Source organism: Rhinopithecus roxellana, chromosome 4 (assembly GCF_007565055.1).
Source record: "Rhinopithecus roxellana isolate Shanxi Qingling chromosome 4, ASM756505v1, whole genome shotgun sequence".
NCBI classification, from domain to species: Eukaryota; Metazoa; Chordata; class Mammalia; order Primates; family Cercopithecidae; genus Rhinopithecus; species Rhinopithecus roxellana.
In genome coordinates this window covers 89,800,901-90,089,258 of record NC_044552.1, presented here as the reverse complement: position 1 = coordinate 90,089,258, position 288,358 = coordinate 89,800,901, and the positions used below count along the sequence as shown (strand labels likewise).

General features: G+C 37.0%; 1 protein-coding gene across 1 annotated transcript; it reads right to left on the bottom strand.

Moving 5' to 3' along the window:
• Positions 1-50,240: 50,240 nt before the first annotated feature.
• MEI4 (meiotic double-stranded break formation protein 4) lies at positions 50,241-287,824 on the bottom strand. Its single transcript, XM_030929606.1, has 4 exons — positions 287,593-287,824; positions 242,915-243,450; positions 163,229-163,360; positions 50,241-50,510 (listed from the first exon to the last, which is right to left on the bottom strand). Exons 1-4 carry the CDS (start codon positions 287,822-287,824, stop codon positions 50,241-50,243), a joined length of 1,170 nt encoding a protein of 389 aa, XP_030785466.1.
• Between the last annotated feature and the right edge of the window lie 534 nt (positions 287,825-288,358).

Below are 288,358 nucleotides of genomic sequence, written 5' to 3'. Positions count from 1 at the left end.
TGCACAATTATGTCAGGTGTCATTCACAGGGACTACTATAAGATTGGGATACCTTGGAGTTTTGGCAACTTGAGGCACATGTGACTCCTTTTTCCCAGAAACAGGACTTAGAGAGGAAAGAAAGTAGAAAGATCATGAATCTCAGACTAGTTTTCATATCTGCACATCCCTAGTAGAGTTGTTTTACCTCCCTGAGCTGTGGTCTCATCATTTGGAATATAATACTCAAAAGTTATGGTGGTTGTGAATATCAGTATACATAGACATGCTTTATATAAAGCACATAGCATTAATAAAAATTATTTTTTAAGTATAAAGTATTCTTTATTTTTTAATGTAAAGTTTTATACTACATATAAAACACACAGTATTAATTTAAAAAATCAGATTTCCTTCTCCCTCTCCTATTATTTCTTTTTCTATTAACTAAAGGGCAGAATCTTCTTATCTAAAATTTACCCAGAGAGATATAAAGCAGAATAGGAAAAAAATACCTGTGTGGCAAAACAATGCAGTTGTCACATGGGGATGGATCGAGTGAAAACAAATGAAAAAAACTAGCCATGTGCTTGTAGCTTGTTCCTGCACTGGAGGGCTAAAATATAGATGTCTCAAGGCAGTGGGTGAATTGGAAAAGGTCTCACAAATAAGGTGACTAAGACATAAATAGAACTTTGAATTTTATCAACATGTATGAGCTTATGTTCCTTTAACTATCTCTTACTATCCTGTCTTACTTTTGAGAGTTTCAGTTCACTTCCAAAGAGAAAGGGCACAGATTTGAGTAAAAGTGCTGGAGGTGGGGTCAAGGCACTGTCCTCTGGTCCCAGCCAGAGGACCAATGAAATGACTTGAAGGAACAGGGTAATGGCAAAGTCAGAGCCACTTAGAAACCTAAAGATTTTTATTTTTCTATTAATTTTAGGAGGCTAGGTTTGATTTTACAATTAAGAACCCATTACAGGAAGCAGGAAACACAACCTCAACTCCATGTCTACATTCTTGACACAAATAGCACTTTTATTCTTCTAAAATCACAAATATATATATAAAAAAAAAATGTGAGGGCTTCCCAAAGGGATAAGGGCTTGGAAAGAAGTATCTTTCAAGAAAGGTAGGCATGTTTTCTACGTTCATAACTTTTTTACTCAAGCCTTAATATGCTCCAATGAAGTATAGGTCATAGAATCTTCTTGCTTCACACCAGTGATTTTTCAGGCTTGGCTTGATACTAGCAGCACCATAAGAACATTTAAAATACAACAATCCTCAAGCTGCTTTAATTGTTCTGGGAATTGGTAATTTTTAAAGTTCCCAGGTGAATCAATATAAACTTAGGTCTCTGAACTACTGCTTTATGCCCTTAGACCTGTCTTCTCAGGTTTTAATTGGAAATTTAGCCCATTGTCTCTAGTTTTGCCCTTTGTAACAATGAATGAAAGAATGCCCTGGGTATTCTAGAACAGTTCTTTAAAAGTTTGAAAATAAATCAACCCTTCAGTCTCTTTTCTCAGATGACTCAAACTAGTGCCTCACACTTTGCCTCTTAGAAACCTTTCCATTCTTATCATTATTTTTGTAATTCTCAGGAGGAATTCTTATAATGTTAAATCTATTGAAAGGTGAAAGGCAGAAGGTTAAATAAAAAGCTTTACATTAATTATAATGGCAACATTTATCAACCATTACCTATCATTCCTTTGTAAACACATTCTTACAATGTATTAGCATTTCACTATTCTTTGAAGCAGTGATTGCCTATTGGTCTTGTTTACATTCTGTTATAACTCCACATCTCCCCAAAACTTATTCTGGAGATTTTCTTAGTTTTTTGAAGTCTTTTCTTGAGAAGAGCCTACTTAAACTTTTTATTAAACTTATTGTGATAAGAGAGGGCACCATTGAGGTATAAGTTCCAAGGAAAGATTTTGTGGAGAACTCATATAGATCTTATTACTGTAACATTTAGGTATATTGGATTCCTAGTTTAAATTCTGCCTGAAGCTTGTCAAGTGGAAGTAAAGCAAGGGAAGAAAAGTATCTTAAATTTAAACCATCAGGCGAAGAGTAAAATTTTTCTCAAAAGCAATGAACCATTTAATTTCCACCAATGTTATCTGGGAAAAAATATCCTGTACTACCAATCAAAGAAACTTAGAAATGAGAATAAGCACTTAGTCTTTAGAGACTCCAAAAATTTTAGTTCAGGGAAATCAGAGTCAAAACATTCCTCTCAAAATAGCCTTACATAATATTTTTGTTTTAACAAATTAAATTTAATTTGGCAGAAGATTGGAAAGAATGCTCTTTGGGAATTTAAGATTTGCTCCAAAGTCAACAAGGAACTATGTAAGCTGGGCAAGCTCAGTATTATGAAGGAGTAAAGAAGCTGATCGTAAAATAAAGAGTAGATAACATTTTAAGATGTCAAATAAATGACATTTGCAACTTACTACATTTGCAATTACAACCTACTTACACTTAGAGTTGCAACCTAGTACACTTACGCTAAGTTTTAGGTAAGAAGGCATATAAGCATTCATACATGTAAGCATGCATATATACACACTTAGAAATAAATTTTAATGATTTTTTAAGCTAGCCCTACAATTAAACTTTTAGAATGATGAGGCAAAGGGGACTGAAGAATCACAATATTGTTCTCACAATTAATCTTAAGATAACTAGTCACAAAGAAATATTTTCACATAATAAGTAAAAACACTAAATTAAGTAAAAATCTATTTGTTATGTCTAGAAATTTTTATCTTGGTTGGTTCACAAGAAATTGATAAATGAAGAGGATTTTATTTAATGTGGGGTCTGGCTTGTATGTGGGAATACAGAAAGCATATAAACTTATTTTTATGATTTATAAAATTGGGTTGTAAAAGTCATTGTGATCATTATTGACTAAACAGGTAGTATTTTAAAGTTTATCTACAGTAATTATCATGTCAGTAGCAAATCTACTGCTTGAATTCAAGTAAAAATTATTGATCTCAATATTGATGGTTTAAAAGTTAGAAATGTATCATCTGACTAGAATGATCTCCATTGTAAAATATCAGAATTTGTCCTAAGGTAAAAATCCTGCTGTTTTAGACATAGTAGGATTTAGAATTTTCACAGTCCCTTTAGAAAAGTCTTCCTTGGTCCCTTTCTCTGAAAATAGTCAGTCCATCTCTAATGGTGGGTCCCAAAGAACCACAATTCTACCACATTACCCTGGTTCTCTAGCAAGATTGGAAGACTATGGTAAGCAGTTGACTTATATTTGGTCTAATATATTTTCCTTCAAGAATGTGAACTGAGGGATGTAGAGGATGGGACTTGTGTGCTGAATCATTTTAATGGTGGACTCTAATGAAAGATCCACAAACTGTTGATGCTAAGATCCTTACTCCCCATTGCATCCTTTCTCAAGAGTTGTAGTTTTCTTTTAAATGTTATAAAATATAAATTTATAAATTTTATAAATTTACTGTGGTAAATTTTATTTTAATGTTGAAACTTCCTTATGTTGATTCTATTATTGTACACCAAAGACTTTACTAAAAGGATTCATGACAGTAGAACTTAGAGAAATATTTTAAGGAGACAACCTAGTTCAACTCCTTTACTTCAAATGAAGAAATTGACACTCATAGAGCTTGAGTCATTGTTTAATATCTAGAAGAACTAAAGATGTGGTGTGGACATTAGTTCTTATTTTTGCTGAGTGTGCCATTCACATTCCTGACTTTCACATTCACCTGACTTTTACCTCAAGAGCTTACGAAGACAGGCTTCTTGGTTTAGTAATCTGTGTAGATGTTGTTTTTTCTTCCCAGTGCTAAATTTTTCACCTTTCATATTCTGATTGTCTAACTACTTTCACTTTATAACTAAAGCAAAAGGGCCATAGATTTTTACAAATACTCTATCTGGCCAAAGTCCCAAATTAAACTCTTCAGATTACTACAAAGAAGAACTGACACCAATCCTACTGAAACTGTTCCAAGAAATCAAGGAGGAGGAGTTTCTTCCTAACTCATTCTACAAAGCCAGCATCATTGTAATATGAAAATCATGCAGAGATATAATGAAAAAAGGAAAACTTCATGCCAATATCCCTCATGAAGATTGATGCAAAAGTCCTCAACAAAATACCAGAAAAATTAGCCCAGCAGCTCCTCAAAAAGCCAGTCTATCCCAATAAAGTAGGTTTTATTTCTAGGATGCAAGACTGGTTCAACATACACAAATCAAAAAATATGATTCACCACATAAAAAGAAAGAATCAAAAACAAAAAACATATGATCATCTTAATAGATGCAGAAAAAAAGTCTTCAATAGACCAGGCATTGAGGGAATATACCTCAGAATAATAAAAGCCATCTACGCTAAACCCATATTCAACATCATACTGAATGGGCAAAAGATGAAAGCATTTTCCCTTGAGAAGCTAAACAAGACACTCTCACCAATTTTATTCAACATAGCACTGGAAGTCCTAGCAAGAGCAATCAGGCAAGAGAAAGAAATAAAAGGCAAATAGAAAAAGAAGAAGTTAACCATCTATCTTTGCTGACAATATAATTCTTCTATACAAAGAAAACCCCAAAGACTCTATGAAAATGTTCCTGGAATTGATAAACACATTTTGTAAAGTTTCAGGATACAAAATCAATGGAAAAAATCATGAGTATTTCTATATACCAAGAATGGTCTAGTTATAAACTAAATCAAGAAAACAATCCCACTTATATTAGCCATGAAGAAAATAAAATACCTAGTGTATTAGTCCGTTTTCATGCTGCTGATAAAGACAAACCTGAGACTGGGGAACAAAAGAGGTTTAATTGGATTTACAGTTTCGCATGGCTGAGGAGGCCTCAGAATCATGGTGGTGACAAGAGACAATGAGGATGATTCAGAAGCAGAATCCTCTGATAAAACCTCAGATCTTGTGAGATGTATTCACTACCACAAGAAAATTAAGGGGGAAACCAATCCCATGATTCAAATTATCTCCCACTGTGTCCCTCTGAAAACATGTGGGAAATATGGGAGTAAAATTCAAGATAAGGTTTGGGTGAGGACACAGCCAAACCATATCATTCCACCCCTGGCCCCGCCAAATCTCATGTCCTCAATTTTCAAAACCAATTATGCCTTCCCAACAGTCCCTCAAACTCTTAACTCATTTAAGCATTAACCCAAAAGTCTACAATCCAAAGTCTTATCTGAGACAAGGCAAGTCCCTTCCACCTATGATCCTGTAAAATCAAAAGCAAGCTTGTTACATCCTAGATACAATGGGGGTATAGGTATTGGGTAAATACAGCCATTCCAAGTGGGAGAAATTGGCCAAGACAAAGGGGTTACAGGGCCTATGCAGTCCCAAATCCTGTGGGGCAGTCAAATTTTAAAGCTCCAAAATGATCTCCATTGACTCCAGATCAGGTCTCACATCCTGGTCATGTGGATGCAAGAGGTGGGTTCCCATGGTCTTGGGCAGCTCCACTCCTGTGGGTTTTCCAGGGTACAGTTTCCCTCCCAATGGCTTTAATGGTCTGGCATTGAGTGTCTGTGGCTTTTCCAGGTGAATGGTGCAAGCTGTCGATGGATCTACTACTCTGGAGTCTGGAGGATGGTGGTCCTCTTCTCACAGCTCCATTAGGCAGTGTCCCACTGGGGACTCTGTGTGGAGGTCTGACCCCACATTTCCCTTCCACACTGCCCTAGCAGAGGCCCTCCAGGAGCACCCCACCCCTGCAGCAAACTTCTATCTGGACAGCCAGGCATTTCCATACATCTTCTGAAACCTAAGCGGAGGTTCCCAAACCCCAGTTCTTGACTTCTGTGCACTCAGAGGCTCAACACCACATGGAATTTGCCAACGCTTGGGGCTTGCAGCCTCTGAAACCATGGCCCTAGCTCTACACTGGCCCCTTTCAGCCACAGCTGAAGCAGTTGGGATGCAGGGCACCAAGTCCTAGGCTGCACATAGCACAAGGACCCTGGGATCAACCCACGAAACCATATTCTCCTAGGCCTCCAGGCCTGTGATGGGAGGGGCTGCCATGAAGATCTCTGACATGCCCTGGAGAAATTTTCCTCATTGCCTCGGGGATTAACATTCCGCTCCTCATCACTTATGCAAATTTCTGCAGTCGGATTGAATTTCTCCTCAGAAAATGGGTTTTTCTTTTCTATCACATTGTCAGGCTACAAATTTTATGAACTTTTATATTCTGTTTCCTTTATAAAACTGAATGCTTTTAACAGCACCCAAGTCACCTCTTGAATGTTTTGCTACTTAGAAATTTCTTTTGCCAGACACCCTAAATCATCTCTCTCAAGTTCAAATTTCCAAAAACTTGTAGGCCAGGGGCAAAATGCCACCAGTCTCTTTGCTAAAACCTAACAGGAGTCACTTTCATTCCAGTTCCCAACAAGTTCCTTATCTCCATCTGAAACCAACTTAGCCTGGACCTTATTGTCCATATTGCTATCAGGCTTTTGGTCGAAGCTATTCAAAAATCTCCAGGAAGTTCCCAACTTTCCCACATTTTTCAGTCTTTTTCTCAGCCCTCCAAACTGTTCCAACTTCTGCCTGTTACCTAGTTCCATAGTCGCTTCCACATTTTGGGGTATGTTTTCAGCAATACCCCACTACTGGTACCAGTTTACTGTATTAATCTGTTTGCACACTGCTGGTAAAGACAAACCCAAGACGGAAGAAAAAGAGGTTTAATTGGAGTTATAGTTCTGCATGGCTGGGGAGGTCTCAGAATCATGGCGGGAGGCAAAAGGCACTTCTTAAATGGAGGCAGCAAGAGAAAATGATGAAGATGCAAGAGCAGAAACCCTGATAAAATCATCAGATCTCGTGAGACTTATTCACTGTCATGGGAACAGTACAGGGGAAACTGCCCCCATGATTCAAATTATCTGCCACTGGGTACCTCCCACAACACATGGATATAATGGGAATAAAATTCAAGATGAGATTTGGGTGGGGACACAGCCAAACTATATCACCTAGCAATTCATCTAAGCAAAAAAGAGAAAGATCTAGACAAGGAAAACTATAAAATACTGCTGAAATATATCAGAGATAACACAAATAAACAAAAAAAAAAATTCATAGTCATGAATTGGAAGAATCAATAGTGTTAAAAGGGCCATACTGCCAAAAGCAATGTACAGATTCAGTGCTGTTTTAATCAAAACACCAACATCATTTTTCACAAACTCAGAAAAATCTATTCTAAAATTCATATGGAATCAAAGGAGAGCCTGAATAACCAAAGTAATTTTAAGCAAAAAGAACAAAAATGGAAGCATCACATTGCCCAACTTTAAACTATACTACAAGGCCACAGTAACAAAAACAGCATGATACTGGTAGAAAAATAGGCAAATCAACCAGTGGAACAGAATAGAGAACCCACACACCTACAACCATCTGATCTTCGATAAAATTGACAAAAATAAGCAATAAGGAAAGGACTACCTATTCAACAAATGGTGCTGGGAAAACGGGTTAGTCTTTGCAGGAGAAGAAAACTAGACCCCTGCCTTTCACCATATACAATAATTATCTCAAGTTGAATTAAAGACTTAGATGTAAGACCTCAAGCTATAAAAACCCTAGAAGAAAACCTAGGAAATACTCTTCTCCACATCAGCCTTGGCAAATTTATGACTAAGAAACCAAAGCAATTCAAGATAAATGAAAATTGAGAAACAGGACCTAATTAAGCTAAAGAGCTTCTGCACAGCAAAAGAAATTACCAATAGAATAAACAGCCTAAAGAATGGGAGGAGATATTTGCAAAGTATACATCTAACCAGTGTCTAATACCTAAAATATGCAAGGAAACTAAACAAATCAACAAACAAAAGACAAAACATTTAATTTAAAAAACTGGGTGAATGACATGAACAGACACTTCTCAAAAGAGAGCATACAAGTGTCAACAAACATATGAAAATACACAACATCTCTAATTATCAGAGAAATGCAAATGGAAACCATAATGAGATTACCATCTCAAAAAGATCTGAATGGAGATTGTTAAAAAGTCCAAAATTAACAGATGTTGGTAAAGCTGTGGGGAGAAAGGAACACTTATACTCTGTTGGTAGAAATGTAACTAGTTCAAACACTGTGGACAGAAGTTTGGAGATTTCTCAAAGATCTTCAGATGGAATTACCATTCAACCCAACAATCCCACTACCATATATACCCAAAAGAAAATAATTCATTATATCAAAAAGACACATGCACTCGTATGCTCATTGCTGCACTACTCACATTACAAAGATGTGGAATCAACCTAGGTGCCAATCAACAGTGTATAGGTTAAAGAAAATGTGGTACATATATACCATGGAACACTATGCATTCATTAAAAATAATATAATCATGTCATTTGCAGCAACATGGATGGAGCTGGAGGCTATAACCTTAAGTGAACTAATGAAAGAACAGATAACCAAATACCGCATGTTCTCATTTATAAGTGGGAACCTTAGTTACACATGATTGTAAATATGGTAACAATAGATGCTATGGAAACTAGATGGGGGAGGAATGAAAGGGGACATGGGCTGCAGAAACACTTATTAGGTACTATGCTTACTGCCTGGGTGAAGGGATCATTGGGAGCTCAAGCCTCAGTGTCATCCAATATACCCATGTAACAAAACTGCATGTCTTTAATCCATAAAATTTTAAATCATAAAATAAAATGTATGGAGGTAGGGAAAATGTAGAATGATAAATAGATTAACAAATATTTATTAGAATCTTATTGATTCTTTGGTGTGTGCCAGAGACTGCTCTAGATGTGGGGGGACATAGCAGTGAACATAGACAAAATCATTAGGGGAAAAGACAATAAAGATATGTATGTAAAATATACCGTCTATTTTGTTGGAGTAAGTTTTAGGAAGAAAAATAGAGGGAAAGGAAATAGATTTGTGTGGTATGGTATTGTAATTTTAGAGATGGTGGCTTCACTAAGAAGAGGGTTGCATTGCAATAAAATCCTGAAATAAATAATGAAGTGAGCTGTGTAAATGCCTGGAGACAAGCACTCCAAAAAGAATAAATAGCAAGTGCAAAGGCCCTGAGACAAGAGTATATCTGTGCTAGAGACAGCAAAAAGGCCAGTATGCCTGGTTCAGATTGAATAAAAGGGAAAATCACAGGAGATGAAGTCAGAAAGATAATTGGAGAGAGAGGACATAGATTACATGAGGCTTATATTCTGTTGACTTTGTCTTTATTTTCATGAAAAAACATTGCGGGAATTTGAGAAGAGAAGAAGAATAGTTTGGACTTATGTTTAAATGTAAGATATCCCTGTGGCTGTGGAGGGGGCTCTAGGGAAGAAGAAGGAAGACAGGAATTATTTGCAGTAATTCAGGAGGAAGATAATGAAGGCAATAGTGGGTAAGAAGCAGGAAGACTTTGGATATATCTTTTCAAATGGAACTGACAGGATGTATTGATAACTTGGATATGCAGTATGTGAAATAAATAGAAATCAAGGAGCTGCCCATTTTTTTTTTATCTGAACACCTTGAAAATGAAATTGTCACTTGTCAATGAATATCCTAAGATTAAGACAGATGCCACAGGCTCTGTAAAAATCAAATTGATATGGGATGACAGGAGGTAAGGATAGTCTAAGCAGAAGTTTCCCTAATGTCCATCACACATTTAGACAACTCTGAGTGTTCACTGTAAGCCCGGCCCCCAATTGGATATTTTTAACCCCAACTTCTGAAAGACATTGCAGCCATCTGGAATTGCTCATTAGCAATTCTTATCAGAACATCTTTACTATCTTTATAGGCAAGGTGCATGGTTCAACTGTTCTGTAATTTTACAGTATAGTCAAATGAATGACATATTGACATGAACATTTTTCCTTATTTTCCTACCAAAAGCATTGATTTGTGAATGAAACTCATCATTTAAACGTTAAATTTCTTGTGTTAGGGCCTGAATTGGGGTTAACTGAAGTTCCAAATACAATCTTGTTGCAAATGTTTCTTATATAATTAATAATTGTATTTAGGATTAAACTTTATTATTTATCGTTATTTTGTCAATGACAGCAGAAGAGCATTAGATTATCACTTAACAGAAAACATAAGGAATCAGAGCAACTGATTCAAATTCAAAATGTTCTCATTTTTGTGGCAACTTTAAGTACATCTGTTAAAGTGAAAATTTTATTTCCAAATAAAACTGATTTTAGATGAAAGATTTATTTTGTTTTATTCCACCCCAATAATAAACCATCTGCTCCATGACCTTGAGTTTCTGTAAGCCCAAGAGAACACAGTGCTACCCACTAAGAAAGAAGGAAGAGAGAGAGAATGTAGGAATAATTACTTCTATCCTCTTTAAAGACATTGCTTACTTCTCATAAATATGAGCCACTCTTCCTTTCCCGTTTCCTATAAACCTTAAAAACAATTGGTCACTTTTTGCAGGAGCCTCCTCCATAGTTGCACATTCATTTAGTGCTGGTACATGAGTAGATTCCAACATTTTCAGTTTTTAAATAGAAAAACACATGTGTGCCTTCACCAGAAAAAATAATGAAGTCTTCTTTTTTAAAAATTTTAAAAAATTACATTGTTGTTTGGGAAGAGATATGCTTTCCCATGTGAATTTCTTTTAATTAGATTCAAGAATATTAAAACTCATTATCCATTTATTCCTCCCTTCCCTCTATACGTGTTTATCGAACAGACATTTGTTTATTGTGCAAGGCATTTCCTGCATACTGATAATAAGAGTCAATAAATCAAGGTCTGCCTTTAAACAATGTACAGCAAAAAACACAAATGACTATATAGAAAAGTAAATGCCCCCACTATTGTTCAATAGGACTAATATAATACCCCTCTAACTCGCCTTCCTGCTTCTGCTCTGGACCCCTACAGTCTATTTTCCACAGAGCAGCCAAATTAATTGTGAATGTAGATTAGCTCACATCATTCTTCCCTCCAAAACTCTCAAATGGCTTCTAATCCCCCTTGAAATAAATTTCAAGGTCCTTACCATAGAAAGGTCACAATCTACAAGTTCCTACATATTTTTCTTTTTTCTTTTTTTTTTGGAGACTGAGTCTTGTTCTCTTGCCCAGGCTGGAGTGCAGTGGCTTAGTCTTGGCTCACTGCAGCCTCCATCTCCCAGGCTCAAGTGATTCTCATGTCTCAGCCTCCCAAGGAGTTTTGATTACAGGAATTTGCCACAAAATCCAGCTGATATTTGTATTTTTAATAGACAGAGTCTCACCATATAGGCCAGGCCAGTCTTGAACTCCTGGCCTCAAGTGATCCACCTGCCTCAGCCTCTTAAAGTGCTGGGATTGAGCCATGGTGCCCTGCCAAATCCTACATGATTTGACTCAACTGTGTCTCTAACTGCTTTCCCCATCATCACTGTGTTCGTGACACATTGACCTTCTTGCTCTTCTTACAGTTCCCAAATATGTTCTTGCTTCAAGAACTATGCAACTGCTTTCATTCTGCCTGAAATGATTTTCCACCATATTTTCTTACGATCCACTCCCTTCAAGACTCTTCTCAAATGTCATCACCTCAAAGTCCTTCCCTGACTGCCCCATTCCTTTCTAAAGCAATGAGGAATCAGTGAAAGATTCTATTACATTGCATTGCTTTACTTGTTATACTATTTTGCACTAATTGACAACATATTTGTTTATTTATTACACACAAACACTCCTCAGGTTGTAAATTTCATGAAACAAGAAATTTTTTAGTTTTGTTTTGTTTGCTTTTTTAGAGTGGTAACAAAGTGTTTTAATATATACTTTAATTTTTATGGGCACTTAGTGGGTGTATATATTTATGGGGTACATGAGACGTTTTGATACAGGCATGCAATGTGTAATAATCACATCATGTAAAATGAAGTATGCATCCCCTCAAGTATGTAACCTTCATGTTAAAAACAATCCAATTATATAATTTTAATTATTTTTAAATGTACAATTAAATTATTATTGACAATGGTCACCCTGTTGTGCTATTAAACACTAGGTCTTACTTATTCTTTCTTACTATTTTTTTTGTACCCATTAACTATCCCCACCCCATACTAACTATCCCACTACCCTCCCTAGCCTCTGATAAGCATCCTTCTGCTCTCTATGTCCATGAGTTTAACTGTTTTGATTTTTAGATCCCACAAATAAGTGAGAACATGTGATGTTTGTCTTTCTGTGCCTGGCTTATTTCTGTTAACATAATGACCTCCAGTTTCATTCATGTTGTTGCAGATGACAGAATCTCATTATTTTCTTATGGCTGAATTGTACTGTATTATGTATAAGTATCACATTTCCATTCATCTGTTTTATGAACATTTAGGTTGCTTCCAAATTTTGGCTATTGTGAACAGTGCTGCAACAGATATAGAAGTGCAGATATGTCTTTGATATACTGATTTCCTTTCTTTTGGGTATATACCCAGGGCTGGAATTGCTGAATCATATGCCAGCCCTATTTCTAGTTTTGTGAGGAACCTCCAAACTGTTCTCCGTAGTGGTTGTACTAATTTACATTCCCATCAAAAGTGGACGAGGGTTCCCTTTTCTCTATGTCCTTGCTAGAATTTGGTATTGCCTGTCTTTTGGATATGTCATTTTAAGTGGGGTGAGATGATATCTAATTGTAGTATTGATCTGCATTTCTCTAATGATCAATGACGTTGAGCACCTTTTAATATTCATGTTTGCCATTTGCATGTCTTCTTTCAAAAAATGTCTATTCATATTTTTTGTCCATTTTTAATTGAATTATTAGATTTTTTCTTAAAGAATTATTTGAGCTACTTATATATTCTGGCTAATAATCTCTGGTCAAATGGGTCATTTGCAGATATATTCTACCATTCTGTAGATTGTTTCTTCACTTTGTTGATTATTTCCCTTGCTGTGCAGAAGCTTTTTAACTTGATGGGATCCCATTTGTCCATGTTTGTTTTGGTTGCCTGTGCTTGTGGGATATTACTCAAGAAACCTTTGCTGAAATCAATGTCCTGGAGAGTTTTCCGGATATTTTATCATAGTAGTTTTATAGTTTGAAGGCTTAGATTTAAGTCTTTAATCTATTTGATTTGATCTTTGTTTATGGTAAGAGACAAGGGTCTAGTTTAATTCTTATGCATATAGATATCCATTTTTCCAGCAATATTTATTGAACTGACTGTCTTTTCCACAATATACGTTCCTGGCAAAATGAGTTCACTGTAGGTGTATGGATTTGTTTCTGGGTTCTCCATTCTGTTCCACTGGTCTATGTGTCTCTTTTTACGCCAGTACCATGCTGTTTTGGTTACTATAGCTCTGTAGGATACTTTGAAGTCAGGTAATGTCATTCTTCTTGTTTTGTTCTTTTTGCTTAGGATAGTTGTGGCTTTTGGGGCTCTTTCTTAGTTCCTTATGCATTTTGGATTTTTTTTTTCTATTTGTGAAGAAAGTCATTGGTATTTTAATAGGAATTGCATTAAATTGGTAGATTGCTTTGGGTAGTAAGAACATTTTAACAATATTGTTTCTTCTAATCCATGAACATGGAGTGTATTTCCATATTTTGGTGTACTCTTCAATTTCTTTCATCAGTGTTTTATCATTTTTATTGTAGTGTTCTTTAACTTATTTATTTAATTCCTAGGTATTCAATTTTATTCATGGCAATTAAAAATGGGAATGCTTTTTAAATTTATTTTTCAGATTGTTCACTATTAGCATATAGAACCGCTGCTAATTTTTGTATGTGATTTGGTACCCTGCAACTGTCCTGAATCTATTTATCAGTTCTAAAAATTATTTTTGTGGAGTCTTTAGGGTTTTCCAAATATAAGATCATGTCATCTGCAAACAAGGTGTATTAGTCTATTCTCACATGGCTATCAAGAACCACCTGAGACTCGGTAATTTACAAATAAAGACGTTTAATTCACTCACAGTTCCAAATGCTGTCCAGGAAGCATGGCTAGGAGGCCTCAGGAAACTTACAATCATGGTGGAAGGTGAAGGGGAAGTAAGCACATTTTATCATGGCAGAGCAGGAGAGAGAGTGAAAGGGGAAGTGCTAACAGTTTTAAACAACCAGATCTCTTGAGAATTCACTCCCCACAAAGAGAAGAGCAAGGCGGAAATCTGTCCCTATGATTCAATCACTTCTCAGCAGGTCCCTCCCCCAGCATTGGAAATTACAGTTTAACATGAGATTGAAAGGGTGACACAGAGCCAAACCATATCATTCTGCCCCTGCACTCTCCCAAATGTCATGTCCTTCTCGCATTTCAAAATACAGTCATGCCTTCCCAACAGTCCCTCAATATCTTAACTCATTCCAACATTTACTGAAAAGTCTAAACCCAAAATCTTATCTGAAACAAAGCAAGTCCCTTGTACCTGTGAGCCAGTAAAATAAAAAATAAGTTAGTTACTTCCAAGATACAATTGGTAAATAGACACATCCCAAGAGGCAGAAATTTGTTAAAACAAAGGGGCTATAGGCCCCATGTAAGTCTGAAACCCAGGAGGGAAGTCATTAAATCTTAATATTCTCAAATAGTCTTCTTTGGCTTCATGTCTCACATCCAGGCCATGCTTATGCAAGGAGTGGGCCCCCAAGGCCTTGGGCAGCTCCAACTCTGTGTGTCAGCAGGGTATAGACCCTGTGGCTGCTTTCATGGGCTGGCATTGAGGCTTGTGGATTTTCCAGGTGCATGGTGCAAGCATAATAGATCTATTATTCTGTGGTCTGGAGGTCAGTGGCCCTCTTCTCACAGCTCCATTAGGCTGTGCCCCACTGGGGACTCTGGGGGGAGGGGGCTCCAAACACACATTTCTTGTCTGCTCTGCCCAAGCAGAGGTTCTCTGTGAGGACTCTACCCCATGCAGCAGGCTTGTTCCTGTACATCCAGGCATTTTCATACATTGTATGAAATCTAGGCAGAAGCTACCAAACCTCATCTCTTGCCTTCTTTGCACCCATAGACCCAACACCTCATGTAAGCCACCAAGGGTTGGGGCTTGCACCCTCTGAAACAAGAGCCTGAACTATACCCTGGCCCCTTATAGCCATGGCTAGAGCTGGAATGGCTGGGAAACAGGGAACCATGTCCCAAGGCTGCAGAGGGCAATGGGGCCCTGGGCCTGACTCACAAAACCATTTTTCCCTCCTGGACCTCCAGGCCTGTGATGGGAGGGGCTGCTGTGAAGGCCTCTGAAATGCTCTGGAGGCATTTTCCCCATTGAATTGGCTATTAACATTTGGATGCTTTTTACTTGTGCAAATTTCTGCAGCCCTGAATTCCTCCCCAGAAAAATCCTCCCTCCTCATGGTCAAGCTACAATTATTTTTAACTTTTATGTGCTGATTCTCTTTTAAATATGCGTTCTAGTTTCAGGGAATTTCTTTCTTTATGCAAATGATTACAGGCACTTATAAACAGCCAGCCCACATCTTGAACAAGGCTGCTTAGATGTTTCTTCTGCCAGACACCCTAAATCATCTCTCTCAAGTTCAAAATTTCACAGGTTTCTAGAGCAGGGCCACAATGCCACCAGCCTCTTTGCTAAAAAATAGCAAGAGTGACCTTTACTCCAGTTGTGAATAAGTTCCTTATCTCCATTTGAGACCACCTCAGCTTGGACTTCATTGTCCACATCACTATCAGCATTTTAATCACAACAATTTAACAAGTTCCTAGGAAGTTAAAAACTTTCCCTCATCTTGCTATCTTTTTCTTAGCCCTCCCCAACTGTTCCAACATCTGCCCATTACCCAGTTCCAATGTCAATTCCACATTTTAGGTATCTTTATAGCAATGCCCCACTTCTCAGGTACCAATTTTCTGTATTAGTCCATTCTCTTACTACTCTGATGAACTACCTGAGACTAGGTAATTTATAAAGAAAAGAGGTTAAACTGAATCACAGTTCCACAGGCTGTACAGGAATCATGGCTGGGAGGCCTCAGGAAACTTACAGTCATGGAGGGAGGTGAAAGGGAAGCAAGCATGTCTTACCATGGTGGAGCAGGAAAGAGAAAGAAGCGGGAAGGCTACACACTTTTAAACAATAAGATCTCATGAGAACTCCCTCACTATCATGAAACAGCAATGGAAAAATCTGCCCCCCATAATCCAGTCACCTCCCACCAAGTTCCTGCCCCAACATGAAAATTACAATTCAGCATGCTGTCTGGGTGGGGACACAGAGCCAAAACATATCGTAAGGATAATCCGACATATTTCTTTTCAATTTGGATACCCTTTATTTCTTTCATCTGATTGCTCTTACTGGGATTTCCAGTACTATGGAAAATGCTTTTTCAACATCAATTGAAACAAAATACTAGCAAATAGAATTCAACAATACCTAAAAAGGTCATTTATCATGACCAAGTGATATTTATCCCAGGGATGCAGGCACGGTTCAACATATGCAAATCAATAGTGTGATACATGTTTTGTTTAGATTTGCATTTCCAGTCTCTAGAAGTGGGCCTGACACAGAGAATGTATTAGTCTGTTCCCACACTGATACAAGAGGTGGGATACCATGGCCTTGAGCAGCTGCATCCCTGTGGCTTTGCAGGGTGTATCCCCCTGTCATGGCTGCCTCCACAGTTGGCGTTGAGTATCTGTGGCTTTTCCAGGCACACGGGGCAAACTGTCAGAGGATCTGCTACTCTGAGGTCTACAGCATGGTAGCCCTCTTCTCACAGCTCCACGAGTGGGGGCAGTGCCCTAGTGGGGACTCTTTGTGGTGGTTCCAACCCCACATTTCACTGCTGCACAGCTCTAGCAGAGGTTCTCCATGAGGGCTCTGCCCCTGAAGCAAAGTTCTGTCTGGGCATCCAGGAGTTTCCATACATCCTCTGAAATCTAGGTGGAGTTTCCCAAACCTCAATTCTTGACTTCTGTGCACCTGCAAGCCCAATACCATGTGTAAGCCACCAAGGCTTGGGGCTTGAACCCTCTGTACAGTTATGGGACTTGGTGCCCTGCATGACAGCTGTGGCTCAAAGGGGCCTGAGTTGTACACTGGCCCCTTTTAGCCACAGCTATCATGCAGGGCACCAACTCCCATGACTGTACAGAGCAGGGGGCACTGGGCCCAGTCCATGAAGCCATTTTTCCCTTCTAGTCCTCCAGGGTGCCAAGAAAGTCTCTGACATGCCCTGGAGACATTTTCCCCATTGTCTTAGTGATTAACATTCAGATTCTGGTTACTTATGCAAATTTCTGCAGCCTGCAGCTTGAATTTCCCCCAAAGAAATGGGTTTTTAGTTTCTGTCCCATCATCAGACAGCAAATTTTTTAAACGTTTTTTCTCTGCTTGCTCTTGAACGCTTTGCCACTTAGAAATTTCTTCCCCCAGATACCCTCAATCATCTCTCTCAAATTCAAAGTTCCATAGATCTGTAGGGCAGTGGCAAAATGCCACCAGTCTCTTTGTTAAAGCACAGGAAGATCACCTTTGCTCCAGTTCCCAAAAAGTTCCTCATGTTCATCTGAGACCACCTCAGTCTGAACTTCATTGTCCCTATCACTATCAGCATTTTGGTCAAAGCCATTCAACAAGTCTCCAGGAAGTTCCAAACTTTCCCACATCTTCCTGTCTTCTGAACCTTCCAGTTTCTGGGAAGTTCCACACTTTCTCACATCTTCCTGTCTTCTTTTAAGCCCTCTAAGCTGTTCTAATCTCTGCCTGTTACCCAGTTCCAAACTTGCTTCCATATTTTCAGTATCCTTATAGCAGCACTGCACCTCAGTACCAATTTACTGTATTAGTCTGTTCTCATGCTGCTATAATGAAATATCTGAGAATGTGTAATTTACAAAGAAAAGAGACTTAATTGACTCACAGTTCTACATGGCTAGAGAGGCCTCAGGAAACTTATAATTATGGTGGAAGGCACCTCTTCACAGGGCAGCAGCAGAGAGAATGAGTGTCAAGCAAGGGGGGAAACGTTTCTTATAAAACCATCAGATCATGTGAGAACTCACTCACTATCATGAGAATAGCATTGGAGTAACTGTCCCCATGATGTAATTACCTCCCACTGGGTCCCTCCCACAACATGTGCGGATTAGGGGAACTACAATTCAAGATGAGATCTGAGTGGGGACACAGCCAAACCATATCAGAGGGTGTACTCAACAAATACTAAATGATTTTACAAAGTGGGAAAGCACAATTAGGCAAGCCTATTTAAATTTAAAATCCAAATATTTTAAATGAATAGGGAGTGGTATTTAGAGAATCTCCTCAGAATGTTCATAAAATTAACCCTTTTAAATTTATTCATCTGAATTTTTAATGGCTGTATTTAAAATGGCATGATAACTAACTGGTGAGAACACCCATTTTCCATGTTGGTAATGCCTACACTTCTTTGCCATCCCTTCAGTGATGAGGAAAGAACTGTGCACACAGTTCTGGAAAATAGGAAATTCAAGATCAAGATGCCAATGGATTTGGTGTCTGGTGAGAGTCATTTCTCATACATGGTGCCTTCTATACATCTTCACATGGCTGAAGGAATGAACAAGATCCCATGGGCCTCTTTTATACGGGCATTAATTGCATTCATGAGAAACGAGTCCTCATGACCTCATCATCTCTGAAAGGGCCCATCTCTTAATACTATCATATTGGATATTGTTTCAACATATGAATTTGGAGGGTCACATACATTCAGAGCATGGCAGTGGGTTAGGTAGGACACAGAATATGACATGCTCAAGGAAAACTGATCAAGCCAGGATATTTTCGACAAAGATTAAAAAAAGGAGTACACATTAGAGTAGTATTTGGTATTGGCTCCTGACTTCCAGAGCTCTCGAGTTTAGTTTTCTAGACACTATGTTTTCTACTTCTTTCAAATCACCAGAGTGCTCAACCTATCTTGGGAACGTAATTCTGGCAAGTTTTACCTCATATGGTTAACACATTTTGACTTTACCATTTTTTTTCCTTTAAATGGTGGCAAAGCACATTAGATTAGAAAACCAAAATGTAATAATTGTAAAATATTTCTTCTAATAAAAATAGATGGTTATGCTACTAAAAAGAACAATTTTAGAAAAATATCAAATTATGAATTAAGACATTCCTTATTCTTATGTGAATTAAGAAATTCTTCACTCTTACACAAGATTTCATGTTATGACCCATTTTTCTCTACATCTTGCATTCAGCTAGGTATTTAAGAGTTTAGATGATTTTCTTATGAGATGTGGCTAAAGGGAAGATCACTATATTACTGATATCAAATAATGTCATTCCTTAATCTAGTGAAAATGTCTTGTATAAATTTGAGGGGGTAGGGCACAGGTATTTTTTATTTTTACAACCTGTTGATCTGTGAAGAGAGATAGTTTGACTTCCTCTTTCTATTTATATACCTTTTATTTCTTTCTCTTGCCTGATTGCTCTGGCTAGAACTTCTAGTACTATGATGAATAGGAGTGGTGAGAGAGGATATCCTTGTCTTGTTCTGGTCCTCAAGATAAATAAATTCAAGCTTTTTCCCATTCAGTATGATGTTGGCTCTGGGCTTCTCATAGATGGCTATTATTTTGAGGTATACTCCTTCAAATCTATGTTACCTAGTCTGTTGAGAGTGTTTAACAAAAAACAATGTTATATTTTATCAAAATCCTTTTATGCATCTATTGAGATGACCATATGGTTTTTGTTTTTATTATATCTATGTGATGAATCACATTTATTGATTTGCATCTGTTGAGCAAACCTTGCATCCCAGAAATAAAGCCTACTTCATCATGGTGGTTTAGCTTTTTGATGTGCTGCTTGATTTGGTTTGCTAGTATTTTGTTGAAGATTTTTGTATCATGTTCATCAGGAGTATTGGTCTATTGGTCTGAAGTTTTCTTTTTCATTGTGTCTTTGCCAAGTTTAGGTACCAGAATGATGCTGGCTTCATAGAGTGAATTAGGGAAGAGTCCCCTCTTCCTAGATTTTTTGGCATTATTTCTTTGGGAATGGTACCAGCTCTTCTTTGTATGTCTGGTGTAATTGGGCCATGAATTCATCTGGTACAGGGCTTTTTTTCTGATTGATATTGGTAGGCTTTTTGTTGCTGATTCAATTTTGAAATTAATTATTGGTCTATTAAGTATTTTAATTTCTTCCTGGTTCACTCTTGGGAGGTTGGATGTTTCCAGAAATTTATCCAATTCTTCTAGGTTTTTAGTTTGTGTGTCTACAGGTGTTCATAGTAGTCTCAGAGTTTTTTTGTATTTCTGTGAAGGCAGTGGTAATGTCCCTTTTGTCATTTCTGATTGTGTTTATTTGGATTTTCTGTTTTGATTTTATACCTAGTAAACCCCATACTTTCTGCTCAGGGAGTGCTAGAACTGATCAACAACTTCAGTAAAGCTTCAGGATACAAAATCAATGTAAAACAATTAGTAGCATTTCTATAAACAAATGGTATCCAAGACTGCAATCCCATTCACAATAGCCATAAAAGTAATAAAATACATAAAAATTAAGCTAACCAGAGAGGTAAAAGATCTCTACAATGAGAATTACAAAACACTGCTGAAAGAAATCAGAGATTACAGACACAAATAGAAAAAGCACGTCATGCTCATGGATAGGAGAAATCAATATTGTTAAAATGGATATACCACTCAAAGCAATTCATAGATTTAACACAATTCCTATCAAATTACCAATACCGTCTTTCACAGAATTAGGAAAATATATTCTAAAATTCACAAAGAATCAAATGAGAGCCCCCCCAAACCAAAGAAATCCTAAGCTAAAAGAACAAAGCTGGAGGTATCACCCTATCTGACTTCAAACTGTACTTCAAGGCAACAGTAACCAAAACAGCATGGTACTGGTACAAAAACAGACACATAGATCAATGGAAAAGGTTAGAGAACCCAAAACTAAAGCCACACACCTACAATCATTTGATCTTCAACAAAGTTGGCAATAATATATCATGGGAAAAGGACTCCCTATTCAATAAATGATGTGTGGATAACTGGCTAGCAACATGCAAAAGATTGAAGCTGAATCTTTTTATTATATACAAAAATTAAAATAGACAAAGACTTAAATGTAAAACCTAAAACTATAAATCTCTATAAGAAAACCTAGGGAATACCTTTCTCGACATATGCTTTGGCAAATATTTCATGATCAAGTCTCCAAATGCAATTGAAACAAACACAAAAATAGATAAATGGGACCTAATTAAGCTAAAGAATCTATCTACAGAGTAAAGAGATAATGTACAGAATGGGAAAAATATTCATAAACTATGCATCCAATGATAGACTACTATCTAGAATCTATAAGGAAGTTAAATCAACATGTGAAAACAAACAATCCAATAAAAAAATGGGCAAAAGACATGAACAGACACTTCTTAAGAGAAGATATATCCCTGGCACTTCCACCAAAAACAAAACGAAACAACAACTAAAAAAGCAACAGCAAGAAAGAAGACATATACATGGCCAACAAGAAAATGAAAAAATGCTCAATGTCACTAATAATTACAGAAAAGGAAATAAAAGTCACAATGAGATACCATCTCATACCACTCAGAAAGGCTATTATTAAAAAGTCAAAAAATAACAGATGTTGGTGAGGTTGAAGAGAAAAAGAAACACTTATACACTCCTAGCAGAAATGTAACTTAGTTCAGCCACTGTGGAAAGGAGTTTGGAGGTTTCTTAAAGAACTTAAAACAAAACTACCATTAGAATGAGCGATCCCGTTATTGGGTATATACCCAAAGGAAATATATCATTATATACATTCATTATATAAAAAACACACATGCACTCATATGTTAATCACAGCACTATTCACAACAGCAAAGACATGGAGTCAACCTAGATGCCCATCAGTGGTAAACTGGATAAAGAACATGTGGCATGTATACACCATGGAATACTACACAGGCATAAAAAATAAAATCATGTCATTTGCAGCAACACGAAAGGAGCTGGAGGCCATTATCCTAAGGAAATTAATGCAGGAACAGAAAACTTAATACTACATGTTCTCATTTATAAGTAGAAGCTCAATTTTGAGTTCCCATGGATGCAAAGATGATAACAACAGACATTGGGACCTATTTGAAGAATAAGGCTAGGAGTAGGGTGAATTTTGAAAAAGTACCTATTGGGTACTAAGTTCACTACCTGGTTAGAAAATCATTTGTATATCAAACCTCAGCAACACACAATTTATCCATGTAACAAAGATACATATGTATCCCCCATACCTAAAATAAAAGTTGGAAAACACAAAACAAAATAAAACTTGTTGGCATCTTTTAAATCACCTAGAAAAGAAATGACTACTCTGACCAAAAGAATAACCCAGAGTATTCCTGGAATATCATCTAACTTTGGATATTGTTTTAAAAAGTAGGTATTAATGTTATTAAGGTATGGTGAGGCCAATAGTTCAGGAGACAATTGCCAATCAAAAGGTAACTTATTTAAGCTCACAGACCCCCCCCAGAAATGAGAGGGCATGACACACCATGAGGAGGAGAGTGGCACATATGGAAACACCAGGATCAGTGAGGAGGCAAAGGCAGCAGGGGAAAACATGGGAAATAGCCTTTATTGTAGTTTCTCCCAGAAGAAATGGGCAAGGCAGGGTAATCAATATAATGATTGGCTGGTTTGAGTAATTTCAGGGGTCTCTGAGATATAGGATCTGTCTCTAGTTATCTGGTATCTGGTCAGTGTAGGTAGATAATGGTCCATAATGTAAGCCCTGCGAAAGCTCTAGAAAGGAGATGTTTGCGGTATGGCCTCTGGATTGATTGGTTTGCATGTGAAAGTGGTGCTTGCATCCCAGTCACTTAATACCTCTAGGAATTGGCAGGCTCTAGAAGGAGCAGTCTCTTCAGAGTCAACAAGGCCCCAGATGTCAAAACATCAGAGACAAATGGTTAATACAGATATTGAAGCTTATATCCATGTCTAGAGGAGCTTGTGTCTCCTTGAACATAGTAACATATACCTAATAACTCCCAAAAGAAACATAAAATGGATTTTCCTTGTGTATGAACTACAATACGCAAAGCAGATGTATGAGGAGATTTTACATTTCTTTCACTAGAAGAGAGAATTTAAAAGAGCTTTCAGATTATAGTTAGAATACCCTGGAGCCTACCAGATTGCAAATCTCTCTACTTGGAGAAAATTGTTAAAAGGATCTTTAACCTAGGCATGATAGTAAACATATTGTGATGTCCTCAATAAAGATCCAAGTAATTTCTGACTTATATATTTGCCCCTAAAAGTTATATCTTTTCTCTTCATGTAGAAAAAAAAATGTTCATTGCAGATCTTATTTTATTATACCAAAGTTGCTTTTTAAAATATACCATAACATCACACTGCAACTGCTTTTGTTATCTTTCTTGCTGTTTACCAAATATGGCTTTTTTTTCCTCTGAATGATATGCAGGCAGCTGCAAGGGAAAATCTGTTAATGTCCCCAAATTTTCATTTTTTTTTTTTACCAGTTTCCCAATTCTTCAACATGGTATGGGAAAATATATTATGACAGCTCCCATGCACCCTTCAGAGAAACACCGTGATGAAGTTAGGAGAGATCTATGAAGAATGTGGATTTACTCTTAAGAATTACCTGTGGGACCTGCCAAGTTGCTGCTACCTATCCCACACATGGTGCTCATTAAAAAACCCCTCAGTGCATGATTTATTGATTAGAGACCAAATATCCTGGAAAAGTCAAAAATTACTCCTTGGATGGGATTTTAAATATCCTCTCTCATATCCCACCAATGTATTATGCTTTAGATACATTTGAACCAAAAAAAAAAAAATGAAAAAATTCTCTTCTACTTTCTAGTTCATTACTAGGGTTGTTTTATTACAAGATTACATAGCTGGAAAAGACTTAAACAACAGAATTTTTGTTAACCGTATATTATCAGTCACATTAAACACTAAAAACAATTTTCAAAGATGTTATTTAAAATCTAGTTTTAAACACTCAAGTATTAAAATGTACTGAAATACCTTCTAGATGTAAGAGTTAGAATGAATCAAGCCATATTTTTATTCCAAAACAGAATTTCTTTCAATTTAGAGGAAAAATATCAAAATGTCAAATTTTTTATTTTCTTCTCCACCTTCTCAGATTATGGAGGATATTTCCTGAAAATACTTTAATCCCCCCCCCCCCAAATGTGTCATTATTCTGTGCCAGTATGGGGTATAAGATATAAACTATTGTTTTCCAAACAGTTAAGAAGATAGACACTAAAATAATTTCACGCAAACAGTAGGCATATATAAGTAGAACAAATGAAACAAAATGTAGAATAGATGGGCATAACATGGTGTATGCAGTGAACAGGATACTTTTAAAATCTACCCTGCTGAAAGAAAAAAGTCTGAACAAGGACTTAAGTTGACAGAGCAAAAAACTAGAAGTAAGGTAAGTATGTGAAAGTATCTTTAGGAGCCATTTTAGTCTTTAATTCATTTTCTTTTTTTTTTCTCTCTTTCTTTTCTTTTTTCTTTTTTCTTTTTTTTTTTTTTTTTTTTTTTTTTGAGATGAAATCTTGCTCTGTTGCCAGGCTGGAATACAGTGGTGCAATCTCAGCTCACTGCAACCTCCACCTCCCGAGTGATTCTCCTGCCTCAGCCTCCCAAGTAGCTGGGATTACAGGCGTGCACCACCACAGCCAGCTAATTTTTGTATTTTTAGTAGAGACGGGGTTTCACTGTGTTGGATAGGATGGTCTTAGTCTCTTGACCATGTGATCTGCCCAACTCGGACTCCCAAATTGCTGGAATTACAGGCGTGAGCCACTGCGTTCGGCCCATTTATTTTCTTTTTTTTTTTTTTTTTTTTTATTATACTTTAAGTTCTAGGGTACATGTGCATAACGTGCAGGTTTGTTACATATGTATACTTATGCCATGTTGGTGTGCTGCACCCATCAAATCGTCAGCACCCATCAATTCAACATTTATATCATGTATAACTCCCCAATGCAATCCCTCCCTCCTCCCCCCTCCCCCCTCCCCATGATAGGCCCCAGTGCGTGATGTTCCCCTTCCCGAGTCCAAGTGATCTCATTGTTCAGTTCCCACCTATGAGTGAGAACATGCGGTGTTTGGTTTTCTGTTCTTGTGATAGTTTGCTAAGAATGATGGTTTCCAGCTGCATCCATGTCCCTACAAAGGACGCAAACTCATCCTTTTTTATGGCTGCATAGTATTCCATGGTGTATATGTGCCACATTTTCTTAATCCAGTCTGTCACAGATGGACATTTGGGTTGATTCCAAGTCTTTGCTATTGTGAATAGTGCCGCAATAAACATACGTGTACATGTGTCTTTGTAGTAGAATAATTTATAATCCTTTGGGTATATACCCAGTAGTGGGATGGCTGGGTCATATGGTACATCTAGTTCTAGATCCTTGAGGAATTGCCATACTGTTTTCCATAATGGTTGAACTAGTTTACAATCCCACCAACAGTGTAAAAGTGTTCCTATTTCTCCACATCCTCTCCAACACCTGTTGTTTCCTGACTTCTTAATGATTGCCATTCTAACTGGTGTGAGATGGTATCTCATTGTGGTTTTGATTTGCATTTCTCTGATGGCGAGTGACGATGAGCATTTTTTCATGTGTCTGTTGGCTGTATGAATGTCTTCTTTTGAGAAATGTCTGTTCATATCCTTTCCCCACTTTTTGATGGGGTTGTTTGTTTTTTTCTCGTATATTTGTTTGAGTTCTTTGTAGATTCTGGATATTAGCCCTTTGTCAGATGAGTAGGTTGCAAAAATTTTCTCCCATTCTGTAGGTTGCCTGTTCACTCTGATGGTAGTTTCTTTTGCTGTGCAAAAGCTCTTTAGTTTAATTAGATCCCATTTGTCAATTTTTGCTTTTGCTGCCGTTGCTTTTGGTGTTTTAGACATGAAGTCCTTGCCCATGCCTATGTCCTGAATGGTACTACCTAGATTTTCTTCTAGGGTTTTTATGGTATTAGGTCTAACATTTAAGTCTCTAATCCATCTTGAATTAATCTTCGTATAAGGGGTAAGGAAAGGATCCAGTTTCAGCTTTCTACTTATGGCTAGCCAATTTTCCCAGCACCATTTATTAAATAGGGAATCCTTTCCCCATTTCTTGTTTCTCTCAGGTTTGTCAAAGATCAGATGGCTGTAGATGTGCGGTATTATTTCTGAGGACTCTGTTCTGTTCCATTGGTCTATATCTCTGTTTTGGTACCAGTACCATGCTGTTTTGGTTACTGTAGCCTTGTAGTATAGTTTGAAGTCAGGTAGCGTGACGCCTCCAGCTTTGTCCTTTTGACTTAGGATTGTCTTGGCAATGCGGGCTCTTTTTTGGTTCCATATGAACTTTAAAGCAGTTTTTTCCAATTCTGTGAAGAAACTCATTGGTAGCTTGATGGGGATGGCATTGAATCTATAAATAACCTTGGGGAGTATGGCCATTTTCACGATATTGATTCTTCCTATCCATGAGCATGGTATGTTCTTCCATTTGTTTGTGTCCTCTTTGATTTCACTGAGCAGTGGTTTGTAGTTCTCCTTGAAGAGGTCCTTGACATCCCTTGTAAGCTGGATTCCTAGGTATTTTATTCTCTTTGAAGCAATTGTGAATGGAAGTTCATTCCTGATTTGGCTCTCTGCTTGTCTGTTACTGGTGTATAAGAATGCTTGTGATTTTTGCACATTAATTTTGTATCCTGAGACTTTGCTGAAGTTGCTTATCAGCTTAAGGAGATTTTGGGCTGAGACGATGGGGTTTTCTAAATATACAATCATGTCATCTGCAAACAGGGACAATTTGACTTCTTCTTTTCCTAACTGGATACCCTTGATTTCTTTCTCTTGCCTGATTGCCCTAGCCAGAACTTCCAACACTATGTTGAATAGGAGTGGTGAGAGAGGGCATCCCTGTCTTGTGCCAGTTTTCAAAGGGAATTTTTCCAGTTTTTGCCCATTCAGTATGATATTAGCTGTGGGTTTGTCATAAATAGCTCTTATTATTTTGAGGTACGTTCCATCAATACCGAATTTATTGAGCGTTTTTAGCATGAAGGGCTGTTGAATTTTGTCAAAAGCCTTTTCTGCATCTATTGAGACAATCATGTGGTTCTTGTCTTTGGTTCTGTTTATATGCTGGATTACGTTTATTGATTTGCGAATGTTGAACCAGCCTTGCATCCCAGGGATGAAGCCCACTTGATCATGGTGGATAAGCTTTTGGATGTGCTGCTGAATCCGGTTTGCCAGTATTTTATTGAGAATTTTTGCATCAATGTTCATCAGGGATATTGGTCTAAAATTCTCTTTTTTTGTTGTGTCTCTGCCAGGCTTTGGTATCAGGATGATGTTGGCCTCATAAAATGAGTTAGGGAGGATTCCCTCTTTTTCATTGATTGGAATAGTTTCAGAAGGAATGGTACCAGCTCCTCCTTGTGCCTCTGGTAGAATTCAGCTGTGAATCCATCTGGTCCTGGACTTTTTGGTGGGTAGGCTATTAATTGTTGCCTCAATTTCAGAGCCTGCTATTGGTCTATTCAGGGATTCAACTTCTTCCTGGTTTAGTCTTGGGAGAGTGTAAGTGTCCAGGAAATTATCCATTTCTTCTAGATTTTCTAGTTGATTTGCGTAGAGGCGTTTATAGTATTCTCTGATGGTAGTTTGTATTTCTGTGGGGTCAGTGGTGATATCCCCTTTATCATTTTTTATTGCATCTATTTGATTCCTCCCTCTTTTCTTCTTTATTAGTCTTGCTAGCGGTCTGTCAATTTTGTTGATCTTTTCAAAAAACCAACTCCTGGATTCATTGATTTTTTGGAGGGTTTTTTGTGTCTCTATCTCCTTCAGTTCGGCTCTGATCTTAGTTATTTCTTGCCTTCTGCTAGCTTTTGAATGTGTTTGCTCTTGCCTCTCTAGTTCTTTTAATTGTGATGTTAGAGTGTCAATTTTAGATCTTTCCTGCTTTCTCTTGTGGGCATTTAGTGCTATAAATTTCCCTCTACACACTGCTTTAAATGTGTCCCAGAGATTCTGGTATGTTGTATCTTTGTTCTCATTGGTTTCAAAGAACATATTTATTTCCGCTTTCATTTCGTTATGTACCCAGTAGTCATTCAGGAGCAGGTTGTTCAGTTTCCATGTAGTTGAGCGGTTTTGATTGAGTTTCTTAGTCCTGAGTTCTAGTTTGATTGCACTGTGGTCTGAGAGACAGTTTGTTATAATTTCTGTTCTTTTACATTTGCTGAGGAGTGCTTTACTTCCAATCATGTGGTCACTTTTGGAATAAGTGCAATGTGGTGCTGAGAAGAATGTATATTCTGTTGATTTGGGGTGGAGAGTTCTATAGATGTCTATTAGGTCTGCTTGGTGCAGAGATGAGTTCAATTCCTGGATATCCTTGTTAACTTTCTGTCTCGTTGATCTGTCTAATGTTGACAGCGGAGTGTTGAAGTCTCCCATTATTATTGTATGGGAGTCTAAGTCTCTTTGTAAGTCTCTAAGGACTTGCTTTATGAATCTGGGTGCTCCTGTATTGGGTGCATATATATTTAGGAGAGTTAGCTCTTCCTGTTGAATTGATCCCTTTACCATTATGTAATGGCCTTCTTTGTCTCTTTTGATCTTGGATGGTTTAAAGTCCGTTTTATCAGAGACAAGGATTGCAACCCCTGCTTTTTTTTGTTCTCCATTTGCTTGTTAGATCTTCCTCCATCCCTTTATTTTGAGCCTATGTATGTCTCTGCATGTGAGATGGGTCTCCTGAATACAGCAGACTGATGGGTCTTGACTCTTTATCCAGTTTGCCAGTCTGTGTCTTTTAATTGGAGCATTTAGTCCATTTACATTTAAGGTTAATATTGTTATGTGTGAACTTGATCCTGCCATTATGATATTAACTGGTTATTTTGCTCGTTAGTTGATGCGGTTTCTTCCTAGCCTCGATGGTCTTTACATTTTGGCATGTTTTTGCGATGGCTGGTACCGGTTGTTCCTTTTCATGTTTAGGGCTTCCTTCAGGGTCTCTTGTAAGGCAGGCCTGGTGGTGACAAAATCTCTAAGCATTTGCTTATCTGTAAAGGATTTTATTTCTCCTTCACTTATGAAACTTAGTTTGGCTGGATATGAAATTCTGGGTTTAAAATTCTTTTCTTTAAGAACGTTGAATATTGGCCCCCACTCTCTTCTGGCTTGTAGAGTTTCTGCCGAGAGATCTGCTGTTAGTCTGATGGGCTTCCCTTTGTGGGTAACCCGACCTTTCTCTCTGGCTGCCCTTAAGATTTTTTCCTTCATTTCAACTTTGGTGAATCTGGCAATTACGTGTCTTGGAGTTGCTCTTCTGGAGGAGTATCTTTGTGGCGTTCTCTGTATTTCCTGAATTTGAATGTTGGCCTGCCCTACTAGGTTGGGGAAGTTCTCCTGGATGATTTCCTGAAGAGTGTTTTCCAACTTGGTTCCATTTTCCCCCTCACTTTCAGGCACCCCAATCAGACGTAGATTTGGTCTTTTTACGTAATCCCATACTTCTTGCAGGCTTTGCTCATTTCTTTTTCTTCTTTTTTCTTTTGGTTTCTCTTCTCACTTCATTTCATTCATTTGATCTTCAATCGCTGATACTCTTTCTTCCAGTTGATCGAGTCGGTTACTGAAGCTTATGCATTTGTCACGTATTTCTCGTGTCATAGTTTTCATCTCTGTCATTTCGTTTATGATCTTCTCTGCATTAATTAGTCTAGCTGTCAATTCTTCCACTCTTTTTTCAAGATTTTTAGTTTCTTTGCACTGGGTACGTAATTCCTCCTTTAGCTCTGATAAGTTTGATGGACTGAAGCCTTCTTCTCTCCTCTCGTCCAAGTCATTCTCTGACCAGCTTTGATCCGTTGCTGGCGATGGGCTGCGCTCCTTTGCAGGGGGAGATGCGCTCTTATTTTTTGAATTTCCAGCTTTTCTGCCCTGCTTCTTCCCCATCTTTGTGGTTGTATCTGTCTCTGGTCTTTGATGGTGGTGACATACTGATGGGGTTTTGGTATAGGTGTCCTTCCTGTTTGATAGTTTTCCTTCTGACAGTCAGAAGGACTGTCTGATGGTCTGTTGGAGATTGCTTGAGGTCCACTCCAGACCCTGTTTGCCTGGGTATCAGCAGCAGAGTTTGCCGAAGATAGAATATTGCTGAACAGCGAGTGTACCTGTCTGATTCTTCCTTTGGAAGTTTCCTCTCAGGGGTGTACTCCACCTTGTGAGGTGTGGGGTGTCAGACTGCCCCTAGTGGGGGATGTCTCCCAGCTAGGCTACTCAGGGGTCAGGGACACACCTGAGCAGGCAGTCTGTCCGTTCTCAGATCTTAACCTCCATGTTGGGAGATCCACGGCTCTCCCCAAAGCTGTCAGACAGAGTCGTTCGCGTCTGCACCGGCTCCCGCTACTTCCCCTGTTGGTCTTCAGCTGTGCGCTGTCCCCAGAGGTGGAGACTACAGAGACAGGCAGGCTTCCTTGAGCTGCTGTGAGCTCCACCCAGTTTGAGCTTCCCAGCGGCTTTGTTTACCTACTTAAGCCTCAGCAATGGCGGGCGCCCCTCCCCCAGCCTTGCTGCTGCCTTGCGGATAGATTGCGGCAGACTGCTGTGTTAGCAGTGAGGGAGGCTTCGTGGGCGTGGGACCCTCCCGGCCAGGTGTGGGATATATTCTCCTGGTGTGCCTGTATGCTTACAGCGCAGTATTGGGGTGGGAGTTACCCGATTTTCCAGGTGTTGTGTGTCTCAGTTCACCTGGCTAGGAAAACGGATCCCCTTCCCCCTTGCGCTTCCAGGTGAGGCGATGCCTCGCCCTGCTTCAGCTCTCGCTGGTCAGGCTGCAGCAGCTGACCAGCACCGATTGTCCGGCACTCCCTAGTGAGATGACCCCAGTACCTCAGTTGAAAATGCAGAAATCACCGGTCTTCTGTGTCGCTCGCGCTGGGAGTTGGAGACTGGAGCTGTTCCTATTCGGCCATCTTGCTCCGCCCCTCTCAGCCCATTTATTTTCTTAATTTCAAACCTTCATTAAAAAAAATTACTGATGACCTATTGTGTGCTGGAATTGAAGAAACTACGGTAAAGAGGTCACTGTTTTTTCATCATAGAATTTAAAGATTGTCCTGGGACAATGGACCCCATACAAGTTATAACAAGAAGAGGGCAAGAGTGACCGTTAAGTATGAACTTCTTTAGGAGAATATAACAGGTCTGGAAGATCAAGGAATGAAGGTATGTTTCCTGAGGCAATAATATTAAGCAGAGATGTAAACAAACATGCCTGAGCAGTAGAAAGGAGAGATGGTGGAAACTGGAAGAGAATCAGGAAAGATACTTAAGTTTTTAGATTAAATAGACACATGGCTGTTGGCTAATGCACTGAAGCAGAAAAAACTGCAGGAAGAATAGGAAAAGTTCATGAGTTCATTTTTGGACATGTTGAGTTTGGAGTGCTTGTGTGACAGCCTAGCATCCTGCCTTGCAAACTATTAGGTATATACAGTATAAAATGTATAGTGAGAAGACAGCTCTAGGTTCTGTCAGTCAGCATGAGCTAGATATTTCACAAAAACATTTCAATGAGTTAGAACAACAAGGTTTCTGTCTTGCTTTCGCTGTATGTCCATTGCAGGTCAGGAAGGGAGCTTTTCACTCAGGTTGTTATTCAGGCACCTGCACTGAATGACGCCTTCCCATGTTGTGATGCTTTCATCTATTTGAGCCTTCAGTGTTCACCACAGCAGGCCAAGAGAATGTGTGCAAAGGCTTATAAGCTCAAAAATGTTTCTGTCCTGAAGTGAAATTTGTCACTTCCATTTACATTCCATCAGCCAAGGTAAATTATATGAACTCTACCGATATCTACAGGGAGTTAGTAGTTTCTCATTATTATTTAAGTAGAAGAAAAGATGTAGAAATTTTGGTGAGTGCTAGTAATATCTATCACAGGATTGATAGTATTAATTTAGGTGTCTTTAAGATGTGTCCTATGCGGTGGACACTCATCATTTAGTCAGTCTTCCCAAGGCAAAGGCCAGGATAGTTATATGCCAGACTCCCTTAACATTTTAGGAGAAGGCATGTGACTTACATTTCTATAGTCAGTTGAATCCACTTGAAATTTGCATTAAAAAGTTAGCGCTACAAAGAGGTGACCACTTAAAGGCGAATACACGTCTGATACATGTAATGACAGAGGTATTTTTTTTTCTGTGTAGGTGTGTGGGTGGGGGAGGTAGGGAGCAGAAGATCAGGCATCTAATCCTAAGGGCAATCTGTTCCAAGTGGCAAGGTCATGATATCTTCTCCAGAGCAGCCCATGTGGTGTATTGTATTGTCATTGATTTTGGGAGGGCAGCTTCAAAATCTTGCCCTCTAGTTCTTCCTTAGATGTGTAAGATTTATATAATATCACTTTAAAATTCCATTTTCTTCTTAAATAAGCCAGAATGTTTTCTCATGTTTGCAACTAAGAACCCTGACCAATATAATGTTTGGCCTCATGAGAGGCAATAGGCTGTCAAATACATAGAATTCACTGAATAGTTTATTTAAGCAGGTTGTGATGGAAGGCATTGAAGATCTAGTTAGTACAGAACTAGGAACTCTGGTGGTTAATGACGTTGCGTGTTAAACAGTTACTTAAATTATCCTGTCAAATAGAATGGCCATTGAAGTCAAGACTTAAAAAAAAATAAATAAATAAAAACCTTGTAGCTCTTGATACAGAATGAGAGGAAGTACTAAGGATTACAAAGAGGAGGAAGGCTGGCTGTTTCCAGCTGCACTGGAGAGCTTAATGACAAAAAATGGTAAGGTTAAAATGTAAAGTCTTGCCTCAAGGTGTAGTAAGAGAATTGGGATCTTAGTATGTCTGTGCCAAAAGTATATTTTGTTGCAACAATGGTATTAACATAACCAAGCATCCTATCTGATGCTCTGGGTTGCTGAATTTCAACTTAAGTTGAATTCATATCTTTGTCAGATTTTTAAATAACAGCATGTTGAATGAAAAAGAATGAGATACCAGAATCAAAAGGGGGAAATTTGACAGAACCCCAAACACTCATGGAGTGTCTTTCCAGCAAAACAGCACCCATTTTCCAGTCCATTTAGGCTAGTAATGCCTTGCCTCAGTATCCCTAAGATAAGTACTTGGCAAGGAAAGCAAATTTCTTGTATGTCCCTTCCTGTTACCTCTTATTGCCTATAATTTAATAGCCAGAATCAGTCAGATATTTTAATTGGTTGCTCAGTTGACTGAAACTCATGCACAAAGGTGACCTATGCTGAATGAATGAAAGATGCCATAAAATTCTTTGAATTAAAGAAGATAAATCTAATGAATTATTGCAAAGTTGGAGTGATTCTATTCCCTAATTGGTTCCCTGAAAAGATCCAGTAGATTAGAATGTAGATGTTAATAGATTTAGCTGTATTCAAGTGCAGTCAAGACTCCATCTACCCTGGGCAGCTTTCGGAGACTTGGGGATTGGCTCTCAATGAATCCTAGGCTTCTGTTGTCTCTTTCTGCCTATTTGTAAGTAATAAATCCACTTCAGGTAACTTGTGTTGTTGAGTATGAATATGTTCTGTTTCACCAGACTCAGACACGTTGGTGACCAGAAAATAATGAAATTGCTTCACACAGGACCCTGCCATTTTGAAGTTTCAGAATATCCTGTAATATAGAACAACATAGAATATACTATTGAAAGTGTAAGGCAAGTTGCTGTTCTTTGCTCCATAAGTCACAAAGAAAGAGGTACAGTGGATTTCTTTGGATACTGGAGAAAATTATCACTACATTTCAGTTGGCTACTCCAATTGATTCGGCTAGTGATGCAAAAGCATGACTTTTTTTTTTTTTTTTTTTTTTTAATGGAGTCTCACTCTGTCACCTAGGCTGGAGTGCAGTGGCAAAATCTCAGCTCACTGCAACATCTGTCTCCTGGGTTCAAGCGATTCTCCTGCCTCAGCCTCCCAAGTAGCTAAGACTATAGGCGCATGCCACCATGCCTGACTAATTTTTCATATTTTTAGTAGAGATGGGGTTTCACTATGTTAGCCAGGCTTATCTCGATCTCCTGACTTCGTGATCCACCCGCCTCGGCCTCCCAAAGTGCTGGGATTACAGGCGTGTGCCACCGCGCCCAGCCAAAAGCATGACATTGTTAAATGGAGCCTTAGTAAGAGAAAATCTTTAGGCTGGACAACACTCCATGAACGCAACTTTGCAATGAGCTTTTTAATAGTAAATCCAATTATTTCCAAAGTATCTGTTGCAGAAGACGATACTGTATAAAGTCCGTGTCAAACCTTAATAGGAGAGTCATCCTGTAGGTACCTAATGTTTTAAGGCAAAGTTTGTGGCAAGTAACTATTGTTTTGATTAAAAGTTTCTGGGTTTTGTTTTGTTTTTGTTTGTTTTTGCCAGAAACGATGTCCCGGGAGTCACTAAACAACGTGATGATAGAGCACCAAATGACCTGAGCTTATGCTCACGGACTTGGTGTTACCTAATACTCCAAGCTATACAATTGGTTGGGTCCAGAAATGATCCATCAATTAGAAATGTTATAAATACAGGTTCGACCTCAAGCAGGTCCTGAAGTACAAGTAAGTTGCATGAGCAGATATTTCTGTCAAGGATAACAAAACTAGACACTAGTTAAAGTGCTAAGGACAAATTTTAATTAGTGATAAATTATTGCAATGGGGAAGAGGGTTCACTATGAACAGACTTCAATTTCAACTGTCAAGAAATTCACTGGTCCTACCATAGATATTGCAATTGATAAAACTCCTCCTTTTTGAGAACATGATAGATATACTTGTTTATGGATAGTCACATTAGGATAGGTGTGAGCATTTTGCTATTTGGAGGATTAAATTTAGCAGAAGAATATACACTAATGTCAGGAAGCTAACATTAGCTGTAGAGGTGGACTGTAGTGGACATGTGCCATTTCTTGTCATCTAATATTTTGGAAAATTCTATTTTCTGTAATCTCTCAAACTATGAGTCTTATTTTTCCTGACTAGAATTCAGAAAACTCACATTTGTAGGTTGCTTGTAGCTTTGATAAGGACATATGACCTAAGTTCCAACAATCAGGATATGACTTTAAGAGACATGAGTGCATAAACAAGACAAGGAAGAAACCTGTTCTATATGGGGGGAAGAATAGTGGTAGAAGCCTCCCGTTCTTCAGAGGTGGCAGTAATATTGTCACTAGCACATTTTCCCAGTGTAGGCACTGTTTCTATAATTAGCCTTTAGCTTGGCTCTGAGTCTCCTTCAGATTTTGTAAGCTTTCTAATAGTCCAAATAAATTCATTTTCTGTGTAAGTTGGTCTGTATACAGTTGTTTGCACCTGGGTACTGTGACCCATACAGTAAAATTATGGACACTGAAACCATAAGAATAAATCAATTCACATTTGAATAGAGCATGTAAAGCTAAAGAAGGTCTGAGAACACACTCCTGAGAAACTTTACACTGAATCATGTGAAGTAGGTGAAGTTAACAAGAGATAAGGATAAAGAGATGTCAGAGAGGTAGGGAAACAATACAGGGTGCATAGATCATGGTATCCAAACTTGAGAGTGTTTCAAGAGGAGAGTGATCAATCTGTTGAATGCTCCCAAATGAGCAATAAGTGAGTAATAATAATCTTTGTGATATTTACCTGATTATCTAATTTCATCATCACAGGAACCCTTTCAGAGAGCTAATAATTGTTGTCATGAATTAAGAAGAACTGAGATGGCAGGGAAATAATAGTAGACATTGTAGATAACTAATTGTGATGAGAAAAAGAACGTTAGCTGGAGAAAGACAGGGGGTTCAGGAAGGTTTGTTTGTGGTATGGAAAGTTAGGGAAATTTAAAGATAAAGAACAGAGGCATATGAGCCTGTTTCTTGTGAACATAGAGAATACATGATCCAAAACACAGATATTTCAACGAGTCTTTTTTTATTATAAACTTGGTAAAGAAGAGAAAATGATGGCAGATGGTGGGAAGGTTTATGTTTGCTAGCAGGAAGTTAAGAGAATTCCTGTTTGTCCTAATTTCTATGTAAAGTACAGGACAAGGTTGTCTGCTAAGAGAGGAAATGAGAGATTATAGGTCGAGGAAATAAATGGTTTGAGAGAGATCTTATAGAAATGAGAGTACAGTAATTAGAAGAACAGAAGAGGTTCAGTGTTATGGCTAAATTAGGTCTTCCTATGTGATTTTCTCAAGGAAAGCTCATCAAATATGTTTAGGCTACACATGACCAATGACTGCAATCACTACACTTATCCTGAGTAAGGGAACTGGAAACACAAGATAAAAATACTTGCCATTGTCTTTGTCAGTGGAATGTAGACATACAGACACTGTGATAAAAACCAGAGAGAATAATGTGGTCAAGGAGAAGGGGGTGACTGACCTTAATGTGGGACTGTTTCATACAGATGGTGCCCCTTAATTGAGTAAATGGAAGACTTGGGGACTGGGTGTATGGGAGGTGGAGAAGTACTCAGAACAAAAGCAATGCCCTCTGAAAATGTGTTGGTTTTGATAATCTACTCTCTATGCATTCTAAAGAATGTAGGAAAACAGCTCATACATGTTTCTCATGAAATGTTAAACTTAGGTTGTATACTCAATTCAATTCATTTAGGTATCTTGCATTACCATCTTGTCAGTAATATCTGGATCACCTGGAGAGTCTAGGCAGAATTACTCAAGACACTGCAGATACATTCAGGTATCTAGTAATATCAAGCAATAACTAGCACCTTGATATAATTAACAATAACATTTTACTGTGCTGGTAGGGCCTTAGGCAGATATAGCCATCAATTGAATAGAAAAAATCAATAAACCAGCATTTACATTTAGATGGTTGAAAACAAAACAAGACAAAATAAAAACAAACAAACAAACAAAAAAAACAAAGACATTTCTCAGAACATTCTGGGATTTTACTTTCCAATGCTTGGTTAGTGCTGAGCTTATCAGTTACTTTCATATGATGTTTCTTACGATCTAAAAACAGTATGACAAGGGGTATCAGTTATGGTGTCTGGAAAGTAGTCTCTAAGGTGACTGAGGTAACACAGGAAAAGTAAAATAATCTTCTATAGATAGCAAGTTAAATTTGCTAAACTAGAGGCTGAGAATTTAAGTTTGAGTATTTCTATCTATCTTGTTTCTTATATATACTATATTTTCCCACTTTTTTGAACAGCAAGAATAGATCACTTTCATTGTTACTGTTTAGGGAATACTTATGAGTGTTTTATCAGACAGTTAATACACTTTAAATGTAAAATGTTAGACGATTTGTAGGCTTTCCAAATATCTGATTGCATGTTGGTTAATATTTCTTCCCAAGGAGAAAGCAATACCTAATTTAAAATAGAAGTTATAATAGAATTAGTGTTTGCTTTATAAACCTGCTTCAAAGCTATTCTGTATTAACTGAAGGATATATTTATTTATCCCCGATTAGCTCCCACATGAGGTTCTGATGGAAGGTAGTTTTACCTATGTATGCTTAAACAAATTATTTGCTCACTTATTTCAGATTACATAGGGTAATAATGGTCATGACCACTTCAGAGGTCAGCTAGTGGCCCTGAACTGTGGCCAAAGTATCTGAGTTGCCCATTTCTTAATATAAACTATTGAATAAGACAACTATATTTAATGCAAATCAGGCTTAGCCTAATGCACAATTGCAAATGATAAAGAATTGAGTCCAGTATTTTTTCACAAAAAATAGCTTCTGTATGTTGCTTTTTATGTTTTGTTTTTGTTCTGCAGATGCAGAATTGGATTAATCATGATTCTTGGGTCATGATACACTTTCATTGTTGGTCCATTCATAGTATTCTCTCCTCCCTGTCTTCCCTTCTTTCTCTCCTTCCTTCCATTCTTTATTATGTGTATTAGTTTTCTTTTTATAGTGAAACAATCATTAACAAATCCAAAACAAAACTTAGGAAATCTTAGAAAATAACTTACACCTAATATACAGTTGATCTTGGCTAATCTGTTCCCCTGCCTTCTGCTAACTTGTTAACATTATCCTGAAATGTCTCATGGCTTTGTACAAGTCTCTTTTATAAAGCTTATCACATGTATATCCATCCACAGACATATATTTTCATGTTTATTATTTTTAATTCTATAAAATAGGTTGCATGTTGTATGTAATCTTTTTTTTCACTTTTGAACCATATTGCTATGTGTCTCTGTAATTTAACTACTGGATAGTATTTCATCTGATAAAGATAATACAGTTTACTCATCCCTCTAATTCACGAGCATTAAAGATTTTGCTATTACAGTGATAGAATATTCTTTAATTAATAAATGTCCCCTCTTGTACTTATGGAAGAGATTCTTCTGGGTATATACTTAGGAAGGCAATTACTATACTATAGGATACATTTATATTTGCTATGGATATTAATCCAGCTCTAGTAGTCATTATTTAAAACTAAATTAAGAAAGGAAAACAAATAGGAAGTCTTTTTTCTTCAATGACATTTCAAAAGTAACATGATCTATTTTTGACTTGAAAGAGTTCAACAGTAAATAATGTAGAAAAATTACTTATAAATGGGTGTGCTTGTATCTTCAGAAGCTCATTTTGTCATAATGTCTTTCATTTCCTTATACTCATTGAGATTAATTGTAAATAAAATGTCATACTGACCCCAGTTATAACCCAATATTTGGCAGGTATATGATGCCACAAGGAGATGAATAAAGTCAATTTTATACGGAAATATTGAAAATGTTTTCTCCATTATAAAGAACAACTTTCAGGGAAGATGACCTCTATATTCATAAATCTATCACTTCTTGCCTTATTAACTTTTATTAAATTGTTAGATTTCCAATATTTCCTACAATGTGACATACTGCTTTTGTATTATCTCTACCCACTTTAACACATTCACAATTACTACAATGCCAGTAATTTTATTTCCAAAACTGAAATTGGTGAAAGGCAAATCATGCTGCATCCCCTGGCCAGCAGGGATCATGTCTAACTCTTTATTATGTTATTGTCTGTTCAGTGCATTCTGCTTGTCAACATTGCTTCTACAATATATGTTTTGTGACTTTCTAATGAATTTTGTGTATTTCCTCTGAATAGCAGGTTGACATAATGATAGTGCTCAGACTATTAATAAATTCTGCCACCATTCTGCCATAATTGATCCCATTTACTGCTATGTTTCCTTTGCCCCATTTTGAGGAGAAAATACAGATAAATTTGCATCTAATCCCTTTGAATACTCAAAATTTGCTATGAATTACTCTCTGCATTGTTCAGCAAAAGTATCCATGAGCAGATAAAGGCTCATCTGTTTTTTGAGTAATTAAAGGTTTGAAGCAGACACAGTAAACAGTAACTGTTGAAAATGAAACAAAAGTAAACTAAGCTCTCATTTCTTATCCTTATGTTCACATGCTGATGTTCTTCTCCATTTTTGTAACTTCCCTTTCTCTTGAGTTGGAAAAAAAGATGGGGACCTAACAGCATTCCAAATTTGTAGAAAAATGAAGCAATCAGTAGTGGACTGAATCAGCTGCCTGGTCCTTCTTTCTTACTACTAAACGCATCTCATAGAAAATGATAATTGAAAGCACAGCATCATTCATTCATTCATTTATCCAATAGTCAATCAAAACTACACATAAATATAAAATATCCTAAATCCTTCTTTCCATTGTGTCTGAGCAATACAAATAACCTCAAGACATTCTTTTCTCTAAGCATTGTTTTATTTTAGATACTAAAGGAAAAGACACACATGACAACTTTGTCACTGACAGGTTGCACAACACTTGATGCGGTTCTTCATTAACCTAGTTCAAAACTATAACAATCGATGGGTGTCAAGGGTGGAAAAGGTTTGAAATGTCTGTTATCAGTCTACATGTTACAAATGAGTTGAGACACCCAAGTTCATCTGTAAGGAGGATAACTAAAAATTGAATATTTTTTTTCCACAAAAATAACTTTATACATAGTGATGAGGTTTTTCATCAGGACATAAAGTTAGCTTACTTCATGATGAACTTAATGTACCTTGTAGTGTTATTTGATTTATAACTACCCACAATTGGCAACGTTTTTTTCCTAAAGAAAAAATATTTTCTAAATTTCAATTCATTCTTCACCTAGGCAACAGCATCTAGAAACAAGATAACTACATGAGAGAATACATCTGCCTATATGTCTAAATTTGCAGATTTATATTCAGTTATGGACCTGTGAAGGAAAGGAAAGGAGAGTCACCTGGACTGGAAGTCGTCAAGGGTGCTTCAAACCTATTATTCACTCACCTACTTGGGTGTAGCAAATCATTCACAATTTGGAAAATTGTTCCCTATTTCAGAATATGCTTCAATTTTTCTAACTCCCATGTGTGACAGAGAATAAGGAAACTCATAGTAAGTTTAGAAATTAATATAGTAATGCAGTCAGCAACTATTGATCATTTACTCTGTTCCAGAAACATAGCACAAACCTATGCTAAACATCAAGATTTATGTTTAGAAATACTCTTCCAGTGGCCCAGTGTGGTGGCTCATGCCTGTAATCCCAGCACTTTGGGAGGCTGAGGTGTGCAGATCACAAGGTCAGGAGATAGATAGCATCCTGGCTAACAAGGTGAAACCCTGTCTCTATTTGTAAAAATACAAAAAAATTATCCATGCATGTTGGCAAGCACATGTAATCCCGGCTACCCTGAAGGTTGACAGGAGAATTGCTTGAACCTGGGAGACGGAGGTTGCAGTGAGCCTACGTTGCGCCTCTGCACTCCAGCCTGGGCAACAGAGCGAAACTCTGTCTCAAAAAAGAAAGAAAGAAAGAAAGAAATACTCTTCCAAAATGTTCAAAGTTTAGTGGCCAATATCAAGTTTACACACATTAATTTTATTTAAAAAGTAGTTGTAGTTCAGCCAATCAACTGTGTGAGTCAAGCTTACTGTTTGATCTTTCCAACATTGTTTTATCTATAAAATGAGGATAAATGAACTTGAAGGTGCCAAGTGTTTTTCAGTTGAAAAATTGAGTGGACTGCCAATGAAATTATCAATAAATGAAATCACATGGTCCAAGGGGTGTGCAGAATTCAAATTCAGTTCAGGCAGTTCAGATTGGGAGATGGTGGATTTATGGTAGCTTATGCTTCAAAGAAAAGTAACTAAAAAGTGCAAAGTAACTAAAAAGTTGTAGTTCACATGAGGCCTATATTGACTGAAGCAGTATTAGCTAGTGGCTGGAGTATCATTGGATGCTGAGAGAACTGAAGAATACAATACTGCAAGTATGTTCTAGCTATGTTATGGAAGGCACTCATAGGAAAAAAGAAGGGTAATAGGACAGTAGTTCTATAGGTATATTTGTTAGGGATCAGTGGTTCTAAGCTACAGAAACTGTCTTTGTTTAAAGTAAGCAGACTAGTAATAGCTTTGCTTAAAGAACGTCTGTGGTAGCTCATAGATTCAACTGGAAAGTTGGAAGATCATATTTGGAAAAAGACAAGAAGTAGGTAGCTCTGAGGGCCTAGCAGCAAGAACTATTCAACAATTTCATCAGTCTGTTGCCATCATAAAGGATGACCTACAACTGATTTCAGTGATTCTGCACAGGATTGATATTCCAGAAAAGGAGTTTCCAAATGGCCTAGCAAATACGTGAACACTTCTCAACTAGAAAAAAACAGCATCTTGATTTTTCAGCCTTAAAGAAGCCTGAGCATAATGGGCAAGAAAATTCACAAAAGGAAATTAGGATGTTATTTCCAAATCCACTATCCTTAGCCAGAGCAAGGGCCAGGATCCATATTCATGGAGAATTAGAATGGTAACAAGGAGCCAGGGCAGGAAGCCTGGCATATGAACCTTGCACAAAGAATTCTCACCTAGTGTGTAGGTACCTGAAATCTATTCCACAGCTCCCTCACTGGTAGGAAAGAGGTCTCCTAAATATATCACCGGTTCCAGATCTTGCTAACTGAAAACCTCTGAAGGACTGATTCATCTCTGGCATACTAGCAAGTTAAGTGTATAATTAAGCACTTTCCACAGTTTCAAGCACACAGAAATTATGGGTAACAATTATTAATGTGAATGTTGATATAACATTAGTATAACATAATCATCGTAGTTGCCATTAAACATAGGTTGAATGAGAAGAGATTCAGGCAGAGAAACTATTTCAGTATAGTTTGGCTATAAGTTCACTTAGAATTCAGGCAGAATACTTGGAATAGAAGAAGATATGAATAAATAAAATTTAATACTGTCTCTGACACTATCTCTGTGATTCTGGACAAGTCACTGAACCTCTCTGCACCTGCTTCTTCCTATGTAAAATGGAATTAACAGGAATAGTAATACTACCTATTGCATAGGGTCATTATGAGCAATGAATGAGGTAACACATGAAAAGTGCTTGGGACAGTGCCAGATACATAATAAACATTATATAACTGTTATCTCCTTTTGTTAGTATCATTATTATTACTTTAGAGTTCACAAAGCGCTTTTCACAATATTGATTTCATTCATGCTAACAATTTTATGGTCAAAGTATTCTTCTTTAAAATTTTAACAATAAAAAATAGATATTTTACTTTTATGATGTGGATAGTGATACTCTCATCTTTTAACTATGAGTCTATTCTACCAGACTTTATAGATGTATACAAAATTATATCACTGAAGGACCTCCATGAAGACAGAAAAAAGACAAAACTCCCCAATGCTGGGTAATAACATTTAATAATAATTAGTAGTTACATTTAACATTTAATAATAATTGGTAGTTATATGTCACAATTTCAGTGATATATACATAAATGATGTATACAGATATGTATACAGAAATGATTCTAGCAGAAATACAGATAGTCTTTGTTCTTTAACTTTATGAAAAAAAAAAAAAAAAAACAAATGGTCTCTTTTATAATGAGAAAATAAGAATATTAAATGACTTGTCCTAAGTCACAGGATTACTTGGCCAATGATGGTCCTCTACCCTCTTTCCTTCCATCTCCACCCACAACCCCACACTTCCCCATTTCTACTTGTATCTTCTGCAAAATGGTCTCTCTGGCTTCATTGCTGTTTTAATATGGTAAAAAACAGAAAGGCCCATTTTCAAATGAAACTTTAATATAGGGCTGATTGACAAGGCACAGAGCAAGTAAAAGTCCTTACATCTTTTCCCCAAACCTAAGAAAATAACTAATAAACAATAACTGTCTAAATAAAGTTTTTTTGGGGGGGAAATATCAGCAATGTTTTTAATTATTTAAATTTTATGTATTTTCTCCTGCAATGTCAAAAGTTACAAAGACATTTTCTTTCTAACTTCATAAGATGGTTCAGAAATGTCAAACATTGTCAACAGGATCATACTGATTAATGCTTATCCTGAAATAGAAATTTTTTTCTTCTCCTTTACAACAAAAAGTACAATTTTGAAGCTAGTGTAAACTATGCTTCAAATGTATTATTTATTTCCACTTCTAAGTCTTAGGAATTAACTCTAATCCATGTATGGATGTCTGATCTTGATCCTTGTGTTTTGAAAAATTTAACTCACTTTATCCTCAGAAAGTGTTACTCAGACTGACTTACAAAGCAATCAGATAGCAAAGTAGAATTTACATTTATTTCTTTTAAACAAATGCCACCAATTTGGCCATCTCTAGCATCTTACTGCACTTCTTTTATTCTTCCAAATATAAAGGAATATTTCAATTATCAAATTTTACTTAATATAATGTAAATTTCCCACCACTATAATTATCATAAGCACATGCTGCATATGTCTAAAAAGAACACTTTAAGAAGTGTGCAAACTGGAGTTCTGTTGTCAGGATAACTTTATGCTCTACACTCAGTTTCTACTTCTGCTGTTAGGAACATGACAGCTGTTTGTATTTGAGAGCCAAGAATGTGGAGTACATGTTGACTCAGTTGCTTGCTGCCTATCTAAATCTTGGCTTTGATTTCTTTTTCTAGCTGTCACCTTGGGCAAATTACTTAAATGCCCTGTGCTTGCTTTTCACCTAATTGGAGATAATCAGTATACTTACCTTATAGGGTGGTTAGAAGGATTAAACAAAATAATAAAGAACAAGTATGGAGTGCCTAGCACATATCAAAGGCTGAATAAATGCTGGGTACTATCTGCCTTACTAAAGTGATGGTGAAAAGCCATATGGATTATGGTATGTGATTTTCTTTTAAATAGAATCGCTGGAATAGAATTCTATTTAAAAGGGATTCACCACATGAGCCACGATTATACAAGCCTTAGAAATTATTTTTTGAAGTCTTCACTTGGGAATAGTATCAGCATATTAATTTGGAGTTGGAGGCATCTTCACATTTCTATAACGTTTCTTCTTTTTTTTTTTTTTCATTTTACACTTGGAATGGCTGTATTCTCTTCGCCCAGTCTCTTATGTTCTCTTCTATTAATAGATTTTATCAAGTTGCAAGATAAAATGCCTAGTCAGCTATGACAAACTCCACTTCTTAGTCCTGGGCCATGGTGGAAGGGGACATGCTACTATTTTTGCTTTTCTTTTTCTTTTTCTTCTTCTTCTTCTTCTTTTTTTAACAGACAAGGATTTTCTCTGTCACCTAGGCTTATCTCAAACTCCTGGCCTCAAGCGAGCATCCTGCCTCAGCTTCCCAAAGTGCTAGGATTAGAGGTGTCAGCTACCATGCCTGGCTACCCTCCTCATTTTAAAGGTTCATGTCACTCCTTGCAATGAACTGGCTCTGAAACTACTCTCAAGAGACATGTCATGCCAGGGAGATCCCAGGGTGTGTTCCATGCCCTCAATGCAAGATAAAACAAAAAGGCACCAACAGTCCTGCTACTGCTTGTGGTGGCTCCCCTTAAAAACCCAAGGTAAAATATAGGACTTTCTTTTTCAAACTTCAGAATTCATTTCAAGAGGTTTGGATCTCTTTTTAGAAAATGTGGAATTTGAGTGTGTGTGTGAGAGAGAAATAAGAACAAATGCTGGTTGAAGTGTCTGGCATTTCCAGTGTTCCTGAAATGATTACTTATTCATGAAAATGTCTTCTCAGTTAAGTCATTAAAGCTAACAGCAGAGATTGTTCTCTTCCCTCCTCATGTGTCAGGGGTGCTGTCCTTAGGCAACTCTGGAGCTCACAGTAACATAGTAAAGACCCAAAGTGGCAGAATCAAATTATGCAGCAAAATTGAACCAAATTAAGCACTGTTTATTAATTAGTTATTTATAGCTCACCATATTCTAGAATGATTTATGGCAGCTAGAATTTCATCTCTAGGGTTGAGAAATCGAATAATATGTTTATAATTCAGTTACATTTACTATATTTATTAAACAGATCTCCTGGAATAAAAGGAATATTCTGATATTACTTGGGGCAGTTAATAAGAGGAAAGTAACACCATGTGTGCATCTCTCTGCCCATTCATCACTCTATCCCAGGACAAATGAAAAAAGCTATAGTTAATTTGATCTCCTAAACTCAGACTACAATAATTTTTTAAAGTACTATCATGGGGAATAAAGATATGTTTTAGTTAGAGAGCTAAAAGCTAAATATTAAAATGCTATTTTTAAGTGCTATTAAGGTTGATCTGTTTATAAATATGCTACTTCAGTGAACCTGGAATCATTTGGTTTCCAAAAAATCCTCCTTTGGAATTTTAAGGCACATATAAGGAAACTTAAAAAAAAAAATCAATACTATGGGATGACTAAATTTCTACTTTCTGAATGATTTTATAAGTATTAAACCTTCCTGATCAGTAAAAACAATATCAGTGGTTCTCAAACATCAGTGGACATCAGAATCACCTGGAAGACTTGATAAAACACAGATTACTGAACCACAACCCCAGTGTTTCTGATCCTGTAGTAGGTCTGGGGTGAAGGCTTAGAATTTTTATTTCTTACAAGTTTCCAAGTGATGCTAATATGGCTGGGTTGGGGACCACATTTGAGGACCACAGCTTTGTATATGGTCAGAGACAACTAAGGTTAATTAACGTTATCACCTGGAAATCTTGCTGCTCTAGTGGACTGACTAAACACTTACATAAACACAACTGACAGAAATACAACAAAAGTTCACCAACCATTTAAGTAGCTAGAGCAAAATTTAGATTAAAATGTCAAAAGAAAATACTACAAATACAGAGTATATGTCTATGAAATATATAATTGAATTATTTAAATGTCTTAAATGTTAGAACATTATTTCATTTTCAGAAGTTTTGCTTCCTATTAGGAACAGATCCTTAAAATTCCTTTTATATTAAATAAAAACACAGGACTTTCATATTAAGTAAAAAACAAAAAAAGAGGCTGTTTATTTCTTCTGTGTTTATAATACTCTGTAATATTTAGAAAGTTCTTACAAGCCAGTATATTTATTAACCAGATAACTTTTGTATTGTGCAATTCTATAAATAATTTGGGAAGAATAAATTAACCTTTAACAATAATAAAATCCTGTATCTTTTTTTCAATAATAGATAAACATTAATAAGTTAATTATCTCCTTCAGCAAACATTGATGTAGTTGGGTCGTTATGTTGACTGCTAAGAGAAATCTTGGTTTTATAAATCTGACAAAAGTTAAAGCTTAGTATGTTTTATTTTTGCAAATAATTGGTTTGTAGACAATTGGTGCTTCATATTTGATGAATAAAGGAAATTAGGTTATAATAAAGCAGAGCTGTCAATATTTTCCCCACAATATGGCCTTCAGAAAATCTGTAAATGTATAAACAAATTTGGAAATGCAAATGACTTGTTTCCCTGCCTCTCTTGAAATATACTGACCTTGGCTAAAAGATAACAAATACCATTAAAAAGTAAAAACCCTGTGAGATAACTGTATATATTTTTCCAAGAACAAACCAATCAGATTTGTTTTCTCTCCCCATTTTGCTACACTACAGCCTCACAGTCTACCTAAACATCTCTGGAGGGAGCTTTGTTCCTTTTAGGACATTATTGTTTGAAGACAATCTGTAACTTGGCTACAGTCTTGAGTAGCAAGATGCTACACCCCTGAAGAGGTCAAAGATGCTGTTCCTCTGGTTTGCTTGTAGATAGGACAACTTGTTCACAGCAGTTAAAAAAATCCAAAATAAGCTAATCATAAGCTAGTAATTTCCACTGTTGTGCCTTAAGGTTCATAGTTAAGCATGTATAAAGCTTTGATGACAATTGCAAAGAAGTTGTGTTTGTAAAAGTTTCCTGAAGTGCCAGGAAAGCTGCACGTAACAGGCAGTGCAGTAAAGTAGGAGTGTGAAATTGGAAGACAGACTTCCTCAGGATGAAACCTAACTGCCACTACCTGGTGTTGTGAACTTGGGCAAACTGTTTAATATTTCTTTGTCTGAGTTCTTCATCTCTAAAACACAGATTCAGGAAATAATCGTACCTTTCTCATACAGTTGCTGGGAGAATCAAAAATGTTAATATATGTAAAATGCTTAGGTAAATCCCTGACTATTTGGTATTATACATATCGTACATATATATGTATAATATTACTTATTTATATATTTTATTATATAAACAAAATATATTTACTCATAAAATATATCATATATATTTATTATAATTTATAATAAATAGTATATGAGTTTCAGCAAGTATCATCACTTTTTATTTCCTTCATTTTTATGATCATTCTATGGTTCTCTTTATTTTCTATCCTATCTTATATCCAGTTTCAATGCTGCCCAATTTCTACTGACTCTAATACTCTTTATCCCTAAAACCTTAATTCTAAAGTTAGACATTACCTAAATATAAACTGTTATAATATTCTTAAACATTGTAATACTAGTTTAAATCATTCATTAATTCACTGCTTTACTGAAACACAGATACAAATGTCTCATTTTTATCATTTTATCTTCTTTTTGATGAGTAGATTTGGACCTTAATACTAATTTACTACACCATTCACTCTGATATAGACTGAAACACAGGATAATGAAAGTTTAAGTATCATATACTTGGTGGAAGTTAAATGTTTATATAAAATGGATACCAAATGGAAATAAAATGTTTCTCCATTTTGTGCATTCACAATGATCCCAACATCTTGCATCTTCTTTTATAATAAATACATTTCCTAGGCTAATTTTCAGACCTTGAAGCCTTGGAGACCACTGAAATTAATAAATTTGTTGTAGCTCCAAAAGTTTCTTAGCTGATCATTACATTGCCTGGCTGCAATGGGGAAAGGGCCATTGCTGATACTTGTGTATTTACCAATCTTATTTAATCATAATGAAAGAAGAGGAAAGTGTCATGGAAAGTGGCTTTTGTGTAATGCCATCAACTGAAATGATTGATTTCCATTAGCCTTCACAGGAGTTCACAGGAATCAGACATTAGAAAAATCCCTCCTAATTCAAGATTTGGAATATCCTTCTTGTACTCAACTGGTACTTGTGGCAAAGTAAATTATTGGCCCTAATTACCTACCTACATCGATGCTCACTGCCATATAACTGCAAGTTCTCCCACTCAAGGTGAAGTCTACTCCCCTGTCACTTTTCTTTGGGCTTGACCATTTGATGTACTTTGACCAACACATGCGGATGAAAAGTACTAATGTGACATTTCTCAGCCTAGCCTTTTGTCTTGCTCGACTGCCACTGCCATGAGAGGAGCTTCCATTGAGAAGCTATTTCCCCCTCAGTCTGGTTCTCAGAATATGCACATGTGGAAGAGAAGAAAGCCTGACTTTTAGCAAGAAGCCAAATCCTGTGGTATGTGCAACCTGAGCAGAGTTTTTCATTAAAGTCCAGTCCAAATCAGCTGATCCTTGCATGACCTGCATATATCTGAGAAATATTATTGTTGTATGCCACTGATATTTTATGATTATCTGTTACATAACAAAAGCTAACTGACATACATTTAGTTTCAGGATTATCAAAAAGGCATTAGCTTTTCAAAAATGCTAGAAATAATTCCAAAGATAATTGTGCCAGATGACATACTTGTATATACATTGTGGATGGAATTAGCAAGATTATTTTTAATGCCAATGACATTTATGAATGCTAATTATGAAACACCATCACATATAATTAATAAAGGAAATTTATATTTTGTGTTCCCTAAGTGGCACTATAGGAAAATACGTAACATGTGCTCATTAAGTTTGTGGTTATGATTTTAATCACTGAAATGATGTCAATGAAATGATGTCAATGAAATTGTCTAACTGAAAAATTCAACCAACCAAATAACTATAAATTGCATTTTTTGATTGATGGATATTAGAATTTATAAGGTATCTCTAGTGACTTAATTATATACTATTTGACAATAGTATTATAACTATTACATATTATATATATTATATATATTAAATATTATAACATATTTAATCAACAGAATTGAAACAAGTATTTGTTGAAAACCAAAGAAGATTTTAAACAACTAATAGTATTTTCAAAAGAGCTCAACAAATGTATTGGCCTACTGAAATTGAAATAAAAAACAATTAAATTTCCAAATGTTAAAAAAATACTACTTCTATATGATTCTCATCTAAGATGAAAGCAATGATGTAAGTTCAACTATGTAAGAAAAAGTTTTTAAAATTGCATTTATGACCACTTATATTCCAACACTTTGTGTTGATAATGCAACTAAACTTTAAAAATCTCTTTGATTACCATTTAGCATCAATTGCATGGAAATCTTTCACAACTTCAATATCTTTTAAGAGATACACAATTAATGGTCCATTTTACAGAATAATAGAGCTAAACTATACTGAGTGAAATAAGATATAGTTACATGGGAATAACGATGGCATTGCCAACTGAAACTGGCTGATGTTAGTATAGAAATATGATTCATAAAATTTCATACAATTTAACCATTAAGTTGAATTGATAATTATGTTTAGAGATCAATTCTAAAATCCTAATTAAAATACTATTGAAAATATTTTCAGTATGAGATTTTCATATATTCCACTTTATTATGCTTCAAACGTAGTAAATTGCTAAGGAATGGAGTTATTTTTAAGAGATTCTATCTGTGCTGAGTTCAAAAGAATGCCCACTCTCCATAAATAAATAGTAAACAAAGGAAATGCATCAGAAAGTTGGAAAATAGTTTCATCATGCTTCTGAAGAAATTTCTTGATTTCTTGATCATCATGACCTATACTTGAAATGTTGCCTTCTTTGGTTTCCTTTTGAAGAAGCTGCTCCAGAACCCAGAACAGGTAGAAAATGTTTTCATAGCGTGACACATCATAACTCGCTTGCTCCTACAAATAAACAACAAACTCCTTTAAAAAATTGGCTATAAATTACCTAAGAAAAATGTCATATGAAGATACCAGATTTTCAGGCAAAATAAAAATATTTGATATATTTAAAACCTTCTGTCATCCTGTCACTGGTGAACAATGGGAAAATTTAAAACATTTCCTTTTTTCAAAGACTTTACAACCATGGTGAATGACTTTTCTTTCTTGCTACTTCATGAAGTTCCAAATCCCTTCCCTGCATTCTTGCAGAGAATACTCAAATGAATCTGAGAATACTTGGCAAGGAGTCTTACCAATGACTTGGCAAGGAATCATACCAGTGTTAAATTCAGTGTTTTGCCAAAACTTTTTAATTCATGGGACTTATTTTGATTGATATAAAACAATCCTAGAGTCGGTAGAGTCATAGTCTGTAGGTGACCAGATGTGATATCATATTGAATCTTCCTGATACAACTCAGGAAGGAATAGCATTGAATCATATACACAGTCATGAGAAGAAATGTAGATGCATCTTGCAGAACTTTTAATTTGGCCTAGATGGTTGAATGTGAGATACATAAGTCACAGAAAGGCCTAAAAACTAGATAATAGCAAGCATAAGATGCGAGAATGGCAGAATCAGTATAAAAATGAAAACTGGCTTTATCACTAGCTAATTAATTATGAAATGTGTCAGAAGCCCGATGAAGTGAGCAGATTGCTTATCACTATTCTACAGTCAAGGAAATGGATCCTCTGAAAAGTAGACTAATTAGAACTCAAATCTGCAGATGCTAACCAGGGACTTTTTTTATTTTCCTGATACATTTTGTTCAAGTTCATTAAGAAAGTATTAACAGTGGGAAAAAAAGAAAACTCTTTTAGAACCATTTAAGAAATACATTCACTGTATTAATACAAAAATGAAAGAACATTGTTTCAGAGTTGAGACAAATATATTCTTCAACAAGGTGACCCAATAAGCAGAGTAAGATATATACAGGCATACCTCATTTTAGTGTACTTTACATTATTGCACCTCCCAGATACTGCAAATTTTCAAATTGAATGTTTGAGGCAACCCTGCATCAAACTAGTCTATCAGAGTCATTTTTCCAACATGTGCTCACTTTGTGCCACATATTGGTAATTATCACAATATTTCAATTTTTTCATTGTTACTTTATCTGTTACAGTGATCTGCGATCAGTCATCTTTGATGTTACCACTTTGTTTTGAGATACCACAAACCATGCCCATATCAGATGGTGAACTTAACTGATAAGTGTGTGTGTTCTGACTGCTTCACCAATTGGCCATTATCCAACTCCCTTACGCTCCTTAGGCCTCCTTATTATCTGATACAAAACAATATTGAAATCAGGCCAATTAATAACCCTACAAATGGTCTCAAAGTGTTCAAGTGAAAGCTTGCCTATGTTTCATTTTAAATCAAAAACTAGAAATCATTAAGCTTAGTGAAGAAGGCATGTCAAAAGTTGAAACAGGCCAAAAGCTAGGACTTGTGCCAAAGTTAACCAGGTTGTAAATTCAAAGAAAGAGTTCTTGAAGGAAATTAAAAGTAAAGTGCTATTTCACTGAACACACAAAAAATAAGAAGGGGAAACAGTCCGATTGGTAACATGGAAAAAAATTTAGTGGTCTGAATACAAGATCAAACCAATCACAACATTCACTTAAGCCAACACCTGAACCAGAGAAAAGGCCTAACTCTTCAATTTTATGAAGGCTGAGTAAGGTGAGGAAGCTACAGAAGAAAACTCTGAAGATAGCAAAGGCTGATTCATGAGGCTTAGGGAAGAAGCCACTTTAATAACATAAAATTACAAGGTGAAGCAACAAATGCTGATACAGAAGCTGCAGAAAGTTATCAAGAAGTTATAGGTAAGATAATAAAAGAAGGTGGCTACACTAAACAACAGTTGTTCAGTGCAGATGAAACAGCCTTCTGTTGAAAGAAGATGACATCTAGGAATTTTGTAGCCACAGGGGATAAATAAATGTGTGTCTCTGCATGTGAGATGGGTCTCTTGAATACAGCAAACTGATGGGTCTTGACTTTTTATCCAATTTGCCAGTCTGTTTCTTTTAATTGGACCATTTAGTCCATTTACATTTAAGGTTAATATTGTTATGTGGGAACTTGATCCTGTCATTATGATATTAGCTGGTTATCTTGCTCGAGAGTTGATGCAGTTTCTTCCTAGCATTGATGGACTTTACATTTTGACATGTTTTTGCAATGGCTGGTACCAGCTGTTCCTTTCCATGTTTAGTGCTTCCTTCAGGATCTCTTGTAGGGCAGGCCTGGTGGTGACAAAATCTCTAAGCGTTGCTTATCTGTAAAGGATTTTATTTCTCCTTCACTTATGGAAATTAGTTTGGCTGGATATGAAATTCTGGGTTGAAATTTTTTTAAGAATGTTGAATATTGGCCCCCACTCTCTTCTGGCTTGGAGAATTTCTGCCGAGAGATCTGCTGTTAGTCTGATAGGCTTCCCTTTGTGGGTAACCCGACCTTTCCTTCTGGCTGCCCTTAACATTTTTTCCTTCATTTCAACTTTGGTGAATCTGACAATTATGTGTCTTGGAGTTGCTCTTCTCGAGGAATATCTTTGTGGTGTTCTCTGTATTTCCTGAATTTGAATGTTGGCCTGCCTTACTCAGTTGGGGAAGTTCTACTGGATGATATCCTGCAGAGTGTTTTCCAACTTGGTTCTATTTTCCCCATCACTTTCAGGCACACCAATCAGATGTAGATTTGGTCTTTTCACATAATCCCATATTTCTTGGAGGCTTTGTTCATTTCTTTTTAGTCTTTTTTCTCTAGACTTCTCTTCTCACTTCATTTCATTCATTTGATCTTCAATCGCTGATACTCTTTCTTCCAGTTGATGGAGTCGGTTACTGAAGCTTGTGCATTTGTCACATAGTTCTCGTGTTATGGTTTTCATCTCTATCAGTTCTTTTAAGGTCTTCTCTGCATTGATTATTCTACTTATCCATTCATCCATTCTTTTTTCAAGGTTTTTAGTTTCTTTACACTGGTTATGTAGATCCTCTTTTAGCTCTGAGAAGTTTGATTGACTGACGCTTTCTTCTCTCAACTCATCAAAGTCATTCTCCGTGCAGCTTTGTTCCATTGCTGGTGATGAGCTGCGTTCCTTTGGCGGGGGAGAAGCGCTTTGAGTTTTTGAATTTCCAGCTTTTCTGCGCTGCTTTTTCCCCATCTTTGTGGTTTTATCTGCCTTTGGTCTTTGATGATGGTGACATACTGATGGGGTTTTGGTGTGGGTGTCCTTTCTGTTTGTTAGTTTTCCTTCTAACAGTCAGGACTCAGCTGTATGTCTGTTGGAGTTTACTTGAGGTCCACTCCAGACCCTGTTTGCCTGGGTATCAGCAGCAGAAGCTGCAGAAAATAGAATATTGCTGAACAGCGAGTATTGCTGTCTGATTCTTACCCTGGAAGTTTCATCTCAGTGGTGTATCCCGCCATGTGAGGTGGGAGGTGTCGGTCTGCACCTAGTGGGGAATGTCTCCCAGTTAGGCTACTCAGGGGTCAGGGACCCACTTGAGCAGGCAGTGTGTCTGTTCTCAGATCTCAACCTCTGTGCCAGGAGATCCACTGCTCTCTTCAAAGCTGTCAGACAGGGGCATTTACCTCTGCTGAGGTTTCTGCTGCTTTTTGTTTAGCTATGCCCTGTCCCCAGAGGAGGAGTCTACAGAGGCAGGCCAGCCTCCTTGAGCTGTGGTGGGCTCAACTCAATTCAAGCTTCCTGGCAGCTTTGTTTACCTACTTAAGCTTCAGCAATGGTGGGCGCCCCTCCCCCAGCCTTGCTGCCCCCTTGCAGTTAGATCTCAGACTGCTGTGATAGTAAGGAGGGAGGCTCCATGGGCGTGGGACCCTCTGGGCCAGGTGTGGGATATAATCTCCTGGTGTGCTGTTTGCTAAGACCCTTAGTAAAGCGCAGTATTAGGGTAGGAGTTACCCAATTTTCCAGGTGTTGTGTGTCTCAATTTCCTTTGGCTAGGAAAAGGAATTCCCTTCCCCCTTGCACTTCCCAGGTGAGGCGATGCCTCGCTCTGCTTCAGCTCTCGCTGGTTACGCTGCACCCGCGGACCAGTGCCAACTGTCTGACATGCCCCAGTGAGATGAACCCGGTACCTCGGTTGAAAATGCAGAAATCATCCATCTTCTGTGTCACTCACGCTGGGAGCTGGAGGCTGGAGCTGTTCCTATTCGGTTATCTTGGGTGCGCCCCTGTGCCACATTTTCTTAATCCAGTCTGTCAATGATGGACATTTGTTTTGGTTCCAAGTCTTTGCTATTGTGAATAGTGTCGCGATAAACATACATGTGCGTGTATTTTTATAGCAGCATGATTTATAATCCTTTGGGTATATACCTAATAATGTGATAGCTGGGTCAAGTGGTACTTCTAGTTCTAAATCCTTGAGGAATCACCACACTGTCTTTCACAATGGTTGAACTAGTTTACAGTCCCACCAACAAAAAAAGTGTTCCTATTTCTCCACATCCTCTCCAACACCTGTTGCTTCCTGACTTTTTTTTTTTTTTTTTTTTGAGGCGGAGTCTCGCTCTGTCGCCCAGGCTGGAGTGCAGTGGCCGGATCTTAGCTCACTGCAAGCTCCACCTCCCGGGTTTACGCCATTCTCCTGCCTCAGCCTCCCGAGTAGCTGAGACTACAGGCGCCCGCCACCTCGCCCGGCTAGTTTTTTGTATTTTTTAGTAGAGACGGGGTTTCACCGTGTTAGCCAGGATGGTCTCGATCTCCTGACCTCGTGATCCGCCCATCTCGGCCTCCCAAAGTGCTGGGATTACAGGCTTGAGCCACCACGCCCGGCCGTTTCCTGACTTTTTAATGATCACCATTCTAACTGGTGTCAGATGGTATCTCATTTTGGTTTTGATTTACATTTCCCTGATGGCTAGTAATGATGAGCATTTTTTCATGTGTCTGTTGACTGCATAAATGCCTTCTTTTGAGAAGTGTCTGTTCAAATCCTTTGCCCATTTTTTGATGGGATTGATTTTTTTCTTGTAAATTTGTTTGAGTTCTTTGTAGGTTCTGGATATTAGCCCTTTGTCAGATGAGTAGATTACAAAAATTTTCTCCCATTCTGTAGGTTGCCTGTTCACTCTGATGGTAGTTTCTTTTGCTGTGCAGAAGCTCTTTAGTTTAATTAGATCCCATTTGTCAATTTTGGCTTTTGTTGTCATTGCTTTTGGTGTTTTAAACATGAAGTCCTTGCCCATACCTATGTCCTGAATGGCATTACGTAGGCTTTCTTCTAGGGTTAATTTTTGTATAAGGTGTAAGGAAGGGATCTAGTTTCAGCTTTCTACTTATGGCTAGCCAATTTTCCCAGCACCATTTATTAAATAGGGAATCCTTTCCCCATTTCTTGTTTTTGTCAGGTTTTTCAAAGATTAGATGGTTGCAGATGTGTAGCATTATTTCTGAGGGCTCTGTTCTGTTCTATTGGTCTATACCTCTGTTTCAGTACCAGGATCATGCTGTTTTGGTTACTGTAGCCTTGTAGTATAGTTTGAAGTCAGGTAGTGTGATGCCTCCAGCTTTGTTCTTTTGGCTTAGGATTGTCTTGGCAATGCGGGCTCTTTTTGGTTCCATATGAACTTTAAAGTAGTTTTTTTCCAATTCTGTGAAGAAAGTCATTAGTAGCTTGATGGGGATGGCATTGTATCTATAAATTACCTTGGGCACTATGGCCATTTTCACGATATTGATTCATCCTATCCATGAGCATGGAATGTTCTTCCTTTTGTTTGTGTCCTCTTTTACTTCATTGAGCAGTGCTTTGTCGTTCTCCTTGAAGAGGTCCTTCACATCCCTTGTAAGTTGGATTCCTAGGTATTTTATTCTCTTTGAAGCAATTGTGAATGGGAGTTCACTCATGATTTGGCTCTCTGTTTGTCTGTTATTGGTGTATAAGAATGCTAGTGACTTTTGTACATTGATTTTGTATCGTGAGACTGCTGAAGTTGCTCATCAGCTTGAGATTTTGGGCTGAGACAATGGGGTTTTCTAAATATACAATCATGTCATCTGCAAACATGAACTCTTGTTGTAAGGAGATTAAGAATTTATATCAATGTGGTATCTATTTTATCACCATATCCACCAGTCTGCTCAATCCAGTGACCAAGGAAGTGATAAATGTGAGTCAAATCACAGGATGTTTCACCAAAGAAATGTGTGAAGATAAATTTTTAAGGCACTTGGGATTTAATCTATGATGATATTGGGCTAGACACTAAAAGAGCACATTACTTAGGGATCAGAAAATCACATCAACTTTCCTCTAGAATAGACTTGAACAAGTTTATCCATCTGACATTATTCAGATAACCAGAGAATATGTTTAAATAATGAAATCAAGCTAGTTTTGTAAATATTGTGTTACATTAGGGTGTTGGAGATAGGGAATTGGTTCACTGGACCTTTTTTCAGTTGTTCACATCTCATAAGAGTCTTTTCAACACACACACCCTGAAGAAGGCCCTTTAGGGCCTTGTGATATTAGAAAAGCTTTAAAATAATCAATTCATATTTAGATTCCTTAGTACCATCCTTCTATGCAAAAAGGAATTATCTTCTAGATTACTACTGTCTATGAAGGATTTTATTGATGAGGAAATATAGATAATGATGCATTCTCAGGTTCTTTACACATCTCTAGATGTGCAATTCACAATGAGCTTGAAATGGCTTCAATAATTCACCACAGTGTAGTACTTCAATAATACTAGTAAATAATATTAGTAATTTTTCTCTAGATACAAAGTAGCTTAAGAGTTGAGACTGTATTTTTTCACTTTGGGTAAAAATATGACAGTAATAATAATGATAACAGATAGTAGATAACACTTATTTGAAAATGTATACTCCTATGCTATGGTTTAAATATATAATCTTATTCTCCCAGCAACCCGATAGAGGAGTTATTGTTACTATTTCCAAGTTTTAGATGAGGAAAATGAAGTTTACAAAAGTTAAATAACTTTCCCAGATCATATAGCTAGCAAATGACTGAAATGGGATTTAATAAAGCAATTAATATATGTTAATTTGATATTATTCCTTTACAAAGAAGGAATTCCCCACAAAGGATGTTACTTACAAAGTAATATTCTAGTTTCTCAAAGATCTCAACCAACAAGGGCCTCTGCCACATATGTCCTTATTGGGAGTCTCAGTAGATGTTTGTGTCAGACAAATACAAATCATCATTTTCTTTTTGTGATTCTTGTACAAACTCCTCTTTGTAGACCTTTTTTCAGTTTACTCATTTTTCTATTACCTTGTTATAAAAATTCAGCTTCAAGAAACAGATTTGTGAAAAGTAAAATAGATTAATGAGAAAATCATTATTTTTAAATAAGTCATACAATGACAAATAGATTTTTTAAAATTTTATGTTATATATATATATATATATATATTTCTTTCACGTATACTTATGTATACAACTTGCATACTTGTTGAACTGTTTCCGATAGGAAAAAAGGGTAAAATGTCAAGATCTAAAATACTAACAGTTTCAGAACTTTTCATCAAAGTTACCACACATATTAAACATAAACCCTTTAGAACTAGTCTCCTGGATTCAACATTTTAGGCAGATAATGCTATTATCTGTATAAAGCAAAATGGATTAATACTTATTGAGTCTTTTCCATCCTTCTTTTCTGAGTACTTGGATCAAAAGATGATTCACCAATCTATACACCTCACTCCCTTTGTGCCCTGCCTCACAATTCTGCTCTAGGAAATTTCTCCTAATTAACTATACTCTGCTCTAACCAGAGCTTTACACTCCCTCAGTATAGGCCCAACACCGAGGTTATGGGGAGAGAGAAAGAATATAACACAACCTTTGGAAGAAACATACTTTTAAACCATATGTGCTTCTGTTGTAATCATGAGCTCATTGATTTTATATATGGAAGTATGTTATTAACCTGCATGTGATTTTTCGACTCTGTTCTTGAGCACTGGAGCATTGTTGCAAGCATGGTCAGATGCTCTACTGCACTGGGCCCCTAGCTAAGCCCCTGCTTATTTGTTAGCTGCTTTGTTGCTTTCTCCTATGCTTCAGAAGTTTCAAGCCAGTTAGTAAATGACTTACAGAGAGTTAACTTCATCCCCCTAGAATTCAGGACTAAAATTGACTGCTTTCTTTACTTTCTACTAAATAACAAAGGATAATTTATTAAAAGTAAGGGTAAGTTTCCTACTGAATTATCATGGTGACAACTGACCTTTTCCTTTAAAGTACCATGTTGAATGTATTCTTTTAGAGACAACTCATTTTAGTTGTTATTACTTCTGTCCTATAAAATCTGGCACAAAGGATACCGACCCAGTGGTATAGTATATTCAGTGAACGTTTAGTTTAACATTTATATTATGTGGCTATACTCCTTGACTTAATTTTGTGCTCTGTAATATTCTAAATATTTTCTTTCACTTATTGCCTGTGTAGTAGTGAGAAAAATGTCGTGTTTTGCTTTTACCCCTTCCAGTGGAGCATGTTTTTTTCTGAACATGTCAGACTACAGCTCTTCATGTCCTCGGCTAGTGCTCATTATCAAATTGATTTAATGAACCGTTGCATTTTTATATTTTACAGCATTAAATATAAAATTCCAAACTACAAGTCGAAACTCAAATGTACAGTCCCCTTTGTTACATTTTTTTTTTCATCCAAGGAATGTGACTTTCCTTTTGTCCCTTTAGATCTCTCTGTCTTTTCTGTATCAGAGATAGCAGAATGAAACACCTTTTAAAGAGTAAGGGACCTGAAGATTTCCTTCCCTGCCTAGATGAAGTCTCAAGGTTTCAATTTTAAAGGACAGAAATGGAAGAAGGGAACCCTGGCATAGTGCAAGAAAGGAACAATCATCCTGTGTGAGTATACTGGGCTGCACATTGCCATCAGGAATCCGATCCTTTCTATTGATCCATGGGTGACTCTCATTCTCAAGTTTACAAGAAGCTATTCTACTTCCAAGCACTGCATCTATATTTTCAAGCAGGAACGTTGATAAAGGGCAATGTGAAATGTGCATTTGATCCTATTTTGCCACTCATTAATGAGCTCTCCCAAACGCCTAACTCAGTTACTTATACTTACATCTCTTTAACCAACATTAGATAAAAAGACACTCAGTAATGTAAATATTTAACTGATCCATTGTCACCTGGAACAAAACTGGAGTTTGTTGATGAGGAAGAAAAAGAAATGGATATGGCTTACTATCTGGTGATTTTTTTTTTTTTTTTTTTTTTTTACCAGAAAATTATCTCATTTTCTGAAAGCTCTCCATTATATAAAATGTGATTAGATGATGGTAAGTAATCACGGGATTGTAGAATTTTCCTGTCCAGCTCTTTTCCAACTAAAAGACCTAGATGGAAAGATAAACTATTAGCATTGTATCAGATATACACAGCCATCCTGCTCCATCCTGCTATTAAGGCTCATTCAGCTGCCTGGAGAATGTTCAGGCAAAACACCTTAATGCTTTCTAGATGGGCATGTTCCACCTACATTGGATGCTTTCCAGTGCTCGTGTGGATAAGTCCAGCTTGACTATTAGTATATAAAAATTACTCTAAAACTAGTGGAAGAGTATCAGCCATCACTTCATCCATGTTGCCACAAATGTTGTTGCAAATGACAGTATTTTATTCTGTTTTATGACTGAATAGTATTCCACACACAGACACACATCTTTATTCATTCATTCTTAGATATGCATTTAAATTGATTCCGTATCTTGGCTATTTGTGAATACCGTCATAGTAAACATGCATGTGTAGATAGATGTTTCTTTGACTTAAACGTTAAACCTGAAATTATGAAACTGCCAGGAAAAAAAAAAAAAAACAGGAAATGCTTCATGAAATTGGGCTGATCAAGAATTTTTAAATAAGACCTCAAAATACAGGCAATGAAAACCAAAATAGACACATGGAATCATGTCAAATGGAAAATCTTCTGAACAGCAAAGGAAAAAAAAATGAAGAAACCCACAATGAGATATCACTGCATCTCAGATAGAATGGCTATTATCAAAAAGCCAAAAACAAACAAAAAAATTGTTGGCAAGGATGCAGAGTAAAGGGAATCTCTTATACACTGTTTGTAGAAGTGAAATTAGTACATCCAAATTCATATATCCAAATTTCAAATTAGTACATTATGGAAAACAGTAGGGAGATTCCTCAAAATATTAAAATATTTCTACCATATGTTCCAACAATCTCATTACTGGGTATATATAGAAAGGAAATAGAGTTGTAACTTTTTAAAGTACTTCAATTCCTCTTCAATTCGAAACAGTGAATGTGTATTAAGGATCTATTATGGGAAAGAAAGACACAGCTCTCAATATGTTTAGAGTCTAAACAGGCAATAAAACAAATATATAACTAACCAGAATATAAGGCAGAATATTTAAAAATCTATAAAATTGTAGGGATCAAGAAGGTTCAATGAATACATGGCATCTATGATAGGTACTGAAGACTGATCAGGATGCTGGTAATTGGAGACTAATGATAAAAGTCATTTCAAATCAAAGGAATATATGTTTTATATATATATATATACTTATATTTTTGTGATAAGAACACTTAGAATATACTTCTTAAAACAATTTTTAGGTATATACTTATTTTTATTAACTTTACCATGATGCACAATAAGTATCTTGAACTTATTCCTTGTATCTAACAAATTTTGCGTCCGCTGACATCTACCCAGTACCCTTATTCCTCGGTCTTTGGAAATATTTTAGTCTCTGTTTCTGAGTTCACCTTTTTTAGTATCTATATATAAGTGAGGTCATGTGGTATTTGTCTTTTTGTGCCTGGATAATTTAACTTAATGTCCTCCGGGTTCTTCCATGTTATCCCAAATGACAGGATTTTCTTTCCTTTTTAAGGCTGAATAAGAGTTCATTGTGTATATATAGTACATTTTCTTCACCTGTTCATCTGTTGATGGACACATAAGTTGATTCTCTATGTTGGTTATTGTGAATAATGCTGCAATGAATGTGGTAGTACAGATATTTCTTTGACATAATGATTTTTATTTTCTTTAGATATATACTCAGTAGTAGAATTACTGGATCATAGGCTAGTAACATTTTTTGTTACTAGAGGCATCTCTGCACAGTTTTCTGTAATGACTCACCAATCTACATTCCAATCAACAGTTTACAAGGGTTCCCTTTCTCCATACCCTCACCAACAATTATCTCTTATCTTCTTGATGATAGTCATCCTAACAAGTATGAGGTGATACCTCATTGTGGTTTTAATTTACATTTCCCTGATTATTGGTAATGTTAATGCATTGTTTGATATACCTATTGGCTATTTGTATGTCTTCTTTTGAGAAATGTCTCTTCAGGTCCTTTGCCCATTTTTAATCAGGCTGTTTATTTTTTTTTATCTACTGAATTGTTTGACTTTCTTATATATTTTTAATATTAGCCTTTTATCAGGTATATGATTTGAGGGGGGGAGGGGGGTGGAGGGAGGGATTGCATTGGGGAGTTATACATGATATAAATGATGAATTGATGGGTGCTGACGAGTTGATGGGTGCAGCACACCAACATGGCATAAGTATACATATGTAACAAACCTGCACGTTATGCACATGTACCCTAGAACTTAAAGTATAATAAAAAAAAAAAAAAGAAAATTATTTAAAAAAAAAAAAAAAAAAAAGAAAATATATTCTCCCATTCTGCAAGTTATTTCTTCATTCTCTTTATCATTTCCTTGGCTGTGCAGAAGTTTTTTAGGTTAGTATAATTCCATTTGACTAGCTTTTCTTTTCTGGCCTGTACTTTGGGATCATATCCAAAAAATAATTGTCGAGACCAATGTCATAGAGCTTTCTCCTTTTTTATGTAGCAGTTTTACAGTTTCAGATCTTAAATTTAAATGTTTCATCTATTTTGAGTTGATTTTTGTATGTGGTGTGAAATGAGTGTCTAATTTCATTCTACGTGTGAATATTCAGTTTTCCCAGCACCATTCATTGAAGAGATTGTCCTTTTTCTATTGTATATTTGTGTTTTTTTGGGAAACCAATGGACCATAAATGTGTGGATTTACTTCTGGGTTCACTATTCTGATCGACTGGACTATGTCTGTTGTTAGTTCAATACCATACTGTTTTGATTATTATAGCCTTGTAGCAGATTGTGAAATCATGTAGTATGATGCATTGAGCTTTTCCCTATGTGTTTAAGATTGCTTTGGCTATTTGAGGTATTTTATAGCTCTTTAAAATTATTAAAATTTTTTATCTTTTTCTGTGATGAAATTCATTGGAATTTTGATAGAAATTGTATTGAATCTATATATTATTTGGGGATACTATAGGCATTTTAACAATTTAATTCTTCCAGTCCACGAACCACGAGCATCTTTCTGTTTAGTTGTGTATTATTCAATATCGTTAATCAGAATTTTATAGTTTTTAATAAATAGTTTTTTCACCTCCTTGGTTAAATGTATTCTTAAGTATTTTGGATTTTGTATCTATTGTGAATGGAATTATTCTCTTGATTGTGTGGCTAGTTCATTGTTAGTGTATAGAAGCACTACTGGTTTCTGTATATTGATTTTGTATCCTTTGTGAAAGGAAAATAAATCTTGGGCCTCCATATCACTAAGCTATAGAGAAAAGTCAAGCTGGGAACTGATTAGGGCCAACCTGTCTCCCATTTTATCCAAAGTCACCCCTCTGCTCACTGAGATAAATGGATATCTGACTGCCTCCTTTGGAGAGGCTAATCAGAAACTCAGGAGAATGCAACCATTTGTCTGTCATCTATCTGTGACCTGGAAAGCCCCCTCCTGGCTTCAAGTCTCACCTTTGCTTCAAGTTTTCCCACCTCTCCAAACTGAATCAGTGTTCATCTTGCATATGTTGATTGATGTCTCATGTCTCCCTAGAATGTATAAAACCGAACCGTATTCTGACCACCTTGGGCACATGTCATCAGGTCCTGAGGCTGTGTCACGGATGTATGTGCTCAACTTTGGCAAATAAATGTTCTAAATTTTCTAAATTAACTGAGACCTGTCTCAGATTTTGGGGGCTCACACCTTCCACTTTACTTATTTATTCTGACATTTTTTTTGATGGAGTCTTCAGGGTTTTGTATATATAAGATTATGTTGTCTACAAACGGAGATAGTTTAACTTCTTTCTTTCTAATTTAAATGCCTTTTATTTCTTTTATTGCTTTTTTTTTTTTTTTTTTTGACCAACTGCTCTGGCAAGGGCTTTCAGTACAGAAAGTCCCTGACTTGTGATGCTTAACTTACAAAATTTCAATTTAAAGTCATGTCAAAGCAATGCACAATCAGCACAAACCACACTTCAAGTACTTATACAACCATTCTATTTTTCATTTTGAGGACTATTCAGTTATTTACGTGTGATAGTCAACACTTTATTATAAAATAGGCTTTATTTTAGATGTTTTCTTTCCAAATGTAGTGTAATCTAATGTATGTAAGTGTTCTGAGAATATTTAAGGTAAACTAGGCTAAACTACGATATTTGAGAGTTTAGATCTATTAAACACATTTTGAACATACGATATTTTCAACTTACAATGATGTAATCCCATTGCAAGTTGAGGAACATCTGTGCTATGTTGAATGCAATTGGAAAGAGTGGGTATCCTTGTCTTGTACTTGGTCTTACAGGAAAGACTTTCAACTTTTTACCATTGATTAAGATGTTAACAATGGACTTGTCATATATAGCCTTTCTTGTGTGGCGGTACATCAGCTGTATATCTAATTCATTGAAAGTTTTTAGCATGACATGATGCTGAATTTTGTCAAATGCCTTTTCTGTATCTATTCAGATTATCATATGGCTTTTATTCTTCATTATGATAATGTGGTGCGTTACATTTATAGGCACATTCATGTTATATATAGTATAGCTACCCTTTCTATATTTGGTTTTCATTTGCTTGGAATATCTATTTCTATCCCTCCACTTTAAGTGTATTTGTATACTTAAAGGTGAAGTCAGTGTCTTATAGGCAGCATTTAATTGAGTAATATATTTTTTATCCATTCAGCCACTCAAGGTTTTTGGATTGGAGAACTTAATCCACTTACTTTCAAGTAATTGTAGAAAAGTAAGAACTTAGTATTGTGATTTTGTTGTTTTCTGGTTGTTTTGTACATGTTTTTCCTTCTTCTCTTACATTCTTTGCAATTACATATTTTTCTCTAGTGTTAGGCTTTGAATTTTCTCTTTTTATATTTTATGTATCTACAAAGCTTTTTGCTTTGTGGTTACCATAAGACTCATGTAAAGCATCTTATAACAGTATGTTTTAAGCTGAAAACAATGTAGCTTTAATTTTCTTTCCAACTTTTTTAAATTTTAGGTTCAGGGAGTACATGTGTAGGTTTGTTACATGGGTAAATTGCATGTCACAGGGGTTTGGTGTACAGAATATTTTTTCACATAGGTAATAAGCATAGTACTCAATAGGTAGTTTTGCATTCTTCACTCTCCTCCCACACTCCCTACTCTCAAGTAGGCCCAGTATCTATTGCTCTTCTCTTTTTGTCCATGTGTACTCAATACTCCATCTGTGTTGCTGCAAAGGACATGAACTCATTCATTTTTATGACTGCATAATATTCCATGATGTATATGCACCACATTTTATTTATCCAGTCCATAGCTGATGGGCAGTTAGGTTGATTCCATGTCATTGCTATTGTAAATCCAATTTAACTTTCATTGCATAAAGAAATCTGCACTTTCACTCTCTCCCTACATTTTATGCTTTCAGCATCACAATTTGCATATTTTTGTATTTTGTCTCCTTTAACATATTATTTTAGCTACTATTATTTTTAGTATTTTTTTCTTTTAAGCTTCATACTAAGATTTAAGTAATTTACATGCCACATTTATAGTGTTAGAATATTCTGAATTTTACTTTGTACTTCCTTTTTACCAGTGAGTTTTATACTTTTGTGTTTTAGGTTACTAATAGCATCATTTTCTTACCTTAAATAATTCATTTTCACAATTTTTAAGACAGTTCTGGGGGCGATAAACTCTCTCACTTTTTCTTTGGGAAAGTCTTTATCTCTTATTCATTTCTGAAAGACAGCTTTGCCAGATAAATTATTCTTGATTGGCAGTTGATTGTTGTTGTTGCTGTTTTGGGGGGGGTTGCTTTTTCTGGGCATTTTGTATACATCTCTCTCTCTTTTGACCTCTAAAAATTCCGTTCATAGCGTTCTGAAAACTCCTTATATGTGATATGCTTCATTTTCTTGCTACTCTTATGATCCTCTTTTTGACTTTGATTTTTGAATCTGTGACTCTAATATGTCTTTGTACAGTTTTCTTTGGATTGAATGTAATTAGAGACCTTTGCCCTTTATCAGAAAATTTATATCTTCCTATAGATTGTAGAAATTTTCAGGGTTTTTTTTTTCTTTCTTTTTTTTTTTTTTTTTTTTTTTTTGAGGTGGAGTCCCAATCTGTCTCCCAGGCTGGAGTGCAGTGGCACGAACTCGGCTCACTGCAACCTCCACCTCCCAGGTTCAAGGGAATCTCCTGCCTCAGCCTCCCAAGGAGTAGCTGGGAATACAGATGTATGCCACCATGCCTGGCTAATTTATGTTTAGTAGAGATTGGGTTTCACTGTGTTAGCCAGGATGGTCTCGATCTCCAGACCTCATGATCTGCCTACCTCGGCCTCTCAGAGTGCTGGGATTACAGGCATGAGCCACTGAGCCTCGCCAGCTTTCATTAAAAACAAACAAACAAACAAAATATATATATATTTCTATTCCATATATATATATATACACAATTTCTATTCCTTTATATTTCTTTCCCTTCTTTAACTCATAATTTACAATAATTGATCTTTTGACTCTGTTCCATATATTCAGTTTTCTTCTTTTCTCTGTGTATTTTCTCTTTTTTTTGTTTTTTTTCTTGGTTTTACTTTTTTTTTTTTTTATTACACTTTAAGTTCCAGGGTACAGGTGCATAACGTGCAGGTTTGTTACATATGTATACTTGTGCCACGTTGGTGTGCTGCACTCATCAACTCGTCAGCACCCATCAATTCGTCATTTATATCAGGTATAACTCCCCAATGCAATCCCTCCCCCTTCCCCTTCCTCATGATAGGCCCCAGTGTGTGATGTTCCCCTTCCCGAGTCCAAGTGATCTCATTGTTCAGTTCCCACCTATGAGAACATGCGGTGTTTGGTTTTCTGTTCTTGTGATAGTTTGCTAAGAATGATGGTTTCCAGCTGCATCCATGTCCCTACAAAGGACGCAAGCTCATCCTTTTTTATGGCTGCATAGTACTCCATGGTGTATATGTGCCACATTTTCTTAATCCAGTCTGTCACAGATGGACATTTGGGTTGATTCCAAGTCTTTGCTATTGTGAATAGTGCCGCAATAAACATACGTGTGCATGTGTCTTTATAGCAGCATGATTTATAATCCTTTGGGTATATACCCAGTAGTGGGATGGCTGGGTCATATGGTACATCTAGTTCTAGATCCTTGAGGAATTGCCATACTGTTTTCCATAATGGTTGAACTAGTTTACAATCCCACCAACACTGTAAAAGTGTTCCTATTTCTCCATATCCTCTCCAACACCTGTTGTTTCCTGACTTTTTAATGATTGCCATTCTAACTGGTGTGAGATGATATCTCATTGTGGTTTTGATTTGCATTTCTCTGATGGCGAGTGCTGATGAGCATTTTTTCATGTGTCTGTTGGCTGTATGAATGTCTTCTTTTGAGAAATGTCTGTTCCTATCCTTTGCCCACTTTTTGATGGGGTTGTTTGTTTTTTTCTTGTATATTTGTTTGAATTCTTTGTAGATTTTGGATATTAGCTCTTTGTCAGATGAGTAGATTGCAAAAACTTTCTCCCATTCTGTAGGCTGCCTGTTCACTCTGACGGTAGTTTCTTTTGCTGTGCAGAAGCTCTTTAGTTTAATTAGATCCCATTTGTCAATTTTGGCTTTTGCTGCCATTGCTTTAGGTGTTTTAGACATGAAGTTCTTGCCCATGCCTATGTCCTGAATGGTATTACCTAGGTTTTCTTCTAGGGTTTTTATGGTATTAGGTCTAACATTTAAGTCTCTAATCCATCTTGAATTAATTTTCATATAAGGAGTAAGGAAAGGATCCAGTTTCAGCTTTCTACTTATGGCTAGCCAATTTTCTCAGCACCATTTATTAAATAGGGAATCCTTTCCCCATTTCTTGTTTCTCTCAGGTTTGTCAAAGATCAGATGGCTGTAGATGTGTGGTATTATTTCTGAGGACTCTGTTCTGTTCCATTGGTCTATATCTCTGTTTTGGTACCAGTACCATGCTGTTTTGGTTACTGTTGCCTTGTAGTATAGTTTGAAGTCAGGTAGCGTGATGCCTCCAGCTTTGTTCTTTTGACTTAGGATTGTCTTGGCAATGCGGGCTCTTTTTTGGTTCCATATGAACTTTAAAGCAGTTTTTTCCAATTTTGTGAAGAAACTCATTGGTAGCTTGATGGGGATGGCATTGAATCTATAAATAACCTTGGGGAGTATGGCCATTTTCATGATATTGATTCTTCCTATCCATGAGCATGGTATGTTCTTCCATTTGTTTGTGTCCTCTTTGATTTCACTGAGCAGTGGTTTGTAGTTCTCCTTGAAGAGGTCCTTTACATCCCTTGTAAGTTGGATTCCTAGGTATTTTATTCTCTTTGAAGCAATTGTGAATGGAAGTTCATTCATGATTTGGCTCTCTGTTTGTCTGTTACTGGTGTATAAGAATGCTTGTGATTTTTGCACATCAATTTTGTATCCTGAGACTTTGCTGAAGTTGTTTATCAGCTTAAGGAGATTTTGGGCTGAGACAATGGGGTTTTCTAAATATACAATCATGTCATCTGCAAACAGGGACAATTTGACTTCTTCTTTTCCTAACTGACTACCCTTGATTTCTTTCTCTTGCCTGATTGCCCTGGGCAGAACTTCCAACACTATGTTGAATAGGAGTGGTGAGAGAGGGCATCCCTGTCTTGCGCCAGTTTTCAAAGGGAATTTTTCCAGTTTTTGCCCATTCAGTATGATATTAGCTGTGGGTTTGTCATAAATAGCTATTATTTTGAGGTACGTTCCGTCAATACCGAATTTATTAAGCGTTTGCAGCACGAAGGGCTGTTGAATTTTGTCAAAAGCCTTTTCTGCATCTATTGAGATAATCATGTGGTTCTTGTCTTTGGTTCTGTTTATATACTGGATTATGTTTATTGATTTGCGAATGTTGAACCAGCCTTGCATCCCAGGGATGAAGCCCACTTGATCATGGTGGATAAGCTTTTGGATGTGCTGCTGAATCCGGTTTGCCAGTATTTTATTGAGGATTTTTGCATCGATGTTCATCAGGGATATTGGTCTAAAATTCTCTTTTTTTGTTGTGTCTCTGCCAGGCTTTGGTATCAGGATGATGTTGGCCTCATAAAATGAGTTAGGGAGGATTCCCTCTTTTTCTATTGATTGGAATAGTTTCAGAAGGAATGGTACCAGCTCCTCCTTGTACCTCTGGTAGAATTCAGCTGTGAATCCATCTGGTCCTGGACTTTTTTTGGTGGGTAGGCTATTAATTGTTGCCTCAATTTCAGAGCCTGCTATTGGTCTATTCAGGGATTCAACTTCTTCCTGGTTTAGTCTTGGGAGAGTGTAAGTGTCCAGGAAATTATCCATTTCTTCTAGATTTTCTAGTTGATTTGTGTAGAGGTGTTTATAGTATTCTCTGATGGTAGTTTGTATTTCTGTGGGGTCGGTGGTGATATCCCCTTTATCATTCTTTATTGCATGTATTTGATTCCTCTCTCTTTTCTTCTTTATTAGTCTTGCTAGCGGTCTGTCAATTTTGTTGATCTTTTCAAAAAACCAACTCCTGGATTCACTGATTTTTTGGAGGGTTTTTTGTGTCTCTATCTCCTTCAGTTCTGCTCTGATCTTAGTTATTTCTTGCCTTCTGCTAGCTTTTGAATGTGTTTGCTCTTGCTTCTCTAGTGCTTTTAATTGTGATGTTAGAGTGTCAATTTTAGATCTTTCCTGCTTTCTCTTGTAGGCATTTAGTGTATAAATTTCCCTCTACACACTGCTTTAAATGTGTCCCAGAGATTCTGGTATGTTGTGTCTTTGTTCTCATTGGTTTCAAAGAACATCTTTATTTCTGTCTTCATTTCGTTATGTACCCAGTAGTCATTCAGGAGCAGGTTGTTCAGTTTCCATGTAGTTGAGTGGTTTTGATTGAGTTTCTTAGTCCTGAGTTCTAGTTTGATTGCACTGTGGTCTGAGAGACAGTTTGTTACAATTTCTGTTCTTTTCCATTTGCTGAGGAGTGCTTTACCTCCAATTATGTGGTCAATATTGGAATAAATGCCATGTGGTGCTGAGAAGAATGTATATTCTGTTGATTTGGGGTGGAGAGTTCTATAGATGTCTATTAGGTCCGCTTGGTGCAGAGATGAGTTCAATTCCTGGATATCCTTGTTAACTTTCTGTCTCGTTGATCTGTCTAATGTTGACAGTGGAGTGTTGAAGTCTCCCATTATTATTGTCTGGGAGTCTAAATCTCTTTGTAAGTCTCTAAGGACTGGCTTTATGAATCTGGGTGCTCCTGTATTGGGTGCATACATATTTAGGATAGTTAGCTCTTCCTGTTGAATTGATCCCTTTACCATTATGTAATGGCCTTCTTTGTCTCTTTTGATCTTTGATGGTTTAAAGTCTGTTTTATCAGAGACTAGGATTGCAACCCCTGCTTTTTTTTGTTCTCCATTTGCTTGTTAGATCTTCCTCCATCCCTTTATTTTGAGCCTATGTATGTCTCTGCATGTGAGATGGGTCTCCTGAATACAGCAGACTGATGGGTCTTGACTCTTTATCCAGTTTGCCAGTCTGTGTCTTTTAATTGGAGCATTTAGTCCATTTACATTTAAGGTTAATATTGTTATGTGTGAAATTGATCCAGCCATTATGATATTAACTGGTTATTTTGCTCGTTAGTTGATGCAGTTTCTTCCTAGCCTCGATGGTCTTTACATTTTTGCATGTTTTTGCAATGGCTGGTACCGGTTGTTCCTTTCCATGTTCAGGGCTTCCTTCAGGGTCTCTTGTAAGGCAGGCCTGGTGGTGACAAAATCTCTAAGCATTTGCTTATCTGTAAAGGATTTTATTTCTCCTTTACTTATGAAACTTAGTTTGGCTGGATATGAAATTCTGGGTTGAAAATTCTTCTCTTTAAGAACGTTGAATATTGGCCCCCAGTCTCTTCTGGCTTGGAGAGTTTCTGCCGAGAGATCTGCTGTTAGTCTGATGGGCTTCCCTTTGTGGGTAACCCGACCTTTCTCTCTGGCTGCCCTTAAGATTCTTTCCTTCATTTCAACTTTGGTGAATCTGGCAATCATGTGTCTTGGAGTTGCTCTTCTCGAGGAGTATCTTTGTGGCGTTCTCTGTATTTCCTGAACTTTAATGTTGGCCTGCCCTACAATGTTGAGTAAGTTCTCCTGGATGATATCCTGAAGAGTGTTTTCCAACTTGGTTCCATTTTCCCCCTCACTTTCATGCACCCCAATCAGAAGCAGATTTGGTCTTTTTACATAATCCCATACTTCTTTCAGGCTTTGTTCATTTCTTTTTCTTCTTTTTTCTTTTGGTTTCTCTTCTCGCTTCATTTCATTCATTTGATCCTCAATCGCTGATACTCTTTCTTCCAGTTGATCAAGTCGGTTACTGAAGCTTGTGCATTTGTTATGTATTTCTCATGTCATGGTTTTCATCTCTGTCATTTCGTTTATGACCTTCTCTGCATTAATTAGTATAGCTGTCAATTCTTCCACTCTTTTTTCAAGATTTTTAGTTTCTTTGCACTGGGTACGTAATTCCTCCTTTAGCTCTGAGAAGTTTGCTGGACTGAAGCCTTCTTCTCTCACCTCGTCAAAGTCATTCTCTGACCAGCTTTGATCTGTTGCTGACGATGGGCTGCACTCCTTTGCAGGGGGAGATGCGCTCTTATTTTTTGAATTTCCAGCTTTTCTGCCCTGCTTTTTCCCCATCTTTGTGGTTTTATCTGCCTCTGGTCTTTGATGATGGTGACGTACTGATGGGGTTTTGGTATAGGTGTCCTTCCTGTTTGATAGTTTTCCTTCTAACAGTCAGGACCCTCAGCTGTAGGTCTGTTGGAGATTGCTTGAGGTTCACTCCAGACCCTGTTTGCCTGGGTATTAGCAGCAGAGGTTGCAGAAGATAGAATATTGCTGAACAGCGAGTGTACCTGTCTGATTCTTACTTTGGAAGCTTCCTCTCAGGGGTGTACTCCACCCTGTGAGGTGTGGGGTGTTAGACTGCCCCTAGTGGGGGATGTCTCCCAGTTAGGCTACTCAGGGGTCAGGGACCCACTTGAGCAGGCAGTCTTTCCCTCCTCAGATCTCAGCCTCCGTGTTGGGAGATCCACTGCTCTCTCCAAAGCTGTCAGACAGAGTCGTTTGCGTCTGCAAAGGTTTCTGCTGCTTTTGTCATTGTTGTTGTTAGCTGTGCCCTGTCCCCAGAGGTGGAGTCTACAGAGACAGGCAGGTTTCCTTGAGCTGCTGTGAGCTCCACCCAGTTTGAGCTTCCCAGCGGCTTTGTTTACCTACTTAAGCCTCAGCAATGGCGGGCGCCCCTCCAGCAGCCTCACTGCTGCCTTGCGGTTAGATCACAGACTGCTGTGTTAGCAATGAGGGAGGCTCCATGGGCGTGGGACCCTCCCGGCCAGGTGTGGGATATATTCTCCTGGTGTGCCCGTTTGCTTAAAGCGCAGTATTGGGGTGGGAGTTACCCGATTTTCCAGGTGTTGTGTGTCTCAGTTCCCCTGGCTAGGAAAAGGGATTCCCTTCCCCCTTGCGCTTCCCAGGTGAGGCGATGCCTCTCCCTGCTTGAGCTCTCGCTGGTCGGGCTGCAGCAACTGACCAGCACCGATTGTCCGGCACTCCCTAGTGAGATGACCCCAGTACCTCAGTTGAAAATGCAGAAATCACCGGTCTTCTGTGTCGCTCGCGCTGGGAGTTGGAGACTGGAGCTGTTCCTATTCGGCCATCTTGCTCCGCCCCCTGTGTATTTTCAAATAACTTGTCTCTAAATCTTTTTTCTACTTGATGCATTCTGCTATTGAAAATATTAATTTTTTATTTATTATATTTTCAGGCCCAGAATTTTTCTTTTTAAATACATTTTTAATACATCTGTAAAATTTATCATTTTTTATTGTTTTCCTGATTTCAATAAGCTAATTCTGTGTATTTTCTTAAACTCTGCTGAGCTTCCTTAAAATAATTATTTTGAATTATTTCTTAGAAAGTTTGCACATCTCCATTTCTTTGGGATAACTACTAAAAGATTGTGGTCTTTGTGGTGATATGCCTCTTTGGTTTTTAAGGTTTCTTGTTGCTTTATTCTGATGTCTGCACATTTGGTGGAGAAGTCACTTATTCAGACTCTGCATACTATTTTTGGTGTTGAAAGATCATGCCTTATGGGGTGGGTGTGTACAGCAGTGCTTGCTGGTTGGAGTTCAGAGGTTCCAGCACCAAGGGTGAAGTTGCATAGTCTCTGTATAGTTGTCAGCTGATGTCAGGGTTGATGAAGATTGCAGGCATCCTTAGCAGCAAACACTGTGGATATCTGCAGTTGTGATGAGAATTGCTGGGACCCTTAATAACAATCACTACTAGGGTCCTTTCAGTCTTTTATTTTCCTGCTGGAGAAGTCATAATTGAATAAATCCATTTTGTCATTGGGTTAAGTTTGCTATCCCTTTTATATCCGTGGTGGCACTGGAGTCTGATGAGTTGGTCAAGAACAGGGCTGAGGCCTAAAGTACAGGCCTGCAGGGAGGGAATACTGACTCTGGAGTGTGGGGCAGTAATGGCACTGGGCTCAGAGCACAAGTGCATCCATTGCCACACTGGTAACTGTATGCAAGGTATGGGTGATTATGAAACACCTGGGAAGCCAAGAAAGACAGGCAGGTTTCAGATTTCACTGTGGACGTAGTTCTCCATGGCTGCTATGTTTACACCCAGAGCATGGGCATGCTCAAGAGACCATGGCTTCAAAGAGAAACATCTGAACTAGCTCTGTATGACTGTGCACTACAGCATCTGAGACGTTTATACATTCTTTTGTTGATAAATGCTTAGATAGATTCTAGATCTTGGCTACTGTGAATAGGGTTCCACTAAACATGGCGATGCAGGTATCCTTCTGATATACTGATTTATTTTCCTTTGGACAAATACTCAGTAGTGGGATTGCCGAATTGTATTGTATTTCTATTTTTTGTTTTTGTTTTTTTTTTTGAGAAATCACCATACTGCTTTCCATGTCTACACTAATTTGCATTCCTACTAACAGCACATAAACATTCCATGTTATCCACATTCTCACCAGCTTCTGGTTTTTTTTTTGTCTTCTTAATAATAGCCATTCTAACTGGAATGAGATGGATCACATTGTAGTTTTTATTTGGATTTCCCTGATGATTATGTTGAGCATTTTTTTTTTTTTTGGTATAACTGTTACCCATCTGTATGTCTCCTCCTAAGGCATGTTGGGGCTCATGTCCTTTGCCCACTTATTACTTGGATTATTTATTTTTTATCGTTGCATTGCTTGAGTTTCTTTCATACTATAGATATTAGTCCCTTTTTTAAGAAAAATAGTTTGCAAATACATTCTCTCATTCTGTAAGTTACCTCTGCCCTCTTGCTCATTTCCTTTGCTACACAGAAGCTTCTTAGTTCAATACAGTTCAATTCAACTATTTTTTTTTCTAACTTTTACTTTAGTTTCATGGGGTACATGTGCAAGTTTATTACGTGGATAATTTCTGTGTCACTGCAGTTTGGTATACAAATGATCTTTTCACTGAGGTAGTGAGCATAGTACCCAATAGGTAGTTGTTCAGTTATTACCCTCTCCCTCTGACCCTACTTCCTATAGTAGTCCCTAGTGTCTATTGTTCCCATCTTGAGTTCATGTGTACTCAATGTTTAGCTTTCACTTATATGTGAAAATGTGTGGTATTTGATTTCCTGTTCCTGCATTAATTAATCTGCTTAGGTAATGGCCTCTAGCTGCATTTTCACTGCTGCAGAAGACATGATTTTGTTCTTTTTATAGCTACAATAGTATTCCATGATATATATATAATGCATATATTATGTATGTATGTATATATAAAATATCTCTTTATCTAGTCCACTGTTGATGGGCATCCAGGTTGATTCCATGAATTTGCTATTGTGAATAGTGCTGTGATGAACACACAAGTGCATTTATCTTTTTGGTGTTTTTGCCTGTGTTTTTGAGGTCTTTGCCTTAAAATCGTTGCCTAGACAAATATCCTGAAGTGTTTTCTCTGCTTCTAGTTGTTTCATAGTTTCATGGCTTATATTTGTCTTTAATTGATCTTGAGTTGAGTTTTGTATATGGAGAGGTAGTGGAGTCCATTTTCATTCTTCCACATATGGATATAAAACATACTTAACATCATTTACTAATGAGGGTGTCCTTTTCCCAACGGATGTTCTTGATATCATTGTTGAACATCACTTGGCTGTAAATATATGGAATTATTTCTGCATTTGTTATTCTGTTAAATTAGTCTATATTTTCTTTTATACCAATACTATGTTGTTTTGGTTACTTAATCATTGTAATATATTTTCAAGTCAGGTAGTGTGGTCCCTCTAGGTTTGCTCTTTTTCCTCAGGATTGCTTTGGATATTTGGACTCCTTTTCGTTTCCATGTGAATTTTAGGATTGTTTCTATTTATATGAAAAATGATATTGGTATTTTGAAAAGGATTGTATTGAATCTGTAGAATATTTTGAGTAGTATGATCATTTCAGTGTTAGTTATTCCTATCCATGAGTATGGGATGCTTGTCCATTTATCTGTGTTCTCTTCCATTTTTGTCATCAGTAGTTTGTATGTGTCCTTGTAAAGGTTGTTAATCACTATGGTTACATGTATTTCTGTGTAATTTTTGTAGTATTTTAAATGGGATTACCATCTTGATAACTTTCTCAATAAGTTGGTTATTAGTGTCTAGAAATTCTACAGGGATTTGTATATTTTAGTTTTCTCCAACTTTTCTGAGTTTATTAGATCTAAGAGTTTTTGGTGGGCATTAGATTTTTCTAGATAAAAGATATCATTTGCCTAAATGAACAGTTTGACTTCCTCTTTTCCAATTTGGATGTATTTTATTTATTTCTCTTGCCTAACTGCTCTGGTTAGGACTTCTAGTACTATGTGGAATAAAAGTATTAGAGTTAAACTAAGCATCTTTGTCTTGTTCCAGTACCAAGAGGAAGAGCTTTCAGAATTTCTCCCATCTGATGTTAGCAGCTGTGGCAGAATCATATATGGCCTTTATTGTGTTGAAGTATGTTCCTTCTATGACTAGTTTATTGACCTTTCCCATTATGAAAAGAAGTTGAATGTAATCAAATGTTTTATATGCATCTATTGAGATGATCAGATGGGTTTTATCCTTTATTCCATTGGTGTAATGTATTATATTTATTGATTTACATATATTGAACCATCCTTTCATTTCTGGGATGAATTCCACTTGATCATGATGTATTTTCCTTTTAATGTGCTGTGTATTTGATTTTCTAGTATATTGTTGATTATTTTTGCAACTCTGTTCATTAGATATATTGACCTGTAGTTTTATTTATTTTTTACTTCTTTGCTGAATTTGGCAGTAGGGTAATACTGAACTCTTAGAACAAGTTAGGGAGAATTCACTCTTCTTCAGTTATTTGGAATAGTTTGAGGATAATTTGTGTTATTCTTTCTAAGTTTGGTGGAGTTCAACAGTGAAGCCACCCAGTTCTGAACTTTTTTTTGTTTGATAGAAGATGTTTTTATTACCGAGAAAATTTCATTACTTGTGATTGATTTGTTAAAAGTTTTCTATTTCTTCCTGAATCATTTTTGGCAGGTTGTTTGTGTACAGGAATTTATCTTCTCGAGATTATCAATTTTGTTAATGTATAGTTGTTCATCATAGTCTGTGATGATCTTTTGTATTTCTATGGTATCTGTTGCAGTGTCTCCCTTTTCATTTCTGATTGTATTTTTTTGGATATTCTCCTTTTTTTCCCTTGGTTAATCTAGATAACAGATTACCGATTTTGTTTAGTTTTTGTTTTTTTTGGAAAAACTTTTGTTGAGGCTGGGCACAGTGGCTCATGCCTGCAAGCCCAGTACTTTGGGAGGCGAGGTGGACGGATCATGAGGTCAGGAGATCGAGACCATCCTGACTAACACGGTGAAACCCCATCTCTGTAATGTAAAAATACAAAAAATTAGCTGGACGTGGTAGCGGGCACCTTTGTCCCAGGTACTCCAGAGGCTGAGGCAGGAGAATGGCATGAATCCAGGAGGTGGAGCTTGCAGTGAGCTGAGATCACGCCACTGCCCTCCAGTCTGGGTGACAGAGCGAGACTCTGTCTCAAGAAAAATAAATAAATAAAAAATAAAAACAAATAAAAAATAAAACTTGTTGATCTTTTGTGTTGTTTGTATGAGTTTCTATTTCATCAGTTCCGCTTGATCTTTATTAGTTTCTTTTTTTTTTTTTTTACTATTAAGGGTGGATTTGGTTTGTTCCTGTTTTCCTTGTTTCTTGTTTTGAAAGTTTCAAACAATCTAATATCATTAGATTGTTTGAAATCTTTCTTTTTATGTAGACTTTTATTACTACAAACTTTCCTTTCAGAACTGCTTTTGTTGTATCTCATATGTTTTGATATGTTGCATATTGATTTTTATTTGTTTCAAGACATTTTAAAATTTTCTCCTTAGTATTTTCTTGGCCTAATGCTCATTTAGGCACATATTACTTCATTTGAATGTATTTGAACAGTTTCTAAAGTTCCTGTTTTTACTGATTCTGTATTTTATTTCACTGTGGTCAGAGACGATACTTAAGACTATTTAATTTTTCTTTCGATTTTTAAGACTTTTGTGTTCTAACACGGTCAGTCCTGGGGAATATTTCATGTGCTGATAAGAAGAACTTATATTCATGGAAGAAATGTTCTGTTAAGTGTCTGTTAGGTCCATTTGGTCTGATGTTCAGTTTAAATCCAATGTTTCTTTATTGATTTTCTGTTTAGATGATCTGTGTAATGCTTAGAGTGGGTTGCTGAAGTTCCCAACTATTAGAGTATTGCAACCTACCTCTCCCCTTAGATCTGGTAATATTTGCTTTGTATATCTGTAGACAATGGTGTTGAGTACATATATGCTTAAAATTGTCCTATTCTCTTGGTGTATTGTACTTTTATCATCATAGATTGACTTCTTTATTTTCAGTTTTTTTAACTTGAAGTCTATTTTATCTAACTATCACTTCTCCTGCTGCTTTTGACTTCCATTTGCATGGAATATTTTTTCCAAACCTTTATTTTCAGTCTATATGTATCTTTACAGGTGAGATGAGTTTCTTGTAAGCAGCATATAGATGAGTTATATTTTTAAATCCATTCAGCCAATCTATATCTTTTACGTGGAAAGTTTAATCTGTTTATATTCAAGGTTATTAATATGTGATGGTTTATTCCTGCCATTTTATTAATTGGTTTCTGGCTGTTTTATGCATCTTTTGTTCCTTTCATCTATTTGCTTTTTATTGTGATTTGGCAGTTTCTATATTGGTAACATTTAAGTCCTCTGTCTTCCTTATTTGTTTGCTCTACTAGTTCATAATAAACTTTTGTGTATTTTTGTAATGGTAGATATCATCATTTCACTTCTGGTTGTAGGACTCCTTTCAGCATTTCTTGTAGGGCCAGTCTAATGGTGATGAGTTTCATCAGATTTTGCTTGTCAGGGAAATACTTAATTTTTCTTTGTGAAGAATTCCTTTATTGGGTATATTATTCCTGATTGGCAGATTTTTTTTCTTTTTTTAGACTTTGAATAAATCATCCTCTTCTCTCCTGTCCTGTAAGGTTTCTGCTAAGAAATCCACTGTTCATATGATGAGTTTTCATCATATGATGACTTTTGACAGTTTTATCAGATATAAGTATTACTACATATATCTGGGTGATATAGTGTTGGGTGCATATGTGTTTAGAATTGTTACATCTTCTTTCTAATTGGTCCCTTTATCATTATATAATGACCTTTTTTGTTTATTTTTACTGCAATGTAATGTACAGTAAGGAAGATCTTTTTGAATTTTGTCTCTTTGGGGATCTCTGAGCTTCCTGTGTTTGGCTGTCTAAATCTCTTTTTAGACTTGAGAAGTTTTCAGCTATTATTTTGTTAAATTGCTTACCTCTTCCTTTTGTTCTCTCTTTGCATTTGGGGGTCACAGGAAATTCAAATATTTGTTTCCCTTATCATGTGCCATATGTCACCTATTCTTTATTCATTCTTTTTCCCTCTGTCATCTTTATTTTTATCTGACTGGGTTGTTTCAAAAAATCTGTTTTCAAGTTCTGGATTTTTTAATTCTGCTTGATCTAGTTGATTGAAGCTTTCAAATATATTTTGTATTTTATTCAATGAATTATTCAGTTCTAAAATTTCTCTTAAGTTCTTTTTAATGATACCTATTTCAGTGATACATTTCTCATTCATATCATTAATTACTTTTTCTGATTTCTTTGTATTATTTGTGTTCTATCTCACTGAGCTTTTTTAAAATTGATATTTTGAATTCTTCTTCCAGGATTTCATAAATTTATTTTCCATAATAATTTGATGCTGGAGAATTACTGTGTTTATTTGGAGGCACAATCTTTCCTTTTATCATGTTTCTTGTGTCCTTACTTTGATATATGAACATCTGGTATATGAGTTGCTTTTCCCATTTTTGAAATTTGTTTTTTAGATGACTTTTTCCTAAAGATAAATCCATTATTTTGGTTATATTAGGAACATGGTGTTGCTTAGTTTGGATGATGTTGATCAGATTCTAGGTGCATGCATTGTGTGGTCTTCATATGATTTCTTCAGTTCTAAACAGTATTAGTATTGTTTCTTATTTCTCAATAGCTTTACCAACTAATTTTACATAGTATTCTAAATCTTTGTTGTCAACAATGTTTATAGCATCTTAACCAAAAGAAGATTCCATATCAAGAACCCACTTTCTTTGTTTATCCATTAGAAACCAGTATGTATACATTCAAGTTTTATTATGAGATTGCAGCAATTCAATCACATTTTCAGGCTCCATGTCTAATTCTATTACACTTGCTATTTTCACCACATCTGCAGTGACTTCCTCCATTGAAGTCCTGAAGCCATCAAAGTCATTCAATAAGGGTTAGGGTCGAATTCTTCCAAACTCCTGTTAATATTGATATTTTGTATTTCTATCATGAATAACACATTTTCTTAATGACATCTAGAATGGTGAATCCCTTCCAGAAGGTTTCCAATTTACTTTGCTCATATTCATCGAGGAATCAATATCTATGTTAGCGATGGCCTTATAAAATAAGTTTCTTATAAAAGACTTATAAATAAAAATTATTTCTTGATCCATGGGCTGCAAAATAGATGTTTGTAGACATTAAAATATTAATCTCTTTATGCATCCATCAGAGCTCTTGGATGATCAGGTGCATTGTCAATGAGCAGTAGTCTTTTGAAAGGAATCTTTTTTTCTGAGCAGTAAGTCTCAACAGTAGGCTTAAAATATTCAATAAACAATGCTTCCATCCAGGATTGTTGTTTTATTGATAGATTGCAGCCAGAGTAGATTTAGCATAATACTTAAGGGTTCTAGAATTGCTGGAATGGTAAATGTGCACTGGCTTCAAATTCAAGCCACCAACTGCATTAATCTTTAACAGTAAAGTCAGCCAATCCTTTGAAGCTAAGCATCATAGGCTCAAAATAAAGGAATGGAGAAAGATCTACTAAAAAAATGGAAAACAAAAAAAGAGCAAGGGTTGCAATCCTAGTCTCTGATAAAACAGACTTTAAACCATCAAAGATCAAAAGAGACAAGAGGCCATTACATAATGGCAAAGGGATCAATTCATCAGAAGAGGTAACTATCTTAAATATATATGCACCCAATACAGGAGTACCCAGATTCATAAAGCAAATCCATAGAGACTTACAAAGAGACTTAGACTTTCATAAAATAATAATGGGAGAATTTAACACTCCACTGTCAACATTAGACAGATCAACGAGACAGAAAGTTAACAAGGATATCCAGGAATTGAAGTCAACTCTGCACCAAGCAGACCTAACAGACATCTACAGAACTCTCCACCCCAAATCAACAGACTATACATTCTTCTCAGCACCACATCATACTTATTCCAAAATTGACCACATAGTTGGAAGTAAAGCACTCCTCAGCAAATGTAAAACAACAGAAATTATAACAAACTGTGTCTCAGACCACAGTGCAATCAAACTAGAACTCAGGACTAAGAAACTCAATCAAAACCACTCAACTACATGGAAACTGAACAATTTGCTCCTGAATGACTACTGGGTACATAACAAAGTGAAGGCAGAAATAAAGATGTTCTTTGAAACCAATGAGAACAAAGATACAACATTATCAGAATCTCTGGGACACATTTAAAGCAGTGTGTAGAGGGAAATTTATAGCACTAAATGCCCACAGGAGAAAGCAGGAAAGATCTAAAACTGACACTCTAACATTACAATTAAAAGAACTAGAGAAACAAGAGCAAACACATTCAAAAGCTAGCAGAAGGTAAGAAATAACTAAGATCAGAGCAGAAATGAAGGAGATAGAGACAAAAAAAAAAAAAAAAAAAAAAAAAACCCACCAAAAAGTAAATGAATCCAGGAGCTGATTTTTTGAAAAGATCAACAAAATTTTAACATATGCAAATCAGTAAATGTAATCCAGCATATAAACAGAACCAAAGACAAAAAGCACATGATTATCTGAATAGATGCAGAAAAGGCCTTTGACAAAATTCAACAGCCCTTCATGCTAAAAACGCTCAATAAATTCAGTATTGATGGAACGTATCTCAAAATAATAAGAGCTATTTATGACACACCCACAGCCAATATCATATTGAATGGGCAAAAACTGGAAGCATTCCCTTTGAAAACTGGCACAAGACAGGGATGCCCTCTCTCACCTCACACTCCTATTCAACATAGTGTTGGAAGTTCTGGCAAGGGCAATCAGGCAAGAGAAAGAAATAACGGGTATTCAGTTAGGAAAAGAAGAAGTCAAATTGTCCCTGTTTGCAGATGACATGATTGTATATTTAGAAAACCCTATTGTCTCAACCCAGAATCTCCTTAAGCTGATAAGCAACTTCAGCAAAGTCTCAGGATAAAAAATCAATCTGCAAAAATCACAAGCATTCTTATACACCAGTAACACACAAAGAGAGAGTTAAATCATGAGTGAACTCCCATTCACAATAGCTTCAAAGAGAATAAAATACCTAGGAATCCAACTTACAAGGGATGTCAAGGACCTCTTCAAGAACTACAAACCACTGCTCAGTGAAATCAAAGAGGACACGAACAAATGGAAAAACATACCATGCTCATGGATAGGAAGAATCAATATTGTGAAAATGGCCATACTGCCCATGGTAATTTGTAGATTCAATGCCATCCCCATCAAGCTACCAATGACTTTCTTCATATAATTGGAAAAAACTACTTTAAAGTTCATATGGAAAAAAGACCCCACATTGCCAAGACAATCCTAAGCCAAAAGAGCAAAGCTGGAAGCATCACGCTACCTGACTTCAAACTATACTACAAGGCTACAGTAACCAAAACAGCATGGTACTGGTACCAAAACAGAGACATAGACCAATGGAACAGAACAGAGTCCTCAGAAATAATATCACACATCTACAGCCATCTGATCTTTGACAAACCTGACAAAAACAAGAAATGCGGAAAGGATTCCCTATTTAATAAATGGTGCTGGGAAAATTGGCTAGCCATAAGTAGAAAGCTGAAACTGGATCCTTTCCTTACTCCTTATACGAAAATTAATTCAAGAGAGAGTAGAGACTTAAATGTTAGATCTAAGATCAAAAAAACTCTAGAAGAAAGCCTAGGTAATAACATTCACAACATAGGCATGGGCAAGGAGTTCATATCTAAAACACCAAAAGCAATGGCAACAAAAGCCAAAATTGACAAATGGGATCTAATTAAAGAGCTTCTGCACAGCAAAAGTAACTACCATCAGAGTGAACAGGCAACCTACAAAATGGGAGAAAATTTTTGCAGTCTACTCATCTGACAATGGGCTAATATCCAGAACCTACAAAGAACACAATCAAATTTACAAGAAAAAAACAACCCCATCAAAAAGTGGGCAAAGGATATGAACAGACACTTCTCAAAAGAAGACATTCATACAGCCAACAGACACATGAAAAAATGCTCATCATCACTGACCATCAGAGAAATGCAAATCAAAACCACAATGAGATACCATCTCACACCAGTTAGAATGGCAATCATTAAAAAAAGTCAGGAAACAACAGGTGCTGGAGAGGATGTGGAGAAACAGGAACACTTTTTCACTGCTGGTGGGACTGTAAACTAATTCAACCATTGTGGAAAACAGTGTGGCGATTCCTCAAGGATCTAGAACTAGAAATATCATATGACCCAGCCATCCCATTACTGGGTATACACCCAAAGAATTATAAGTCATGCTGCTATAAAGACACATGCACATGTATGTATATTGAGGCACTAATCACAATAGCAAAGACTTGGAATCAACTCAAATGTCCATCAGTGACAGACTGGATTAAGAAAATGTGGCACATATACACCATGGAATACTATGCAGCCAAAAAAAAAGGATGAGTTCATGTCCTTTGTAGGGACATGGATGCAGCTGGAAACCATCATTCTCAGCAAACTATCCCAAGAACAGAAAACCAAACACCGCATGTTCCCACTCATAGGTGGAAATTGAACAATGAGATCTCTTGGACATAGGAAGGGGATCATCACACACTGGGTCCTATTGTGGGGAGTGGGGAAGGGGGAGGAATAGCATTAGGAGATATACCTAATGTAAATGATGAGTTAATGGGTGCAGCACACCAACATGGCTCATGTATACATATGTAACAAACCTGCACGTTGTGCACATGTACCCTAGACCCTAAAATATAATAATAATAAAAAAGAAAATGTGGCACATATACACCATGGAATACTATGCAGCCATAAAAAATGATGAGTTCATGTCCTTTGTAGGGACATGGATGCAGCTGGAAACCATCATTCTCAGCAAACTATCCCAAGAACAGAAAACCAAACACCGCATGTTTTCACTCATAGGTGGGAATTGAACACTGAGAACACTTGGACGCAGGAAGGGGAACATCACACATCGGGGCCTGTTGTGGGGTGGGGGGAGTGGGGAGGGATTGCATTAGGAGATATACCTAATGTAAATGAGGAGTTGATGGGTGCAGCACACCAACATGGCACATGATACATATGTAACAAACCTGCCCATTGTGCACATGTACCCTAGAACTTAAAGTACAATAAAAAAGAAAAAAAATAGAGTTTGCATTCCTCTGTTCTCACAGATCTCTTGAGTCAACGTTCAAAAACTGTACCTTGCAGCTGCACTACTTTCTTAGTATCACTGTCTTAATTTTGGGGCTGTCAACCCCACTTATAAGAAACTTTCCCTGTTTTATACTATGATATTACAATCTAAAGCTGGAAATCTTTTTTCAAGTAAATATGAAAAGTAAACAGATCATTTGTTAGTCTGGACTTCCATCATCACAGTAGTTCTTAACAAAACAATACTGATCAGACAATCTGTTTATTAATACAAGGTTTATTATGTGAAAGAACAGGGCTCAGAAACTGGAATAAAAGCAGCTAAATTCTCTAAGCACTGACTTAGCTGGTGGTACTTAGGAATTTAAAACTTTACATGTCCGTCTGCGTTGCTCTACTCCCTCCCTTCTGTCCTATCTCAAATATTTATTGGGTACTCTCATGTACCTAACTCAAGGATAGATGCTGGGGATACAGGGATGAATAGGACATGATCTCCACCTTTAAGAGTCCCTAGTATGTATCTAGGGAGAAAAAGAAGTAAATAAATAATAGCAATGCAGAGTGCATGCTGCAAATTATAAAAGAACTCTAAAAGGAATAGTCATAGGGTGGGAGAAGATGTAAAAGGGCAGGAAATTAGCTGAACCATGAGTGATGATCCTGTAGACTCAATTCCTTCTAGAGAGTACGGCAGCATTCTTCAGGAGAGGTGACTTGAAAATTGCTGTTGGTATAGGAAAAACGTCTGTTTGGCTGCTACCAAGGAATATCTGTTCTGCTTAGTGATGATGCACTGGGGCAAGGAGGAGGCAGAGATCTTAAAGGAAGAGTAGGGAGAGGTGTTGTTAATCTCTGAAACAACTCAGAATAATCCTTACAATTTAGCCTTTTATAGGACAATGGAATCAGATGTCCCTGATGTGGGCAGTCAAGGGCCAAATCAGTTTTATGTGTTAACAAAATCTCAAAGAGTGTGTTGGGGTCCATGAGGACTATAGTCACTTAAATTTATACTTATGTCTCTGAAGGAAGATACGTATAGACAAGAGGAAGCATAAAAGCAGTATTCTTGGGAAAGAATGCGATATTTCACTGTGTTAGGCTACTAGTCAAGACAGAGCTAGAGAAAAGAAATTAAAGCTGGTGAAATATATGGCATATATTGAAAAGTAGAGATCTGTATGTCCATTATTGATGGAAAACAAATATTTAAATATCCAGTGAGGGTAAAATCAACAGGAAATATTCTGCCTAGGACTCTTAAGTATTTTCTATAACAGCATCAAACTCTGCCCAACCAGGCAAAATACAGGAGCCAGATTTGCTGGAGAAGCATCAATGACTGCACAGCCAGGCAAAAGCCACAGGCTAAAATCATCTCCTAGGTAGTGCTTAAACTTTGAAAAGTTTACCAAAGTGAGCAGGTATAATTTTTAGGAGCAGTGGATACAAAACCCACGATTAGTGACAACAAGATTGACTTACAAGAGAGCAGAACCTTTCCAATAACTTTGTTTAGAAATTGAAAGCAAATTTTATTGGCCTCAGATTATTATGTTACAAAAGACAACTGAATAGAGCTGACTCAAAGAAAGTAAAAGGTATCATATTTGTTCCATTTTATTCCTATTTTTACTATGTATCATCACTAATTTGATGCAGTTTATCAGAACATGACATGAAAGATTTAGTGAACTGCACAACAAATGAAAAGAAGAAAAAAGCTGTATGTATTCTGTATTCTTATAGACACTTGTATTATTATTTTTTAATTCAATCAATCACCATTCACCACACCTGCCTTTCTTAATCAAGTTTTTTGAGATATAATTTAGGCACAGTGTAATTCACCCTTGTCAGGTCTTTATGTACTAATTTTGATAAATTACTTTTTAGAACAAAGAAATATCACAATATTAAAAATTTCTGCATAAAGAAAAAGTAATCATACTTCAAGTATGTATTATTCAATATTTCAAACACTTTGTCACATTCTACATAATTTTTATTAAGAAATAAAATTTTATTAAGAAATAAATACACCATTCAGCTTCTAACTACAATTCATAAAATACTTCACATTTAACTATAATTTTGTTGCTTGAAGATAATCTAGAGAATTTTTTCCACTTAATAAACAGTAAACATATTTTCTCTTAGTTATGATTTTCCTTTTTTAAAATAATTTAAACTTTTGTTTTAGATTCAAGGGTTACATGAGCAGGTTTGTTATATGGGGGAAAATTTTTTAAAAAGGTTCATATGTAATACAAGAAGCTCTGGAGAAGGAACTAGACTTCAAACTATGAGATAGTTTTTCTAATTTAACTATTTTCATAATCTCCATGTTAAGAAACAGCTGGGGCAATTTATCTGTCACAGAAAAAGCCAAGTGGTCCCAGAAAAAGCTTTCTTGTGTTAGTGGCTGGCAAGAGTTATTACCTGATTATAAATATTTTTTAAAAAGGAATATATAACAAGAAAGGAACTTTGGCTCATTGATGCTTTTATAGATTCTCTTCAAATAACACTTCCTTAGTGGCTAAGTCAAGCACAGTGCTAAGATAGAAATTACACAACAATCAACAAAGAGTACAGTTTTGTATCCTTTAGGCCTTACCATTCATGGTAGCGTTACATATGTAAATAATTATAGAACAATATGATATGTCTGTAAGACGGTTATGTCCAGAGTGTTACTGTAATAGTGTTATGAGGTATAGTCTAAAGGAAGTCAACACTCAGCAAATCTCTGTTTAGAAAATCAAACTAGCAAAATCTTCAAAGTACAACTAAATACATTCTGGGAAATTCACATTAACTTAATTGCTCAGAAAATAATGCAAATAGGAGAAGAACAACTTAGGATGCCTATGTTAATACACACTTTTTAAAAAGTAGTTCTTGTAGCCTTTTAAGATAGCTGTCGAGTGGCACCTGGCACTCACTTTCTCTACAAAGCGGGAGCAAAAACAGTCATCAAATAGAGTGTCTAACAGAGAACAATGGGATGCAGCATGGCAATGACAGAGAACCTCTAAAGCATGGAAAGAGAAAGAAGTAAAGAAGCAAAGAAGACAGCCTGTCCAGGATTGGCATGGAGCCAGAAGGCACTCTCCATTGTGGGAAAAATATCTTTTTCCAAGGACATCCCCATTGCAGGCTCCTGCCATCCCAGCCATGGAAGAGTTCTTAAGCCCTTGTGGGTCCTGAGACTAACAGGTAAAGTTTCCTGGAATCCACGCAATTCCATTGTTACAGGGAGGGAGTTTGTACTGGGTCCCACACCCTCTCCAAGATCCAAACAGATGCAGCCTGGAGCCATTTGGAGAGTCCAGCTCCCACCAAACTAGATACTGTTTAGGGCCCAACAGCCCCTCTATCTCCACATCACTGAAGTCCTACTGACATCATCCTACATTTATCCAGAGAGCTGCAGTGACATAAGGCCAGCTGGACTGAGTGGAGGGGCTAGTTCTCAAGCATTCTCACCCATGTAGTGTCCTATAGCCCAGGAAATGGGCTGCCTCCAGGACAGAGAGAGTAATAGAATGCACTCATTACAGCCTGAGAGCCACCTGCTTGAGACTGATGCCAATGACAGTAACCCTGCCCCTTTCAGCAGTAGGGCCAGAGAACACCTGCATACACCCTAAGAAGGTTCTGGAACAAGACTATACCACCAACTGTCACCACTTCCAAGGTCTGAAAATGCCATCTGGAGATCCAGGCATAAACGTGCCCTACCCAAGTCAGCCCACGCCCATGTGCACCACTTGGGGATAGGATTACCCTGCCAACAGCCTCTTGCAGTAGCACCTATGCATAATGTCTAGAAGCCTGGAGATCAAGCTGACCTTACCACTACTGGCAGCACTCAATAGGGAAGCCTGAGGAAAGGTTGCCTTTACCACCATGGCTGCTGGCAATGACATGCAAACACCATCATGGGGAGGAGGGGGTGGCTTGCACAGACTACCATTACCACCACAGCCACTATGTACACCACTCAAAGGTCTGAGGACATGCCTGTCCACCCAGTCCACCACTGCTACTGACAACACACAAGCAATATGCCTGGAAGTCCAAGGACTGGCTCACCCAGACGTATTACCACTGGTGTCAGTGGACACTGCCTGGGGGCCTGAGAACTGGCAAACCTATGCCCAAGGACCTGCCTTCCTGATGATCCTGACCCCAGCAAAGTCTCACCACAGCATCCACTAACAACTGCAGCCCAAACAAATGAGGAAGACACAGACAAATTTGACACTGATTACAGCCGCCTCAAATCATACAAAATCTAACCTACTGTGCATACCCACATTCAAAGCAAAATCATCTTATTGAATCAACATTATAGATACATCAATAAAAAAGTCTTTCCCTACAAAAATCAATCCATAAAACTTGAAAAAGCAACTGTTGTACCATGCACACACATTTCAATGTAAGGACATGAAAATATGAAAAAGCAAGGAAACATGACAATTTCAAAGGAACACAATAATTCTTCATTAAAAGATCCCAACAAAAAGGAAATCCATGAAATGACTGAAAAAAAATTCAAAATAATAATATTGAAGAAAGAGTGAGACACAAGAGAGCAAAGATTAAACTACACAAAAAAGTCAGGAAAACAACACATGATCTAAAAGAGAAATTCAGAAGAGATAGATATCATCAGAACAGAAATCAAACTGAAATACTGGAACTAGAGATTTCAATAAATAAAATTAAATCACAAAAGACATCTTCAACAATAGACTTCATAAGCAAAATAATCGTTGAACTTGAAGATAACCTGTCTGATAAAAAAAGAGAAAGAAAAAGAGAAAAAGAATGAAGAAAGCATATATGATATAAGAGACACCAGAAAGTGAAGAAATATATGAATTTTCAGTGCTGTAGAAGGTGAAAAGGGCAAAATAATAGAAAACATATTTAACAAATTAATAGCAGAAAACTTCCCAAGTCTTGCAAGAGGCACAGACATCCAAATACAAGGAGCTCAAAGAATCCCAAAAAGACTCAACTCAGAAAATTCATTTCCAGTGCATGTTAGAGTAAGACTGTCAAAAGTAAGAGACAAAGAGAGAATTCTAAAAACAGCAAGAAAGAAGTATCTGTATTAGTTCATTTTCATGCTGCTATAAAGAAAGGCTTGAGCTTGGATAATTTTTAAAGGAAAGAGGTTTAACTGACTTACAGTTCTGCAGGGCTGAGGAGGCCTCAGAAAACTTACAATCATGGTGGAAGGGGAAGTGAACATGTCTTTCTTTACATGGCAGCAGGAAGAAGAAGTGCCAAACAAAGGACGAAAAGCTCCTTATAAAGCCATCAGATCTTGTGAGAACTCATTCACTATCACAAGAACAGCATAAGGGTAACCACCATCATCATCCAATTGCCTCCCACTGGGTCCCTCACACAACACGTGGGAAATGTGGGAACTATAATTCAAGATTAGATTTGGGTGAGGACACAGCCAAACAATATCATCCCACCCCAGCCCCTCATAATCTCATGTCCTCACATTTCAAAACAAAATCATGCCCTTCCAATAGTCCCCAAAAGTCTTAACTCATTCTAGCATTAACCCTAAAGTCCAAGTTCAAAGTCTCATCTGAGACAAGGCAAGTCACTTCTCTCTCTGAGCCTGTAATATCAAAAGTAAGTTAGTAACTTCCTGTAAGCAATGGGGATACAGGCATTGGGTAAATATGCCTGTTCCAAATGGAAGAAATTGGCCAAAACAAAGTTGCTACAGGCCCCATGCAAATCCGAAATCCAATACATCAGCCATTAAAGTTCCAAAATGATCTCTTTTGACTCCATGTCTCATATCCAAGTCACACTGATGCCAGAGGTGGGCTCCCATGGTCTTGGGCAGTTCTGCCCCTGTGGCTTTCAGGGTATAGCCCCCCTCCCAGCTGCTTTCATGGGCTGGTGTTCAGTGTCTGCAGCTTTTCCAGGCACACAGTACAAGTTGTCAGTGGATCTATTATTCTGGGGTCTGGAGGATGCTGGCCCACTTCTGACAGTTCCCCTAGGTAGTGCCCCAGTGGAGACTCTATATGGGACTGCAACCCCACATTTCCCTTCCACACTGTGCTAGCATAGGTTCTCAAAGAGGGCTCTGCCCCTGCAGCTAACTTCTTCTTGGACATCCAAGCATTTCCATACATGCTCTGAAATGTAGGCAGAGGTTCCCAAACTCCAATTCTTGACTTCTGTGTACCCACAGGCACAACCCCAAGTGTAAGCCTCCAAGTCTTGGGGCTTACACCCTCTGAAGCAATGGCCTGAGTTGTACCTTGGCCCCTTTTAGCCACAGCTAGAGCTAAAGCAGCAGGGACACAGAGCACTATGTTCCGAGGCTGCATAAAGCGGGGGCCGGCGGGGGGGTGGGCCCTGGGCCTGGCCCACAAAACCATTTTCTCTTCTAGGACTCCAGGCCTGTGATGGGAGTGGCTGCCATGATGGTCTCAACATGCTCTGGAGACATTTTCCCCATTGTCTTGGCAATTAGCATCTGGCTCCTTGCTGCTTATGCAAACTTCTGTAGCCAGCTTGAATTTCCCCCCAGAAAATGTTTTTAACTTTTTCCACTGCATTGTCAGGCTGCAAATTTTCTAAACTTTATGCTCTGTCGCCTCTTGAATGCTTTGCTGCTGAGAAATATCTTTCACCAGATGCCCTAAATTATCTCTCTCAAATTCAAAGTTCCACAGATCTCTAGGACTGGGGCAAAATGCTGCCAGTCTCTTTGCTAAAGAATAGCAAGAGTCATCTTTGCTCCAGCTCCCAAGAAGTTCCTTATTTCCATATAAGACCACTTTAGCCTGAACTTCATGCCCATATCATTATCAGCATTTTGGTCAAAACCATTCAACAAATCTCTAGGAAATTCCAAACTTTCCCACATCTTCCTGTCTTCTCAGCCCTCCAAACTGTTCCAACCTCTGCTGTTACCCAGTTCCAAAGTTGCTGCCACATTTTCAGGTGGGGACAACAGCAGATACCACAGAGACTGAGGTGATTTACAACAGTATCCCACTCTCTGTGGTATCAATTTATGTTTGAGTGCTGCTACGAAGAAATACCTGAGACTGAGTAATTTATAAAGGAAAGAGGTTTAATTGACTCACAGTTCTACAGGGCTGAAGAGGCCTCACAAAACTTATAATCACGGAGGAAAGGGAAGCACATATGTACTTTACATGACAGTTGGAAGTAGAAGTGGTGAGCAAAGGGGAAAAAGCCCCTTATAATGCCATAAGATCTCATGAGAATTCACTCACTATCACTAGAACAACATAAGGGTAACTACCCCCATGATTCAATTATTTCCCACTGGGTACCTCCCACAACACACTGGGATTGTGGGAACTACAATTCAAGATGAGATTTGGGTGAGAATACAGCCAAGTCATATTAGTATCAAATCTCATATAAAGATATTCCCAATAGACTAAGAATGGATTTATCAGCAGAAACTTTAAGGGCCAGAAGAGAATGGGATAATATATTCAAAGCATTGAAAACAAAAATCTGTCAGCCAAGAATATTATGCCCATTAGTTATCCTTCCAAAGTAAAGGAGAAACAGTCTTTCCCAGATAAATACTGAGGGAATTCATCACCAGTAGACTAGCTCTGCAAGAAACACTTAAGGCAGTCCTTCATCCGGAAGCAAAAGGACAATATACATCACCATGGAAACAGAAGGTATTAAACTCAGGGTACAGCAAATGCAAAAATAAGAAGAAAAAGGAGTCAAATATTGCTATTACAGAAAGTCAGGAAACCATAATGACAAACAGTAAGAGAAAAAAAAAAAAAAAGAAAAAGGATATACAAAAAAATTGGAAAACAATTAATAAAGTGACAGGAGTAAGTCCTCGTCTATCAATAATATTCTCAAATGTCAACAGAATAAATTCTCCATTTAGGAGATATAGCCTGGTTGAACTGATTTTAAAATATTACCAAACTATAGGCTGCATACAAAAAGTTCACTTCGCTTTCAAGGATGCATACAAAGTGAAGGAATGAAAAAGATATTTCATGCAAATGGAAACCAAAGCAAATAGAAGTACTTATAACTGTATCAGACAAAATAAACTTTAAATCAAAAAGTATAAAAGGAGATGAAGACAGTAGTTATATAATAATAAAGGAATGAATTCAGGAAGATAATATAATAATTCTAAATACACATGCAACCAACACTGAAGCATCCAGATATATAAAGCAATACCAGTAGATCTAAAGAGACAGACAGTCCAATACAATAACAGTTGGCGATTCCAACATCCGCTTCCTAGCATTAGACAGATAATTTAGAAAGAAAATCAACTAAGAAAAACAATCTGACCAATAGACCAAATGAACCTAACATTTATTTGAGGAATATTTTATCCAAAAGCTACAGATACACATTATACTTACCAGCACATAGAACATTCTCTAGGATGGAATATACATTAGGTCACAAAACAAGTCTCAACAAAATTTTAAACGTCAATATTATATTTAATATTTTCTCAGACAACAGTGTAATAAAACTAGAAATAAATAATAAGAGGCCAGGCATGATGGCTGTTGCCTATAATCCCAGCAATTTGGGAGGCCGGGGGGTAGATCATCTGAGGTCAGGAGTTCAAGACCAGCGTGGTCAACTTTGTGAAAACCTGTCCCTACTAAAAGTACAAAAATTAGCTGGGCGTGGTGGCAGGTGCCTGTAATTCCAACTACTCAGGAGGCTAAGGCAGGAGAATTGCTTGATCCCAGAAGGTGGAAGTTGCAGTGAGCTGAGATCGGGCCACTGCACTCCACTCCAGCCTGGGTGACAAAAGTGAGACACCATCTCAAAAAAGAAAAAAAAAATGAAAAGAAAAGAAAGAAATAGAAAAAGCCCGGAGCCAGATGGCCGAATCGGAACAGCTCCAGCCTCCAGCTCCCAGCGCAAGCAACACAGAAGACGGGTGATTTCTGCATTTTCAACTGAGGTACTGGGTTCATCTCACTGAGGAGTGCCGAAAAATCGGTGCTGGTCAGCTGCTGCAGGCCAACCAGTGAGAGCTGAAGCAGGGCGACGCATCGCCTCACCTGGGAAGTGCAAGGGGGAAGGGAATCCCTTTTCCTAGCCAAGGGAAACTGAGACACACAACACCGGGAAAATCGGGTAACTCCCACCCTCATACTGTGCTTTACCAAGGGTCTTAGCAAACGGCACACCAGGAGATTATATCCAACACCCGGCCGGGAGGGTCCCACGCCCAAGGAGCCTCCCTCATTGCTAGCACAGCAGTCTGAGATCTAAATGCAAGACAGCAGCGAGGCTGGGGGGGGCGCCCGCAACTGCTGAGGCTGAAGTACATAAACAAGGCCTACTGTAAGCTCGAACTGCATGGAGCCCACCACACTCAAGGAGGCCTGCCTGTCTCTGTAGACTCTACCTCTGGGGACAGGACATAGCTAAACAAAAAGCAGCAGAAACCTATACAGATGTAAATGACCCTGTCTGACAGCTTTGAAGAGAGCAGTGGATCTTCCAGCATGGAGGTTGAGATCTGAGAATGGACAGACTGCCTGCTCAAGTGGGTCCCTGACCCCTGAGTAGCCTAACTGGGAGATATCGCCCACTAGGGGCAGACGAACACCTCACACCTCCCACGGCGGGGTACACTCCGGAGATGAAGCTTCCAGAGCAAGAATCAGAAAGCAACACTCGCTGTTCAGCAATATTCTATCTTCTGCAGCCTCTGCTGCTGATACCCAGGCAAACAGAGTCTGGAGTGGACCTCAAGCAATACCCAACAAACAGCTGAGGGTCCTGACTGTTAGAAGGAAAACAAACAAACAGAAAGGACACCCAAACCAAAACCCCATCAGTATGTCACCATCATCAAAGACCAAAGGCAGATAAAACCACAAAGATGGGGAAAAAGCAGGGAAGAAAAGCTGGAAATTCAAAAAATCAGAGTGCCTCTCCCCCTCCAAAGGAATGCAGCTCATCATCAGTAATGGATCAAAAACCTGGATGGAGAATGACTTTGAAGCGTTGAGAGAAGAAGGCTTCAGTCGATCAAATTTCTCAGAGCTAAAGGAGGAACTACGTACCCAGTGCAAAGAAATTAAAAATCTTGAAAAAAGGATGGAAGAATGGATAACTGGAATAATCAATGCAGACAAGGCCATAAATGAACTGATACAGATAAAAACCATGATACGAGAACTACGTAACAAATGCACAAGCTTCAGTAACAGACTCGATCAACTGGAAGAAAGAGTATCAATGATTGAAGATCAAATGAATGAAAGGAAGCAAGAAGAGAAGTGTAAAGAAAAAAAGGAAAAAGAAATGAACAAAGCCTCCAAGAAATATGGGATTATGTGAAAAGACCAAATCTACATCTGATTGGGGTGCCTGAAAGTGAGGGGGAAAATGGAACCAAGTTGGAAAACACTCTTCAGGATATCATCCAGGAGAACTGACCCAACCTAGTAGGGCAGGCCAACATTCAAATTCAGGAAATACAGAGAACACCAGAAAGATACTCCTCGAGAAGAGCAACTCCAAGACACATAATTATCAGATTCACCAAAGTTGAAATGAAGGAAAAACTGTTAAGGGCAGCCAGAGAGAAAGGTCAGGTTACACACAAAGGGAAGCCCATCAGACTAACAACAGATCTCTCAGCAGAAACTCTCCAAGCCAAAAGAGAATAGGGGCCAATATTCAACATTCTTAAAGAAAAGAATTCTCTTTTTTTTTTATTTTTTATTTTTATTATACTTTAAGTTCTAGGGTACATGTGCATAATGTGCAGGTTTGTTACATATGTATACTTGTGCCATGTTGGTGTGCTGCACCCATCAACTCATCAGCACCCATCAACTCGTCATTTACATCAGGTATAACTCCCAATGCAATCCCTCCCCCTCCCCCCTCCCCGTGATAGGCCCCAGTGTGTGATGTTCCCCTTCCCGAGTCCAAGTGATCTCATTGTTCAGTTCCCACCTACGAGTGAGAACATGCGGTGTTTGGTTTTCTGTTCTTGTTATAGTTCGCTGAGAATGATGGTTTCCAGCTGAATCCATGTCCCTACAAAAGACACAAACTCATCCGTTTTTATGGCTGTATAGTATACCATGGTGTATATGTGCCGCATTTTCTTAATCCAGTCTGTCACTGATGGACATCTGCGTTGATTCCAAGACTTTGCAGTTGCGAATAGTGCCGCAATAAACATACGTATGCACGTGTCTTTACAGCAGTATGATTTATAATCCTTTGGGTATGTAACCAGTAATGGGATGGCTGGGTCTTATGGTACTTCTAGTTCTAGATCCTTGAGGAATTGCCATACTGTTTTCCATAATGGTTGAACTAGTTTACAATCCCACCAACACTGTAAAAGTGTTCCTATTTCTCCACAACCTCTCCAGCATCTGTTGTTTCCTGACTTTTTAATGATTGCCATTCTAACTGGTGTGAGATGGTATCTCATTGTGGTTTTGATTTGCATTTCTCTGATGGCTAGTGATGATGAGCATTTTTTCATGTGTCTGTTGGCAGTATGAATGTCTTCTTTTGAGAAATGTCTGTTCATATCCTTTGCCCAATTTTTGATGGGGTTATTTGTTTTTTTCTTGTAAATTTGTTTGAGTTCTTTGTAGATTCTGGATATTAGCCCTTTGTCAGATGAGTAGATTGCAAAAATTTTCTCCCATTCTGTAGGTTGCCTGTTCACTCTGATGGTAGTTTCTTTTGTGGTGCAGAAGCTCTTTAGTTTAATTAGATCCCATGTGTCAATTTTGGCTTCTGTTGCCGTTGCTTTTGGTGTTTTAGACATGAAGTTCTTGCCCATGCCTATGTCCTGAATGGTACTCCCTAGGTTTTTATCTAGGGTTTTTATGGTATTAGGTCTAACATTTCAGTCTCTAATCCATCTTGAATTAATTTCCGTATAAGGAGTAAGAAAAGGATCCAGTTTCAGCTTTCTACTTATGGCTAGCCAATTTTCCCAGCACCATTTACTAAATAGGGAATCTTTTCCCCATTTCTTGTTTTTCTCAGGTTTATAAAAGATCAGATGGCTGTAGATGTGTGGTATTACTTCTGAGGACTCTGTTCTGTTCCGTTGGTCTACATCCCTGTTTTGGTACCAGTACCATGCTGTTTTGGTTACTGTAGCCTTGTAGTATAGTTTGAAGTCAGGTAACATGATGCCTCCAGCTTTGTTCTTTTGACTTAGGATTGTCTTGGCAATGTGGGCTCTTTTTTGGTTCCATATGAACTTTAAAGCGGTTTTTTCCAATTCTCTGAAGAAACTCATTGGTAGCTTGATGGGGATGGCACTGAATCTGTAAATTACCTTGGGCAGTATGGTCATTTTCATGATTATGATTCTTCCTATCCATGAGCATGGTATGTTCTTCCATTTGTTTGTGTCCTCTTTTATTTCGCTGAGCAGTGGTTTGTAGTTCTCCTTGAAGAGGTCCTTTACATCCCTTGTAAGTTGGATTCCTAGGTATTTTATTCTCTTTGAAGCAATTGTGATTGGAAGTTCATTCATGATTTGGTTCTCTATTTGTCTGTTACTGGTGTATAAGAATGCTTGTGATTTTTGCAGATTGATTTTGTATCCTGAGACTTTGCTGAAGTTTCTTATCAGCTTAAGGAGATTCTGGGCTGAGACAATGGGGTTTTCTAAATATACAATCATGTCATCTGCAAACAGGGACAATTTGACTTCTTCTTTTCCTAACTGAATACCCTTAATTTCTTTCTCTTGCCTGATTGCCCTGGGCAGAACTTCCAACACTATGTTGAATAGGAGTGGTGAGAGAGGGCATCCCTGTCTTGTGCCAGTTTTCAAAGGGAATTTTTCCAGTTTTTGCCTATTCAGACTGGCAAACTGGATAAAGAGTGAAGACCCATCAGTCTGCTGTATTCAGGAGACCCATCTCACATGCAGAGACATACATAGGCTCAAAATAAAGGGATGGAGAAAAATCTACCATGCAAATGGAGAACAAAAAAAAAGCAGTGGTTGCAATAGTAGTCTCTGATAAAACAGACTTTAAACCATCAAAGATCAAAAGAGACAAAGAAGGCCATTATATAATGGTAAAGGGATCAATTAAACAGGAAGAGCTAACTATCCTAAATATATATGCACCCAATACAGGAGTACCCAGATTCATAAAGCAAGTCCTTAGAGACTTACTAGGAGACTTAGACTCCCATACAATAATAATGGGAGACTTCAACACCGCACTGTCAACATTAGACAGATCAACGAGACAGAAAGTTAACAAGGATATCCAGGAATTGAACTCATCTCTGCAGCAAGCAGACCTAACAGACATCTACAGAACTCTCCACCCCAAATCAACAGACTATACATTCTTCTCAGCACCACATCACACTTATTCCAAAATTGACCACATAATTGGAAGTAAAACACTTCTCAGCAAATGTACAAGAACAGAAATCATAACAAACTGTGTCTCAGACCACAGTGCAATCAAACTAGAACTCAGGACTAAGAAACTCAATCAAAACCACTCAACTACATGGAAACTGAACAACCTGCTCCTGAATGACTACTGGGTACATAACAAAATGAAGGCAGAAATAAAGATGTTCTTTCAAACCAATGAGAACAAAGATACAACATGCCAGAATCTCTGGGACACATTTAAAGCAGTGTGTAGAGGGAAATTTATAGCACTAAATGCCCACAAGGGAAAGATGGAAAGATCGAAAATTGACAGTCTAACATCACAATTAAAAGAACTAGAGAAGCAAGAGCAAACACATTCAAAAGCTAGCACAAGGCAAGAAATAACTAAGATCAGAGCAGAACTGAAGGAGATAGAGACAAAAAAATCCTCAAAATATCAATGAATCCAGGAGTTGGTTTTTTGAAAAGATCAACCAAATTGATAAACCGCTAGCAAGACTAATAAAGAAGAAAAGAGAGTAGAATCAAATAGATGCAATAAAAAATGATAAAGGGGATATCACCACCGACCCCACAGAAATACAAACTACCATCAGAGAATACTATCAACACCTCTATGCAAATAAACTAGAAAACCTAGAAGAAATGGACACTTACACTCTCCGAAGACAAAACCAGGAAGATATTGAATCCCTGAATAGACCAATAGCAGGCTCTGAAATTGAGGCAACAATTAATAGCCTACCAACCAGAAAAAGTCCAGGACCAGACGGATTCACACCCGAATTCGACCAGAGGTACAAGGAGGAGCTGGTACCATTCCTTCTGAAACTATTCCAATCAATAGAAAAAGAGGGAATCCTCCCTAACCCATTTTATGAGGACAGCATCATCCTGATTCCAAAGCCTGGCAGAGACACAACAAAAAAAGAGAATTTTAGACCAATATCCCTGATGAATATCGATGCAAAAATCTTCAATAAAATACTGGCAAACCAAATCCAGCAGCACATCAAAAAGCTTATACATCATGATCAAGAGGGCTTCATCCCTGGGATGCAACGCTGGTTCAACATATGCAAATCAATAAACATAATCTAGCATATAAACAGAACCAAAGACAAAAACCACATGATTGTCTCAATAGATGCAGAAAAGTCCTCTGACAAAATTCAACAGCCCTTCATGCTAAAAACGCTCAATAAAATCGGTATTGATGGAACGTATCTCAAAATAATAAGAGCTATTTATGACAAACCCACAGCCAATATCATACTGAATGGGCAAAAACTGGAAGCATTCCCTTTGAAAACTGGCACAAGACAGGGATGCCCTCTCTCACCATTCCTATTCAACATAGTGTTGGAAGTTCTGGCTAAGGCAATCAGGTAAGAGACAGAAATAACGGGTATTCAGTTAGGAAAAGAAGAAGTCAAATTGTCCCTGTTTGCAGATGACATGATTGTATATTTAGAAAACCCCATTGTCTCAGCCCAGAATCTCCTTAAGCTGATAAGAAACTTCAGCAAAGTCTCAGGATACAAAATCAATCTGCAAAAATCACAAGCATTCTTATACACCAGTAACACACAAAGAGAGAGTCAAATCACAAGTGAACTCCCATTCATAATAGCTTCAAAGAGAATAAAATACCTAGGAATCCAACTTACAAGGGATGTGAAGGACCTCTTCAAGAACTACAAACCACTGCTCAGTGAAATAAAAGAGGACACGAACAAATGGAAAAACATACCATGCTCATGGATAGGAGGAATCAATATCGTGAAAATAGCCATACTGCCGAAGGTAATTTATAGATTCAATGCCATTGTCATCAAGCTACCAATGAATGTCTTCATAGAATTTGAAAAAAACTGCTGTAAAGTTCATATGGAACCAAAAAAGAGCTCACATTGCCAAGAAAATCCTAAGTCAAAAGAACAAAGCTGGAGGCATCATGCTACCTGACTTCAAACTATACTACAAGGCTACAGTAACCAAAACAGCATGGTCCTGGTACAAAACAGAGATATAGACGAATGGAACAGAACAGAGCCCTCAGAAATAATACCACACATCGACAACCATCTGATCTTTGACAAACCTGACAAAAACAAGAAATGGAGAAAGGGTTCCCTATTTAATATATGGTGCTGGGAAAATTACCTAGCCATAAGTAGAAAGCTGAAACTGGATCCTTTTCTTACTCCTTATACGCAAATAATTCAAGATGGATTAGAGACTTAAATGTTAGACCTAATACCATGAAAACCCTAGAAGAAAACCTAGGTAATACCATTCAGTACATAGGCATGGGCAAGGACTTCATGTCTAAAACACCAAAAGCAATGGCAACAAAAGCCAAAATTGACAAATGGGATCTAATTAAACTAAAGAGCTTCTGCACCGCAAAAGAAGCTACCATCAGAGTGAACAGGCAACCTACAGAATGGGAGAAAATTTTTGCAATCTACTCATCTGACAAAAGGCTAATATCCAGGACCTACCAAGAACTCAAACAAATTCACAAAAAAAAAAAAAAAAACCCAAGCAACCCCATCAAAAATTGGGCAAAGGATATGAACAGACATTTCTCAAAAGAAGACATTCATACAGCCAACAGATACACGAAAAAATGCTCGTTATCACTGGCCATCAGAGAAATACAAATCAAAACCATAATGAGATACCATCTCACACCAATTAGAATGGCAATCATTAAAAAGTCAGGAAACAACAGGTGCTGGAGAGGATGTGGAGAAATAGGAACACTTTTACACTGTTGGCGGGATTGCAAACTAGTTCAACTACTGTGGAAAACAGTATGGCGATTCCTCAGGGATCTAGAACTAGAAATACCATATGACTTAGCCATCCCATTACTGGGTATATACCCAAAGAATTATAAATCATGCTGCTATAAAGACACATGCACACGTATGTTTATTGCAGTACTATTCACAATAGCAAAGACTTGGAATCAACCCAAATGTCCATCTGTGACAGACTGGATTAAGAAAATGTGGCACATATACACCACAGAATACTATGCAGCCATAAAAAAGGATGAGTTCATGTCCTTTGTAGAAACATGAATGCAGCTGGAAACCATCATTCTCAGCAAACTATCGCAAAAACAGAAAACCAAACACTGCATGTTCTCACTCATAGGTGGGAATTGAACAATGAGATCACTTGGACACAGGAAGGGGAACATCACACACCGGGGCCTATTATGAGGAGGGGGGAGGGATTGCATTGGGAGTTATACCTGATGTAAATGACGAGTTGATGGGTGCTGACGTGTTGATGGGTGCAGCACACCAACATGACACATGTATACATATGTAACAAACCCTCACGTTGACAACATGTACCCTAGAACTTAAAGTATATAAAAAAAAGAAATAAATAAAAAGTGGATATTTGGAAATTGTACAAATAAATATAAATTAAACAAAATGACCATGAATGACCATGGGGTCAATGAAACAATTAAGAAGGAAAAATAAAAAGACCTCTTGATACAAAATAAAACGGAAACACAACATACTATGAGATACCAATAAGATTCTGCAAAGGCAGTGCTCAGAGAGAAGCTTAAAGCAATAAATGTTTACCTCAAAAATTAGAAAAATTTCAAATAAACAACATAACAATAAACACCAAGGAACTAAAAAAGAAAGAACAAACCAAATCCAAAATTAGTTGACAAAAAGAAGTAATAAGAAATAGAGCAGAACTAAATGAAATGGAGACTGAAAAAATACAAAGGATAAATTAATCTAAAACTTAGATTTGTGAGAAGATAAACAAAATATATAAACCATTAGCTGGGCAACCAAAAAAGGGAAGAAGAGAGAAGACCCAAATAAAATCAATATGAAAATGAAGACATTAAAACCAATACCACAGAAATACAAAACCCCATTAAATATTAATATAAACAATTATACAGTAACAGGGCTCGGTGCAGTTGCTCATGTCTGTAATCCCAGCACTTTGGGAGGCCAAGGTGGGCAGATCACTTCAGGTTGGGAGTTCAAGACCAGCCTGGCCAACATAGTGAAACCCCATCTCTACTAAAAATACAAAACAATTAGCCAGCCATCGTGGTGGGTGCCTGTAATTCCAGCTACTTGGGAGGCTGAAGCAGGAGAATCGCTTGAACCTGAAAGGCAGAGGTTGCAGTAAGCCAAGCTTACAGCACTGCACCCCAGCCTGGGCAAGAGAGTGAGACTCCATATCACAAAAACAAAACAAAACAAAACAAAACAAACAAAAAAACTGGAAAATCTAAAAGAAATGGGTCAATTCTTGGACACATATAACCTACCAAGATTGACTTGGGAAGACACAGAAAACATGAGCAAAGGAATAATGAGTAACAAGATTGAATCAGTAAAGCCTCTCAACAAAGAAAAGCGCAGGACTGATGGCACTACTGATGAGTTCTGTCAAACTTATTAGAAGAACTAACATGAATTCTTCTCAAATATTCCAAAAAAGTTGAGGAGGAGGGATTCTTCCTAACTCATTATATTATTCCAGTATTACTCTCATAGAAAATAACAGATAAGGAAACAATTATAAAAAGAAAACTATAGACCAATATCCCTGATGAACATAAATGCAAAATTTTTCTTTTTTTTAAATTTTATTTATTTATTTATTTTTTTATTTTTATGGTCATTTCCCATTTATTATGCCAGGTAACATTGATTTTTATTTTACAGTGGTGACATAAGGTTTTGTTTTAAAATAAATTTAAATAAAACATATATGCATTCAAGAAAACTATTGAATATACAATAGTATGGGTGATATGGTATGCTAGATGTCAAAAGTCTAGCAAACCAAATCTAACAGCACATCAAAGTGGTAATACACCATAATCAGATCCTAGAGATGTAAAAATAGTGCAACATATACAAATCAATAAACAAGATACATTATATCAACAGAATGAGGGAAAAAGTTATAATCTTAGATTCAGAAAAAGCATTTGGTAAAATTTAACAACCTCTCCTGATAAAAATTCTCAAGAAAGTAGGCAAAGAAGGAATATACCTCAATATAATAAAGGCCATATACAAAAACCCACAGCTAACACCATACTGGACTGGGAGAAGCTGAAAACCTTCCCTTTAATAACTGGAACAAGACAAAGATGCCCACTTTAACTATACCTATTCAACACAGTACTGGAAATCCTAGGCAGAGCAATCAGACAAGGAAGAAATAAAATGCATTTCAGTATAGTTGAAGGATACAAATCAACGTGCAAAAGTCATTATCTTGGCCAGATGCGATAGCTATACCTATACCTATAATCTCAGCACTTTGGGAGGCTGACGCAAGTGGATTGCTTGAGCCGTGCAGTTTGAGACTAGCCTGGGCAACATGGCAAAATCTCATCTCTACAAAAAACACAAAAATAAAAATTAGCTGGGCATAGTGGTGCATGCCTGTAGTCCCAGCTACCTGGGAGGCTGAAGTGAGAGAATTGCTTGAGCCTGGAAGGTTGAGGCTGCAGTAAGCTATGACTGCACCACTGTGCTCTAGCCTGGGTGACGCAGTTAGCCCCATCTCAAAATTTTTTTAAAAAGTCACTAGTATTTCTATACAGTAAAAACAAACTATTTGAAAAAGAAATCAAGAAAGCAATCCCATTTAAATAGCCACACACAAAACACCTGGGAATAAATCTAACCATAGAGGTGAAAAAACTCTACAAGGAAAATTAACACTTCTGATGAAAGCAATGGAAGAGGATACAAACATATGGAAAAACATCCCATGCTCAGGGATTGGAAGAGTCAATCTTGTTAAGATGACCATGCTACTCAAAGTAATATAAAGATACAATGCAATGCCTATAAAAATACCAAAGACACTCTCCAAAGAAATAGAAAAAACAATTCTAATATTTGTATACAACCACAAATGAACCCAAATAACCAATTCAATCCTTAGCAAAAAGTACAAAACTGGAAGCATCACACTACCTGGCTTCAAAATATACTATTGCACATGTACCCTAGAACTTAAAGTATAATAAATAAATAAATAAATAAATAAGTAAATAAACTACATGACTATAGTAACCAAACCAGCATGGTATTGGTATAAAAACAGGCACATCCACCAAAGTAACAGAATAGAGAACCTAGAAACAAATGCATGTATTTACAGCCAACTGATTTTCAACAAAGGTATCAGAAACACACATTGGGAAAAAGACACTCACTTCAATAAATGGGGCTGAGACAACTGGATATCCAAAGGGAAAAATAATGAAACCAAACCCCTGTCTCTCATGATGTATAAAAATCAACTCAAAACAGATTGAAGATTTACATGTAAGAGCCCAAATTATAGAACTACTAGAAGAAAACAGGGGAACTGCTTCAGGATATTGGTATAGACAATGATTTTACTGCTATAAATTCAAAATGACAAGCAACAAAAACAGAAATAGACACATATTACTATTACACTAAACTAAAAAGCTTCTGCACAACAAAGGAAAAATCAACAGAGTGAAGGAACAACCTGTTAAATGTGGGAAAATATTTGCAAACTGTTCATCTGACAAGGAACGAATATCCAGAATATACAAAGAATTTCAAGAAGTCAACACCAAAAATAAAAAATATAATTAAAAAGTGGGAAAGGAATTTGAATAATTTCTCTGGAGAATACGTACAAGTGGGCAATAGGTATAAGGAAAAATACTCAACATCATTAGTCATAAGGGAAGTGAATACAAAAACAAAATGAGATATCATCTCACTTAGTATTACAATGGCTATTATCCAAAAGACAAAAAATAACAACTGTTGGTGAGGATGCAGAGGAAAATAACTGTTGGGGAGGGAATGTAGATCTGGATAGTCATTATGGAAAACAGTATGGAAGTTTCTAACAAAACCTTAAAGTACAACTACCAGGCAATCCTGCAATACCATTACCAAGTATTTATCCAAAGAAAGGAAATCAGTATATCAAATATACACATGCACCCCCACTGTTCATTGTAGCACTATTCACCTTAGCCAACATACTGAATAAAACAAACTGTCCATCAATAAACGAATAAACAAAGACAATGTGATATATATATATATATATATATATATATATATATATATATATATCTCACACAAAAGCATTTCACTGTGAATATATGTATATAAACATGCACACACACACAATAGTATTGTTCAATTAAAAAAAAAATCTGGTCATTTGCAGCAAAGTGTCATTTGCAGATGGAATTGAAGGTCATTATGTCATGTGAAGTAAGCCAGGCAGAGAAGACAAACATTGCAGATTGTCACTCCTATGTGTGAGCTAAAAAAGTTTCTCCCATGAAGGTAGAGATTAGAATATTTACTAGAGGCTCACGGCGGGGGTGGGAGAGTTGGAGATGAAGACAAGTTCCTTAATGTTTACATACAGTTAGAAAACGTAAGTTCTTGTGTTCCATAGCACTGTAGGGTGACTATAATTAACAATAATTTATTATATATTTCAAAATGGCTAGAAGATGAGAAATGTTCCCCACACAAAGAAATGATAAATGTTTGAGATGAGACATATCCTAAATACTTTGATTTGATCATTACACATCATATTCAAAATATTACACATACTCCATAAATATGTGCAATTGTGCATACATTAAAAAAAGACACTACTAAAAAAGCTCTTCTCATCTTTTTTCAGATACATCTGGTAAAACTAATATCATGTATTCTGAGAAACTATCTACATTTGTGAGATGGATCAACTAATCTACTCAACCAATGCATGTATGAACCTGGACATATGCTTTATAAGCGATTATTTTCTGGAAAAAAATATCCATAGTAAGTTCACTAACATTAGTTAATATCAAAGATAGATCTCAAATAAAAATTGAGCACATTTTAAAAGTACTTGTATTTTTTCTTAATTTTAGTCTGAAATTTTAATAAATTTTACATTTTTGGGGAACTAAATTAGAAGAGTGTTACATTCTTTCTTCAAATTAACGTCCCAATATATTGTCTGGATTGATATAAAAATGACATTAAGAACTTTACATAAGGTATTTAATACTACAACGAAAATCCTCTAAATACTCCAAGAAAGTGGTTTCAGCAGAATAAAAATATTTTATATAAATGCTTTTTCATACTGTAATTCATTGTTTCATATGTAAAGAAATGCAATTCCTTGTAAAATGTTCTACTTATTGGGAACAAAGCCCACTTATCTGGATGTCTAGTTTCTAAAGGTCAAGCATCTGGTAATTTGCAGGCCCTGAGACACTGAAAAGGCTTCCACTAAACCTTCCTGGCAGACTACAGGAAGTAGTCTATGCAGGGAAGTCACTGATACCTCTCAACTCACATCAGAGCTAATTCATATCCTCTCAACCCCCATCAGAGCTAATTCTAATGGTAAGAAGGTCAGAGGACAAAATGCTACCAAAGGAGATTCCTAAAGGTGAAAATTGAGAGCAAAGAGTAACATACAACTCCAACATTAAACTTTCTGGGTCTTTTAGAGTGGGAAGGACTCTCAATATACTTGCATCACCTCCAAGAATATAATTATGACACAATTCAAAAACAGATGATTATTCTGAAAAATGTGGGAATGATGGAGATTGAGTATAATCATGTGCTTGATGATCCAATCAATCATGGCTATTTAAAACACTAATAATTCTGTGAACCACCAGGTTTGATGTAGTTATCTGGTTAGTGAACACACTGATATACCGGGAGGGTGATGCACTCTGATTCCACGGGAAGATAGCACATAAGCATTGGGTTCAGGACTCTTCCAGACCTCACTTTATGTGTTTCTTATTTGGCAGATCTTGATTTATGCACATGGTTTCCTGAGTTCTGTAGGTCACTCTAGCAAATTATTGACTTAAAGGAAATCACAGGAACTCTCCCATATTTGAATCCATCTGTTCAGAAATGTAGGTGGCTTGGAAACCTCTGAACTTGCAGTTGGCAAGAAGTGAGAGTAATCTTATCAGTAACTGCGCCTGTAACCTATAGTGCCTGCACTAATTCCAGGTGGTTACCATCATAACTGAATTGAATTGGAATACGCTAATGTGTCTGGAAATTGAGTTAAATTATGGAATGTATGCAAATGACCTAAGGAAGTCACAAAAATATAAATTTCACAAGAATTTCCCCTTATATTTCATACTTTCATGACCTCATATAATACTGTTCAATTAGCTACCCCTTGATGTCTAAGACACTCACTTTTTCCAGCTCATAATCATTCAATTAATACAGAAGATGGCACAGGCTGTCCAAAAAATAGATGCTCATAAGCATCAAAGGTGTGAGGAAGGGAGAGACATAACCAACAGATAAGGAGCATATTTAAATAGACGTACCCCTGTGTTTTCCATTGAAACCCAGATGCAAGGGCAGCAGCATATAGCTAACCAAGTGGAAAATGCAACTAGCTATGTGTTTGTATGTATGGTTTCCACAAATTTGACCTAGGCAGTTATTCAGAATATAGAATGAATCAGAAGTCATTAGAAACACTTAAATGTTGTTTTGCAATACTTCTATATAATAAAATGAAATTTTGAAAAAGGTATACTTTGTCCAGAATTTTTTTTTTTGCTAAACATTAGACCCAGGAGGCTCTTCCTGTAAAAAGGGTTCTGTTGTTGAAGAAGATTACAATGATTGAATAGTATAATTATCTTCTTTGAGACCCATAATTTAAATAGGAACTTTCAGATGCTTTCAGCAAACTAGTCTGTTTACCACAATGTTTTGAACATAGAAGGTTTTTTTGTTTATTCACAGAGAATCAGTGTCCTGCAGAATACAATGTTGAGACTAAGAAGTAATTTTAAAAAGGCTAACATAAGCTTTAAAATACAGTAAGTAGTTACAAAAAAAAAAAAAAATCTAGACACTTTCAGGTGTCAAAAAAAAAAAAAAAAAAAAGATGAGGTCATGTTTACTGACATCAATAAACATATGTACTCCAAAAAATACACTCATCATTACTGCAGGCTGATTTTTAATTTCAATTAAAAACCATATAAAATGTATCTGAATTTCTATATGAAGAACCTAATGTTTTTTTAGATCCAGAGCTAAAGGACTACTTCACTAAGGTGAACAACTCAGAAAAGAAAATTTCTATCCATTTTCCTGAAATTGTTTTGTTGAAGAGAAATCCATTAGTAAGCTTTCAAGAATTTTTCTGTTTCAAAGAGTCATTTACATTCCTCTACAGGCAATCTGTTTTTGAAGTGTGCAGCAGGAGGATGGGTGGTGTCTTCTTTCATAACTAGTGTCACTTAAGAGGTCAAGAACGCTTGGGTAAGTTCTTTGCAGATTCTTTCAGAGTAAGCAAAAAAGTGACTTTCTGTTCTTTCTGTTCATACTTTTATGTTTCACTTAAGACTTTGGGAAAGACGAACTGTTTTCCTTATTAATTTTTTCCAAAATTTTATCATTAAAAATAACAGACTCTTTTTTTCTTTTTTTTATTATACTTTAAGTTCTGGGGTACATGTGCACAATATGCAGGTTTGTTACATGTGTATACATGTGCCATGTTGGTGTGCTGCACCCATTAACTTGTCATTTACATTAGGTATATCTCCTAATGCTATCCCTCCCCCAAACCCCCACCCCTAGACAGGCCCCGGTGTGTGATGTTCCCCTTCCTGTGTCCAAGTGATCTCATTGTTCAGTTCCCACCTGTGAGTGAGAACATGTGGTGTTTGGTTTTTTTGTCCTTGCGATAGTTTGTTGAGAATGATGGTTTCCAGCTTCGTCCATGTCCCTGCAAAGGACATGAACTCATTGTCTTTTATGGCTGCATAGTATTCCATGGTGTATATGTGTCACATTTTCTTAGTCTATCACTGATGGACATTTGGGTTGTTTCTAAGTCTTTGCTATTGTGAATAGTGCCACAATAAACATACGTGTGCATGTCTTCATAGCAGCATGATTTATAATCCTTTGGGTATATACCCAGTAATGGGATGGCTGGGTCAAATGTTATTTCTAGTTCTAGATCCTTGAGGAATTGCCACAATGTCTTCTACAATGGTTGAACTAGTTTACAGTCCCACCAACAGTGTAAAAGTGTTCCTGTTTCTCCACATTCTCTCCAGAGCCTGGTGTTTCCTGACTTTTTAATGATTGCCATTGTAACTGGTGTGAGATGGTATCTCACTGTGGTTTTGATTTGCATTTTTCTGATGGCGAGTGATAATGAGCATTTGTTCATGTGTCTGTTGGCTGCATAAATGTCTTCTTTTGAGAAGTGTCTGTTCATATCCTTTGCCCCCTTTTTGATGGGGTTGTTTTTTTCTTGTACATTTGTTTGAGTTCTTTGTAGGTTCTGGATATTAGCCTTTTGTCAGGTGAGTAGATTGCAAAAATTTTCTCCCATTCTGTAGGTTGCCTGTTCACTCTGATGGTAGTTTCTTTTGCTGTGCAGAAGCTCTTTAGTTTAATTAGATCCCATTTGTCAATTTTGGCTTTTGTTGCCATTGCTTTTGGTGTTTTAGATATGAAGTCCTTGCTCATGTCTATGTCCTGAATGGTATTGCCTAGGTTTTCCTCTAGGGTTTGTATGGTTTTAGGTCTAACATTTAAGTTTTTAATCCATCGTGAATAATTGTTGTATAAGGTGTAAGGAAGGGATCCAGTTTCAGCTTTCTACATATGGCTAGCCAGTTTTCTCAGCACCATTTATTAAATAGGGAATCCTTTCCCCATTTCTTGTTTTTGTCAGGTTTGTCAAAGATCAGATGGTTGTAGATGTGTGGTGTTATTTCTGAGGGCTCTGTTCTGTTCCACTGGTCTATATCTCTGTTTTGCTATCAGTACCATGCTGTTTTGGTTACTGTAGCCTTGTAGTATAGTTTGAAGTCAGGTAGTGTGATTCCTCCAGCTTTGTTCTTTTGGCTTAGGACTGTCTTGGCAATGTGGCCTCTTTTTTGGTTCCATATGAACTTTAAAGTAGTTTTTTCCAATTCTGTGAAGAAAGTCATTGGTAGCTTGATAGTGATGGTATTGAATCTATAAATTACCTTGGGCAGTATGGCCATTTTCATGATATTGATTCTTCCTATCCATGAGCATGGAATATTCTTCCATTTGTTTGTGTCCTCTTTTATTTCATTGAGCAGTGGTTTGTAGTTCTCCTTGAAGAAGTTTATACAAAATGGCATAAATACAAAGTCGTATCAGTGATTAAAAAATACCCACAATACACTATGAAACCCCATCTCTACCAAAAATACAAAAAAAATTAGGTGGCCATGGTGGTGGGCACCTGTAGTCCAAGCTACTCTGGAGGCCGAGGCAGGAGCATGACATGAGCCCGGGAGGCAGAGCTTGCAGTGAGCCAAGATCGTGCCACTGCACTCCAGCCTGGGCAACAGAGTGAGACTCTATCTCCCCCCCCCCCAAAAAAAAAAAAAAATCCCCACAATAATACATTCAAGAGAGACAAATACAGTTCTTGCCATCATAAGGCTTATATTTTGGTAATGTGGACAGACAGTAAATGAGTAACTGTGTAAATAATTAAGTTCTACGATGGAAAAATGCAGAATTCTCTGATAGAACTCCACTTATTATCACAGTAATTTCTGTCTGCATATAATACTGCTTCTCAGTTACTTTTCTGTTTTTCATCAATAATGAAAGCCACCTCATTCTAAAGCACAGGTGCCCAAATAGAATAGGATTTTTTGAGATAGTTTATTTAAGTATATGTAACAGTCTCTCTACTCTCCTTTGTTTTGGGTTTGCTTCATACATATGGGGGATCAGATATGGATTCTGAGGATGGAATGTGAAGCCCCAAATCATCTAGGAAGTGTGTTTTTGAAAGGATATCCTGTAAGGCCCCTGGTCTTGAGTACATTGACAGGTTATTCCTAGCATGGCATGTTCTCCTTGTACAGATCCCGTCTCAGACAACTTCTAAAGCTGCAGAAATATATAGCACAGATCTTAGGGTCACTTTTATCTCTGTGCTCTCAGGGGCACTTTTATCTCTTCAATTAGTAATAGGCTTGGAGTAGCATGGAGAAAGGGATTTTTCAACCCTTAATATTGAGAAAAGTATGCTGTTTGCCATACCATAGTTATGAAATCAAAATGTAAGTATGTGTGACCTAAGAGTTCTAAATTCAGTATTCTGCATAGTCTCACAGAACATTTAAAAACTAGATTTGAAGGGCAGAATAAGCCACTTGTAATTAATTTCTAATTTGGTTTAACTCCATCCATGTGGTTTATCATTTTAAATGTGGTTGATATGCATGGTGTTTATTCTATATATAATACAAGAGAATTCCAAAACATACTTTTCATGTCATCATTTTATAATTCTTGATGCTTGACTCAGTTTTAGAAATGTAGAAACAGGCAGTTAATATTTTCACAATGTTCATAGCATATAAACAGAAAACACTGTCATGTTTTATTTAATATATTTAATTGCTTAATATGAGAAAATAATATTTACATGCTTTCTATTTTAAATTCAAAGGAAAACAAGTATACACATATATGTTAGTTAATTTGTTTTCTCAGGTTACTTATGTTTAGAAAGATATAATAATACTATTTTCATGCTGAAGGAATAAATATATGGTCTCCTTAATGATTCTATTTCTCAGCAACATTGAAAAAAATTGGATTCTGACTGCTTTTAAAAGGTAAGTAGTTTAGGTCACTGAGTATGCAAACCTCATGAGATTTCAAATGCTTTCCACCTTCAGTAAGTGTCTATATGTTGCCATACTATACGCATTTTCATGTAGAAGCCTGGATTACAGATTAAACTTTAAAATGCTCAGTCTTAGACCCAGACCTCTGTTATTTTAAGTTAAACCACGAGATTTTTTGACTTGACAGTTTTGACCCACAAAAATATCAACTTCACATGATTTAATGTAATAAAAATATATTTATATAGCAATAAATAAAATTCACTTGAGTGGTTTGTATTATCTGTTAATTAAAAAAATAAACAAAACAAAAGGAAACAGAACAAATACAACAGCAAACCTGTGAACAAATATCTACAGATCATTTGAAATTAAAACATCCATTATAAAATAAAGTGGTTATTTATGATTTAGGATGTTAACATTCTTTAAGCCCAGATTGTTAATGGCCAACTATTCATTTCATGAAATTAACTTTTAAATGATCACTATCTAAAGTTTGCACAATGTCTCCATAATTTCTCTATTATTATGTTCATGTTTTCTGAAGACTTAAAAGCTCATTTGTTATTAATTGTGGATTATACCTAAAAAACTATTTAAAATCATTTATAGTAGGCATCAGGAAAAGTCCTATGATTTATTCAACACTTCATGTTTGGAATATCAATAATCAGTGGTATTTAATTTACTAATTGATTTGTATTTGCCATCTAAAATAGGCCTTAATATAAGGAGGTTTTCTTATATATTTGCTTATTACTTATTTTATCTGATTCAAATAGAAAAATGTATGTAGAAACCCAGGGAAACCAGCTTTTCCCCGGTGACACAGTGTCACCTCTGATGACTACTTAGTACCTGAATCAAACCAATCTTTCAAAACTGGTACTGCAAATGAATTGTTTGGTGCATTATATTACTAATTGGCTGGATTATATTTTAACTATTAAAGACTAAGCATCATTAAATACTCCCTGCCCATCTATTTTCATCAAGTTCAACTCATTATGACTTGGTCATCTGTATTTCCTTGTGAAAAGTACCAGTGCAGTTGTCAGAATAGTCATACCATGGATTATCTTTTACAAGCAATCTTTTTTTAGTTCTCACTTAAACTGTTTTTTATTTTCTTATTGTGTCTCAATAAGAATAAAACTTTTTGAAGGAAAGGAGAATAATTCTCACATCTTCCAGTGCCTTTTCCTGGGCTCCTTATCCAGTAAGTTTTCCAAAATAAATAAATAAATAAAGGCTGGCTGCTTGGTTTCTGGAGCACAGCATTTCCCCCCTCCAAAACAAAACTATTAGGGAGACAGACATAACAATTTCAAAGTATTCATTTTGTAAAGGGTCAGAGCTGACATTTCTGAATATCACAATTTAAGATGGTTATTCAAGTTTGAACCATAAGCCATCTACATAGATATGTATGTGAGTCAGAAAGGTTGGAAAATCTAAGTGTAAGAAAATCTTCTGTTGTCAGCAACCATCAGCTAGATGATGCTTGAGGGAAATGGCTTAATTTTCCTTCTTTCTGAAAACTGGCATTTCAACTGTCAAAAGATTGTTTTCTGAATACTTGGCCATAAAAAACTGAGCAATGACATATGTTTCAACACAACTTTGAAGGGTTATAAGAGATTTAGAAAAAAATATAAACATAATTCATATGTAAACACACTTATATATAAAATGTATATATATATTTTCACACACACACACACACACACACACACCCTGTTGGTAGCTAGTGACACTTTCACTAGTAAGAGTGAATTGTGATTACATTCATTTGTTTCAGCTAAAAATTAGGTTTTTATATCTTTGTGAAATAAATAAATTCAAAGTGGGTATTGCTAGGATTTCTATTAGTATGAATTTTAAACTCCATTTTTTTCTTAAATGTTGCACATTATACTTTTAGCCTTAAATTGGTAGCTGCCTCACAAGAGGCAAGTATCTATTCTGCAAGAGATTAATAGAAGACTTGTATGAATGGGCATGACCCTAACATTTAAAATTTCACTCTGCATTTTTCTTTCTCTTCCTTTTTCCCCTCCTCTTCCTTCATATCTTCCACATCTTTTCTATTTGTCTTTCTAATTTGAGAGGTACTGCCTGAGACATTTTGTCATCGGAGTTAGTATGGTACTTTGCCTCATATTTTTGTAAGTCATTATGATTAGTATTTTTAATGGGTTTAATTAATAAACAGATTGATTTGGCAGAAACATGGTGGGGTTCCTGTTATTAGACATTATATAAGGAGAGGTGGCATTTAAGAGAAGGCAGAAGAAACTAATATTTACAGAATACCAAGTGTGGACAGCCATTGTGCTAGATACTTGATATATAAATTCTTATTTAAACCACTATGGGTTAGGTAGTTGCCTTAGTCCATTTCCTGCTACTGTAACAGAAAACCACAGACTGAGTAATTTATAAAGAACAGAAGTTTTTTTGACTCATGATTCTGGAGGCTGGGAAGTCCAGGAGCATGGTGCCAGCATCTGGTGAGGGCCATCCCATGGCTGAAGGTATCAGATGGTAAATGAACACAGGACACAGGGAGAAAATGGACCTGAACTTGTCCTTTAATCAAGAGCTCACTCCCATGATAATTAACCTACTCCTGCGATAATAGCATGAATCCATTCATTAGGGCAGAACCCTCAGGCCTAATCACCTCTTAAAGGCTCCACCTCTTAAAACTGTTACAAAGCCAATTAAGTTTTTAACGCACGAACATTTGGGGGATATATTCAAACCATAGCATTAGTATAATTATCACTGTCATATAGATAAAGAAATAGTGAAGCTGACCTGGGTCATGATAGAGCTGAGGTTCTCACAAAGTCTCTATGGCTCTGAAGCATATGCTCTTTCTTATTTTAAATTCTACTACCTGATGGTGTGACCTTGGAGAAGTCAGTTATGTATTGATTTATATCATCACATTCCAGAAAAAGGACTTGAAATAGTTGAATCATGTAATCTCTCTGGATTACAATTTCTTTGTCAAAAAAAGAAATGTGTAGGTTTGTTACACGTGTATATTGACTGGTGCTGAGGTTTGGAGTACAAATGATCCTGTCACCCATGTACTGAGCATAGTACCCAACAGATAGTTTTTCAGCCCTTGCCCTCCTCCCTCTCTCTCCGCTAGTAGTCTCCAGTGTCTGTTATTCCCATCTGTATGTCCAGGCATATCCAATGTTTAGCTCCCACTTATAAGTGAGAACATGTGGTATTTGGTTTTCTGTTCCTGTGTTTATTCAAAGAAAGCAACTTTTTATGATATGTTATAACATCTGTATTTAGAGCTACAAAATAAAACTCAATTTAATATAAATTTACAGCATGATTACACTTTCTCAAATCTCTTTTTTAGGTAGGCTTTTGTTTTTGTTTGCTTTTAAATAGGAAGAAAGAATATGAGGGGTCAAGATTCCAGGCCTATCCTGATTTTGCCACTTGCTCTGTGGTCCTGAAAAAGTCCTGGTTTCTCTTTATTTGACTTGAGGTCTCTTCATTTATAAAAAAAGATGGAATGCCTGTGAGGAACTTATATGGTGCAAGTCACCTCCATTTGTAGAATTCTATGATTATCAAAAACAAAGTGAGATTTCATCTGAATGTTAAGGAATCCAACTCATGGTGCTAAGCATACAAATATGAAAAATCAGATGTATCATCATTACTATAAAAGTCTTCTTTACATATAATTCACAAGCACTTGTAAAACATGCAAAATTAACAGAAAATCTCCCTCAAACCAAACCTACACTGGTGTATTTAATCTAAAACAACTGTACTTCAGTAGTCATTTTTAAAGGGAGAAGTAGTTTCAGTAATTTATTATCAGAAAACAACATGATGAGCAGTTAGTCATTACAGATTCAAAACACAAGCTTCTTTTGGAAACTTCACTTCTTTGCTGCAAAAATTAACTTTAATAATGCAACTACCTGATGAAAACCAGCATATCACAGCTTCACTCAGAATGTAATTACAGTTTTGCTAGGTCTGTAACATTCATGTTTGTAAACAGTTTGAATAGCATGTAATTATATGTTCTCTCCTAAAACTGTCCCTGATCCTCTCTGTTAAATGCCTTTAAAAAGTCGTTCCAGAATTAAAGAAAGCCAAATAAAAGTTATATCCATTTAACTTTAGAGTTTGGACATACTACTTTACAAAGTAAAGTGACATTCAGCAATATTACATCACTTAATCTAAACTTACAAGATGATTCTTTTGTTCATTTCTTTGGCATTCTAAATGTGGAAATGCATTTAGTCCACCTAACCTGCAAAATGTCACAGCTTAGCCTACCTTAAATGTGCTCAGATCACTTACATTAGCCTACAGTTTAGTAAAATATCTGGCAACAGAGTATACTTGGGCACATCTGTTGTTTACCCTGGTGACTGTGTGATTGGGAGCTGTGGTTCAATGTCTATACCCAGCATCGTGGTGAGAGAGTATTCTAAATCAGGAATAGCCTGGGAAAACATCAAAATTCAAAGTATACTTTCTATTGCGTGTGTATCACTTTCATAGTATCTTAAATTTGAAAAATCATAAGCTGAATTGTTGCAAGTTGGGGATCACCTGTATTGTAGTACTTGCCCCCTTTCCTCTCTTTATTGGGTGATGGGATAGCCCTGAGAAGCCTCCCTATAAGACAGTGACATGTCTGTGTCCAGCCAGACCTCTGACAAGAGGGAATGTCCAGGAGTTGTGGGGAGCTGACAGGCACTCAGTACATCTCTATACTTCCCAATTCAACAGGTATGTATTGAGTACCCACTTTTACCCATCCAATCAGCCACTCTTGTATTCACCAAATATTTATCCCAAGCATGCAACATTTTAAAGACTTCTGCACTTGCTTCCCCTTCTTCCTGATATTCTCTTCATCAAATATTCACAACCCACTCCTTTACTTCACCTTGGCTAGTGTTCAAATGTCAACTCTGCTATCGCGACAGAGAGGTTCATCCTAACTGTATTCGTTTGCTAGGACCACTGTAACAAAACACCACAAACTGGGTAGCTTAAAACACAGATACTTATTTTCTCACAGTTCTAGAGACTGGAAGTCCAAGACCAAGATGCTGACAGGGTTTATTTCGGCTGAGCCCTCTCTCCTTGGCTTGCAGATGACTGCCCTTCTATTGCTCCTTCACATGGCTATCCCTCTCTGTACATGCAATCTTAGTGTTTCTTCCTATGTCCAAATTTCCCCATCTAATAAGGACATCAGTCAGATTGCATCAGGGCACATCCTAAAGAATCCATTTTAACTTAATGTCTTCTTCAAAAGGTTTGTTTCTAAATATGATCACATTCTATAATATTGGGGATTAGGGCTTCAACATATGAATATGTGAGAACATAGGTTAATCCAAATGTCATAACTGATTATTCTATCTAATAACACAGCTTCATAATGTTCCCTCTCCTCACTGTAACTTAGTTTCCTTTGTAGCACTTTTTATTTGACATAATTCATATGTATTTGCTTTTTCTCTGGCTCCCTCCCCTGGAATGCAAGGTCCAGGAAGCACTTTGTTTTGCTCACTGCAATATTCCCATCACCTAAATCAGTCTCTGGCACAGAGTTGATATTCAGTATATAAATACTGAATGAGTGAGTAACTTTTCTGAGGACTCTTTCTGCATTAGGCATCCAGGTGGGCCGAGTACGAGATGGATCCAGATGAAAGACAAGAGAGCAGATCTCAAACAAGCAGTGCCGTATGAACCATGGGTGATGTTCTCCTAGTTGCCAATCTCTTCTTTTCCACCTCAGTGACCAGACTGTGCTGCATGTGGGCACTGCTGGTTGGGACCTCAGGGATGATCACAGGATCAGGAGTAAAGGTGAATTAACACCTACTCTATAGGTAGATTAGATCATCTATCATAGATTCATTCTTGGGAGAGTTCTGCTTAATAGCTTTGTCTTTCTTTTGACTTAAAGACTGAGGACAATAACTTTAGATATGGCTTCTTACCTTCTTTTATTTTTGATCACTTTCAACATCTAGACTTCTACTCTAAAAACACAGATTTATACAACAGTTATTTGAAAAAAGAAGGGAGAATCAAGAAGGGAGTTTATTGTAGAGTCCTCTAGACTCTTCTCTCTTTAAGAGATTTTTACTTTAAATCTGCATATTAGTTATATATATATATACTATATGTATATTTTTGTTACATGGAAGATTTTTCCTTTCATTAAGTATTGATATTGTTGATCTGTTCACAGAAGTCCTGCAGTCAAACTAACAAATGTTCTGTATCTTAGATTTTCTTAAATAATTTGAGACATTAAAACTACCATATTTACTTGTATAATTTTTCATTGAGTGAAACTGATAAAATCAGTATAAGATTTGCAAACAAAATAATGCTACCTCTCCTCATCAATTGCTTATATTTCTTGCTGTTGACATTTTGTTCTTTGCTTTTAACTTTTTTTTACTACTTTATTGTGGATCTACCAAAGCTTTTGATACTCATTGGCTACAAAACATGTCCTAGAATGATGTTTCCCAAAATGTGTTTGGTTAAAAAACGTTTCATCTAGACATGTTTGAAGTATGCATGATAATAATGACAAACAACCATATGGTCTAATTATAAAAAAAAATCAGAAATATTATGTCTACCAGTAAGAATGGTAACAATACAAGAACTATCATTAAGTATTTACTGTGTGTCAGATACTGGACTAAGCACTTCACATCTACATCATTAATTTTCACAATATCTTCACAATTTTATCACAAATGATAAAACTGAGTCTTAGAGAAGTTATCTAACTTGCTTAAGTTCATCCAAGTTCTGCATGCCTGAAGCAGATTTTGAACTCATATTTGCTTGACTCCAGAACTCAAACTTGTATGAATATACATGTAGCCTTTCAGAGAAAACAGTTGTAAAATTTAGGATGAGAAAGCACATTTAAAACAAGACATGAAAACTTAAAATTTATGAGAATAAAAATTTTTGTGGCATGGAAGTTTAAATCTTACTAATGCCTGATTTTTCCAGGCATTTAATCTATGTTGACATAAATAGTTGATCTATGTTGATATAAATAGTTTATAAATGGTTTAAGAATTCAAAAACCAAAATTTAAAAAGTGGAAGCTGTTGTCTAAAACCAAAACAAAAACAAAGGCTTTTGATGAAAGAACCAGGCCTACAAAATTTTATAGACAAACTTTATCAAGCTTTAAGAGGTCAATATAGGTTGGTGCAAAAGTAATTGTGGTTTTGCAATTAAAGCAATGGCAAAAACCACAAGTACTTTTGTACCAACCTATAATTCCTTCAAATCTAAGCCTCTGCAACCAATCAAAAAGGCACTGTGGAACAAGACATACAAATGGAGATTGTGCTACAGAGAAGAGAGGCAGACAATGAAGAGACCATTATTGGATGGGAAGGATCAATTCAGATAACTTCCATGAGGGTGATGGGGTTGGGAGAAATTCTACATCAGACACTGCCAAGATAATCCTCTCTGAGAAGGTGATATTGTTATTAGATTAATGATACTCTGACAGAAAATAAGTGGCTGAACATGATATGAGAAAGCTGCATTTCAAGGACAAAGAACAACAAGTGAAATACTCTGAGCTAGAAATGTGAGGAACACGTTCAAGAAATAGAAGAACAGAAAAAAAGTGTTCAAATGAAGAGGGAGAGAGATATGAGATCATTTTGGAGAGGCAATTTCAGTGATTCAAGTGGTAGATGGTGGCATTAATTATGGTGGTTACAGAGGAGACAGTGAAAAGTGGAGAGCTTTGAGTTGTATTTTGGAGACACTGATATTCAATATACATGTACTATATATATAATATATATGTCTATATATCCATTTTGCTCTTAATATGGCCAGGGAGACATAAATACAATGTAAAAACTCTCATTTTATAAGTGGTTTGATATAAAATACTTTGAAATGTCATAAAGGCACTATCAGGAAGTGTGAGCTTAGAATAAGAAATGTAGTTTATTAATAATAAAAAGATGTTTCTTAATGAAATAAAATCATTTTACAGCATTTCAATCCATCTTTCTTATCCCTGTTAACACTTATCTGAGTGTGAACAGGTTTTCTATTAAAGTACACTGACCAGAATGCTTAATAAATCTTTCTAGACTACATTATGGCTCCACTTTCCACTAGAATCATAAAGAAGTTAAGTAACAGATTTAGGTGCACATAGCAGCTGCTATCAACTCCCCCCTTCTGACATCGTTCAAATTTTATTTCACAGATTTTCCACAATCACTTTTAGAACATCATATGTTACAGTAGAGAGAGAAGTGGAACAAGGCCAGAAAATTCACATCCTGCTGCTAATTAATAAGGGATACTGAGTCTCAGTTTATTCATCTGCAAAATGAGAATGCTCAATGTCCATCATGCTACTTGTAGCATTATTTTGAGATGCAAATAAGTGATGTGAAAGGAATTTTGGAAATCATAAGCTGTAAGATTTGGTTATCCTGTAATAATTTATAATTCCTGGAAGTACATGAATTTAATAATATCCTGAGATCAAATGGAATAAAAGCTAATAAAATCAGTTCAGAATATTTATAAGATTTGCATCTGGCTTTTGATCAATAGCAGATTTATGATGATAGTGATCACTGTGGATCAGAAGCACTCTGCTACTGGTACCCAGGTGGGCAGAGCTTCATCTCTAAAATGAAAGTGTGGGAATCACCAAATATTGCATTTCAAATGCATCTGTGAGTATATTAGATCAGTAAGCAAAAATCAAGAGACCCTTTTTCCATGGTTTAATATGCATGATTAGCGCCAATAAAAATCCCTTCTGATATGAACAGACACTTCTCAAAAGGAGACATTTATGCAGCCAAAAACATATGAAAAAAAGTTCAACGTCACTGCTCATCAGAGAAATGCAAATGAAAACCACAATAAGATACCATCTCACGACATTCAGAATGGCAATTATTAAAAAATCAGGAAACAATAGACATTGGCAAGGCTGTGGAGAAATAGGAATGCTTTTACACTGTTGGTGGGAATGTAAATTAGTTCAACCATCATGGTAGACAGTATGGTGATTCCTCGAGGATCTAAAACCAGAAATACCATTTGACTCAGCAATCTGTTACTGGGTATTTACTCAAAGGGATATACATCATTCTACTCTAAAGACACATGCACACGTATGTTTACTGCAGCACTATTTACAAGAGCAAAGACATGGAACCAAACCAAATGCTCATCAATGATAGACTGGATAAAGAAAATGTGGTACATATACACTGTGGAATACTACACAGCCACAAAAAGGGATGAGATCATGTCCTTTGCAGGAACATGGATGAAGCTGGAAGCCATCATCCTCAGCAAACTAACGCAGAAACAGAAAACCAAATACCACATGTTCTCACTCATAAGTGGGAGTGGACAATAAGAACACATGGTCACAGACAGGGGAACAACACACATCAGGGCCTGTTGTGGGTTGAGGGGTGATGGGAAGGAACTTACAGGAGAGGTCACTAAGTGTAGCAAACCACTATGGCACACGTATACCTGTGCAACAAACCCGCATGTTTTACACATGTATCCTGGTTTTTTTTTCCTTTAGAAGAAATAAAAGAATCCTTTCCTTACAAAATTTTTTTTTCCATTAAAGGTGCCTAAAATTCAGAATGCCAGATTAAAGGGAATTTCAAAAAATAAAAATAAAAACGTATAGTATATCCTGCTTAAACTGTATGGAAACTCAATAAAAATAATTTGTGATGGAAATATATAGAAGAGAATGTATTTGCATTTCTCTGATGGCCAGTGATGATGAGCATTTTTTCATGTGCCTGTTGGCTATATGAATGTCTATCAGTGACAGACTGGATTAAGAAAATGTGGGACATATACACCATGGAATACTATGCAGCCATAAAAAAGGATGAGTTTGTGTCCTTTGTAGGGACATGGATGCAGCTGGAAATCATCATTCTCAGCAAACTATCACAAGAACAGAAAACCAAACAATGCATGTTCTTACTCATAGGTGGGAACTGCACAATGAGATCACTTGGACTCGGAAAGGGGAACATCACACACCGAGGAGGGATTGCATTGGGAGTTATACCTGATGTAAATGACAAGTTGATGGGTGCTGACGAGTTAATGGGTGCAGCACACCAACATGGCACAGGTATACATATGTAACAAACCTGAACGTTATGCACATGTACCCTAGAACTTAAAGTATTAAAAAAAAAAAAAAAAAAAAAAAAAAAGAAGAGAATTTAAAGGAAATAACTATTCTGACAAATCCTACTAACTGGCCAAAGGTCTAAATCAGGCTTTTAAAAATATTCTAATATTCAGTAAACAGGTCTTCCTAACTGCAGTCCTTGAAAAGTCACCTTAACTTTTATTAAAAGGCACATGATGTTTCCTGGACACCATTATTAGCCAACAAATATTTATGGAAATCTGATATAGCAGGATCATGAATTATAATTAAATGAAAAAGAAAAAAATAACTCCAATTGCTATATGCATAGATAATGTATTGTACCATGTAAGTTAAATCTTGTTTAACAAAATAACTCAAATAATTTAATGCATAATCCTTTTTGGCATTGCAATTATTTTTTGAATAATATTATTATTTATTTAAAATGTTCTGATGAGTTGTATATGCCTTTGAGCATTAATGCATTAACTAGACTAGATACATCTATCAGGTGACACACTTAATATGCCATGACGGTAAAATAAAAATAAAAGTCCAACTCTTTTGTTCACAAACAACATAGCAATGGAAAACAAAGTCATATTATTTCTTTATTCAAGGGCACTTCTTTACAGCCAATATAATAAAGATTCCTAAACAAATTACTATCTGTTAGATAACTGAAACTATTGTATAATTTTAGATGAAAGACTTCATTCATTGTAGATATGACAGATAAAACTTATACCTGAATATGATTCCTTTTATAGTTTTAGGCATTATAAAATATGTCATCATATTTTATAAGTGATATAAAGAAAATATGTCATCACTTTAGCACACAAATTACTAAAAAGTACACACCCATACAGAAGCTGATGTTTCTTATGTACTTAGAATGAACTGTGATGCAGACTACATCCGATCAGCAGTGACTTGAACATCACTATGCACAGTATTCCCTCAGTATATATGGTTAAAAACATGGCTTCATTAGAAGAAATTTTGCATTTCAAAAAGAAACAAATGTATTCAACAACTGTTGGATTTCAAAGTTACTGTGGGAGGTAACTTCATTTGGCAACACTGTTTTATGGAGAGAAAAAATGTAATTCTACACTGTTAAAGGAATTCATGCAACTCAGCCTAACAAAATTTGTAGCCGTCATGGATAATGTGGTCAAAGTGGCCCCAGTGATTTAAAGTGACAAGGTCAGAGGGGCCAGATGGACGGATACAATTAGGTAACTCATGAGTAGGAGAGTATTCCAACACAACTCATATACTTGTGGCTTTGCTTTAATGGGGTAGGGGACAACAGGTGACAAATAGTGGCACTGGAGCTTTGTACTAATCACTTACATGGGATAATCAGAAATACCTTTAAATTATTGCCTGTGTGAATGGTAAATTTTTATCAAAGCAACAGAAATCATTCTTTGTGATGAAGCCAATGTCCCACTCCTTTGAACAATGCTCTTTCTCCAATGAATTCATCAGTAAAAACTTCCCACTGCTTCAACTATTTGCTTAACAGCAAACAAAATTAAATTAGATCCATATTTTTAAAATATTCTCCTCTGTAGGTATTTTAAGTAATCAGTAATTACCAAAATGAGAAATTTTGTCCTGGATATGACTCTGAAATACAACTATCCAGGTTGTGTGAAATATACAGAAGTTCAAAGTTGCCAACACAATGTAAAACTTCACTCTAAACCCTCTCTAAAAAAACTGCTGGTATATGTACTCTAGTAAATAGAAAACAAAAAAATAGATTCTAGAAAAAAAATTTGTGGCTATAAAAATGGAATACACACAGACATATGAACTGATATTAATGTATAAAACCAACCAATAAAATCAAAATTGTGGTAAGGAGATTAGCATAATGCAGAGTGTAGGCCAAATAATTACTAATATATAATAAATATATAATACAAAAAGTACTCGAAATATGGAAATGAAATCTCAAGTGAGCACAAAATGTAGAGAGGTGTGCCTTGTTCAATGTACAGGTAGGTGGATAAGATGAGAGTTTTTTCAATTTCAATTTCAATAGGTCTTCATTTTTTTGGTCTGGGAAAAACACTGATTATCTCTAGGCAGTGACTCAAAAAATATACATTTCAGTATAACTAGAATACATTACTTCAAACCAATAGAAGGGAAAGCAGCATAAAAAAGACAGGAAAGGGAAAACAGAAACAAATAATAAATTATCATAGTAAACAAACAAAAAAGATGGTAGGAATAAGTATTAAATTTAAGATAGAAGAAAACAACACATCACTAATTACCGTATTTAACTTGATCTCAACATAGGGACTCAATTTCTTCCTTCATAAAAATTATCAAAATTTGCAATTATTTTATTCTTCTTGTTCAGGGTCTCCCCCTCCAGCTCTACCCCAGTAAAAAGTATGTGCAACAAGAGAAGAGGTTATCACCTTGTTATTAACTAATACGTTCTTAGTAACTTGCATAGTGCCATATGTTTACCTTAGACAAATATAAATTAATAAAGCACTACATAAATGAATAGATCACAGATACAATAGAGAAATGCTAAAAAACCCAAGTAAGCGTGGATGTATAATAGATAGAACTCAAGGTGAAACCACTGAGTAAGACAAAGTTATTTCATATTGAGAAAAGTTATGATACCCCACAAAGATATACCAGTCAACTTAAAACTGAGATGCAAAAAGTGAATAAACAAACAAACAAAAAAACTGTCAAAAACAGAGGCAGCAGATGTATCTACAATAATATTAGAAAAAAATTAACATTTCTAAGATAACACGATGAAGACAAAAATATAGGTAATGAACATACACAGAAATTGTTATGCAAGAAACAGAATATTTTCTTTTGAAATAACCATGGAATATTAAGAAAAATAACAATAGCCATGTATTAGGTCACATAGAAAATTTCAAAACACAACAAAAAGTATAAGTCAAAGGTCATTTTTTAACCATAATGCAATTAAATTTGAATTAAAACAATAGAATAGAAAGAGTGCCTACAATAAATTCAAACCACCTAGAAATAAAGAGACAAGCAAGACTCAATATTGTAAAAGCGTGAAATTTTCTGATACTAAAAAAAATTGCAATCTCAGTGAAAATTCTTAAAAAAATACTTTAATATCATTATCATTAATGATATGTAAAAGCATATCATAACTGTAAAGTTAACTCGGAAAATAATAACAAAATTATTACTTTATTTGCCAGATATTTTCTGTCTTATACCTGATGACACTTGAATTGCACTGTAGGGTTTCCAGTGTTCTTTCACACACTTGATTGTAGCATCCGTAAGACAGGTGCATTGATATTCTTCTAATATATATATTAGACATATATCTATATTTATATACATCTTACAATTTCATATATATCTGCATTTTATCTATAATTTATATCTATGTATTTAGATATATGTATATATCTAATATATCTAATATATATATATAAATAATAGCCTCAAAGCTGTTTGTCACAATCTGTGTAGCTGTGAGTGGGTCTGGATGCCAGGCTTTAGCCACGCTCTTGCAATTTACACTCTGTAGCCCTGAGAGGACCAACATTGGGAACCTAGACTCACAGCTGGAGATGACAGGGCATTTCCAAAATCATGCAACATGCTCATGACCTATGTCACTAAACAGGTTTTCATTACTCTATTTTCCTTCCTCATTTCTCAATTCATCAAACTGTTAGCAATACTAATTTCATGAAGTCTGTTCTTCCTGATAAACTGAGGCAAACTTTTATGTATACAATGGCATAGATAGGGCTTTATTGCTCATAAAGAAATCTGGGATACCAGATTCTGAGATTAGGTAGGCACCTGAGTTGAGTCTGAAGGAAGGGAAGGAGTCAGAAAAGAGAAGGAAGGGTGGGCTCGGGAATGGTATTCCATGTAGAGGAGCAGTGTCAACCACAGCAAAGACATAAAGAAAGACAATAATGTACTTAAGTGTACACTGTGGGAGATGAGGCTGAAAAGGCAGACAGGGCCGGTTCATAGAGCTTGTTCCCTGTGCAAAGGAACTTGAATTTTACCCTGTCACTAAAGAGACAGGATAAAATTCTTGCTAGAGAAAGGATGTAAGTAGGAAATAGTTTTTGATAGAGCATTCTGGAAATCGTCTGAAGAACTCATTTCCAGGGCAAGATACCAGAAGAAGAAAATTTTATTAGGAGAAAACCAGCAATTTTTTTTTTACTGTACTGACAGATTACTGTTGTATATATTTATGAAGTATAAAGTGATGTTATGATTTTTAAATTCAATGTGGAGTGATTAAACTAGCATATCACGGCCTCAAATACTTAACATTTTTGTGATAAGATTAGAATATTCCAATAGAGTACTATTCTCCTAGCAATATTAAAATGGATAGTTCATAAGAATGCACAGTGCATATTTTAAATTCTCTTTGTAAAGAAGTTTGTTAAAGTTCTATTTAATCCACTGTTTCAATGATCATTTCCTGATTCTACTCATTCCACATGGCATTAAACACAGACGTTATTTCCTTAATAATGTGACAGTTGTGTTTCAAATAGAGAAAGGGTGAGATTTTTCTGGAACCACCTTTTCAACAGTAGTACAGTTATTCCCCATTTAATCTTTACTTTCTAAAACCAATCCCATTAGTAAAGCATGGAAATCTTTTTATTTTGTCTATTTTAATAATCTTCCAAGCATACTCATTAAGGAACTAGAGTTTAGAGAAAGAAAGACCACAGCCTTACTAACCATAAGCAGTTTTTCCATCTTCCTTGAACCTCAGTTCCTGAAGTATAATAGATCTTCCATAGGGAGGTTTGTCATGTTTAAATGCAGTAATTTTCCTTTTTTTTTTTTTTTTTTTTTTAAGATGGAGTCTTGCTCTGTTGCCCAGGCTGGAGTGCAGTGGCACAATCACGGCTCACTGCAACCTCCGCCTCCCAGGTTGAAGTGATTCTCCTGCTTCAGTTTCCCAAACATCTGGGATTACAGGCACCCACCACCACGCCTGGCTAATTTTTGTTATATTTTTAGTAGAGACAGGGTTTCACCATGTTGGTCAGGCTGGTCTCAAACTCCTGACCTCAGGTGATCTGCCTACCTTGGCTTCCCAAAGTGCTGGCTGGGATTACAAGTATGAGCCACCAAGCCCAGACTGAAATGCAGTAATTTTCTTAAGTATCTAGCAGAGTTTCTACATAAGGAAGGGATAACCGCCCCTCTGCCCCCCGCACACACACACATAATATCTATTATTATTATTTTGGGAATAGCATAAGTTGATCCTTAAAGTAGTGGCTTTGAAACCAGTGAGGTTTTAATTTTAGCTCAGGCACGTTTCTGACCTTAGAAAAGTTATCACCTCATCTATAAAACAGAGGAAATGATACCTATATGAGAGGGGTGCTTTGAGGATTAAATGCAATAATGTAAGTCAAGTGTGTAACTTGCTGCCTAGCACACAGCAAGCACTCAGGACATGTTTATCACTACTATGACCACCCCACTATCACAACCACCTATTATTATTACTGCCTTTTCTGTGCTTGTGATAAGTGTCACAAGCCAGACACAAATGGTGTCTACATAAAGCTCTGTAGGTAAGCTACTGTTATGTGGCTATTATTACTAGGGTAAGTTACACACTGGCCACGTTTTTTTCCTCCTTCTTATCTTTATCTCCAACCATATGTTTTAATTTTAAAATAAAAATAATATATTTTTATCTTATTAAAAAAGCATACATAATACTATGGAAATTTAGATAATTTGGATTAGCAATAAAACAAAGTAAGTAATCTATAATCCACCACTCTATAATTACTGTTGACATTAACACTGCATTGTACATTATTCATTTTTTCTATTCATTTCTGGTTTTTGTTTTGATGTTCTTTAAGAAAAACATTTTAAAAGCAAAGTATATAAGACATTGAGCATATCGGTCAACTACTAAATTTCAAATATTGAGGGGAAAAATTGTTGGGGTAAATAATACTATCTCTTAGTTAGATATAAGGGGTAAAATTAACAGTGAGTCATGAATAGAATAAATTTCTCAACTAACCAGAATCCAAATGACTTAGAACTCTCAATATTGTACTTTTGGAGAAATGTAAAATAATTCAAAAACCATAGGGTTTATTTTTAAAAAGAAGCTCATGGTCATATAGAATTAACAGAATCTCTTTAGTTCAGCTAATCTCCAACAATAACTGACATTTACAAGTATCATACTCTCCAAGATTCATAACTGTCAAGAAAATGTTGAATTATGTGGAACTAACTCTTTGTTAAACAAAATACAATTAACTAGAGTAGCCCATTAGTTGGTTAGTCTAATAGAATATTGTAAAGTCTTTGAAGAATGAATAATCAAAAACAGATCTCCAACGTTATTATTTTTAGACTGTACTTTCTAAACCTCTCATTATCTCATTCCCTATTCTTCTAACAGAACCTAATTTATGTCCTGATATAGAACTATTCATGAAACATACATGTGAGGGGTACAGGCCATATTTTAGATGTGATTCTTCTGAAAGACTAAACCTCAGCAATTTCACAGAGAGCAATACTTCTCCAGACCTTGGTCTATCACAAGATTTCACTGTAGTTTTCAAAGCACCCTGATGCACGTTGCCTCATGCTTTTCATAGGCCTTTAAATTATGTAGTGTAGACATTGTGATCTTTGACTTATAACAAAGGAGCTGAGAGTTAAAGATATTAAACGTCATTTTTTCCTAAGGCCACAAATCCCTGAAATTGCAGAGATAGCATAGCACTTTTGTTTTTGCTTTATTAAAATGAACAACCTTGGACAAGTCACTGAAACTCCTAAAAGCTCTTTTATCTTACATTAGTAAAATGCAAGGATTGGTCTGGATTATCTTTTATTTTCTCTTGATGTTATAGCTATAATGCACTAGGGCACAATGCTCTAGGTCTTATAACTGATGTATTAGAAAACCATATTTTGCTGGCATTAACCTGTCCTTTTTTTTTTTAAGAAGTGGAGTTTCACTCTTGTTGCCCAGGCTGGAGTGCAGTGGTGCAATCTCGGCTCACTGCAACCTCCACCTCCCGGGTTGAAGTGATTCTCCTGCCTCAGCCTCCCAAGTAGGTGGGATTACAGGCATGCACCACCATGCCTGGCTAATTTTGTATTTTTAGTAGGGATGGGGTTTCTCCATGTTGGTCAGGCTGGTCTCAAACTCCTGACCTCAGGTAATTCACCTTCCTTGGCCTCCCAAAGTGCTGGGATTACAGGTGTGAGCCACTGCATCTGGCCTAACCTGTCTTATTGGCTTTCTTGATTTCTTTTCCTATATATAGTTTTATGGTCTGAATGTTTGTGACCCCCTAAAATTCATATGCTGAAACTAAATAATGTGATGGAACTAGGACATGGGACCTTTTGGAAGATGATTAGAGTCATGAGGGGAGAGTCCTCAAGAATGGGATTGGTGCCATTATAAAATAGGCCCAAAGGAACTCATTCTCCCTTCCACCATGTGAGGATGCAGCTAGGAGGCACCATTTATGAATCAGGGAACAGCTGCCAATGCCTTAATCTCGGATTTTCCTGTCTCTAAAACTGTGAGACAAAACAAACAAACAACAACAACAACAACAAAAACCAAAACAAAAAATAAAAAAAGCAAAAAAAACAAAATTGGTTATTTATAATCAACCCAGTTTATGGTATTTTGTTATAGTAGCATGAACAGAATAAGACACATGGGAAATTCCCAAAGTATGGTTCACAGTCTAATGTGAGGTAAAAACTATCAGAACAAAACTAATATTAATACATTATTTGTCTCTTTCACTGTGTTAACATTTGCACTGATTATGTATAAGCCATGGTGAATAAAACTGTGGGCATCTTAGTCCTTCTGATGACTGCAGCATCACTTGAAGAAATTTACTTTACTCATGCATTTTTATTTTCAAAGTTTTTTATTGCTGTTGTTTGTTTTGTTCATTTTTAACCATGTGCCATGTCCCATGGCCCGCTAAGATTTTCTGATACAGGGAGACTGAGGCTCAGCTGAGAGAGGGACACTTAAATTCTTAGAGCAAAGCTACCAGGCTTAGCTGGTATTTTTATTTCTACAGAAAGGAAACAAAATAGTTTAATTATATTTAAGTTAAATAAGATAATTTGACTAAAATTCCAAGAATAAAACTTTATTACAAATTTGAATCTCTAATTTGGTTCACTTATGTCTAGAACTTAGACGTTCAATTCATTTTTAAATGATTTCCCAGACCCATTTACAAATAAGCAAGTTAAGTTATATACCAATAGGAATGTACGTCTAGGTCATTAAAGACTAACCAGATTTCATGTAGTAAAAGTTCACTCTTTTAGAAGCTATCACTATTTCCCCTTGCAAATCCCTACTTTCAACTCTGTAGGTGCTTTTCAAAAAACTAAAGGACAAATGAAATAGAATATACAATATAGTTATCCTCTCACATGCCTAACTAATTTGAATATGTTTAACATAAAAACAGACATAAAATTGCTATTAATTTATACCGGGTTCTGCCACTGCTTTTATACTTTAATATTAGATGTGCTCTTCAGTATGTGTTTAAAACCAATATGCCACGTGGGATAAATATTTATGGAAATGCTGCCTCAAATGTTAACATAATATTGTATAAAGTAGTAATTCCACCAAAAAGTGACCTATTGTCAGGGATAAACATCAACTAACTGAATCAAAGAGGTTTTCCCATACCATTACAGAGAATCACACTAAGTTGCTACTTTGACATTCCAGGCACCACTAAATATCTATTCTACTTTACAGTATGCACTACAGCTCTATAATCACCCAGACTGGAAAGAAGAGGTCTTTCTTCAAAAAATTATTTGGAATTCTCATTTTCCCTTATTTGCATTCTTTGAGTATCTAAGCATCATCAAGAAAATATACCAAAAAGAAACTAACGCTTATATAAAATGCCATGAACCATAAGTTATAGTTAAAATTGTTATCTCCAAGGAAAGTGTTAGCAAAAAAACGAAATGCACCTTGCCTCACAGTGAACAGAAATGCAGTTATGCTCCTGTCAGTTCGCCCCTCTCACATACACAGGCACCTTATTGTGCCATCACTACCGTCAGCTGACCTGAAATGCTTTCTTCAGTCCTACTCTCATTCCTATGAGGCTTAAATCTTTTATTTTCTGTGAGGTTGTCAGGGGAATGCCAACCTACCACACAAACTTCTTTTATCTTAAATGTTTTTGACTTGTTCTCTACATTAAAATATTAACATTTTCTCTATTTATAAATCTGAATATATTAAATAATATACATAGCTGTTTCTTCAACAATTATTTTTAGGTTAACGTATAAATTGTTTATTATTGTTATTTTTCACAGAAATAGCTCTTTCTTTTTATTTTTGTTTCTTTCATTTGTGTTTCCCTAATACTAATTATGCCATTAAAAAAAAACCCAGCAATTATATTATATGTGTGTTCATTCAAAATAATTATTGATGACCTACTCTGGTTTGGACACTGCAGCTGCATTTCTCTTCCCAATTAAACTCTAAGTATCCCTATGGCTTACCCCAGGACATTCAGCATCACATTTCCCTCATATTAAGAACTCAGTAAATATCACAATATTAATAATAATATACAACAATAGAGTTTTGAAAGAAGCTACAGTTCATATTCAAAACAAATTGGTTAATAAATGAGAACAGAAGTATGACAGCATTCTAGTTAGTACTGCAATCATAATTAGAGTTGAGACTACCTTTTGTCTCCTTGACCTGGCTCTGTACTTAGTGTGACAACTTCAGAGTTTCCTTGAAAGAGGAGTTTAGAGGTTGGCAATCTAGTTGGGAAGGGAGTGGGACTACACAGCAGAAGACCTAGATGTGCTGCATTACAACCACCAAGTGCACTTTCCCCGAGGCCCCGGCAGAGTCCAGCCCATGGCCCTCAACAGGGACCCTAATGATGCATCCTCATACTGCTCTTTTTTGTCTAGTTCTCAATCAAATAACTTTTATTCTTTAGTTTTTATTTACTTATTAAGATATAATGTGCTTATCACTCTTATGGGCACTGATCAAAATGTCAGGGAACTGTCTCCCAGGCCCTCTTCTGCTTCCCATGCTGCCATCATCAGAAATGATTGCCTTTCCCTGTGGAAGAACTTTCTAAGGCTTTCCAGTGAACAAATGGTTGGCCTGGTCAATTGCAATGAACTTCATACCTACTCTACACTAACAACTAGAAATGTTCCAGTTCTAAAACCTGAAACTCCCAACTTTCACACTCAAATGCAGCTTCAATTTTCCTGTTTCTTTCTTTTAATCCCTGGACTTTTCACTGGACACCATTAGCCCATCCAGAACCCTCTCTTTATCATTACACTTTATATTTGCTTTCTATCCTTCAATAAGTACTTTTAAAGTACCAAATATGTGCCATGCATATCTCATATACTCTCAGAAAAACAGAGACAGCCTTAAATTAGTTTGTACCTGAAATCATTCTTTTTAAGAACTCAAAGGATTCCTGCATAAAGATACATAAAGTGAAGAGGAGATACATATTCCAACGTTCTTTCCTTTCCTTTTTTCCTTTCTAATTCTGAGTGAATTACAGCTTGGAAAACAAGTAATGTGAGTTTCAGGGTCAGTGAGAGTTATTGATTACAGATTACTATATTTTATTTAAAGTGAAAATCCTCATTCAATCAACACATTCTTTCATAGGTGAGTAATATAAATAGAAAATAAAGAAGACATTTTCACTAACCTCAGTACATACAAAAAACAGGCATGTAAATAACACTGGATTACAATTGGTTCCATTAAAAAGTGTTAATGTCTGTAATACAAAGATAGGAGTAGGAAAGAAATGGCTGCCCCTTTCCATGCTGATTAGAGAAGTCTTCATAGAAGGCATTAGGTTTTGATTGCACCAGAAACTTATTCTGAACAAATATATTTTACTTGCCACAGGAAACAAGAGAAAAACAATCAGTAAAGGTATGCTATTGAAATACATTTGATATTTTCTCATGACACTGAAATGACTCTGCTGACTTCTTTTCAGTGACTGATAGACCTCATCATGGCAGCCATTAAAACTTCAGCAATATATTCTCATGCTTATGGAAAAAAGAAAGAATTAATCATATTTAATTGACATTTTATTGCTAGCACAGACAAATATAGAGGAAATAATTGGCTGTATTTCTTGTATTTACTCAACATTTCTCTTGAATTAATTATAATCTAAGGCACAGAATTATTTTGACAGTGACCATACACCTGGATCTTTCACAACCATTTGTTCTGTATATACTGGCTCCATGCACACCATTTCAGAATGTTGAGAGAAAGCACCACTGAATCTTTTATTTAAACTCATTTTCATTTTTCATTAACTCACCAAAAAAAGAATATTCCTTCACTCCTTTCAACTCCTAGTAAAAGCACAGAACACTTTAAGATGACAGTCATGTTGTTAAACATTATTTCCCCAACACAAAATCCTTCAGTTTCTCAATGAAAGAATCTATGAGGGAAAAATAAACTCTAAGTGAGAGGTTGATTGAGTTGCGTGGGTAAATGTAATGCATGGCCTAAAAAAATTCTCCTAGACTTGCTAAACAACAGGGTGGGGGATTGAGGGGCACTAATGCTATATATACTGCAAGATGTAACAAAGGCCCTTGAACTGTCAATGCTTAGTACTCCAGTTTCTCTGTACCCCATAAATTAATCAAAAAGTACTATAGCTAACGGTACAGAATTCCATGTCAAGGTCAAGTAAAAAGCACTGAACACAAGTGCCACAATCTGTTCTCCAGTAGAGGAGTGAAGATGGGTGTTTTACTGGTGCCTAAGTACACAATGACCAGGGACAGGGAAAATCCACATGGACTTCTTTAGAGAAATTTTATTCAATTCCAGTGATGATTTTCTCATTAGATATAAGTAAAAGGAAAAAAGCCAATTAGACAAACAACAATACAGATCCTATGAGAAACAGTAAATGATACAAGGAATAGTGCCCTAAATTCAATAAAGCAGAGCAAAACTCTGAAAATAACTTACGAAAGAAACGAAAATAACCAGAGAAGATAATTTGACATGTTCAGTGGCATGAAATGATACATGTCCATTATAAAAAGCTGAAATCCAATAAAAGATAAAAAGATAAACACATTGAATGAAAAAAAAGCATATATAAGGAGTGAAATCAAAATGGATTGTGATGAACTAATGAGATAATTAAAAAAGAATTAAAATTGCAACAAGAAAATTGAAATTCAGGCAGGAGAATGGCATGAACCTGGGAGGCAGAGCTTGCAGTGAGCTAAGACTGCACCACTGCACTCCAGCCTCGGTGACATAGTAAGACTCCATCTCCAAAAAAAAATAAGAAAAATAAATAAAAAGAAAAAGAAAATTGAAATTCATATTGAAGATAAACTCAAGAATTATTACAGAAAATTGAGTAAATGATAAAAAAATTTTGAGAAATTCACTTGATATGTAATAGAAAAGAAGAAATGAAAATAATGAGAAAAGACAATACTTATAAATAATTGGAGCTCCATAAACCCCACAGTGACTGATCTTTTCCAAGATCTAATTTTTAAAACGTTTCCTCAGCTTAAAAGAAGAAAACAAGAATGCTGTTTTAAGGATTCAGTGCACTCAACAAATATCTCAATGAAAATCTACAGTTTTACTTTTGAACTTGAAAAAATTATTCTCAAGGGCACTTAGATATATAAATAGGAAGAACATCTAATAAAAAGCAGTTAAAATAATTAAGTATTAAAATACATAATAAAAATAACTAAATTAGTGCTATAGCAGTGTACAAACTAACAGGCAGATCAATAAACAAACACTATATATGTGAAAACGAAGTACATAATAAAAGAAATATCCCAAACAAAAAGGTTAGTATTACTAAACAAATAACTGAGAAACTGAATGTTTTCCCACTTAGTGTCCCACCTCACTCCATGCATTAATATACTTTCCAAATATATTAAATAACTGAATGCAGAAAATTAAGATCTAAATTGCATAGAGATCCAGTCATACAGTGAATAAGGTGACCAAATTAACCCTCTTGCTAGAGAGTATTTGAAAGTAATAAACACATTCCCCCTCACAGACGCATGTAGACACATAGATATAAAACTATTGAAGGAGAATTCTCTGAAAAAGAAGGATTATCTGTGGAAGTTGGAAACAATAAGAAAGACTAAATACAAAAAGATGATCTGTCAGACAGTACTGAAGATAACCCATTAGGAGAATTTGCCAATTCCTCCTGCCCAGCATCTTGGATTTTACCTGACCACCTCAACACAAGGTAGAAGACAAAAGCTGCTAGCTGTACAACATGAAATTTTAAAGCTGAGGCACCCACATAAAGCTGAAGTCTTCAAAAGGCAGCACCAGTAGGCAAGCTAGGGGGAAAAAAAGACTCACAGGGCAAGGTAGTGTGAATTCTTGCTAGGTTTAATTGGTTCCCAGTGAATGGCAGAAAGTGAAAAAACATCTCTGAAAATTTGAAGTCATTAACCTACCCCCCTCACACAAGCTGGGAATGTAGTTCACATCTAGTTTAAAATTTATAGAGATTGTCTTATTCCTTACAGGTTAATGAGTCCTACTTCCTACAGCCATCTCTACTTCATCGTTTTTCTGGGAGGAAAGGGATGTGAAGATATTGGACACTTTTCCTTTTCTAATATTATTAATATAATCATTGCCTTTAACTGCTTTCCTCAACATGTGACAAGGATTAGAGGACGGATTCAGGTATGGCCAGTCACTGTTATAAATACAACATTAAATATACTCTGATATATTCCCTGCATAATTTAAATTTTAGAATAAAAAACACTTACAAAATTGCCAATTTCTGAATATTCATTTAATGTTTTGTATTACCTTCACTCTTTAACAAAAAAGATTTCAATTTGCAATAAAAACTTTTGAATTGATATGCAGAAATTTCAAGAGCTGAGAAGGATATCTGCAGTTCACTGAGAGATTGCTCTAGATCTTCAGAAGATTGTTGAAATTAACCACAATGTATTCATATATTGATGGAAGGTTTCTGTTATGTTCTTAAGGCTCGGAAAGATGTTTTACTATGACCCTCCAATGTAGATGGAGAGATTTTGTTTACATCAATAAAAGTAATCAGAAATTCCAAATCTACATTTTAAGACCAGCTTTGTGACCAGGAACTCTATTCTTAAAGAATTCTTAAAGAATTATTAATACCATGAGGCATAAAACTGTGTATGGTGATTGTGACAAGAGAAAGACAAATGCAAACAGATTCATGAGTCATTCTTATTAGCATCAGTAGGGCCATTAGGCCTATGTCAGCATCTGCTGTATATGATGACCCTTGAGACACTCTCCAGAAAAGTGATTACGATGTAATCTGTTTGAAGACTACTCATAAACGTCACATTGGATTGCTGCCCTGTAAAGTCTTTAACTCCCTAGGGATAAAAATACCTATACTTAACCACCATGCTTGATTACAGAATTAGGCTCAGAGGAGTGGATTTTTCAAACCCATTAAACTCATTAGCAACAGAGCTAGAATTAGAACTCAGGGCTTCCAACTAGCACTCTGTTCTCTGTCCTCACATTTTACCCATTCTATTACGTGTCTGTCTTAATGTCTATGATAATGTCATGATCAAATCATGAGTAAATTAATGATTATTTGTAAATGTCAGTCTATCCTTTTTAAATAGGGACATATAGCTTATTTTCTTTTTTTTTTTTTTTTCTTTTTTTTTTTTTTTTTTTTTTGAGACGGAGTCTCGCTCTGTCGCCCAGGCTGGAGTGCAGTGGCGCGATCTCGGCTCACTGCAAGCTCCGCCTCCCGAGTTCACGCCATTCTCCTGCCTCAGCTTCCCGAGTAGCTGGGACTACAGGCGCCCGCCATCTCGCCCGGCTAGTTTTTTGTATTTTTTAGTAGAGACGGGGTTTCACCGTGTAGACCAGGATGGTCTCGATCTCCTCACCTCGTGATCCACCCGTCTCAGCCTCCCAAAGTGCTGGGATTACAGGCTTGAGCCACCGCGCCCGGCCTATTTTCATATTTTGAGTTGCACTGTCACAGCATCTTCAGAAACGTCTTCTGAAATTAGAAACTACACGTCATTACAACACAAGTATATAACGATCTATGGCTTTTAGTGATAATCATCCTGGTCTTTATCTGTGATACACTGATTATACACTTTAGCATGAACTAGCCAGAGGTTCAGATGGTTGTTTTGAACAACTTGTTCTGTAATAGTTGTTTTTTGTTTTTGTTTTTGTTTTTTTTGTAATATGTCTGCCTACATTTGGATATCTTTCCCCTTGGTCGGTTTTTCTCAAATGGCCTATGGCTTTGAATTAAAACAGTGAAAGAGTAATTTAAATTACCAAATATTTAATATTTTAATAGAAAATATTTTTCCAAAATCACTATGGGATTTTCTGCCAAACTGCTCCTTTAGTTTAGGATTGTTTGAGTCTTAGATTGATTCAACATCCTTTCCAGCTTTTCTGATGAAGTGTCAAAAATATTCAATAATATATGCAATTAAAATTATATGAAAAATGTGTGATTCAGGATTTGCCTGGCTCTAAAGTACTCCATGAGCTGCCCCTCTAAACTAAGTCTTTCCCAGGGTTTCCCAGGGAACTAAGGCATAGCCTAATTTAGAGAATGCTTCTTAATTAAAACCACATTTCACTGTCCTCTATATTTTGAGACATCATTGTAATATCTTTCCCTGTTTTTTTTTTTTTTTTTTTTTTTTTATAATAGTAATCCTGGCCTCATAAAATGAGTTGTCAAGTGTTCTCTCTTCTAATATTTGGAATAGATTGTATATAAATGGTAATATTTCTTTCTTAAACTTTGCTAGAGTATGCGAGTGAAACCCTCAAAGTCTAGAATTTTCTTTGTTGGGATATTTTAAACGTTGAAATCAATTTCTTTAACTGGGTAAGGCTATCAAGGTTACCTGTTTATTCCTGAAGGAGTTTTGGTAGTTTGTATCTTCCAAATAATTGGTCCTTTTCATCTAATTTGTTGTACAGACTAGAGATGTTTATAGTAGTCCCTTATTATCCTCTTAATACCTGTAATGATGTCCACTTCCATTACAGGCATTGGCAAGTTGTACCTTTTCTTTCTTCCCCCAAATGCTTGTAATTTGGAGAAAGAATGCTTATAATTTGGAGGAAGAAAGAAAATATACAAATTACCAATGACTGTAATGCAAATTGATATCATTACAGGTGTTAAAAGGATAACACCTGTAGTTTCTACTGTTTTCATCTTTTCAACATCATTCATTTATGCTCTTATATTTATTATTTTCTTCCTTTTGTGTGGTATGGGCTCGATTTTTCCTTGCTATTCTAGTTTCTTATATTATTGATTTAAAACTTTCCTTCAATGACTAGCATAAATCCATATATTTCTCAAATTATTACTGCTTTACAAAGTGCATCTCATGAATTATCATGTCAGTTTCACTTACTTCAATTTTTTTCCAGTTTCTCTTTATGTTTAATCCATAGGTTATTTAGAAATGTACTGTTTATTTCCAAATTGTTGAAGGGTTTTCTAGATGTCCTCCTATTATTAATTACTAGCAAAATTATATTATGGTTGAAGAATATCCCAGGTATGATTCTTTAAATCTTGTTAAAGTTTGTTTCATGGTCTAGAATGGTATCTCAATCGCTACTCCATACCCCTTGAAAAGACTATGAATTTTGCTGTTATTGGGTGAAGTGTTCTAGAAATGACACAAGTCAAACTAGGATGGCTTTGTTATGGTTTTCCATAATATTGCCGATTTTATGCCTAACTTTATTATTACTGAGAAAGGGGTAATGAAACCTTCAAGTATAATATATTTATCCAGTCTTCCCTACAGTGTTATCAATTTTTGCTTCACATGTTTTGGAAGTTTCAAGCATTTGGTAGCCTGACACACATTTATCATTATATTTTCTTGGTGAATGGACACTTTTGTCATTGTGTAATATCTGTCTTTACCCTGTTGATGTTCTTTGTTTAGAAATATATTTTTGTTAATATTAACACAGTCGATCTAACTTTCTTTGGATTAGTGTTTGCAAAGTATAGAACTACATTATTTCAAATTATTTAAATACTTATTAGCTTCCACTGTAATTATTTTTTGTTAAAGGTCTTTATTATTTTGTTCTAGAGGGTAAAATATACATTTATAGGATTGGGTGTGGTGCCTTATGCCTGTAATCCCTACACTTTGGGAGGCCCAGGTGGGTTGATCACCCAAGGTCAGGAGTTTGAGACCAGCCTGGCCAACATGGTGAAACTCTGTCTCTACTAAAAATAAGAAAAATTAGCCAGGACAAGTGGCACACTCCTGTGTTTCCAGCTACTCTGGAGGCTGAGTCAGGAGAATCACTTGAACCCTGGAGGCAGAGGCTGCCATGAGCTGAGATCACGCCATTGCACTTCAGCCTGGGCGACGAGCACAAAATTCCATCTCAAAAAAAAAAAAAAAAAAAAAAAAAAAAAAATATATATATATATATATATATATATATACACACACACACATTTGTAACCTTTCTCAGTGTATTTACAGTTAACATTTTCCATTTCAACTAGAAGTCATACAACTGAAAATTCCTGATATCCTAGTAACTTTATATTTTAGTTATCATATACATTGCATCCATATACACCAAGTAATGTTTAAGCTTTATTGCATCAGCATATATGTTTTTAAAAAATGTAATAAAAGCAACATGGTCTATTATATTTAATCCCCTTAAGCATTACTTTTGCTCTGCCTTTATTCCTGAAATTACAAGTTTCTCTGTTATATCACAACTCCCTGCAGTCTAAAGCACTGCTTTTAGCATTTCTTTCACAGGTCTACTGACAATGAATTATGTTAACTTTGCTACATGTGAAGCACAGTGTATTATTCTGAAGGATTATTTTTACTAGATGTAGAATTCTAGGTTGACAGTTTATAGCTTTTAGCAACTTGATGTTGTTCCACAATCTTGGAGCCACCAGGGTTTTTGATATGAAAAGTGCAATCATTTGAAATGTTGTTCCCCTAAATATAATGTGCCATTTTCCTCTGGCATCTATAAAAAGAAATAGATCGGTAATTACAATGTTCATTTTTTTGATAACAGGTAAGCTAGAAGCCCAATCACCATCAATATGCAATACATCCATTGACAAACATGCACATGTACCCTGTGAATCTAAAATAAAATACAATTTAAAAGATCATTATAAGTTTTAAAAATTAAACATAAAAGGAGAAGGAATTATCTTTAGTTTTCAAAAAGTTTATTATGATGTGTTTGGGTGAGGTTTCCTTTGAGTTTATTATGTTTATGGCTCACAGAACATTAATACATTTAGGGTTTTCTCCAAATTTGTAAGGCCTTTGACCAGTTATATTCAAATATACATTTGTCACAAATTTCTTTCCCTTTTCCTTTAGGGACCACAATAGTATATATGCTGTAATTTTTAGTATTGTTTCACAGATTCCTGAGACTTTGTTCAATTTTCTGCAGTATAACTTTTTCTTAAGATTAGAACATTTCAGCTGACCTGTCTTCATGTACACTGACTTCTTTGTTATCTCTATTCTGCTCTTGGGCCCATCCAGGGAATACTTTATTTCAGATGATATATTTTTCAATTCTAAAGTTTACTTTTTAAAACATATATATGTTAAAATTATGCACACATGTATACAGGTATGTATGTACACATATAGAAACGCAAAAATACACACACACAACGCATATGTATTTCCTAATTCTCTGATTAGAATTTCTACCATTTCATTCTTTTCAGGATTACTGATGTTTACCTCAAGGAGCATGGTTATAATATTAGCATTAAGGTCCTTGGTCATTTTAATATCTGGGTTACCTCAGGGATTACCTCTGATGATTGTCATTTGCCTTGAGAACTGGGTCAACATTTTTCTGATTCTTTGTAATTGTGTATATTGAGTAGTTTTAGATTGTATCCTAGAAATACGAAACATTATATTGTGAGACACTGACTACTAAGTTGTTTTGTTTTTATAGAATATTGATCTTTTTTGTAGTATAAAAGCAGCTACAGAAAAGCTGTACTCCAATGAAACTTTATTTACAGAAGCAAGTGGCACACTAACCACCAAAATAATTAGGTTCAGAGTACAAATTCTGCCCTACCTTCTGTTAGTGGTAGTTTCACTGTCAGTTTTCAATGTCTTTACTCTGAAGTTTGGGTTTATCTCATTATGTGTACCACTTGAGAGTTTACCTGGGTTATATACAGTGGTTTACATCATAATTCTGTTATCAAAGGCTTTTCTATGTTGTTTGGAGTCTGTCTCACACAGGTTAGGGGTGAGTCTGGAAATTATACCCTTCCTACAGAGAATTAAGGATGCCCTTTTCCAACTCTCCCTAGTCCAAAGAGTTGTCCAGAGATAGCGAAGGGCTGGAGAAGGATATCCTTAATTCTCTGTAGGAAGATTCACCTTAATTCACCACCACCTTCTTCTGTTCCCAGAAGTCTCTTTACCTACTTTTTCCTGTCAGAGAGACTGAGTTTTTCTCAGAGTTTTCACCATTCATGCTACTTTTACATAGTTACAAAACCCATTGTAGGGACTCGATAAAAAAACAAATACAAAAAGAAAAACAAAAATCCCAAGGATTCCTTCCATACTCTCCAGCTCATACAGTCCCCATTACCAGTCCTCTTGCCCAAAAGTTGTTTCTGTTAAAGATTTTGCTGCTCTGAAGTACAACAGAGTTCCTTGACTGGGGCTGCTGTTAAATCAAAACTTGGATATTGAAAAAAAGGAAAACATAAGAAACATATTCTTTAGGTATTTTTCCTTCATTTTGACTTCTTTAACAATTCACATGCTACTTTTTTACATTTTAGGGTTCTCAGGTAGTTGACTTTTTTTTTTTTTTTTTTGGAGATGGAGTTTTGCTCTTGTTGCCCAAGCTGGAGTGCAATGGCATGATCTTGGCTCACTGCAACTTCTGCCTCCTGGGTTCAAGTGATTCTCCTGTCTCAGCCTCCTGAGTAGCTGGGATTAAAGGCATCTCACAACACCCAGCTACTTTTTTTTTGTATTTTCAGTAGAGATGGGATTTCACTATGTTGGCCAGGCTGGTCTCGAACTCCTGACCTCAGGTGATCCACTCGCCTTGCCTTCCCAAAGTGCTAGGATTACAGGCATGAGCCACCATGCCCAGCTAGGTAGTTGACTTTTATATGTATTTTCCAATTATGTTAGCTTTAATCAGTGAGAATGAGAGATTGTAGTGGTTTTATTATATCTCATCTGGTACCCTAAGTCACATTTTAGAGTTGAGTTTAAAGAGTTTAAAGCTTTATTCACCTTGCAAAGGCAAAATTATAAATCAAGCAACCTTTATATTCTGGCCTCCCATAACAAATCTTTCAATCCCCTTCAGATGCTCAGTGCCATGGTCACACAACGAAACTCAGAAATCACAACAAGACTAATTTGGTACCTCTCCAAAATATTTCTTAACTATTTGTCCAATATTTATGTTGAAAGGATGATGAACATCATAAGTTTACATACCTGCGGTAAAAAAAAATCTTTCTGGTTACCCAGAACTGTCTTCCACAGAAAATGGTTTAAAAGACACTATCAAACATAATACCCGAAAACTTGCTCCTGAAGATGGTTCTAATAACATTCATTTTTATAAATGTGTATTAATGTCAGTGGTGTTTTATATTTTAAGTTTTATATGTTGTTGAATAGTAATAATAATATCAGCTAACAGCAATGGTGCAATTATGACAAGTTTGCTAAATGCAAATATGGATTACCTCATGAGACCCCCAAAAACTGTATAAGTGGCACTGTTGTCAATATTTTAAGAAGAGATAAACTGAGGCTTAAAATGATTAAGTATTATTTTAATTTTCATGTAATCATTTAAATATGTAATTATAAAAGATAATAAGCACCTTTAAAAAAATCAATAAAATATCAATTTTTAAAAATTAATTATTCCTTAAAATCATAATATACACTTGTGCAGATTTTCCCCAATTATCTAATTATGTATTCTATTTTTTGGTTTGTTTAAATCAGGAAACAAATAAGATTTATATATACCAGGAATTGACAAACATTTTATGTAAAGATCAAGACAGTAAATATTGAATGCTTTGAAGATTGTTGTATGTCTAACCGTTTCAAGTATTTGTGTTCCAATAAAAGTTTATTTACAAAAGCAGGTGGAAAGCCAGATTTGGCTCATGGACCACAGTTCATCCATATCACAGTTCATTAACTTATAGCCACATGGCTATAAGTTAATAAAGTCTCTTTGGTCTCTTTTAAAATACAGGCACATTCTTCACCTGGGTTTGTCTCTTTCTTCTCACTATAATGTAATCTATTTGTTGAGGAAAAGGAGTTGTTTTCCTGCACAAACTAAGTTTTACTGACTGCATCCACTTGGTTAATTTAACGTGTTCTATTTGTTTTACCTGCAAGTTAGCAATTCATTCTAGAACCCTTAGGTTTGATTTGTTGACAAGACTACTTCAAAGGTCACACTACAATTTAACTAGACATCTGATTCTAAAGTTCATGCACTTTACCATTTGATTTAGTTTATCCTTGGAGAGTCTCTCAAAATGTTCTAGCCTATAAGTGGCAAATGCCCTAGCCAACTTTTATCTTTGTTGCCAGCTGAGCTCAGGAATGGAAGTTTTTCTTAATAAGTAGCAGTTTCAAAAAGGCATTCAGTGATGTGGAAATTTTTAGGCCAATAGGGTATTTTGGGGGAATGTTCAGCCTTGTTTCATTTAACCTAATAGTTATTTGAATTACAAACACCAGTAATGAAGAAAACTGCACAAATCTGATAAAACAGGGCTCATTATCCAGAATTTCTCTTAAGTTCTTGTTAAACAAAACAAAGTTAAATAAAAAAAGTTTATGCCCAGGGCCCCTAATCTCTATTTTGTCTACTTGAGCACAGTTTGATGCAAATTCTAATTCTATTCTCTCTGATGGATTGATTGCTGACTGAGCCAAGCTTCATAGATCTTAGATATGATCAAGACATGCATAATTTCAGAAAAGAATATGGTTCCTCTCTCAACTGAAATAGGTCAAGTGTTTCATGCTTAGAGCTATGATTACTTTTCTTTATCTTATTAAAAATGCTTATTTTGTTGTTACATTTTGCCTTGATATAGAAAATCAGTTTGTTTTAGAGAAATAAATGTATAAGCTCATTGCTGATTCAGAATATTTCATTTGCATGTTCTATTTTTATTAATGAATTGCTTAGCTTTTATTTTACTTTACAAGGAAAACAGAAAAGTAAAAATGCTTCCTGATATAGGCTGCAGAACTTTTGAGATTTCTCCTGCTAATATGCTTTTCTTCCAAATTCTAAAATCTATTTTAATGTAGAATTTTAATCTACTTTGTAAACATTAGATCTCTGAAGTATTTAATATACGTATGCATGTAATACTCTAAATTCAGATTTCAACCGTGCTTATCAATATTCCAAAAGTATTATTCATTTTTAATAGCTTGGCTACTGTACCCAGAAACATGCTGATTAGATAGAGGTATGAACTGCATCTCAGAGAAGAATATTTCTGTGAAAAATCACTTAAAAATTGAGGACTCATTTTAAATCAATATATGTCTGACACCTAAAGAGCTGTTTTCTCTCCTATATAAAAATATTTACAATGCAAAAACATGCATCTTGAGGACATGCAATATATAAATTAAAAACATTACAGATTCTGTATTTTTAAAATAAATTTTTAAAAGTATACATGCAGTGAAAGTGTCATGTGTTTTGTATTTATAATTTGTTTTGTATTTATAATTTGTAAAATTTATTTTTCATTTACAATTTGTAAAAAATGGTATATTTGGGTATCTCTCCTCAAATACTTCATCATTCCTTTTAGATCAACATTGTTTTTTTCAAAATCTATGAATGTTAATACAGAAATAATTTATTCATTTTAACTATTATCAAATACTCATATATACCACATCAAGCCATATTTTAAAATAGAAATTTGTTATATCCAAATTTAACCTATTATAAACATGCTGAAATGAACATCCTTGTACAGATCTCCTTAGTACAGTGAATTTGTTATATTTTATAGGATATGCATCTTTAATTTTCCCAGGTGATAAATTGTATTTCCTCACATAATCATAGTATCTGACAGTGTTGTCAAGTTAATTTTTAAAAAGATATTGTGTCAATATAATCAATATGAAACATTTTATTGTTTTTGTCATTTGCATTTACTTGGTACCATGAGATTGAGTATCATTCATGTTAAATCGCCTTTTAGGTTTCTCCCCATTTTTTCCTTTTTTTCTTTATTTGGGAGCTTTTTTCTCTTTTTGTTTTGTTTTGTTTTGTTTGGTTTTCATACGGAGTTTCACTTTTGTTGCCCAGGCTGAAGTGCAATGGTGCAATCTCGGCTCACCACAACCTCCTCCACCTGGGTTCAAGTGATTCTCCTGCCTCATCCTCCCAAGTAGCTGGGATTACAAACATGCACCACCATGCCCGGCTAATTTTGTATTTTTAGTAGAGACAGGGTTTCTCCATGTTGGTCAGGCCGGTCTCGAACTCCTGATCTCAGGTGATCTGCCCGCTTCAGCCTCCCAAAGTGCTGGGATTACAAGCATAAGCCACTACACCCGTACTTTTTTCTTCCATTAAACTACCTTTTCATATCCTTAAGCCCATTTTTCTCGTTTCTGATTGATTCCTAGTTCATTTTATATATAATATAAAAAGTATATTATAAAATTATAATATGAAATTATAATTATGCCACGGTTCAATCAGGCTGTTGTGAAAAACATAAAAGATAATTATAGTAATAGTCAAAAACTCTCTCGGAAGGCCTGAGAGTTTGCATAGCTTCAGACTGCTTGGCTGAAGGCAGCCAGGGTCTCTGTAGGAGCCAGAAAAGATTAGGGTACAAGTACAAAGGATTGTGGAAGTATATCTTACTAACCTGTTTACTTATATGGGCTTAAGACTAAACTTTGTCCTACCGGGTACTTTACTGCTTCCTATTTGGGGGAGCGGGGAAAGGGGTCAGCAGATGTTTATTACTGGCAAATGCTGTTTGCTTTAGGCCTTGGAACCTGGCCTTTAATCTTTACCCTCTAGTGGTGTTTACTCACAACTTTTGTTAATCAGTCTTACTGAATAAATGTGAGCCCCACTATCTGATCGGGGCCCAGTAGCAACTGTTCACAGAACTCAGCTTGGAGCTTGTAAGCAGCTTGGACCCTCAGCTGGACTGGCAAAGTAGAATATCTGTGTGTCAGTGTACTTTATTCATCTGTCACCGAATCAGGGGTCTGCAGGAACAGACCCCCCCCCCCCCCCCAGCTAGTGCCCCTGTGAAAGGAGCACTGCCTCATAATTACATTATAAAATCTTATAAATTTATATTATAAAATTATTTTATATTACATATAATTTATAAATATATAATATAAAATGAACTAGAAGCCAGTCAGAAACAGAGAAAACTATACTAATATTTGATTTATTATAAATTTTGAAAATTTTTAACAGAAATACCTCAAACTTATTTACCATATCAACAACTAAAATATCTTCATAAAAAACATTTCCTTTCTAAAGTTTCCATAGAAGAAAGAAATGTTCTATAAACAACTCTCTTTGCATATTGAGGCCCCAGGAACTTGAAAGCAAGTTAGAAGAAGGAAGATGAAGCAGCTGCTGGTACTTATTGGGCATATGTCCCCAGGAGAAAGAAAAGAAAGCTGATGACCCTGCCTGCTTTCTTGTTAAGTGGACCTCCTGGTAGTCGTTGGTAGGAGGAAACCTATCTATTGAATGTTCTTAGAAGAAAGCTGCTGAGTAAAGAATTACTTATAACAAATAAACTCAGAATCTATGAGACATTGTTCCTTGAAGATGGTTATATAGTCTATAATATTTTCTGGATTATGAAAGACATGTTTAAAAACTTTTACCTCTTTCATTGTGAGAAAACCTACAAAATCTCACTTAGGAAACTCATTTAGTATTCTAAGCCTGAAAGACACATCTTATATGCAAAACAAGGACCTGGGGAACCATATAGGATGTCCTATGTCTCTTTCTGCTTCATCTGTGCCCATTGATTCTCTGTATCTTTGAAATTATCAGTAAAGGTGTATTGGATAAGATCTCTATGATTCATGGTATCCAATTTGACAATCCCAGCATGAGTGTTTGTTCACAAGTGTTTGCAGCTATTTTGTCAGAGACTGGCCTGGACCCCGATGCTGAATCTGTCTATTTTCTAGTGCCTGCCTTGTTTCCAGATTCTCTCTCTCTCAATGCCTATCTCATTTTATGTGATACACCACAGAAACCATCTGTCTTTCTACTGATCTCAGTTTCTTCACAGAAAGGTATCTCTGCTACCTTCCTGCTTATCCTCACCTCAAGGCAACTGGTAAGTTCTACTCTACCTTCCTAGCAAATGATCCAGGGATGCTCCACTTCAGCCAGGGCCTTGAAGAGAAATTAGATTTTACTAGGAAAGCAATACATCATTTATGAATGGGGTAGAGTTATGTTATTTTTTGTTTTGTTTTCTTTTGTTTTAATGGGGTCCAGGTTGGAGCTGAGTTGGTATTCTGTAAAACATCCACCCAAATGTCCATCAATAATAGACTAGATAAAATGTGGCACATATACACCATGGAATACTATGCAGCCATAAAAAATGAATTCATGACCTTTGCAGGGACATGGATGAATCTGGAAACCATCATCTTCAGCAAACTAACACAGGAACAGAAAACCAAACACCACATGTTCCCACTCATAAGTAGGAGTAGAACAGTGAAAAGACATGGACACAGGGAGGGGAAGATCATACACCGGGGCCTGTCAGGGGTAGGGGGAAAGGGGAAGGAGAGCATTAGGCAAATACCTAATGCATGCAGGGCTTAAAACCTAGGTGATGGGTTGATAGGTGCAGCAAACCACCATGGCGCATGTTTACCTGTGTAACAAACCTGCATGTTCAGCACATGTATCCCAGAATTTAAAGTAAAATCAAATAAAATACAAAAAAAAATTCACATATGTAAAATGAACATGTATACCTCTTTTTCAATGTCACTTTTCTAGAATAAACAAAACATATTACTTTGTAAAATATTACGAGATAATATATATTGATGAGAGCTTTCAGTAGCAAAAATTTCTAGTAATATTTGATCAGAAAGCTGATCCTGTGAAAATCACATACCATCTAGATATCTAAAGAAACATATAAGCTATTAATAAAATTCATACAAAAATTTTAAAAACTTACTAAAACCATAGGTATTGCTTTTTACAGAGATATTCACCCCACAGATACTCTAGCTGTTGGCTGACTGCTCTTCCTAGAGGTACTTGTATTCTATTTGAAAAGAGGAAGAAAGTCTTTCAGAAAAACAGTTTCTCATAAACTTTCCAACACAAGGTCCCAGTGGCATAAAGCCTAATAATTAAAGTCAATAGCTTGACTTTTGTTCTCATTTTTGAATAACTAAACAATGTAGGCCCTTAGAAAATCAAATGTCACCAGTCTATGATATCATACAGAAGCCACTTTGTCAAAGCTATTTTAAAAATAAATAGAAAACCACCTTATGTCAAAAGATGGTGAATATACAATAATCAACATAAGAAAATGTTGACACTAAAAAAACAAAAAAAGCAGATACATTTTCCTAATGTTAACCTATTTGAGAGGTGAAACGTGCTAGCAGCCCTCGCTCTTGGTGCCTCCTTGGCCTCAGCGTCCACTCTGGTGGCACTTGAGGAGCCCATCAGCCCACCATGGGACTGTGAGAGCCCCATTCTGGGCTGGCGGAGGCCAGAGCCGCCTCCCTCTGCTGGGGAGGTGTGGAGGAAGAGGCATGGATGGGAACCGGGTCTGCATGTGGCACTCGCCACTGGCCCAGGGCAGTGAGGGGCTTAGCACCCAGGCCAGCAGCTGCAGACGGTGCACTGGATCCCCCAGCAGTGCCAGCCCACTAGCCCTGTGCTCAAGTACTCACTGGGCCTCAGCCACCTCCCCGCGGGGCAGGGCTCCGGACCTGCAGCCCTCCATGTCCGAGCCCCTGCTCCACGGTGGGCTCCTGTGCTGCCCAAGCTTCTCTGACTCTCCGACGGGTGCTGCTCCCTGCTCCTTGGCGCCCAGTCCCATCAACCGCCCAAGGGCTGAGGAGTGTAGGTGCCGCTCAGAACTGGCGGGCAGCCCCGCCTGCAGCCCCGGTGCAGGATCTACTAGGTGAAGCCAATTGGGCTCCTGAGTCTAGTGGGGACTTGGAGAATTTTATGTCTAGCTAAGGGATTGTAAATACACCAATCAGCACTCTTTGTCTAGCTCAGGGTTTGTAAATACACCAATCAGCACTCTGTGTCTAGCTCAAGGTTTGTGAATACACCAATTGGTACTCTGTATCTAGCTAACCTAGTGGGGACTTAGAGAACTTTACTGTCTAGCACTCTGTGTCTAGCTCAAGCATTGTAAACGCACCAATCAGCACTCTATGTCTACCACAGGGTTTGTAAATACACCAATCAGTACTCTGTGTCTAGCCCAAGGTTTGTGAATATACCAATTGGCACTCTGTATCTAGCTAACCTAGGGGGGACTTGGAGAACTTTTCTGTCTAGCACTCTGTGTCTAGCTCAAGGACTGTAAACACATCAATCAGCACTCTGTCAAAACAAAACAATCAACTCTCTGTAAAATGGACCAATAGCAGGATGTGGGTGGGGCCAGATAAGGGAATAAAAGCAGGCTGCCTGAGCCAACCAGTGGCAACCCGCTCGGGTCCCCTTCCACACTGTGGAAGCTTTGTTCTTTCACTCTTTGCAATAAATCTTGCTGCTGCTCACTCTTTGGGTCCACGCTGCCTTTATGAGTTGTAACACTCACCACGAAGGTCTACAGCTTCACTTCTGAAGCCAGCGAGACCACAAACCCACTGGGAAGAATGAACAACTCCAGACCCGCTGCCTTTACAGGCAACCTACAGAATGGGAGAAAATTTTTGCAACCTACTCATCTGACAAAGGGCTAATATCCAGAATCTACAAAGAACTCAAACAAATATACGAGAAAAAAACAAACAACCCCATCAAAAAGTGGGGAAAGGATATGAACAGACATTTCTCAAAAGAAGATATTCATACAGCCAACAGACACATGAAAAAATGCTCATCATCACTCGCCATCAGAGAAATGCAAATCAAAACCACAATGAGATACCATCTCACACCAGTTAGAATGGCAATCATTAAGAAGTCAGGAAACAACAGGTGTTGGAGAGGATGTGGAGAAATAGGAACACTTTTACACTGTTGGTGGGATTGTAAACTAGTTCAACCATTATGGAAAACAGTATGGCAATTCCTCAAGGATCTAGAACTAGATGTACCATATGACCCAGCCATCCCACTACTGGGTATATACCCAAAGGATTATAAATTATTCTACTACAAAGACACATGTACACGTATGTTTATTGCGGCACTATTCACAATAGCAAAGACTTGGAATCAACCCAAATGTCCATCTGTGACAGACTGGATTAAGAAAATGTGGCACATATACACCATGGAATACTATGCAGCCATAAAAAAGGATGAGTTTGCGTCCTTTGTAGGGACATGGATGCAGCTGGAAACCATCATTCTCAGCAAACTATCACAAGAAGAGAAAACCAAACACCGCATGTTCTCACTCATAGGTGGGAACTGAACAATGAGATCACTTGGACTCGGGAAGGGGAACATCACACACTGGGGCCTATCATGGGGAGGGGGGAGGGGGGAGGAGGGAGGGATTGCATTGGGGAGTTATACATGATATAAATGATGAATTGATGGGTGCTGACGAGTTGATGGGTGCAGCACACCAACATGGCATAAGTATACATATGTAACAAACCTGCACGTTATGCACATGTACCCTAGAACTTAAAGTATAATAAAAAATAAAAAATAATAAAAAAAAAAAAAAAAAAAAGAGTTGTAACACTCACCACAAAGGTCTGCAACTTCACTCCTGTCAGCAAGACCACGAACCCATCAGAAGGAAAAAGCTCCAGACACATCTGAACGTCTGAAGGAACAAACTCTGGACACACCATCTTTAAGAACTGTAACACTCACCATGAGGGTCCATGGCTTCATTCTTGAAGTCAGAGAGACCAAAAACCTGCCAATTCCAGACACATTTTGGCGACCACGAAGGTACTATCGCCTATCAGCAAGTGCTGAGACTATCACCTATTGCGGTGAGACTTTTGCCTATCTCCAAGCAGTGGGACATCAACTATTGCAGAGCAGTGAGCACCAACAGACCCCTTTCACTTGCTATTCTGTCCTATTTTTCCTTAGAATTCAGGGGCTAAATACCGGGCACCTGTCGGCCACTTAAAAGTGACTAGTGCTGCTGCCAGACTTAAGACATGAGTGTCAGGCTTTCTGGGAAAGGGCTCTCTAACAACCCCTGACTCTTCGGAGTTGGGAGCACTGGTTTGCCTAGAACCAGCTTCCGCTTTTCCTGTACTTCCAGGCTGAGCCAAGGGTCGACTGAGAGGAAAGCCATGCAGCTCCAGGGTCCTGACAACAAGTTGGTTGACCCTGTGGCCATGAGTGGAACTCTCAAAGGCATGTCACCCAAGTGAGACTCGCCCATCTATTCTATCTACCCTGACACTTGCCCCTGGGTCCTAATGCCTGCCAGACAAACTTCCTCTCGCCTCTCTTCTCTGAGGTTAGTCTCGCTTCTAAAAATCGCTCCCTGTCTCTGGTGCTTTTCTAGTTTCTCCTATGAGAATGACTTCTAGTATGAACTCCAAGACTCTGTTAGCTTCTTTAGGCACCCAGGCTCACCAATCAGAAAGACATAATTTTTGCCCAAATCCCTGTTGTAGGGGGTACTATCTGGGTATTTTAGGGTCCCTCCTCAGACTAACAAGCCTAGCAAAAGCTATTCCTGAAGCTAGGATATGAGGAGCCTCAGCAATTGTATCCTCCCTTTTCACACAAGTGAGGACAAAAGGTGTCACTCTTCCGACCCTGGAAATCCCTTCCCTCCCACAGGATACGGCCCTCCACTTCACTTTTGGGGCATAACATCTTTCTAGGACAGGGGTAAAGTCCCAATACTAACAGGAGAATGCTTAGGACTCTGACAGGTTTTCGAGAATGCATCGGTAAGGGCCACTAAATTCGATTTTTCTCGGTCCGGTCCTCCATGTGGTCTGAGTGGACAGGCAAGGGTGCAGGTTTTTGAGAATGTGTCAGTAAGAGCCACTAAATCCAACCTTCCTCGGTCCTCCATGTAGTCTGGGGGAAAAGCTAGTGTTTCTGCTGCTGCATTGGTGAGCGCAACTATTCTGATCAGCAGGGTCCAAGGACCGTTGCAGGTTCTTGGGGAGGGGTTGTTTCTGCTGCTGCGTTGGTGAGCACAACTATTCCAATCAGCAGATTCCAGGGACCATTGTGGGTTCTTGTGCAGGGGGAGAAACAAAACAAACCAAAATCGCAGGCAGTTTTGTTTTTCAGATGGGAAACACTCAGGCATCAACAGGCTCACCCTTGAAATGCATCCTAAACCACTGGGACCAATTTGACCCACAAACCCTGAAAAAGAGGTGATTCATTTTTCTCTGCACTATGGCTTGGCCCCAATAGTCTCTCTCTGACAGGGAAAAATGGTCACCTGAGGAAAGTATAAATTACAATACTATCCTGCAGCTTGATCTTTTTTGTAAGAGGGAAGGCAAATGGAGTGAAATACCTTATGTCCAAGCTTTCTTTTCACTGAAGGAGAATACACAACTATGCAAAGTTCACATCCCACAGGAGGACCTCTCAGCTTACCTCTATATCCTAGCCTCCCTATAGCTCCCCTTCCTATTAATGATAAGCCTCCTCTAATCTCCCCTGCCCAGAAGTAAGCAAAGAAATCTCCAGAGGACCACAAAAAACCCCAGGCTATCAGTTATGTCCCCTTTAAGCTGTAGGGGGAGGGGAATTTGGACCAACCAGGGTACATGTCCCCTTCTCCCTCTCTGATTTAAAGCAGATCAAGGCAGACCTGGGGAAGTTTTCAGATGATCCTGATAGGTACATAGATGTTCTACAGGGTCTAGTGCAAACCACTGACCTCACTTGGAGAGATGTCATGCTATCGTGAGACCAAACCCTGGCCTTTAATGAAAAGAATGTGGCTTTGGCTGCAGCCCGAGACTTTGGAGATACCTGGTATCTTAGTCAAGTAAATGATAGAATGACAGCCAAAGAAAGGGACAAATTCCCTACTGGTCAGCGAGCCATCCCCATATGGATACCCACTGGGACCTTGATTCAGATCGTGGGGACTGGAGTCGTAAACATCTGTTGACCTGTGTTCTAGAAGGACTAAGGAGAATTAGGAAAAAGCCAATGAATTACTGAATGATGTCCACCATAACTCAGGGAAAGGAAGAAAATTCTTCTGTCTTTGTCGAGCCGCTACAGGAGGCCTTAAGAAAATATGGTCCCCTGTCACCCGAATCACTCAAGGATCAACTGATCCTAAAAGATAAATTTATCACCCAATCAGCCGCAGATATCAGGAGAAAGCTCCAAAAGCAAGCCCTGCATCCTGAACAAAACTTGGAGGCATTATTAAACCTGGCAACCTCAGTGTTCTATGATAGGGACAGAGAGGGGCAGGCCCAAAAGGAAAAGCAAGATCAGAGAAAGGCTGCAGCCTTAGTCATAGCCCACAGACAAACAAACCTTGGTGGTTCAGACAGGATGGAAAATGGAGCAGGTCAATCATCCAGTAAGCTTTATTATCAGTGTGGTTTACTAGGACACTTTAAAAAAGACTGTCCAATGAGAAACAAGCTGCCCCCTCATCCATGTCCACTATGCCGAGGCAATCACTGGAAGGTGCACTGCCCCAGAAGATGAAGGTTCTCTGGGTCAGAAGCTCCCCCAACCAGATGATCCAACAACAGGACTCTGGGTGCCCGGGGCAAGCACCAGCTCATGTCATCACCCTCACTGAGCCCCGGGTATGCTTAATCACTGAGGGCCAGGAAATTGACTTCCTTCTGGACAGTGGTGCAGCCTTCTCAGTGTTAATCTCCTGTCCCAGACGACTGTCCTCAAAATATGTGACCATCCAAGGAATCCCTGGACAGCCTGTAACCAGGTATTTCTCCCACCTCCTCAGTTGTAATTGGGAGACTTTGTTCTTTTCACATGCCTTTCTTGTGCCTGAAAGTCCCAGATCCTTATCAGGGAGGGATACATTAGTCAAGGCAGGAGCTATTATCCACATGAATATGGGGAACAAGTTACCCATTTGTTGTCTCCTACTTGAGGAGGGAATCAACCCTGAAGTCTGGGCATTCAAAGGACAGTTTGGAAGGGCAAAAATTGCCCACCCAGTCCAAATCAGGTTAAAAGATGCCAACACTTTTCCTTACGAAAGGCAATATCCCTTAAGGCCTGAAGCTCATAAAGGATTACAGGATATTGTTAAACATTTAAAAGCTCAAGGTTTAGTAAGGAAATGCAGCAGTCCCTGCAACATCCCAATTCTAGGAGCACAAAAACCAAATGGTCAGTGGAGACTAGTGCAAGATCTTAGGCTCATCAATGAGGCAGTAATTCCTCTATATCCAGTTGTACCCAACCCCTATATCTTGCTCTCTCAAATAGCAGAAGCAGCAGAATGGTTCACTGTTCTGGACCTCAAGGATGCCTTTTTCTATCTCCTGCACTCTGACTCCCAGTTTCTCTTTGCCTTTGAGGATCCCACAGACACATCCCAACTTACGTGGACGGTCTTGCCCCAAGGGTTAGGGATAGCTCTCATCTGTTTGGTCAGGCACTGGCCCAAGATCTAGGCCACTTCTCAAGTCCAGGCACTCTGGTCCTTCAGTATGTGAACGATTTACTTTTGGCTACCAGTTCAGAAGCTTCATGTCAGCAGGCTACTCTAGATCTCTTGAACTTTCTAGCTAATCAAGGGTACAAGGTGCCTAGGTCAAAGGCCTAGCTATGCCTACAGCAGTTCAAGTATTTAGGCCTAATATTAGCCAGAGGGACCAGAGTCCTCAGCAAGAAATGAATACAGCCTATACTGGCTTATCCTCACCTTAAGACATTAAAACAGTTGTGGCGGTTCCTTGAAATCACTGGCCTTTGCCGACTATGTATTCCCAGATACAGCGAGATAGCCAGGTCCCTCTATACTTTAATCAAGGAAACCCAGAGGGCAAATACTCATCTAGTAGAATGGGAGCCAGAGGCAGAAACAGCCTTCAAAACTTTAAAGCAGGCCCTAGTACAAGCTCCAGCTTTAAGCCTTCCTACAGGACAAAACTTCTCTCTACATGTCACAGAGAGAGCAGGTATAGCTCTTGGAGTCCTTATTCAGACTCGTGGGAGAACCCCACAACCAGTGGTATACCTAAGTAAGGAAATTGATGTGGTAGCAAAAGGCTGGCCTCACTGTTTATGGGTAGTTGTGGTGGTGGCTGTCTTAGTGTCAGAGGCTATCAAGATAATACAAGGAAAGGATCTCACTGTCTGGACTACCCATGATGTAAATGGCACACTAGGTGCCAAAGGAAGTTTACGGCTATCAGACAACCACCTACTTAGATACCAGGAGCTACTCCTTGAGGGACCGGTGCTTCAAATGCGTACATACATGGCCCTCAACCCTGCCACTTTTCTCCCAGATGATGGGGAACCGATCGAGCATGACTGCCACCAAATTATAGTCCAGACTTATGCTGCCCAAGATGATCTCTTAGAAGTCCCCTTAGCTAATCCTGACCTTAACCTATATACTGATGGAAGTTCATTTGTGGAGAATGGGATACAAAGGGCAGGTTATGCCATAGTTAGTGATGTAACCATGCTTGAAAGTAAGCCTCTTCCCCTCAAGGACCAGTGCCCAGTTAGCAGAACTAGTGGCACTTACCTATGCCTTAGAACTGAGAAAGGGAAAAAGAATAAATGTGTATACAGATAGCAAGTATACCTATCTAATCCTACATGTCCATGCTACAATATGGAAAGAAAGGGAGTTCCTAACCTCTGGGGAAACCCCCATTAAATACCACAAGGAAATTATGGAGTTATTGCACACAGTGCAAAAACCCAAGGAAGTAGCAGTCTTACACTGCCAAAGCCATCAGAAAGGGGAAGGAGAGGAGAGAACAGCAGCATCAGCGGCTGGTAGCAGGGAAAGACCAGCAGAAAGGAAAGAGAGGAAAATACAGAAAGTCAAAGAAAGAAAGAGAGATGGAAGTAGTAAAGAGAAAACAGTGTACCCTATTCCTTTAAAAGCCCCCAGGGTAAATATCTGTCTACCCAGTCAAGGTATATTCTTCTTACATGGAATGTCAACCTATATCTACCTTCCCACTACCTGGACAGGCACCTGCACCTTAGTCTTTCTAAGTCCCAAAATTAATATTGCCCCAAGAAATCAGACCTTATCAGTACCCCTCAAAGCTCAAGTCCATCAGTGCAGAGCCACACAACTAATACCCCTACGTATAGGGTTAGGAATGGCTACTGCTACAGGAAATGGAATAGCTGATTTATCTACTTCATTATCCTACTACCACATACTCAAATGATTTCTCAGACAGTTTGCAAGAAATAATGAAACCTATCCTTACTTTACAATCCCAAATAGACTCTTTAGCAGCAATGACTCTCCAAAACCACCGAGGCCTAGACCTCCTCACTGTTGAGAAAGGAGGACTCTGCACCTTCTTACGGGAAGAGTGTTGTTTTTCAACTAAACATTCAGGGATAATATGAGATGCCACCCCGCATTTACAGGAAAAGGCTTCTGAAATCAGACAACACCTTTCAAATTCTTACACCAACCTCTGGAGTTGGGCAACATGGCTTCTCCCCTTTCTAGGTCCCGTGGCAGCCATCTTGTTGTTACTCACCTTTGGGTCCTGTATCTTTAACCTTCTTGTCAAATTTGTTTCCTCTAGAATTGAGGCCATCAAGCTACAGATGGTCTTACAAATCCCAAATGAGCTCAACTAACAATTTATACCAAGGATCCCTGGACCTACTCAGTGACACTTTCACTAGCCTAGAGAGCTCCCCTCTCGAGGACACTACAACTGCAGGGCCCCTTCATTGCCCCTATCCAGCAGGAAGTAGCTAGAGCAGTCATCAGCCAAATTCCCAACAGCAGTTGGGGTGTCCTGTTTAGAGGGGGTATTGAGAGGTGACAACGTACTAGCAGTCCTGGCTTTCAGTACTTCCTTGGCCTCTGCATCCACTCTGGTGGTGTTTGAGGAGCCCTTCAGTCTGCCACAGCACTGTGGTAGCCCCTCTCTGGGCTGGCCAAGGCCGGAGCCGCCTCCCTCTGCTTGCCAGGAGGTGTGGAGGGAGAGGCACAGGTGGGAACCGGGGCTGCGTGTAGCGCTCCCGGGCCAGTGCAGGTTCCAGCAGGCTTGGGTGCGGGCTTGGCGGTCCCGCACTCAGAGTAGCCAGCTGGCAGGGCAGGCCCAGGGCAGTGAGGCGCTTAGCACCCAGGCCAGCAGCTGCAGAGGGTGCGCTGGGTCCCCCAGCAGTGCCGGCTAGCCAGCGCGGTGCTCAAGTTCTCACTGGGCCTCAGCCACCTCCCCGCGGGGCAGGGCTCCGGACCTGCAGCCCACCACGTCCGAGCCCCTCCTCCAGGGTGGACTCCCAAGCGGCCGGAGCCTCCTCTATGGACGCCGCCCCCTGCTCCGTGGTGTTCGGACCCATCAACCGCCCAAGGGCTGAGGAGTGCAGGCACAGCTCAGAACTGGTGGGCAGCTCTGCCTGCAGTCCCAGTGTAGGATCCACTAGGTGAAGCCAATTGGGCTCCTGAGTCTAGTGGGGACTTAGAGAACTTTTATGTCTAGCTAAGGGATTGTAAATACACCAATCAGCACTCTTTGTCTAGCTCAGGGTTTGTAAATACACCAATCAGCACTCGCTATCTAGCTCAAGGTTTGTGAATACACCAGTTGGTACTCTGTATCTAGCTAACCTAGTGGGGACTTGGAGAACTTTTCTGTCTAGCACTGTGTCTAGCTCAAAGACTGTAAACACACCAATCAGCATTCTGTGTCTAGCTCAGGGTTTGTGAATACACCAATCAGTAATCTGTGTCTAGCTCAAGGTTTGTAAATACACCAATTGGTACTCTGTGTCTAGCTAACCTAGTAGGGACTTGGAGAACTTTACTGTCTAGCACTCTGTGTCTAGCTCAAGCATTGTAAACGTACCAATTACCACTCTGTGTCTATCTCAGGGTTTGTAAATACACCAATCAGTACTCTGTGTCTAGCCCAAGGTTTGTAAACACACCAATTGGTAGTCTGTATCTAGCTAACCTAGGGGGGACTTGGAGAACTTTTCTGTCTAGCACTCTGTGTCTAGCTCAAGGACTGTAAACACATCAATCAGCACTCTGTCAAAACAAAACAATCAACTCTCTGTAAAATGGACCAATAGCAGGATGTGGGTGGGGCCAGATAAGGGAATAAAAGCAGGCTGCCTGAGCCAACCAGTGACAACCCGCTCGGGTCCCCTTCCACACTGTGGAAGCTTTGTTCTTTCACTCTTTGCAATAAATCTTGCTGCTGCTCACTCTTTGGGTCCACACTGCCTTTATGAGTTGTAACACTCACCACGAAGGTCTGCAGCTTCACTCCTGTCAGCAAGACCACGAACCCATCAGAAGGAAAAAGCTCCAGACACATCTGAACGTCTGAAGAAACAAACTCCGGACACACCATCTTTAAGAATTGTAACACTCACCATGAGGGTCCATGGCTTCATTCTTGAAGTCAGTGAGACCAAGAACCCACCAATTCTGGACACATATTGATACAGAAAAGGTAACGAAGGGGGAAATCCAAAATACACGTTTGAGAAGACACTAGGAAACTGTTATCCTCAGCATTGCGTAAATAATTTCAACAAGATCCAAGAAAATGATATTCAAAGGAACACAGCTAGAGAAAGGATACTAGGATAAGAGGCAACAAAACCACCTTTCAAAAATCTGATTCAATGGTCACAGAATATACATAAAAAATGTGTTAAACTTGACACAAATATCTACTTTACTTACCCTATTAAAAAGTAGGTGAGACAACACACATACCAGTTGCATGAGACAAATTAATATAAAATGGTGTTAGTGAAATATAAATAACTGACATGGGTAGTAAGTAACAGAAATTATTCCATATTTTATCTTCTAGATTCTAGAATCAGACTTCGTGGGTTTGACAAACTGGTGCTATACTTCCTATGCCGTGGGCCAGCTACTTAAACTCTCTAATCCTAATTGCCCTCTTTTGTAAAATGGGAATAATACAAATTACTAGTGTAGTTAAGAGAATTAAATGACATAACATAAAATTAAAATTAATCGCTATGTATTTCAAACAAAAATATATGCAAAATATCTGGAGGACTATGAAATGTTTGGAATAGTGTTTGACACATAAGGCTTCTCAGTAAATATTTATGATAATTATTATTGAACCATCCATTAATCTTTATTAAACAGATCTATCTTCTGCCATCAAATACCTTAGAAATTCAATCAGACTTACATAGAGTACAATATGATTTACATATATATACATACACAATCATTCTTTGAATTAGTGACTACTTAGAAAAGTTTATATCATTAAAAACTAAAACTATTCTTCAGGAAGTTCTTGGTAAGATCTTAGCATTCATTATATTGACAGAGAAATAAAGTCTTTAAAGTGAGCTAAAACACTAAGTATAAAAAGCAATGAGAAAAATTATATTTAGTTTTGGTTCAAAAATATGTTAAGATTTCAAAAACTATATTTTAGTTGAGGTACAGTTTACACATAGTAGAATGCACAGAATTTAAATGAACATTTTTATGCATTTTTACTTGACATGTCAAGAGTTGTACATATACTAGGGGTAAATGGGATATTTTCATATGTATATACAATGCATAATTATCAAATCAGGGTTATTGGGATATCTATCACCATAAACATTTATCTTTTATGTTGGAAAATTACAATTCTTCACTTCTAGCTATTTTGAAATATAAAACAAGTTATAATTTCTATAATTATATTTAGTTATAATTAACTATATCTAAAATTCACTAACTGTACTATTGAATACTAGAACTTATTGCTTCTATCTAACTATTTTCGTACTCATTAAGCAACTTCTCTTCCCTTCTGTGCCTCTGGTAACCATCATTCTACTCTCTGCCTCTATATGATCCATGTCTTTAGCTCCCATTACATATGAGTGAGAACATACAATATTTGTTTTTCTATGCCTGGCCCATTTCACTTAACATAATCACCTACAGTTCCATCCATGCTCTGCAAATGATGAGATTTCCTTCTTTTATGGTTTAATAATATTCATACACACACACACACACACACACACACACACACACACACACCAAATTCTCTTCATTCATTTAGTGATGGACACTTAGGCTGATTTCATATCTTGGCTACTGTGAGCATATGAGTCCGATACCTCTTTCCTTTCTTTTGGACATATAGCCAGCAGTGGGATTCTTGGATCATATGGTAGTTCTATTTTTAGATTTTTCAAGGAATGTCCACACTGTTGTCCATAATGGTTATTCTACTTTGCACTCCTACGAACAGTCTATGAGCATTTCCCTTTCTCCAAATCCTCATTAACATTTGTTACTTTTTGTTTTTTTAATTCTAGTTGGAGTGAGATGGTATCTCATTGTGGTTTGATTTGCATTTCCCTGATGATTAGTACTGTTGAGCTTTTTTTTTTTCCTTTTTTTCATATGCCTGCTAGCCATTTGTATGTCTTTTCTTGAGAAATATCTATCAGGTATTTTGCCCATGTTTAATTCAGATTGTTTGTTTTCTTGGTATTGAGTTGTTTGAGTTCTTTACATATTCTGGTAATTATATAATCCTTTGTCAGATAGCTAGTTTGCAAATATTTTCTTCCATTTTGTGGGTTTTCTCTTCACTTCGCTAATTGTTTCCTTTGCTGTGCAGAAGCATTTTGCCTTGATATATTCTCATTTGTCTATTTTTGCTTTTATTCCTTGTGTTTTTAAGGTCTTACCCAAAAAAATCTTTGTCCAGGCCAATGTCCTACAGCACTTCCCCAGTTTTCTTCTAGTAGTTGCAAAGTTTAAGATCTTACATTTAAGACTTTAATCCATTTTAATTTGATTTTTGTATATGATAAAAAATGAAATATAGTTTTGTTCTTTTGCATATGGATATCCAGTTTTCCTGGCATCAATTATTAAATATACTGTCCTTTGGCCAACACAAAACTCCTTAGCAAAATACAAGCAAACAGAATTCAACAACATAAACCTGCCAAACACTAGTTATTGTTGTTACATTATTGCTATTTTTCTTCTTATTATTTTAAAGTATCTAACTGTCAGAACATCTGGGTTTGAATTATGGCTTTAGCATATGCTCTTTCTGCAGTCTTAGTCAAGCTACTTTACCACTCTAATGTTTTGTATTCTTATCTATAAAGTATGTGAAAATTCCAACTCCTTCAGGGAGCTATTGTGAAAATTAAATGAGAATATATACATCATTTTTTCTGCACTTACTGATATCCTCCAAACAACTGAATTCAATTAAACTCACTTTCCACATTGCTTCCTGTTGTTAAACGCTAAGACTTCACCTTGTTTCCCCAGAATCTTTGGCATCTCTTGTTAAATAACATCCTAATGCCTCTACATTCAGTATCCTCTGCTTATTCAATTCAAATGCATTTTTCAAGTACTTCCTTTTCTGTAAATTATTTTCAGGGACCTGCAACCTACCATGGTCAGTTCCTTGATCTTGGAACTCCTACAAAAAGTATCATACATTTTAACACTTTGCTCTTTTTCAATTAGTCAATATAGCTTACTTTTTTCTCCTTGACGACAGTGAAAACGAGTTTTTTGTTTTTTGAGATGGAGTCTCGCTCTGTCACCCAGGCTGGAGTGCAGTGGCATGATCATGTCTTACCACAACCTCCGCCTCCCAGGTTCACACCATTCTCCTGCTGCAGCCTCCCGAGTAGCTGGGACTACAGGCACCTGCCAACACGCCCGGCTAATTTTTTATTTTTATATTTTTAGTAGAGATGGGGTTTCACCATGTTAGCCAGGATGGTCTCAATCTCCTGACCTTGTGATCCACCCCCCACTTGGCCTCCCAGAGTGCTGGGATTACAGGTGTGAGCCACCGCACCCGGCCGAAAACGACTTTTTAAAAAAATCCAACAGAGCTCTTAAGAGAGTTTATCATTTGGTAATCAACTGAAAATTTGCTTACTAGATACACCATGTCAAACATCAAATTCAATTAGATTGTATAATACTTTTAGACTATGTCATTAGATGTCAGTACTTTGTTAAAAGTCATTTAAATTATATGTATATACAATATTTTATTAAAGTTATTTATCTTTACCAAGACGTTTCTACCTATCTCTAATTTCCTTTGTGACTTTGACTACAGAAATGATAAAAATATTAAATGACCTATCAAATAGAATACATGTAATAAACCAGTGTGAACATTAAAATATGGGAATGATTTATGTTCCTTCTACACATTTGTCACCAGTGATATAGAAGACTTTCCACAGATAGAAGGGCTTAGAGCAGTGTTCTTCGAGCTTGGTTGCATATTGAAATTACCTGAAGTGCTCTAACAATACCAATACCCCTATGTAATAGGATTGGCATACGACTTGGCAATAGGATATTTAAAAGTTAGCCAGATGATTTTCATAAGCAATGAGGAATGAAAAATACTGGTTAAGGACTACTCTCCATTTAGAATCCTCCCCAGTTCACTTTTCTTTCACTTTGCTTTAGAAACTTGCTGCCTGCCTGGACGAATTTAAAGCCATTCATCTAAGCACTCTTGCTGTCACCAATGGCATCTTTGGCACACATATGCAAGTAAGGATTATAAAGTGGTTTTATTTTCAAAACTGTTTTCTGAAAGTATCTTTCTGTAATTTTGGTAGGCAGTAATATTACTCACATATATTAGACATAAGGTAATAACTAAAATATCAGCCTGGCAAGAGAGGAAAGAAGGGAAAAGAAAAGAAAAACAGATAGGTATATTAACTATAAATGAGAGCTACAGTTTCAAGTTATATGTACCTGAATGATGGCTCCCAGATCATCAGCAAAGCCATTTACTTCTGATAGAAGCAGAGATATAATAGATTTTCTCAACAAGCTGCAACTTCCCAGGGTTACCAGACTCTGAGAGACATAATGCTGCACCTGAAACTAAAGATAAAAATGAGTAAGTTTCTGTATTCCATCAAGTCAAATCAAAATATATTTTCTAAGACCTTACTACTGAGCTAAATGCTGTGAGGAGTATAAAAAGTATCAATGTAATTCTGGGTCAGTCTCAAACACAATCATAAAATACACAAATTATAATATTATAGGCTCTAAGATTTTCTATAGCAGTTAATATTTTGAAACATGAAACAGGGTGCTAAAATGGAAGCTTTAGTTGAAGTAGCAAAAGATAATAGTTTAGATAATAGGCTATATACAAAATGAATAAAGGAGATGATAAATCAAGATATTTAAGCTCTTACCTTTTAGATAGATTAGCTAGATAAATGATAGATAGGTCATCTCTCATCCTTTTTGGTACCAGGGACCAGTTTTGTGGAAGACAATTTTTCCATGGAAGGGGGGCAGGGTGGATTGTTTTGAGATGAAACTGTTCCACGTCAGATTATCACTCATAAGATTCTCATAAGGAGTGTACAACCTAGATCTCTCGCATGCACAGTTCACAATAGGGTTTGCACTCCTATGAGAATCTAATGCCACAACTGATCTGACAGGAGGGGAAGCTCAGGAGGTAACCCTAGCTCCCCTGCTGCTCACTTCCTGCTGTGTGGCCTGGTGGCTGGGGATCCCTGGATTATAGAGTTGAAGAGAAACATCTATTAAGTTAGATAGTGAAAATGCTTACCATAGTGACAGGCACCTAGTAAGTGCTCAATAAGTGAAATGTTATAATTTAGGATGACAATACAAGAGCATTCATGGCTATATAACATGAATTTAGTTCACTGAAACTTGAAAAGTTAAATACTATAAATAAAATATATTTTTCCAGAATTAATATAATCCTATTGGAGAACATTGCTAGGAAGAGAATTTCATCATAAAGAGCTATTCCATAGTATATCTATGAACTGTTTCTCCCCAGCATGACTGAAGTTCACACAAAGACTGTATAACCATTAATGTGGTTCAAAATTACATGAATATTATCAAAATAATCTCTATTCTTCCTTACATTTTAATTGACACTTACCCTTTTGTAAATACAGTGGAATTTTTTCAAAAGGCTGACGTGGAAACCAAGACTGACAACAATATTATACATGAGGCTACTGTGGACCAAACCATGGGAGGACACACTCAACACACATGATAATCTTTTTCTTTCACATCTTTCTGTATGTCAGAAGCTGAGGAACTAGAAGTAATTCTTCCCAGATTACTCTGCAGTTAGGATTTTGGATGTGAGTTCTGCCAATCAAAAGTACTCATTTGAGCCCTTGATTTAGAAATGCACTACCAAGGAAAAGAAGTAGGTACAGTACAGGGCATGCATTTTGTTGCTACAGATAGCAGCTGAGGTGTCAGAGTTCTGGCTCATCCCACAGCTGTTTCGGAGTTACCTAATTATATAGGTTATTATTATTATTATTATTATTTATTATTATTATTCTGAGACGGAGTCTCGCTCTGTCGCCCAGGCTGGAGTACAGTGGCACAATCACGGCTCACGGCAAGCTCCGCCTCCCGGGTTCACGCCATTCTCCTGCCTCAGCCTTCCAATGTAGCTGGGACTATAGGTGCAGGCAACCACACCCGGCTAATTTTTTGTATTTTTAGTAGAGACGGGGTTTCACCGTGTTAGCCAGGATGGTCTCAATCTCCTAACCTCATGATCTGCCCGCCTCGGCCTCCCAAAGTGCTGGGATTACAGGCGTGAGCCACCGCGCACAGCCTATGTAGGTTCTTTTAACCACAACAGAAGTAGTAGCTACCTTGGTTGCCCAGTGGTTTGGGAATTATTCCTGTAAATGTAGCATTCCCAAAGGTATTTTGACCTATATGTTTACCTAGAGGATTCACAAACCTTAGTGCCACGTTAGTCTTGAAATATGAATGAAATGGGTAGAAATTCTTATCACTTTCCTAATTAATTTTCCTATATCAACTGGGCAGAAGATAGGAGAAACTTGGAGAAGAGCTGTAAATTATTGTGAAGTTAATTAGGTATGTTTCCAATTACACAGTTCTTTTGTTCTATAAGTAGTTATTTTCTGGAAGGATCAACACTGCCCCTGACACTTGTTAGGTAGAGCCCTGGATTCTTCAGAACTTTGTGGGTCTAATGCATGTAGAAATACTCCCTCTAAAGTGAAAAAACAAGTTGCTTTAGTATGTATTTACTATCACTAAGAAAAAGATACAATGCTTGATAGGCCTTTGTGAATTCTGGAGACAACCTATTACCATTTGGTTTACCACTTGGAAGCATATTTCAAGTAAATCATAAGGCTGTACACTTTGAGAAGGGGCCAGAGTAGTATATAAAGATCTCCAGCTGGTCTAAGTTGGGAAACAAGAAGCTCTGTCCTTTGGATATCATGATCAGTAAGATCCAATGTGCTTGGAGTTGATCAGAATATTATATGGAGTCTGTAGCCTACTCTAATTAGAAAATCACAAAGGAGGGACCCTGGTTATAGAACAAAGTCATATCTTTCTTGTCAAGTAAACATTATTCTCTATAGAAAATAAAAATTTACACGTTATTTAACCCTGCCATAAACTGTGTCTGCCTGATTGTAGGATACCAAGTAAGTGTATATCCAGAACTACTCATTTGAATGAGGTGCTATATAAATTTAAGTATGCACAACAATACTCCATCAAGTAGCCATAGTATAAATAAAACTAGGATCAGGTGAAAACTAAAAGCAGAAGTGGGTGTTGTTTGATCACTCAGTACTTATAGTTCCAACTGGTAGAGCTCCTCTTATAAGGTTGAGGTACTATTCAATAGTAGGGAATTTATATTCCCAGCTAGTGGCCAATATATGATGCTCTTTCTCCCACATGAGTTTCAGGGTGGATGAATAAACTGCATGCAGAGTATAGATTGTAACTGAAGACACTCCTCTAACAGCATACCAAAGCACTTAACCCTACTATAATGATTTTTAAAAATTAATTTGAACCAAAGCTTAAAAATCAAATTTTAGATTATGCAATAGCCGGAGAGACACATACTGTGAGTAGCAGATCAGGATGATTCAAATAAACTCTCTAAGCTAAAACAATGAGTCCCAAATAAGTAAAATGCAATAGAGACATATATATGTTATGTCTATTTACATTCCTACAACCTGTTGAAAACAAGAATCAAAATTATAGATATTTAAAACATTTCCTACCTGCTAAGCACTTATCCAGATATAAGCTAAAGATAATTAATATCCAAAAGCCACAAGAAGGGATGGTGGGCACCTTCATAAAGGTCCTTGTATTTCCTATGAAAATGTCTCCTGTGGGCTTGGAGATGGGGCAGGCAGTGATTTCTGTTAGACTTTGTAATTTGGGAAATGACTTGTTCACACCAATGTGATTCTTTTGAGAATCTGGAAAGCTCTGGGGCCCTCCCTAACAACCTTTATTAACAGCCATCTGTCAGTATGTAGAGCGAATTGTGCCTATTTATGACCAACTTCTCAAAGGCAACTGCTTAATAAACAGAATTTCATTTCCTTATCATTGGGGAGTGGATGACATTTGAATAGATGTAAAAAATTAATAAGAAGAACATAATATTTTGTGAGGTCAAAAGAATGTGGGGAGCTGTAGAAACCATATCCCTTCTGATTTTATAAAAATCATTTTTATTCTTGAGTCACTGACATTTGTTTAAAGATGTATACACATTGCTAATATCAGATACATCAAATTATAAGAGAATAACAAAAAAAGATGAGTGCCACAAGCTCACAACTGAATTCTGTAAAATAAAATTTAACAAAAAAAGTTGAGATCAAAGGTACATAATTATCACTGAAAAAGTGAACAAGTGATAGAGATTGATTATATGGAAGGACTGTTTATGGATGCATGTTAGAATGAGGAACCATTCTTTTTCTATGATATCTATTTGTACAGGCCTACTAATGAAAGAAATTAAATTAAACCAACTAATTATGTCTATTGGAACAATGTGAACTAAGAATTTAGGCAAAAGAGTTGGTATACTACATCAAGTATCCCAATAACAATGATAATAGCATTCCCTTTCTTTTCTTAATGTGAAGAAACTGAGAATCAGGAACATTAAAGTCACTTGTAAAGGGTTGAGTCCAAAGTTAGACCTAGATCTTTTTTTTTTTACTTGAATGTCTAATATATTTGATGTTTATAAAGTAAAACATAAAGAACTTACAGGATAAAACAACTATAAATGAGAATATAATATCAATATTTATATAAGACAATTTATTAAGCATCTACTTTGCATTATGTACAGTACTTACTGCTTACATATACTGTATCATTTAATTCTAACCATGAGACTATGAGAAAGTTTAATCTCAAACTAAATACTAAGGACCCATACTTTAAAGAGATTAAGTTAACTTGTTCAAAGTTAGATCAAAAATATACATAAGAATATATGTAGTGACTTTGGGAGGCCAGGCAGGTGGATCACCTGAGGTCCGGAGTTCCAGACCAGCCTGGCCAACATGGTGAAACCCCATCTCTACTAAAAATACAAAAATTAGTTGGGCATGGTGGTGCATACCTGTAATCCCAGCTACTTGGGAGGCCGAGGCAGGAGAATCGCTTTAACCCAGGAGGTGGAGGTTGCAGTGTGCCAAGCTCATGCCACTTCACTCCAGCCTGGGCAACAGTGCAAAACTCCGTCAAAAAAAAAAAAAAAAAGTAGTGACTTGTGCTGTTTATCAACCCATCGCATACCCAAATGTATCATATCTCAATTTCTCTTAAGGCATAAAAACTTTGATAGTCCATAGGGGATCCATAAAAAGTGTTGAACCACTTGCCAGATTTAAAAAATTACTAATTACTACTCTGAATTAAGAAAACACAACTATTACACTGCACCATCAACCTCTGTAACAGGCCAGCACTGTAAGCAAGCTGGACAGTAAGACAAAGAGACACAGAGACCCAGGGACAGATAGTATCATGCATAAATGTTGGTGGCTGATACAGTAATGCCACTAATGTGTTTCCTACTTTCTGAAGCATCCAGAATTATGTGTCAACCTCTTTATTTTCCTATTATTCTATAATGAATATGTATTGCCTAAACCAAGAAATAACTCTCTGCTTAAAGCAAGAATAAAACAAACCAACCAACCCTAGATGTTATTTGTGGGAAGTTTGGAAAATAAGAAAGTACAAAAACCCTCTTTGCAGAAATGCTAAAAATATGCCTATAAAACTTTAGAAACAACCAAAACGTCTAGCAACCATAGCTATTAACTTATATCCAGCTTCTCACAGTAGAGATGACACAACAGGCAAGCAATTAGTGGCTAAAATGTCCAGAGAAATGACCACTGGAATTAACCCACATGTTAACTAAAGAAGAAAGAGAGAGCTTGTTAACCCACTGTCCCTCTAAGCACAGAGCAGCTCCAATGTGTGATGTAGAACAAAAGCTGCTTTACAAAATTCTTAAAATTTCAGTGCACTTAGAGTGAAGGTAAATGCTTCAATCTCAATTGAAAGTCAAAAGAAACAATATTCAAAGGCTCTTGCTCACATAGAAAATATATATAATATACAAATACATAGTTTAGAGTAAAAATTTCTGCTGTAATTAATTACATAAAATGTTGTTTTAAAAATAATTAGATGTGTTAAGATTCCCTACAAGGGAGGAGATTATTCCTGAAAATGCCATAATTCTAAAGAATAGGACAAAACAAAATTAAAGCGATAACAGTTGAAATTAGTTATGTATTCATTCATTCTTTATAGCAAATAATGAATATTGGATGTAATCTATGTGCCAGTGACTCAGCTAGTCCCTATTATCACTTAGAATTTAAAAAATAAAATAAAATAACATTACTTTTGCTTCAGTAGTTACTTCTGCTTATTCTGGGCCCCAGTGCACTTTGGGAGGCCGAGGCAGGCAGATCATGAAGTCAGGAGATCAAGACCATCCTGGCTAACACAGTGAAACCCTGTCTCTACTAAAAATAAAAAGAAATTAGCCAGGAGTGGTGGCGGGCCCCTGTTTTCCCAGCTACTCAGGAGGCAGAGATTGCAGTGAGCCGAGATCTGCCACTGGACTCCAGCCTGGGCGACATAGTGAGACTGTCTCCAAAAAAAAAAAAAAAAAAAAAAAAAAAAAAAGTATCAAAATGCAATCCAGCTTACCATGATCTGAAAGGATACTTTTCAAAAAGTTAAAAACATTTACTCTCGTACAAATTTAGAATTAACACACGTCAACGATGTATTTATAGCATCAATGAGGGTAAAAAACATTTGAGGAACTGAATCTTGAATTTTTAAAAAAAAAAGTTGAATTAGACCATTACGTTAGACACAAAATTGGTTAATATCTTACATGATAAATCCTTACCATAACCTCAGGACTTATTTTCTACTGTACAAGAATCATTTACATCTATATTATCGAGGGATCTACAGGTTAATATGAAACTTCACAGGGTCAGGGCCCTGCCAAATTACATTCCCCTAGAAATTTAAGTAATAATTAGGTTATCCTGTTAGATGAAGCCCCAGTAATGTCACTGACCGGACAATCAATCAACCTTTGCCTCCTTTCCAGAATTTGATAGTATATCTTAACATTAAATAAATCAGTAAATTTTAATGCATTGCAGAATTCGTAAGAAAGAAAGGTCCTCAATGGTCAAAAGTAAAGGAAAAATATAAACAGATAGAACATTAAATCAGACAATAAACTTTCAGAAAAAGAGTAAGTTAGGGTTGCTCTGCTGGCAAAAAGCACCATCAGCACAAAATTTTCAAATAAGACTTTGGCCTTTATTAAGTAGAAGACAGACTAATATTTCGAAGATGAAGCCTAAAGGACTATAGTATTAATGAAATGTAGACTGGTAAAGATCTAATGTGCCAGCACAAATAACCCCCAATGGTGTTTCACTCTTATTGCCCAGGCTGGAGTGCAATGGCACAATCTCAGCTCACCCCAACCTCTGCCTCCTGGGTTCAAGTGACTCTCCTGCCTTGGCCTCCTGAGTAGCTGGGATTACAGGCATGTGCCACCATACCCAGCTAATTTTGAATTTTTAGTAGAGATGGGGTTTCTCCATGTTGGTCAGGCAGGTCTCGATCTCCCGACCTCAGGTGATCCCCTTGCCTCAGCCTCCCAAAGTGCTGGGATTACAGACGTGAGCCACCGTGCCCAGCCAGTAGCACTATTAATAGTCACCTGTAAGAATCTGCAAATCCAGCCATATCTACACTGGGTCTGCAACAAGGAAACCGCATGCTGAGAGATGAAGCAATTTTTTTTTTTTTCTGGCAACTGCAAGATGCAAATACAAAACCACTCATGAGGAAAACACTCTCAGTTCAGGTTCTCAGAATTTTTATAGACTAAGTTCAGACAAATATGGGTTAATAATAAAAGTTGACCAATTAAACTTGAAATCTGTTAAATAATAAAAATTTTTTTAAATTGGACCTTCAAAGACTTCAGACCTTAATTACACTTATCTGATACAGAATACAGAATAACTATAAATGGAATGACAGGAAGTCTGAGAAAAATAAAAATATCAAAAAAGAAATAAAAACATTAAAATTTAAAACTCAGTGAATGAAATAATATACAAATTAGTTACAACTAAAGAGAAAGGACAATAAACTGGAAAATGTACATACAGAAATCATCCATAATACTGGAAAGAGAAGTGATGTACATGCAACATATGAATAGAGGTTAAGAGACATAGAGAATAGAATAAGAAGATGTAGTATCTTTAAATAGAGTTCAAAAAAAGAAACAGAAAAAACTAAGAGAGACTACTGAAGAATAAATAATATGAGAAAAAATAAAGGAAGAAAGTTTTTTAGGCCTAAGAAACAACAAGAATTCATAGAGGAAAGAAGTATAATGTATACTAACAGAAAAGAACAATTAGAATGACAACATAATAATAGCAACAATAAAAGCCATATATCTTTGATCTAGTATTTTCAGACTACTGTGACAAAAGATGCATTAACTTATAATTGTGTGACCACGAGAACTATCCTTCAAGAGCAAAGAGAAAATAAGACATCTTCAATGTATAAATATGAGTTATTTTAACACTGATAGAACCATACTAAAGGGATTTAAAAAAGAAAACAGGCCAGGCACGGTGGCTCACGCCTATAATCCCAGCACTTTGGGAGGCCGAGGCAGGTGGACTGCCTAAGGTCAAGGGTTCCAGACCAGCCTGGGCAACATGGTGAAACCCTTTCTCTACTAAAATACAAAAAATTAGCCAGGCAGGCGTGGTGGAGGGCGCCTGGAGTCACAGCTACTCAGGAGGCTGAGGCAGGAGAACTGCTTGAACCTGGGAGGTGGAGGTTGCAGTGAGCCAAGATCGCGCCACTGCCCTCCAGCCTAGGCGACAGAGCAAGACTCCATCTCAAAAAAAAAAAAAAAAAAAAAAAAGAAAGAGAGAAAAAGAAAACTAGTCCCAGGAGTCTCTTTGTGTTTGATATTCTGAAGAGGTCTGCTTCCCTTTTCTTATGTCTATTTATTTTAAAGTTTTAAAATACCTACATTTGTATTTTATTTTAGTTTCTATCAAAACAACCCATATACTGATACTGACACTGCCAAGTATACAGTGATAAAAGGAAAACCATTCAGAAAAAAATAAGATTTAGGCCTTCAGAAAGCTTATAATAAAAACCAAACTCATAATCAGCACATGAAAAAAATAAATGAAGAAAAGAAAGAAAAGCAAGTACACGTAAAAGTAAGATACTGTAAAAGCTAAACGTTCATGAAGAAGAAAACAGAAATAGATCAGAACCAATCCTCAAAGCTGTTCCAAGTAAAGGACTCTCCCTTGGAACCAACAAAAGATCAGACAGAGGACACTAAAGGAATTCTTTAGGTTCCAAATAAAACTGACATACTAAATCCAACACCAAGATATACATCTAGGCGATATTAAATCACAAATAAAAAGAAAGGCCTTTATTACTTCCTAAGAAATTAGCTGATGGGCCTCTTTAGTAAAGGAAAGGTATCTGCCAAATTCCAGTCCTAAAGTATTTTCTACATCATAGATTAATGTTTTCATTGGGTGAAGTAAAGGACAGAGTGAAGAAAACTCTGGGTGAAAAGAAAGAGCTTAGGGTATCACTTAGGGACGTTAGTTATAAAACCCTAATCAGGTTAAAGTAAATCAGGGGTAGTTTTTAAATTCCAGGAATATTCCCTAAAATAATGCCAATTATCATTAGGTTTCTGGTCCAATAATGATTTCTCTCAGTTTTGACCCAGTAAAATGAATAAAACAAAACATTACCTCTATAAAAATGTTAAACTAGTAGCACAAATAATAACTAAACTGAAAAAAGATCATTCAGAAAAAAATCCTTAAAGTATTACAAAAAAGAGTTAATGGTGCTAGTCAAAAAATATTTAACTCAGTTAAAACAATAATGAGTTCAAAATAGATTAATAGCAAAACATATGAATAGCTAATTGACATACAAATGGTAAATACATATATAAAATTCTCTACTGCAAAATAACTAAATTAAAATTAACATATAACTTTATACTTATTAAATTAGAATATAATATTGAAATAATGTAAAAGAATAAAAGTACGGTATATCTACATTTAAATTTTATTTTCTTAAAAAAGCTAAATATCTGTGAAGAAACTCATTGATAGCTTGATGGGGATGGCATTGAATCTATAAATAACCTTGGGCAGCATGGCCATTTTCATGATATTGATTCTTCCTATCCATGAGCATGGTATGTTCTTCCATTTGTTTGTGTCCTCTTTCATTTCACTGAGCAGTGGTTGGTAGTTCTCCTTGAAGAGGTCCTTTATATCCCTTGAAAGTTGGATTCCTAGGTATTTTATTCTCTTTGAAGCAGTTGTGAATGGAAGTTCATTCATGATTTGGCTCTCTGTTTGTCTGTTACTGGTGTATAAGAATGCTTGTGATTTTTGCACATTAATTTTGTGTCCTGAGACTTTGCTGAGTTTCTTCACAGAATTAGAAAAAACTGCTTTAAAGTTCATATGGAACCAAAAAAGAGCCCGCATTGCCAAGACAATCCTAAGTCAAAAGAACAAAGCTGGAGGCATCACGCTACCTGACTTCAAACTATACTACAAGGCTACAGTAACCAAAACAGCATGGTACTGGTACCAAAACAGAGATATAGACCAATGGAACAGAACAGAGTCCTCAGAAATAATACCACACATCTACAGCCATCTGATCTTTGACAAACCTGAGAGAAACAAGAAATGGGGAAAGGATTCCCTATTTAATAAATGGTGCTGGGAAAATTGGCTAGCCATAAGTAGAAAGCTGAAACTGGATCCTTTCCTTACTCCTTATACAAAAATTAATTCAAGATGGATTAGAGACTTAAATGTTAGACCTAATACCATAAAAACCCTAGAAGAAAACCTAGGTAGTACCATTCAGGACATAGGCATGGGCAAGGACTTCATGTCTAAAACACCAAAAGCAACGGCAGCAAAAGCCAAAATTGACAAATGGGATCTAATTAAACTAAAGAGCTTCTGCCCAGCAAAAGAAACTACCATCAGAGTGAACAGGCAACCTACAGAATGGGAGAAAATTTTTGCAATCTACTCATCTGACAAAGGGCTAATATCCAGAACCTACAAAGAACTCAAACAAATTTACAAGAAAAAAACAAACAACCCCATCAAAAAGTGGGCAAAGGATATGAACAGACATTTCTCAAAAGAAGACATTCATACAGCCAACAGACACATGAAAAAATGCTCATCATCACTCACCATCAGAGAAATGCAAATCAAAACCACAGTGAGATACCATCTCACACCAGTTAGAATGGCAATCATTAAAAAGTCAGGAAACAACAGGTGCTGGAGAGGATGTGGAGAAATAAGAACACCTTTACACTGTTGGTGGGATTGTAAACTAGTTCAACCATTATGGAAAACAGTATGGCAATTCCTCAAGGATCTAGAACTAGATGTACCATATGACCCAGCCATCCCACTACTGGGTATATACCCAAAGGATTATAAATCATGCTGCTATAAAGACACATGCACACGAATGTTTATAGCAGCACTATTCACAATAGCAAAGACTTGGAATCAACCCAAATGTCCATCTGTGACAGACTGGATTAAGAAAATGTGGCACATATACACCATGGAATATTATGCAGTTTGCGTCCTTTGTAGGGACATGGATGCAGCTGGAAACCATCATTCTTAGCAAACTATCACAAGAACAGAAAACCAAACACCACATGTTCTCACTCATAGGTGGGAACTGAACAATGAGATCACTTGGACTCGGGAAGGGGAACATCACACATCGGGGCCTATCATGGGGAGGGGGGAAGGGGGAAGGATTGCATTGGGAGTTATACCTGATATAAATGACGAATTGATGGGTGCTGACGAGTTGATGGGTGCAGCACACCAACATGGCACAAGTATACATATGTAACAAACCTGCACGTTATGCACATGTACCCTAGAACTTAAAGTATAATAATTAAAAAAAAAAAAAAAAAGCTAAATATCAGGCTGGGTGTGGTGGCTTACACCTATAATCCCAGAACTTTGGGAAACCAAGAGGATTACTTGAAGCTAGGGTCAAGACCAGCCAGAGCAACATAGTGAGACCCTATCTCTACAAAACACACAAATAAAAATAAAACAGCTGGGTGTGATGGTGCACACCTATGGTCTCCGTTACTCGGTAACTGAGGCTTGAAGATTGTTTGACCCCAGGAGTTCAAAGCTGCAGTAAGTACGCTATGATTGTGCCACTGTACACCAGCCTAGGTGACAGAGCAAGACCGTGTCACTACTAAAAACAAAATACCTATATATCCAACAATGTAACAATGTACGAATAGGTAAAATTAGGTTAAATCTACTAAATAAATACCACAAATCACAACATTAAAATTATGTAATAACACAGAATACTTACAGTATAATATAGTAAAAAAATGTGAAATATAATGTAAGAAAAGCAAGGGGTGGTTTTAAAACAGGTTTAAAACTTTGTGTAAAAAAGACCAGGAAAAGAAACTTTTAAAGTTTCCAAAGAAGCAAGATTGTGAAAATCAATTCAATTTAATTTTAGACTTCTACTGGTGTTGATGTTTCTGTTTAAAAAACTAGAAAAGGTAAATTTCAGAAATCAATTAGACTGATATAAATATAGATCATACACCATTATACTTCTAATGGGACACACTTTTTTTACCTTATAAAAAGATATGCAAAATAAGGCTTCTATTTTGAAAGATTCTCTACCACTTTTCAGATATAATCTAAAAGAAAATTAGATATAAAATAATTTTCCAGAGATGTTCATTTTAAACACTGATTGTCAATTAAAAACGTATAGTAATTACAAAAACAGGCTATGCAGCAATGTAAATTTTTCAGACAGTGTAGATGTTAACAACAACAACAAAAAGAAACAAAACAAAAAAATGCAGAAAACACAAAACTAGTTCTAATTTAATGCCACACTGAAAAACTGTTCAATGGCTTGTTTTATAGATTCTAATTGGTAGGTTTGCACACACTGGCTAAAATCTCTGCAGTACGTGAGCAATGCAGTTCAAGTTACTGCCAAAAAAAAAAATGGACAGTGAGCAGAAAGAAGTAAGACATTGCCTAAGTGAGTGACACAAGGATTGAGAGATGTCGGATGTAAAACATGGGAGGCCACAAGAAATACAAAATCTCTTGCCTCGTGTTACCTAATACCTAGGCCCTAAAAGCCACTTTGCTTTCATTGCTCAGTCCTATTTAGGTAAGAAAAGAAAGAGGATAGAAAAGTAAAATAAACACTAGAACAAGATTTTTTAAATGACATTGTATTAAAAATTATAACATCACATTGTACCCCATAAATATATGCAATTATAATTTTTAGTATATAGTAAAAACAAAAAATAAAAATTGAGAGTAGGATTAGAGAAATAATAATAGATTTTAAAGTCTATAAAGGCTAAATTAATTATCACTTTGTGGCACATGGCAAACTTCATTTGAGATGACACAGATATGGGGAATAAAAAGGGCATGAAGTTCAGAGACGGCCCAACTAATCATCAATGATAATCAGAACTCAGGTCAGCAGAAGTTTACACATAAAGATCTCCCTACAATTCACTATCAGGCAACAAAGGTCACCCTGGATATTATAGATGAAATCCAGATGATCCTGAACTCAAGGCTGCTCCTCGCAACTCAGGAAACTTCACCATCTCTATCCTCACAGTACCATGCATGCTTGTGAAACAGCAAGTATGCATGGTACTGTGAAGAACAAGTTCTACCAAGTTTCTGCTTCCCAGGGACTTATTTGAACCTAACCTATAAAGTAGAAAAAAAATCTGCCCTTAATACCTATTATATATTCTCTTTTTGCAGTACCTCGGAGATACCAAGAATAATGTGTGTATAATAAGAATAGAACTTAGCTACAGGTAAAATGCTGGCAAGCATGAATATTTAGGAAACTAAAAACAAAAACAACAAACACAAACACACAAATAGTGTCATCCAACAATGAATGCAGGATGAATTACAGCTTCATTCAATAATATGACTGGATCTTAACAGATATATGTCTTAACAGACACAACATTGAGCAAAGCCCTGCAAGTTACTAAAGAATATTTATGTTGTAATTCAATTTACAAAAAGTTCAAAAAAAGGACAAAGCTGAATTATGTTCCTCAAAAACACATATATAGGTAATATTACTACTTTTAAAAAGAAAAGTACTAACATACAAGTCAGGCATTCAGTATGTTCAAAATAGGTTTTCCAATAAGAAGAAATTGCTTTAATTAGCTAAATAAACATAGAAATTCTTTTTAGTAGTAAAATCAAGTAGGAAATAATATGGGAAAGACATGTATAGGAACAGATTTAAAGTTTAGGGGCACATTCTGATGTTTCTAACAAATTTTGTCCTTGGTCTGAATCTAGAATTTTAATAGGCATAGTGTAGTTTCACTTAGACATTCCATTGCTCCTACCCCACCCCATGGAGAAAGGTAGCAATTAGGAATTTCTTTAGAGCTAACTGAAGGTCTGTCTATTTCTGAGCATCCACCTATCTATTAATCAGCACTGCCTGTTTATGCTTCCTTGTCCTTCTACAAATGAAGAAAAGCAAAAGAAAAAGTAATAGTGATTATAGGAAGAGACAGTTTGCTTGTCTGAAGTGTCAATATACTTATGTATCTAGCATGCAGCAAAGTCAGTTGAGTTTAGAGTCAGGGGCTTCCATGACACTCAAAGATAACCAGCAGAAGAAAGGACTGGGAAGGCTGTGTCAAGAGGATGGTATGGAAATGCCTAGGGAGGAGTTCCTCTGATTCCTAGGTCTTTACTGCATTTTGTTTTATCTCATCTGGGTTTCACTTTCCTTTGTCTATGGGTTGAATACTATTGAGCTGAGGCAGATTTATTGTCCACTAGAGGCCAAAACTAATTTCTGAACATGCCTTCACTATACAGAGCACTGGTACAGAGTCCTTTAGTACATCTCCAAAATACCTTTGATGTCACTTTGTTGAGCACTGGAAGTATGGAGCTAATATTTTAGAACCATGATAATTTTATTAACAAAAATGGTTACTGCTTATTTTCTTACTGACATCAGAAACTAAGCAGTTCTCTTTTTTGATCACCATAAAAGGTTTATTTTCCCTTAGATTTCTACATATTCTAGAGTAACAACTGATCACTTACGCCTTCTCATTCTTAACATTTCCGTAAGCAATCTTGTCTTGATCTCACTTGCTTCAGTTTGACTTTTTCCTCTTTAACCATGAATAAATATCAATGTGATGTTATTCCCCCTTCTAGAGTCATATAACTATAAAAACAATATGACTTCATCACAACATAAGCAGCTGAATTAAGCTAAAACACTATCTTGCTTTTATTCATCCTCGTTTGAATGCATATTTTAAATTATTATCAGTAATATATATTTAAAGTATTGTTAGCAACTTTTGAGTTTAAAATGTACTTTTTCAGTATTATTTGACTCATAAAAACTCTAGTACAATCCAATTTGATTCTGTTCTATAAAACATTAAGTCAAAGCTTCAGAACAAACAAGTGTCAAAGATGGACTGCCAATGTAAATAGTATAACCTGACTACAAGTAAATCTTTTAAAAAATACTCTCTAAATGATGCTTTGAGCTGTAAACTTACTGTAATTGTGAATACCACTATTTGGAATAACCCATTGTTTAATATCCAATTCTACCTTGTCCTGATGAAATTCGTACTATTATCTGAATGTTTTTTGTCTCAAGGATTACATTTTATATTTGCTTAGCCCTTCAGGCTATATCTGATGCCATATCCCTTTTTCACATAAGCTCAAAGACTGTACTTGTTACTTGGCTAGAGGCTACAGAAGATAAAAAATACATATTAATTCTGTTATTCAATGTAAACTCCTAGGCACCATTAAAATTCTGTGCATTATTATATGAATACAAAAGAATGTAACAGTAATTATGTTTGGGGGAATATTTTAGTTCATTAGGACATAAGCCTCTTTGAAAAAGACAGTTGAAAATTTTGTGGCAGAGACTGCCTACCTGCTCACCAGCAGATCCCTTTCCTTTCCCTCCAAGCACATTTGCCAGCTTCCCTTGCACTTGGAGAAGGCATGTGACTGGGTTTGGGCCAATGGACAATGGCCAGGACTGAAAGCACACCACTTCCAGTCCTGGTCCATTAAACACTCCCACATGATTCTTCAGATCTTATCTCCACCTGTCTTTCAGCTGGATGCAGAAAATCCAGCAGAGAATTCTAGTGCCTTAGGGAGTTGTGAAGCCACAGTAAGAAAAAAGCCAGGATTCCTGAAGAAACACTTGTAAAGTTTCTCAAAAACACCTGCTTAGAATGTATACAGAAGGAATAACCTTGCACTGCACTAAACCACTGAGATTTGGGGATTGATTATTACAGCAGTCAAGCTACCCTAACATGAATCAGATGTATATCTTTTCCTATCTGTTGTGAAAAACTATCATCAGATTTCCATTCCTATTTTTATTGTTTTAAGTTACTAAGGATTGCATTCTAATTTCATTTTTCCCAGCTTTATTAAGGTATAATTGACAAAAATGATATATTTAAGGTGTACAATATGATGTTTTGATATACAACAACATTGTGATGACAACATTTAATATATCCTTCACCTCATATTGCTACAATGTGTGTGTATGTGTGTGTATGTGTGTCCAGTACCCAGCTGTTCCAGCTTCTGCTCTTCCAGATCCATATCACTCTCTGGCTGAAACTTCACGGAAAACCTCAAGCCACAATGACCCAGCAGAGCCCTTCCCAAATGTTTTACCCACAGAACCTGTAAGAGATCATAAAATGATGATTCTTGTTTCAAGCCACAAAGTTTTGGAGTGATTTGTTAAGCAGCAATAGTAACAGGAAGAAGAATGTCTAATCATTGAGTAAAATAACCATGTATGTCTACTGAATGTCATATATCATTCTGTTGAGAATCTCTTTAGTTTTGATACTATCTTCTTGACACAGGTTAGTTTTAGGCACCTCAATCTAATATTTTATAAGGAACTAGCTAGTTTAAAACAACTGCTATACCAATGATCACTAAATATGGTTTAATCTCACCAGAAAACAGCTAAAAACAGAAAAAAAGATTATCTTCTAAATGCTCAAGGATTTATCATCTCTCTTGACTTCATATACAGAGATTATATAAGAATCAAGATGATGATGTTGTAATGTATAAGAATTAAGCCAGGAAACTACTGTCATAGTAAAATAAATAAATTTTTGAAATGTATTTTAAAAATAAAACTAAAATTTCAACAGGACTAAATCCCAGTCCTCCTCCTAATTTATATTGATTAACTAGATCAACTTTTTAAAAAGAACTATGCCTGTGTACTACAGATTAAGAACCTCCTTCTTACTGATGACACACTTTGACAAATAAGTAGTTTCAAAAAACAATGAAATCTACTAGTTAATGATGTTTTAAAGAGCAAATTAGAATTAACTATGCTAAAATTAAAATTTTAATTTGAGTAGACACTATCTAGAATACAAATATATCATAGGCAATTCCCTCACAAAAAGACAGCTGATTCAGTAACCCAGAGGTACATTTTATAGTGCTTTCCTTTTGGAGAGCTCATAACGATAGAGATTTCCTGAATATTAAATGTTAAATAGGGACTATGTAATACCTTTTCAAGGATGCAAGACTGTTTGTTCTGAAATTTTTCTCAGAATTTTACATTCCTTTTTTGAGAAAAAAAAAATTGGCTCTGCCTATAAGCACTCATATAACCCTCATGTACCCTGCAAAGAAGAAGTTTTTATTGTTGTTGTTGTTTTGGTTTTTTGTTTTGTTTTGTTTTGTTTTTTTTTTTTTGGTCTAAAGATTCAAGTCATGTTCTTAATTTTCACAATTGTCAGTTTTTCTGCTTAGTTACCAGACGGCCAAAATGTGTGATCCTCAGCTATTACTACATAATATAAACACTTCAGATATTTGCCAGAGAGTTCCATATTCTCTAAAGTTCTAACCCAGCAGTACCAGTTACTAGTGATCCTAACATCCCAGCACATGCCTTCATTATTGCAGTTCTCAGACTTTACTTAGTATCTAAGTTCTCATACTTAGCAAGGTCAGATATTGTCTGTGACAAATGAACAAGTGAATGACTATCATCCAACACCTTATCAAAAACAAGGCAGAGACAACCAATATTTAACAAAAAAGAAAAAGTCAACTCATCATTCTTCTGACATCTCTAATTTCAGCCAAATATCACCTTAGATCACTACTAAACAGTGTATCTGACCTCTATTGGCTAGTTTGCCTTCAGAAATGCCTCTATTAAGCTATGATTTAATGTTATGGCCTTGACTGACCAGGAAACAATAGAACAGATAAAGAGCTGAAGAATATTATTATTGCTCACATGCCATGGCTACAGATACTATCCTTTAATAACATGGATCTAGGATATTAGTTATAATTTGCCTAAGTTTGTTAACTTCTGGCTCCTCATAGTGATAAGCAATATAAACCTCAGAAGAAAGAAAGCCTGTCTGTGTGACTGATTGCCTTGGCTGCTGGAGGAGAGGGCAACTTTGGAGATTGTGCACTCTACTTAGCACCCCTTCTTGTGGGGGTTAAAGGATATGGTGGAAGTTTCTCAAAGAGCTTAAAAAGTAGCACCGAGGGGCCATTCAGTCCTACACAGTAGTCATAGTAATCCTTTTAAGGAGGCTTAAAAGGAAGAAATGAGCTCCCACTATTTGGTACAGTGGGCACAGAACACAGTCCATATGATATATGTATGTAAACCAAAAAGTATCTGAGACAAGTAATCAACTTAGAAGTTTATTTTGCCAAAGTTAAGGACAATGGCCAGGAGAAAAGAAACACGGAATCACAGAAAATCTGTGGTCTGTGTCTTTCTCCAAAGATGACTTTGAGAGTTTGAATATTTAAAGGGGAAAAGTGGGATGGAGGAGGAAAAGGGAAGGTATGGTAATCCACATGTTGCAAGAGAAAAGAAGCAGGTAGGGGAACAGTCAATTATGTATTATTCTTGTTCTCAGTAAGTTGGCACTTTACATAAGATAAGGGAAACATAGAGTATCTACCTGTGGAGATATTTAACGTTTTAGGAACAAAAGGAAAAGGCAGTTGTTTGCATGACTCAGTTTTCAGTTTAATGTTTTCCTTTTGGCTTAGTGAATTGGGGTCCTCAGTTTTTATTCCTTCCAAGGGTTTACATAGACAGGATTATACTTTGAGAAAGTGAAAATAAACCCAGCTACCACTTGGCCCATGGTGTTCCCAAATAATTTTCTAACAGGATTTAGCCGAGTCATAACATAGCTGCAAAAAATGGTTAACGATTCTTCCTTTTGCATGACTGCTGCTTTCTTATCAATGAACCTTGAGCCCTGTTTTATTTCTCTGGACTCATGAAGAAAGATTACTGAGATATTCATTTGCTAAACTGTCACCTGCTTTGTAAGAGTAACCAAATCTAGAGCCAGTTCACACTTCCTAAAGGATGCTTAGACTCATGCAGCATAAGCCAAACCCTATATCAAAATCTCCTAACCCTCCCTTACTGAGATGCTCCTATGTTAGATGTACTTGCCTTGTTGAAGATCAGGGTTCAACAAACTACATCTAACATTGACTGGAGGTGTATACTGATGGTTTCTGGATAATAGGTTTCAACAAATTAAACTGAAGGTCTTGTGAAAAATCTTCCCATATTTAAAAATCCCAAAGGAAAGAGATTCTCTTATCCTACTTAGGATGAATTTTAAAATGTTATTATTGAAAATCATCACTGATATACATTAAAAATGAAATATACAGATAGATCCAATGACATTTTAAAATAATCAGACATAAGTAAATGCAAACAGCCCTCTTCCAGAACCACAAGTGGACAAGTTTAATACCAGCTATGATTAAAAAATAAATGGCAGAAATAATATTTTAAATGCAGTTTTGATCAGAGAAAAACGATGAAATGACTTGCAATACTCAAAATCAACCACCGTTAGGTCTAGTCCAAAGGAAATAATGCTCAGGAAACAAAGGTTACTTTGATCACCAAAGCTTCTGCATATTAGGATGATGTGATGGTAGAAAGAATCAGGATCAAGTGCCCAATATAGTTTCAGAGTAGTGTTCTCATAAGCATGTTCTGAAGAAGAGATTGGCCCACAATCTGGGGAGAGTCACAAGAGACAGAAGAAATGAAGATGGGAAAAAATATAGTTGGTTTTTTGCTTGTTTGCTTTCCTTGGGAGTAGGTTTGTATATATGTGTTAAACTATGCTTGCATATTGGAAAACTTCTGAGGTACTCTAGAGCTGTTGCCTCTCTCACTGATACTGTTCAGGCAAATGAAAGGAAACTCATTTATAGCTGCCGTCACTAAGAACTTCATGAAACAAACTATTACGCAATAAAGCAAAAATGGGCCTGTTCATAATTTACTGACCTTATGTTAAGCAATAATGACACAAAGATACCTTTTCCAGCTCTGTGTTAAAAAATACTGGGATCAGGTACCAAAAACTTAGCTGTTGCTCTAGGATATATTTACTCATGGAAGATAAGATTTTTATCCAATGAAAATAACCTACTCATCCGGACTTGCTTCAGGATACTCACTTACCTATGTCCATCAATCAAAAAATATAAGTCCCAAATTCATCCCAATCCCAACCGTGTCCCTGTTTGGCAAGACTCACCTGAAAACTACTCATTTCAGGCCCTAAAATTTTTTAAATAACCTTTCCCTAATTTTCTCATTTGGAGGTACTCCTACATCTCTGTCAGAGGGATGCTCTATAAACTTAGGTTTGCTTGATCAACACGTTTAATTTTCCGGTGGTCTTTTGGGGTGCTCAGAATCAATAGCCCACGTAGTTTCACCTGCTCACATAATGAATAGGCATTACTGCATAGAAATATCCATAGACTATGAAACACAAAGGCTCACTCTTGTAGTATCCTGGGGAAACTACCAGAGACCTGATCAGTCTAAGCATCCTGATATTTACCTAGCTTTCCAGCCCTCCACCAACAAGGAGTCAAACTTTGTATCACCCATGATCACTTACTTCATATAGGGTAATTTCCTCTTCTAACTACAGGTGACGTCAAGGAAAGAGAGTTAGAAACAATCCCTACAGAACACTCTATGCATATAGTTTAGTCTAACTTTCTGTTTTCTCTTTCAAAACTTTCTACCCTCTTAACCTATTCCTCAAACCAATAATAACAATAATAAAAAATAATAATAATCTCTAAGCAATATGAGTTATATACATAACTCTAAATATTTAGAATTTTGCATATTCAACTTTTTTCTTTTTTACTTTTATTTGTATTTTTTTTTATCTTTGTGGGTAGTCAAATTTTTGACAATTAACAATTATAGTAAATTTTTTGTGTGGACTGTCCAACGAATAATTATTCATATGAGTTTACAACAACTGCTTGTATATGTTCCAGTGTTAACTTTTCAAGAATCATTACATATATTAATCTCAAACATAAAAGCAACTGTTTAGGAAAAAATAAAATAAAACCAAAGAAAAGTTACAAGCCACACATTTTAGCTATAACTTCACAGAATATGGTTGTTCACTGTTATTATCTAAATAACCTCCTTTTGAACAGAAATAAGGTTTATTTCCACATACATCTTTCAGGATCCTAAAATGCACCACTTTATGTACTATAAGTTTATTGATTGCCTAAAAAGAATTTTAGAAATCATGTACACATATCAAATATAGTTATTGTGGGGGCGGTTCTAAGATGGCTGAATAGAAACAGCTCCAGTCTACAGCTCCCAGCGTGAGCGATGCAGAAGATGGTGATTTCTGCATCTCCAACTGAGGTACCCTGTTCTCCAACTGAGGAACCAGATTCATCTCACTAGGGCGTGTTAGATAGTGGGTGCAGGACAATGGGTGCAGCCCACCGAGAGCCAAAGCAGGGCGAAGCATCACATCACCCGGAAAGCGCAAGGGTTCAGGAAATTCCCTTTCCTAACCCAGGGAAGCTGTTACAGACTGCACTTGGAAAATCGGGTCACTCCCACCCTAATACTGCGCTCTTCCAAGGGTCTTAGCAAATGGCACACCAAGAGATTAAATCCAAGGCCTGGCTCGGAGGGTCCCATGCCCACGGAGCCTCCCTCATTCCTAGCACAGCAGTCTGATATCTAACTGCAAGGTGGCAGCAAGGCTGGGGGAGGGGCGCCCACCATTGCTGAGGCTTGAGTACATAAACAAAGCTGCCTGGAAGCTCCAACTAAGTGCAGCCCACCCCAGCTCAAGGAGGCCTGCCTGCCTCTGTAGACTCCACCTCCGGGGGCAGGGCAGAGCCAAATAAAAAGCAGGTTTAAATGTCCCTGTCTGACAGGGAAACCTCTGCAGATTTAAATGTCCCTGTCTGACAGCTTTGAAAAGAGTAGTGGTTCTCCCAGCATGAAGTGTGAGATCTGAGAACGGACAGACTACCTCCCCAAGTGGGTCCCTGAACCCCGAGTAGCCTAACTGGGAGGCTTCCCCAGTAGGAGCAGACTGACACCTCACATGGACAAGTACCCCTCTGAGACAAAGCTTCCAGAAGAACGATCAGGCAGCAACATTTGCTGTTCAGCAATATTCGCTGTTCTGCAGCCTCCACTGCTGATACCCAGGCAAATAGGGTCTGGAATAGGACCTCCAGCAAACTCCAACAGACCTGCAGCTGAGGGTCCTGATTGTTAGAAGGAAAACTAACAAACAGAAAGAACATCCACACCAAAACCCTAACTGTATGTCATCATCAAAGATCAAAGGTAGATTAAACCACAAAGATGGGGAAAAAACAGAGCAGAAGAGCTGAAAATTCTAAAAATCAGAGCGCCTCTACCCCTCCAAAGGAACACAGATCCTCACCAGCAATGGAAAAAAGCTGGGCAGAGAATGACTTTGACAAGTTGAGAGAAGAAGGCTTCAGACGATCAAACTTCTCCCAGCTTCAGGAGGAAGTTCGAACCCACCACAAAGAAGCTAAAAACCTTGAAAAAAGATTAGACGAATAGCTAACTTGAATAACCAGGGTAGACAAGTCCTTAAATGACCTGATGGAGCTCAAAACCATGGCATGAGAACTACGTGACAAATGCACAAGCTTCAGTAACTGATTTGATCACCTGCAAGAAAGGGTATCAGTGATTGACGATTAAATGAATAAAATCAAGCAAGAAGTTTAGACAAAAAAGAGTGAAAGGAAATGAAGAAAGCCTCCAAGAAATATGGGACCATGTGAAAAGACCAAATCTGCGTCTGATTGGTATACCTCAAAGTGACAGGGAGAATGGAACCAAGTTGGAAAACACTCTTCAGGATATTATCCAGGAGAACTTCCCCAACCTAGTAAGGCAGGCCAACATTCAAATTCAGGAAACACAGAGAACACCACAAAGATACTCCTCGAGAAGAGCAACTCCAAGACACATAATTGTCAGATTCACCAAAGTTGAAATGAAGGAAAAAATGTTAAGGGCAGCCAGAGAGAAAGGTCGGCTTACACACAAAGGGAAGAGCATCAGACTAACAGCAGATCTCTCGGCAGAAACTCTACAAACCAGAAGGGAGTGGGGGCCAATGTTCAACATTCCTAAGAAAAGAATTTTAAACCCAGAATTTCATATCCAGTCAAACTAAGTTTCATAAGTAAAGGAGAAATAAAATCCTTTACAGACAAGCAAATGCTTAGAGATTTTGTCACCACCAGGCCTGCCCTACAAGAGCTCCTGAAGGAAGCACTAAACATGGAAAGGAACAACCGGTACTAGCGACTGCAAAAACATGCCAAATCATAAAGATCATCGATGCTATGAAGAAACTGCATCAATTAATGGGCAAACTAACCAGCCAGCATCATAATGACAGGATCAAGTGCACACATAACAATATTAACCTTAAATGTAAATAGGCTAAATGCTCCAATTAAAAGACACAGACTAGCAAATTGGATGCAGTCAAGACCCATCAGTTTGCTGTATTCAAGAGACCCATCTCACGTGCAGAGACACAAATAGGCTCAAAATAAAGGTATGCAGGAAGATCTACCAAGCAAATGGAAAACAAAAAAAAAAGTAGGGGTTGTCTCTGATAAAACAGACTTTAAACCAACAAAGATCAAAAGAGACAAAGAAGGCCATTACATAATGGTACAGGGATCAATTTAACAAGAAGAACTAACTATCCTAAATATATATGCACCCAATAAGGAGCACCTAGATTCATAAAGCAAGTCCTTAGAGATCTACAAAGATTCCCTTTGAAAATCAGCACAAGACAAGGATGCCCTCTCTCACCACTCCTATTCAAAATAGTGTTGGAAGTTCTGGCCAGCGCAATCAGGCAGGAGAAAGAAATAAAGGGTATTCAATTAGGAAAAGAGGAAGTCAAATTGTCCCTGTTTGCAGATGACATGATCGTATATTTAGAAAACCCCATCGTCTCAGTCCAAAATCTCCTTAAGCTGATGAGCAACTTCAGCAAAGTCTCACCATACAAAATCAATGTATAAAAGTCACTAGCATTCTTATATACTGATAACAGACAAACAGCCAAATCATGAGTGAACTCCCATTCACAACTGCTTCAAAGAAAATAAAATACCTAGGAAGCCAACTTACAAGGGATGTGAAGGATCTCTTCAAGGAGAACTACAAAGCACTGCTCAATGAAACAAAAGAGGACACAAACAAACGAAAGAATATCCCATGTTCATGGATAGGAAGAATCAATATCATGAAAATGGCCATACTGCCCAAAGTAATTTATAGATTTGATGCCATCCCCATCAAGCTACCAATGACTTTCTTCACAGAATTGGAAAAAACTACTTTAAAGTTCATATGGAGCCAACAAAATTGCCAAGACAATCCTAAGCCAAAAGAACAAAGCTGGAGGCATCATGCTACCTGACTTCAAACTATACTATAAGTAAACAAAACGCATGGTACTGGTACCACAACAGAGATAAAGACCAATGGAACAGAACAGAGCTCTCAGAAATAATTCCCACATCTACAACCATCTGATCTTTGACAAACCTGACAAAAACAAGAAATGGGGAAAGGATTCCCTATTTAATAAATGCTGCTGGGAAAATTGGCTAGCCATATGCAGAAAGTTGAAACTGGATCCCTTCCTTACACCTTATACAAAAATTAATTCAAGATGGATTAAAGACTTAAATGTTAGACCTAAAGCCATACAAATCCTAGAAGAAAACCTAGGCAATACCATTCAGGAGATAGGCATGGGCAAGGACTTCATGTCTAAAACACCAAAAGCAATGGCAACAAAAGCCAAAATTGGCAAATGGGATCTAATTAAACTAAAGAGCTTCTGCACAGCAAAAGAAATTACCATCAGATTGAGCAAGCAACCTACAGAATGGGAGAACATTTTTGCAATCTATTCATCTGACAAAGGACTAATATCCAGAATCTACAAAGAACTCAAACAAATCTACAAGAAAAAAACCAACCCTATCAAAAAGTGGGCGAAGGAGAGAACAGACACTTCTCAGAAGAAGACATGTATGAAGTCAACAGACACAGGAAAAAATGCTCATCATCACTGTCCATCAGAAAAATGCAAATCAAAACCACAATGAGATACCATCTCACACTAGTTAGAATGGCAATCATTAAAAAGTCAGGAAACAACAGGTGCTGGAGAGGATGTGGAGAAATAGGAACACTTTTACACTGTTGGTGGGACTATAAACTAGTTCAACCATTGTGGAAGACAGTGTGGTGATTCCTCAAGGACCTCAAACTAGAAATACCATTTGACCAAGCCATCCCATTACTGGGTATATACCCTAAGGATTATAAATCATGCCACTATAAAGACACATGCACACGTATGTTTATTGTGGCACTATTCACAGTAGCAAAGACTTGGAACCAACCCAAATGCCCATCAATGACAGACTGGATTAAGAAAATGTGGCACATATACACCATGGAATACTATGCAGCCATAAAAAAGGATGAGTTCGTGTCCTTTGTAGGGACATGGATGAAGCTGGAAGCCATCATTCTCAGCAAACTTCGCAAGGACAGAAAACCAAACACTGCATGTCCTCACTCATAGGTGGAAACTGAACAGTGAGAACACTTGGACACACAAAGGGGAACATCACACACCAGAGCCTATTTTGGGGTGGAGGGAGGGATAGCATTAGGAGATATACCTAATGTAAATGACGAGTTAATGGGTGCAGCACACCAACATGGCACACGTATACATATGTAATAAACTTGTATGTTGTGCACATGTACCCTAGAACTTAAAGTACAATAATAAAAAATATATATAGTTATTGTGAATGTCCAAAATTAGAAAATAAAACAGTTAATGATAGCATCTTTATCTAAATATAACCACTATTTTAAAAACACTACAAGTAAGTCCTGCCAAATATAACTTCTTAATATGTATCAAAAGTATCAATATATTTTTTGAGACAGAGTTTCACTCTCTCACCAGTCTGGAGTGCAGTGGCATGATTTCGGCTCACTGCAACCTCCACCTCCCAGGTTCAAGGGATTCTCCTGCCTCAGCCTCCTCAGTAGTTGGGATTACAGGTGCCCACCACCACACCCAGCTAATTTCTGTATTTTTAGTAGAGATGGGGTTTCACCATGTTGGCCAGGATGGTCTTGATCTCTTGACCTCATGATCCGCCCTCCTGGGCCTCCCAAAGTGCTGGGATCAAAATGTTAAAATACATTAAGATTTACTCCTAACACGGCTTATTTCAGGTGCTCTTCTATGGAATATTTTGAAATTATCTTATCCTCTATATGTAAACTCTCGTAAAATTTGTTCTATGAACACATATCAAAACATACTTTACACAGTTCATTATGCTAGATAGGATTTTAAGCATTCTCTCTAGATTGGACTTTCTATCCTCAGAATCACCTTATGATTATTCACCTTTTACAAAATTATTAGAGTTCAGAGAGGTGAACTATTTTCCTGAGGTCACACAGCAAATAAATGATGAAGTCACGACTCAAATCAAGATCTTTGACAATCTGATACTAGTCTATGCTTGTTAACTACACGCCAAACTAGTAAACACATATGTGGCCTTAAATATATTTGTTTTCTAATACTGGAGATCATCTATAAACAATGGAATGAGGTCTCTGATATCTATTTGTACAACTTTAATCAACTGTTAAAAGAAAATTAGACTGCAACTGAGTTTTAATTAAATACTCTTGAATATCCAATCATATAATCATGTTCAATATAAGCAGTTCTGATTTAAGGTAAACAGTTTTTTTTTTTTCTTTTTCTCCTGCTCACAGCAAAAGATCTAGTCAAGAAGATGTATTGAAACACAGTAATCTGGAGACAGACCATGGATTCTCACAATACAAAAAGGAATCATTTATAACATCCAAAATACACACAAGAATAAATACTGCTGTTTTATGCCTGAAAAATGCACGTTATTTTAAATACTTCCTTGTATATTTTGTGACTATTTATGTATTAACTTTTGATTATTATAAATTCAAGGAGTCTAAAATAGGTATTTTTCCTTTAATAGCAAGATTCTAGCCAAATGCTAAAAAGCCTCATGAAGACTTAGTTTTAATTACTTTTCACGTTATAAAAATGAAAGCCTAGGAATTTTCTCTAAGTTTAACAGCAATGCGCAAACAAGTGCATGTGAAATTTATTGACTAAATTGCCTTTAGATGATCACCAGTATTAGAAAACAATTACATTTAAGGACACACATGTGTTTAATAATTTGGCATGTAGTTGCCAAACTATTGCCTTTACTTTTTGTTTTCTGGCACCTGGCAGATGCCTTCTTCACCCCTTATCAGGCTCATAAACAGTTTTGCTTGTATGATCATACTCTTAAATGTGCTTTTTCCAGACAGCAGCTGGCCTAGAGATCAGTGTCTAATCATGAGAGACTGGGACAAACTGCTCCTGTTCCTTTTTTTCCACAACATTTACTATCCCAAGGCCAGAGCTAAGCTTACAGAATCCCCAACAGGTGACCTGGAGGAAAATTTGGAGATCCATTCAAGTGTTAACTACAGAGTTTTCCTACTTGGCACCAGAAAATGCTGAACCATCTGCTAGGTATACCTCAACAGTCATTAAAACTATCTTGTCATGTCTCTTCTCACCTGGGAAGACTGGGTGGACATTAATGAGATTCCACACCTGATGGTGGGCAACACATAGGAGCCAGACTTGCTCAGCATGCATTGATTTCGCTTACTTCAACTTACATTCATTTAGGTATGCCCAACAACATAGGTCTCATACTTGGCAGGTCTTAACATTTCTAGTGTTGCCAACTGCACATGATATCAGAAAATTCTTTTTTTTTTTTTTTTTCACAGCATAGACTGTAAAGAAATGTGAAAATCTCATTGAGCCATACAACTAGAGCTGCCAGACTTAGCAAACTAAAATATAGGAAACACAACTAATTTAAATTTTAAATAAACAATGAATTTTTTTCAGTATAAGCATGTCTCAGATATTGTATTTCATCTGCAATAATATAATTTTACATGCAATATTATGATTATTTAAATTTGGTAAAAGATATTTAAACCCTCCTTAATATTAACCAGTTAGTAGGTTAGTTTGACTTGGTAGAAAGACTACTGGAGGATATGTCAAAAGACAGAATTCTCAGCCTCATTCTATTTTCCACCAGACTCTGTAACTCTGGGTATACTCCCTGGCCTCTATAAGCTCCATTATCATTACTTACAAAACGGATAATATGCCTTTCTTGTAAACCATACAAGATTGAGAATCAACAAAGTGAACAGAAGTGAAATAATTCTAAAAACTAAATATAAGAGACCTACATATGAGTCATCAATAATTAGTAAACTTTTAATATAGGAAGCTCACATTATCTTTTCACATATAAAGAAATTACAACCCATCTGTTTGAAAATAAAACCACTGCATTCATTTCTCCTACTACTCCAATCTGTTTCTACCCAAACCACTCCACTAAACTGTTTTTGTAAAGGTCACAATGACTTCCTTACATAAACTAAGTAAATCCTCACCCTGAATTCTCTATTACTTAACCCTGTTCATTTATTTCACTACATTTACTACAATATGCAATAGTTGTTTTACATATTTTTCCACCAGTACTTAGTCCACTGTTAAGCACAATGTAGATGTTCCATAAATATGTTGAGTAAGTAAATAAACAAATGTCACTTAAATATATTCCTCTAACTTGTCCTCTGGTAGACACTGTGATGTGCCACTCAGATCACATTTCAATGAGGCACTTGTTGCCCCAACTGTATGGAGTGCTGTCAATAGACAGCCTTCAGCTGCCAACTCCTTCAGACATTGCCTCATCCGCAGACAGCCACGTCACCCAAAGTCATGTCCCTTCATAGAATGGCCCACATTCCAGAAATGATCAATGCAGGAGTATAATGACCTGGTGTCCCGGCCCAACTTAGGACAGCCTTGAAAAATCATTCTAGTTCCAGGAATCCCCAGGGTATCAGTGAGCCTACTGAGGTTCCACTTCTCCTTCTTATCCTGTTTCTGTTCTTTCTCTTCCAAAAGGGTTCATCCCAAAGGCCTTCTAAATAAATATCCTTCACATTACAAATCTTCTCAGAATCTGCTTCCCAGGGAATTCAACCTGTGACACCCTCAAAACAGCTTTTAATAGTGATGAAACTCTCTCTGAAACAACCTCCTCTCAAGGCTTTCATCTTTCCATCCATTGCCTGACCTCCTTTTTCCTTTTGCAAGCATTAAAATACCAGACTAACCCAGGACCAATCCTGGTCCTCTCCTGTTTTCATGTTTTTACACTGTCTCTTAAGTGATCTCAGTCATTTCTATCTTGACATTGAGCATCTCCACACTGATCTCTAGTCTATACCTCTGTTCTGAGTTTCACACTTCTAGAGCCAAAAGTTGATTTGAATAGCATCTCCTTTTAGTGCCATCATCTGGAATTAGGGATACCCTTGCTGCCCTTAATCAGTTTCCCAATACTGACCACTGATCTTTTCAAATAAAAATGGAATCACATTATTCTTTTGTTCAGTGGGTTTCCATTTTATTTCAGACATAAATTCAAATCACTTTCTCTGATCTAAAAGGAGGCTGAATAGTTTTTATATTAGTGAATACTGACATTTCATATTCTACCATATTTGTAACTGGGATCCTTTTCAGAATGAAATGGAGTGCCATTAACAATTACTCTAGGGAGCAAGATGGCTGAATAGGAACAGCTCCAGTCTCCAACTCCCAGCGCGAGCGACACAGAAGACTGGTGATTTCTGCATTTTCAACTGAGGTACTGGGGTCATCTCACTAGGGAGTGCCGGACAATCGGTGCTGGTCAGCTGCTGCAGCCTGACCAGCAAGAGCTGAAGCAGGCGAGGCATCGCCTCACCTGGGAAGTGCAAGGGGGAAGGGAATCCCTTTTCCTAGCCAGGGGAACTGAGACACACAACACCTGGAAAATCGGGTTAACTCCCACCCCAATACCGCGCTTTAAGCAAACAGGCACACCAGAAGAATATATCCCTCACCTGGCCGGGAGGGTCCCACGCCTACGAAGCCTCCTTCATTGCTAACACAGCAGTCTGCCGCGATCTAACTGCAAGGCAGCAGCGAGGCTGGGGGAGGGGTGCCTGCCATTGCTGAGGCTTAAGTAGGTAAACAAAGCCGGTGGGGAGCTCGAACTGGGTGGAGCTCACAGCAGCTCAAGGAAACCTGCCTGTCTCGAAAGACTCCACCTCTGGGGGCAGGGCTCAGCTAAGAAAACAACAGGGGAAGCAGCAAAGGCCTGAGCAGACGCGAAGGACTCTGTCTGACAGCTTTAAAGAGAGCAGTGGATCTCCCAACATGGAGGTTGAGATCTGAGAACGGACAGACTGCCTGCTCAAGTGGGTCACTGACCCCTGAGTAGCCTAACTGGGAGACATCCCCCACTAGGGACAGTCTGACACCCCACACCTCACAGGGTGGAGTACACCCCTGAGAGGAAGCTTCCAAAGGAAGAATCAGACACGTACACTCGCTATTCAGCAATATTCTATCTTCTGCAACCTCTGCTGCTGATACCCAGGCAAACAGGGTCTGGAGTGGACCTCAAGCAATCTCCAACAGACCTACAGCTGAGGGTCCTGACTGTCAGAAGGAAAACTATCAAACAGGAAGGACACCTATATCAAAATCCCCTCAGTACGTCACCATCATCAAAGACCAGAGACAGATAAAACCACAAAGATGGGGAAAAAGCAGGGCAGAAAAGCTGGAAATTCAAAAAATAAGAGCGCATCTCCCCCTGCAAAGGAGCGCAGCCCATCACCAGCAACGGATCAAAGCTGGTCAGAGAATGACTTTGACGAGATGAGAGAAGAAGGCTTCAGTCCATCAAACTTCTCAGAGCTAAAGGAGGAATTACGTACCCAGCGCAAAGAAACTAAAAATCTTGAAAAAAGAGTGGAAGAATTGACAGCTAGACTAATAAATGCAGAGAAGGTCATAAACGAAATGATAGAAATGAAAACCATGACACGAGAAATACATAACAAATGCACAAGCTTCAGTAACCGACTCGATCAACTGGAAGAAAGAGTATCAGCGATTGAAGATCAAATGAATGAAATGAAGCGAGAAGAGAAACCAAAAAAAAAAGAAGAAAAAGAAATGAACAAAGCCTGAAAGAAGTATGGGATTATGTAAAAAGACCAAATCTACGTCTGATTGGGGTGCCTGAAAGTGAGGGGGAAAATGGATCCAAGCTGGAAAACACTCTTCAGGATATCATCCAGGAGAACTTCCCCAACCTAGTAGGGCAGGCCAACATTCAAATTCAGGAAATACAGAGAATGCCACAAAGATACTCCTCGAGAAGAGCAACTCCAAGACACATAATTGCCAGATTCACCAAAGTTGAAATGAAGGAAAAAGTCTTAAGGGCAGCCAGAGAGAAAGGTCGGGTTACCCACAAAGGGAAGCCCATCAGACTAACAGCAGATCTCTCGGCAGAAACTCTACAAGCCAGAAGAGAGTGGGGGCCAATATTCAATGTTCTTAAAGAAAAGAATTTTCAACCCAGAATTTCATATCCAGCCAAACTAAGTTTCATAAGTGAAGGAGAAATAAAATCCTTTACAGATAAGCAAATGCTTAGAGATTTTGTCACCACCAGGCCTGCCTTACAAGAGACACTGAAGGAAGCCCTAAACATGGAAAGGAACAACCGGTACCAACCATTGCAAAAACATGCCAAAATGTAAAGACCATCGAGGCTAGGAAGAAACTGCATCAACTAACGAGCAAAATAACCAGTTAATATCATAATGGCAGGATCAAGTTCACACATAACAATATTAACCTTAAATGTAAAGGGACTAAATGCTCCAATTAAAAGACACAGACTGGCAAACTGGATAAAGAGTCAAGACCCATCAGTCTGCTGTATTCAGGAGACCCATCTCACATGCAGAGACATACATAGGCTCAAAATAAAGGGATGGAGGAAGATCTACCAAGCAAATGGAGAACAAAAAAAAGCAGGCGTTGCAATCCTAGTCTCTGATAAAACACACGTTAAACCATCAAAGATCAAAAGAGACAAAGAAGGCCATTACATAATGGTAAAGGGATCAATTCAACAGGAAGAGCTAACTATCCTAAATATATATGCACCCAATAAAGGAGCACCCATATTCATAAAGCAAGTCCTTAGAGACTTACAAAGAGACTTAGACTCCCATACAATAATAATGGGAGACTTCAACACTCCACTGTCAACAGTAGACAGATCAACGAGACAGAAAGTTAACAAGGATATCCAGGAATTGAACTCATCTCTGCACCAAGCGGACCTAATAGAAATCTATAGAACTCTCCACCCCAAATCAACAGAATATACATTCTTCTCAGCACCACATCGCACTTATTCCAAAATTGACCACATAATTGGAAGTAAAGCACTCCTCAGCAAATGTACAAGAACAGAAATTATAACAAACTGTCTCTCAGACCACAGTGCAATCAAACTAGAACTCAGGACTAAGAAACTCAATCAAAACCGCTCAACTACATGGAAACTCAACAACCTGCTCCTGAATGACTACTGGGTACATAATTAAATGAAGGCAGAAATAAAGATGTTCTTTCAAACCAATGAGAACAAAGATACAACATACCAGAATCTCTGGGACACATTTAAAGCAGTGTGTAGAGGGAAATTTATAGCACTAAATGCCCACAAGAGAAAGCTGAAAAGATCTAAAATTGACACTCTAACATCACAGTTAAAAGAACTAGAGAGGCAAGAGCAAACACATTCAAAAGATAGCAGAAGGCAAGAAATCACTAAGATCAGAGCAGAACTGAAGGAGCTAGAGACACAAAAAAACCCTCCAAAAAATCAGTGAATCCAGAGTTGGTTTTTTGAAAAGATCAACAAAATTGACAGACCGCTAGCAAGACTAATAAAGAAGAAAAGAGAGAAGAATCAAATAGATGCAATAAAAAATGATAAGGGGGATATCACCACCGACCCCACAGAAATACAAACTACCATGAGAGAATACTATAAACACCTCTACGCAAATCAACTAGAACATCTAGAAGAAATGGATAATTTTCTGGACACTTAAACTCTCCCAAGACTAAACCACGAAGAAGTTGAATCCCTGAATAGACCAATAGCAGGCTCTGAACTTGAGGCAACAATTAATAGCCTACCCACCAAAAAAAGTCCAGGACCAGATGGATTCACAGCTGAATTCTACCAGAGGTACAAGGAGGAGCTGATACCATTCCTTCTGAAACTATTCCAATCAATAGAAAAAGAGGGAATCCTCCCTAACTCATTTTATGAGGCCAACATCATCCTGATACCAAAGCCTGGCAGAGACACAACAAAAAAAGAGAATTTTAGACCAATATCCCTGATGAACATCGATGCAAAAATCCTCAATAAAATACTGGCAAACTGGATTCAGCAGCACATCAAAAAGCTTATCCACCATGATCAAGTGGGCTTCATCCCTGGGATGCAAGGCTGGTTCAACATTCGCAAATCAATAAACATAATCGAGCATATAAACAGAACCAAAGACAAGAACCACATGATTATCTCAATAGATGCAGAAAAGGTTTTGACAAAATTCAACAGCCCTTCATGGTAAAAACGCTCAATAAATTCGGTATTGATGGAACGTACCTCAAAATAATAAGAGCTATTTATGACAAACCTACAGCTAATATCATACTGAATGGGCAAAAACTGGAAAAATTCCCTTTGAAAACTGGTACAAGACAGGGGTGCCGTCTCTCACCACTCCTATTCAACATAGTGTTGGAAGTTCTGGCTAGGGCAATCAGGCAAGAGAAACAAATAAAGGGTATTCAGTTCAGAAAAGAAGAAGTCAAATTGTCCCTGTTTGCAGATGACATGATTGTATATTTAGAAAACCCCATCGTCTCAGCCCAAAATCTCCTTAAGCTGATAAGCAACTTCAGCAAAGTCTCAGGATACAAAATTAATGTGCAAAAATCACAAGCATTCTTATACACCAGTAACAGACAAGCAGAGAGCCAAATCAGGAATGAACTTCCATTCACAATTGCCTCAAAGAGAATAAAATACCTAGGAATCCAACTTACAAGGGATGTAAAGGACCTCTTCAAGGAGAACTACAAACCACTGCTCAGTGAAATCAAAGAGGACACAAACAAATGGAAGAACATACCATGCTCATAGATAGGAAGAATCAATATCGTGAAAATGGCCATACTGCCCAAGGTTATTTCTAGATTCAATGCCATCCCCATCAAGCTACCAATGACTTTCTTCACAGAATTGGAAAAAACTGCTTTAAAGTTCATATGGAACCAAAAAAGAGCCCGCATTGCCAAGACAATCCTAAATCAAAAGGACAAAGCTGGAGGCATCACGCTACCTGACTTCAAACTATACTACAAGGCTACAATAACCAAAACAGCATGGTACTGGTACCAAAACAGAGATATAGACCAATGGAACAGAACAGAGTCCTCAGAAATAATACCACACATCTATAGCCAGCTGATCTTTGACAAACCTGAGAGAAACAAGAAATGGGGAAAGGATTCCCTATTTAATAAATGGTGCTGGGAAAATTGGCTAGCCATAAGTAGAAAGCTGAAACTGGATCCTTTCCTTACTCCTTATACGAAGATTAATTCAAGATGGATTAGAGACTTAAATGTTAGACCTAATACCATAAAAACCCTAGAAGAAAACCTAGGTAGTACCATTCAGGACATAGGCATGGGCAAGGACTTCATGTCTAAAACACCAAAAGCAACGGCAGCAAAAGCAAAAATTCACAAGTGGGATCTAATTAAACTAAAGAGCTTCTGCACAGCAAAAGAAACTACCATCAGAGTGAACAGGCAACCTACAGAATGGGAGAAAATTTTTGCAATCTACTCATCTGACAAAGGGCTAATATCCAGAATCTACAAAGAACTCAAACAAATATACAAGAAAAAAACAAACAACCCCATCAAAAAGTGGGATATGAACAGACATTTCTCAAAAGAAGACATTCATACAGCCAACAGACACATGAAAAAATGCTCATCATCACTCGCCATCAGAGAAATGCAAATCAAAACCACAATGAGATACCATCTCACACCAGTTAGAATGGCAATCATTAAAAAATCAGGAAACAACAGTTGTTGGAGAGGATGTGGAGAAATAGGAACACTTTTATACTATTGGTGGGATTGTAAACTAGTTCAACCATTATGGAAAACAGTATGGCAATTCCTCAAGGATCTAGAACTAGATGTTCCATATGACCCAGCCATCCCACTACTGGGTATATACCCAAAGGATTATAAATTATTCTACTACAAAGACACATGCACACGTATGTTTATTGCAGCACTATTCACAATAGCAAAGACTTGGAATCAACCCAAATGTCCATCTGTGACAGACTGGATTAAGAAAATGTGGCACATATACACCATGGAATACTATGCAGCCATAAAAAAGGATGAGTTTGCGTCCTTTGTAGGGACATGGATGCAGCTGGAAACCATCATTCTTAGCAAGCTATCACAAGAAGAGAAAACCAAACACCGCATGTTCTCACTCATAGGTGGGAACTGAACAATGAGATCACTTGGACTCGGGAAGGGGAACATCACACACTGGGGCCTATCATGGGGAGGGGGGAGGGGGGAGGGATTGCATCGGGGAGTTATACATGATATAAATGATGAATTGATGGGTGCTGACGAGTTGATGGATGCAGCACACCAACATGGCACAAATATACATATGTAACAAACCTGCACGTTATGCACACATACCCTAGAACTTAAAGTATAATAAAAAAAAAAACTTACATTTTTCTTTATCACTTCCTAATGTAACTAGATCATTGCAACCAGAATAAATAATGCGATAGATAAAAAAAAAAAAAAAAAAAAAAAAAAAAAATTACTCTAGGACAACAGGCAAGAACAGAACTTGCCCAGGCAATCACAGCAACAGGTTCACTCTATGTATAAGGTGTTCTCTGCACTGTTTTCAAACTTTCTGAAGTTTAAAAATGCTTAGACGTAGTATTACTGTTACAGTATTCACAGCCTTGGTATTGATTTAGGCCTCAAAAAGATGCAATGGTCGCAAATTTCGCATCTGTCTTTTGTGTGTAAAACCCATAAAGATATCTCATGCAGCCAAGGTGTTTAACTAATCCAGTGCTCTGCAGCCTTTGGTGTTCATTGGAATAACTTCTGGGATATTTTCAAAACGCATGACCATAATACTTTTCAAGAACCATAAAATCTGAATGTCTGTGGCTAGTCCCAGGCATGTGCATTTTGGAAAACCTTCCTAGGTAAGAGCCATTACACTATTCTACGGCAAGCACTGTTCAAGCTACCTTTTAAATTAAACTAGGACATATACTAACATTGATTGTGTACCCATATCTGCAGTGAGATTATTAGCAGGCTTGGCAGTGTCGATCACCCTTAGATTAGTTCTTGGTTTTACTTGAAATACTCCAGCAACAGTGTCATGTTTTTAAGGAGCAAGGGTAGATAAAAACATGATTGGCAAATGTCTGTTGTTGAGACTGGGGGTGTATTACATAGTTGTTCTTCCCTACTTTTGTAAATGTTTAACAATTCCCATAACAAAGAGCTTTAAAATAAGGGCCACTGGTAAAACAAACAAACATAGGATTTTAACTAAAATGACATGAAGTCCAGCTAATTCTATTTCTCGAATAACTTTTAAATTATATTCTTTCTGCTCTTTTCCTGCCACCACCCTATTTCCGGCCTTTATTAGATTTTAACTGAAATCTAAAATTACTTCTTAACTCACATAAGTACTTCCTAATAAATTTATAATTCATTGATTCACACATCCATTCTTAAGAAAAAGAATATGAAGCACATCTATTTCCAAAGAACTAGCATATGGCAAGAAGCTGATATCCTCTCAGGGCTGCCAAAGCTAGTTTTCTAAGTCATAAATCTGATCAGAGCATTTTTCAGGGAAAACAAACAAAACAAAGCAAAATTATCATCTATGATGGTGGTTATCTTTAAAGGTCAGAAACTAAATATATTAGGCTTTGCAGACCTTAGATTTCTGTTGGAACTACCCTACTTTGCCACTGTGGTACAAAAGCAGCCATAGACAACACATAAACAGGTGGGTGTAGATGTGTTCCAGTAAAACCTGATTTACAAAAACAAGTGGTAGGCTGGATTTAACCCAATAGCATAGTTTGCCAATCCCTGATCTGTTCACAAACAAATTCCATAAAACAGTAATTGAAACTCTGTAACAACCAAATTCCTTTAAAATAATGATCTAAGACATTCAGTAAATATGACCTCAAACCACTCATATACTTGTATTTCCTGCACAACTCCATGTTCTAGAAGTTCTTCCATTTTTATTTTTTACATCACCGTGGCCTTGATAAATCTTTGGTTCGATACTTATTAATACTCCAATAAACAGAATAAGTATCCCTTTATATATAAAGCTTTCCCTATATTCTATACATACCCAGAATATTGGCAGAGTGAGAATCACCCCATAGAAATACCTGTTATATAAACTTCTATGAAGGCAATTATATATTATAGATTCCTTAAATTCTCTGTTTACCATTACTGCATCTGCTAACCTGTAACCAAAGGGTTTATCAAGGGCATTTCTAGGTGCTCCAAAACACCAATAAGTATACTATCATGGACACTGAGAGGCACTTCAGTCTCTCAGAGTAGATATTATATTGTTTCTAGGAAAAGACAACTGAACAACACTGATTAAATTGAACCTTCTTTCTTTTTCTTAAAGCGCAAAGCAATAAATATGCAAAAGTACGACTTCATGGAAAATTAACAGCATGTTTTCTATGCACTTTATGTACATGCTCTGTTCTAAAGTTATTCCTTAGTCCTCTTTTTTTTTTTTTTTTTGGCCAAGACCATAATGAGATTTTGGCCATATATTTTCCTCAAGCAAAGCAATATGAAACAGGCCAGATGAAAGGGACTTTGAGAGGTCAGGTTATTTTCATCCCTCTTCTCTTAGGAAGAAACATTCTTTACATTCTAAGAAAAGGAGCTATGATTCTATTTTTAGAGACATCAAGAGAAAGAGATTTTATAACTTTCTCTAATAATCTGTTCTAATGCTTAACAAATTTTGTCATTAGAAAACGAATCTTCATGTAAGTCCTTGTGCTACAGAATGAAATGTTTATTTTTCTGTTCTTGGGGAAAGAGAAAACAGCAAAAATTATCTACGTAAGAGACTTGTATATATTTTTAAACAATAAATTATCCTTAATCTATTTGCCATTATCCTTGTTGAATTTTCATTCCTCGAAGCAATAATCCTGATTTTTAAACTGTAAGGTGTTTGAAGTTTATTTACAAATATTTTCCTGGTCTAAGACACTAAAACTAAGTAACTGCTTATACTGTCATTATTTCCCTACAACTTGTAAAAATGTAAAGCTCTAATTACTATTTACATTGAATAAAAAACAGAATTTAAAATTCAACTTCTATTCTTTTTAGACCTTGAGCAATAATGTTCCCCCAACACAGTTTTCTTAAGTTGATCTTACATAAAAGGTTTATCAAATATATATTTTATATGGTACAATATCTAACTGAAAATAAAATGAACACAGTGTCATCAAACGTGGGAGGCTGGAAAGTTCATGAAATTTTAACGAGTCACCTTGAATAAGAAAAACATAGCAGGGAATGGTGATAGCTCACAGAATATTATTCATTCATATTCAAAGCCCTACTGTACAGAAATACGGTATCTAATTAGAAGGCTGAAGGGGTGACATGGTGGGAAGGAATTCTTATTTGTATCTATGTTTCATCATATTTTTACATATTATTTACCTTTCCAACCCAAAGGTATTTTTCTCTTCAATAAAATAATCTTTATCATCCAATATAAAAATATCTTCTATTACTTGATTGTATTGTATAATAATAAAAGTTCCAAACAACACACTTCTCAATATACTTTCAAAATGTTTTATAGTTAAAATGGCACATGCCAAATAATGATGCCAAAAGTACAGATAAAACCTGCTGACCAAAATCCAATACCCCACAAAATATATTTGTCATATTATACCAAAATCATGACATTTATAAGGATACATATGACTAAAACTCTATTAAATAAGACTGACAGACAATGCTTGTCTTAGAAGACTAGATAATGATCATGTATAGATGAGTGCCTCTCAAACCTGGATATACTTCAGAATCACCTGGAAAGCTTTTAAAATGGTGATGATATCTGAACTCCATTATGTAGACATTTTAATTTTTCTGGGATAGGTCCCGGACATCAGTATATTCAGAAGCTGGTCAAATGATTCTAGCCCAGAGAAAGGGATGTGAACTACTGATAAAGCAAAAAGAAATGATTTTTATATTCAGCATACACAAGAACTCGCAAGTCCTTCCCATCTAAGGGCAAGTTGAGGTTAAAGAAAGAGAAACCCACTTAGCCAGCTGAAGTAAAACTGTAATTTTATTGGCAGGAAAGGGGCAAATGTGTAGAAAGGGACCAAATGTGTAGAAAGAGCAGATAGACTCATGAGAAATGAGAAGTTGTCAATTTGCTAGTTTTACTGTCTCATCAGTGAGTTTCTCTGTGTCTCTTGGAAACCACATGACTTACTGTTTCCACTCTTCTGTTCACTCCACTCTCTATAAAAGCTGGATTCTACTATTTTCCCACAACCAAATATTTTGTTCAACCCTTGTAACAACCCAAAAGCTCTAGAGTTCACCAGCAGCTGTCTCAGACTCTTGTTCCCATTCTAAATTCCGAGGAGAGTAAATTCTTGCTTGCATTAAGCATCCTCCTCTAAAAAATAAGTTATAACCAAAGAGGAAACAAATGTACAAGGGGGGAATATGTGATCATAACAACTGAACTCATGTTCAATGAGTTTGTTTCTAAGATCTCTATTTTGTTCCACCGGTCTGTGTTTCTGTTTTTATTCCAGTACCGCTGCTGCACAACAGGGGACTTGTGTGATCCCAACAACTGAACTCATTTTTGAGGAGTTTGTTTCTCGGTTCCCTGTTCTGTCCCATTGGTCTATGTGTTTTTATGCCAGTACCATGCTGTTGTAGTTACTATAGCTCTGTAGTATAATTTGAAGTAAGGTAATGGGATGCCTTCAAATTTGTTCTTTTTCATTAGGATAACACTGTTTTTTCTTTTTTGTGGTTGCATATAAATTATTCTATGTTCACGGATTAGAAAAATCAATATTGTTAAAATGTCCATACTACCCAAAGCAATCTACAGATTCAATGCAATCCCTATCAAAATACCAATGACATTCTTCACAGAAATAGAAAAAAAAAAAAAAAAAAAACTATGCCAAATAATGTTATTCTAAAAGATGAAGAAAATCTTTCCTTGCAAGTACCCACTAAGTTGTTTTATTTATTATTATTTTTTTCCCTTTTGGTCTTAGTTGCTATCTTCTGTTCTATCTTTAGTTCACTACTCTCACCAGCTGTTGCCCATGAATGAAACCTACAATGGGCCCAAAACTATGATGATGGCTTATAGAAAAACACCTTTTGGGTATGCAGTCTCATACCACTCTCTGATGATTCTGGCCTGCCATGATGGGTATCTCCCTTCCAAGAGCAGGACTGGATAGAATATGAGGAATATATCATCATTCCCAAAATTACATAATGGTGTTAAGCTCACGTATGACTAGAGATAAAAATCACTGAATGGCCCATTAATATTAATACCACCCTTTCTGAAAATGGACATGGGGAGAGTTTTTCTGACACTGAAACTAACTCACTCACTCTCCACTGGTAATACCCCAATTAAAGAACAAAATGACCAGATACTACAATGGTATAACCCAAATATGGAATGAGTTTCTTTGGTTAACTCCATCTTTTGGTCAGCTTAGTCACTTGCCCTGCACTATACTGTAAATCAAAGAATAATTTTAAAGATAATTGGCCAAATTAAACAAGGACAGGAGATGAGTACCAAGATGCAGATGTTTACATAATATTACAAAGTACTGATTAGTATGTACAGAATGGGCACTATATCCAGGAATCTACTGGTTGGTCCCAAATGAAACGCTTTGGATATGTGGCACCAACTTATGGCCTTGGTTACCCTCTTTACCACCCCCTCCCCCACCACCAATTGTTAGGAAGATGTTCTTTGGGTTATACATGGGCACTAGGCCAGATAGTTCATAGCCTTACAAAGCCTGTGTATCTCCCTCATATGAAATCCTGCTGAGTTCCATCTGTTTTCCATTGGTATAGTCATGTTTTTCTTCCTTAACCAGGCACTGAAGATGTTATTTGGCATGTGGAAGCTCTAACAAATTATACAAAGAAAAATTTGAACGATTGCTTCATGAAAATCTCTCTTTTAAATACACAAGTTACTCTCATGAGAAACGCTGTCCTCCAAAATTGCATGGTTTTGTCATATTCACTGTTGCACAAGTGGGGACTTGTGTGATCCTAACAAATGAATGAATGCTATGTTAATATCCTTGATGCAAAAGACATAATCACTAAATTAATGACTGATATGAAAACCCAAACAACCAACCTCTCAGACCAAACTCCCACTATGAATGATCAGCTTCATGGATTTTTTGGGTCCTGGACTATCTAGGGGCAGAAGCTGCTTCTTAGTTTAGGTGTTACATGTTGTTTACTATCCTGTTTTTGCCTTTTCTATTGCTGCAACATTTGCCTTCAGTGGAGCCACTGCACTGCTGCTAAAGCTATAAAATATCAAGCACCCTCCCTCTAAGCCCAGGGACTATCATGAAAAAGGTAGGCATGTGAGATTGTAAGTGCAGTGTATATATATACATATACACTTTGTAAGTTCTGGGGTACATGTGCAGAACGTGCAGGTTTGTTACACAGGTATTCACGTACCATGGTGGTTTGCTGCACCCATCAAACCGCCACCTACATTAGGTATTTCTCCTAATGCTCGCCCTCCCCTAGCCCCCCACCTGCTGACAGGCACCGGTGTATGATGTTCCCCTTCCTGTGTCCATGTGTTCTCATTGTTCAACTGCCACTTACAAGTGAGAAGATGTGGTATTCGGTTTTCTGTTCTTGTGTTAGTTTGCTGAGAAAAATGGTTTTCAGCATCATCCATGTCCCTGCAAAGGACATGAATTCATCTTTTAATGCTTGCATAGTATTTCATGGTGTATAAAGAAAATGTAAGTGCTGGTTTTAAACTGTGGAGTATAGGAAAATAGCCTGCTGCATTGCAAGAATGATGCCATATGGAAGCAAAACTGATGACTGTGATATTTGATTCCGCATACCAAGCTATTCTGCAGCAAGGTCTTGAGACAATGCCTCATAAAGATGCTTATCTAACCTCCCCAGTGGTCACAAATGTTGGCAAGAAAGTCTGAAGTGTGACCGTCTGTACCTATTTTACACTAAAAGCTTGATAAATGAAGGATGTTTTTTGGAGAGCAGGTGCAAGGATCTACCATCTCACAGCCTCTCCAAGCATTGCTTCTGTTCATAAGTCCCTACTAACTCTTTTCTGCGAAATTTGATTTTTTTTTTTTTTTGCATCTCAGCTCCCTTAGCCGTTGAGGGTAGGTTTACACATACCTGCGCACCAGAGAACAAGCAAGTACTTTCACGGTCTAGCATATGGACTATTTTCACGTATATTTTAAAAGAATGTGCATACTGCTATTGTTGGCTAGGATTTTCTACATAACTTAGGTCGATTTTGTCGGTAGTGTTTAATATCCTTACAGATTTTTCCACCTACTTTTTTCTATCATTTATTGCAGAATGAGTATGAAGTTATCTATCAGGCCTTTCAATTTTGTCACTTCCGTGGCTCTGTTGTTAGGTACAAATACATTATGTTATTTCTTCCCAATGTATTGACACTTTTATCCTTATGACTCTTCTTTCTTTGCATTATTCCCTTCTTAGTCTATTTTGCCTGATGTTGATGTACTTATTCCAGCTCTCTTATGCTTACTGTTTGTATGTTGTAACTTTTCCCAACTTTTCACTTTAAACTTATTTTACTCTTTGAATTTAAAGTGCCTCATCTATAAATAGCATAGAGTTGGAACCTTTTTTTTTATCAATTTGACAATCTTTATCTTTTAATTAGAATGTCTACTCCTTCATATTTATTTTAATTATTATTACTACATTGTATTTATTAAACAAATATTTGATAAGTAATTATTTGAATAATAATCAATACGTTAGGATTTAGACCTGCCATTTTGCTTTTTGATTTAATTTTTTCTCATTTATTTTTTATTCCACTCTTCCTTCTCTACTACCTTCTTTGCATCAATGTATACATTTTATATTTACCTGTTGATTTTTTGGTTATATTTATAAGTTAGATTTTAATTGTTGCATTATTACAATATGAATCTTAAACTAAAAATAATATCCTTCAAGTAAGTACTGACTTATTGTCAGTAAAATAAAGCAAACTTATTCTAGTTTAGTATTTTTTGCTAGTTTAGTATCTCCTATCTTTTGCTATTATTTCTATTATAAACCCAACAATGTAGTCATTCAGACATACATATGCTTGTGTGTGTGAGACTCTTACTTTACTAAGTGTGATGGTTAATACTAGGTGTCAACTTGATTGGATTGAAGGATGCCTAGATAGCTGGTATTGTTTCTGGGTGTGTCTGTGAGGGTGTTGCCAGAGGAGATGAACATTTGAGTTTGTGGATTGGGAGATGAAGACCCACCCTTAATATGGGTGGGCACCATCTAATCAGCTACCAGTGTAGCTAGAACAAAGCAGGTGTAAGAAGATGGGATAAGCTGGCTTGATGAATCTTCCGGCTTTCACCTTTCTCCTGTGCTGGATGCTTCCATCCATTGTTCTTCCTGCCCTTGGACATCAGACTCCAATTTCTTCCACCTTTGGACTCCTGGATTTATATCAGTGGTTTGCCAGGGGCTCTCAGGCCTTTGACTACAGACTGAAGGCTGTTGGCTTCCCTACTTTTTCCCTACTGTTGGTTTCCCTAATTTTGAGGCTTTTAGACTTACACTGAGCCACTACTGGCTTCTTTCTTCCTCAGCTTGCAGATGGCCCATCATGGGACTTTGCCTTGTGATTGTGTGAGCTAATTCTCCTTAATAAACTCACAAATTTTTTCCCATTTCATAAGGTGGCTTTTCACTCTATTGATTGTTTCCCTGGGTCTGCAAAACATTTTAGGTTAATGCAGTCCCACTTGTTTCTGTTTTTACTTTCTGTGCTTTGGTGTCATATCCAAAAAAATCCCTGCCAAGACCAATGTCAAAGAACTTTTTCCCCATGCTTTCTTATAAGAATTTTATAGTTTCAGGTCTTAATTTAAGTCTTTAAAACATTCAGACTTAATTTATAAGTATGGTGTGAGATAAGAATCGACTTTCATTATTTTACATGTGGATATCCAATTTTCCCAACACCATTTACTAAAGAGACTATCCTTTAACTCTTCTGTATTCTTGGCACCCTTGTCAAAAATAGTTAATCATACACATGTGGGTTTATTTTTGAGGTATTTATTCTGTTCCCTTGGACTACATGTCTGCTTTTATGCCAGTATCACCCTGTTTATATTACTATAGCTTTTTATGATATAGTTTCAAAACAGGGAGTGTAAATGCATAAGCTTTGATCTTCATTTTCAAGATTGCTTCTGCTACTCGGGGTCTTTTGAGGTTCCATAGGAATTTTAGCATTTTACATTTCAGTGAAAAGCGCCTTTGGAATTTTAATAAGAATGGCACTGAATCTGTAGCTCACTTTGGGTGGTATGGACAATATAAATTATTACAATTCATAAACGAGGGATATGTTTAAATACTTGTCTTTTGGTTTCTTTCACAAACGTCTTAAGTATTCATTGTACAGATTTTACACCTCCTTGGTTAAACTTATTCTTATTTTTGATGCTATTATAAATGAGATTGCTTCCTTGATTTATTTTTCAGATAGTCTGTTGTTAGTGTATAGAAGCACATTTGATTTTTTTAATGTTTATTTTGCAGTCTTCAACTTTACTGAATTCATTTCCTAGTTTTAACAGTTTTTCGATGGCATTTTTAGGGTGTTCTATATACAATTATGCCATCTGTGAACAGAAATAAAGTAACTTCTTCCTTTCAAATTTGAATCTTTTCTTTCTTTCTCTTGCCTAATTGCTCTGGCTAGGACCTCCACTGATACGCTGAATAGAAGTGTTCTGAGTGGGCACCCTTGTTCTGTTCCTGAGGTAGAGGGAAACTTTTCAACTTTTCACCACTGAGTATGATGTTAGCTGTGGATTTATCATACATGGTCTTTATAATGTTGAAGTGCACTCCTTCTATACATAATTTGTTGAGAGATGGTATCATAACAGGATATTGAATTTTCTCCAGTGGTTTTCCATATGTGATCAATCATGATTTTCAATCTTTCATTCTTAATGCGGTTATGAAGAAATCATACTTTGACCCCTGTGATAAATCGTACCCTATCATAGCATAGGATCTTTTTAATATGCTGCTGAAATTAGTTTGCTACTATTTGGTTGTGCATTTTGCATATATGTATCAAGGATATTCACCAGTACTTCCTTTTCTTGTACTATCCTTGTCTAGCTTTGGTATCAGGGTAATGTTGTCCTCATAAAATGAGTTTGGAAGTGTTCACTTCTCTTCACATTTTGGAAAAATGACTGGCATTAATTGCACTTTAAATGTTTGGTAGAATTCACCTATAAAGCCTTCTGGTCCTGAATTTTTATTTGTTGGGAGTTTTTTTGTTTTTTGTTTTTTGTTTTCCTGATGCAATCTCTTTATTCATTATTGCTATGTTAAGATTTTCTATTTCTTCAGGATTCAGTCTTGGTAGGTTGTATATTTCTAAGAATTTATCAATTTCTTCTAGATTATCCAATATGTTGGCATATAATGTTCACAGCAGTCTCCTATGATTCTTTGCATTTTTGTGGTATCCAGTGATATCTCCTCATTAATTTATAATACTATTTGAATCTTCTCTCTTTTTTCACTTATTCTAGCTGAAGATTTGTCAATTTTGTTTATCTTTTCAAAAACACGACTCTTAGTTTTGTTTACCATTTCTATTGTCGTGTGTGTGTGTGTGTGTGTGTGTGTGTGTGATTTAAGCTAGGTCAAGGGTAGGTAGGACAAAAGGCTTGTATTTTGGTGTGAGTGCATGCATGACTGTAGGCAGGCTGCCTCTAACAGAGGGAAAACCATGTCTTTTTTAATCAGTTTGGATCTTCAAAAACCACAAAGCATGAGCAAGAAGTAAAATTACTGGTGACAGTTAAGTCAGAGATTTGTTGTTTTTAAGTCTATCATCTTTCTAATTTCATTTATTTCTGTGCTAATCATTTTTATTTCCTTTATTATGCTGCCTTTGGGCTTAGTTTATTCTTCTTTGTCTAGTTATTCTAGGTGTAAAGTTAGGTTGTTTGAGATTTTTCATTTTTAAGGTAATCATTTACTGCTATGAACTTCACCCTTAGAACTGTTTTTACTACAACTCATAAGATATGCTATGTTGTGTTTCTATTTTTCTTCATCTTAATACATTTTTGCTTTCCATTTTTATTTCTTGTTTTATCCACTGGTTGTTCAAAATACACATCCTTGTGAATTTTACAAGATTCTTCCAGGAATTGATTTCTAACTTCATACTATTGTGGTCAAAGTATGTATATATGAGATGATATCAACGTTCTTAAAGTTGTTAAGACTTCTTTTGTTGACCAACATATACCCTATCCTAAAGAAAGTTCTTTATAGACTTCAAAAAATGTGTATTCTGCTGCTGTTCGATGAAATATGTCTGTTTGGGCCATTTTAACTACAATGTTATTCAAGTCCAATTTTTTTTTTTTTTTTTCTGTCTGGATGGTCTATTATTGAAAGTGTGGTTCTGATGCCCCTTACTATTACTGAGTGGCCATATCTTTCTCTTCAGTTTTGTTAATATTTGTATCTAAAATATATTTAGGCGCTTTGATGTTAGGTTCTTAGATGTTAACAACTGTCATATCCTCTTGGAGGAACTGACCGCTTTAACATTATACAGTGACATTTTTGTGTCTGTGACAGTTTTAGAATAAAAGATTCTTCTGTCTGATATAACTACAGCCACTCCTGCATTCCTTTATTTACTATCTGAATGGAATATCTTTTCCATCCCTTTACTTTCATCCCAGCTGTGTTGTTAAAACTGAAGTGAGTTCCTTTTAGGCAGCCCTGTGGTTGAATCTTTTTTTTTTTTTTTTTTATCTATTCATCCACTCTATGTCTTTTGATTGAAGAATTTAATTCAGTTACTTTTAAAGTAATTATTGACAGGTAAGGGCTTACTACTTCCATTTTGTTAATTATTTTCTTACTATTTTGTAATTCCTTTGTACATTTCTTCTTCTCTTGCTGTGTTCCTCTTTGATTTATTAATCTCTTCCTGTGGTATGCTTTCATTTTTTATCTTAATCTTTTCTGTATCAATTAGAGGTTTTTTTCTTTGTGGATATCACAAGCTCGCATAAAGCATCTTATTTATAACATTCTAGTTGAAGCTGATAATAACTTTAATCACATACAAAAACTACACGTTGACCTCTTCTCTAACCTCTTCTTTCCTCTCTTCCATCAATAACATGCTATTGATATCACACTTTACATTATTTCATACTGTATATCCATTAACAAATTATTATAGCTATAATTATATTTGACAATTTTGTCTAATTTTTATACTAGAGTTAAAATGACTTATACACACCATTACAATATTAGAGTTTTCTGCTTTTCACTACATATTTACCTTTTCCAGTGAGTTTTATCATTTCATGTATTTTCATGTTGTTATTCAGTGTCCTTTCATTTCAACCCAAAGAACTCCCCATAGCATTTCTTGTAAGACAGGTCTTGTTATGAAGTACCTCAGCTTTTCTTTGGGACTCTCTTTATCTCTCATTCATGAAGGACAGCTTTGCTGGATAGAGTATTCTTGGGTGTCTTTTTCCTTTCAGCACTTAGAATATATAATCCTACTCCTTTGTGGCTTGTAAAATTTCTATTGAGAAATCTACTGATAATGTTATGGAGGTTTACTTGTATGTGATCAGTCTCCCTTACCACTTTTAAGAGTCTCTCTTTAATAGCAAGCTCAGAAAAAAAAAAAAAAATCCATACACTATGGTCAAATGATTTTCAATAAAGTTGCTGTTAACACACACTGGGGAAAAAAACATTCTCTTCAATAAATAGTGTTGGGAAGGCCAGGCGCAGTGGCTCATGCCTGTAATCCCAGCACTTTGGGAGGCCGAGGTGGGCGGATCACGAGGTCAGGAGATCAAGACCATCTTGGTTAACACAGTGAAACCCCATCTCTACTAAAAACACAAAAAATTAGCCAGGTGTGGTGACATGCGCCTGTAGTCCCAGTTACTCGGGAGGCTGAGGCAGGAGAATAATGTGAACCTGGGAGGTGGAGCTTGCAGTCAGCCAAGATCGCACCACTACACTCCAGCCTGGATGACAGAGTGAGACTCCGTATCAAAAAATAAATAAAATAGTGTTGGGAAAACTGGATATCCACATGCAAAACAATAAAATTAGATTCTTATCTCACACCATATATAAAAATTGACTCAAAATTGTTTAAAGACTTAAACATAAGACAAAAAATGTAAAATTACTAGAAGAAATCATAGGAGAAATGTTCCATAGCATTAGTCTGAGCAATATTTTTTTGTATATGACCCAAGAGGACATGCAATAAAAGCAAAAATAAACAAGTAGAATTACATTAAGCTGAAAAGGTTATGTATAGCCAAGGAAATTATGAAAAGAGTTAAAAGACAACCTATGGAGTGGGAAAAAAATATTTGCAAACCCTGTATAAGGTAAGGGGTTAATATCCAAAATATCTAAGTACTTAAAAGATAGAAAGAAAACAAATAATATGATTTACAAATGAGCAAAGAACCTGAATAGACATTTCTCAAAAGATGACATACAAATGGCCACCAGGCATATAAAAAATCTGCTCAATATCACTAATCATCAGAGAAATGCAAATCAAAACCACAATGAGATGTCACCACACACCTTTTAGAATGGTTACTATCAAAAAAGCAAAAGATAACAAGTACTGGCAAGAATTTGCAGAAAAGGAAACCCTTGTAGACTGTTGGTGTGAGTGCAAATCAGTACTGTCATTATGGAAAACATTATAAAGTTTCCCCAAAAAAGTAAAAATACAACTATCATATGATCCAGACATCCTACACCTGGGAATATATCCAAAATAAGTAAAAGAGTATTTTGAAAAAACATATATTCTCCCATGTTCATTGCAGACTTACAATAATTAAGAGCTGGAATCAATTTAATTGCCCATCAATACTTTATCTGAATAGATAAAGAAAATGTGGTATATATACACAATGGAATACTATTCATCCTTAAAAAAAAAACAAAATCCTGTCATCGGCAATAAAATGGATGAACCTGGAGGACATTATATTAAGCGAAATAAGCGAGGCACAAAAAGACAAATACTCTATCATCTCTCTTACATCAGAAATCTAAAAAGGTTGAACTCATAGCAGTAAAGAGTGCTGTGGTGGTTATCAGTACAGGGTTGAGGTAGTGAGGAGGTGTGGGAGGTGTTGGTCAAAGGATGATCAGAGATGTTGGTCCAAATTTCAGTTAGATAGGAGAAATAAGTTCAATTGATGTATTGTAAAAATGGTTATACCACATAAATACAGTTAATAATAATGTATTCTTGAAAATTACTAGAGATTAGATTTTAAGTTCTCTCAGCACAAAAGGTATGGTACATATGTGATGTAATACTTATGTCAGTTAGCTTGATTTAGCCACTCCACAACGTACAGATATTTCAAAACACCATGTTGTATAAGATAGATACAACTTTTTTGTTAATTTGAGAAAAGATACTCTCTTTATCCTTCACTTTTCACAGTATGATCATAATGAGTCTCAAAACAATTTTCTTTGGGTTGATCTTGCTTTCAGTTCTCTAAACGTAATGAATCTGGATGCCCATATCTCTCCCAAGATTTGGGAAGTTTTCAATAAGTATTTTGCTAATTTTTAGTTTTTCTATTTTTATAAATTAAGGAAGTACCTGTGCAGGTTTGCTACATAAATATATTGCATAGTGGTGGAGTTTGGACATCTAGTGTGGCCATCGCCCAAATAGTAAACATTGTACCCAATAGGTAATTTTTCAACATTCACTCTCCTCCCTCCCTTCCCCCTTTTGTAATCATCAATGTCCACTATTTCCTCTATATGCCTAAGTGTACCTACTGTTTAGTTCCTACTTATAAGTGAGAACATGGAGTATTTTTCTGTTACTGATTTCACTAAGTAATTATTTAAATAATCTTTCCTTTGGTCTCTTGTGTTTCCTTCTGGCACTACCATAATCCATATATCTATAATCTTCTGGTGTTTCATAGATCTTTTACATCTTTTTTACACTTTTTAATTATTCTTCCTTTTGTTCTCTATAGTTGGCTAATTTTAAATGATCTGTTTTTGAGCTTACTAATTCTTTTTGCATGTGATTGAATCTGCTATAGAATTTCTATATAGAATTTTTCAGTTCTCCAATTCTTCACCTCCAAGATTTCTGTTTAGTTCTTTTTTATGGTTTCTATTTCTTTGACTTCTAATTTTATTCATGTATTATTTTTCTAATTCATGTGGTTAGATATCTGTGCTGTCTTGCATCTTATTGAGCTTATTAATATGATTATTTTGAAACATTTTTCAGGTAATTTTTAGATCTCCATTTCTTTATGGTTAGTTATTAGAGCTTTATTAGTTTCTTTTGGTGGCGTCATATTTGCTTAATTGTCACCTGTGTAGCCTTGCATGGTTGTCTGTGCATTTGAAGGAGCAAACACCTCTTCCAATCTTTTTAGACTCATTTATGCCAATAAAAGCTTTATCTTGTTGGATCCCTGGGCTGATAGAATTGCACCTGGGATTGCAGTCTAGTGGTGTTGGAGCCAGAGCACATGGCTGTTGCTGGATCTGCAGTGAGGTCCAAGGCTGTTGGGATGGTTACCACCCCACCAAACACCAGGACCTTAAGCAGGTATGGATAATGTGTAGTCCCTAAGTGAACTAGACTGGCTTCTGGACCTTGGTCAGTAGGGTGGGAAATAAACTGAGGGCCAGGTTCTTGGTCTGTAAATGGAAGGCCCCATTAGCAGGTGCACAGATGAATGTAGCCTTCCTGTGGGTCTCTGGGAGGGCTCCTGCTAGGTCATTGGCTGTTTCTCTAGTAGAAAATCCCTGCTAAAGAACATGGCTTACAGGAATTGGATCACCTGGCTGCTTCAGTGTCCACAGTTCAGATCAAAGTCTGCATATCTGCTCCAGGGAACACAGACAATGTGTCTACCTCCAAGCCCCTGGGTAAGCAGAACTTCTCTCAGAGTACATCTGAGAAGGTCTGGAGCCAAACTACAAGACCATTTCAGAATCTGCTGTGGGTCCAGGGTTGTCAAGCTTGCTGGGCAGCACAGATAGGCATATCTCCCAACTGTGTAGGCAGGACTGATTTCATATTTTTTTAATACACATATTCATCAACATGATGTAGTTATCCCTTTAATTATTTTACTTCCTTTGTTAATATTCTTAAGTTTTTCCCACAGAGATACTACTTTTATTTTTAGTCTTATACATTTTTTGTTGCTATTGTCAATGAAATTTTTTTCTTAACCAACTTTCTAACACATCACTAATGGCATAAAGCAGCTTTAAATTTGAGTAATGCCTTCCCATCCAAAACTTTGTTAAGTTCTGTTATTTCTAATCATTTGTAGATTCTCTTGGATTTACTATATGCATTAATCATATTAACTACAAATATAAACAGTTTTACTTCTCCCCTTCTATGCCGTATTACTTATTTCTTTTTCTTGTCTTATTACATTTCCTAGCACCTCCTGTTAAATATTGTATAGAAGGAATAATGTTTGACATCCTTGTAATATTTACTATAAAAAGGGAATGTTTACAATTGTTTATATAGTACCTTTACTTGTAGCAATGTTAGTTTTTGTTGAAATACATGATCCCCACTTAGATTCCTTTAAAGAAAATTATTAATTATTTAATATATATTACTCTTTTATTCTAAATTCAATAACATGTTTACAATTTTACCTTAGTGAGAGACTGCTCATAATTAAGAAATCATGCATAAAATCACTCAGTATCAGCTGTTACCATGACAGTCACTCAAAATTTGAGAGAGATATATATATAATTTCCCCAACAAAAACCTCTTCACTCCACTGTATTTTTCCTTTACGAATCTTCCCCTATAGATATACTTTTCACAAGAACATTAAGAAAATAGTTTAATCAAATAATTCCCATTCCATAACTTTTTATTTTTATTTTTTTAAACAGGAATAGTGGATACCTGAAACGCATTTAGGAATGTTAACTCAGAGACTGTGAAAGGCAAAAACAAGGTAAAACTCTGGTTATGCTTCAGATGTTTCTGTGGCATTCATTCAAAACTAAATATGTGACAGGTACCATCCAAGACTGTAATACTGTAAATCTGATGGGAGCAATCTAGATAATTTTAATATCCAGTGAGGATGAGGGACTCTGGTTAAGCCAACAAAGCTGATGACTATTTATATACAACTACAGTCGAAAAAAATGGCAGTTCCTTCCTCAATTTCCTGCTATCTAGCTGTAAAAGTAAGAGCCTGGGGCCAAAAGCTCTCTAACAAAGAAAAGTAAACTGAAATCTCTACTCACATCCACTCTTTCCAAATTAAATACTAGTAATTTCTCTCACCTTCTCACAAAAATAAACCTTCTCATAAAAATGAGCAAATGTGCAGTGACATATACATACACAATATCCTTGCTTTGCTTTTTCATTCTTGGTAACTGCTTTGCAGAATCATGTACTAGAGTCAGATAAAACTTAAGGGAAAAGTAGTGAGATACGAGAAATGTCTAGTCTGTGCCCTATCATTGCCTTCACTCAAGACCCTCCCTCTTATTCTTTCTGCTATGTCTTTCTCCATTCCAAAGAGTTTACTGAAAATATGGAAAATATGATATTTCTAGATACCAAATTAGGCTTGTTATCTCCAAGTGGTAATATATACTTGAGAAGTGCTTGAAACAAATTTTCACAAAGATGTTAATGCTACATGTGGCCTTTATGGATCATCTCTTACTCCAGAGAGCTGCATTTAAGAATAAAATAATAATATTTGCATAAAGTTTTACATATTTACAAAGTGCCTCCAAAAACATCATTTTATCCTCCTCCAATCCATTTTCAAAAGATAAAATGCAGTCTCAGAGAAGGCATATATTTTTCCAATAAGTGAAAAACTGATTTCCCAATCCAAATCCCCAATGATTTCCTGAATTCTATACTATCTTAGCTCCAGTGATCAGCAGATGGAGAAATTTCAGCGTTACTATGTCATAAAAGTAAGTGGAATGGGAATAGGGCATATGGTCAAACTTCTAATAAGCCTCAGTGCTTGAATATCCTTTGTGCTTTGCGACTGAGATCTTGGGAACTTTGGACAAATAGCTCTTTATAAAGTGAGAATGAGAAATAGAAAGATTAATACGAGTCGCCTAGGATGGCAAGTGAACAGGACTCAGATGGCCAATTACATTTTTTCTTCCATTTATCATGGGGTATAAAAGGAGAAATTATTCCATCAAATATGGTATTCTGAAAAACCAACTCGGGGCAAGTCAGTTTAATTTGACATTTACATTTAACAATGCTAAACATCCAGTCATTTGCTATTACTTACCAGACTGCAAATTTTAAAAGTGCTTCGTAATAACCCCTGTGTTTGAATTGTTGTTCTGCCAGATGTAATTGACACTCTTGCACCTAAGGATGTACACTTGCTTCAGGATGAATTCCCTTGGTATTTAATTAATTCAAAAGGAATGAAGTCTCATGTACATAGATTTGAAATGCATCAAAGAGATACATTAATCTATTTTTATATAGCATTTGTTGATGGGCAGAAAGTCTCCCCCAGTTGCTGAGTCAGGTTATGTCAATCCATCATTTGCCAAAACAGCTAGCATGTGATGCCTGCTCAACACACAGTGTCTCCTCAGTAACAGTTTAAATTAGAAAACACATAGCATCATATTGAGAGACTGGTGATCACTACAGCATCTGAAAACTTCAGTAGTACCCATACTAAATCATCAAAAAAAAGGAAAGAGAGTTTGTTCTTTCAGTTACTTATTGGTGTGTGTATATATTCTGAAATCAGTTGACTCTATAGCACAGTGGTTCTCCACGAACAATGAGCATTAGAATTGCCTGTGAAACTTAGAAACTTCACATTCCCAGAGATTCAATGGGTCTGGTTGGAATTCATGCATCACTACTTAAAAAATAGGCTAAAGACTACTGCTAATTTTATGTCAGTTAGCAGAAAAATTGGAAGAAGAAATGCACACTGTATTTCTCTGTAGCTGTTTAACTTGATTTCTCTTAATTCAATTATTTAAGATTAGATTGCTATAAAAAGAGGTTTCAGTATTATTCTCTAAGGAACGTATCTTCTGGCAAAATATAAAAACTAAACAATAGTAAACATATATTGATAAGTGGACATACACAAATTTTGTTTAAATGTAGGATGCATTAGTGTTCAAACGTTCTGATTTGAGGTGATTTGATTTTACTTTGAAATCATGTAAAGCATATCCTACTGGCAACATTTAATTCCTAACATTTTTTTCAACTTGCTGTTCTTTTTCATAAAAAATGCTTACCATAAAACAAAGAGATATTCATGAAAATTAATAAAATAAAAAAGAGGCCTCTTACTTTGGACTAAAATTGATCTTATATTTTAGAAAAACTTGCTTCCACAACACAAATTAAAACTCTTGATGAAGTAAACTAAGACATCTTACTGAGCCTGTTCTGGTGTCAAGTACTTACAAAGACAGGAAAAAAATACATACTTCTGTTATATTTTCTATAGTTTCTAGCATCTGAAGTTATTACTGTCATGTAGAGCTGTCAGCTTCATCTGATTTTTCATGGTGTTTATTAAGATCCATGAAAATAAAATTGAACACATCTGTAAAGTAAAACAAGCTTTTTATCATGAAGGAAGGTATTTTTTAAGTTATTTTGCCATTTGTCTTTTCTATATCCTGAGGTATATGCCTATCACAGGGTAAGCAGACATTGCTATATATATGCTCACTTGCAACCCAGGATTCATCCAACTGAATTCTCTTAGATAAACCTAAAGTCATTGGATTTGTGATTGCCAAGAAATAGAAAGGCAGAAAGTCTCCATCTTTCAAATAGTGATCACTGCAAAATGCAGGAAAAGTCATTTCTTCTGTTTCCCAGATAAAAATGTCACCATGATTTCCCTTGAGCATGCAGAAGGTTAAACAAAGCTGCAGCTGACCACAAACATAAACAGTGGAAAAAACCAATAGATTTTCAAAAAAATATAATAACCCCTTCATATTTTCAGGCAAAAGCTCTAAAGAGAAATGAAGTTAATTTAAATGGTTGCCGATTACAATACGTGCTGTATTTACTCAGTCATAGTCTGCTCTAGATTTGAAGTTGCTAGGTGTTTGATTGAAAATAATAATAATTTTACATATATCTATTAAGTTATTCATTCAAAACTTATATTTAAAATCTTACTCTTATGTGCAAAACATGTATCAGCAATGGCTGTGTTTCCAGCTCAATCAAAGCTACATATAAGAACCTATAGATAACACTCAACAGATTAAACTGCGAAATTACAGAAGTGGCCCTAATCTTCTCGTTGCTTTCTAAGTTGCATCCTCTTTCCCCTTGAAAGCAACCTGTGACTTCCCTCTTTCAGACCTTTTCCCTTATGAAAAAATTAAAAAGATTCAATGTCATCTGGCCAATATCTCAACCATACTGGAATAAAGTCTCCAAAATATTTTCATTTTTATATTTTGTGGTATAAAATGGAAAAGAATTTCAGACAAAACTGAGTAAATGAAAATTTATTGAATGCTGTATCTTAAGTCATAACTCAATAAAGTCACTTTAAAAGCTGTGAGTAGATGAAGAAGATATCTTTTAGAAACAGCAGTCCTTTTCCTCATGTATAAAATCACATAATGTCTTACAGGCTGATAATGAAGATTCATCTACTTTCACTGTTTTAGGGTGCCTAGTCAAAATGGACTCAAGTTCTCCCCTCCTCTCATCCCTTCCTTAATCCTAACCAAGAGTTTAACTTTTATTTCCTACAGAAATTCTAAATACCAGAATTCAAGCTGCATTCACAACATTCCACAACATTCCCCTCTCTCCATTCTGAGTACCAGTGACCTGTGACTTCTCAGAGCAGAAGATACAGGAAAAGGTCAATTCTTCTGTTTCCCAGACAAAAATATCACCATGATTTCTCTTAAGAGTGCAAAGGGTTAAAAAAAACACACAATCCATGCATTTGGCCCTGAAACCCAGTGGGTAACCACTGCAAATAAATCATCAAAGATTTATTTATAGACTAAAAGGAAGAAGAGTTCTCTGAGCTTAGAGGAAAGACAATAGCAGAATACAGGGCCTTGGGCTCTCAGGAGCTCAAAATAAGGAAACCATAGCTTTGACAAGGCAGCAACTGTCCTGTTTAAGAACAGAGTCTCTTAAGTAGGCCTGCCTGGGCCTCTTTATGCTTGTTTCCTCATCTGTAAAATAGAGATAATAAAATACCTTTCCTGGGTTGTTACAGAGATTAAATGATTGCAAAACACATAGAAAGAACTTAATATAGACCATAATGAGTGAGAAATTAGAATCAAAATATTTTCAAAATTTAATGTTTATGTGAATTACCTGGGGATATTATTAAAAATGAGAATTGAATTCCATAGATCTGGGATGAGGCTTGAGATTCTGCATTTCTAATAAGCTCCCAGGTGATACCAACATGGCTGCTTTATGGACCACATTTTGAGTAGCAACTTTTTAATGTATATTAACATGCTGTGGAGGAAAATAACGTGCAATTTCTGGGAAATCTAACTACACTGATATAGACAGGTCGTAAGTATTAGAAAAATAAAAGAAAAAGAGATGTCCATTTAGCTCTACAAAAGCAAAACCTAATTATCATGTGATACAGTATCAGTAAACATAGTAGTGTCAGATTAATTTTTATCACACTTTATTTTAAAAGTAAATCTGACCAGATATGGTAGCTTAAACCTATGATTCCAGCACACTGGGAGACTAAGAAAGGAGGATCGCTTGAAGTCAGGAGTTCAAGAAGAGCCTAGGCAGCAAAGCAAGATCCTGTCTCTATAAAAAACTAAAAAATAAATAAAAATAAAAATAAAAAGTTTTAAAAATTAGCTGAGCATGGTTCTGTGTGCATGCAATCTCGGCTACCAGAGTGGCTGAGATCAGAGGATCACTTGAGCTCAGGAGTTCAAGGCTGCAATGAGATATGATCACACCACTGCACTTCAGCCTAGGTAGCAGAACGACCCCATCTTTTTCTAAAAAGAGTAAATTCTATACATAAATATTAATATTCATATATGTGGCTTATTGGAGCACACTTGATGATTTTGGCATGATGATCCTGACTTACACTTTTAACAGAAGAGACATTAGATAGTCATCAATTCAACTATTCAATAAGATAATATTAGAATTAGAATTACTTAATTCAATTGGACTATAATATGTTAAGGATTGTGCTAGGTCCTTAGTTTAGTTTCAAACATGGGGGAAACAAAAGGTCATAATTTAAAGAGATAAACAGTAGATTAATTAATAGATTAACACATATATAATATGAAAAGAGAAACCACAAGAAGGTCAAAGAAAGAAGCCTTTGCCCACAGCTGCACTGCCAGGGTCCTACCTGCAGACCCAGGCTGCACGAAGGATGAATAACGTACTCAAACTCCAATATTCAGTGAAAGAGCTGTGATGGGGCCGGGCTACTCACAGAAAGAGTTGCGGCAGCTGTGCCCTGACTAGCTGGCCTTGCGGACATTTATTAAGCACAGATTTAACGACAAAGGGCTTTGAGTCAACACACCTGTGGGTAATTAGTCTGGTCACCTTCCCCCAGAGAGATCAGTCCTGCCTGCAAAAGGTCAGTCTTAGGACCACATGAGTAAACAAGTTCTTTAGATAAACTCCCTTATATTCCTTTGTACCTACTCTAAGCTATTAACTCAAAGTAAGAGGATTAGGCTGCCTTCAGCCAAATCTTTTACTGATGCTACGCAAACCTCCCAGTCTTCCAAGAAGGTTTGTGTCTATTTCCTATATCTTTATCTTTAAATTTTTCCCACCACTCAGACTGGACTCCAACACTGCACGTAGTCAGCCTGCAAGCTCGTCTGCAGTGATCCTTGAAATACTCTGCTTTTTCTTAAGTTGACCTGAAGAAGTCTCCATTATTTGCAAACTCTTTAGAATACCTGTTATTTTCCAATACCCATCCATTTTAGTTAGCTACTGACTAAAATTCTGACTTTCAGATATTCCCAATAATTTCAAATGCCTATCATGTTAAGAGAGTCAGATATTTTCTCATCAGGAAAAATAGGAGAAATAGTGCTTGTTTTAAAGTGTTAATTCTCAAAATGAACATGAACAACCACAGCCATCTGCATGCCATGTTCCTCTGTTGTCTGTTTCTAGGAGTTTCCAAACTAAAGCATAGAAGTAAGGGGGAATTTTGTATTTTGACAGAGATAACTGGGAGACAAAAACCAGGGAAAGGGGCAAATTATTAACAACAAAAAAACAGCTATGGTAAAATGGCATAACATATTCACAGTCACTAGTAACAGAAACAGCAATTAAAAGGCACAGCAATTAAAACAGCAATTAAAATCTTAAGCTCAGCAAAAATCATATGCAAATATGATAACGCTTATATATTTGTAATTTTAAATTATTATTTTGGATTATTTATACTATTCTTCCCCAGCATTAGCTCAGAAAATTAAGTTGTTTATATGCAAGTAATAGTAAGACTGCCAGCACATTAAGATTTGAGAATTCATCTTCAGCAAATTTGTGACAAGGGTACTAAATTATCTGGTTATCACAGTTACATATTAATCATATGAAAAGCTTATGACTTGGAACACCTTTCAGTTCTCACCTTATTAAGCCTCTGAGTAGCATGCAGCAAAGCTGACTATACTGTTCTATTGGCTTGCACGACAATACTTTCCTAATTTTTCTCCTATTGCTTTAATCCTCTAATTCTCTAACTTCTTTGCAGGCTTCTTCTTCTCTACGTGACCACTAAATGTTGGCACTCCTCTGGGCTCAGTATTAGGTCCTCCTCTCTTTCTAATCCTCATTTGTTTTCCCATAGCCATAAAAAACCTCTATATTCTGACAAAGACTAAATTTATTTCCATGCCAGTACTTTCCTTTAAGTGCCAGATTGAAAAGTCCACTGATTTGCTTTGCTTTGCAAATCTGTCTTGCAGTCATCTTACAATTATCATTAAACTCAATACGTGTGAAAGGGAACTTGGGCTCCCCTCTTTTCCCAAGACTGTTCTCCTTCCAGGCTTTCTTATATCTCTAAATGGCACCTCTATGCACCCAGTTATTAGTGATCAGAAATTAGGAATACTGTTGATGTCTATTTCTCCATATCAAATCCTTACATTTTCCCCCTAATACTTACTGGATTTTGGTATTTATTTATTTATTTAATTTTATTTATTTGAGACAGGGTCTCACTCTTGTCACCCAGGCTGCAGTGCAGTGGTGCAATCATGGCTTGCAGCAAGGGTCAAAGACTCTCCCATCTCAACCTCCCAGGTAGCTGAGACTACAAGCACTCACCACACTGGCCAGCTATTTTTTTGTATTTTTAGTAGAGACAGGGCTTCTCCATGTTGTCCAGACTGGTCTTCAACTCCTGCGCTCGGGCAATTCACCTGCCTTGGCCTCCCAGAGTGCTGGAATTACAGGCATGAGCTACCACACCTGGCCTGGATTTTTACTTGTATTAAAGTTGTTCAGACATATTCCAAAGGACAGTTTTATAACATTTATTCCGTAGCAAGTAGCACCCTACTCCTTTCCACCATCACTTCTATTTGCAACTCTTCTAGCTGATTGTTTTTTGTATTTACCTGTATTACTCTCAATAACATAAAAAATGCTGATTTTCTACTATGGATGCTTATAATTTGACTTTCTTTGCCCTGCACTAATCTCCCTTTTCTCCCTCTCTCCCTCCTTCCCTTCCTTCCCACTACCCCCCAACTCTCTTGCCTGTTCTCTCACCTATACACACACATTTCTTCAGTAATTTTGCTATATCACTACTCAATGTTTAAACTACACACAGCCAAGCAATGTAAAATACTATGTAACTTTTCCATTTTGGTACATTTTTCCTATTGTAATTACCTTGTTTTATTCATTGGCATAATTTTTATGTACCAAATCTTCCAAACCATTATTAATTGATGGTTTTCATAACGATTTTTTTTAATTTAAAGGTTTTAATTCCCTGAAAAATTTAAAACACCATTTTCTTTTTTTCCTAGTTGTAAAATATGCTTTTACCTTTCTGAGAATATACACATTTTAAATGTAAGTTTTGCATTTCTAACTGCTCTTTGGTTTCCCCATATTTTCTTCAGGATCTAAGTTTTGTCATTACATTATTTCCTCAGGTATCTGCTAATCCTGATTATATGGGTATACTTAAGAGCAAGGACTGAAAGCTAACTAGAAGCTCTTGGTTCGTGGGTGAGGCTTGTGCACTGTAAGCTTTAGTGTAGGATGATTTGGCTGCTTTTTTCCTTTAGGAAACTTTGATATCAATACGTTCATATATTTCCTCTTGGGATGGTCTTTTTATTCTATGTTTTATTTCAAACGAAAAAATATCCAGTCTTTTACTGATTGTGGGAGGACAATTCCCCTTTCCTGAGGCAGAAGAGGGACTCCAAGATTCTAAGTGCTTCCAAAGCACACTTCTGATCAATCATCCTTATTTTATATTCTAGCACCTAGCTTCCATTCTTTCTTCCAGAGGTAACTAGTAGAGCTACTTTATGAGTCTTTGGCAGATTCTACTGTGTTAAATTAGTTAATAGCTTTCTCAAATTCTCCTTTATGGTTCTGTTTTCTTGGGTCTGCTAAGGGATTCATCAACTGTCTATTTCTTTCTAGCTTCTAATATTTTTTTTGCTGTTGCACAGTCTCATGTTCTCCATATGTTTGCACCTTTTTAAAAAAGTTCTTTACTATCATTTTCATCAGGATAGGAGCCAGTTTAGATTTGTGTCCTCAATCTACCAACTTTAAAAAAAAAAGCTTCCAGTGTATACTTTACCCCAGTATATAATGTAGGTGCATACATATCTCCACTTCTACTTACGGGACCAAAGTAAGCCACTATCCACTCTCACCTGGACTACTACATAGCATAAGTCGTTTCTCTTGCTACCTCTTATCTCTTGCTAATCAATTATCCTAATGCTATCTAAAGTAAGGTTTTAAAATCTAAAACAATCAATGACTTGCCATCACGTATCAAATAAAACCCAAATTCCTTGCCATGGCCTGTCTAGTTAAGATGTTTTGTGGTAGCAAGCTGTAGAAAACCAAATTCCAACTACCTTAAATGGTACCAAAATGCACTGACTCATATCATTGGAAATTCAGAAACAGCAGAGACTTCAGGGTTGACTTAACATGGCTCTGGCTTAGATTTACTTTGATTCTCTAGGTTTTATCCTTCTTTATGTGGCTGTTTATCCTTTCAGATGGCAGCAAGATAACTGTAAGAGTTCCAGTTTTACATCCTTCACAAAAGAGTAGCAAGAGAAAGAAATAAAAGTTGCTTCTCATAATCTTCCAGAGAATGAGGAGAAAAGTTCCCAGAAGTCTGAAAGAAGCCACTACTGAGGGCTCACTGGACTGAAATGCACCAAGTTTCTATTCCTGGCAAAGGAGATTAAATTAGAATTATCCTTAGACCAAGGAGCTCTATGGATAGCGGCATGGTCTACTTGGAGGAAGGCACAGATATTTTAGTAAAATCAAAGGGTAAGAGTGAAAATTAATACTGGTTAGGTACAGTAAGCAGAAAAAAGCCCCCAAAAGATATTCACATAAAGTCCCTAGAATCTGTGACTGTTACCACTTTATTTAGAAAAAGGTCTTTGCTTCTGCACAGCAAAAGAAACAATCAGCACAGTAAACAGACAACCCAGAGACTGAGACAAAATCCTTGCAATCTATACATCCAACAAAGGACTAATAGCCAGAATCTACAAGGAACTCAACAAATCGGCAAGAAAAATAAATCCCATCAAAAAGTTGGCTAAAGACATTAATAGCCAATTCTCAAAAGAAGATATACAAATGGTCAAGAAACATGAAAAAATGTTCAACATCACTAATGATCAGGGAAGTACAAATCAAAACCACAATGCAATACCACCTTGCCCCTGAAAGAATGGCCATAACCAAAAAATAGAAAAATACTAGATGTTGGCATGTATGCAGTGAAAAGAGAACACTTTTACACTTCTGGTGGGAATGGAAACTAGTACAACTGCTTTGGAAAACAGTTTTGAGATTCTTCAGAGAACTAAAAGTATAACTAGCATTTGATCCAGCAATCCTACTACTGGGTAACCACGTAGAGGAAAAGAAGTCACAATACAAAATATATATACATACATATACACCCATGTTTATATCAGCACAATTTGCAATTGCAAACATATGAAACCGGCCCAAATGCCCATAAATCAACAAGTAAACAGATTCACAGTCGAATTCTAGCACAGGTACAAGGAAGAGCTGGTACCATTCCTTCTGAAACTATTCCAATCAATAGAAAAAGAGGGAATCCTCCCTAACTCATTTTATGAGGCCAACATCATCCTGGTACCAAAGCCTAGCAGAGACAGAATAAAAAAAAGAGAATTTTAGACCAATATCCCTGATGAACACTGATGCAAAAATCTTCAATAAAATACTGGCAAACCGGATTCAGCAGCACATCAAAAAGCTTATCCACCATGATCAAGTGGGCTTCATCCCTGGGATGCAAGGCTGGTTCAACATATGCAAATCAATAAATGTAATCCATCACATAAACAGAACCAAAGACAAAAACCACATGATTATCCCAATAGATGCAGAAAAGGCCTTTGACAAATTCAACAGCCCTTCATGCTAAAAACTCTCAATAAATTCGGTATTGATGGAATGTATCTCAAAATAATAAGAGCTATTTATGACAGACCCACAGCTAATATCATACTGAATGGGCAAAAACTGGAAAAATTCCCTTTGAAAACTGACACAAGACAGGGATGCCCTCTCTCACCACTCCTATTCAACATAGTGTTGGAAGTTCTGGCCAGGGCAATCAGGCAGAAGAAAGAAATAAAGGGCATTCAATTAGGAAAAGAGGAAGTCAAATTGTCCCCATTTACAGGTGACATGATTGTATATTTAGAAAACCCCATCGTCTCAGCCCAAAATCTTCTTAAGCTGATAAGCAACTTCAGCATAGTCTCAGGATACAAAATCAGTGTGCAAAAATCACAAGCACCCTTATATACCAATAACAGACAAACAGAGAGCCAAATCATGAGTGAACTCCCAATCACAATTGCCTCAAAGAGAATAAAATACCTAGGAATCCAACTTACAAGGGATGTGAAGGACCTTTTCAAAGAGAACTGCAAACCACTGTTCAATAATATAAAAGAGAACACAAACAAATGGAAGAATATTCTATGTTCATGGATAGGAAGAATCAATATTGTGAAAATGGCCATGCCGCCCAAGATAATTTATAGATTCAATGCCACCCCCATCAAGCTACCAATGACTTTCTTCACAGAATTGGAAAAAAACTACTTTAAGTTCATACGAAACCAAAAAAGAGCCCACATTGCCATGACAATCCTAAGCCAAAAGAACAAAGCTGGAGGCATCACGCTACCTGACTTCAAACTATACTACAAGGCCACAGTAACCAAAACAGCATGGTACTGGTACCAAAACAGAGATATAGACCAATGGAACAGAAAAGAGACCTTGGAAATAATACCACACATCTACAACCATCTGATCTTTGACAAACCTGAGAGAAACAAGAAATGGGGAAAGGATTCCCTATTTAATAAATGGTGCTGGGAAAACTGGCTAGCCATAAGTAGAAAGCTGAAACTGGATCCCTTCCTTACTCCTTACACAAAAATTAATTCAAGATGGATTAGAGAGTTAAATGTTAGACCTAAAATCATAAAAACCCTAAAAGAAAACCTAGGCAATACCACTCAGGACATAGGCATGGGCAAGGACTTCTTTTCTAAAACACCAAAAGCAATGGCAACAAAAGCCAAAATTGACAAATGGGATCTAATTAAACTAAAGAGCCTCTGCACAGCAAAAGAAACTACCATCAGAGTGAACAGGAAACCTACAGAATGGGAGAAAATTTTTGCAATCTACTCATCTGACAAAGGGCTAATATCCAGAATCTACAAAGAACTCAAGCAAATCTACAAGAAAAAAACAAACAACCCCATCAAAAACTGGGCGAAGTATATGAACAGACACTTCTCAAAATAAGACATTTATGCAATCAACAGACACAGGAAAAAATGCTCATCATCACTGTCCATCAGAGAAATACAAATCAAACCCACAATGAGATACCATCTCACACGGGTTAGAATGGAGATCATTAAAAAGTCAGGAAACAACAGGTGCTGGAGAGGATGTGGAGAAATAGGAACACTTTTACACTGTTGGTGGGACTGTAAACTAGTTCAACCATTGTGGAAGACAGTGTGGCGATTCCTCAAGGATCTAGAACTAGAAATACCATTTGACCCAGTCATCCCATTACTGGGGATATACCCAAAGGATTATAAATCATGCTGCTATAAAGACACATGCACACATATGTTTATTGTGGCACTATTCACAATAGCAAAGACTTGGAACCAACCCAAATGTCTATCAATTACAGACTGGATTAAGAAAATGTGGCACATATACCCCATGGAAAACTATGCAGCCATAAAAACGGATGAGTTCATGTCCTTTGTAGGGACATGGATGCAGCTGAAAACCATCATTCTCAGGAAACTATTCACAAGAACAGAAAACCAAACACCACATGTTCTCACTCATAGGTAGGAACTGAACAATAAGAACACCTGGACACAGGAAGGGGAACATCACACACTGGGCCTGTTGTGGGGTGGGGGCAGGGGGGAGGGATAGCATTAGGAGATATACCTAATGTAAATGAGTTAATGGGTGCAGCACACCAGCATGGCACATGAATACATATGCAACAAACCTGCACATTGTGCACATGTACCCTAGAACATAAAGTATAATTTAAAAAAAAAGAAATTGTGGTATATAAATATACTATGAAATACCACACAGCCATAAAAAGGAATGAAATAATGGCATTCACATCAACCTGGATGGTATTAGAGACCATTATTCTAGGTGAAGTAACTCAGGAATGGAAAACCAAATATTGTATGTTTTCACTCATACGTGGGAGTTATGCTATGAGGACGCAAATGCGTAAGAATGATACAATGGACTTTGGGGACTCAGGGGAAAGGATGGGAGGGGGCTGAGGGATAAAAGACCATGCACTGGGTACACTGTACACTGCTTGAGTGATGGGTGAACCAAAATCCTAGAAATCACCACTGAAGAACTTATTCATGTAAGCAAACACCACCTGTTCCCCCAAATCCTATAGAATGAAAGAAGAATGAAAAAAGGGTCTTTCCAGAGGTGATTAAATAAAGAATCTGAGATTAAGAGGTAATCCTGAATTGTCTAGGTGGTCCCTAAATGTCATCGCAAATATTCTTGTAAGACAGGCAGAGAGATATTAGACAAATGGTAGAGATTATGTGAAGATGGAGCAGACAGAGATGCAGCCACAAGTCATGAAATGCTGGCAGTCCCTAAAAGATATTAAGAGGCAAGGAAAGATTCTCCTTTCATGCTACAGGAAGATGTGTGGCCCTGCATACACTATTATTTAAGAATCCTGGCCTCAGAACCGTGAGAGAGTATCTTTCTTTTTTTTTTTCTTTTTTGAGATGGAGGCTTGCTCTGTCACCCAGGCTGGAATGCAGTGGCACAATCTCGGCTCACTGCCAGCTCCACCTCCCGGGTTCACGCCATTCTCCTGCCTCAGCCTCCTGAGTAGCTAGTACTACAGGTGCCCACCACCATGCCTGGCTAATTTTTTGTATTTTTAGTTGAGACGGGGTTTCATCATGTTAGCCAGGATGGTCTCAATCTCTTGACCTCGTGATCCGCCCGCCTCGGCCTCCCAAAGTGCTGGGATTACAGGCGTGAGCCACTATGCCTGTCCTCTTTCTGTTCTTTTAAGGCACTAGTTTGTGGTAATTTGTTACAGCAGCCATAGAAAACTAATACAGTATAGGCAACATACCAATCCTTTCCAGTCTATATTTTTCTAAACTCATTATGTAGCTCTCTACCCTCCTCTTTCTCAACCTTAAAACACTGCTTCTTTTCAAATATTCAGATAACATCCTGGCTCAGGCACATATGCTATGATAACTGTCTTAGAATGACATGTTAGACTACAAAAATTCTTACTCCAACTCTCTACCTACTTAACCTCCTCTCATCCTGTTTAAAAGCTACTTCCTGCATTAGGCCTTCTATGTCCCAACAATCTAAATTAAGTCCTCGCTTACCAGCCTTTGGTAAACATCATTTTACTCTCTATCTCCATGGATTCAACTGTTTTAATTTTTAAATGCCACAAATAAGTAAGAACATGTGAAGTTTGTTTTTCTGGGTCTCATTTATTTCATTTAAAATAACGGCCTCCAGTTCCATCAATGTTGTTGCAAATGATGGGATCTCATTCTTTTTTATGGCTGACTAGTACTTCATTCTGTGTATGTACTACATTTTATTTATCCATTCATCTGATGATGAACACTTAGATTGCTCCCCAATTTTAGCTATTGTGAATAAGGCTGCAGTATACATGAGAGTGCAGATATCTCTTTGATGTACCGATTTCCTTTCTTCTGGGTATATACCTAGCAGTGGGGTTCCTGGATCATTTGAAGTTCTATTTTTATTCTTCTGAAAAACCTCCAAACTGTTCTTTACCTACTTAACTTCCTCTTGGATCATTTGAAGTTCCATTTTTATTCTTCTGAAAAACCTCCAAACTGTTCTCCATAGTGGTTGTACTAATTTACATTTACACCAACAATGTACAAGTGTGTTTTTTCCCTCCACATCCTCACCAGCAGTTGTTATTATCTGTCTTTTTTTAAAAAGCCATTTTAATTCAGGTAAGATTACATCTCACTATGATTTTAATTTGCATTTTCCTGATGATCAATGATATTGAGGACTTTTTTCATATACCTGTTTGCCATTTGTATTTCTTTGGAGAAATGTCTATTTAGATATTTGCCCATTTAAAAATCAGATTATTAGATGTTTTTCCTATAGAGTTGTTTGAGCTGCTGATATAGTCTAGTTATTAGTCCCTTGTCAAATAAGTAGTTTACAGATATTTCCTCCCATTCTGTGGGTCATCTTCTCACTTTGTTAATTGTTTTCCTTGGTAGGCAAAAGCTTTTAACTTGATGCAATCCAGTCTGTCCATTTTTGCTTTGATTGCCTTTGCTTGTGGGGTGTTACTCAAGAAACCTCTGCCCAGACCAATTTGCTGGAAAGTTTCCCCAATGTTGCTTCATAGTTTGAGATCTTAAATTTAATTTTTAATCTACTTTGATTTGATTTTGTATATGTTGACAGATAGGGGTCTAGTACCACTACTTTACATACAGATATCCAGCTTTTCCAGTACCATTAATGGAAGATACTGTTCTTTCTCCAACGTATGTTCTTGGCACCTTTGTCAAAAATGAGTTCACTGTAGATGCGTAGATTTATTTCTGGGTTCTCTATTTTGTTCCATTGATTTGTGTGTGTGTTTCTATGTCAGTGCCACACTACTTTGATGACTACAGCTCTCCAGTATAGTGGTAATGTGATTCCTCCATCTTTGTTGTTTTTGCCCCATATACTTTTGGCTATTCTGGGTCTTTTGTGGTTCCATATAAAGTTTAGGACTATTTTTTCTATTCTGTTGAAAAATGCCATTGGTATTTTGATAAGAGATTATAATGAATCTATAGATTGCCTGGGGTAGCATGAACATTTTAGCAATACTGATTATTCCAATCCATGAACATGAAATATATTTTTTCTGTGTTTCCTGTCCTGTTTTAATCATCAGTGTTTTACAGTTTTCATTGAAGACATCTTTCACTTCTTAAGTTTATTCACAGTTCTTTTATTATATTTGTAGCTATCATAAATGGCATTACTTTCTTGATTTCTTTTTAACATTTTTCACTGTTGGCATATAGAAATGCTAGTGATTTCTCTATGTTGATCTTGAATCCTGCAAATTTACTAAATTTGTCTTCAGTTCTTATAGTTTTCTTGTGGAGTCTTTAGATATTTTCAAATAAATGATCATATCATCTACAAACCAAAATAATCTGAATTATTAATTTCCAATCTGAATGCACTTTATTTCTCTTTTCTGATTTTTCTAGCTAGAACTTCCAATACTATGTTGAAAGTGCATATCCTTGTTATTTTCCAGATCTTAGAGGAAAGGCTTTCAGTTTTTTTCCCATTCAGCATGATACTGCCTGCAGCTCTGTCAAATATGGCTTTTATTCTGTTGAGGTATGTTCCTTCTATTAATATATCCAGTTTTTTGACAGTTTTAATCCTGGAGGGATATTGAAGTTATCATATGCTTTTTCCACATCAATTGAAATAATGTTTTTTGTCATTCATTCTGATAATATGATGTATCACATTGATTGATTTGTGTATGCTGAACCATCCTTGCATCCTGGGTTAAATCACACTTGGTCATGATGAATGACCTTTTTAATGTGTTGTGGAATTTGGTTTGCTAGATTTTTGTTGAGGAATTTGTAACAGTGTTCGTGAGGGATACTGGCCTGTAGTTTTCTTTTTTTGATGTGTCTTTGTCTAGTTTTGCTTTCAGGGTAATACTGGCCTTTTAGAATGAGTTTGGAAATATCCTCTTCTCCTCTATTTTTCAGAAGAGTCCAAACAGGATTGGTATTAGTTCAAAATTAAATGTCTGATAAAATTCAGAAGTGAAGTCACTGATTCCGGGATTTTCTTCACTGGGAGACTTTTTAATTTCACCATTAATTATCTTTTTATTTCAGTTTAAAGTTTATTTTATGACAGTCACAAAAAGAATGATGTATAAAATAATAACATAAATTTCTATAATTAGAATTTCAGGGGTATAATTTTCTCTTATTTTAGGTTTAGGGGTACAGGTGCAGGTTTGTTATATAAGTGAACTCGTCATGGAGCTTTGGTGTACCGATTATTTTATCACCCAGGTTCTAAGCATAGTGCTCAATAGGTATTTTTTCTAATTCTCTCCCTCCTCCTACCAACCACCCTACAGTAGGATCCAGTGTCTATTGTTACCCTCCTTGTGTCCATCTGTGCTTGCTATTTAGCTCACATTTCTAAGTGAGAACATGTAATATTTCATTTTCTGTTGCTTTGTTAGTTTGCCAAGGATAATGGTCTCCAGTTCCATCCATGTTGCTGCAACGAACGTGATTTTGTTCTTTTAATGACTGTATAGTATTCCACAGTGTATATGTACCATATTTTCCTTATCCAGTTTACTGTTAATGGGCATTTAGGTTGATTACATGTCTCTGCTACTGTGAATAGTGCTGCAATTAACATATGCATGCATCTGTCTTTATAGTAAAATAATTCATATTTCTTAGGGTATATACCCAATAATGAAATTTCCGGGCAAAACAGTAATTCCTTTTTAGTTCTTTAGAAAATCACCCCAATACATTCCACAATGGCTGAATTAATTTACACTCCCACCAACAATGTATAAGTGTTTCCTTTTCTCCACAACCTTGCCAGTATCTTTTTCTGATTTTTTAATAACAGCCATTTAGACTGGTTGAGATGGTATCTCATTATGGTTTTGATTTGCATTTCTCTAATTAGTCATGTTGAGCATTTTTTTCATGTGCTTGTTAGTCACATGTATGTCTTCTTTTGAAAAGTGTCTATTCATGTCCTTTTCCAACTTCATAATAGTGTTGTTTGTTTTTTGCTTGTAAATTTGTTTAAGTTCCTTATAGGCTCTGGATAAATAAGACCTTTGCCGGAGCACAGTTTGAAAATATTTTCTCCCTTCCTGTAGGGTGCCTATTTACTCTGTTGATAGTTTATTTTGCTGTGAAGAAGCTCTAAAGTTTAATTGGATCCAATTTGTCAATTTTTTCTTTTTTTGCAATTGCTTTTGGTGTCTTCAGCATGAAACACTGTACAGAACAGTATTTCCTAGGTTAACTCTCAGGGTTTGAGTAGTTATTTTGTTTTACATTTAAGTTTTTGGTCCTTCTTCAGTTGATTTTTATATATGATGTAAGGAAGGGGTCCAGTTTCAATCTTCTGCATATGGCTAGCCAGTTATCCCAATACCATTTAATGTGTAGGGAGTCCTCTCCCCATTGCTTGTTTTTGTCTACTTGGTCAAACATCAGATGGTTGGAGGTGTGGAGCATTATTTCTAAGCTCTCTATTCTATTCCATTGGTTTATGCATCTGTTTGTATACCAGTACCTTGCTGTTTTGTTTACTGTAGCCTTGCACTGTAGTTCATAGGTAATGTGATACCTCCAGCTTTGTTCTTTTTGCTTAAAATTGCCTTGGGTATTTGGGCTCTTTTTGGTTCTGTGTAATTTAAAAAAATTTTTTTTGTGAAAAATGTGATTGGTATTTTGACAGGAATAGCATTGAATGTACAAACTGCTTTGGGCAGTATAGAAATTTAAATGGTATTATTTTTTCCTGTCCATGAGCATGGGATGTTTTCCATTTGTTTATGTCATCTATGATTTGTTTGAGCAATGTTTTATAATTCTCATTGTAAACTTTGTATTAGGGCTCCAATCTCATTGCTTGTTATTGGCCTATTCAGGCTTTAAATTTCTTCATGGTTCAATCTTGGTAGGTTGTGTATGTTAAGAATTTATATAATTATTCTAGGTTTTCCAATTTATTGGCATATAGCTGCTCACAGTAGCTGCTAATGATACTTTGAATTTCTGAGGTATTGGTTGTAATGGCTCCTCTTTTGTCTTTGATTATCTTTACTTGGGTCTTCCCTCTTTATTCTTAGTCTAGCTAAAGGTTTGTTGATTTTGTTTATCCCAGGTGATCTCTTGGTGCTCTACCCCACTGTGGCCAAGCTGTACTCAGGCTGCAAAACAAAGACCCCTTTACTCTTCTGTCTCCTTTTCTCAAGCAGAAGTAGTCTCTCCCCAAAGTTACCACAGCTGGGAATGTGCTGGGTCACACCTGAAGCCAACATGGGTCTGGGTCTCACCCAAGGCCTGTGGTAAATAGTGCCTGCTACCACTACTAATTATACAGGGCCCAAGGGCTCTTTATTCAGCACATGATAAATTCTGCCAGGACTGGGCCCTTCCCTTCAAGGCAATGGGTTCCCTTCTGGCCTATGGTGTGTTTAGAAATGTCATCCAGGGACTAGGGTCTGAGATGGGGGCCTTAGGAGTCTGCCTGTTGCCTTATTCTACTGTGGATGGGCAGGAATCCAAGTTACAAAACAAGGTCCTCTTCCCCTCCACCTTCCTCAAGCAGATTGAAGGGGTCTTGGAGATACAATCTGTACTGCCTGGGGTTGGTGGAGGGGTGACACAAGCACTTCCTTTGTAGTCTCATCCGGTATCTCACTAGGTTCCATGCACTCCAAGTTCCCTGGCTCCAATCCCAGCACAGCACCAGGACTTGTGCACGAATTGCAGTCCTTGTGGTCTAGGTTGCCTTTCATGTTTTATTTAGAACCCCAGAACACTTTAGCCCATGGTGGCAGGACTTGCCAAAACTCAGGTTCCAATTGCTAGGATGGATGATTTGCCTCTGGCCAGGCCTAGTATAAATGTTGCCTCTATGGGCACAAGCTGAGTTCTGCCCCCTGTTGCTTCCCACTGATAGGACAGCAATAAGTTGCAAAGCAAGGTCCCACAATCAGTATATTCTCTCTACCTCAAACACACAGATCATCTTTCTGTGCCATATGGCTGCTGCCAGGGAATAGGGAAGGGGTGGTGTAGGCAATTCAAGACAGATTTTCCTGCCCTCTTCCATGACTCTTTCCTTCATGTAATGTTAAAATCAGGTACTATTATAGCTCACCTGATTTTTGGTTCTCATGAAGGTCCTTTCCTGTGTGGACAGTTGTTCAATTTAGTGTTCCTGTGGAGGCAAAGGGGGTGCAGCAATTGCTACCGTGTTCGAGTATCTTGCTCTGCCTCCTTTGACAGTTTTATTTTTATGTGCACACAAGCAAAACCATATAACTTATATTCAATTAGAAACTAAGATGACAAGGTTGTATATGCAATTATCAAGTTTCCAAAAGACTGTTGTTTATAGCCAATAAAAAAGAACAAGAAACAGGTGACCTTATATTGTACCACAGAACAGGACTTTTCTTTCTCCTTTTGCTGTCTGTATACAATTTTTTTTTTTTTTTTTTTTTTTTTTGAGACAGAGTCTTGCTCTGTCACCCACAAGGGAGTGCAGTGGCACGATGTCAGTTCACTGCAACCTCTGCCTCCCAGGTTCAAGCAATTCTCCTGCCTCATTCTCCCAAGTAGCTGGGACTACAGGCACGTGCCACCACATCTGGATAATTTTTGTATTTTCACTAGAGATGGAGTTTTGCCATATTGGCCAGGCTGGTCTCGAATTCCTGACCTCAGATGATCCACCTGCCTCAGCCTCCCAAAGTGCTGGGATTACAGGCATGAGCCACCATGCCCAGTCCTATAAACATAAATTTTTACACATAATATAATTTAGCAATTTAACCAAACCAGTGTAAATATTATCTTTATACAATTTAGAAAAATGTCACTAAGGTCTTTCATTACCAATGAATATTTTCTTTAATGCATTAACAAAAGTTTATTTCTTTTGCACTTAGGAAAAAAATCTAGAAAACTGTAAAAATTAATGATGGAAATATGACATAATACCATGAGGAAAATATTCAGCATCATATACCTGAACATGAGACCTAGGTCTTCTAGTACTGGTTAAGTACTTCCAGTGAATTCATTAACCTGCCTGACCTCAATTTTCTCATCTATAAACTGAAGGCAGTAATAACAACCATGACACAGAGATAATAAGCTCCATGTGAAAGTACTTTATATACTATAAAGCATAATAGGAAGACTGCTATTATTTTAATAAGAGGTATTTAAATGTATAGTATACTTTGAAAGTAAATTGAAGAAAGTTCCGTTCTGTCTCTTCCTCCTTCCTCTGCATGAGCAATGAAAGTTAAACACTGCTTTGAAAATTCAGAAAATGTTTGATTTATATACTGATGCAGTGATCAAAAGAAGTATTACAATTCTGGTTTATGATACAACTGTTTCAATAAATGTTTATCTAATTAAAGTAAAATTGCAGGAACATTAACCCATATTTTTCCTTTTATATGTGTGTGTGTGTGTGTGTGTGTGTGTGTGTGTGTGTGTGTGTCAGTTTCTTCCTCTGTGGTCCAGGCTAGAGCGCTGTCATGTGATCTGTTTTCACTGCAACCTCTGCCTCCTGGGCTCAAGCAATCCTCTCACCTCAGACTCGTGAGTAGCTGGGACTACAGGCACGCAAGACCATGCCTGGCTAAGTTTTTTTGTACTTTTTGTAGAAACAGGGTCTCACCATGTTGCCCAGGATGGTCTCAAACTCCTGGGCTCAAGTGATCCGCCCACCTCAGCCTCCCAAAGTACTGGGATTACAGGGATGAGCCACCGTGCCTGACTTTTTCTGTTATTTATTGAGGGAGTCTCACTGAGTCACCAGGCTGGAGTGCAGTGGTGAGATCTCGGCTCACTGCCACCTCTGCCTCCTGGGTTCTAGCGATTCTCCTGCCTCAGCTTCCCAAGCAGCTGGGACTACAGGCGCACACCACCATGCCCAGCTAATTTTGTAGTTTTAGTAAAGACAGGGTTTCACAATGTTGGCCAGAATGGTCTCTATCTCTTGACCTCATGATCCGGCCGCCTCGGCCTCCCAAAGTGCTGGGATTACAGGTGTGAGCCACTGCACCCAGCTGTTTTCTGTTTGTTTGTTTGTTTGTTTTAATACAGCTATGCACAAGGATGAAATGACCCTTAACCTTAGACTTCCTTTATATTTCCCAAGGAATATTCTCAAACAAAGCAGACTGGTTAAGTAACTGGTTAATAGCCATGACCATAAAAAATCACAAACACAGAGGATAAGGCTGTTGGAAAGTTAGCACAGGAAGAAAAGCCAGTGTTATTACTAAAACAGTGTCCTAACTTGCAGCAGAGAAACATACAACAAATACTGCTACCTGAGCAGAATTAAATTAAAAAGTCAACAAATTTTACTGGTCAATACAATTATGGCATGAATAAGTTTCAAGATACGACTAAGGGATACATACTAGAAAAAAAAAAAAAAACTGATTTCAGCTGGGCATGGTGGCTCACGCCTGTAACCCCAACACTTTGGGAGGCTGAGGTGGGTGGAACATGAGATCAGGAGATCAAGATCATCCTGGCTAACACGGTGAAACCCTGTCTGTACTAAAAATACAAAAAAAATTAGCCAGGTGTGGTGGTAGGAACCTGTAGTCCCAGATACTCAGGAGGCTGAGGCAGGAGAATGGCGTGAATCCAGGAGGCAGAGCTTGCAGTGAGCCGAGATCACGCCACTGCACTCCAGCCTGGGCAACAGAGAGAGACTCTGCCTAAAAAAAAAAAAATCTGATTTCATGATCCATCATCTTCAGATTTATCCATAAACTGCCTGAAATGATCTAAGCACAAATGACTGTGACTGAAGCAAAACTGACAGTATAAGAAGGAATCGCCAACTTCAAAATGCTATATCAGAGATGCAACATGGCACAGCTCTATAGGAAGAGACCAGTGGAAAGAGTAATTAAAACCATGACATTCAAATAGTTAAATTTACAAAGGACTTTCCATAATTAAAACAGAAAGAAAAATATCCACTATGCCCTACTAAGCTCATTGGCCAATTGGAAGCTGTAGCTGTGGAAAATAGTGACACAAAAAGATAATATACAACTTCCTAATATATATGGAGGTGTTTCAGGAATGCCATGGTATTAAAAAGAGCTGCTGCTTAGAAAATCAGCTGATGGTATTTAAGTTTATGAGGGTATACGAAATATAAGTTGTCACTTCTTTTCATTATCTTATTTTCAATTCAAAAAAATACCTCACGTTGCTGCTACAACAAACTCAACATTGTCTTGGGCATAGTGGAGAAAATGAGATATAATCACTTCCTCAAGAGAAACGTAACAAAAAGAAACACTTATTAAGTTTTTATATGTTGTCAGATATTATGCTAAGTATTTAGCCCTATGAAGTCACATTTATTACCTACATTTTACAGATGTAGAACGTGGAAGTTAGTTAACTTATCTAAGGTCATAGCTAGTGAGTAAAAGCTTCAGAATTCTAATTCCAGCTATTAATCTCTGTGCTAAAAATCATTTAAAACTTGTTCACTTAAGATTCTTATTTTTTTATGTAGACATTTATCCTTATAAATTTCCTTATTACTACTTTTGCTGCATCCCACAGGTTTTGGTAAATTCTGTTTCCATTTTTGTTTGTCTTGAGATACTTTTGAATTTCCCTTTGATTTCTTCTTTGACACAAAGTTTGTTCAAAATTTTATTTTTTAGTTTCTACATACTTGTAAATTTTACCATTTTACATATTGTTGTTGAATTCTAATTTCATTATATTGTGGTCAGAAAGAAACATCTAGAAAGCTTTTGAACTTCTAAAATGGTTAAGACATGTTTTGTGACCTAAAATTTCATTTATCCTGGAGAACATTCTGTGTGCACTTGAGAAGAATGTGTATTCTTCTGCTGTTGAGTGGAAAGTTATGTATAGGTCAATTAAATCCATTTACTCTACAGCGTCGTTCAAGTCAGTTGTTTCTTTATTGATTTTTCTGTCTGGATGTTCCATCCATTATTGTAATTGAGGTATTAAACTCCACTACAAAGAATAAACTAAGCCCAAAATAAGCAGAAGAAAGAGAATAATAAAGATTGGAGCAAAAAAATAAATTGTGAACAAGGAAACAGTTTAAAAATACAAAAAATCTACGAGTTTGCCTTTTGAAAAGATAAAATAATTGACAAACCCTTACCTAGAGTAAGAAAAGAAAAAGAAGACAAAATCAGAAATCAAAAAGGAGATATTATAATGGATGCCTTAGACAGAAAATGGATCATAGGGGAAGTGTGATGAACAATTATATGCCAACAATCTGGATGACTTATAAGAAATGGATAAATTCCTAAAAATATGCAACTTACCAAAACTGAATCAGGAAGAAACAGAAAGCCTGAAAAGACCAGTAACAAATAAGGGGATTAAATCAGCAATCAAAAGTCTCCCAACAGGCCGGATGTGGTGGCTCATGCCTGTAATCCTAGCACTTTGGGAGGCCGACATGGGCAAATCATGAGGTCAAGAGGTTGAGACCATCCTGGTCAATATGGTGAAACCCCATCTCTACTAAAAACACAAAAATTAGCTGGGCGTGGTGGCATGCGCCTGTAGTCCCAGTTACTCTGGAGGCTGTGGCAGGAGAATCGCCTGAACCCAGGAAGTGGAGGTTGCAGTGCCACTGCACTCCAGCCTGGTGACAGAGTAAGACTCCATCTAAAAAAAAAAAAAAAAAAAAAAAAAAAAAGGCTCCCAACAAATAATCTGATGACCACACAGGTGAATCCTACCAAACATTCAAAGAGGAATTAAGAACAATCTTTCTTAAACTCTTCCTGAAAATAAAAAGGTCCACTTCCAAACACATTTTATGAGGTCAGGATTATCCTGATACCAAAACCAGGAAGTCTCTACAAGAAATGAAAACTATGGTTTTCATTTCAAACTTGTGATGGTATAGGTGGTTCTATGGATGAAGTATATATTTCTTATGTCACTTGCCATCGTGCCAGCCATTGCTGAACAGTTGGCCAACAGTAGAAGAACAAGTGAATGAATGGCTTTCTTACAGGGGTAACTGTCGCAGTTGGAACCTGAGTTTTGGCAAGCCCTGCCACCATGGACTAAACTATTTTGGGGTTATAAATAAACATGAAGGGCAACCTAGACCACAAGGAGTGCAATTCCTGCACAAGTCTTGGTGCTGTGCTGGGCTCAGAGTCAGGGAACTTGGAGTGCATGGAACCTAGCGAGATACCAACTGAGGCAACCAAGGAAGTGCTTATGTCACCCCTCCACCAATCCCAGGCAGCACAGCTTGCACCTCCAAGACTCTGTCCATCTACTTGAGGAAGGTGGAGGAAAGAGTAAAGAGGAATTTCACAAGTTTATGTGTAGTTTATTCTACACATACTCCTCCTTCCATACAATTCCCAAGGTTACTCTTGTGTAGGAGTAAGTCATATCAACCTCCAATACATATATATAAAGGCAAAGACTAGACTGGAAAATATTTGCATCATTCAGTAACTCTGATGTGGAATATAAACGCCAGTATCTTCAAGGTTCCAAGTTACACAAAGACTGCTTAAAGTAGTTTTTAAAAGAAAGCAAAAGTATAAAAAGAAGTTTAAAAAATATGAAGTATTTAAGATATTTTGATGGTTTAGAAATGGATTTTATATCTCAGATACAACTATGGCAAATTTGATATTTAATTCCTGATTGGCCATGTCCAAAAGAAAAAGATTTCCATTTTCCAGACAGAAAATTCAATATCTTTCACAAATGCCAAAAGCTTAATCATAAAGTTTATAAAATATTGATCAAATCATACCTTAATAGAGAAGGAAAGAACAGCTGTACATGAAACAAATTGGTTTAGCAGTGCAAATTTTATCAAAATTTTGAAAACTCAAAGCCTCCACTGTACAAAAACTCTAAATGTTAGATCATAGCACTGAGGCAAATATTTAACAATAATGTATCCAAAGAAACAAGCTCCAATAACCTTTTTCCTATAGTGAAATATAGTAAATAAGTTAGATAGACCTTTTGGTTTATTCTATTATATTTTGGTAGTCAATTCAAGAGGATTAAAATGTAAAGCCATTTGGAATTTCCCAGTAAAAGGATCAGATGGCAAAGAAGGCAGAAATAATTTGAAAAAGAAATTCTCTACCATGTCTCAAGAGCCAAACAACAAAACAACTTCAGGTTATCTCAATGTCACTTGTTAAAAAAGAATCCCTGAGTAAATCTTCCTAAGCCATGTTAAATAAATAAGAAAAAAACATAATAAAGCTTTATATTATGTGCTCCTTAGCCAATTTATTCAATTCACCCACACCTGCAGAGGGTCCAGGAGGCATTTGCCACTTACAAGGGAAAGGTCAAAAGAAGAGAAAAATATTCCTCAACCCCAAGGCATTTGCCAGTCAATGCCAGAAAAACAGCAAATTCAATACAGTACAGAGAATCCATTATGAGGAATTTAACACTCACAGAAGTTAAGTTTAGAAAACCTTATTTGTTAGCGGTTTTCTCAAAAGTTTTGAGACTTTTTGAACAACAGGAAATAGAAACAGAAAAGGGAAAACATAAGAAGAAAAGAATCCAAGGGTGCTGATAATAAAACAGAGAAAGTAATTCAAAGCAGAGAAGAACAAGCTTGAAGCAAAGGCATCTATGCAGAAAACTATGTTGTAGAAATCAGAGGCTAGAGGTGGAGACATCATGACAGATAAGAGCTGCAGACAGCTGCAGAAAAAGACCCACTAAGGTACTCCTTGAACCACAAGGCTAAGGGACAACAACAGACATTACCCAAAGAGATGCTCACTAAAATTACTAGCAATTTATGAATAAAAGAGGGATTTATTACTTACCCGATTTATATGATTGTTTCCTAAAATAGCATGTAGTAGGGTTTTCTCAAATTCTTCCAACTTCTTGGAACACTTTTTAAGAATATGACTAGACAAGTTACAGTCACTGATGAGACTAGCTAAAGTACCAACAGCCTCTGTCCAAAATCTTGAAAAAGGAAGTTTGGGATTACGGTAAAAACTGATCAGGCCATCCAGCAACTGAAAAACAGAATCAGAGACTGTGGAAGAGTCTTTTTCAAAGTGGGTTAAGTCTCTTTTAAGATTACCTGATTCTGTCAAGTTCTTTAATTCAAGAAGATGCTGCAAGAATTGCATGTGAGAAGACAAAGGATTTTGCAGGATAGCACAAGGTCTTTTCACAAGAGGCAGTGGTGGAAAGTGAGTGGGGGTACAGCTTTCTACAAAGTGCTGGGACAGGTCTGAGAATTCAGTTCTCTGCTCATTTGACAAATCACATCCAGAATCTTCCATCGAAGTTAATGTACTTTCAGAACTCTTAGGTTCCTGAGCCTCCAACTGGGAAGATAGGTTTCCTGAAAAATAAAGGAATAGAAGGATTATCTTCATGAAGCTGAAATTTCTTCATGTAAAACTAGCCATTGATACTTATTTAAAATAAGAAATGAAGTATATAAATACACATTAAGCATTTAACAAGCAGTAGTGTAAAAACTGAGTAAAGAAAAAACTGTGAAAGAAATTGAAATGACTGTAGAAAAAAGGTCTTTATCTTCATGGGTAGAAAGGTGATTCATTCATGTATTTTCAGGTCATTATGCTTCATTCAATTACAATACCATGCTTGAAAAATGCAGAGGAGAAAGCCACAAGACCTGAAGAAAGTCACAGTCTGGTAGTGAATCCAATAAGTAACTACAAAGCAATAAGGTGTACCCAGACATAGAGATTTGCCGAGGGAACTATAAAATCAGGAGGGCTACTGAACAGCCTACCTTGTTAGATAAGTGTATCCTGGAAGAGGTCATGATGGAACTACTTATAAAGTAGGAGTTCAAAGTTAAAGTTAGGAGAAGAGAGAAGGCAAGATAATTCCATACACCTAAGGGGTAAGTGTAAACGCATAAATACAACAGGAAAAATAATAGCATTTGTGTTTATGAGGACTCTCAAGTAATTTGATGCTGCTTCCACAGAAAGTATAAGAGACTAAGATACATAATGTAGAGGGCAGATCATAAAAGATAACACAAGACATATTAAGAACCTTACAATTCATCCTATAAAGTGTAGAGTGAATTTCCAACTTGAATAATATTAAGACCCCTTTGGAAAAATTATGCAGATACACACATAAAATATCTGATATACAAATATAAATATATACAGATATCTACATATCTCTGTGTATGTATATCATATATGTGTGTATATATGTGTATATACATGTATATGTACCTGTGTATGTACATATGTGTGTATGTGGTATAGATCCATGAAACTATGTCTATAACTTCTAGAATTTCCTCATATTGGCTGAAAAATACTGCATTTAAAGCTAAATCTAATTACTCTAGGTCACTCTTTGACAGATATGCCATCATAAACACAAAGTGGTGGTTGTTTTTAAAATGATTATCAGTAAAACGCACAAACCAAATTGAAACGTTCTCATTGAATATTCTGAAGCACACACACATATCTATGAAACTAAGTATGAGAAATATTACTGTCAGCAGTGGGAGCAGGAATGAGGCACTGAAAGTTGTAATGCAGAAAAATGAAATGGTCTTATTTCAATTTCATCATTCTGTTGGTTATAGGAAGGTCTTATTTGAGGACAACATGATAAAACATTGAGAGATCAACTGAAAACACTTCTATTAGTCCCAACATCGGTGAAGAGTGAAATGAACTAAGCAGCTGCAGTGGAAGAGAAAGAAAAGGACTGACTGGGAAAATAAACACAAAATATCAACATGTAATCTGGAGACCAGCTTATTGACTGAATACGGGCAATGAAGTGGAAGTATGAATAAATGCATTCCATAGTTCTGACTTAGGTGACAAGGTAGATTATGGTGCTACCAACTGAAATAGTAAAAAGATAGAAGAACTGGCTTAGGAGAGACTACAAAAAGTTCAGGTTTAGTCATGTAAACTCTGAGGCAGCTGGAGAAAATCTAGTCAGAGATGATCCTTTAGAAACTGTCACATAAGCCTAAGACCGGGGAGAAGGTCTAGACTGAAAATGCATTTTAGGAGTTATCAGTGTATAGATAGTAGAAACCATAAAAATGGTTACAATCACTCAGAGAGAGAGTATGGGCACTGAGTAAACAAAGGATCAAAAAAGGTACCCTGAATAGGATCAATATTTGAAGATATAAAGTCATTAAGCAAATAGAGAAGGAACAATTTAAAAGGTACAAGAAAAAAACGATTGTGTCATAAAAGTAAAGGAAACAGTTTCAAGAAGAGTTACATACATGAAGCAAAAAAGTCCACCAAAACAATAGGTTGAAAAAATATCTGTTGGAATTGCTAATTTAAAAAAGCAACAAAAAAGATAAGTTACCTCATTCATAGCAGGTTTATCCAGAGCAGTTTTCATCAATTGGACAGGGTGGCAGACAAAGAACTTATTGCAACGGACTAAAGAGTGAATGAGAAGAAAGTAAGCAAAGACTGGAAGTGAAGAAAGTAAGTGAAGACTGGAAGTAAGTGAGGAAAGTAAGTGAAGGACACTTCTGAGGACTTAGATCAGGAAAGCATAAAATGGATAGCAACTACAGACAAATGTGGCATGACAAATTGAGTGAAATGAGCAATTAAAAACAAAGAAAAAACACAATGGATAAGCAGAGGTTGGAAATATAAGAAAAGAATGGCAGGTGAGACATGGCCCTGGAGAAGATAGGAGACTGAGTCAAGGACCCAGTGGATGGGCTGGGATCTGTAATGTCAAAGTGAAAACTTTTCTCTAAGCTGAAGGAAAGAGGATAAGAAAGCATAGGGTTGTAGAGAACTACTACTGGCATACAGGAAGTTAAAGGAGATTTCACCTGACAGTCATATTTTCTTACATTTTGAGAAAGGGGGACAGTAGTTGAACAGTGCACAAAAATAATGGTAAACGTGACATCTTCTACATTCTCCATGATATATTCCTAAATCTATCTAATGTGTTGCTCTTGTCCTTCAGAAAAATCAGAAGCTGATGAGGTAGAATTGGAGGATTCAGATTTAACCTAGAGTTCATTCATTTAACAAGTGTCTATTATAACCATCAAAAATGTGCAGATATGTCCTTGCTAATTATCACTACAACTTCTATATGCCATGCTTAAAAGGAGATGATAATGCAGAAAGTTCAAAAAGTAGTTGTAACCAGAACAATGACCTATCAGCAAACATTAAACTGCATGTGGCTATATATATATATATATATATATATATATATTTTTTTTTTTTTTTTTTTTTTTTTTTTTTTTTTTTGGTGAGATGGAGTCTTGCTCTGTCGCCAAGCAGGACTGCAGTGGCGTGATCTCAGCTCACTACAACCTCCACCTCCCAGGTTTAAGCGATTCTCCTGCCTCAGCCTCCCGAGTAGTTGGGACTAAAGGCACACGCCACCACACCCAGCTAATTTTCATATTTTTAGTAGAGACAGGGTTTCACCATGTCAGCCAGGATGGTCTCCATCTCGACACTGTGATCCGCCCGCCTCCGCCTCCGCCTCCCAAAGTGCTGGGATTATAGGCATGAGTCACAACACCTGGCCTATTTCTATACTAACACAGTCAGACGGACTGATCATTTTAAGTAAATAGACACTGAAAATGACTTCTCAAGACATTAACTTCATTCTTCACATAAATAAAGGGGAAATATGGACTACGGTAATCTAGAAAATTATACTTTTCTTTCATGTAAGTTAAAATAATTTAAAAAGCAGAACAACTGCATTAACCTTAAAGGTAAGCTTAACTTCATGTGTAATTATTTCAAGATAAACTCAGAAAATGAATTCTACCAATGGATAAATTGGGAAGAAAAATGCGATTGCTAGTTTTTCTCTTTACTTCTCACTGCCATGCCTTTTGGCAAGCCACATCCACTCCATCTCATCCCCTTCAGGCATGATAAGTACAAATTTGAAGGAGTACCTCTACCAATGTATGCTATGGGGACAGGAATACACAAAATTGACCACCTTTCTTACAGGCTGCTTTATTTCTATACCATCAGAAAAAATGTCATGAGAGCATATGTTAGAAATGCTAATATGGAAAAACACACAAAGAAGAATCTCCTTTCAGTGCTCTAAAGGAATGCTTTAACATTGCAACAGAGAACTACGCTGGGATTTCACACAACATGGCTTCCATTGTTAAAGTCAAAATATCAAGCTGAATAAAAGAATCTTATATTCATATTTTATTATACAAACTAGATTCATCAAATAATTCAGCTAATATTCACAAAAACCCTGAAAGATATGTTATTTTGATCTCTAATTTGCCAATTAGAAAACGGAGCTCAGTTTGATTAAGACAACTGAGAAAAGCCACACAGTGAACAAGCAAAATCATTACATTCCAGGTCCAATCACCTTCCAATGACAGCAAAGAGGCTGTGTGCTCTATTCCAGCTTCTGTACGTTTCCATTATAGTGTTCATTGATTTCTACATGTTATCCACTTGTTTATGAGTTCCCTGAGGCCAGAGGCTCTGTCTCTTGTCATACTTGTGATCCTTTCACTAAACAATAGAATCACCTGCAGCAGACACTTCATCAGGGGAAACGCTTAGAGCCACAACTTGCTGTGGGCTAAAACAGGTCTTCTCTCATATTTATAATGAACCATGATCAACTCCTTGGAAAATTATACCAAACCACAACAATTACATAGATAGCCTAGAAAGATCAGATAGAAGGACAGAATTAGAAACAGAGAGAAGGAGAAGGCCGGGGGTAAGAGAGAGAGGAAGACGGAAAGAGAGAGAAAGGGAAGGAGAGAGAGGGAGGGGAGAGGGAGGGGAGAGAGAGAGAGAGAGAAACCAAAAGAATGTGGCTATTGCAATAATTATTTAAAATCAACCAACAAAAAGCCAATAATATGCTTTTTCATAGCATCTACTATTAATAACTTTTGTAACCCATAACCAATTTAGTTCTGCTTCTATCTGTCCTCAATGATGAAAACTCTGATAATTACAAATAGCATTTACACTGGAAGCCAATGCTTTCATATTGGAAACCACTCACTCCCTAATAAGATGAATAATATTGGGCAGCTGTGACTATAGTATGTGTCCTTACAAGAGGAAAAACATAAATAGGAAAAAAAGTTTTCTTAGAAAAGATGAAACATTTTCAATATTAGTATTAATGGGTTATACTATCTGATCATAGTCATATTTATTCATATAGATAAGATTTTTAAGTATCCATTCTCATTTGAGTAATATACAGCATGGACATAGACTAATATATCCTTGTGCCTTTAAATGGTTCTTTCAAAACTACAATCAGATTCTATTCTCTGTTTGTATGACTGAGTTAGACTTCAAAGAAGCATCATGCCCAAAGGAGAGAAAAGATAATGAAGCCATGCTGGTGCCGCTTTATGTAATTCCTGTTTTTCCAGGCGACACTAAGGTAAAGCAAAAGTCAAATAAGATTTCTCTCTTCCTATCTTATTGGGCAGATGAGCTTGGGATAACGTCTCTCCAATTTATTGCACCTACCTGTTTGTCATTAGATTTAATAGAGGTAAAATACACACATACACACACACACACACACACACCCCACTCCAGCACAGTTTGACACATATTGTTTCATGTTTTCTATTATTATTACATAATTATGGAGATCAGAAATCTAAATTATGCTAAAGTATGCAATCATAACCAAAAGTACATGAAATATCAATTAAAAGTTATAATAAACACCCAGCACATGGGAGTCCGAGGTGGGCAGATCACGAGGTCAAGAGTTCAAGACCAGCCTGGCCAACATGGTAAAACCCTGTCTCTACTGAAAATACAAAAGTCAGTCGGGTGTGGTGGTGTGGGCCTGTAATCCCAGCTACTCAGGAGGCTGAGGCAGAAGAATTGCTTGAACACGGGAGGTGGAAGTTTCAGTGAACCGAGATCGTGCCACTGCACTCCAGCCTTGGTGACAGAGTGAGACTTCGTCTTGGAAAAAAAAAAAAATTAATAAACAAAACCTACATAGTCCATCTACAATATTCTAAGTCCCTCTTATGCATTGGATAAGAGACTTTCTATTTCATTTCGCTGAACCCTTCACCCTTCCATTTTCTTTCAGTTTTTAAGGTCCACCTTGAACTCATTTACCATTTTAGAGTGGATCTCAAGTATACTTAACAAAATAGAGATGGGACCCACCTGTCACACATCCTGCCCTAGGAATACCCACACCAAGATTAACAGTAAATCTGTATATTTTGAGCTCCCCCTCAAAATTATTCACAATCACACCGGCTCTTTTTCCTTTTTTTTTTTTTTTTAGGAGACTGTCTCACTTGTTGCCCAGGTTGGTCTCACATCCTGATTCCTGCCCTCAAGGGATCCTTCCACTTCAGCCTCCCAAGTCACTGGAATTACAGGTGCCACCCACTCTGCCCAGTCACATGAATTCTTGATGCCTTTCTTACTTATTTCTACATTCCCTAACTTACCCATAAAATTAAACCCATTGATATGGTTTGGATCTGTGTCCCCATTTAAATCTCATCTCAAACTGTAATACCCACATGTCAAGGGAGGGACCTGGTGGGAGGTAATTGGATCATGGGGGTGGTTACTGCCATGTTGTTCTCATGATAGTGAGTGAGTTCTCACAAGATGTGATGGTTTTATAAGGGGCTCTTTCCCCCTTCACACTCTCTCTCCGCATGTAAGACGTGCCTGCTTCCCCTTCCACCATGACTGTGGGTTCCCTGAGGCTGCCCCAGCCATGTGGAAATGTGAGTCAACAGAACCTATTTTCTTTGTAAATTACCCAGTTTAGGGAAGTTCTTTACAGCAGTGCAAAAATGAACTAATACAAGAAATTGGTACTGCAGAGAATGGGGTACTGCTATAAAGATAACCTGAAAATGTGGAAGCAACTTTGAAACTGGGTAAAAGGCACAGATTGTAACCATTTTGAGGGTTCAGAAGAAGACAGGAAGATGTCAGAAAGTTTGGAATTTCCTAAAGACCTGTTAAATGATTTTGACCAAAATGTTAATAGTGATGTAAACAGTAAAGCCCAGGCTGAGGTGGTCTCAGGTGCAGATGAGGAACTTATTGGGAACTGGAGTAAAAGTAACTCTTGCTATGCTTTAGCAGAGAGACTGGCAGCATTTTGCCTCCGCCCTAGAGATCTGTGGAACTTTGTTTGTTCTGAGCTTCACTTCTATTTATTTATATTATACTTTAAGTTATGGGGGTACATGTGCAGAACATGCAGGTTTGTTACACAGGTGTTCACATGCCATGGTGGTTTGCTGCACCCATCAACCCATCATCTACATTAGGTATTTCTCCTAAGGGTATCCCTCCCCAAGCCCCCTAAAACCTCTACAGGCCATAGTGTGTGATGTTCCACTCCCTGTGTCCATGTGTTTCATTGTTTAACTCCCACTTATGAGTGAGAACATGCGGTGTTTGGTTTTCTGCTGTTGTGTTAGTTTGCTGAGAAGGATGGTTTCCAGCTTCATCCATGTCCCTGCAAAGGACATGAACTCATTCTTTTTCATGGCTGCATAGTATTCCATGGTGTATATGTGCCACATTTTCTTTGTCCAGTCTATTATTGATGGGTATTTGGGTTGGTTCCAAGTCTTTGCTATTGTGAACAGTGCTGCAATAAACACATGTGTGCATGTGTCTTTATAGCAGAATGGTTTATAATCTTTTGGGTATATACCCAGTAATGGGATTTCTGGGTCAAATGGTATTTCTGATTCTAGATCCTTGAGGAATTGACATACTGTCTTCCACAAAGGTTGAACTCATTTACACTCCGACCAACAGTGTAAAAGCATTCCTATTTATCAACATCCTCTCCAGCATCTGTTGTTTCCTGACTTTTTAATGATTGCCATTCTAACTGGCATGAAGTGATATCTCATTGTGGTTTTAATTTGCATTTCTCTAATGATCAGTGATGATGCACTTTTTTTCATATGTTTGTTGGCTGCATAAAAGTCTTCTTTTGAGAAGTGTCTGTTCAAATCCTTCACCCATTTTTTTATGGGGTTTTTTTTTTTTTTCTTGTAAATTTGTTTAAGTTCTTCGTAGATTCTGGATATTAGCCCTTTGTCAGATGGATAGTTTGCAAAAATTTTCTCCCATTCTGTAGGTTGCCTGTTCACTATGATGATAGTTTCTTTTGCTGTGCAGAAGCTCTTTAGTTTAATTAGATGACATTTGTCAATTTTGGCTTTTGTTGCCATTGCTTTGGGTGTTTTAGTCATGAAGTCTTTGCCCATGCCTATGTCCTGAATGGTATTGCCTAGGTTTTCTTCTAGGGTTTTTGTGGTTTTAGGTCTAACATTTAAGTCTTTAATCCATCTTGAATTCATTCTTGTATAAGGAGTAAGGAAGGGATCCAGTTTCAGCTTTCTACATATGGCTAGGCAGTTTACCCAGCAGCATTTATTAAATAGGGAATCCTTTCCCCATTTCTTGTTTTGGTCAGGTTTGTCAAAGATCAGATGGCTGTAAATGTGCGGTATTATTTCTGAGAGCTCTGTTCTGTTCCATTGGTCTATATCTCTGTTTTGGTACCAGTACCATGCTGTTTTGGTTACTGTAGCCTTATAGTATAGTTTGAAGTCAGGTAGTGTGATGCCCCCAGCTTTGTTCTTTTGGCTTAGGATTGTCTTGGCAATGTGGGCTCTTTCTTGGTTCCATATGAAATTTAAATTAGTTTTATTCAAACTCTGTGAAGAAAGTCAATGGTAGCTTAATGGGGATACACTGAATTTAAAATTTACTTTGGGCAGTATGTTCATTTTCATGATATGATTCTTCCTATCAATGAGCATGGAATGTTTTTCCATTTTTTGTGTGTCTTCTCTTATTTCCTTGAGCAGTGGTTTATAGTTCTTGAAGAGGTCCTTCACATCCCTTCTAAGTTGGATTCCTAGGTATTTTATTCTCTTAATAGCAATTGTTAATGGGAGTTCACTCATGATATGGCTGTCTGTCTGCCCTTGGTGTATAAGAATGCTTGTGATTTTTGCACACTGATTTTGTATCCTGAGACTTTGCTGAAGTTGCTTATGAGCTTAAGAGATTTGGGGTAGAGACAATGGGATTTTCTAAATATACAATCACGTCATCTGCAAACAGACACAGTTTGGCTTCCTCTTTTCCTAATTGAATGCCCTTTACTTCCTTCTCTTGCCTGATTGCCCTGGCCAGAACTTCCAGTACTATGTTGAATGGGAGTGGTAAGAGAGGGCATCCTTGTCTTGTGTGGGTTTTCAAAGGGAATGCTTCCAGTTTTTGCCCATTCAGTATGATATTGGCTGTGGGTGTTCATAAAACTCTTATTTTGAGATATGTTCCATCAATACCGAATTTATTGAGAGTTTTTAGCATGAAGGGCTGTTGAATTTTGTCAAAGACCTTTTCTGGATCTATTGAGATAATCATGTGATTTTTGTCATTGGTTCTGTTTATGTGATGGATCATGTTTATTGATTTGAGTATGTTGAACTAGCCTTGCATCCCAAGGATCAAACCAACTTGATCATGGTGGGTAAGCTTTTTGATGATGTGCTGCTGGATTCGGTTTGCCAGTATTTTACTGAGGATTTTCACGTCGATGTTCATCAGGGATATTGGTCTGAAATCTTCTTTTTTTGTTTTGTCTCTGCCAGGTTTTGGTATCAGGATGATGCTGGCCTCATAAAATGTGTTAGGGAGGATTTCCTGTTTTTCTATTTTTTGGGATAATATCAGAAGGAATGGTACCAGCTCCTCTTTGTACCTCTGCTAGAATTTGGCTTGTGAATCAGTCTGGTACTGGACTTTTTTTGGTTGGTAGGCTATTAATTGCTGCCTCAATTTCAGAAATTGCTATTAGTCATTTCAGGGCTTTGAATCTTGGGAGGGCGTATGTGTCCAGGAACTCATCCATTTCTTCTAGATTTTCTAGTTTATTTGCATAGAGGGTGCGAATTCTCTGTTGGTAGTTTGTATTTCTGTGGGATACATGGTGATTATCCCCTTTATCATTTTTTGTTGCATCTATTTGATTCTTCTCTCTTTTCTTCTTTATTAGTCTGGCTAGCGGTCTATCTGTTTTGTTGATCTTTTCAAACCAGCTCCTGGATTCACTGATTTTTTCAAGGGTTTTTTTTGTGTCTCTAACTCCTTTAGCTCTGCTCTGATCTTAGTTATTTCTCATCTTCTGCTACCTCTTAAATTTGTTTGTTTCTCTAGTTTTTTTTTTTTTTTTTTTTTTTTTTTAATTGTGATGTTAGGGCTATACACTTCTCTCTACACACCGCTTTAAATGTGACCCAGAGATTCTGCTATGTTGTGTCTTTGTTCTCATTGGTTTCAAAGAACATCTTCATTTCTGCCTTCATTTCGTTATGTACTCAGTAGTCATTCAGGAGCAGGTTGTTAAGTTTCCATGCAGTTGTGCAGTTTTGAGTGAGTTTCTTAATCCTGAGTTCTAATTTGATTGCACTGTGGTCTGAGACTGTTTGTCATGATTTCCCTTCTTTTGCATTTGCTAGGAAGTGTTTTACTTCCAATTATGTGGTGAATTTTAGAATAAGTGTGATGTGGTGCTGAGAAAAAATGTATACTCTGTTGATTTGGGGTGGAGAGCCCTGTAGATGCCTGTTAAGTCTGCTTGGTCCAGAGCTAAGTTCAAGTCCTGGATATCCTTGTTAATTTTCTCTCCTGTTGATCTGCCTAATATTGATGATGGGGTGTTTAAGTCTCCCATTATTATTGTGTGGGAGTCTTAAGTCTCTTTGTAGGTCGCTAAGAACTTGCTTTATGAATCTGGGTGCTCCTGTATTGGGTGCATATACATTTAGGATAGTTAGCTGTTCTTGTTGTATTGATCTGCTGTTGTGTTTGCTGAGAAAGGACATTATGTAATGTCCTTCTATGTCTCTTTTGATTTTTGTTGGTTTAAAGTCTGTTTTATCAGAGACTAGGATCGCAATACCTGCCTTTTTTGGTTTCCATTTGCATGGTAAATATTCCTCCATCCCTTTATTTTGAGGCTATGTGTGTCTTTGAATGTGAGATGGGTCTCCTGAATACAGCACACTGATGGGTCTTGACTCCTTATCCAGTTTGCCAGTCTGTGTCTTTTAACTGGGACATTTACCCCTTTTATATTTAAGGTTAATATTGTTACATGTGAATTTGATCCTGTCATTATGATGCTAGCTGGTTATTTTGCCCGTTAGTTGATGCAGTTTCTTCATAGCGTCAATGGTCTTTACAATTTGGTATGTTTTTGCAGTGACTGGTACTGGTTGTTGCTTTCCATGTTTAGTGCTTCCTTCAGGAGCTCTTATAAAGCAGGCTTGGTGGTGACAAAATCTCTCAGCATTTGCTTGTCTGTAAAGAATTTTATTTCTCCTTCTCTTATGAAGCTCAGTGTGGCTGGATATGAAATTCTGGGTTGAAAATTCTTTTCTTTAAGAATGTTGAATATCAGCCCCCACTCTCTTCTGGCTTGTAAAATTTCTGCAGAGAGATCTGCTGTTAGTCTGATGGGCTTCCCTTTGTGGGTAACCCCACCTATCTCTCAGGCTGCCCTTAACATTTTTACTTCATTTCAACCTTGGTGAATCTGATGATTATGTGTCTTGGGGTTGCTCTTCTTGAGGAGTATCTCTGTGGTGTTCTCTGTATTTTCTGAGTTTGAATGTTAGCCTGCCTTGCTAGTTTGGGGAAGTTCTCCTGGCTAACAGCCTGAAGAGTGTTTTCCAACTTGGTTCCATTCTCCCAGTCACTTTCAGGTACACCAATCAAGCATAGTATTTGGTCTTTTCACATAGTCCCATATTTCTTGGATGCTTTCTTTGTTTCTTTTCGTTCTTTTTTCTCTAATCTTTTTTTCTCACTTTATTTCACTGAGTTGATCTTCAATCTCTGATATCCTTTCTTCTGCTTGATCGATTCAGCTATTGACACTTGTGTATGCTTCACAAAGTTCTCATGTTATGTTGTTCAGCTACATCAGGTCATTTATGTTCTTCTCTAAACTAGTTATTCTAGTAAGCAATTTGTCTAACCTTTTATCAAGGTTCTCAGCTTCCTCGCATTGGCTTAGAACATGCTCCTTTAGCTTGGAGGAGTTCATTACCCACCTTATAAAGCCTACTTCTGTCAATTCATCCAATTCATTCTGTCCAGTTTTCTTCTCTTGCTGGTGAGGAGTTGTGATCCTTTGGAGGAGAAGAGGTGTTCTGGTTTTTTGGAATTTTCAGGTTTTTTGCACTGGTTTCTCTCCATCTTCATGGATTTATCTACCTTTGGTCTTTGAAGTCGGTGACCTCCAGCTGGGGTCTGAGTGGACTTCTTTTTATCTGATGTTGATACTATTCATTTCTGTTTGTTACTTTTCCTTCTAACAGGACCCTCTGCTGCAGGTCTGTTGGAGTTTGCTGGAGGTCCACTCCAGACCGTTTTCCTGGGTATCACCAACAGAGGCTGGAGAACAGCAAAGATTGTTGCCTGTTCCTTTCTCTGGAAGCTTTGTCCCAGAGGGGCATCTGCCAGATGCTAGCCAGAGCTCTCCTGTATGACATGTCTGTCAGCCCCTACTGGGAACTTTGAACTTGAAAGAGATGATTTAGGGAATCCAGATGAAGAAATTTCAAAGCAGCAAAGCATTCACGAGGTGACAGAGCATAAAAGTTTAGAAAATTTGCAGCCTGACCATGTCTTAGAAAATAAAAACCTATTTTCTTGGGAGAAATTCAACCCAGCTGCAGAAATTTACATAAATAACAAGGAGTCTAATGTTAATCTCCAAGACAATGGGGAAAATGTCTCCACGGATGTCAGAGACCTTTAATGCAGCCCCTCCCATCGCAGGTCCCCAGGCCTAGTAGGATAAAATGGCTTCCTGGGCTGCGCCCAGGACCACACTCCTGCTCTGTGCAGCCTAGGGACTTGGTGCCCTGTATCCCAGTTGCTCCAGCTCCAGTTGTACCCCAAAGGGGCCGAGGTAAAGCTTGGGCTACTGCTTCAGAGGGTATAAGCTCCAAGCAGCTTCCACATGGTGTTGGGCCTGCAGGTGCACCGAAATCAACAATTAAGGTCTGGAAACCACTGACTAGATTTCAGAGGATGTATGGAAATGCGGGGATGTCCAGGCAGAAGTCTGCTACAGGGGGAGAGCCCTCATGGAGAGCCACTGCTATGGCAGTGTGGAAAGCAAATGGGGGTTGGAGTCGCAGTACAGTCCCCACTGGGGCACTGCCTAGTGAAGCTGAGAGAAGAGGGCTCCTGTCCCTCAGATCCCAGAATAGTAGATCCACCAACAGCTTGCACTGTGTGCCTGGAAAAGCCATAGGCACTCAATGCCAGCCTACGATGGAGCTGCTGAAGGCCATGGGCACCCCTTGCATCAGCAGATGTGAGACATAGAATCAAAGGAGATTATTTCAGACCTTTAGGATTTGACTGCCCCACTGGATTCTGCACTGGCATGGGGCCTATAGACCCCTTTGTTTTGGCCAATTTCTCCCATTTGGAACAGGAGCATTTACCCAATGCCTGTACCCCCATTGTATCTTGGAAGTAACTAAGCAGCTTTTGATTTTACATGTTCATAGGTGAAAGGGACTTGCCTTGTCTCACATGAGACTTTGGACTTTGAATTTTTGAGTTAATGCTGAAATGGGTTAAGACTTTGGGGGACTGTTGGAAAGGGATGATTGTGTTTTAAAATGTGAGAAGGATATGAGAGTTAAGAGGGACCAGTGGTGGAATAATATGGTTTGGCTCTGTGTCCCCACCCAAATCTCATCCTGAACTGTAATCCCCATGTTTCAAGGGAGGGACCTGGTAGGAGGTGACTGGATCATGGTGATGGTTTCCCCCATGCTGTTCTCATGATAGTAAGTGAGTTCTCATGAGATCTAATGGTTGTATAAGGGGCTCTTCCCCCTTCGCTCTTTCTCTCACCTGCTGCCATGTAAGACATGCCTGCATCCCCTTCCACCATGATTGTGGGTTTCCTGAGGTCTCCCTAGCCATTTGGAACTGTGAGTCAATTAAACCTCTTTTCTTTGTAAATTATCCAGTCTCCATGCAGTCCATCCTTTTTTTTTTTTTTTTTTTGAGATGGAGTCTTGAGTCTTGCTCTCTTGCCTAGGCTGAATGAAGAGCAGTGGCATGATCTCGGCTCACTACAATATCTGTCTTCTGGGTTCAAGTGCTTCTCCTGCCTCAACCTCCCTAGTTACACCTAGTTACAGGTGTTTGCCACCATGCCCAGCTAATTTTTGTATTTTCAGTAGAAATTAGGTGTTACCGTGTTGCTCAGGCTGATCTTGAGCTCCTGATATCAGGTGATCCACCCGCCTCAGCCTTCCAAAGTGCTGGGATTACAGGCATGAGCCACCACACCCAGCCTCAGGCAGTTCTTTATAGCAGTGTGAAAATGAAATAAACACTCATAGAACCAAATGTCAAAAGGGTAATTTTTTTCTGAACTCTCTACAAGCTCATAAACTTTATAGAACTGAACAAATAGTCTTCATGCATCGCACATAAAACACAATTTATGTTTGCCCTACATGTTCTCCATTTCAGCTAATATTGTGGCTATCCCTCCTGTCACTAGGCCCAGAGTAAAAAACCATCCTTGGCTCCTTTCTCTCTTCTACTCTCCACATACAGTGAAAGCACTATGTTATGCTGATTCTAACTTTGACATATGTATTAGGGTTTTTCAGAGGAAAAAAAAAATTATATATATATATATATATATATACATATTCACACACACACACACACGCCATATATTTTAAGAAACTGAGTTGAGCAATTGGCTGAAGCAATCATGGAGGCTGAGAAGTACCAAGATCTGCAGTCAGCAAGCTGGAGACCCAGGATACTGTAAGTTCTAGTCCAAAAACCAGCAGACTTAAGACCCAAGAGCTGATGTTGCAGTTTACGTGTGAAAGCAGGATAAAACCCACATCCCAGCTCAAGGCATTCAAGCAAGGGGAGTCCCCCCTTACTTAAGGAAGTGTTAACTTTTTTGTTTCAACTCAGGGCATCCACTTATTGGATGAGGCCAACCTACATTTGGGAGGTAATCTGCTTTACTCAGCCTACCAGTTCAAATAATCTTATCCAAAAACACACTCACAAACACACTGAATGATGTTTGATCAAATATCTGGGTACTCCATGACCCATTAAGTGAACACATAAAATTCACTGTCATAACATATGTATCAGAATCTGTCCTTCCCTCATCCCTTCCACCACTTTAATCCACACCATTATGATCTCTTGAACTGATTAACACAATTACCTCACCTAGTTGATTACTGCTTTCTGGTTCTGTCCTCCCCTAGGCCACACTCTAGACCAATCAGAGAGTCACCCTGTTAAAATACTACTTTGATAACAGAAATTCTCTCCTTAAAATCTCCCACAGGTTACCCATACCTTACAGGATAGAGTTAATGTTCCTCAGTTTTGCCTGCAAAGCCTTTCACTGTGTGGCCCCTTCCTCCTTCTCCAGCCGTCTCTCTAGTCTCATCCTTATTTACATGCAAGCAACTTTAAACTCCTTACAGTTCACCAAAAACATGCCACACTAATTAACATAACTGCACAAGTTTTTTTCCCATCTGGTGTGTTTCTTATACAATAATCCAGAGATGTACGGATTCTTCAAACCCTGCTACAAATTTTCTGTGAAAAGTATCTCCCCTGTCTATGCTATCTTGTACCTTACACATAATGACATTACTATACTCATTAACCTGTTTTAAGTGCTTTAGTGACTCCCTATTGCAAAGAGGAAGCTCTTCAGGGCAGACACAGAGTTTATTTTGCGGGTATTTCTGTTGCTTGATGCCTGCTCTCCTACATAATTGGTGGTCTGAATACATATATATACAAATTTTTTTCAAAATATATACGTTCAACATTATTTATATGTGTGTGTGTGTGTGTGTGTCTACACACATAAACAAAGGTTGAGATCAAATAAAATGTCTTCAAATGCACTGAAATAACATCACAGGTGTATACAATTTGTTAGTACCATCTATGATTTCCTAGCATTAATAATACTCACATATACAGATAACTTAAATTCGACAATTTAAAAGTAATGTTTATGCCACCTGGTGGTCAAACAGGAAATGCTATTTTTAAATATTTCATAATTCATATTGTGATATGACAGTGTTTCAGTTTAAAGCAATTGACTTCTGTCTCTAGGAGGACATATTTTAGCACATTGCAGCAAAGCATTTTTGAGAAATGGTGACAAAGAAAAGGCTTCAATTGCAGTAATAGTGGGAGACGTTAGCACCCCACTGACAATATTAGACAGATCATTGAAACAGAAAATGAACAAAGATATTGAGGACCCAAACTCATTACTGGATCAAAGGGACCTGACAGACATCTACAGAACTCTCTACCTCAAAACAACAGAATATACATTCTTCTCATCCTCATGTGCCACTACATGGCATATACTCTAAAATCGATCACATAATCAAACATAAAACACTCCTTGGCAAATGAAAAAGAACTGAAATCATAACAGCCACTCTCTCAGACCACACTGCAATTAAAATAGAATTCAAGAGTGAGAAAATAACTCAAAACCATACAATTACACAAAAAAATGAATAACCTGCTTCTGAATGACTTTGGGGTAAATAATGCAATTAAGGTAGAAATCAAGAAATTGTTTGAAACTAATGAGAACAAAGATACAACATACCAGGATCTCTGGGACACAGCTAAGGCAGTGTTAAGAGGAAAAATTATAGCACTAAACATCCACATCAAAAAGTTAGAAAGATCTCAATTTAATAACCTAACATCAAAACTAACAGAATTAGAGAACCTAGAGCAAAGCAATCCCAAAGCTAGCAGAAGACAAGAAATAATCAAAATCAAAGCTGAACTAAAAGAGATTGAGACACAAAAAATTTCAAAAGATCAATAAATCCAGGAGTTGACTTTTTGCATTTTTTTTTTTTATTTTAAATTCTGGGATACATATGCAGAACGTGCAGGTTTGTTACATAGGTATACATGTGCCATAGTGGTTTGCTGTACCTATCAACCCATCATCTAGGTTTCAAGCATGCATTAAGTATTTGTCCTAATGCTCTCCCTCCCCTTGCTCCCCACCCCGACAGGCCCAGTGTCTGATATTCCCCTCCCTGTGTCCACGGGTTCTCATTGTTCAACTTCCACTTATGAGTGAGAACATGCAGTGCTTGGTTTTCTGTTCCTGTATTAGTCTGGTGAGAATTACAGCTTCCAGGTTCATCCATGTCCCTGCAAAGGACATGAACTCATTCTATTCTATGGCTGCATAGTATTCCACAGTGTATATGTGCCAACGAGCAATGGTGACTGGATTCCCTATTTAATAAATGGTGCTGGGAAAACTGGCTAGCAATATGCAGAAAACTAAAACTGCATATTCTCTTCCTTACACCTAACACAAAAAATTAACTCAAGATGGGTTAAAGACTTAAATGTAAAGCTCAAAACTAAAAAAAAAAAAAAAACCCTAGAAGAATACCTAGGCAATACCATTCAGGACATAGGCATGGGCAAATACTTCATGACCAAAACACTAAAAGCAATTGCAACAAAAGCCAAAATTGATAAATGGGATCTAACTAAACTAAAGAGCTGGACAGAAAAAGAAATTCTCATCATAGTGAACAGGCAACCTACAGAATGGGTGAAAATTTTTGCAATCTACCCATCTGACAAAGATCTAATATCCAGAGTCTACAAGGAACTTAAATTTACAAGAAAAAAGAAAAAAAAAAACCAACAAAAAGGAGGCCAAGGATATGAACAGACACTTCTCAAAAGAAGATATTTATGCAGGCAACAGACACATGAAAAAATGCTCATCATCATTAGCCATCAGAGAAATGCAAATCAAAACCACAATGAGATACCTTCTCACGCCAGTTAGAATGAAGAACATTAAGAAGTCAGGAAACAACAGATGCGGGACAGGATGCTTTTACACTGTTGGTGGAAGTGTAAACAACAGATTCTGGAGAGGATGTTTTATACTGTTGGTGGAAGTGTAAATTAGTTGAACAATTGTAGAAGACAGTGTGGCAATTCCTGAAGGATCTAGAATCAAAAATACCATTTGACCCAGAAATCTCATTACTGGGGATGTACACAAAGGATTATAAATCATTCTATTATAAAGACACATGAACATGTATTTTTATTGCAGCACTATTTACAATATTAAATACGTGGAACCAACCCAAATGCCCATCAATGATAGACTGGATAGAGAAAATACTGATAAAATAGATACAGCACTAGCTAGACTAACAAAGAAAAGAGAGAAAAGCCAAATAAAATTCAATTAATTTATCCCATTCTAGCAATTTGCATCACTTTTCTAACTTTGAATATACCAAGAGATACCACTTTCAAATGTGTGAAATTATAAACTAATGAGAAGATTCATTTTAGCTGAATTGTCTTCACTACCTGAGCTTCAAAAAACAACACAGCAGATTTGTGGGTCAGCTTGGCTCTAAACTATTTGACAATACAACTCCCTTTGCCTTTAGGTGCTCAAATTCTGGACTTTCCTGGTTGTCACTTTCTCTCTGAAGCCATCCTTTAACTCTCCAACACAAACCTTCCTTCTTGCTGTGCTTTTGATACCACCCCTCATTCCAGTCTCATGGATGTTCCCATCTTTCCCACTGCCTCAAAGAATTCCTTTAGGCAGATGACTTTCTTATCTGTATTTCTAATCCTGACACCTCTCTCAAGTTCAAGTCACCAGGTATCCTCACTTGCTACTATCTCAATATGACTTGACTTCAGTACCCGAAACCTCATTTGTCCAAAAAATTCACCGTTTCCACTTACTCTTGGTACAACTTCCTGCTAGGACTGCTACTACCCTCCAGTCTCCAAGATTTGAAACCTAAGAGTCAACCTTGACTGCTTCCTTGACCTCCATATATATTTCATTGACAGATGATATTGATCCTATCTCCCCCTTCTTTCCTTGTTCCCATTTGGGGGCTTTGCATTAAACCTTCCCTCTGCCTGGGATGCTCTCCTCACTCCCACCCCCAGTAGTTTCAAGGCTTATTCCTTGTTATCATTCAAGCATCTCTTTAAATGTTCCTTCTTCAGAAAGGTCTCCCTGATCTCCTAATTTCTATCACATCATCCAGTTCTAATTCTCTAAATATTACTACCACTTCCTGATCACTTCCTAATGGTATACTCTGTCCACGTCCTTAGGAATGTGCACTCCTTAAGTGTCCTGGACTCCCTGATTTATTGCTATATTCCAAGCCTTTATTGTTGAGTAAGAGCTCAATATTTCTCAATAACTAAAAACCTTTTAAACATACCAGCACCTCTTTTATTTCCATGCCAAAGTAATTATATATAAGACCTAAACTATGACAGTGATGTCCCTGTTTCCAATCTCCTCCCTCTCCCAAAGAATTCTAAACACTGATGCCTAATTACTCTGTCTAAATAACCTTATCCGTCAGATAACCTAAAGAAATAACTTATGGAAAGTATACTGTCTTAGAAACGCATAGCATACACTCAATAAATGTTAAGTTTCTCCGTTATTTTCCTGCTGGAAAATCCTTAAAATGCCACTCACTGCCTACAGAATGCAGTATGTTTTCCACTGGCTGTCACACCTTTTCTTAATAGGCTCCAACCTAGTTGTCATCTTATTTTCTAGAACACCTCTTCATGCTCCATATGCCACAGTCATATTATATCATTTGACAGTATATTCCTCTAGCTATACTTTACATTGTTCCCACTTGCTTGAAACAGCCTAGTACCCATAGCTCTCCTATCCATCCTTAAAGGTAAGCAACTTCCTTCAAAAAGACTTTTAAAAGTCCTGTTTTCTAAGACAAAATAATCACTTTCTCTCTCTCCTCTGAACATTAGTATCTTTCTCTGGACTACGGGGTCGCATTGGGTACAATTAATGATGTGATCTTACTCTCACTAGACTGTGTGATGCTATGGGCAGGGCTTAAACTTTATCTTTCCGTATTTTCTACACTGTCTTGTACCTTACAAATACTGAATTAAAAGAGACTGAATAAACGAGAATAATTGCTCTGAAAGAAAAGAGTTAGTAGGGAAAAACTGGGAGCTGATAAGAGGAAACCATCTCTCTTTGGATTCCATTATTTAAGGGTCAAAAACTTGCAGTATAGTAAAAAGCATAGTCCTAATTTCATTTCCTAACAAACAGGAAGTGTCAGGATGAGAGAAGGCAAACACTTATATTGTGATGTCAATATCACACACAGCCCTATAGAATAATGTCAAAGCCATGATGATACAATCTGCTACAAAGTGAAACAATGAATCCACCTGCATAATTTTCATTCATCAATGTGTGAATGCTACCATGACGAACTGGTAAAAAAAAAAAAAAAAAAAATACTGAAGTCAGCAATACACCCAATTCAGTGCCCCCTACACACTATAAATGCCAAACCACACAGCTCTCTCCACCGTCTAGTCCGTTACCTTTCCGGTTGAGATCCCACTGATCTTCTCTCTCTCCTTGAACAAGCCTTCCTCCAAGAGAATTTGCCTGACTTTGTTTCCCACCAAGACACTGAAGACACTGCTTTGACCTCAGCTCTTGGCCACACAGTTCTAATTGTTTACATCTATGCTCCTAGGATATTACCTTTAGGCTGAGTTGGTCCCCTGAGCCTCCCTTGCTAGGCAACTCTGGTTGATATTTATTTCTACTTCATTCTATTTACTGAAAATCAGATGCACTGATACCTTTTACCTAATGCAATTAGGTAAGTTATATTAATTAATTAAGTTATATTATTATAAGAAGAAAATACTAAAAGTAATTATTCCTAAGCATAGGCATTCAGTGTTTCCTAAGGAAGTTCAAGAAAACTGTCTTTTAAGTAAATATTCAGGGGATTCTCATATCTCTATGTTCTCTACATTGTTTGTACCCTATAAATGCTGGATTAAAAGGGGGTGATTAATTGAAGAAGTCTCTAAAGTACTGCTTTGCTCTATTCCCAAACTCCTGCACTCAGCCTGCATTACCTGTTTCTTGCTGGATTTGTGGCCACTAAGTCAGTATAATGAAAGATCTTACATCTCTGGTTTTCAATCTTGCCTACACATTAGAGTGACTTAGTTTTTTAAAAACACCAATACTAACCCACATCCTATGCCAAACACATCAGAATCTCTGGGTGTAAAACCCAGATACTACTGTCTTTTAAAGCTCCCAGGTGATTCCAATGTGAGAAACACTATCTTACAATAATCCATTTATGCCTAAGGTTACAACTTTTTGGATTTTGAAATCAGACCTTGGCGATGACCTTGATCAGTAGGATATAAAGAACTCCCACAAGCTTAGCATTCCAATAATGGAAGACTAGGCATAAATGGGCTAATGTATGTTTATACTACTATTCTTAGCAGAGAAGTAGGATATGCCCCATTTATGCCATCTCCACTCTCAAGTTTGTGACTCCAAGAATGTGTTCCTGCTTCCTCTCTGTGAGTTCATGTTAATTTGCTTAATCTTTCAAAGTTCAGCTGGAGCTCTGCTCCCTTTCCAGGGCTTCTAATCACTTACTTTCTATTTTGCAAAAGTAGAGCTTTACATATCCTAACTGTCATATCCCACCTTAAGCTAAACCATTATCACCTCCCTTATGGGCACAGTCCTGTTATATACACTCTCAGTTACAGCCCATTCTCCATACAGCAGCCAGAGCAAGAAGTTTAAAACTCCTCATTAATGTTCACCAAAGAATTTCCACTGTATTGAACGTCCTACCCACTAGAACAAGCATTTCCTCTGCCTCCTCTCTGGCCTCATCACTCACCCTCTATGCCTTACTCCCTCTGCCCCACAGCCACATTGGCTGTTTCTGCTCACTGAACTTTCTGCCTCAAACCAACTTGGATGGCTCTACTCCTTCAGGAGTCAACTCAAACATTCCCTTCTGAATAAAGGCTTCCTGATGATCCAGTCTAAATTAGCAGCCCTGCTCTATCTCCAGGTACTCCATCACTTCAATCTGACTTATTTTGTTCACAGACTTCAACACTCAGTTTTCTTGCTTATAGGTTTACTTTTTAATGTCTACATCCTTCATGTGAATATAAATTGTATTACTTTTGTCTTGTTCCTGGTAGACTTCCAGAAATCAAAGTGTTTTGGTTGAATAAAGAAATGAATCAATTAATCAATGAACAAATGAACATGAATATAACCCAAGACAAAACTATATACATTATGTGTAGTATCTTTACACATAACTACTTTAGGAGCTCATACGTTTCTAACCATACCATAAGCTCCTAATGAGCAGTAAGCAGACTTTTTCTTATTTTCCAATCTTTAGAACTAAGCTAGTATCATACACTTAAGTACCTATTAATTATTTTGGCTATTTTAGAACATCTTCATTATTGTATTGAAAAATATTTTTTAACTTTCAGTTACCTACATAATCATCCAACCAATAAACATCTGCATAACTGAATGTTTACTGTATCACACCTGAACAAGCACAAGTCTGCAATTTTAATTCACCTTCCAATTCTTTCACCTTTCACTTTCACTCTCTGAATCACATTTGTCTTACTAGGTACTGTGCAACTTATAAATCTCACAATTACAGGTTCTGCCTGTATATGGGCATTGATTCGTCTGATAGCGAGTCAAGCATATCTTTCTCTAACTAATGCACATCTGTTGAGATCAAAGAGACAGAGATTTCAATCAGGAAACTCCTATGAGGATGCTCCAAGTTCGAGCTGCTTCTCCAGGGGTAAGGCCTTACTGTGACCAGAACATTTTTAAAGTGGGCCTTATACAGGCTTATGGTTTATGGATTCTGGTTTCAAGATTTCATTTTATTTTTTTACATCTGACACATCAAAATCCATCCATGAAATGTAGCTTTGTTTAAAAGCTATCAAAAACTTCACTGTGAAAGACTAGAATCAAATAATTTATTTTCTAAAACCTTACTGACAATCACAGACACCAAAGAAATTGCTTTCTATGAAACAGAGGACAAGAAAGCACAAACTTCAGAAAATCATGGTAATTACTATATTTTGCTAGTATTACATAAAATATTATTACAGTGGGTAATACTACCTTCCAACACCTTCTTCTTGTTTATTTTAGAGTCAATAGTTCAGACTGTCCCTGATAACTGCTAAACATGTATCTTCAAATAGCTTAGCCTTCTCTAAGGAAATAATCTCATAGTCCTAGGATACATAAAATATTCATAAAATCCCCTTTAATCTTCACTTCTGATGACTAATGATAGTTTTACTCCCACGTGCTGAAGATTATAATATAGGCCATGATACGCATCAGTCAGTCATCTTATCAGTGCCTTTCAAGGTCTTGATGCATTTACCTGCTTTTCCCCCAGGGTGCCGGAAGTCCCCATAAATTCTGTTGATCCAAGAAGGGGAACTCTGTTCTGACCTTCACTAACCCTGGAGGGTCCAGAATCACCACTCACATCTGAGAGACCCTCTCCCTTATTTGTGGAGGTGTCACCCCAAGAGAAATCTAACAATGGATCTTGCAGGTACCAAAAAAAATTATAATCGTTGACTTATTAAACACATGTCCCCCTTCCCTCCCAAGAGTATCTTTAGTCCTTATAAACAACAAAGTAATTGAACAGCATATACATACAATACTGTTGGATAAAAAGTTATTTCTTCAAAGCACCAATTTCAAAATCTTGAATTCCTTTTGAGCACTCCTTTTTATTCTCTCCTATAGTTAGTCAGTTATTAAATAAGCTGCATTATTTTTGTCTGTTACAAAATGCACCACACTGAAACCTTTACCCTTTAGCCTTGCTGGCATCCTAGTCCATTTTCTTCTCATCATGCTTAGAATACACCCATCTTCTCCTACCAGATTTGTCTGCTTTAGTTCCTTCCTTTCTCCTAAATCCCACACACAACTGGTGTAGATTTTACACCATTCCTATTACACCATCCTTTAATGTCTCCCCTCTGTTTAATGTTTTAGGGCAAACCTCGTAAGAACAATCATATTTTCTGCCCTGGACATACTAAATCCAAACCTCAGGATGTTCTTCCCTTCCCAGGTTGTATAAACCCCTGCTTACTGATACTCTATGCTTCCTTGTTCACATGCTGTCTCTTCTCTGAAAATTCCTAACCACATGCCCGCAGTTTTCTTTCCATTAATATTCTATGACACTCACTGCCAGTCTCAGGTGTTTGGATCTTCCATATATATGCTACTTCTTTCAACAAGGCTGTGAGTAAGCAAGTGACCTCCTGGTCACTTTAATGCACAATCATCCATTTCTATCTTGCTTGACATCTCATCTGTTTCCTCATTCTGAAAATATTCTCATCTCATTGTTCAGCTCCCACTTATGAGTGAGAACATGCGGTGTTTGGTTTTCTGTTCCAGAACTTGAAGTAAAATAAAATTAAATATACATATATATATATATATATATATTCTCTTCACTTGGTTTATATGATACTACCTTTCCCAAAATTATCCTACCTAATTCACCTTTTCTACTTACCTTTTGCCATCTTTTATTCTCACCATTGTTCACCTTCCCAACTGATACTACCCTTGCCCAAGTTACTCCCCTTTTTTTTGCCAATCCCAAGGCAATGAATTTTTAACTGGTCTCCGCACATTCAGCCTCACCCCTTGCCAATGTGTCTCCTGATGGAGCCCAGTGGGTGGTCTTTTCGGTTGCAAATCTTATTGTGTCACTCATCTGCTGACAATACCTCAATAAAAACTGCATTTTTTTTCAAGCAATACAGGTAATTCTAATGTGCAAGTTTGAGAATAACTCCTCTAACCATATTCACTTCCACACCTTGTGGTATTTCTTTTATGCAGAACATTCTCTCACCTCTCAAAACTCAGCTATCCTGATTGACTAAAGCTCAATCTTCAGATTTTAATTTAAATGCTTCTCTTCAAGAAGGCCATCTCTGATATTGTACATCAGATCTGATTCCCCTGTAATTGGCTCCCATGGAACTTGTTAATATATGTTAACCATCTGTTTTCTGCCTTTGACTATCCAAAGAGAAAGTGCCATATCTGTTCTACCAGTGTATTAAAGCACTGAGCATAGTGCCAGGCATAAGGTGAGTGCTCAGAAATTTCTGCTAAATGAATCTTATAATAATATTCTTTTAAAAAGTATTACAAAAGTTCAGAAGTGAAAAGATTATGTCACTGTGGAATCACATAAATTACTCTTTTCTTAAAAACTTACAAAACTGTGTGAAAACATATCACACCAGACAACCCAGAAATAGAAAAAAAAAAAAAAAAAGAAAAAAAAACTGTTAACAGGCCAATTTTCAACTAAGAAATTAAATGCGTTTCATTTCGCCATTGAATGAAATATTTGAAGGATGACATAATAACTCATCACATGCCATAAGTATATGAACTAACTATAGGCTTGTTATGAAGACAAGAATTATTCACACACACACACTGAAGTTTGGAGACATATGTGATTCCATAGCTAACACTCTTTTTAAGTATAGTCTATCTACCAGTAAAGCCCAAATGAGAACTCTGTAAGCACCTTAGGGATATGGCCAAAAGTCATAAGCTTGATTCTGCAGAGTCTATTCTCTAGCATAGGAAGACAAAACAAAAATATGCCTAATTCTGAAAAAGAAGCACAGTGGAAAAAAGCTCACTGGCCAATCATTACCCTGTCAAATACAATTAAAACGGTAAAATCATAATTACGTTGGCACCAACCTAATATATTCTTGTGATTAGTAAAAAGGAGAGCTCAAAGTCAATTTTCTGTAGATACCCTAATCAAGCAGAACTCATTTCCACTGACTTTTACTATTGCGTTGGTCCTCAAAATAAAGTCCATTCTCAGGGATTTTCTAGCCTTTATAACTAGTTAAAAACTAGTAAAACATCATAGCTTTAGTATTACAGTTCATCCATCCATCACTCACTAAAAAATCGGAGGTCTAGGAAATTAAAAACACTTGACTAAAAGAGCAGAATAACCTCTTACCATTAAAAAAATAAAATTAACACACTTTTTTTTACAGAAGAGAATAAACCAAACTAAACAGGTTCTGCCTCACCATAATAAAAGATTTCACACAACTCATACTGCATTCTGTTTAATTCATCAAATTCGTGTTGGGTGTTACAATGGAAGGACACTGAAATAAGACTAAAAGGACTCAAGTGACAAATAAGGCATGGCTTCCTACCATCAGAGAACTCAGAAGATGCAGGGCAACAACTGACTCTACTTCAAGGCAAAAAGGCATTTCTGTCAAACACAGGTCCAGGTGATATGCTAGAAGGTCACAAACAAATTAGTTCAAACTAGGGAAGGGCCAAAAATAATTGATATTGCATCAGTGTTGAGAGATCATGGAGCATTTATTGGGATGGGGGGCAGTCTTTCATACCAGGAAGACACACAGATAAGGGCACCGAGGCAGGGGCACAAGCAATGGTGTGGAGAAAGTAGAGCTGGAGCAGAGGTAATGCAGAGATAGGAATATGGGGCTGAAAAGAGATCTGGGTGCACAATAGAGAGGACCTTGAATGGAATCAGCTCCTAGATCATGTACATCCATTCCCTGTTTAAAACGTGATCTTCACTGTTTAAGACATGATTTTAATTCATTAAAGTTCCTTTTTATTTTGTAGACTAGATGCTACCTAGTTTATGAATTGCAAATAAAAAGCCAATTAGATCTTTGAAACTAAATTTGTGGAAATGTTGTTTTTCACAGTGACAAACATAAATTGTTAAATAAAGAACTACATGATATTACAGTGTGTGAAATTTATGGAAAACTTCCCAAATGAGATAGTATTGTTTCAAACATTCATGTTATAAAGAAATAATAAAAATAAGTCAGAGTCAATTCTCAAAGTATAATAAAAAGAATTACATTTTATAGACTATGGTGTTGTTTGCTTTACTTTTCTGTTTTTGTTTTTTGTTTTGTTTTGTTTTTAACTTTTAAGTTCAAGTGTTACATAGGTAAACTTGTGTCATGGAGTGTGTTGTACAGAGAATTTCATCACAATAGCAAAAATGTGGAATCAATCTAAATGCCCCTCAATTATAAACTAGATAAAGAAAATGTGGTACATATACACCATGGACTACTATGTAGCCATACAAAATAATGAGATCATGTCTTTTGTAGGGACATAGATAGAGCTGGAGGCCATTATCCTTAGCAAACTAACACAGGAACAGAAAACCAAATATCACATATTCTTACTTATAAGTAGGAGCTAAATGATGGGAACACATAAGACATGATCTTAACTGTGTCAGAAAAAAAAAAAACTGTAGAGGCAAAAAGCATGGCAGACAACCTATCATGGGGGCTCCTGAAACAGTCAAGTAGCAATGATGTTTAACAGATGACAGAAATCACAAAGCTCACTGTGGAAGGGGAAGAACACTGAAAATTATATAACTGAGATATCAGAACAAAAGAATAGCAATCAGAATAGAGCATTTTATAAAAATACAGAGATGGAATCGAGAATCAAAATTAAGTTCCATTAAAGTAACTCACAAAATAACTGAATACAGTAACACCCGAATTCCTACATTTTCTGGACAATTTATTCCTAAGAGAAGCACACCTGTAACACACTGAGGATCTTTCACTTTTGGTTCTGGACTGAAACTGGAGAATGTGGCCATGATGCCCATCACTCAATTTTACTGGAAGAAAAAAACTCACACAACACTCTTAAATATTTGCCCTACCCTTTTCCACAACATAATCTACTTAACAGCTAGATTCAGTAGTTTTTAAGACAGAATTAAACATAAAATTCTCAAATCAAAAAAAAAAAAAAAAAATTCTTACGTTCTTCTGCTGCTAAGGAATTAATTAACTTCCCATCAGATTATCAAGGCCAAGGGGGAAGAAAACTAGTATTTATTTGTTGCCTATGTGACAGGAAGCAGTATGTGAAGCATTCCTCATTAATCCTTAATCTTACGTTCCTCATTATCCAAACCATTGTCTTCCTCATTTTTCAGAGTAGGAGAGTGTGTATTATGGAGGTAAGCAACTTGCTCAAAAGAAGTTAGCTAATGTTGACAGAGCTAATATTCAAATTCAGATTCTTCTGACTTTAAAAGTCACCTTTTCTTAATGGAAAGAGTGCTCTTTCCAATAAGCACTCTGTCTCCAAGAATTCATCTTTGGAAACCCTACTGCTCCATCAATAATGCTTCTTCTCCTTTTGTTGTTTCTTTTTCATTAATTTATACATGCTCATTCCTAAATTAATCACAGAGCACCTACTGTATGCTAAACGTTGATTATGCTCATTCATTAGTGTCTATAAGTGTTTTATATTAAGCACGGCATTCTAAGCCTTGCCCTTTTCCTTAATCAAATTTGTTGTCAGAATGGTTGTTAACATCACACCACTTCTATTTATTCCCAAAATGTGTTCTAGTAAACATATAAATCCATGATACTTATCCATAAAAATTATGTGTCTGCTACCTTCTTTAAATATAAAAATCCTCATTAGTTGAGGGAAAAGAGTATGTTCTACACAACTACCTAAAAGATAATATCCTAATTATTTAAATAAATTTAACAGCTTTGAACTGTTGTAAAAGTTGTTTATTAACAGTATTAATATTAAAAAGTGTGAATTAAGACAAATGGTGCCACAAGATTTTAGTGTAATTTTAACTAAAAACCATGTAGTAATGTGTATATGTGTGTATACACAAACAAAGTACCCTCTTAAACATTTACTTGTAAATCATGGATTAAAAAGCACCTCTGCATCAATTGATACATGGTGTCTTGCAAATGTTCAGCATACTGCCAACAATATTTCATAGCCAGCTTACATAAGAAGTCATCTACAAAGTGAATCAATGGAAGGAATGACATTTACCCCTTTCTGAAAAGGCATTTTAACTAATTATGGGCTTCTGAGTATTACTACTAATTTAAGGACTCTTAACACCATAGGAATCATGGTACTATGATAAGGAGTTCTGTTTCAAAAGTATACCCCGAATGTTCAGTAAGCTACATATGACAACAAAAGATAATACTGAAGGAAAAGCAGATATACAACTATTTCTAATTTTTTAAAGATGTACCTTATAACACTACTTTTGAGGGTAGAAGAAACTGTCTACTTCTACTAGTTACCTTCACAAGAGAAAAAAAAGGGGGGGTTTGGAATCAATGCTAGCTCTCATTTTACAGTTGCTCAGTATCCACTCAAGGGAGTTTGAGATTACCTCCAAGAGCCCAACTCCAAACCCAGCCATGCCAGCAGCACTTCCAAATATGCACAGAGACACCTCCAGCTGCCCAGAGAACCACTACGCCCTCATCATTGTCATTCATACTCTCAAAACTCTGAGATTCATGTAGGAAAATACAGTCAAATGCAGCCCTCAAAAAGACCCATGTCAGAAAGGTCACATCAGTTCCTTACATTCTTTCTTTCTCTTTCTGGCTTTATAAAATACAAGAGACAAATAAAAATTATATATATTTTCAGTGTACAAGGTCATGTTGTGTTTATATATATATATATATATATGCATACATATATACACACACCTTGTGAAATAATTAAATCAAGCTAATTAACATAAATATCACCTCACATACTTAGCATTTTCTGTGGTAAGACCATTCAATATCTACTCTTGGCAATTTTCATGGATATGGAACATTATTACTAACTACAGTCACTATACTGTACAATAGATCACCAGAATTTATTCATCCTAACTGCAACCCTTTGATCCTTTGAACGACATGTCTCTATTCTGCCCTAACTGTCAGTTCCTGAAAGAAAATATGGCATCATCTCACTTATGTATGGAATCCAAAAAGCCTACCTCATAGAAGTAGAAAATAGAATGGTGGTTCCATTCTTTCTAAAAGGTAACTGTAGTGTACTTCAGAGAATATCTCAGTAAAATAAAAAGAGTAAAATTAGGTAAGATGAATAATGAAAACTGCCAATGAAGGCATTTGGGTTGACTACAGAAAAAATAGTTCACCCTAAACCAGTGGTTCTCAATCTCAATTGTATTTTGGAATAACCTAAGGACTGTGAAAGAATCGTGTCTCAGTCCAAACCCCAATTATTCTATGTAATTGGTCTGGGGTACAACCTGGACATCAAGACTTTGAACAGCTCCTCAGATGATTGTAATGCAGAGCTAGGGTTGAGAGTCACTTCCTAGAACTCTAGCCTTAAGTCTACCAATACAAAAGAGGCAAAGACTTTCAGAAAGTCTTTTAAAAAACAAAAATAAACCTTTAAAACTAATGTTGTAAATCTAATTAATGACACTTTATTTTACCTTTTCTTTTTTTTTTTTTTTTAGACAGTGTCTCGCTCTGTCACCAGGTTGGAGTGCAGCGGCACAATCTCGTCTCGGTTCACTGCAACCTCTGCCTCCCGGGTTCAAGTGATTTCTTGCCTCAGCCTCCCAAGTAGGTGGAACTACAGATGTGCATCACCACACCCAGCTAATTTTTGTATTTTTAATAGAGATGGGCTTTCACCATGTTGGCCAGGATGGTCTCGATCTCGACCTCATGATCTGCCCGCCTCGGCCTCCTAAGTGCTGGGATTACAGGCGACACTTTATTTTTCATACCTATGGAAGCCCCTCAGCACTACTACAGGCCTGCAGGAATCCACGTACAAAAGGCCTGGATTCATATGGTATTTACTGTTAAAAAGGTTAAATGAACAACTAAGTTGGCTGTCACTGTGTTCACCATTACAGACAACTGCACATGGGCAAGGAAGGCACTTCTTTAAAAAGAAGTTTCGGAGGGACTAGAAAAGTATAAATCACTGAGGGACACATGCCTCCAGGTCCATCCCCCACTGTGTCTCTCACCCTAGCAGACAACAGAGAGCTACACAGCCACATAAAGCAGCCCACAGGCATGGACTTAGCCTACTTTGGACTGATTTCTGCTCGTGAGACAAACAGGAGAAGATGCCTTGTGGTTCACAGAATAAAAAATGAACAGGTGAGAATAAACACTCCCTAAAACTACGCAGGCAGAACTAACTTTGGAGTTATTAAAAGCACAGCTATTAACACATTTAGGTTTTAAATTTGCAAAATGCCATATAATTTGTATGAACTGGGTCAGGGTCATTCTGTCAAAAATACTGTTTTACAGAAAGAAATGAATTATACTAATTCCAGGAAAGAAGGTATTTTTTTAGTAGAATATCAAAGGATGAGAGGAAGGTGCCTAAATTCTGCATATCCTGTTTAATTAATAAATTAGAACATTTCAAGTATATAAAAAGTACATATAAGGATCAGAAGCATTATTTTTACCAGTTAACTTTTCACAAACTAGTATTTGTGAAATTGATGCAAAGTGCTAACATTTTACATGTATTATAATTTACATAGAAAAACTTACTTTATTTCATGAAAATAATTTCTGCTGTTTTATATTTACAAGCCTAGTCAGAGATGATCATTTTAAATATCAAGCCCAGAAACATCTTTGAGAAACCACTGGGTACAAGATCTCATGGAATGCAGCACCACAAGAGGACACAAAGGTGACCTACTCTTTGTTTTTCATGTGATGTGTTAATTTTTAAAAGTAATGAGGAATTTTTAGAGCTCAGCTTTTCGAAACATAAGAAACAGCTTCCTCTGGATGCAATCGTTTTCTTGTGTACTTTGAAGCACAAAAAATAGCTGACATAGTCTGAATGTATTAAAGATATATAAGGAATATTTCTCTCCTAATATGAGAAAACAAGAAAAATTATCACACATTTATTACAAAATAATTAATATTACAGAGGCAGAAAAGGAATGATATCTTTCCTCACCCTTTATAAGGGTCACGGTCAATATTCCTGTAACAAAAGATAGGTGTGTTAGTCTGTTTGCATTGCTATAAATAAATTGCTGAAACAGGATAATTTATGAAGAAAATAAGTTTATTTGGCTCATGTTTCTGCAGGTTACACAAGAAACACAGTGCTGGCATCTGCTTCTGTTGAGGGCCTCAGGAACTTTATAATCATGAGAACAGGTGAAGGAGAGCCAGAGTGTCAAGTGCCAAGAACAGGAGCAAGAAAGAGGGGAGGTGTCACACTCTTTTAAACAACCAAATATGAACTCAGAGCAAGAACTCATTCTTCACTGAGAGAAGGACATGATGTCATTCATGAGGGATCTGCTACCATGACCCAAACACCTCCCACTAGGCCCCACCTTCAACAATGGGGATCACATTTCAACATGAGATTTGAAGGGAACAAATATCCAAATCATATAATTCTGTCTCTGGCACCCCAAATTTCATGTCCTTTCATTGCATAAAACAATCATCTCTTCCCAATAGTCTCCAAAAGTCCCAACTTGTTTCAGCATCAACTTAAAGTCCAAAGTCTCATTTGAGACTCAAGACAAGTTCCTTCTACCTATGAGCCTGTAAAATCAAAAGTAAGTTATTTACTTCCAAGATACAATGGCGGTACAGGTTCCCATTTCAGAGAAATCGGCCCAAACAAACGGGCAACAGATCCCATGCAAATCTAAAACCCAGCAGGCAGATATTAAATCTTAAAGTTTGAAAATAATCCTTGATTCAGTGTCCCACATCCATGGCAGACTGGTGTAAGGGGTGGGCTCCCAAAGCCTTGGCCAGCTCCACCCCTGTGACTGCTCTCACTGGTTAGAGTTGAGTGCCTGCAGCTTTTCCAGGCTCAGGGTGCACGTTGCCAATGGTTCTAACATTCTCAAATCTGGAGGATGGCAGTCCCCTTCTCACAGTTCCCCCTTCTCACAGTTCCACGAGACAGTGCCCCAGTGGGAACTCTTGTGTGGGGGCTCCAATCCCAAATTTCTTCTCCACGCTGCCCTAGAAGAAGCTCTCTGCAAGGGTTCCACCCCTGCAGCAGGCTTCTGCCTGGGTACCCAAGTTTTCCCTCACATTCTTGGAAATCTAGGTGAAGGCTGCCAAGCCCCCTTCCATTGTGTGCAACTGCAGCCTTAACGCCAAGTGGAAGCTGCCAAGGTTTATAGCTTGTGCACTCTAGAGCAGCTGCCTGAGCTGTATCTGGGGCCCTTTGAGCCACAGCTGGAGCTGCAGTAGCAGGGATGCAGTGAGCAGCTTCCCAAGGTGATGCACAGCAGCAGAGCCCTGGGCCTGACTCAAAAAACCATTCCTTCCATCTAGGACTCTGGACCTGTGATGGAAGGGGCTGTCTCCTCAGAGACTTCCAAAACGCTTTTGGGGCCCTTTTTTCCCACTGTCTTGGATAATAGCACTTGATTCCCTTTTAGTCAAGCAAATCTCTCTAGAAAGTGATTGCTCCACAGCCCACTTGAATTCCTCCCATGAAAATGCTCTTTCCTTCTCTAACTCATGACCAGGATGAGACTTTTCCAAATTTGTATGCTCTGCTTCCACTTTAAATGTAACTTCCAACTTTAAGTCATTACTTTGCTCTGATATCTGATAATAGGCAGTTACAAGCAGCCACAGCACATCTTGAATGCTAAGCATTACTGCTTAGAAATTTCTTCCACCAGATACCATACATCATGACTCTTAAGCTCAAACTTCCACAGATCCCAAGGGCATGAACACAATGCAGTCAAGTTCTTTACTAGGGTATAAAGTGGGTGACCTTTATTCAATTCCCAATAAATTCCTCATTTCCATCTGAGGCCTCATCGGCCTGGCTTTCACTTTCCATATTTCTGTCACCATTTTGGTCAGAACCATTTAGTCTCAAGAAGTTCCAAACTTTCCCTCAACTTCCTGTCTTCTTCTTAGCTCTCCAGACTCTCCCAAACTCTGCCCATTGCCCACTTTCAAAACCACATCCACATTTTTCAGGTATCTTCATAGCAATGTCACATTGTTTGGTACCAATTTTCTGTGTTAGCCTGTTTTGTATTGCTATAAAGGAATATCTGAGACTGTGAACTTTATAAGTGGTTAATTTGGTCTGTGGTTCTATAGGCTGTATAAGCATAGTGCCAGCATCTGCTTGGCTTCTGGTGAGGCCTCAGGAAGCTTATAATCATGGCAGAAGGCAGGGAGCCAGTGTATCACATTGTGAGTCAGGGAGCAAGAGAGAGAGAGAAGTGCCAGGCTCTTTTACACAACCAGAGCTCACATGAACTCATAAGGAACCCACTCATTACCATGAAGACAGCACCAAATCATTCTTGAGGGACCCATCCCCATGAAAAAATATCTACCACTAGGCCCACCTCCAACACTGAAGGTCACATTTTAACATGAGATTTGAAGGTGGCAAAACATCCAAACCATATCAACATGTTAACAAGAGAAAAAGATAACACATTTATTTAATCAAAATTTTACTTGATATGGGAACCTTTGGAATTGACAACCCAAAGGTTCATAGAAAATTGTCTGTTTTATGCTTAGGTTTGATCCAGAATGGACAGCCATATAGAAATGTAATTGAACAAAAATGATATGACCTAATGGTAATAGTCAAAGAGGGGAAACCCAGCAAGGTCTATCTGTTTGGATTCTTCCTGGCCTCTCTGTGTGGCATTCATTCCTTGTGGGCACAGGGAATGACACCTTCTGAAATGAGTGTCTTATGATCTACTTTCAGACAACATAGGTCAGAGAATTTCCCTATGGTCAGCTTACACAGAAAGGCAGAAGAAGGTTAAAGTAATGTTTCCAGGTTTTATGTCTAGCTTTTTTCAGAAAGGGGTTCTAGTTTCAAAGACCTGCCTTAGGGAAAAATAATTCTAGTTTCTATGGCCTGCCTTGGGGAGAAAGAGGAGTAGGAGAAAGAAGGGGAAAAGGTCAGAAAGAGACTTTACTTCTGAGACCATGTTCCTCAGTTTGAAGTACTCAGCACACCAAAGTACCACACTTTAGGGGGTCATTTTCTGAGTCCACAAAAATGTGAAACAATGGATCTGCTCCATTACTGAAGGCAGCTCACAACACCTCAACGTCTCCTTCACAGCACACATATCTCTCAACAGTGGTATTCTCTCATGTAGTTAATTTCTACGCCAGTACTAATAAATGCCCACACACAACTTAAATTTAAAATTCATGTAAACAATGTTTCTGTAACAGGAAATTCATGTGAAAAGACCACCATTGACTTGTAATATAAAATGGAATAATTTCTCTTCCTGTGATCGGTGGCTGCTACCTCCCAAATCACAGTAAAGCCAATGTGGATCCCACATACACACTGGGTCTCCCTTTACAGATACTCATTCCCAAGCATTACACTTTTCTGCTGGTTTTGTACCATTTTTATTGATACATGTGCTTTGTCTGCATATTCTAGTTAAGAATTCACTCAAATTCATGTTATATCAAGATTACTATTTTAGCTTTCAGTATGACTCAGAATATAATGCAAGTGTGTGTGTTTATAGTTCCACATGTGTGATATTACTTGTAAACTTTATTTACAAGTAAATTTGTTTTGTCTTATTGCCTACAACGTTAGCATTCATTTATGCGATACAGTTCTTTTTAGCTATGTGACTTTATGTACTTTTCTATGGATATAATAGAATTTAAGGTTTTCTACTGGTTTCCAGTGTACAATACACTGAATTTACTACCCAAAATGTTTCCCCTCCATGATGTCTCTAAAATTATTTGAAGTTGATATAAGAAAGAAGATATATTTCCTTGCCAGAAAAAAAAAAGGATGTTTTATACAACTCACATATGGGTGCTTATTAAGAACTAAGGAAGGCAGTGAGATGGAGGGGAGGAGGGAGAGAGTTCTCCTAGAAGAAGAATCAACAACACCCAGTCGTTAGATCCCTATTATGTTTATATACATATTGCACTGAACAGTATGAAAGAGTATCAAACATAGTTGTTAGGCTCATTGCAGCACTACTATTTTTGTTGTTGTTGTTGTTGTTGTTAGGGTCATTGTAGCACAATTTTTGTTGTTGTTGTTGTTGTTAGGGTCATTGTAGCACAATTTTTGTTGTTGTTGTTGTTGTTGTTGTTAGGGTCACTGTAGCACAATTTTTGTTGTTGTTGTTGTTGTTGTTAGGGTCATTGTAGCACAATTTTTGTTGTTGTTGTTGTTGTTAGGGTCACTGTAGCACAATTTTTGTTGTTGTTGTTGTTGTTAGGGTCACTGTAGCACAATTTTTGTTGTTGTTGTTGTTGTTGTTAGGGTCATTGTAGCACAATTTTTGTTGTTGTTGTTGTTGTTAGGGTCATTGTAGCACAATTTTTGTTGTTGTTGTTGGTTCATTTTCTCTCATTTCTGCCACTCAGCTCAATCAGGCTCTTAATAAACACTTACTCTTTATTGACCAGTTGCCAAATGTCATTTGGCACTGAGAAGTCTTTTAGAAGCTGGCCTACAAATCCCTCTTAATTTACTGCACTCGGGTGTTTTGAATGATTACATTTCTATTGACTCTTTTCTGGTAAAATTTTTTATTATGCTCCCTGAACATATGTTTTACTTTTGTTTAAACCAGTGATTCTCAAACTCCAGTATTCATCAGAATCAGCTCGGGGGACCTGTTAAGCCACAAGCTGCTGAGCTCCACTTAGAATTTCTGATTCTTAATTGAATTAGGAATGGTGGGATCTGAGAATTTGCATTTCTAACAACTTCCCAGCTGATGCTCATGCAGCTTGTGGGGAATTCACTGATCTAAGGAACCACCTTAAAGTACTAAAAGTCATTGTTCTCGAATTCTATAGGAACCCCATTCCATTCACTATATATTTAACCTTTTAGATAACTTATTTTCCCATTTCCTTATCTATAATCAAGGCAAGAGGTGAGCACAACTTCTTAGACAACAGTTGAAGCAGCAAGGAAAGAAATTCCAGAATGAAAACCCAAAGCAGTTGAAAAAAGAAACAATGGGGCCAGGAGACAGATTTCTGAATAAAGGGCACTGGGGGAGAAGTGGGAGAAGAAAATAAACTTTAAAGAATAGCTTGTAGAAAACCTGTCAGAAATGAACTCAGCAAAAACAAAGATAAAGGGTCACCTACTCCTACCTTCAGAAGAGTCTCAGAAAAAGAGACGCTGACATATTCTTGAGATCCAGGACAAATCTTTCCACTTGTGCTCTGTATTTCTTCTACATTTAAGAACCTGAGCCAGCAATGATTCTTTTGTTATCCTCTTCCTTCTGTATCTTCTACTTTTCTCTCTCTGCTGGTTCCTTCCCAAAGTACCAGCATGCTGTCCTTCCATTTGCACTCTCCTCAACTACCAACCTATCTCTTTTTCTTTCCTTCACAGCCAAGCTCCCCTCCCCCACCCCTCCCCGCCCCGCCCCGACACACACAGTCCCTTGCTGGTCAAATAGTGGTTCTCAGACCTGCAGCATCAATATGATCTGGAAAAGTATCAGAAATGCACAATCTCAGGCTTATCCCATTTACTCTGTTTATCTAATTTCCTTTTCAATTTGATAACGGGATTGATATTATACTATACATTTTTCCAGCCTAAAGTCTAGAACTATCTACCTGGATTTATTCTCTGCACATTAAATTTATATAAAAAATCAATTTCAGGATTTCTAGGATCCATATTAAATCCAGAATCCTCATGGTACATTTGGATTTCTAATAGAATCTTAACATTCAAAAACAGATAAGTAGGACATTTAAAAGACAAATAAAACCTGTCAAAAAACAAATGTAATCCTAAACATAAAGATGATTGCAATTTGTTATAGCATTAAGCTATTCCAAAAAAAAAATCACAGTAAGCAAAGACCTAGGAATGCAAAAGTACTATGAATGGTTTTAGCCTTTTGTCGCACTGATGAGAAGCTAACATTGTCATTCTTCATTTGTTCCGTTCTGATTCATTACTTATAAACACGTGTGGCTCTCTTAAAGTTAGGAGCTCTAATACTCACCCTACTCTACTGGGCCTCGGTCCTGGATTCAGGATCTTGCTCTCTCTATTCTACTTCCACTGTTACAGGGGCTTGGCAGATATCTAGAAACTACAGATTAGCAAGGCCATTTTGTTCCAAGTATAAACCCTCACACAGACCATTTCTAAACTTATTTATTCACCAAATAACCACCAAGCATGTCCCTCCATGACAGGAACCGTGCTAACTATAGAAATACAGTGGGATGAAAATAGTCTCTGAAAGCATAGAGTTTGGATCTCACAGGGAAGACAGACTGCTTAAACAATTATAATTTAGCTCACATATAATAAAGTACAAAATATAACAGGGACCCACATCAGGAGAACCTAATCTAGTCGAAGGAGGTAGTTAGTGAAGACAAAAGCAATATTGATACTGCATCACAAAAGAATAGTACATAGCCAGACCAAAAGGAGAGGGAGAACTTATCTTACAGAGAGAATATGTATAAAAGCCTGGAGCTCAGCAAGAAGGTACATTCAAATAAGTGAAAGAAATTTAGTATGTCTCAGTGCAGAATGTGAAGGACATGGTGGTGACAGGTTGGACTGGAGAAGTAAGCAAGCACCAAATTCTGGAAAAGTCTGTAGTCCAGTTTAAGGCCTTTGGGTTATATCTGAAATTAAATAAGATGACTTGAGACTGGGCCACAATTTAGACTAGAAAGGGGCAAAGGCTATAACTAAAGACATGCCAGTCTTATTGGGATAAATTAAGTATGACCAAGGAAGTGGCATCAGGAACGGAGAGAAATGCAGAGATGCCAGAGATACGCAGAAAGTAGAGTCCACCTAACTTGGGCATTACCTGGAGTTCCAATATACCTTCCTGGAACCCTGTTTAGGCAAAGAAAATGGTTGTATAATAGGGTCAGATTTAGAACCAAGTACTAGCAACAGATTTGGGAGGGATAATGTTTTCTCTTAGGAATGCTACATACTGTGGAATGCCCTAACCTAAGCCCAGTCTCTGAAGCACCTTTGCTTTTTCAGCCCAAGTTCCTCGTGCCAGAATTTGGCCCTTCTCACTCCTAATCTCTACATATCACCCCTAGCAGTGTCAGCTCCTGTTATGATAATTAAAATATTTACATTTATAAATTATTGCCTTGTCATTATTAAAGTCATTTGATATTCTGAGGTTTTTTTTTTTTTCTTTCTTTCTTTTTTGAGACAGAGTCTTGCTCTGTCACTGAGCTAGAGTGCAGTGACTGGATCTCAGCTCACTGCAAGCTCCGCCTCCCGGGTTCACGCCATTCTCCTGCCTCAGCCTCCCGAGTAGCTGGGACTACAGGCGCCTGCCACCTCACCCAGCTAGTTTTTTGTATTTTTTAGTAGAGACGGGGTTTCACCGTGTTAGCCAGGATGGTCTCGATCTCCTGACCTCGTGATCCGCCTGTCTCGGCCTCCCAAAGTGCTGGGATTACAGGCTTGAGCCACCGCACCCGGCCGATATTCTGAGCTTTTTAATCTTTAATTTCTTTGTATGTTGACTGTCTCTAATATCCAAAGATCAATTAAATTTTACATAAGTAAAACAGGTCTAATATATAGTTATAAATTTAAATTATTATAGAGTCTCTCAGAATCTCTATCAAATAAGGATACATCTTTTTATGTTTATGTGTACTATTCAAGTATGTTTTAAACCAATTACAATTTTAAACAAACTTCCATCATTAGTATATTAGACAATTTATATTATGAAAGCTTATATGGAAACTGACAGAGAAATGCTTATGTATTCAATTTTCATACTCTTTCAGCATCCATGAAACAGTGAATGCCCCAACTTATAAATGATGAGCTCCACAGTTGTGTAAGTCAGCTATTTGCAATGTTTCCTCAGTACGTGGTCTGGAACAAGGTGAGAAGCACAAAGAGGTGAAAGAGAGGCTGTGTGGGCTGGGACCAGGAAAACAGTCATCAGAAGACTAAGGCAAGCCCCATCCTGGATCTGTCAGGATGCAGATGGGGCTGCTGCAATATCTGGCCCCTGTTCTGTTCTCTTGTCACCACCAGTCTAGCTAAAAACTGTTTCCTGAATCCATGCTTATACAAGATGAGAAAGCAAGAACTGGGGAGGCAACGTAACAGTAAGAATTCAGTCCTCAGGCTATAAGGCAGAAAAGAAGGGTGAGGGGATCAACCTGAGCAATGTGACCTAGAGGATCAGGAAGCTCCCAAAGCCATCTGGCTGGGTTGGTTGGTCCTCCGGACCCAAAACTTAAAACTCAGTTCAACCATAACTACTTATACTGCTCTGCACACTGCCCTCCACCTCCACTACCCTAAGCATTCTATATAAGTGCCCTGTAATTAATAAACATTTACTAAACATGTACATCAATGAATTAATTTAGCTTGATTTTTTCTTTCTTTTCACTCTAGTCAATTGATCATCCTTTTACTCTAGCCAACTGCTCATCCTGTAGCCTATGATTTATGAATATATTAACTAAAGTTGTAGGCAAAAAGGCACATACCTGACACTTCATCCATCTACTTCCCTTCTGTGAATATCAAATGACCGTGTACTATAATAGCAACTGTCCAGATTCCCCCTGCCCCACCCACACGCACACTCAAATTCTAATCCTAAATCTGCCTACGGAAGTCTATGCCATTTTTTCCATTAACAAAGCCCTGCTCTTGTCACCATAAACCCTTCAATCCCCAGTCCAGTTTAGAAACAGCCACTGACATCTTCCTGGCTAGTCTCTGTGCTATGAGTCTTTCTCATCCAACTTCTCAGACCTAGACTAAATGCCTGCCAACATTAAGAGTCCCTCTTTAACAGGAGGCTGTTGCAGTGTCCATGAAATTTTTTTAAAACTTAATAAAAATAAATTTAAAAAGAGATTCTATAAAATGATATATAAGTAATCTTTTATAAAGAAAAAGAGCATAGCTTTTCACTCTTATTTTCTCTTCCATAGATCAGGAAGATGATTAACCATGCCTGCCACACATCACAAAAAAGGTTTTGAGAAATGTGTCACTGGGTATGTAGACTTCTTTTTCTTCCTTCCTTTCTTCCTTCCTTTTGTTTTTCATTCTTTCACTCCATAAATTAGTAAAGAGCATTTAAGTAAGATGAAAATGTGACATTATTCTATAATCAAGTTTTTTGTGTCCCTCCTCTACATAGTCTAGTCCCCTAGTAAATATAATAAAGAGGTATATTCATTAAGAAGCTGTAGAAAAACAAGAATAAAGAAATAGCTGAGTTCCTGAAATGTTGCATAGAAAGCATACATACTTTCTTATTTGTTTACTTTGCCATTGTGGCTTTGCTTTATTTAATTTTGGGTTGCTCAGTTGCTTCAATGAATAGTTGATGCTGTAAACTGAATTCCCCAGCCTCTCAATCTGTCAAGAATCATTCAATTCAACATTTATTGAGTACTTGCTTTCTCTAAACACTCAACAACAGTTGCACATATAAAACAACACTGAAAATTCTAGAAAAACTATTTAATAATATAAATACACTTATAATATAGTTTTGATTTTCAGGTATGGAGTTTTCTTAGAGCAAGGCATGTCACTATTTCATGTCATCCTTACATAACTGCCATGTTCTTCCTTTATTTTCCTGTCAGTGTATGCTCCCCTTTTGTATATTTTTTCTGTCTCCTTTAACGTTTATCTAAATCTATTCATTTATTCCTCATTTTTGAAGTTTAAGGTAACAGACAAACAGATTACCTCCAAACATCTGCACAGAAACATTGTACCTGCAACTCCTGCTGTAAAACTGACTTTAATTATATGATTTTTGAAAAATTTTCTCACAGGCACTGTAACTGAAAGTGTTCAACATAAAAAACAAGTTATTGCCTAGGTTCCTCCTATTAGGCATAAAAAAAAAAACATGCACATTTTATCAGTATTATGAATAGACCCTTGGATAGTAAACAAGAGTTTTGATTTCATGGATGCTTATGATAGTCGTAGTTTAAGATTCCTGGAAATTTTAACATTTGAGACATTATATTAATTGTATAATTACACAGGAAAATATGAAGAAAAACTGACTATGTTTGCCATTCATGCACTGGGTATACTCAAAGAGCCCATTATCATAAAGGACTCCAGAGAAACTAAAATGTGGCTGCAAATTGTGTAATACTATTTTTGCTCTTGCAATAGTAAGATTTTAGTAACATCTGGGTATTAGGTTACCGGATTTTCATGATAATTCCCAAAACTAAAGTCTCCTATTATCCACAGCATATATGTGCACTTACACCTGCATGCTCTTAATGTGATAATGCCTCATCTTCCTCTGACACCCCTGGAATATTGGAATCTGCAGGCTTCCCACCTACACTCATGGCTCTATTCTCTTTGAGTCTCATCTACAGCTATAACTTCACTATTCCTTAAATCCAACAGATCCTAAGTCTGTGTCTGTAGTTCCAGCCTGCCCATCCTCTCTGACCATACTTCCACCTTCCTCCTAGGTAATCCATATTCTAGGTATTAGCCTACACTCAGAGAAACTTGGGCTCAAACTTTTATCCTATAAGCTTATTTCTGTGTTCACCATCCGAATTCAAAGTATCACAAGCCATTTAGTAGGCTAGGAGGGAAACCCTATTTAGGTATTTAGGTATTACCCCAAATACTGCTATCTCCCTCAACCACTCTCTGAAACCATTCATAAATTCTAAAGTGTCTACTCTCAAGTTATTCATACATGTCTGTCCTTTGATTTCTCGCTATAACAGATCTAATTCAACTCACTATTCCTCATGTGGGCTTTGGTCAAAGCTTTAAAAATTGGTCTTCCTGCCTCGAATCACCACTATAGCCAAAATATCCTCTATGTTCCTCTTTCATTGGACAGATATTTGCTGATCACCTTCTATGTGTCAGGCTTTGAGCTGGGCAATAAATAAAGAGACCTGGAAAAATCAAAGGTCTCTCCTCAGCGAACATAAGCTCAAGTTCAGGAGATAAATCTGCAACCAAGCAAATAAACAAATAAGTAAATACCACATAGGAAGTGCTTGCGTAGGGAATAACTAGTGGAGGTCCACTAGAGGAGTCAGGGAATATCTCACTGGGAGGTGTCACTTAGAATAAGACCTAAGGAAGAGAAGAAACCAGCCTCAAAGAGTCAAAGAGAAGAAGAACCTAGGAGAGGTCCACGGCAATAAAGAGATTTCAAGGGCTAGAAGGAAGGCCATGTTGACTAGGGCCTAGCTGATAATGGGGAGAGTGTATGAGATGAGGTGGGAGAGGTGAGTAGAGGTGAAATCACCCGCAGCATTTTGGGCCACTATCAGAAGTCTGAATCTAATGCAAAGCCTAATTAGAAGCCAGGGAAGAGTTTTATGCAAAAAAGTAACACTGCCTGATTTACGTTTTATTTTTTAACTTGCCAGAATTATGTTTCCCAATCATGAGTGTCAATCTTCTGCTTCAAAAAAGCCCAGTGGCTCCTGATTAACAGGGTAATCACATGTTCTAGCTTGCTCAAGTAAACTCAGGTTTGCCCCTGTGTTCCCAGTGTAATTATTAATAGGCCCTTCCATTCACCCTCACAAGGGTTCTAGTAGAAACCATAAATTGTATGCTCAACTTACTGATAAGTAATACAGTAAAATATTCCTTAGGTTGACATTCAAGGCCCTTCTGAATCCGGTCCCAACTTCCCTCTGTACCTTTTTCTCCATCACGCCCTTGCCTTACCAGTGTTTTGGTCACTCTGAAATGCAATTGTGGCAGTATTCTGAATGCAATTTGTATTCACCACTCCAGTGCCTTTGCTCACGCTCCTGTACCTTACTGGATGTTCTGTAACCATTTCACTGACAAGTGGACAGAACTTTAAGGGCCACAGGTAAGAAGCCTTCCCACAAACTAGGCAGAAGGAGTAACTTCCTCCTCTGTATTTTGTCAGTCTCTCTATTATAGTATGTATCACAACTGGGTTAATTATTTATAGGTCTGCTTTCTCCGCTAGAATGGTAGGTACGTAGTAAAAAAGACAGCACCTCCTTCTATGTGTTTTGGGGTCCTCACCACCCACACAAGCCTGGCCAATAGCTGGTATTTCACTTTGGACTGCTAGATTAACAACTGAACATAAAAGCAAAATAAAATGTAATAGTAAAATAATACAGTTGAACAATGAGATGTTAAAAGACCTTATTGCCTTCACATCTATACTATTTTCATTCTCTAACTTCATTCCAAAGTCAAATGTAGGAAAGTGACAATAAAATTTTAATGAATGACCAGAAGTTAAAAAAAGTATAAGACTAGAAGATGTCGAGCTTTCATGGAAACTAAAAATTTTCATGTTTTGGGAATACATTTCTAAATAATTGTGCAGCTGAAATAAAACAGTTTGACATACTACCAAAAGGCAATTTTATATACTCACCACTCTTTAAGGATCCTGAACAAAGCCTGCCCACAAGAAGTTTTTGACGTAATTGCATAACTTCAGCTTCCAAGACTTCAACTTTTGATCTCCATTTTGACTCCTTCTCAGACAGCAACATAGCAAGGTGCTCTGTGTATTCTCTGCTGCTTTTGTCTGCTGGTTTTGAGCGGATAATTGCCAAGGCCAGAGCCAGCTTTGAAGTTCTCAAATACCATTTTTGAACATCCATCCTGGCTTTTGTCCCTATCATTTAATAAGAAAAAAGTTACAGAAATTCTTTTTAACTTGTGCAGTGTATATCATTTGCTTAAAATTGATTTTGCAGAGTAACACTAATTAACAAGTTTATAGTAAGACTTGGCACCAAGTACAGAAAAAAAATTCAGGACTGAAAACAGTATGAGAAAGTTATGCAGAAGAAAAATACACACACATGCATATTAAATATATTAAGATTCAACAGTAGGTTTAGACTTGACAACTTCTTGGGGTGGAAAAAACACATACTAATTCATTTAGTTGTTTCTAACCAGAGAAACATATCAGAATCTCTGAGGGAGCTTTTAAAATATATTCCCTTAAAATTCTGATTCAGCAAATCTTGAGTAGGACCGAGGCTTTTATATTTTGAAAAGAGTGCATTGAATAACCAGAACCATTTAATTAAAACATCTATTTATAAATTTAAGTCCTTCCTCTCCTCCAACCCATCTATTAAATCTTGCATTCCTTAATGAACCTTTTACCTGCTATTCCTGCCTCT

What these genes read in the sequence shown, in the direction of transcription:
- MEI4 (XM_030929606.1), bottom strand. Translation starts at nt 287,824, where the DNA reads ATGGATGTTCAAAAATGGTATTTGAGAACTTCAAAGCTGGCTCTGGCC. An exon ending in TTCAGGATCCTTAAAGAGTG is followed by an intron (nt 243,451 to 287,592) that starts GTGAGTATATAA and finishes TTTATTTTTCAG; the next exon opens with GAAACCTATCTTCCCAGTTG. An exon ending in ATCTGGGAGCCATCATTCAG is followed by an intron (nt 50,511 to 163,228) that starts GTACATATAACT and finishes GTTTATTTGTAG; the next exon opens with GAGCAAGCGAGTTATGATGT.